The sequence below is a fragment of the Scyliorhinus canicula genome, chromosome 29 (assembly GCF_902713615.1).
Source record: "Scyliorhinus canicula chromosome 29, sScyCan1.1, whole genome shotgun sequence".
Taxonomy (NCBI): Eukaryota; Metazoa; Chordata; class Chondrichthyes; order Carcharhiniformes; family Scyliorhinidae; genus Scyliorhinus; species Scyliorhinus canicula.
Window position 1 is genome coordinate 2,970,406 of NC_052174.1, and position 276,455 is coordinate 3,246,860.

The 276,455-nt window shown below is 45.3% G+C and overlaps 2 protein-coding genes and 1 long non-coding RNA gene across 7 annotated transcripts; 2 read left to right on the forward strand and 1 right to left on the reverse strand.

Moving 5' to 3' along the window:
- The first annotated feature begins 18,068 nt into the window (after positions 1-18,068).
- On the forward strand, positions 18,069-58,468 carry LOC119958365. Of its 5 annotated transcripts, XM_038786833.1 has the most exons (9): positions 18,070-18,588; positions 19,167-19,333; positions 21,488-21,517; positions 29,006-29,296; positions 32,696-32,983; positions 34,492-34,533; positions 51,481-51,580; positions 52,541-52,578; positions 57,256-58,468. In XM_038786833.1, exons 2-9 carry the CDS (start codon positions 19,234-19,236, stop codon positions 57,492-57,494), a joined length of 1,128 nt encoding a protein of 375 aa, XP_038642761.1. In that variant the 5' UTR covers positions 18,070-18,588; positions 19,167-19,233; the 3' UTR covers positions 57,495-58,468. The 5 variants fall into 5 exon arrangements, with proteins under 5 accessions (XP_038642765.1, XP_038642761.1, XP_038642760.1 ...); XM_038786832.1 differs by lacking the exon at positions 19,167-19,333 and having other exon boundaries at positions 18,072-18,588; XM_038786835.1 differs by lacking the exon at positions 19,167-19,333 and having other exon boundaries at positions 18,075-18,588; positions 51,481-51,576.
- A 14,682-nt stretch (positions 58,469-73,150) lies between these two features.
- On the reverse strand, positions 73,151-208,993 carry LOC119958280 (deleted in malignant brain tumors 1 protein-like). The gene is made up of 19 exons (XM_038786712.1): positions 208,853-208,993; positions 202,878-202,913; positions 182,007-182,321; positions 176,035-176,349; positions 168,850-169,149; positions 140,989-141,303; positions 135,367-135,666; positions 132,715-132,999; positions 130,441-130,755; positions 124,007-124,291; positions 119,783-120,097; positions 111,194-111,493; positions 96,940-97,239; positions 86,470-86,763; positions 79,671-79,979; positions 78,589-78,882; positions 76,111-76,404; positions 75,289-75,396; positions 73,151-73,464 (listed from the first exon to the last, which is right to left on the reverse strand). Exons 1-19 carry the CDS (start codon positions 208,899-208,901, stop codon positions 73,346-73,348), a joined length of 4,848 nt encoding a protein of 1,615 aa, XP_038642640.1. The 5' UTR covers positions 208,902-208,993; the 3' UTR covers positions 73,151-73,345.
- A 27,296-nt stretch (positions 208,994-236,289) lies between these two features.
- On the forward strand, positions 236,290-245,124 carry LOC119958489. The gene is made up of 3 exons (XR_005459036.1): positions 236,290-236,524; positions 236,664-236,764; positions 243,269-245,124. It is a non-coding gene; the product is annotated as an uncharacterized LOC119958489 (long non-coding RNA).
- The last annotated feature ends 31,331 nt before the right edge of the window (positions 245,125-276,455 follow it).

The window sequence follows — 276,455 nt, forward strand, 5'->3', positions numbered from 1 at the left end:
GTTGCAGAATTCACTGAAGGATTGTGACAGATTCTGATGGCATGTTTAATGATTACGCGTTTAAATAGTTGTGAATTGACTGAAATTACTTTTATGCAAATTGCAATGATTCTTTTTAACTCCAAAGCTAACTCCACGTGGAAAATTAAAAAACGTCAAGACAGACAGTCATGAAGACACTCTAGCGAGCATAAAACGTATTCATATACGTACACTTATTTGGTGGAAGCATTACCTCGAATAAGAAGACACATGTTTGTAGACCATTGACAAACATTAACGAGAGTGGAAAGACAAGGTTAAGTAAATAAACGAGAGGGATATTTGCCCGGAATTCAATTCCTGAACTTGAGAGGTGGAAGGTTCAGCATTACGTTCGAAAGGTAAATCGGATAAACGGGTGAAGTTCGAAATATTTCAGTGTTATCGTGAAAGGGGTGGGACTGATCACAGCGCTCTTTTTAAATACAGGCTGGAATTGCTACCCGGCAAATCGTTGAACTGATGATGATTCTCTCATGCAGGCCCAATTTCAGATCCTGAGCAGTCACAGTTCCAGGATAGTAGTGGAAAGTTGTGTGCGGAATCAGAGGCGATAGTGGAAGCGTTATATGGATATTTTTCGTCAGTGTTTACACTGGAGAAAGACAATGCTGTCGAGGAGAATACTCAGGTACAGTCGACCAGGCTAGATGGGATTGAGGATCACAAGGAGGAGGTGTTAGCAATTTTGGAAAGAGTAAAAATAGATAAGTCCCCTGTGCCAGATGGGATTTATCCTAGGATTCTCTGCGACGCCAGGGAGGAGATTGCAGAGCCTTTGTCCTTGATCGGTATGTCGTCTTTGTCGACATGAATAGTGCCGAATGAGTGGAGGATAGCAAATGTTGTCCCCTAGTTCAAGAAGGGGAGTAGAGACAACCCTGGTAATTATAGACCTGTGAGCCTTACTTCGGTTGTGGGTAAAATGTTGGGCAAAGTTATAAGAGATAGGGTTTATAATCATCTTGAAAAGAACAAGTTGATGAGCGATACTCAACACGGTTTTGTGAAGGGTAGGTCATGCCTCACAAACCTTATTGAGTTTTTTGAGAAGGTGACCAAACATGTGGATGAGGGTAAAGCGGTTGATGTGGTGTATGTGGATTTCAGCAAGGCGTTTGATAAGGTTTCCCACGGCATGCTATTGCAGAAAATACGGAAGCATGGGATTGAAGGTGATTTAGCGGTTTGGTTCAGTAAATGGCTAGCTGAAAAAAGACAGAGGGTGTTGGTTGACGGCAAATGTTCATCCTGGAGTTCAGTTACTAGTGGTGTACCGCAAGGATCTGTTTTGGTGCCACTGCTGTTTGCCATTTTAATAAATGACCTGGATAAGGGTATAGAAGGATGGGTTAGTACATTTGCAGATGACACAAAGGTCGGTGGAGTTGTGGATAGCGCTGAAGGATGTTATAGGTTAAAGTGACATAGATAAGCTGCAGAGCTGGGCTGTCTGGTGGCAGATGGAGTTTAATGCGGAAAAGTGTGAAGTGGTTCACCTTGGAAGGAGTAACAGGAATGCAGAGTACTGGGCGAATGGCAACATTCTTGGTAGTGGAACATAGAACATTACAGCGCAGTACGGGCCCTTCGGCCCTCGATGTTGCGCTGACCCGTGAAACCATCTCAAGCCTATCTGAACTGCGCTATTCCATTTTCATCCATAGGTCTATCCAGTGACCACTTAAATGCCCTTAAATTTGGCGAGCCTACTACTGTGGCAGGGGGATGGGAACCGATGAAGGAAGTTGGAAGGTAGTAAAACAGGGACAGAAGCAAAAGGAAGTAAGGGGAAAAGTGCAAGGCAGAGACGACATAGTCAGAAATCTAAAAGGGCGACAGTACAAGGTACAGTGACTGAGGGGAGCACAGTGAATAGGCCCAGTAATAACAAAAGGAATAAAACTGGAGATGTTAAGATTCAAAACAGAGGTAAAAAAACCCAACATAAGTGTACTTTACCTGAATGCTCGTAGTATTCGGAATAAAGTAAATGAGTTGATGGCAAAAATCATCGTAAATGACTATGATTTAGTGGACATTACTGAAACATGGTTAAAGGATGGTCACGACTGGGAGTTAAATATCCAAGGGTATCAAACTATTCGGAAGGACAGAGTGGCTGGTAAGGGAGGTGGTGTTGCTCTGTTATTTAAGGATGACATCCGGGCAATAGTAAGGGATGACATCGGTGCGATGGAGGATAAGGTTGAATCCATTTGGGTGGAAATCAGGAATAGTAAGGCGCAAAAGTCACTGATAGGAGTAGTCTATCGGCCACCAAATAGTAACGATATGGTGGGGCAGGCAATAAACAAAGAAATAACTGATGCATGTAGAAATGGTACAGCAGTTATCATGGGGGATTCTAATCTACATGTCGATTGGTTTAACCATGTCCACCAAGGCAACCTTGAGGAGGAGTTTATAGAATGTATCCGCGATAGTTTCCTAGAACAGTATGTAATGGGACCTACGAGGGAACAAGCGGTCCTAGATCTTGTCCTGTGTAATGAGACAGGATTGATTCATGATCTCATAGTGAGGGATCCTTTCGGAAGGAGCGATCACAATATGGTGGAATTTAAAATACAGATGGAGGGTGAGAAAGTAAAATCAAATACTAGTGTTTTGTGTTTAAACAAAGGAGATTACAAGGGGATGAGAGAAGAACTAGCTAAGGTAGACTGGGAGCTAAGACTTTATGGTGGAACAGTTGAGGAACAGTGGAGAACCTTCCAAGCGATTTTTCACAGTGCTCAGCAAAGGTTTATACCAACAAAAAGGAAGGACGGAAGAAAGAGGGAAAATCGACCGTGGATATCTAAGGAAATAAGGGAGACTATCAAACTGAAGGAAAAAGCATATAAAGTGGCAACGATTTCTGGGAGATTAGAGGACTGGGAAATCTTTAGACGGCAACAGAAAGCTACTAAAAAAGCTATAAAGAAGAGTAAGATAGAGTATGAGAGTAAACTTGCTCAGAATATAAAAACAGACAGTAAAAGTTTTTACAAATATATAAGACAAAAAAGAGTGGCTAAGGTAAATATTGGTCCTTTAGAGGTGAGAAGGGAGTTTTAATAATGGGAGATGAGGAAATGGCTGAGGAACTGAACAGGTTTTTTGGGTCGATCTTCACAGTGGAAGACACAAATAACATGCCAGCGACTGATATAAATGAGGCTTTGACAGGTGAGGACCTTGAGAGGATTGTTATCACTAAGGAGGGAATGATGGAAAAGCAAATGGGGCTAAAGGTAGACAAGTCTCCTGGCCCTGATGGAATGCATCCCAGAGTGCTGAAAGAGATGGCTACGGAAATTGCAGATGCACTAATGATAATTTACCGAAATTCACTAGACTCTGGGGTGGTCCCGGTGGATTGGAAATTAGCAAACGTGACGCCACTGTTTAAAAAAGGAGGTAGGCAGAAAGCAGGAAATTATAGGCCAGTGAGCTTAACTTCGGTAGTAGGGAAAATGCTGGAATCTATCATCAAGGAAGAAATTGCGAGGCATCTGGATAGAAATTGTCCCATTGGGCAGAAGCAGCATGGGTTAGTAAAAGGCAGGTCATGCCTAACTAATTTAGTGGAATTTTCTGAGGACATTACCAGTGCAGTAGATAACGGGGGCCGATGGATGTGGTATATCTGGATTTCCAGAAAGCCTTTGACAAGGTGCCACACAAAAGGTTGCTGCATAAGATAAAGATGCATGGCATTAAAGGTAAAGTAGTAGCATGGATAGAGGATTGGTTAATTAATAGAAAGCAAAGAGTTGGGATAAATGGGTGTTTCTCTGGTTGGCAATCAGTAGCTAGTGGTGTCCCTCAGGGATCCGTGTTGGGCCCACAATTGTTCACAATTTACATTGATGATTTGGAGTTGGGGACCAAGGGCAATGTGTCCAAGTTTGCAGATGACACTAAGATGAGTGGTAAAGCGAAAAGTGCAGAGGATACTGGAAGTCTGCAGAGGGATTTGGATAGGTTAAATGAATGGGCTCGGGTCTGGCAGATGGAATACAATGTTGACAAATGTGATGTTATCCATTTTGGTAGGAATAACTGCAAACGGGATTATTATTTAAACGATAAAATATTAAAGCATGCCGCTGTTCAGAGAGACTTGTGTGAGCTAGTGCATGAGTCACAGAAGGTTGGTTATGTTGCAATTGTATAAGGTGTTAGTGAGGCCACACCTGGAGTATTGTGTTCAGTTTTGGTCTCCTTACTTGAGAAAGGACGTGCTGGCGCTGGAGGGTGTGCAGAGGAGATTCACTAGGTTAATCCCAGAGTTGAAGGGGTTGGATTATGAGGAGAGGTTGAGTAGACTGGGACTGTACTCGTTGGAATTTAGAAGGATGAGGGGGGATCTTATAGAAACATTTAAAATTATGAAGGGAATAGATAGGATAGATGCGGGCAGGTTGTTTCCACTGGCGGGTGACAGCAGAACTAGGGGACATAGCCTCAAAATAAGGGGATGTAGATTTAGGACTGAGTTTAGGAGGAACTTCTTCACCCAAAGGGTTGTGAATCTATGGCATTCCTTGCCCTGTGAAGCAGTTGAGGCTCCTTCATTACATGTTTTTAAGGTAAAGATAGATAGTTTTTTGAAGAATAAAGGGATTAAGGGTTATGGTGTTCGGGCCGGAAAGTGGAGCTGAGTCCACAAAAGATCAGCCATGATCTAATTGAATGGAGGAGCAGGCTCGAGGGGCCAGATGGCCTACTCCTGCTCCTAGTTCTTATGTTCTTATGTTCTTATGTTGCAGGCAGGCCGTTCCACTTTCCTACTACTCTGTTGAAAGAAACTGCCTCTGACATCTATCCTATATCTACCACCAGTCAATTTAAAGTTATGTCCCCTCGTGTTGGTCATCACCATCCGAGGAAAAAGACTCTCACTGTCGTCCCTATCTAACCCTCTGACGATCTTATATGTCTCTATTAAGTCACCTCTCAGCCTTCTCCTCTCTAACGAAGACAACCCCAAGTCCCTGAGCCTTTCCTCGTAAGACCTTCCCTCCATACCAGGTAACATCTCAGTAAGTCTGCTCTGAACCCTTTCCAAAGCTTCCACATCCTTCCTATAATGTGGTGACCAGAACTGCACGCAGTACTCCAGGTGCGGCCGCAGCAGGGTTTTGAACAGCTGCAGCATGACCTCGTGGCTCCGAAACTCAATCTCCATACTGATAAAGGTTAGCACACCATATGTCTTCTTAACAGCCATATTAACCTGGTTGGCAACTTTCAGTGATTTATGTACCTGGATGCCGAAATCTCTCTGTTCATCTACACTGCCAAGAATGTTGCCATTAGCCCAGTACTCTGCATTCCTGTTACTCCTTCCAAAGTGAACCACCTCACACTTTTCCGCATTAAACTCCATCTGCCACCTCACAGCCCAGCTCTGCAGCTTATCTATGTCCCTCTGTGACCTAAAACATGCTTCAGCACTATGAACAACACACACCTTCGTGTCATCTGCAAATCTACTAACCCATCCGTCTACACCATCTTCCAGGTCATTTATAAAAATAATAAACAGCAGTGGCCCCATAACTGATCCTTGCAGTACACCGCTAGTAACTGAACTCCAGGATGAACAGTTGCCATCAACCCCCATCTGTCTTCTTTCAGTTAGCCAATTCCTGATTCAAACCGCTAAATCACCTTCAATCACATACTCCCGTATTTTCTGCGATAGCCTACCGTGGGGAACCTTATCAAACGCCTTACTGAAATCCATATACACCACATCAACCGCTTTACCCTCGTCCACATGTTTGGTCACCTTCTCAAAAAACTCAATAATGTTTGTCAGGCATGACCTACCCTTCACAAAACCGCGTTGAGTATCGCTAATCAACTTGTTCTTTTCAAGATTATTATAAACCCAATCTCTTATAACCTTTTCCAGCATTTTACCCACAACCGAAGAAAGGCTCACAGGTCTATAATTAACAGGGTTGTCTCTACTCCCCTTCTTGAACAAGGGGACAACATTCGCTATCCTCCAGCCTTCCGGCACTATTCCTGTCGACAAAGGCGACATAAAGATCACGGACAAAGGCTCAATCTCCTCCCTGGCTTCCCAGAGAATCCTAGGATAAATCCCATCTCGCCCAGGGGACTTATCTATTTTTACACTTCCCAAAATTACTAACACCTCCTCCTTGGGTAGATGAAAAGAGAGATCTCGGCATCCAGGTGCAAAAATCCCTGAAATTTGCCACCCAGGTTAATTGGCATGTTAAGAAGGCATATGATTTACCAGCCTTTATCAGTAGGGAGATTGAGTTTCGGAGCCACGAGGTCATGCTGCAGCTGTACAAAACTCTGGTGCGGCCGCACCTGGAGTACTGCGTGCAGTTCTGATCACCACATTATAGAAAGGATGTGAAAGCTTTGGAAAGGTTTTAGAGGAAATTTACTAGGATGTTGCCTGGTCTGGAGGGAAGGTCTTACGAGGAAAGGCTCAGGGACTTGAGGTTGTTTTCGTTAGAGAGGAAAAGGCTGAAAGGTGACTTAATAGATACATTTAAGATAGTCAGAGGGTTAGATAGGGTGGACAGTGAGATTCTTTTTCCTCTGATGGTGATAACCAACACGAGGGGACATAGCTTTAAATTGAGGGGTGGTAGATAGAGGACAGATGTTAGAGGCAGTTTCTCTACTCAGAGAGTAGTTGCGGTGTGGAACGCCCTGCCTGCAAAAGTAGTAGACTCGCCAAATTTTAGGGCATTTAAGTGGTCACTGTATAGACCTATGGATGAAAATGGAATAGTGTAGGTCAGATAGGCTTCATTTGGCTTCACGGGACGGCGCAACATCGAGGGCCGAAGGGCTGGTACTGTGCTGGAATGTTCTATGTTCTGTGTAATGCAGAGGTGAGACAGAGTTAATGATTGTGGCAGTGCTACTGTTACCGGACCATAATCCAGAGACACAGGTCAATGCTCTGTGGACTCGGGTTAAAATCCCACCAGTGCAGATGGCGAAATTTAGTTTGCATTCAATAAAAAGCTGAAATTAAAAGTCTAATGATGACCAAGAATCCATTGTCGATTGTCGTGAAAACAGATTTGGTTCTCTAATGTCATTTCGGGAAAGAAACTTTACATACCAAATTTTTACTTGCCATGTCTGGCATACATATGATTCCAGATCCAAAGTACTGTGGTTAAATGCCCTCAGGGACGGGTAATAAATGTTGTCTCATCCAGCTAGCCCCATATCCAATGAACAAAAGAAATGGACGTTACATTTGGCATAAGATGGGATTTGAAATTACACAGGAACATTGCGCTCTACCATGTCAATACATACGCTGAATGTTGCAATGAAAAGTGCATTCGTGACATTGGCATTGCCACATAATTGTAACTCCCTGACAATTAGAGAGTGTTAAGGGGTTTCCTACTTCTTGACAAAAAAACCGTTAAGTGAGTGAATGGGGGAAGCGTTAAAACGGACCTCGGGCTGCAGAGTGATACTTTATTTAATAACATTTGTAATTCAGCTCAACGTATTGCTAAAGGGCGCTAGCAAAGCATCATAGCGCATTTCTAGGGGAGAGTGTTTAATCTGTAAAATAAATATAATTGAAATATAACCAAAGAAACCAATTCGGCACAGAAGGAAGTCATTTCATCATTTGGCCGGGGCATTGAGTATAAAAATTGGCAAGCAATATTGCAGCTGTATAGAACCTTACTTGGGCAACACTTGGAGTACAGTGTTCAATTCTGGCCGCCAAAGTACAAGAAGGATTTGGATGCTTCAGAGAGGTTGCAGAAAAGATTCAGGAGGATGTTTCCTGATATGAAGGTCATTAGCTGTGAGGAGAGTTTGAATAAACTTGGTTTGTTCTCACTGCAACAACGGAGGTTGAGGGGCGACCTGATAGAGGTCTACATAATTATGAGGGACATTGGCAGAGTAGATAATCATAGACTTTTCCCGGGTTGAGGGGTGAATTACTCGGGGGCATCGGCTTAATGTGGGATGGAAAGGTTTAGAGGAGATGTACGAAGCAAGAATTTTACACAGAGGGTAGTGGGTGCCTGGAACTCGCTGCCGGAGGAGGTGGTGGAAGCAGGGACCACAGTGACGTTTAAGTGGCATCTTTACAAATACATGAATAGGATGGGAATCGAGGGATACGGTGCCCGGAAGTGTAGAATATTGTAATTTAGACGGGCAGCATGGTCGGCACAGGCTTGGAGGGCCGAAGGGCGTGTTCCTGTGCTCTACGTTTCGTTGTTCTTTCGTTCTTTGTTCTTTGAGTATGTGTCATAATGCACACTGACAGAGTCAAGAATTCTTTACTGTGCAGAGGGAGACAATTCAATCGATCGGGCTTGCACCACTCTCTGAAAGATGATTCACTGTAATCCCCGTCCACTGTTTTATTCCAACAAACGTGCCCATTCTTTCTCTTTCGTGAATAATATCCTGAACGTACATACAATCTTTTTCATATGGACTATCTGTCACCTGCCCGTCTGGATTTTCTATTCTACACAGGCCGCACAAAGCTTAATGAACGAGGAGACATGATTTACAACTCTGCTACTAGATTTGGTATTCAATTTACAAAGAGAAAGGCAGAACAGTGAATTGCTATTTCGACAGGGTAGACATGAGATGAGATATTCCCAAGTGTCAGGGAGTACACACCCGAGGCCAATAAATGGAAGGTGATCACGAATCCAGACACAAGAGGGACATAGAAATTGGAAGCTTTGCTGAGAGTGGGAAATTAAATAAATTTGCAGGTTGCGGCTCTGGAGAATGAGGCCGGCATAGATCTGGATGGCAAACGCACTTATTCTGTGCTGTAAAGTCGAGACAATTCTGTATGATTCTGATGGCCGGTGAATATTGTTGTGATACTTATGGCATCATCACACGTTGAAAGGTACATTGGACAATTCTGGAGAGCAACAGGACATGGAAGTGTCATTGATCCGAGGGAATTGAGAGTGATGATAATTAGCAATCGCTGCTTCCAACATTGCTGAACGTATGCCTATCTATACATCAACACGTATCCATGTAGAAGATGTGTTATGCTTCAGCTAGCAATACCGAAATTGTTGGCACATGACCCTGACGTGTCATATAAGACATCGGAGCCGACTTATTCATATGGATTTCAGTAAAGCGTTTGATAAGGTTCCCCACGGTCGGCTATTGCAGAAAATACGGAGGCTGGGGATTGAGGGTGATTTAGAGATGTGGATCAGAAATTGGATCGTTGAAAGAAGGCAGAGAGTGGTGGTTGATGGGATATGTTCAGAATGGAGCTCAGTTACGAGTGGTGTACCACAAGGATCTGTTCAAGGGCCGTTGCTGTTTGTAATTTTTATAAATGACCGAGAGGAGGGCGCAGAAGGATGTGTAAGTAAATTTGCAGACGACACTAAAGTCGGTGAAGTTGTAGACAGTGCGGCAGGATGTTGCAGGTTACAGAGGATCATAGAAAAGCTGAAGACCTGGGCTGAGAGGTGGCAAATGGAGTTTAATGTGGAGAAGTGTGAGGTGATTCACTTTGGAAAGAATAACAGGAATAAGGAATATTTGGCTAATGGTAAAATTCTTGGTAGTGTGGATGAGCAGACGGATCTCGGTGTCCATGTATATAGATCCCTGAAAGTTGCCACCCAGGTTGATAGGGTTGTGAAGAAGGCCTATGGTGTGATGGCCTTTATTGGTAGAGGGATTGAGTTCCGGAGCCATGAGGTCATGTTGCAGTTGTACAAAACTCTGGTACGGCCGCATTTGGAGTATTGCGTACAGTTCTGGTCGCCTCATTATAGGAAGGACGTGGAAGCTTTGGAACGGGTGCAGAGGAGATTTACCAGGATGTTGCCTGGTATGGAGGGAAAATCTTATGAGGAAAGGCTGATGGACTTGAGGTTGTTTTCTTTAGAGAGAAGAAGGTTAAGAGGTGACCTAATAGAGGCATACAAAATGATCAGAGGGTTAGATAGGGTGGACAGCGAGAGCCGTCTCCCGCGGATGGAGTTGGCTAGCACGAGGGGACATAGCCTTAAATTGAGGGGTAATAGATATAGGACAGAGGTCAGAGGTGGGTTTTTTACGCAAAGAGTGGTGAGGCCGTGGAATGCCCTACCTGCAACAGTAGTGAACTCGCCAACATTGAGGGCATTTAAAAGTTTATTGGATAAGCATATGGATGATAAGGGCATAGTGTAGGTTAGATGGCCTTTAGTGTTTTCCATGTCGGTGCAACATTGAGGGCCGAAGGGCCTGTACTGCACTGTATCGTTCTATGTTCTATGTTCTATTCCGCCCAGCGTGTCTTCTCCGCCATTCAATCAAGGATGATCTGTTTCATATCAGTGTTTTTGCGGCCAATACCGGCCAGTAAACAGCCAGGAAAATATATATAGACCATATAACATAGAACAGTACAGCACAGTACAGGCCATCAGCCACGATGTTGTGCTGACCATGTATCCTAATGTAAAATCAACCTAACCTCCACCCCTTCATTTTACCGCCGACAATGTGCCTGTGTAAGAGTCGCTTAAATTTCCGTAATGACTCTGACTCCACCACCTCTGCGGTCAGTGCATTCCACGCACGCAGCACTGTAACCTACCTCTGACATCTCCACTATACCTTCCTCCAATCAACAAAAAATTATGTCCCCTTGTGACAGCCATTTACACCCTGGGGAAAAAGCTCTGGCTATCCACCCTATTATAGAACATCTATGTTCTATAGTGTAGGTCAGATAGGCTTCAGATGGTTTCACAGTTCGGCGCAACATCGAGGGCCGAAGGGCCCGTACTGCGCTGTAATGTTCTATGTTCTATGTTCTATATTGCCTCTAATCACCTTGTACACCTCTATAAATTCACCACTCTGCCTTCTTAGCTCCAGTGAGAAAAGTTCTAGCTCCCTCCACCTTTTTTCATAACTCATGTCGTCCATTCCAGGCAGCATCCTGGTAAATCTCCTCTCTACCCTCTCCAAAGCATCCACATCCTTCCTATAATGAGGCGACCAGAAGTTTACATAACATTCCAAGTGTGGTCTGACTAGAGTTTGATAAAGCTGCAGCAAAACCTCGCGGCTCTGAAACTCAATCCCCTTGTTAATGGAAGGCAACACACCATACGGCTTCTAAACAACCCTGTCAACTTGGGTGGCACCTTTGAAGGATCTCTAGGTGGACCCCAAGATCCCTTTGTTCCTCCACACTTCCAGGAATCCTGCCTTTAACCCTGTATTCAGTATTGAAATTCGACCTTCCAAAATGAATCACTTCACATTCATCAAGGATGAACTCAATATGCCACTTCTCAGCCCTGCTCTACATCCGTTCAATGTCCTGTTGCAACCTCCAACCACCCTTAGCTATGTACAACTCCACCACGTTTGTGTTATCGGCAACATTACTAACCCACTCTTCCTCTTCCTCATCCAAGTCATTTATGAAAACCACAAAGAGCAGAGGTCCCAGAAAAGATCCTTGCGGGCCACCACTGGTTACCGACCTCCAGGCGGAATACTTTCCATCCACTACCACTCGCTGTCTTCTTTCGACCAGCCAATTATGTATCCAGACAGGCAAATGCCCCTGTATCCCATGCCCCCTAACTTTCTGAATGCGCCTACCATGGGTAACCTTATCAAATGCCTGATTGAAATCAATACACACCGCATCCACTGCCCGACCTTCAACAATGTGTCTCATCACATCCTCAAAGAATTCAATGAGGCTTGTGAGGCATGACCTGCACCTCAGAAATCCATGCTGCCTATCTTTAATCAAACTATGTTTTTCAAAATAATCATGAATCCTATCTCTAAGAATCCATTCTAATATTTTGCTCACCACAGACGTAAGACTGATGGGTCTTTAATTCCCAAGGATTTCCCTATTCCCATTCTTGAATAGGGGAACAAAATTCGCCTGCCTCCAATCATCCGGTACTCCAGTGAAGAATGAGGACGCAAAGATCATCGCCAACGACGCAGCGATCTCCTCCCTCGCTTCCCGTAGTAATCTTGGGTATATACCATCAGGTACAAGGGACTTATCTATCCTGATGCTTTTCAAAGTCTCCAGCTCATCCTGAAGCAATGTATTCATTTAGGGCCTACCCCATCTGTTCAGAGTCTCGGCACAAGTTCCCTCCACTATCCCAGATCGGCCCTACTCTCACTCTGATCATCCTCTTATTTTTCACATGTGTCGAACGCCTTGGGGTTTTTCCTAATCCTTCCCGCCAGCGCTTTTTCATGACGCCTTCTAGCTCTCCTCAGTCTTTTTTGAGTTCCTTCCTGGATACCTTGTAACCCTCGAAAGCCGAGTCAGATCCTTACTTCCTCAACCTTATGTAAGCTTCCTTCTTCCTCTAGACTAGAAGCTCCACTTCTCTTGTGATCCAAGGCTCCTTCATCTTACCATTCCTTTCTCGTCTCAGTGGGGCAAAACAATTCAGCACTCGCAGCATGTGCTCCTGAAACAATCCCCACATTACTCTTGTGCATTTCTGCAAGAACAGTTGTTCCGACTTAATGCTCCTCAGTTCATGCCTAATAGCAGTGTAATTTCCACTCCCCCAATTAAATACCTTCCAATACTGTCTGTTCCTATCCTTCTCCATGACGATGGTAAAGGTCAAGTAGCTGTGGTCACTGTCACCGAAATGCTCGCCACCGATCCATTTGACACCTTGCCTGGTTCGTTGCCGAGCACCAGGTCCAATATGGCCACCCCCCTAGTCAGCCATTCTCCATATAGAGTCAGGAATCCTTCCTGTGCATACCTGACAAAATCTGTTCCATGCAAACCATTTGCACTAAGGTGGTTCCAGTCAATATTAGGGAAGTTGAAGTCACCTATGACAACAACTCAGTTACTTCTGTACTTTTCCAAGTTCTGAGGCCCAATCTTTTCCTCTTTCTCTCTGCTGCTTTTGGGGGTTATATAGAAAACTCCCAAGAAAGTGACTGCTCCTTTCTTGTTTACGACTTCCACCCAAACTGACTCAGTAGACAGACCCTCCTTTAGTCAGTGAAAATATTGTGGAATTCCAGCCGAAGGCAAATTTCTGCGCCGACCCCGAAACTACGATTATTCAGAAAAACATTGTTTGATTGAAGGTAGTCAGCGTGGCTTTGTGAGGGGCAGGTCATGTCTCACAAGCCTCATTGAATTCTTTGAGGATGTAACGAGACACATTGAAGAAGGCCGGGCAGTAGATTTCAGAAAGGCATTTGATAAAGTCCCCCATGGTAGGCTCATTCAGAACGTTAGGGGGCATGGGATACACGGGAATTTAGCTGTCTGCATACATAATTGGCTGGTCGAAAGAAGACAGCGAGTGGCAGTGGATGGAAAGTATTCCGCCTGGGGGTCGGTGACCAGTGGTGTCCCACAGGGATCTGTTCTAGGACCTTTGCTCTTTGGTGTTTTTATAAATGACTTGGATGAGGAAGTGGAAGGGTGGGTTAGTAAGTTTGCCGATGACACGGCGGTTGGTGGAGTTGTAGATAGTGTTGAGGTCTGTTCCGGGTTACACCAGAATTTTGAAAGAATGCTGAGCTGGGCTGAGAAGGGGCAGACGTAGTTCATCCTAGATAAATGTGGTGATTCATTTGAAAGGTCGAATTTCAATGCTGAGCACAGGGTTAAAGGCAGGATTCGTGGAAGTGTGGAGTGACAGAGGGATATTGTGCTCCACGTACATAGTTCCCTCAAAATTGCATCCCAGGTTGATAGGGTTGTTCAGACGGCGTATGGCGTGCTGACTTTAATTTTCACGGGGATTGAGTTGAAGAGCCGCGAGGTTTTGCTGCAGCGTTATAAAACCCTCGTTAGACCACACTTGGAATATTGTGTCCAGTTCAAGTCGCGTCATTATAGGAATGATGTTGATGCTTCGGGAAGGGTACAGAGGAGATTTACCAGGATACTGCCTGGAATGGAGGGCATGTCTTTTGAAGAAAGATTGAGGGAGCCTTTCTCACTGGAGCGAAGAAGGAAGACTGGTGACTTGATAGAGGTGTACAAGATGATGAGAGGCATGGATAGAGTTGATAGCCAGAGACTTTTCTCCAGAGCGGAAATTGCTGTCACGAGGGGACACTGTTTTATGCCGATTGGAGGAAGGTATAGGGCAGCTGTCAGAGGGTTGTTATTTACACAGAGTGGAAACTCTTTAGATCAAATAGTTTGGATGGGGTAGTGTTTGTGCAGTGTGTCCAGGAAGCTTTTCTAACACAGTATGTAGATTGTCCGACCAGAGGGGAGGCCATATTGGATTTAGTACTTGGTAATGAACCAGGGCAGGTGATAGATTTGTTAGTGGGGGAGCATTTTGGAGGTAGTGACCACAATTCTGTGACTTTCACTTTAGTAATGGAGAGGGATAGGTGCGAGCAACAGGGAAAGGTTTATAATTGGGGGAAGGGTAAATACAATGCTGTCAGACAAGAATTGAAGTGCAGAAGTTGGGAACATAGGCTGTCAGGGAAGGACACAAGTGAAATGTGGAACTTGTTCAAGGAACAGGAACTGCGTGTCTTTGATATGTATGTCCCTGTCAGGCAGGGAAGAGATGGTCGAGTGAGGGAACCATGGTTGACAAGAGAGGTTGAATGTCTTGTTAAGAGGAAGAAGGAGACTTATGTAAGGCTGAAGAAACAAGGTTCAGACAGGGCACTAGAGGGATACAAGATAGCCAGGAGGGAACTGAAGAAAGGGATTAGGAGAGCTAAGAGAGGGCATGAAAAATCTTTGGCGGGTAGGATCAAGGAAAACCCCAAGGCCTTTTACACATATGTGAGAAATATGAGAATGACTAGAGCGAGGGTAGGTCCGATTAAGGACAGTAGCGGGAGATTGTGTATTGAGTCTGAAGAGATAGGAGAGGTCTTGAACAAGTATTTTTCTTCAGTATTTACAAACGAGAGGGGCCATATTGTTGGAGAGGACAGCGTGAAGCAGACTGATAAGCTTGAGGAGATACTTGTCAGGAAGGAAGATGTGTTGCGCGTTTTGAAAAACTTGAGGATAGACAAGTCCCCCGGGCCTGACGGGATATATCCAAGGATTCTATGGGAAGCAAGAAATGAAATTGCAGAGCCGTTGGCAATGATCTTTTCGTCCTCGCTGTCAACAGGGGTGGTACCAGAGGATTGGAGAGTGGCGAATGTCCTGCCCCTGTTCAAAAAAGGGAATAGGGATAACCCTGGGAATTACAGGCCAGTTAGTCTTACTTCGGTGGTAGGCAAAGTAATGGAAAGGGTACTGAGGGATAGGATTTCTGAGCATCTGGAAAGGCATTGCTTGATTAGGGATAGTCAGCACGGATTTGTGAGGGGTAGGTCTTGCCTTACAAGTCTTATTGAATTCTTTGAGGAGGTGACCAAGCACGTGGATGAAGGTAAAGCAGTGGATGTAGTGTACATGGATTTTAGTAAGGCATTTGATAAGGTTCCCCATGGTAGGCTTATGCAGAAAGTAAGGAGGCATGGGATAGTGGGAAATTTGGCCAGTTGGATAACAAACTGGCTAACCGATAGAAGACAGAGAGTTGTGGTGGATGGCAAATATTCAGCCTGGAGCCCAGTTATCAGTGGCGTACCGCAGGGATCAGTTCTGGGTCCTCTGCTGTTTGTGATTTTCATTAACGACTTGGATGAGGGAGTTGAAGGGTTGGTCAGTAAATTTGCAGATGATACGAAGATTGGTGGAGTTGTGGATAGTGAGGAGGGCTGTTGTCGGCTTCAAAGAGACATAGATAGAATGCAGAGCTGGGCTGAGAAGTGGCAGATGGAGTTTAACCCTGACAAGTGTGAGGTTGTCCATTTTGGAAGGACAAATCTGAATGCGGAATACAGGGTTAATGGTAGGGTTCTTGGCAATATGGAGGAGCAGAGAGATCTTGGGGTCTATGTTCATAGTTCTTTGAAAGTTGCCACTCAAGTGGATAGAGCTGTGAAGAAGGCCTATGGTGTGCTAGCGTTCATTAGCAGAGGGATTGAATTTAAGAGCCGTGAGGTGATGATGCAGCTGTACAAAACCTTGGTCAGGCCACATTTGGAGTACTGTGTGCAGTTCTGGTCACCTCATTTTAGGAAGGATGTGGAAGCTTTGGAAAAGGTGCAAAGGAGATTTACCAGGATGTTGCCTGGAATGGAGAGTAGGTCATACGAGGAAAGGTTGAGGGTGCTAGGCCTTTTCTCATTAGAACGGAGAAGGATGAGGGGCGACTTGATAGAGGTTTATAAGATGATCAGGGGAATAGATAGAGTAGACAGTCAGATACTTTTTCCACAGGTGGAACACACCATTACAAGGGGACATAAATTTAAGATAAATGGTGGAAGATATAGAGGGGATGTCAGAGGTAGGTTATTTACCCAGAGAGTAGTGGGGGCATGGAATGCACTGCCTGTGGTAGTAGTTGAGTCGGAAAATTTATGGACCTTCAAGCGGCTATTGGATAGGTACTTGGATTAGGGTAGAATAAGGGAGTGTAGGTTAACTTCTTAAGGGCAGCACGGTAGCATTGTGGATAGCACAATTGCTTCACAGCTCCAGGGTCCCAAGTTCGATTTCGACTTGGGTCACTGTCTGTGTGGAGTCTGCACATCCCCCCCGTGACTGCGTGGGTTTCCTCCGGGTGCTCCGGTTTCCTCCCACAGTCCAAAGATGTGCAGGTTGGGTGGATTGGCCATGATAAATTGTCCAAAATTCTAAGATTAACCTAGGACAAAAGTTCGGCGCAACATCGTGGGCCGAAGGGCCTGTTCTGTGCTGTATTTCGCTATAAAGAGAGTGGTGTGTGTGTGGAATGCACTGTCAGCAGAAGTGGTGGATTCTGAGTCATTAGGGACAATTAAGCGACTCTTGACCATGCGCTTGGACAGCAGTAAATTGAAGGGGTGAAGGTTAGATTGACCCGAGATTAGGATAAATGGTCGGAAAAACATCGACGGCCGAAGGGCCTGTACTATGCTATAGTGTTCTATGTTCCGTGTTCTGTATACTCGGCACAGAAATTAATAAACGGTAAGCTAAACAGAAAGACAGATTCATTGGAACATACAACCAAAGTAGGAAAAAGAGTAGGATCTCGGCACCACAAGTCTGCTGCACCATTCAAGCAGATCATGGCTGATCTAATTGTAACCTTTCGTCCCGCCGTCCTTCCTTATCCCGATAACCCTTCATCTTTTACGGTCAATTTCTCTCACAATTAAATATAGCATTTTGTTACCTTCCTTAACAACTTGCTCTACCTTCAGACTCTCCTTTTGTTAATCATGTACTCGCGCACCTAGATGCCCTTGAATCTACGAGCAGATACTATCCATTATTTTATTCGTTCATGGGATGCTGGAACAGCATTTAGTGCCCATCCATGAGAGAATTTGAGAGTCAACCGCATTGCTGTGTATCTGGAGTCACGTGTGGGCCGGACTCGGTAAGGACGCCAGATTTCCTTCCCGCATTGACATCATTAACCTAATGGATTTTCAGGACAATAAATCGTTTCATGTACACATTTAGCCTTCTTATTCCAGATTTTAATTGAATTCAAATATCAGCAACTGTCATTGCGGGATTCGAAACTGGGTTGCCAGAGCATGATTGGGGGCCCCGGTTCACTAGTCAAATGAAAATTTCGCTCCTTACTTCAGGGTTAAGCCTAAGTGCCTGCACGAACACCTGACACTGCAAACAGGAAAGGGCTGAGTGTTGCGAAATGTCCCGTGATCCCTTCCTGGTTACAATTTGAGAAGCCACAAGAATGCAACTGACAGTGCAACGTTCTCAGAGTTAAATACATCGTTCTCTAACGGAGGTTAGTGGCCGTCAAACATCTTTACAAATGCAACTTATAGGTGTTATTTATTTTCTTTGGGCAGAGGGTAGCCTGCGCTAACAACGGGGAGTAATGTCGACGAAACCTGATTTGCTTTTTGTGTCTTTCACAAGCAACCAGGATGTGCGCCCTGTTTTGGTCATGCACAATATATTGACCTACCCACAGGGATTACGCAAGTTTATCTACACAGGCTGCAGCTAACAGGCAGAAGAGGACGTTTGTGGAGGCAATCGTAGCATTTGCAATCACAGGGTCAGCCGAAATGCAAAGCTGAACAACGAATAATATTGAAAGGGAAATACAAATTAGCATGTTTTACATAATTACATTGCTACACTCTACCTCCTTATGATGGGTATTCATGTAGGTGATTGACTGTTCCAAATGTAATTTGGGCTCCTTCGTCATATGCTTCTTCCTCTTTTTCACGATGCGGCTGAGTCAGTGACATCCTGCTCAGACCACCGGCCTCCCAAATATGGTAGTCAGTGCCGAACGTTTCCATTGTTACGTATGACGTACCGTCGAGTTAACAGACCTTTCATTACTTGGTCTAAGTTCGTGGCCACTGAGCTTATTTTGTCCATGGCTTCCCAGTTCGCATCATCTATGGGTGAAATATTACCAGCAATTTTTCTTCTTTCTCTGGGTGAGTACTTGTGTGAGAATCTCCCTCTGTGGGACAGCACATTGGCAATCGCTCTACAGGATGATTTGAAGTACTTAGCCATGAATTCTGATTACTCGGCCTGCCCATTTAAAGAAAAAATTAGGCCCGCAAGATATTGATAGGATTTTTTAGGAAATCGTCAGTTGGATCATTTTGTGATTAAGTGATGTGCAACCGCCAGTAACATCTGACAATCAAGTTCAATATGTGGGTTGATGTATGTCACAAATCGGGATCTGTTTTGGATACAGCAGCAAAGTTGATTCGAAGTAGACAGACGCAACTATTTTCAAGTGATACCGCATGTTATCAAGTTCACATAACAGGCTGACATCAGGAAAAGTTACAGATGCGCTCAGGCATGAGGAAAGTCCTGTCTCCCCAATGTCTCTCAAATGATTGATTCGTCATGTTCAGTTTGAGGAACTTGTTATGACTGATTATTCTTCTTACAGAAAGTCATACAGTTTCCCATCATCTCAGCACTGTGTATATGTATATATGTTTCGTTTCATGTTGTGAATTTCCATGACTTTTCATTCTTCATCGATACATAGATAAACGGATAGACACAAATATCAGAAGTGAAGAGTAAGGGGCATATTCAATGAAGAATGAAAAGTCATGGAAAGTCACAACATGAGACGAAACTTTTCCGCCCACTGCGAGCCACTGAAAAAATATCCATTCACATCCCATTTTCCAGCACTTGGCCCAACCCCTGGTAAGCTCTGATGTTTCAAGTGCTTATCGAAACGAATCTTAAATGTTGTGAGGGTTCCCGCCACTACGAATCTTTCAGGCAGCTAGTTAGATTCCCTCCACCCGCTGGGTGTAAAGGTTTTTCCTCACACCTCCTCTAAATCTTCCGCTCCTTACCTTAAATCTATGCTCCCTGATTAGTGTCCGTTCTGGTGAGCAGAACAGGTTCTTCCTACCTACCCTATTAATGCTCCTTAGCGTTTTGTACATCTCGATCATACACTGGAAGAATGTTTGAAGGGGACAAGGTCAAACAACAATTGGCAGCTGCGCAGAAGAAACAGAACTTAAATGCTGGGCTGATAATTTATGTTTGTGCTCTAGAATAAATATGCGATTCACCAGCGGCTTCATTGGAGAATCTGGTCCACGTGATCATTTAGTTCTCTGCACAAATAGTTCACATGGTTCCAACCATCATTTTCTGAGCATTTTCAGCTCCGACAGGCAAGAAATAATTGTCACACATGCCAGCAGGATCGACTTTTTCTTTAAAGAGTTGACACCTTATTAGCCAATTCAAAATTATTAGGCTAGAATAGTCATTATTAATCGGTATGGAGAGTAGTTCGGATATCTCCAATACCTATTTTACAGATCAGCATGCTAATGACTGTAACAGCTGCAGTGTAGGTCTTTACTCCATCTCGAAGAACTTCAGCACATTGAAAGGATTACTCAAGGATACAACATAAAACTCATGAACCCTGAAGATATAGAGTATTTCAGAAAGAAACCTTTATATAGATGAAAGCTGAAAAGTGTGTGTGTGTTTGAGTCTGTTGGGTATAGTGACGAGTGGTGTGAAGAAGGGACGTGGTGTGTGTGTGTGTATGTGTGTTTGTGTGTGTGATAATTGTGAGTGTTAGAGGTGATAAGGAGGAGTGGGAACAAATGCTGTGCATTTGTGCCTGTGTATGCTTCGGGTGGTGAAAAAGGAGTGGTGACTTGGGTTTGTGCGGAGGGGCGGTGGCGTGAGTGTGGGATGGAGTGCTTGAGCGCGCTGAGGAGTGTTTTTTTTTGTGTGACGAAGGGGCAGTGATGTTAGTTTGTGAGAGAGTGTGTTTTGGTCCGTGAGGAGTCTGCAGTGGAGTGTGTGTATGTTGCCATGTGTTTCTACTGGTGAGGACGGGGCTGTGCTGATTGTTTGTGTGTGTTGAAAAATGAAAATCGCTTATTGTCACAAGTAGGCTTCACATTAAGTTACTGTCAAAAGCCCCTAATCGCCACATTCCGGTGCCCGTGCGGGGAGGCTTGTATGGGAATTGAACCGTGCTGCTGGCCTGCCTTGGTCTGCTTCAAAAGCCATCTCTTTAGCTCTGCAATAATCGCTAATGGTCACAAGTAGGCTTCAATGAAATTACTGTGAAAAGACCATAGTCGCCACATCCCGGCGCCTGCTGGGGGAGGCCGGGAATTGGCCCCGCGTTGCTGTCATTGATCTATATTACAAGCAAGCTGTTTAGCCCACTGTGCTAAACCAGCACATCTTGGAGTGTGTTTGAGGCAGTGTATGTCTGAGTTTGTTGGAAGTGTTGAGGACGGGCGTGATAACCTGGGGGCAGTGCTGTCTTTGTGTCTCTGTGTATTTATGCATGGCTGTTTGTGCAGATGCTTATGTTTCAAGGAGTGCGCTGGTGATTCTGGGCGCTGTGCGTCGTTAATACCGATTGATATCACTAAACTCAGCTCTGATATGTATTGTTTAAATAATTTGAGACATTATGCATTGTCCCTTCAGGATTCTTAGCAGGAATGTAAGGCATCTGAATTCTGAACAGTGAGTTTGCTCTGATGCTCCTCTGCTGAAACAAAATGTTTGTCCAAAATCTTTTCACAGTCGGACCATTATTCTCCGGCAGCTCTGGTTCTAAATTCTTACTCCATATATCACCTTGAAGGCGACATTCTTCTTCCATTGTTGCATTAGCACTGGTGAACCATGTGTTTTTACATCCAGCTCCTGAGTCTTAACCAAACATCCTATCACAGGCACTTGATGTTCCTAACAGTGACAGTTTCTATAGTTTTGGCTGTTGCAGTTTATGAAACTGGATATTTAAATGTACATTTTGAATTATGAGTTTACATTTGTTTTTCCGCTGGTGTTTTTCAGGGTTATTGCTGAACTTTGGGAGAGCTCAAGGTGAGTTTGTGAAAAGGTAACAGTGCATCATACTTATAAGGTCAATGAGAGTTAAAACTTTTCCTGAAGAGGATAGCACAGTGGTTAGCACTGCTGCATCACAACGCCGAGGACCGGGTTCAAATCAGACCTTGGGGGACTGTCTGTGTGGAGTTTGCAGTTTTTCTGCAACCTGCATGGGTTTCCTCCGGGTGCTCCACTTTCCTCTCATAGTCCAAAAATGTGCAGATTAAGTGGATTATCCATGCTAAAATTGTTCATTAGTTCCTAAGATGTTCATGTTAGGTTGATTTATGGATTGGCCATGCTAAATTTCCCTTTTCCATACAAAGATTTGCAGATTCGTTGGATTGGTAATTATGAAATTGTCCTTTATAGAATTATTATAGAACAGTACAGCACAGAACAGGCCCTTCGGCCCTCGATGTTGTGCCGAGCAATGATCACCCTACTCAAACCCACGTGTCCACCCTAACCCAACCCCCCCTGAACCTTACTTTTTAGGACACTACAGGCAATTTAGCATGGCCAATCCACCTAACCCGCATATCTTTGGACTGGGGGAGGAAACCGGAGCACCCGGAGGAAACCCACGCACACACGGGGAGGACGTGCAGACTCCGCACAGACAGTGACCCAGCCGGGAATCGAACCTGGGACCCTGGAGCTGTGAAGCATTAATGCTAACCACCATGCTACCATGCTGCCCCCATGTCCTTTATGTCCAAACAGGTATAAGATTTGAGGTAAAAGGGCGAGGTGTGGGTCTGGAATGCTGCTCTTTCAGATGGTCGATGCAGACTCCATGGGGAGAATAGCCACCTTCTGCACTCTCGGCTGGACTCCAGGCTTCGAAGATGAGGAAATATTTCTTCGCAGCATCACAGTTAATCTTTACTGGGAATCTCTCAAATATCTCAGGGTTAATGGACCTTGTTGTGTGCAACCAGCAGCAATTTTCCTGCGCGGTGCAATAGGGACTCTTCATAGTAATCTCTGTTTTTGTATGAGTAAAAAAACATTTTAAATCATGCCCTTCACGTTTGTGGATGATAGTCAGAAATGGAGGCCAATTTTGAAGGCATGATTAGCAGACACGGCAGTCACGGAGTAAGACATGTGGGACAGTCGTTACCAGTTTCACAAACTGTTATTATCTGGTTGGGTAAATTGCAGTACTATACCGAGAGAAACAATTCCCTTAATCCTCATTATTAATCAGATGGTTGTTGCTGATATGTATATACCTGATATTATATGCTGAGAGAATGACATTCATAACATTTGAAAAGCCGCAGATGTTACTTATTCGTGCTTGTTTAACGCAAAACAAATTATTCCTAAATTAGTCACAGCCATACGTAAGTTTCTCGTAGGTATTGTCCTTAACCAAGCATCCAATAATGCCTCAGTTAAGCTGTTGCCAAGTGATAATTGGTTCCTAAGAACATAAGAACATAAGAACTAGGAGCAGGAGTAGGCCATCAGGCCCCTCGAGCCTGCTCCGCCATTCAATTAGATCATGGCTGATCTTTTGTGGACTCAGCTCCACTTTCCGGCCCGAACACCAGAACCCTTAATCCCTTTATTCTTCAAAAAACTATCTATCTTTACCTTAAAAACATGTAATGAAGGAGCCACAACTGCTTCACTGGGCAAGGAATTCCATAGATTCACAACCCTTTGGGTGAAGAAGTTCCTCCTAAACTCAGTCCTAAATCTACTTCCCCTTATTTTGAGGCTATGTCCCCTAGTTCTGCTGTCACCCGCCAGTGGAAACAAGCTGCCCGCATCTATCCTATCTATTCCCTTCATAATTTTAAATGTTTCAATAAGATCCCCCCTCATCCTTCTAAATTCCAACGAGTACAGTCCCAGTCTACTCAACCTCTCCTCATAATCCAAACCCTTCAGCTCTGGGATTAACCTAGTGAATCTTCTCTGCACACCCTCCAGCGCCAGTACGTCCTTTCACAAGTAAGGAGACCAAAACTGAACACAATACTCCAGGTGTGGCCGCACTAACACCTTATACAATTGCAACATAACCTCCCTAGTCTTAAACTCCATCCCTCTAGCAATGAAGGACAAAATTCCATTTGCCTTCTTAATCACCTGTTGCACTTGTCAACAAACCTTCTGTGACTCATGCACTAGCACACCCAAGTCTCTCTGAACAGCGGCATGCTTTAATATTTTATCGTTTAAATAATAATCCCTTTTGCTGTTATTCCTACCAAAATGGATAACCTCACATTTCTCAACATTGTATTCCATCTGCCAGACCCGAGCCCATTCACTTATCATATCCAAATCCCTCTGCAGACTTCCAGTATCCTCTGCACTTTTCGCTTTACCACTCATCTTAGTGTCATCTGCAAACATGGACACATTGCCCTTGGTCCCCAACTCCAAATCATCTATGTAAATTGTGAACAATTGTGGGCCCAACACGGATCCCTGAGGGACACCACTTGCTACTGATTGCCAACCAGAGAAACACCCATTTATCCCAACTCTTTTCTTTCTATTAATTAACCAATCCTCTATCCATGCTACTACTTTACCCTTAATTCCATGCATCTTTATCTTATGCAGCAACCTTTTGTGTGGCACCTTGCCAAAGGCTTTCTGGAAATCCAGATATACCACATCCATCGGCTCCCCGTTATCTACTGCACTGGTAATGTCCTCAAAAAATTCCACTAAATTAGTTAGGCGTGACCTGCCTTTTACGAACCCATGATGCGTCTGCCCAATGGGACAATTTCTATCCAGATGCCTCGCAATTTCTTCCTTGATGATAGATTCCAGCATCTCCCCTATTACCGAAGTTAAGCTCGCTGGCCTATAATTTCCTGCTTTCTGCCTACCTCCTTTTTTAAACAGTGGCGTCACGTTTGCTAATTTCCAATCCACCGGGACCACCCCAGAGTCTAGTGAATTTCGGTAAATTATCACTAGTGCATCTACAATTTCCCTAGCCATCTCTTTTAGCACTCGGGGATGCATTCCATCAGGGCCAGGAGACTTGTCTACCTTTAGCCCCGTTAGCTTGCCCATCACTCCCTCCTTGGTGATAACAATCCTCTCAAGGTCCTCACCTGTCATAGCCTCATTTCTATCAGTCGCTGGCACGTTATTTGTGTCTTCCACTGTGAAGACCGACCCAAAAAATCTGTTCAGTTCCTCAGCCATTTCCTCATTTCCCATTATTAAAACTCCCTTCTCATCCTCTAAAGGACCAATATTTACCTTAGCCACTCTTTTTTGTCTTATATATTTGTAAAAACTTTTACTGTCTGTTTTTATATTCTGAGCAAGTTTACTCTCATACGCTATCTTACTCTTCTTTATAGCTTTTTAGTAGCTTTCTGTTGCCCCCTAAAAATTTCCCAGTCCTCTAATCTCCCAGAAATCGTTGCCACTTTATATGCTTTTTCCTTCAATTTGATACTCTCCCTTATTTCCTTAGATATCCACGGTCGATTTTCCCTCTTTCTTCCGTCCGTCCTTTTTGTTGGTATAAACCTTTGCTGAGCAATGTGAAATATCGCTTGGAAGGTTCTCCACTGTTCCTCAACTGTTCCACCATAAAGTCTTAGCTCCCTTCTACCTTAGCTAGTTCTTCTCTCATCCCCTTGTAATCTCCTTTGTTTAAACACAAGTATTTGATTTTACTTTCTCACCCTCCATCTGTATTTTAAATTCCACCATATTCTGATCGCTCCTTCCGAGAGGATCCCTAACTATGAGATCATGCATCAATCCTGTCTCATTACACAGGACAAGATCGAGGACCGCTTGTTCCCTCGTAGGTTCCATTACATACTGTTCTAGGAAACTATCGCGGATACATTCTATAAACTCCTCCTCACGGTTGCCTTGACCGACCTGGTTAAACCAATCGACATGTAGATTAAAATCCCCCATGATAACTGCTGTACCATTTCTACATGCATCAGTTATTTCTTTGTTTATTGCCTGCCCCACCATCTCGTTACTATTTGGTGGCCGATAGACAACTCCTATCAGTGACCTTTTCGCCTTACTATTCCTGATTTCCACCCAAATGGATTCAACCTTATCCTCCATAGCACCGATGTCATCCCTTACTATTGCCCGGATGTCATCCTTAAATAACAGAGCAACACCACCTCCCTTACCATCCATTCTGTCCTTCCGAATAGTTTGATACCCTCGGATAGTTAACTCCCAGTCGTGACCATCCTCTAACCATGTTTCAGTAATGGCCACTAAATCATAGTCATTTACGATGATTTGTGCCACCAACTCATTTACTTTATTCCGAATACTACGAGCATTCAGGTAAAGTACACATGTTGGGTTTTTTTTACCTCTGTTTTGAATCATAACATCTCCAGTTTTATTCCTTTTGTTATTACTGGGCCTTTTCACTGTGCTCCCCTCAGTCACTGCACCTTATACTGTCGCCCTTATGGATTTCTGACTATGTCTTCTCTGCCTTGCACTTTTCCCCTTACTTCCTTTTGTTTCTGTCCCTGTTTTACTACCTTCCAACTTCCTGCATCGGTTCCCATCCCCATGCCACATTAGTTTAAACCCTCCCCAACAGCTCTAGAAAACACCCCCCTAGGACAGCGGTTCCAGTCCTGCCCAAGTGCAGACCGTCCGGTTTGTACTGGTCCCACCTCCCGCAGAACCGGTCCCAATGCCCCAGGAATTTGAATCCCTCCCTCTTGCACCATCTCTCGAGCCACGCATTCATCCTATCTATCCTGACATTACTACTCTGACTAGCTCGTGGCACTGGTAGCAATCCTGAGATTACTACCTTTGAGGTCCTACTTTTTAGTTTAACTCCTAACTCCCTGAATTCCACTTGTAGGACCTGATCCCGTTTTTTACCTATATCGTTGGTGCCCATGTGCACCACGACAGCTGGCTGTTCACCCTCCCCCCCAAGAATGTCCTGCAGCCGCTCCGAGACATCCTTGACCCTTGCACCAGGGAGGCAACATACCATCCTGGAGTCTCGATTGCGTCCACAGAACCGCCTGTCTATTCCCCTTACGATCGAGTCCCCTATCACTATAGCCCTACCATTTGTCTTCCTGCCCTGCTGTGCAGCACAGCCAGCCACGGTGCCATGAACATGGCTGCTGCTGCCTTCCCTTGGTGAGCCATCTCCCTCAACAGTATCCAAAGCGGTATATCTGTTTTGCAGGGAGATGACCGCAGGGGAACCTGCACTGCCTTCCTACTCTTGCTCTTTCTTTTGGTCACCCATTTTCTATCTCCCTCAGTAACCTACACCTGCGGTGTGACCAACTCGCTAAACGTGCTATCCACGACCTCCTCAGCATCGCGGATGCTCCAAAGTGAGTCCATCCGCAGCTCCAGAGCCGTCAAGCGGTCTAACAAGAGCTGCAACTGAACACACTTCTTGCACGTGAAGGAGCCAGGGACAGTGGACGTGTCCCTGAGCTCCCACATCGCACACGAGGAGCATGACACGGGTCTGGGATCTCCTGCCATGTCTTAAACCCTTAGTAAACTTAAACAACTGGAATTTCAAATTAAAAATAAATAAATTAGACAATGAAAAGAAAAAGAGAGAGAGACTACTTATCAGTCACTTTCCAGTGTTAAAAAGCACCTCCTCACACTCTGCACCGAATTACCTCATTCAGAGACATATGTGGAAATGTTCTGGGAGATGGTGGGAATCTGGCTGAAAGAGTTACTTTATTATGCGGGGATTTCAAAGAATGTTGACTGGAAAAGAGACCTAAGACTTAGTGGAGGAGATGCCGCAATGTGTGCCCTTGGTAACGGTAAACCAGCCCATCAGCGCTGGTTACATGGGAAGCTGGGTGAGGTTGCAAAGTTTTGTTAGCTTGTGGCCTACTTTAAATAATTTTCAGAAATTCTGAAAGATAAATATTATGGGATTTATAAACCTAATTACCATATAATTTACAGTTCGGAAGGAGGCTATTCAACCCTTCGAGTCTGCACCGGCACTTGTAAAGAGCACGCTACACAAAACCTACCTCCACCCTATCCCCGTAACCCAGTAGCATCACCCAACCATTCTGGACACGAAGGACAATAGAGCATGGCCAATCCAGCTAACCCGCAGATCTTTGGACTGTGGGAGGAGACCGAAGCAACCGGAGGAAACCCACGCTGACACGGGCATAACGTGCAGTCTCCACACAGACAGTGGTCCAAGACGGAAATCGAACATGGTACCCTGGAGCTGTGAGGCAACTGTGCTAACTACGGTGCTTCCGTGCCGCCCAATCATATGCCCGGAAGTGAGCGCCGCCAGCTTGACTGTCCCGAAGAACGTGCTGGTGAGACATCTTCTTCAGCTGACGGACGCCCATAGTGATGTTGGGCGTAGAGTTCCTGGGTCTTGATGCAGTAACAGTGAAGAGTGCGTGACAAAGTCCCAGGTCACCATGGTCTGCAGGGCTGGAGGGATCACCTACATGACATGGTGCATCCTGGTGTTTCCTGCTTCTGAACGTGTAAATTACAGCGGCTTCGGCGGTGAAGATTACTGTCGGAAGAGCCTTGGTAAGACGCTTCAGTGCATCGTGTACATGGTACATGGTACACACCTTTTCCAGTGTTGTGCCAGGGTGGAGTGAGGGATGGTGATGGTAATCGATTTTGGTGCCAAACACACCGGACTTATTTGTCGTGGGTAGTGTTGCACATCTGTTCAACTGCACTTATCCAGTTAAGTGGAGAGTATTAGTCAATCTCCTGACGTGACCCTTGGAGGAATTAGTCATGTTTGTGTAAGGGAAACGTGGATATGACGAACAGAGCTGTATCCTGTGATCAGGACTATTGCAGATGTGCTGAATAGTCAGCAACAAGACAATATGTGCACAATCAGTTTGCATCTTCAAAAGTCTTCAGTTTGATACGAGACTCATAAGTAATGGTGTCGTTACATTCTGAAACTGAGTAACACGTATATTTGTTGGACCATGGAATTTCTAAAGAGTGCAGGACTTCGGTTCCGAATGCATATTTGCAATGCAACAAATATGTTGAATAATGTTCATGCTCCTCTTGCACAAAAATACAGGTGGCTATGTAATGTAATTATGATAACAGAGTACAGGCTCATATAGAACGCAACTGTGGGTGCTGAGTCGATGAACAGCTTACTGGGGTACAGCACAGCTTACTAAAGTTCTACACCTATGCTAAACCTACACAGAACACGACTTCTGTTGGAATTGGAAACTTCAGAAAGGCCTTGAAGAGGGGATAGGATGTATTCAAGAGAATGGTTCCCGTGAGAAATGAGCATCGTTCTTGAAAATGCATAGTGAATAATTTCAAAATTTTTGTTCAATTATCAAGAGGAGTTGATTTTTTAAAGACAGAACATAATCAGCACACATTGCCCCGCGAGATCTACATACTTATCACAATAGTTCCAAGAGTAACGAATTATTGAATTATGTGCAATTTCAGATCGCCTTCCAAAGCCCACCATAAGCTTCGAACCCGTTACGGGCATCGCACTTGAAGGAGGTATCATCATCATCAAGTGTGCAGTTAACATCAATGATCCCAAATTGATTTACATATTCAGAGGTCAGGAAATGGTTTTCAATAGTACACAAGACTCAAATGAAACTGCAGTCTTTACCATTGGCAATGTAACTTCCACAAACAGAGGGATTTACCGTTGTATCTACGATTTGCTGGTGCCAATTCAAAGACGATCAGGCCTGAGCAATGTTATACGATTAACAGTACACAGTGAGTATAAATGATCCATCAGACAATGTGTTCGATTACTTTTGTTCAAGTCCAAGCTATGCAGTACAATGGAAATTGACCGGTACTTTTCCACTTCCAGTTAAATAATAATGAAATCATAAATTCTAGGCAAGATAAATAGTTTGTCATAAAAATATGGCACGTGTTGCCTGAAAGGGTGATGGAGGGAGATACTCCATAGAACCATAACATGCCTAAAATGCGGAAGGAGGCCATCGTGCCTGTACCTATCATCTGATAGATCACCGTACCTAATACTCGTCCCCACCCTGTCCCCGTAACCTCATTACCCCACCTAATCTCCCCATCTTTGGTCAAGAAGGGGCAAATGACCTCACCTGCACATCTTTGGACACTAAGGGTCACTTTAGCATCGCCAATCCATAACGGTGCATGTATGAGTCTGTAGGAGGTATCCTGCGCATCCTGAAGAAATCCATGCAGACCTAGGGAAGAAAGTGCAAAATCAGCAGATACAGTCACCCGAGGACTTAATTGAACCCTGGTCCCTGGCGCTGTGAGACATCAGTGCAAACTGCTGTGCCACCATATACTGCAATTATAAAGGAGCTGAGGAGCATGAAGTGGGAACAATTGTTATTGGGGTAATGCACAAGAGTACTGTGGAGGTTGTTTAAAGAGCACTTGCTGCGAGTGCTGGATAGTTTGTCCCACTGAGACGAGGAAGGAATGATAAGGTGAAGTAGGATTGGATGGCAAGATAAGTGGAGCTTCTAGTCAAGAGGAAGAATTATGCTTACGTGAGGTTGTGGAAGCAAGGATCTGGCACGGCTCTAGAGGGTTACAAGGTAGCCAGCAAGGAACACAAAAATGGACTGAGACGAACTAGAAGGGGCCATGAAAAAGCGCTGGCGGGAAGCATTAGGGAAAACCCCGATGCGTTCTTCACTAATGTGAGAAATAAGAGGATGATCAGAGTGAGAGGAGGGCAGAATCGAGATAGTGGAAGGAACTTGTGCCTAGTCTGAGGAGATGGGGAGGGCTTAACTGAATATTTTGCTTCAGTATTCACGATAGTCAGTATTATGTTGTTCATAATAAGAGTGCGAACCAGGTTAATAGACTCGAACAGGTTGATATTAAGAATGAAGATGAGCTGGAAATTTTGAAAAGCATCAGAATAGATAAATCCCCAGGGCCAGGCCAGATATACCCAAGGTTACTGCGAGAAACGGGGGATGAGAAAGTGCGCCGTTGGCGAGTATGTTTGCGACCTCTCTCCACTGGAGTAGTACCGGATGATTGGAGGGAAGCGAATGTTGTTCCCCTGTTCAAGAAAGGGAATAGAGAAATCCCTGTGAATTACAAACCCATCAGTCTTACGTCTGTGGTGAGCAAAATATCTGAAAGCATTCTGAGAAATAGGATTCCTGATTATTTAGAAAAACATAGTTTGATTAAAGATAGACAGTATGGCTTTGTGAGTGGCAGCCTCATTGAATTATTTGAGGATGTGACGAAACACATTGATGATGGTCGGGCAGTGGATGCGGTGTATAAGGATTTCAGTAAGGCAGTTGATAAGGTTCCACGTTGCAGGCTCATTCAGAAAGTTAGGAGGCATGGAAATTGGCTGTCTGGATACATAATTGGCTGGCCGAAAGACGACAGCAAGTGGTAGTGGATGGCACGTACTCCACCTTGATGTCGTTGATCAGCGATGTCCCACAAGGATCTGTTCTGGGACCTCTGCTCTTTGTGGTTGTTATAAATGACTTGGATGAGGAAGTAAGTGGAAGGGTGGGTTAATAAGCTTCCGATGACACGAAGGTTAGGGTGTTGCAGATAGTGTTAAGGGTTGTTGCAGGTTACAATGGGACATTGACAGGATGCAGCGCTGGGCTGAGAAGGGGCAGATGGACTTCATCCTTGGTAAATGTGGAATTATTCATTTCGGAGGGTCGAATTTGAATCCTGAATACAGGGTTAAAGGCAGGATTCTTGGAAGCGTGGAGGAACAGACGGATCTTGGGTTCTACGTACACAGTTACCACACAGGTTGATGATGTTGTTCAGAAGGCGTATGGTGTGTTGGCTTTCATTAACAGGGGATTGAGTTTGAGCCGCGAGGTTTTAGAACATAGAACATAGAACATAGAACAGTACAGCACAGAACAGGCCCTTCGGCCTTCGATGTTGTGCCGAGCAATGATCACCCTACTTAAACCCACATACCCGTAACCCAACAATCCCCCCCATTAACCTTACACTACGGGCAATTTAGCATGGCCAATCCACCTAACCCGCACATCTTTGGACATTTTGCGGCAGCTTTTTAAAACCCGAGCAGAGCACACATGGACTGTTGTGTCCAGTTCTAGTTCTGTCATTTTCAGAACGATGTGGATGCTTTGGAGAGGGTACAGATGAAATCTACCAGGATGCTGCCTGAACTGGAAGGCATGTCTTGTGTAGAAACTTTGAGGGAGTTCGGGCTTTTCTCACTGGAGCGAAGAAGGAAGAGAGGTGACTTGATGGAGGTGTACAAGATGATGAGAGGTGCGTATAGTGTGGATAGCCAGAGACATTTCCCCAGTGTGGAAATAGCTGCCACGAGGGGACATCATTTTAAGGTGATTGGACGAAGATGTAGGGGAGGTGTCAGAGGTAGGTTTTTTTACACAGTGTGGTGAATTTGTGGAATGCACTGCCAGCAGAGGTGGTGGAGTCAGAGTCATTAGGGACATTTAAGCGACTCTTTGATAGTCTCATGGACATAAGTAGATTGAAGGTGTGTGGGATAGGTTGATCTTAGATTAGGTTAAATGGTCGGCACAACATCGTGGGCTGAATGGTCAACACTGTGCTGTTCTATTCTATGTTCTATTTTCTGAACGTGATTTCCGCTGTGCCACCACTTTTGAAATATTTACGAAGCATCTGGACAAGCTTTATATCAGAAACAATAGCAGGTTATGGACTGAGGTCTGGTAACTGGGAGTAGTATAGACTGGTATTTGATCGTACGAATGGGCACGGAGAACCGAAGGGTCTGTTGCTGTGCATTGTACTGTGTGACTCATTTAGCTTATTATACTTGTTCAGTATAGAAGCTATCTATGAGTTCTCTTTCCCTTGCACATTGCCGGGAGGCTGCAGACTGTTATCATTGCGAATTCAAACAAAGTTTTCACAATTTCGATTCCCTAGTGCTGCCACAGCGCACCCATATGGTCGCAATGTACAGGCACTTATAACTAAACTAAGGCAAAATTAAATCTGGAAAGAACTAACTAAACGTAGATGACCGTATATATGCCAGAACGGTTCGTTTGACATCACTAAATTGTCAAAATGAAACATGGAAATTTAATAAACGTGGACGATTTTACTCTGTTTGATACATTGTTTTAACAGGAACGAAAGCACCTTTAAGCATCCTTCACCCAGCCGACGTCGAGGTAAATGCAGGTGTGACACTCAACATGTCCTGCAGCACTGCCAGAAATGGGCGCTGCTTTTACTACCAGGATTCGAAGTTCCAACTTGCTGAAGGAAGGAACAACGTTACTGTATCCATAAAAAACATAAGCTTCTGCGATGAGGGCAACTACACGTGCTACTGCCTGGTGGAAGTGAATAATTCAACGGTGTTCTCAGCCCGCAGTAACATAATGCAAGTTGCAGTGTCTGGGAAGTTAACTGGTAGGTGATAGATCAAACTCTGTCATTCATCCCACCTTGAATTGTCACATGTTGCCAATCAATACTGCACGCAAGGCAGCACGGTGGCTAGCGCTGAGGTCCCAGGTTCGATTCCGGCTCTGGGTTACTGTCCGTGTGGACTTTGCACATTCTCCCCGTCTTTGCGTGGGTTTCGCCCCCACAACCCAAAGATGTGCAGGGTAGGTGAATTGGCCACTCTAAATTGCCCCTAAATTGGAAAAAATTAATTGAGTGCACTAAATTTTAAAAAAATAATAAAATAAATAAATAAATACTGCACGCAGGGATCTATTTTTATAGAATAGAATAGAACAGTACAGCACAGAACAGGCCCTTCGGCCCTCGATGTTGTGCCGAGCAATGATCACCCTACTTAAACCCACGTAAACCGTATACCCGTAACCCAACAATCCCCCCATTAACCTTACACTACGGGCAATTTAGCATGGCCAATCCACCTAACCCGCACATCTTTGGACTGTGGGAGGAAACCGGAGCACCCGGAGGAAACCCACGCACACACGGGGAGGACGTGCAGACTCCACACAGACAGTGACCCAGCCGGGAATCGAACCTGGGACCCTGGAGCTGTGAAGCATTGATGCTAACCACCATGCTGCCGTGAGGCCTTTGTTTCTTCCCGTGTCTATTTTGTTTCTTCCTGTTTTGCCCTTCCTAAAATTGTGTATTGGCATGCAAAGATATTCAGATTAGCTGCATTGGCAACGTTAATATTCTCCCTTAATGTACAAAGATATGCGTATTAAGTGGGTTAGACATGCAAAAATTGTCTCTTACTGTCTATCTGCAGGATAGATGAATTGGTCATTCTAAAATTACCCCTCAGTTTTCTAATATGAGTATGTTCGGTGGATTGACCATGCTAAATTTACTCATTAGTGTCGAAAGGTTTGTCTGTTCAGTGGCTTAGTCATGTTGAGTTGCCCCGCAGTGTCCAAAAGTGTGCCGGTTTGGAGGCTTAGTCATGCTTAATTGCTCCTTTCTGTCCAAAGAGCTGCCGGTTAGCTGGATTGCCATGCTAAAATCGCCACTTCGCTTTGTGACCAAAGCTGTGCAGTTTAGGTGGGATTACTAGGGTTTCGGAAGCAGGTTATTTCAGAGGGCTTGTTGGCCTCCGGGGATACTATATGAATCCCATCGATCTGTGCACTGCGCAAACAAGTGCACAAGTCCCATCTATCTGATACATCAGACATATGCGTGTCTTCCTGCCGTGTCTATTTATTTTCTTTGAACAGGAGAACTTCACAAAAGGCCCTTAGAATGTCGATTTGGGCAGTGCCTCAGAATGGGTGGGATTGTGCACGCGACAGCTTACCCACTAACCGTGATAGTAACTTCCAGCACTATCTCCCGTTTTGCTTCAATGACGCATTATGGCCTCGGGTAAAGTGTGTGTGATTCAGACATGCTGGCCTGGAGCGTCTATTCATAAATTCATGAGCCATTTCACTTTCTTGTTTCAGATCGGCCAGAAGCGAAAAATAAGGTTACCACAGAGGCGTCTGGTAAGTGGAATAAAAACGTGGTTTTTAAAACATATTGCTAAGTAAATAGATTGATAGCAGCAACTGAATTTGCATTGTGGAGAGTAGGACAACGCTGCAAAGAACGAAGAACAAAGCGAAGAAAGAAAAGTACAGCAGAGGAACAGGCCCTTCGGCCCTCCAAGCCTGCGCCGACCATGCTGTCCTTCTCAACAAAAATATTCTACCTTTCCTGGGTCCGTATCCCTCTATTCCCATCGTATTCATGTATTCGTCAACATGCCCCTTAAACGTCACTATCATTCCTGCTTCCACCACCTCCTCCGCCAGCGAGTTCGAGGCATCCACCATCCTCTGTGTAAAAAACTTACCTCGTACATCTCATCTAAACCTTTCCCCTCGCACATTAAACATGTGACCCCTAGTAATTGGCCCCTCTACTTTGGGAAAATGTCTCTGAGTATCAACTTCGACTATGCCCGTCATAATTTAGTAGGCCTCTATTAGGTCGCCCCTCAAACTCCGTCGTTCCAGTGAGAAAAACTGTTTCGTCAATGTCTCCTCATAGCTAATGCCCTCCATACTAGGCAACATCCTGCTAAATCTCTTCTGCACTCTCTATAAAGCCTCCATATCCTTCTGGTAGTGTGGCGACCAGAATTGAACACTATACTCCAAGTGTGGCCCAACTAAGGTTCTATACAGCTGCAACATGACTTTCCAAGTTTTATATTCATTGCCCCGGCCAATGAACGAAAGCATGCCTTATGCCTTCTTGACTACCTTCTCCACCGGTGTTGCCCCTTTCAGTGACCTGTCGACCTGCGCATCAAAATTTCTCTGACTGTCAACTCATAAGTCTTCTACCATTCATTGTATATTCCCTACCTGTAATAGACCTTGCAAAATGCATTAAATTACATTTGTCCGGATTAAACTCCATTTGCCATCTCGTCGTCCCAGTCTCCAAACGATCCAAATCCAGTTGTATCCTCTGACAGTCCTCATCGCTTACCGCAATTCCACCAACCTTTGTGTCATCCGCTGCACTGATACTGAAGATTTTATGCACTTGATCGAAACCTGTGTCTGCGGGACAGGAACATTCAGCACCCTTTCTCTGCACTCTCTGCGTGTATCATCTTATATTGTCCTGCAGGAGAATGTTTGAATTACGCACCCGGCTTCACCAATCTACGCTCATTCACAGAATGCCACAAGTACAAACACACACCTTTACATTAGTCCCTTTGTGGAGAATGTCAGAATCACACACAAACAAACAACTTTACAATCTTCCCTTTCCGAGGAATGTCAAAATAACACACGCACCGTTAACAATCTACTCCCTAGGCCAGAATTTCAGAATCACAAGCGTAGACCTCGACCGATCTACCCCTAGTGGGACATGTCAGAATCACACACACGCACCTTTACCAATCGACCGCCTTTGTGAAGAATGTTAGAATCACACACAGACAGTTAGCAACATATCACTCGTAAACAATGTCAGAATCAAACACACGGGGCAGCACGGTAGCATAGTGGTTAGCACAGTTGATTCACAGCTCCAGGGTCCCAGGTTCGATTCCTCGCAGGGTCACTGTCACTGCGGAGTTTGCACGTTCTCCCCATGTCTACGTGTGTTTCCGCTGGGTTCTCTGGTCTCCTAACAGAGTCCAAAGATGTGCGTGTTAAGTGGATTGGCCATGCTGAATTGACCTTCGTGTCCGAAAAATGTTAAGTGGGGGTTAGTGAGTTACGGGTATAGAATAGATTAATGGGCTTCAGTCGGTGCTCTTTTATGAAATGAAAAAATGGAAATCGCTTATTGTCACGAGTAGACTTCAATGAAGTTACTGTGAAAAGCCCCTAGTCACCACATTCCGGCGCCGGTTCGGGGAAGCTGTTACGGGAATCGAACCGTGCTGCTGGCCTGCTTGGTCTGCTTTCAAGGCCAGAGATTTAGCCCAATGTACTAAACATGAGCCAGTAAAGACTTGACGGACCGAATGGCCTCCTTCTGCACTGTAAATTCTATGATTCTATGATGCACCTTCACCAATCTACCCTCTCGGTCAAAATGTCAAGACTGTAACCAATGTCCAAATGGGGGTGTTTGCCATTGCTGCTGGAGAGGATTTAATCTAATCTGGCAGGGGGATGGGAACCGATGCAGGAAGCCGGAGGGAAGTAAATTGGAGCCAAAACTAAAAGGAAGCAAGGGAAATAAACGAAAAATTGAGAAACGAATCAAAGTAAAGAATCAAAACGGCTCACAGTGCAATGACTGTGGAGAGCTCAGTAAATCGGTTCAGTCAGACAAACAGAAAAAGACAGTGAGAGTGTACAAAACAGGACCGCAGAGATGGACCGAGAATGCGCTGCAGAGTGCAAGGAAAGTCTAGATCAAAATGCGTTTATTTCAATGCACGAGGCCTGACGGGCAAGGAAGATTAACCCAGGGCATGGGTGGGTAAATGGGACTGGGATGTTAGAGCTATTACAGGGGCATGGCTAAGAGAGAGGACGGACTGGCAGTTTAATGCTCCAGGTTACATATGGTATAGGAAAGATAGTACATGGCGTAGAGAGGAGGGAGTTGCGTTTCTGAACAGGGAGAATATCATGGCAGTCATGAGACCGAATATAGCCGAGGGGTCATCCACTGAGTCTGTATAGGTAGTATTGAAAAATACGAAGGGTGAGATCACGTTGATAGGGTTGCACTCCGTACCACTGGATGACGCGCGATATTGAGGCTCTAGTCAAGAAGAAGAAGGAGATGACATGCATAGACAGCGTGGATCGAGAGTAGAGAAATTGTCTGAGTAGAGTTAAGAGGGAAATCAGGAGGGCAAAATGGGTACCTGAGGTTGATTTAACAGATAATGGAATGGAGAATAAAAAGCGCTTCTACAAATAGATAAAGGGGAAAACAGTAACTATCGAGAGAGTAGGGCCTCTTAACGATCGATAAGGTCATCTATGCGTGGAACCACAAGAGATTGGTGACATCCTAAATGAATATTTCTCATCCGTAATTATCCGAAGATATCAGGGAATTTGTGGAAATAAAAGGTGATGGCTTGAGGAGTGTATATTTTACAGACCTGGAAGTCTGAAAGCGTATCAATGTAGATCAATCACCTGGACCAGATGAAATTTATCCCAGGACGTCGTGGGAGGGAAGGGGGAAAATTGTGGGTTCCTTGGCAGAGAAATTTGTTTCTCCTACAACCACAGATGCGGTGCCTGAAATTTGGAGGAGAGGAAATGTTGTGCCTTTGTTTAAGAAGGGTCATAGTGAAAAAGCCTGGGATCTACAGACCGGTGAGCCGAACGTCTGTGGTGGGTAAGTAGTAAGAGGATATTCTTACAGAATCTACAGGATCTACAGGCACTTAGAGAGGCAAGGGCTGATTAGGGAAAATCAGCTTGGCTTTGCGAGTGGAAAATCATGTCTCACGAATTTGATTGAGGTTTTTGAAGAACTAACCAAAAAAGTAGATGAGGGAAGTGCAGTAGACTTATTCTACATGGACATTACCATAGCCTTTGACATTTGGTAGGTTGTTCAAAAAGGTTTAATCTCCCGGGGTCCAGGGTGAGGTACCCTTTTGGATACAAATGTGGCTTGACGACAGTAGACAAATGGTGGTTGTAGGCCTGTGACCAGCGATGTGCCTCATGGATCAGTGCTGGGTCCACTGTTATTTTATACAGTGGATGGTTCAACCCTCAAGAATATTGAAAGTCAGTCAGATCTTTTTTTTTTTAATTTAGATTACCCAATTATTTTTTCCAATTAAGGGGCAATTTAGCGTGGCCAATCCACCTACTCTGCACATTTTTAGGTTGTGGGGGCGAAACCCACGCAGAAACGGGGAGAATGTGTAAACTCCACACGGACAGTGACCCAGAGCCGGGATCGAACCTGGGACCTCAGCGCCGTGAGGCGGTTGTGCTAACCACTAGGCCACCGTGCTGCCCTAAAGTCAGTCAGATCTAGGTGTAGAGGTCCACAGGCCACGGAAAGGGGTATCACGGGTGCAGAAGGTAGTCAAGAAGGCATAAGGCATGCTTGCCTTCATTTGCCGGGGCATTGAGTATAAAAAATGGCAAGTCATGTTGCAGCAGCGTAGAAACTTAGTTTGGTCACACTTAGAGTATCGTGTTCAGTTCTGGTCGCCACACTACCAGAAGGATGTGTAGGTCTTAGAGAGGGTGCAGAAGAGATTTAGCAGGATGTTGCCTGGTATGGAGGGCAATAGCTATGAGGAGAGGGTAAACAAACTCGGTTTGTTCTCAGTGGAACGGCGGAGGTTGAAGGGCGACCTGATAGAGGTCTACACAAGTATGACTGGCATAGACAGAGTGGATAGTCAGAGACTTTTCTCAAGAGTTGAGGGGTCAATTAGTAGGGGCATATATTTCAGGTGCGAGGGGCAAGGTTTAGTCGAGACGTATGACGCATGTTGTAGACACAGACGGTACTAAGTGCCTGGAACTCGCTGCCCGAGGAGGTGGTGGAAGCAGTAACGATAGTGACATTTAAGAGGCGCCTTGACTAATCCAAGAATATGATGGAATTAGAAGGATACGGACACCGAAGTGTGTACGATTTTATTAAAGACGGGCAGCATGGTCGGCACAGGCTTGGAGGGCCAAAGGCCCTGTTCCTGTGCTGTATTTTTCTTTTTTTCTTTGTTCTATATTAATTATTTGGATGGTAATTTAGTAAGCAGGAGAAACGGACTTCAGATTTTCGGAGGGAACAGTGGCCAGTGGTCTGTCGGGAAGGTAAGTTTCCCTCTTTAAAAACATACCTTGCAGGAGAAGCGTCCGCGATGTCTGGGATCGTATTTTATCGTATCCTTCAGGGGGAGGGGAGCCACCCCACGTCGTGTTCCACATAGGCACCAACGACATAGGTAGGAAAAGGGATAGGGAGAGTGTGGAAACTTAGATCGAGAACAAACAAAAACTTAGATCGAGAACAAACAGAGTTATTATATCTGGGTTGTTAGCGAGACGATGTATAGCGAGAGAGAGCAGCTGAACACGTGGCTACAGGGATGTTGCAGGAGGAAGTGTTTCAGATACCTGGATATTTAGGGCTCATTCTGGGGTTGGTGGGAGCTCTACAAACGGAATGGTCTACACCTGCACCAGAGGGGTACCAATATCCTCGGAGGGGGGGGGGGGGGGGGGTTTGCTAATGCTCTTCGGGCGGGTTTATACTAATTCAGCAGGGGGTTGAGAACCTGAATTGCAGCTCCAGTATACAGGAAGTTGAGAGTAGTTAGGTCAGGAGTAAGGTTTCAAAGTTGCAGGAGTGTACAGGCAGGCAGGAAGATGGTTTAAAGTGTGTCTACCTCAATGCCAGGAGCATCCGGAATAAGGTGGGTGAACTTGCGGCATGGGTTTGTACATGGGACTTCGATGTTGTGGCCATTTCGGAGACAGGGATAGAGCAGGTACACTAATGGTTGTTGCAGGTGCCGGGGTTTAGATATTTCAAAAAGCTCAGGGAAGGTTGTAAAAGTGGGGGAGGGGTGGCATTGTTCGTCAAGGACAGTATTACGATCGCAGAAAGGACGTTTGATGAGGACTCGTCTGCTGAGGTAGTATGGGCTGAGTTTCGAAATAGGAAAGGTCCTGTTGGAAGTTTTCCTTAGGCCTCCGAAAGGTTCCAGAGATGTCGAGGAAACGATTGCAAAGATGGTTCTGGATAGGAGCGAAAGTAACAGGGTAGTTGTTATGGGGCCTTTAACTTTCCAAATATTGACTGGAAACGCTATAGAACATAGAACATTACAGCGCAGTACGGGCCCTTCGGCCCTCGATGTTGCGCCGACCCGTGAAACCATCTGAAGCCTATCTGACCTACACAATTCCATTTTCATCCATATGTCTATCCAGTGACCACTTAAATGCCCTTACATTTGGCGAGTCTACTACTGTTGCAGGCAGGGCGTTCCACGCCCCTACTACTCTCTGAGTAAAGAAACTGCCTCTGATATCTGTCCTATATCTACTACCCCTCAATTTAAAGCTATGTCCCCTCGTGTTGGTCATCACCATCCGAGGAAAAAGACTCTCACTGTTCACCATATCTAACCCTCTGACTATCTTATATGTATCTATTACGTCACCTCTCAGCCTTCTCCTCTCTAACGAAAACAACCTCAAGTCCCTGAGCCTTTCCTCCTAAGACCTACCCTCCATACCAGGCAACATCCTAGTAAATCACCTCTGAAACCTTTCCAAAGCTTCCACATCCTTCCTATAATGTGTTGACCAGAACTGCATGCAGTACTCCAGGTGCGGCGGCATCAGAGTTTTGTACAGCTGCAGCATGACCTCGTGGCTCCGAAACTCAATCCCCCTACTGATAAAGGCTAGCACACCATATGCCTAACAGCCCTTTTAACCTGGGTGGCAACTTTCAGGGATTTATGTACATGGTTGCTGTGATCTCTCTGTTCATCTCCACTCCCAAGAATTTTGCCATTTGCCCAGTACTCTGCATTCCTGTTACTCCTTCCAAAGGGAACCACCTCACACTTTTCCGCATTAAACTCCATCTGTCACCTCTCAGCCCAGCTCTGCAGCTTATCTATGTCCCTCTGTAACCTATAAAATCCTTCAGCACTATCCACAACTCCACCGACCTTCGTGTTTAGATGGGTCCGTTTTTGTCCAATTTGTGCAGCAGGGTTTCCTGACACAGTATGTGGATTGGCCAAACGAGAGTAGAGGCCATATTGGATTTGGCACTGGGTAATAAACCAGGACAGGTGTTAGATTTGGAGGTAGGTGAGCACTTTGGTGCTAGTGACCACAGTTAGATTCCGTTCACTTAAGTGATGGAAATGGATAGGTATAAACCGCAGCGCAAGAGTTAAAGTTGGAGGAAAGGCTGTTATGATGCGATGAGGCAAGACTCAGCATGCAAAGAACGGGGAGGGAAACTGCTGGGGATGATCACAATTGAAATGTGGAGCTTGTTCAAGGAACAACTACTGCGTGTCCTTGATAAGTATGTGCCTGTCAGGCAGTGGGGAAGTGGTCGAGCGAGGGAACCATAGTTTACTAAAGTAAATGAATCACTTGTCAAGAGGAAGAAGGAGGTTAATGTAAAGATGAGTCGTGAAGGTTCAGTTCGGGCCCGTGATCGTTAAACGTTAGCTAGGAATTACCTAAAGAGAGAGCTAAGAAGAGCCAGGAGGGGCCATGAGAAGTCTTTGTCAGTTAGGATCAACGATAACCCTAAAGCTGTTTCTAGGTACGTCAGGAATAAAAGAATGACTAGGGTAAGAAAAGGGCCAGTCAAGGACAGTAGTGGGAAGTTGTGCGTGGAGTCCGAAGGCAGAGAAGAGGTGCTAAATGAATATTGTTCGTCAGTATTCAAACAGGAAAAAGACAATGTTGTCGAGGAGAATACTGAGATACAGGCTCTCGGAACAGCCTCCCCGAACAGGCGCCGGAATGTGGCGACTCGGGGATTTTCACAGTAACTTCATTTGAAGCCTAATTGTGACAATAATCGATTTTCATTTAATTTCATTTAGTAGACTAGGAGGCTTGAGGTTCATTTGGACGATGTGTCAACAAGTCTGGAAAGTGTGAAAATAGATAAGTCCCCTGGGCCGGATGGGATTTATCCTAGACTTCTCTGGGAATCTGTGGAGGAGATTGCTGAGCCTTTGGCTTTGATCTTTATGTCATCAATGCCTATAGGAACAGTGCCAGAAGACTGGAGGATAGCAAATGTTGTCCCCTTGTTCAAGAAGGGGAGTAGAGACAACCCCGGTCACTATAGACCAGTGAGCCTTATTTTTCTGTTGTGGGCCAAGTCTTGGAAAGGTTTATGAGAGATAGAATGTATAATCATCTGGAAAGGAAAAATGTGATTAGAGATAGTCAACACGGTTTTGTGAAGGGTAGGTCGTGCCTCACAAATCTTATTGAGTTATTTGAGAATGTGACCAAACAGGTGGACGAGGGCAAAGCAGTTGATGTGGTGTATATGGATTTAAGTAACGCGCTTGAATAGGTTCCTCACGGTAGGCTATTCCAGAAAATACGGAGGCATGGGATTCAGGGTGATTTAGCAGTTTGGATCAGAAATTGGCCAGCTGGATGAACACAAAGGATGAGAAATGTTCAGGCTGGAGTTCAGTACCTCGTGGTGTACAATAAGGATCTGTTTTGGGGCCACTGCCGTTTGTCATTTTTATTAAAGACCTGGAGGAGGGTGCAGAAGGATGGGTCAGTAATTTTGCAGATGACACCAAAGTCGGTGGAGTTTTGGACAGTACAAAGGGATCTTACAAGTTACAGAGGGACATAGGTAAGCTGCACTGCTGGGCTGAGAAGTGGCAAATGGAGTTTAATGCCGAAAAATGTGAGATGATTCATGTTGGAAGGAATAGTAGGATGACAGAGTACTGGGCGAATGGGAAGATCCTTGGTAGTGTGGATGAGCTGAGAGATCTCGGTGTCCATGTAAATAGATCCCTGAAAGTTGCCACCCAGGTTGATAGGGTTGTTAAGAAGGCGTAGCTTTTATTGGTAGAGGGATTTCGTTTCGGAAACATGAGGCCAATTTTAAGTTGTAGAAAACTCTGGTGCGGCAGGAGTACTGCGTGCAATTCTGCTCACCGCATTATCGGAGGGATGTGGAAGCATTGAAAGGGTGCCGAGGAGATTTACCAGGATGTTGAGTGGTATGGAGGGAAGATCTTCTGAGGGAAGGCTGAGGAACTTGAGGCTGTTTTCGTTAGAGAGAATACGGTTAAGAGGTGACTTAATTGAGGCATACAAGGTGATCAGAGGATTACCTAGGTGGACAATGAGAGCCTTTTTCCTCCGATGGTGATGTTTAGCACGAGAGGACATAGCTTCAAATTGAGGGGAGATAGATAAAAGGACAGATGTCAGAGGTAGGTTCTTTACTCAGAGAGTAGTAAAGGCGTCAAATGCCCCGCCTGAAACAGGAGTGGACTCGCCAACATTAAGGGCATTTAAATGGAAATTGGATAAACATATGGATGATAACGGAATAGAGTAGGTAGGCTTTAGAATGGTTTCACAGTTCGGCACAACATCGAGGGCCGAAGGGCCTGTACTGCGCTGTAATGTTCTATGTTCTAAGCATTGTTAGAAAGTTTGCAGATGTCACCAAGATTGTTGGCATAGTGCATAGTGAAGAATGTTATATAAGATTGCAACAGGATGTTGACCACTTAGTCCAGTGGGTCGATGAATGGCAGATGCAGTGCAATTCAGAGAAATGTGAGGTGATGCATTTTGGTAGATAGAATCGGGGCAGTAGCTATTGGGGTAATATAAAGAACAAAGAACAAAGAAGATTACAGCACAGGAACAAGCCCTACGGCCCTCCCAGCCTGCGCCGATCCAGATCCTTTGTCTAAACCTGTCTCCTATTTTCCAAGGTCTACTTCACTCTGTTCCCGCCCGTTCATATACCTGTCTAGATGCCTCTTAAATGATGCTATCGTGCCCGCCTCTACCACCTCCGCTGGTAAAGCGTTCCAGGCACCCACCACCCTCTGCATAAAAACCTTTCCACGCACATCTCCCTTAAACTTTCCGCCTCTCACATTGAAATCGTGACCCTTGTAACTGACACCCGCACTCTTGGGACAAGCTTGTTGCTATCCACCCTGCCCATACCTCTCATAAGTTTGTAGACCTCAATCAGGTCGCTCCTCAACCTCCGTCTTTCCAACGAAAACAATCCTAATCTACTCAACCTTTCTTCACAGCTAGCACCCTCCATACCAGGCAACATCCTGGTGAACCTCCTCTGCACCCTCTCCAAAGCATCCACATCCTTCTGGTAATGTGGCGACCAGTACTGCACACAGTATTCCAAATGCGGCAGAACCAAAGTCCTATACAACTGTAACATGACCTGCCAACTCTTGAACTCAATACCCCGTCCGATGAAGGCAAGCATGCTGTATGCCTTCTTGACCACTCTATCACCCTGCGTTCCCACCGTCAGGGTACAATGGACCTGAACTCCCAGATCTTTCTGTACATCAATTTTCCCCAGGTCCCTTCCATTGACCATATAGTCCGCTCTTGAATTTGATCTTCCAAAATGCATCACTTCGCATTTGCCTGGATTGAACTCCATCTGCCATTTCTCTGCCTACCTCTCCAATCTATCTATATGTTGTTGTACTCTCTGCCAGTCCTCCTCGCTATCTGCAATTTCACCAATCTTAGTATCATCTGCAAACTTGCTAATCAGACTACCTATACCTTCCTCCATGTCATTTATGTACATTACAAACAGCAGTAGTCCGAGCACGGATCCCTGTGAAACACCACTAGTCACCCGTCTCCATTTTGAGACACTCCCTTCCACCACTACTCTCTGTCTCCTGTTGCCCAGCCAGTTCTTTATCCATCTAGCTAGTGCAGCCTGAACCCCATACGACTTCACTTTTTCCATCACACTGCCATGGGAAACCTTATCAAACGCCTTACTGAAGTCCATGTATATGACATCTACAGCCCTTCCCTCATCAGTTAACTTTGTCACTTCCTCAATGAATTCTATTAGGTTTGTAAGACATGATCTTCCCTGCACAAAACCATACTGCCTATCACTGATAAGTCTATTTTCTTCCAGATGTGAATAGATCATATCCCTCAGTATCTTCTCCAACAATTTGCCGACCACTGATGTCAAGCTCGCAGGTCTATAATTCCCTGGATTATCCCTGCTACCCTTCTTAAACAAAGGGACAACATTAGCAATTCTTCAGTCCTCCGGGACCTCACCCGTGCTCAAGGATGCTGCAAAGATGTATGTTAAGGCCCCAGCTATTTCAACACTCGCTTCCCTCAGTAACCTGGAATAGATCCCATCCGGTCCTGGGGACTTGTCCACCTTAATGTCTTTTAGAATACCCAAAACTTTGCCCTTCTAACCCCCTAATGGTAGGGCGTTGCAGAGAATTACAGAACAAAGAGATCTAAGGGCACAGGTTCATGACTTCTTGAAAGTGGAGACGCAGGTGGAGAGCATGGTGAAGAAGGCATTCTGAATGTTTGGTTCCTTTGGCCAGAATATTGAATACAGGAGTCGGGACGTCTTTCTGAAGTTGTACCACGATGTGCAGATGCCGGCGATGGACTCTTCATTCACCTGAGGAAGGGGCAGTGCTCCGAAAGCAAGTGTTTGAATAAAATCTGTTAGACTTTAACCTGGTGTTCTAAGACTTGTAACTGAAGTTGTACCAGACATTGGTAAGACCACACATTGGAATACTGTGTTCAGTTCAGGTCATCCTCTGGGATTTTATTGATCAAAAAAGAGTGCAGAAATGATTTATCAGGATTCTACCAGGACTTTATTGTTTTGAGGTATAATGAGAGGCTGGATGGATTAGAACTTATTTGCCTGGAGTGTAGGAAGCTTCGGGAAGATCATAATAGAGGTCTATAAAATAAAGAATGTCATAAATAAGGTAGAATATAGAACATAGAACGATACAGCGCAGTACAGGCCCTTCGGCCCACGATGTTGCACCGACATGGGAAGTCAAAAACTAAAGGCCATCTAACCTACACTATGCCATTAGTATCCATATGCTTATCCAATAAACTTTTATATGCCCTCAATGTTGGCGAGTTCACTACTGTTGTAGGTAGGGCATTCCACGGCCTCACCACTCTATGCGTAAAAACCTACCTCTGAACTCTGTCCTATATCTATTACCCCTCAATTTAAGGCTATGTCCCCTCGTGCTAGCCACCTCCATCCGCGGGAGAAGGCTCTCACTGTCCACCCTATCTAACCCTCTGATCATTTTGTATGCCTCTATTAAGTCACCTCTTAACCTCTTCTCTCGAACGAAAACTACCTCAAGTCCATCAGCCTTTCCTCATAAGATTTTCCCTCCATACGAGGCAACATCCTGGTAAATCTCCTCTGCACCCGTTCCAAGGCTTCCACGTCCTTCCTATAATGAGGCAACCAGAACTGTATGCAATACTCCAAATGCGGCCGTACCAGAGTTTTGTACAGCTGCAACATGACCTCATGGCTCCAAAACTCAATCCCTCTACAAATAAAGGCCAACACACCATTGGCCTTCTTCACAACCCTATCAACCTGGGTGGCAACTTTCAGGGATCTGTGTACATGGACACCGAGATCCCTCTGCTCATCCACACTACCAAGAATTTTACCATTAGCCAAATATTCCGCATTCCTGTTATTCTTTCCAAAGTGAATCAACTCACACTTCTCTACATTAAACTCCATTTGCCACCTCACAGCTCAGCTCTGCAGCTTATCTATGTCCCTCTGTAACCTGCAACATCCTTCCACACTGTCTACAACTCCACCGACTTCAGTGTCGTCTGCAAATTTACTCACCCACCCTTCTGTGCCCTCCTCTCGGTCATTTATAAAAATGACAAACAGAAACGGCCCCAGAACAGGTCTTTGTCGTACGCCACTCGTAACTGAACTCCATTCTGAACATTTGCCATCAACCACCACCCCCTGTCTTCTTTCAACTAGCCAATTTCTGATGCACATTTCAAAATCACCCTCAATCCCCAGCCTCCGTATTTTCGGCAATAGCCGACCGTGGGGAACCTTATCAAACGCTTTACTGAAATCCATATACACCACATCAACTGCTGTACCCTCGTCTACCTGTTCATTCACCTTCTCAAAGAACTCGATAAGGTTTGTGAGGCATGACCTACCCTTCACAAAACCATGCTGACTATCCCTAATCATATTATTCCTATCCAGATGATTATAAATCGTCTCTCTTATAATCCTCTCCAAGACTTTCCCACAACAGACGTGAGGCTCACCGGCCTATAGTTACCCGGGTTATCTCTACTCCCCTTCTTGAACAAAGGGACCACATTTGCTATCCTACAGTCCTCTGGCACTATTCCTGTAGCCAATGATGACATAAAAATCAAAGCCAAAGGCTCAGCAATCTCTTCCCTGGCTTCCCAGAGAATCCTAGGATAAATCCCACCCGGCCCCGGGGACTTATCTATTTTCACCTTGTCCAGAATTGCCAACACTTTGTCCCTACGCACCTCAATGCCATCTATTCTAATAGCCTGGGTCTCAGCATTCTCCTCCACAACATTCTTTTTCCTGAATGAATACTGACGAAAAGTATTCATTTAGTATCTCGCTTATCTCCTCAGCCTCCACACACAACTTCCCACCACTTTCCTTGACTGGTCCTACCCGTACCCTAGTCATTCTTTTATTCCTGACATACCTATAGAAAGCTTTTGGGTTTTCCTTGATCCAACCTGCCAAAGACTTCTCATGTCCCCTCCTTGCTCGTCTTAGCTTTCTCTTTAGAGCTTTCCTCGCTTCCTTGTAACTATCAAACGCCCCAACTGAAACTTCACGCCTCATCTTCACATAGACCTCCTTCTTCCTCTCAACAAGAGATTTCACTTCTTTGGTCAACCACGGTTCCCTCGCTCGACCCCTTCCTCCCTGCCTGACTTGTACGTACTTGTCAAGAACACGCAATAGCTGTTCCTTGAACAAGCTCCACATATCCAGCGTGCAAAACCCTTGCAGCCTACTTCTCCAACCTACACATCCTAAGTCATGTCTAATGGCATCATAATTGCCCTTCCATCAGCAATAACTCTTTCCGTGCGGGGTATACTTACCCCTTTCCATCACTAACGTAAAGGTCACCGAATTGTGGTCACTGTCTCCAAAGTGCTCACCTACCTCCAGATCTAACACCTGGCCTGGTTCATTACCCAAAACCAAATCCAATGTGGCCTCGCCTCTTGTTGGCCTGTCAATATATTGTGTCAGGATACCCTCCTGCACACTATGTACGAAGAACGACCCATCTAATGTACTCGAACTATATATTTTCCAGTCAAAATTTGGAAAGTTAAAGTCTCCCATAACAACTACCCTGTTTCTTTCGCTCTTTTCCAGAATCATCTTCGCCATCCTTTCCTCTACATCCCGAGAACTATTAGGTGGCCTATAGAAAACTCCCAAAAGGGTGACCTCTCCTTTCCTGTTTCTAACCTCAGCCCATACTACCTCGGAAGAAGAGGCCCCATCTAGCATCCTTTCCGCCACCGTAATGCCGCCCTTGACTAGCAGCGCCACACCTCCCCCCTTTTGCCCCCGTCTCTGAGTTTACTAAAACACCTAAACCCCGGAACCTGCAACAACCATTCCTGTCCCTGCTCTATCCATGTCTCTGAAATGGACACAACATCGAAGTCCCAGGTACCAACCCATGCTGCCAGTTCCCCTACCTTATTTCGTATACACCTGGCATTGAAGTAGACACACTTCAAACCACCTACCTGAACACTGGGACCCTCCTGCGAAGTCAAATCTGTGCTCCTGACCTCTATACTCTCAATCTCCCGTACCCCAAAACTACAATCCAGGTTCCCATGCCCCTGCTGAATTAGTTTAACCCCCCCCCCCCAAAGAGCACTAACAAATCCCCCCCCCCAGGATATTGGTGCCCCTCAGGTTCAGATGTAGACCATCCTGTCTATAAAGGTCCCACCTTCCCCAGAAAGAGCCCCAGTTATCCTGAAATCTGAATCCCTCCCGCCTGCTCCCACAAAATATCGTATCTGTGCCCCTGACTATTGAGTCTCCAATTACTAATGTTCTACTCCTTCTCCCCCCTTCCCTTCTGGGCAACAGGGACAGACTCCGTGCCAGAGGCCCGTACCCCATGGCTTACCCCTGGTAAGTCCCCCCCCCCACAAGTATCCAAAACGGTATACTTGTTGCTAAGGGGAAAGACCACAGGGGATTCCTGTACTGACTGCTTACCCCCAGCCCCTCTCACCGTCACCCATCTATCTTTATTCTTTGGCGTAACTACCTCCCTGAAGCTGCTATATGACCCCCTCTGCCTCCCGAATGATCCGAAGTTCATCCAGCTCAAGCTCCAGGTCCCTAACACGGTTTTTGAGGAGTTGGAGTTGGGTGCACTTCCCACAGGTGAAATCAGCAGGGACACTGACACTGTCCCTCACCTCAAACATTCTGCAGGAGGAGCATTGTACTGCCTTCCCTGACATCACCTCTAGATTTACAAAAAAAACAAGGAGAAGAAAGGAAGACCTTACCTGATATTCCCTCATACCCTGCTCCCGCTGAAAGGTAAGCAAATTTAAAGGCACTCACTCACCTTCACGACAGGCCTCTGCTCCCGCTTCCCAACGACCGTGGGTTTTTTTTTGGTTAGAAGAGGAGGTAGGGTGGGAAACACTGACGAAGGTTTTTTCGGGTTTAACTGTCACTTGACAACAGCCCCTCCACAAACCACCTTCAAATTAGGCTGACCGCACTGCACGTATGCAAATTTCCCCAGAACAGATGATCAGTAACTCTGCTCTGCTGTCCTCTGCTGGATGCTTGTCTTCACTCAAACTCCTCGGGTCTCCTTCGCATGTACACCTTCAAATTAGGCTGAACGCACTGCACGTATGCAAATTTCCCCAAAGCAGCTGATCAGTAGCTCTGCTCTGCTGCCCTCTGCTGGATGCTTGCCTTCACTCAAACTCCTCGGGTCTCCTTCGCAGGTACACCTTCAAATTAGGCTGACCGCACTGCACGTATGCAAAGGTAGGTAGGCAACTTTATTTTCCGAACGTACGGGGGTCTAAAACTAGAGCTAGTGGGTTTAGGTGAGTGGTGAGATACAAAAGGGTCCATAGGGCCAATTTTTCCACACAGATTGTGGTGGGTGACTGGAACAAGCTGCCAGAGGCAGGTGTAGAGGCGGGTGCAATCTTGTCCTTTTAAAGGCATTTAGAGAGTTATATGGGAAAGATGGGTATGGCGACATGCGGGAAATTAGGACTGGTTTAGTCGTTCAAACTGGGCGACATGGATACGTTGGGCCGAAGGGACTGGTTTCATGCTGTAAACTCTATGACTCGTTCTCTGTCTCAATGTCTGTCTGTCTGTCCCTCTCTCTCTCTCTCACTGTCTCTCCCTCACGCTCTCTCTTTCTCACACACGTAGACACGCACACACACCTTTACATATGTACCCCGCATTGGAGAGTGCCAGCATCACACACTCACCTTTACCAATCAACCCACAGTGGAGAATGTGATAATCTCTCTCTCTCACACACGCACACACATACACACGCGCACACACACACACACACACGCGCGCACACTCACACCTTTACCAATCCATCCCCTCATAGAGATTCTCAGAGTCCATACACACAGACGTTAAATAATCTACCCCCTAGAGGAGAATGTCAGAATCACAATCACACATTCATCACCATTCGGCTGCACTCTCTGCTGGGATTACGTTGCATTTTCTTTCAGGAGAAGTAGTTACCGCTGGCAACACTAGTACTTGCTGTCAATCACCTGGTCTGGCAAACCACCAGCCGAGAACGATGGGTTTCCAGGTTCGAATTGCACCACGGTAAATGAGTAAATCGGGTTTTTAATATCAACCTGGTCCTGAATCCTGTTTGACAAAAGATCTAGCCTTGAGCTATGTTGTAGTTTATAAAGAACCTTTGCAGCATTTCAAAAACAACCAGACCAACACTTGAAAAAATGGATGATAAATGTATAGGCCACGTGCTGGCACGTGGGCGAGAAGAGGGATGCCTGCAACAACATGATTGGCTGAAGGCCCTCTTCATGCGCGAGACGATGCTGTGACTGTTTAGCAGCTGAGAATCAGACACATTGCTGTTTTTTGACGGAGTCAGGTATTTCATTCTCATTATAAAATTTCATTCCAGGTTTATATTGAATCATAATGCCATGGTGGGATTCGAAGCATGTCTTGGCCCCACAGAAAACAAAGAAATCTCTTTATCATTGCTGTGGTAACAGTACTCCGGTCATTGCTACATAGTCTCCTTTTTCTTATTTTTCCCCCAGATTTTAATCTTACTTCGGCAATGATTTTGATTGTTACTGCGTTCATAGCTCTAATTCTAACCTCTGCCTTACTGGGCGTCATCCTACCAAAAAAGAGTAAGTAAGCATCAATTGTCATAACTACTTAAGTTCAGAACGTGTGTTTTGCTAGTATCTATGCAACCTTTCCTTAGAAGATGAAAAGCAAATGAAACACTTAATTAGGGGATTGATATGCGGCGATCTATCAAGCAACAGAAAAAATGTTCCTATGCATAACTATTGTCATATCGTGTAGATGCTGGCATTGCATTGGGTTGAGCACAGTAAGAAGTCTTACAACACCAGGTTAAAGTCCAACAGGTTTGTTTCAAACACTAGCTTTCGGAGCACAGCTCCTTCCTCAGGTACTTACTATTGCTCCTGACTAATGCATGTCAGCTGATTGGGTGGCTCAGCCAACAGAGTTGGGGCAGGCAAGAGGAGAGGTGGGGTTGGCTCAGAGGAGAGGCTAATAACATCGCAGCACCAAAACATTCATGTGGTGTAGCTGGGTAGGTGCATCCAATCGGGTTGGTGGTGGAATGTCTATTTACTGATAAAAATATCCTAATTATCATCAGGACAGAAATCACAGGTAAAGCTCCACTTTCTATGTGTCAGTGTAAATGCTGCAGTCTCTAACAAAAAGAAGGGAAGTTAGCCTTCTATAAAGTGTTCAGATATTTGTTTATAGCAGGCAATACGTATGATGAAGCAGCTTACTGATGTCATTAGTAAAGCGCCAGTACAGGAATGAGATGACAGCGTCAATCTAATCGGAATACGTTGGCTGAAAATGACGCCGAGGTATATTCGCAATTAAGATCGGAAACATATGTTGCTGCTTCCTTGTGTTGAAAATCGACTGACTATGTAGTGTTCCTGAGCATGGATAACTTCAATTTGGACAAACCGTGAATGGGGCTTCGTATTCTCATTATATATCACCATTTGAAGGGGAAATTTAATTTCTAAAGGTATGTTTTAGTCAGTGCGGAGAAATTGCCCAAAAGTATAAATGTGCTCTATGTTGTTCCAGAAATTGCCATGTCGCGGACACATATCCCAGACGAAACAGTGAGTATGCAGCATTGTCATTTGAAGTATTTTGTTTTGGACTTAATATTTGCTGAGCAGTCTGATTCTATGTAAATTCAACTTCGGCCTTTAAAATCCTTAATGAGATGAAATTTAATAACATTATGTTGTTCATAGTACTCAGTTCCCCGACAGTGTAGAGGCATGCACCGACCTCCAAAAAAGCACTCTCTCTTGCTTCAAAACCCTGCACGGTTCCGTTAATCTACGTAACCACACATAATCTAAACACCCCTGGACACTAAGGTGCTTTTTAGCACTGCCATCCTATCTAATTAGCACATGTATGGACGATGTGAGGAAACCGGAGTACCCGGAGGAAACCCACGCAGAAACGGGGAGAAAGTTCAAACCACACATTCACCCAAGGTCGGATTTGAACCCGGGCCCGGGTAGTGTCAGGAATTAGTGCTAACCAATGTGCTACCGTGCCGTCGCCAGTTGCTACTTCTTTTGTGCGGATGTACTTGTAATCGGAGGTTCGAAGCATATCTCACAGACTGTCTGGGTATCCTTTCTATGCAACAAGTTGTTGATTTTTCAAAGTTTTCATTCAGAAAGCAGATAAAATATTTTGAAACATGTCATCAATCGGCGTCTTGGCTTCACTGACGACACAAAATGCATAGGATGTCCTAACACAATGATCGTGAACGCGAAAAATTTTGGACCTCCATAAATCAGAGTCAAATCCTAAACGTCACATCAATGAACAGAGCAAACTGTTCCCTTTTTTAATTCTAACGTTCTGCGAAACTGATTTCATGTATTCCTGATTAGGAATTACGAAAATTATACAAATGGTGAACGTGTGAATGTTGAACATGATGTGTGTGAGAAGACAGAGAACATAGAACATAGAACGATACAGCGCAGTACAGGCCCTTCGGCCCACGATGTTGCACCGACATGGGAAGTCAAAATCTAAAGGCCATCTATCCTACACTATGCCATTATCATCCATATGCTTATCCAATAAACTTTTAAATGCCCTCAATGTTGGCTAGTTCACTACTGTTGCAGGTAGGGCATTCCACGGCCTCACCACTTTTGCGTAAAAAAACCTACCGCTGACCTCTGTCCTATATCTATTACCCCTCAATTTAAGGCTATGTCCTCTCGTGCTAGCCACCTCCATCCGCGGGAGAAGGCTCTCACTGTCCACTCTATCTAACACTCTGATCATTTTGCATGCCTCTATTAAGTCACCTCCTAACCTTCTTCTCTCTAACGAAAACAACCTCAAGTCCATCAGCCTTTCCTCATAAGATTTTCCCTCCATACCAGGCAACATCCTGGTAAATCTCCTCTGCACCCGTTCCAAAGCTTCCACGTCCTTCCTATAATGAGGCGACCAGAACTGTATGCAATACTCCAAATGCGGCCGTACCATAGTTTGGTACAGCTTCAACATGACCTCATGGCTCCGGAACTCAATCCCTCTACCAATAAAGGCCAACACACCATAGGCCTTCTTCACAACCCTATCAACCTGGGTGGCAACTTTCAGGGATCTATGTACATGGATACCGAGATCCCTCTGCTCATCCACATTACAAAGAATTTTACCATTAGCCAAATATTCCGCATTCCTGTTATTCTTTCAAAAGTGAATCACCTCACATTTCTCTACATTAAACTCCATTTGCCACCTCTCAGCCCAGCTCTGCAGCTTATCTATGTCCCTCTGTAACCTGCAACATCCTTACACACTGTCTACAACTCCACAGACTTTAGTGTTGTCTGCAAATTTACTCACCCGCCCTTCTGTGCCCTCCTCTAGGTCATTTATAAAAATGACAAACAGTAACGGCCCCAGAACAGATCCTTGTGGTACGCCACTCGTAACTGAACTCCATTCTGAACATTTGCCGTCAACCACCCCCCTCTGTCTTCGTTCAACTAGCCAATGTCTGATCCACATCTCTAAATCACCCTCAATCCCCAGCTTCCGTATTTTCTGCAATAGCCGACCGTGGGGAACCTTATCAAACGCTTTACTGAAATCCATATACACCACATCAACTGCTCTACCCTCGTCTACCTCTTCATTCACCTTCTCAAAGAACTCGATAAAGTTTGTGAGGCATGACCTACCCTTCATAAAACCATGCTGACTATCCCTCATCATATTATTCCTATCTTGATGATTATAAATCGTAACTCTTATAATCCTCTCCAAGACTTTGCCCACAACAGACGTGAGGTTCACCGGCCTATAGTTACCGGGGTTATCTCTACTCCCCTTCTTGAACAAAGGGACCACATTTGCTATCCTCCAGTCCTCTGGCACTATTCCTGTAGCCAACGATGACCTAAAAATCAAAGCCAAAGGCTCAGCAATCTCTTCCCTGGCTTCCCAGAGAATCCTAGGATAAATCCCATCAGGCCGCGGGGACTTATCTATTTTCACCTTGTCCAGAATTGCCAACACTTCTTCCCTACGCACCTCAATGCCATCTATTCTAATAGCCTGGGTCTAGGCATTCTCCTCCACAACATTATCTTTTTCCTGATTGAATACTGACGAAAAGTATTCATTTAGTATCTCGCTTATCTCCTCAGCCTCCACACACAACTTCCCACCACTGTCCTTGACTGGCCCTACTCTTACCCTAGCCATTCTATTATTCCTGACATACCTATAGAAAGCTTTTGCGTTTTCCTTGATCCTACCTGCCAAAGACTTCTCATGTCCCCTCCTTGCTCATCTTAGCTCTCTCTTTAGATCCTTCCTCGCTTCCTTGTAACTATCAAGCGCCCCAACTGAAACTTCACGCCTCATGATGGGGAAACATATACATCAGGCAGGCTTCGCACGACACAATGGATCAAATTATTTCATCAGATTTGCATTTGAAAAAAAGCCCTTGAAAATGGCCATGAACACGCTTATTTTTCTATTATTAATCAAACTCAATATGTTCTCATGATACTTGATCTGTCAATGTCCGTCTATTTGATTCTCGTGCAGCGAACATGCGCTTTTTCAACTTCATTTCAGTTGGACACCATGGGCTATTGTACTTCAGCAGATTCAAAAACCTTCACGGAATAAACCATAAAGTAAAGACAGACGTATACATGTGGCTGATTGTTACCTGATCAGACCATGAATTGCAATGCAACTAATAATAAAGGAAGTCTTACAACACCAGGTTAAAGTCCAAAAGGCTTGTTTCAAACACGAGTTTTCGGAGCACTGCTCCTTCCTCAGGTGAAGGATTCCTCAGGTTCCTTCTTCACCTGAGGAAGGAGCAGTGCTCCGAAAGCTCGTGTTTGAAACAAGCCTTTTGGACTTTAACCTGGTGTTGTAAGACTTCATACTGTGCTCACCCCAGTCCAACGCCGGCATCTCCACATAATAATAAAAGACACATACTGTGGATGCTGTGAATCTGGAATAAACACAGAAAATGTTCGGTACATTCAGCCGGTCAGGCAGCGTCAGTAGAGAGAAAAAAGGGGCATTATTTCGAGTCCGTGTGACTCTACCCCAGAGCTGAAGTGAGTTAAAATGGATTGTGTCATATAGTTTGAGACGTCGATAGAGGAGGTGGACAGTTTATAAGGTCAGTGGAAGATCGGAGAACTAAGGAGAGATTGAGAAGTAAACCATGGGTGCAAAACAAACGTCGTGTTTATGGTACATTGTGGAATGAAGAAGTCCTTTTTAATAATAATAATAAGAATAAGAATAATTGCAGTAACATAACGGTGAGATAGCATAACGTGTTAACAGGAGAACAACAGTCAGTGAATGCTGAGGTAAACGCGGCTGGCCTGGCAGCATCCATATGGTTATCTGTGCAGGCACTCCCCACAGATGCTGCCATACCAGCTGGGATTTCCCAGAATTCGCTGACCTCGTTTCTGATTGCAGCCTCCACAGAATTGGCTATGCACCAAGCTCAGTGCTCCGTGAATGTAAAACTTGAGAGCAAGTGATATATGGCCCTTTGTTTTCATTCTGGACTGAATAACTTCAGATTGTGAAACCTGCCCTCCACATTTACCTCCTTATCTTTCTTGGGATTCTTCCTTGGCAAACCCTCCCGCCCCTCCATCACAGCATCACCTATCACATGTTTATCAGTTTCTTCTTTCACTGAGCACTGACATTTGTTACCCTATTGACGCAATGTACTAACTGGCATTAATGCTGCTGTCAGCATTTCCTCAGTCCTTAATGCACTGATTAACACTCCCGTTGTCTTTTAATTGTGAAAACGTTGTCAATCGCTCCTGAAATCCTTCCTCCTCCAGGTCTCCTATTGGCCGAAACTTCCTCCACCTCCCACTACTATATAATCCATTACATATCAACCTCTCTTCTGCTCTGAAGCAGAGCGCCACAGATTTGAAACGTTTTACTCGATTTCATTCTCCCCAGCTGTTGGCAGACCTGCTGTGTTAATTCAATATTATTTATTTCATGAAAATTTAAAAGGCTTTGCTACCCTGGTGCACCATAAATTATTGACAACATTGCCTTAATCACATTTCGAGCAAAAATGCACGTTAAATTTATTGGCGGTAATTGTCTAAATGTTAATTCACCGTCTAATGATGCAATTTGGTGGGATACATGCACAACGTTTTGCATCACACGTTAATGTTCTGAGGTATGAACTTCGCAATTTTATTCCTGCTTAGGAATTACAAGATATTTCCGACTGAAAGGAACATGGGAAGTTTTCACCAAAGCATTTTACGTTCAGAAGAACAATGGAACGTCTTTGGATGATGGGCCTCTTGTATCTGAAACGTGTATGCAAGATACAAATTTCTGTAAAATATCATCAGCGCTACTGCCTATGCTATTACGAGACAATAAGCGGTGGGAATGTCAATGCAGAAAACATAAAGACGATACTTCTCTCAACACACCATGAAGACAATTCGAAAATGGTTCAGTTGGTGCAGTTGGCAAATTATAACAATACCTGTAGATTATGGACGAATACTAAAATAATGAAAAGTTTAGATTTCCTACAAGCAGCATATCCGTAACATCTCCACGAACTTAATTAGATGCAATTAGTGAGGCACACTTTGCATAAATTTGGTTTCGACCATCTCTCCGTCTACATATTAGTCAAATGCTGAATAATGATCCGCACGTGGGACGATGTATTTCAGTCTGACCGTGTCCTGTATTCTATGAGCCGAATCTTCTTTGCTTCTTGATCCGGTCACAACAATATTGAGTAGAGGATTATTCCTTGTGTAAACATTGTTCCCTCGAAGAGGGATTAAAAAAAACATCTTAGCGTGTTTTCTTAGTCTTTCACCTGGATTTGTTCGAAATGTCTTGAATTACAAATTTCTGAAACGTAACTGCAACCATTGATTTACTTATTAGACCTAACTTAAGGCATACTCACATCCTGGTGCCAATTTATATTACCTTGAAATGAATTACTCACTTTTTCGGGTATTAAGGGAAAATGATCACTATAGACTCACGGGAAAGCACCGTAGTGTCTCAACTTGGAGAATTAAGTGACCGACGAATTTAGGAGATTTTCAGGCAACATTTCACGGTTGTTGGTGATGGTAAACGTTCGGAAATGTAAACCTATTGACCGTTGTCGATATAGGGACAAATGATCGAATTGATATATAAAGACTGTTGGGTAGAGGTGAGAATTAATTTGCTTGCATTTGACTGAAATTTGCAATGGGGATAGAAATATTGTGGCAACACTATACTTCAGGCCTACACACATTGACTTGGGAGGCAGAGAGACACAAGATAGACAAAGTCCTATGTGGATACTTGTTGCAAGTAAGGAGACGAATGTAAGGTAAACGCTGCAATGTTAATTGTGAAAGTGGCAATGCTTGTTAAACATCGATTACTAAAGCGTATGGCATCTTTGTTTTTTTTTGTACAGACGCAAAATATACGTAACACTAGTTCAAAGGATGCTCGGTTGTTATGCCATATTTTGCAAACTACTTAAAAAAGAACATGGAGGCTTTGAAGAGGAGGTCTAATAATCCTAGCCGAATTGCACTGCAGAATGTGTGAGCCCCCGTGATCCATAGCTCCCTCCAGTACTGAAGGGGGTCATTCAGCTCAACGAGTTTACGCAGACGCTCGGTTATAACACCCTTCCAAGGTCAATTCCCCCTACATACATAGATATCCGTTTATCTTCTACTACTGCCTCCAACCTGTCTCGTCCACTTTTATTTATTGTTTTCCTCAATGGTGTTGTTTTAATTCTGTTAGGTTTTCAGTGCTTCTAACATCTGTTTTGTAGTTTAGCCTCAGAAATTCAGTTATGTTTTATCGCCACGGGGCTTATCTCGAAAGTGCAGCAAATAAATGTCTGGGTCAATGTAAGAAACGGTTGGTTACCCGATAACCACAAATTGACAGCTTCCTTTCCCATGCTAACGAATCTGAATCAACTGTTGACAGCTGTTTGTTCCGAGCCGAGAGACGTTGGGAAGCACAGTGCGCTCCCGTCCAATTGGAGTTAAATTAATCTGTGTCCAGGCTGGAATTTTCTGCTTAAAATTTATATTTCATCTCGAATGGGGACCGTTGATCGCTGAAAGAGTGATGCAAAGCAGGGAATATCTATCGGAATTAGACATGAATCGTACAAAAACAGTCGCCATCCAATACTTCAGTGAGATTGAGCACACAATTTAGCCTTGCATTTTTGCCCGAAAAGCCACATTTTAGATTATGTCTGAAGTGGTGATTCCATTTGTCATCTCAGCCGATGTAAATTAGGACCGCAAGAATATGGGGCCAGTTTCTTCGACTGGACCTGAGGTTATTCCTCAAACCAAACAACACATCAATGTTGTCTTTGATCTTCATTCCTTCTCTGTTAGTGGGGTATTGGAATGCATCAAACGGCTGAAGCATTTACGAGATTACGACATTGCCGTCACTTCAAACAAGGTATTAAATTTCAGTCTATTGCACGTTTTGGACGATTCTGATATGCACATCGCTATTTGGCATCAATACCTATTTCATTATTGGAATCATAATAAGTGAAGCACTTGGGCTCTTATTATTCATTGTGCTATTTTAATTATCAGTAATATAATTGTTACTTTTGCCAATGACAGAAACCTGAGGATTTTCAACACAGTAACTGAAATAGGACTAATTTTGGATAGTCAATTCTGTACGTCAGCCAATGATGTTGCCGGGAACCCACTGTTCGAAGCCCAACTCGCAGCCGGGAGGTTTTCCTTTATCGGCATATACTTCCTCATAATTGCGCTCTCCACACTAACGAGTATGAACCAACGTGGTAGCCCAAATTTGACGAGATGGCCAGACCGTTCAAGAGAGATGTTTGGAAGAATTTCTTCACTCAGACGTGTCTCCCCCACATGCAGTACTTGTGGCGAAAACAGTTGTTCATTTAAGGTCTGAGATAGATCGGATTTTGTGAAGCAAGATGCTAAGGGATATGGGCCAAACGCCGGTGTATTGATTGAAATGACATGATTGGTACTGGGAAATGAACATGGCCAAGTGTTAGATTTGGTTGTGGATGAGCACTCTGGAGATAGTGACCACAATTCGGTGACTTTCATTATAGCAATGGAGAGGGATAGGAACATACGGCAGGGCAAGGTTTAAAACTGGGGGAAGGGTAACGACGATGCGATTAGGCAAGAATTGGGGAGCATAAGATGGAAACAGGAACTGTCAGGGAAAGGCACAATAGAGTTGTGGAGTTTGTTCAAGGAGCAAATCATGCGTGTCCTTGATATGTATGTCCCTGTGAGGAAGGGAGTAAATTGGTCGAATGAGGGAGCCATTGTTTACAAAAGAGGTTGAATGTCTTGTCAAGAGGAAGAAGGGGGCTTATGTGAGGATGAGAAAACAAGCTTCAGTTATGGCACTTGAGGGATACAAGGTAGCTGGGAAGGAGCTCAAGGAAGGGCTTAGTAGAGCTATGAGGGGGCATGAGAAGTTCTTGGCGGGTGGGATCAAGAAAACCCAATGCTGTTTACACATATGTGAGAAATAAAAGAATGACCACGGTGAATTTCGGGACGGTCAAGAACAGTAGTGGGAACGTGTGCATGGATTCTGAAGAAATTGGAGAGACCCTCAATTAATAAATTTCTTCAGTATTCACAAATGAGTGGGGCCATGTGGTTGAGAACGATAGTGCGATACCGGCTGGTAGGCTGGAGGAGGTAGATCTTCGGTAGGAAGATGTGTTCGACATTCTGAGAAGCCTGAGGCTAGATCAATCCCCTGGCCTGATGGGATATATCCTCGGATTCTTTGGGATTCGGGGGATGAGATTGCAGAGAATTTGGCTTTGATCTTTATGTCCTCGTTTTCGACAGGAATAGTGGCAGAAGATTGGAGAGAGGCGAATATTATCCCATTGTTCAAGAAAGGGTATAGGCATAACTCTGGGAATTATTGGCCGGTTAGTCTCACTTCGGCCATAGATAAATTATTGGAAGGGGTCCTGAGGGATAGGATTTGTGATCACTTGAAAATATACAGTTTAGTCCAGTATAGTCAGCACGCATTTATGAGGGTTAAGTCTTGCCTCAGAAGTGTGATTGTATTATTTGTGGAGGTAACTAAGTACATAGACGTAGGTGGAGCAGCTGATGTCGTATACATGGATTTTAGTAAGGCGTTTGACATGGTAGGCTCATGCAGAAAGTAAGGAGGCATAGCATAGAGGAACATTTGGTCGATTGGATCAGTAACTGGCGATCACATAGGAAACAGAGAGTGGTGGTTGATGATATATTTTCATCCTGGAGCCCAGTCACCAGCCGTGTACAACAGAGATGAGTACTGTATTGTGTCCTCTGCAATTCGTGTTTTTTAGCAATGACTTGGACGATGGAGTTGAAGGTTGGGTTAGTAAATTTGCTGATGACACCAAGATTGGTGGAGTAGTGGATAATGTGGAGGGCTGTTGTAGGCTGCAAAGATGCATTGAGAGGATACAGAGCTGGGCTGAAATTAGCAGATTAAGTTTAACCCTGAAAAGTGGGAGGTGATACATTTTTGTCTGAAAAACCTGAATGCGGATTACAGGGTTACCGGCAGGGTTCTGAATAATGTGGATGAGCAGAGAGATCTCGGAGTTCATGTCCATAGTTCTCTGAAAGTTGCCACCCAAGTGGATAGAGCCGCGAAGAAAGCCCACAGTGTATTAGCATTTATTAACATGGGGATTGCGTTTAAGAGCCGTGAGGTCATGTGCAAGACCTTGCTTACACCACATTTAGAGTATTGTGTGCAGTTCTGGTCACCGCATTATATGAAGGATGTAGAAGCATTGCAAAAGGGTGCAAAGGAGTTTCGCCAGAATGCTGCGTGGATTTGAGGGTAGGTCTTATGAGGAAAGGTTGAGAGAGCGAGGGCTTTTCTCTTTGGAGCGAAGGAGGATGAGAGGTGATTTAATTGAGCTGTATAATATGATGAGAGGGATAGATAGAGTGGACGTTCAGCGACTTTTCCTCTGGTGGATATAGCTGTTACAAGGGGGCATAACTATAAGGTTCGTTGTGGAAGATATAGGAGGGATGTCAGAGCTAGATTCTTTACTCAGAGAGTGGTTGGGGCGCGGACCGCACTCCCAGCTATGGTAGTGGAGTCCATTGGATATGCATATTAAGTGCACTAGAATGATTGGGAGTAGGTTTATTTGATCTTAGTTTCAGACTAGTTCGGCACAACATCGTGGGCCGAATGACCTGGACTGTGCTGTACAGTTCTATGTTCAATGACAGACCAGCCATGATATTACTAAATGGCGGGGCAGACAAGAGGGAGTGAATGGCCTATTCCTGCTGCTTTGTTTCTAAATCCCCTTAAGTGATGACACATTGAAGCAGTGAGCGGCGCGCATGCACGTCTCAGAGTGTCCAAGGTCCTCCTCAAAGCGCCGTCACAAGCGGATGATTCATGTATCGATATGATAGCTTTGACCGTCTGAGCTGATCGGCAATGCAGCTGGAATTCTGCACTTTATTTTCAAATTGAGCAAGATAATATAGCAGCTACGTTCTTTCACTGTCACCATAAATTATATGCCCGATATACGTGGTGTTTGAAAATAGGGTCACTTACCATAGTCTTTCGAACCGCTCTGGATGACTCGCTGGTCGGAACATGCTTTGAACAGGAAGCGGTTTCATATCTGTTTTCACAAGCCCACTCCCACATTCAGCCATGCATTTGTGAGTGGGTGAATGCAAGGCCGGTGGGGGAGGAGGGATTTACACAGGCAGTGCAAAGATGTTCAGGTTTGATGTACCGGCTATGCTAAAATTACTTTTGGTGTCCAAGGATATGCCGGTCAGGTGGATTGGTCATACGAATATTGTCCCTTCGTGTCCAAAGACCTTCAGATTAAGTGGATCGACCACGTTGAATATTTCCCTTCACGCTCCAAGGTGAGCTGAGGGTTACGTGTGGATAGTGCTGTGGAGTGGGCCAAGGTAGGGTCTTCTCTAAGAGGACCAGTGATATTAGATGGGCCCAATGACCTCGTTTCGGCTATAGTGATTCTATCATTGGTCAAGAGACATAATTTAAATACAGAAAATTCTGGCACAAGGAAATAATAAAAACCGAAAAAACACTTGGCCCCTGCTGCAAAACAGAGCAGTGATCCAGTGGGGTGGAAAATTGCAATGCTGTTTGCAAGGGCCATACAGGTGTGGGAGTTTGCTTCCAGTGACCCCCAACGCAGGGATCCAGTCAATATGTGATGCACATGGCTTTGAGTAGAGACGTTTCAGTGTTCCATAACCTCTTGGGGAAAAGCTAACAACACTGAGAGGGGTAAAATAGCAGAGACTGATAATGGGCGGGATTCTACGGTGGTCGACGCCCACCGCAATTGGGCGGAGGAATGGTTCCGACGCCGAATACGCTGCAGGCACTGATTTGCTGCCAAATAGCAATTCTCCATCACTTCGACAGCGGCGTCAATGCGTTCCTGAACACAGAGATAGTAAACATCATTCGCGTAACTATAGTGCTTTAACAAATCAGGACTCCGCCGTCGTAGCTGATGAGGGAGAAAGCAATAGGAGTGTCTGCGGGCGGCCGGGCCTTCCATTGGCTGCTGAGGGAGAGAGAGAAGCAGGACAGGGAGAGAAGCCAGGAAACAGAGAGGAGGCCGGACACAGAGAGGAGGTATGACACGGAGAGGAGAGACTGCTGGAGGCCGGCATGGACACTGGCTGCCGAGGGACAGAGAGAGAGTAGGTACGATATAGAGAGGAGGCAGGACACAGGGAGTAGGCAACACAGAGAGGAGGTAGGACAAGTAGAGTAGGTAGGACACAGACAGGAGGCAGGACACAAAGTGGAGGTAGTACACGGAGCGGAGAGACTGCTGGAGGCCGGCATGGACATTGGGTGCCGAGGGAGAGAGAGAGAGTAGGTACGACATAGAGAGGAGGCTGGGCACAGAGAGGAGGTAAAACAGAGAGGAGGTAGGACACAGAGAGGAAGCAGGGCACAAATAGGAGCTAGTACATGGAGAGGAGATAGGACACAGAGTGGAGGTAGGACACGGAGAGGAGATAGGACACAGAGTGGAGGCAGGGCACGGAGAGGAGGCAGGACACAGAGGGGAGGTAGGACACAGAGACGATGAACTGCTAATGGCCGGTCCGGACACTAGCTGGCGAGTGGTAGACAGAGGAGGTAGGACGCGGAGAGGAGGCACGACATAGGGAGGACGCAACACAGAGAGGAGATAGGACACGGAGAGGCGTTAGGACACACAGAGGAGGAAGGGCACAGAGAGGATGCAGGACACAGAGAGGAGGCAGGACACAGAGGGGGTAGACACAGGGAGGAGAGACTGCTAAAGGCCGGCCCTGACACTGGCTGGCGAGGGGGAGAGAGAAGAGGTGGGACACAGTGCAGAGGCAGGACGCAGGGAGGACGCAACACAGAGAGGAGATAGGACACGGGGAGGAGGTAGGACACAGAGAGGAGAAAGGACACACAAAGGAGGAAGGTCACGGAGAGAAGGTAGAACACAAAGAGGAGGTAGGACATAGAGAGGAGGTAGACACAGAGGAAGTAGGACAAGGAGAGGAGGTAGGATACAGCGATGAGGTAGGACAGAGAGAAGAGCGACTGGCGGCGGCTGGGCCCGGACACTGGCTGGATTTGGGTGGGGGCGGGCGAAGGCCCTGTCAGGGCCGGGGAAGGGGAGCACCGGGGGAAAAGACCGAGATAACGGGGTGCCTCCCCGAGCATATTCAGGCACGGACAGCCATTACAGCGGCCATTTTGCTGTGCACCTACTGACCACCCACCTTGGCGTCTTGGTCTGCAGAATGACCCGGATGTATGGGTACTCCCATACACGCACCCTCACCAACCCCACGCTACTGCCCACTACCTAACCGCCACCCACCAGTGGTTCACCCAGGGCAACACCCACAGCAGCACCTGGAGATGGCAGTGCCAGATAACTGTACCCCTGGCATCAGCGACGTGCGTCAGGGTGAGAGTCCCCAATGGATGCCTCTCGGTGGATCTGTGTGATTCTCCACCCCCATGACTAACCACCCTTATCTGTCTGCTCCCCCCATAGCTGATCAGCTGGTTCTGTTTGTCCTCCCCCCAAGATTAGCCATTCAGCTCGGTCTGTGTGATTCCGCAGCTAAAGTCTGTAGGGAGCTGGGTCTGAGTGCCACACCGAAGGCCGATCAGCTTGGTCAGTGTGTTCCCGCATGGTCGATCAGCTGCGTCTCCCTGCACGCCGATCATCTGTATCTGAGTAATCGCCCAGTGGCCCTTGCAGTTGGGTTTATGTGATTCCCCCCGTGGCCGATCACCCTGGGTCTGTGTGACTCCATCCACGTCAATCAGCTGTACCTGTGTGATCGCCCCGAAGGCACATCTCCAAGGTCTGTGGATCCTCCCCATTGCTCTTGGAATTGGAACTTGGTAATTTAGTGCACTGAGGTCATCAGGAAAGGTAAGTGGTAAATATAATTTTGCTGTTTTTCAGTTAAAACTGAAGTCTGTAGCTTTGTGTCTGATTGGCTGTAGCTGCCCCTTCTCTAAATGTTGAGAGCCAGTTATCTGTCAGTCACCTGAAGCCTGTTTTGTGGCACATTGTATTCTTCAGTTTGTAGCTAAAGTAATAATAATAATAATAATCGATTATGGTCACAAGTAGACCTCAATCAAGTTACAGTAAAAATCCCCTAGTCGCCACATTCCGGTGCCTGTTCGGCGAGGCCGGTGCGGGAACTGAACCCGCGCTGCTGGCCTTGTTCTGCATTACAAGCCAGCTGTTTAACACGCTGCGTGTGAGTCACCCTAGTTAGCTGAGCTCAGAATAAAAGACAGACATCAATAGCACTCATTAAGCTTTGCGCAGTTGAAGGAGACACAACCTGAGTGAGTGATACACATCCAAAGTGGGAATTGAAACTTGGTAATTTGGTGCAGTGAGGTAATTCGGTGCAGAGTGGGAGGACGTGCTTTTCCCCTACCGTTTTGTTTTCTTTCTTCAGGCTTGTAACTGTTAATCTGCAGGGAGAGAAACAGAGAGCATCCTAGGAAGATAAATGATTTTTATTACCTTTTTAAATTGTATGTGTGTGTGGGGGGGGGGGGGGGGATAAGTGACGTCACAGAAAAGCTGTGACCTGATTGGTTGATTGGGAATATGTGAAATTTGAAAAAAAACATTGCGAAAAATCTAATCGGTTAACTCGATTGTGGAGTAACTAAACCTGAGGGTAGAGATCGGTATGTAGCATTCAATGTTACAATAAAAATCATCGAGTGTCTGGGACATATATTTAATTGTAACTCAATCTAACAATAATTCATGTGTTGATTTTAAATGAATTAATTAGTGCTTAAATGTCACACAGAGGGGTGCAGTGCTCCAACTGTGAGATGTGGCAGACCTGTGATGCTTCCAACGTTCCGGTCGACTACAACTGCAGCATGTGTAACCAATGACTTCTCATTGCAGACCGTGTGGTTCGGTTGGAGCAACAATTGGATGCAATAGGTGAATACAGGTGACGAAAACAGTCAGAGATAGGAGTTATAGAGATGTGGTCACACCCAAGTTTCAGGCAGAGAGATGGGTGACCACCAGAAGGGGCAGGCAGTCAGTGAAGGAAACACCTGTGGCTGTCCCCTTCTCGAACAGGTATTCCGCTTTGGACACTGTTGTGTGGAGTAGCCTATCAGGGGAAAACAGCAGCAGCCAGAGCAGTGGCAGCACGGCTGGCTCTGATCTTCAGCAGGGAGGGTCAAAGCGCAGAAGAGCATTAGTCATAATGGACGGTCATAATCTACAGTCAGGCGCACAGATAGGCGCTTCTGTTGATGTGATAGACTCCAGGATGGTACGTTGGCTCCCTGATGCTGGGTTCCAGGATGTCTCAGAACGGGTAGCGGGCATCCTGAAGGAGGGGAGAAAACAGGTAGAGGTCTTTCTACATATTGGTACTAATGACATACGCAGGGAGGGGCATGAGATCCTGCGGCACGATTTCACGGAGCTAGGCAGAAATTTAAAAGACAGGACCTCTACGGTTGTAATCTCGGGATTACACCCTGTGCCACGTGTCTTTGAGGAAATGCATAGGAAGATAGAACAGCTAAACTCACGGCTAAACAGCTGGTGTAGGAAGGAGGGTTTCCGATATCTGGACAACTGGGAGCTCATCCGGGGCAGCTGTGACCTGTATACGAAGGACGGGTTGCATCTGAACTGGAGAGGCAAAAATATCCTGGAAGGGTTTAAACTAGAATGGCAGAGGGCTGGGTACAGGAGCAATAGGTCAGTAGGTCAAAACCTTGAGTGTGAACTCGGGAATAGGGCCAGTATGGCTTTGAGGAAGAGAAGGCAGGGAGATGTTGCTGAAAACAGCGAGACTGGTGGGCTGAAGTGGATATGTTTTAATCCAAGAAGCATAACAGGTAATGCAGATGAAAGTAGAGCTTGGATTAGTATTTGGAACTATGATGCTGTTGCCATTACAGAGACCTGGTTGAGGAAAGGACATAATTGCGAGCGGAACGTTCCAGGATTTAGATGATTGAGGCGGCATAGAGGGTGATGTAAAATGGGTGGAGGAGTCGCGCTACTGGCTCAGGAGAATATCACAGCTGTTCTACGGGAGGTCACCTCACAGGGCAGCGAGGCTATATGCGTACTGATCAGAAATAAGAAGGGTGCAATCACAATATTGTGGTTTTACTTCAGGCCGCCCAACAGCCAGCGGGAGATAGAGGAGAAGATAAGTATCCATTTGGAAAGGAGTTAAAGCAACAGGGTTGTTGTCATGGAGACGTGAACTTCCCCTCAATTGACAGAGACTGACTTAGTGCCAGGGGCTTGGACGGGGCAGAGTTTGCAAGAAGAATCAGGGAGGGGTTCTTAAAACAATATGTAGATCGTCGAAGTAGGGAAGGGGCTCTACTGCACCAGGTATTGGTGATGAGCCCGCCAGGTGATAGAAGTTTCAGTAGGGGAGCATTTCGGGAACAATGACCAGAATTCAGAAGATTTTAAAGTGCTGGTGGATAAGGATAAAAGTGGTCCTAGGGTGAATGAGCTAATTTGGGGGAAGGTTAATTAGAACAATATTAGGCAGGAACTGAAGAATCCAGATTGGAGTCGGCTGGTTGTGGGTAAATGAACATCTGACATGTGGGAGGTTTTCCAGTGTCAGCTGAGAGGAATTCAGGACCGACATGTTCCTCTGCAGAAGAAGGATAAATACAGCAAATCCAAACCTTGGACACCGAAAGGTATTGTAGACCCGTCAAAAAGAAAAAATGAGGTATTTGGCCGGGAACAGATGGAGCCTGTGTGGAATGCGAGGAACGTAGGAAGGAACTTAAGCAAGGAGTCAGGAGCGCTGAAAGGGGTCATGAAAAGGCATTTGCAAATCGGGTTAAGAAAAATTCCAAGTCTTTTTACACGTTCATAAAAAGCAATAGGGCAGCTAGGGAAAGGGTCGGCCCACTGAAGGACAGGTAAGTGAATCTATGTGTGGAGCCAGAGGAAATGGGCGAGGTACTAAATGAATACTTTGCATCGGTATTCACCAAAGTGAAGGAATTGGTGGATGTTGAGTCTCGAGAAGGGTGTGTAGATAGCCTGGGTCACATTGAGATCCAAAAAGACGAGGTGTTGGGCGTCTTCAAAAATATACACGTTAATAAGTGACCAGGACCTGATGGGATATAGTCCAGATTGCTGAAAGAGGCCAGAGAGGAAATGTATCTGGCCATGACAGAAACCTTATGATCATCACTGTCTCCAGGTTATGTACCGGAGGAAAGGAGAATAGCCAATGTTGTTCCTTTGTTTAAGAAGTGTAGCAAGGATAATCCAGGGAACTGCACGCTGGTGAGCATTACGTCAGGAGTAGGGAAATTACTGGAGAGAATTCTTCGAGACAGGATCTAAACCATTTGGAAGCAAATATGAACGAGAGACAGCACGGTTTAATGAAGGGGAGGACGAGTCTCACTAACTTGATGGGGTTTTTCGAGGTGGTCACGAAGATGAGTGATGCACGTCGGGCTGTGCATGTTGTCGATATGGACTTCAGACAGGCCTTTGACATGGACCCTCATGGCAGACTGGTACAAAAGATGAAGTCACACGAGGTCAGAAGTGAGCTGGCAAGATGGATACAGACCTGGACAGGTCATAAAAGGCAGAGAGTAGCGATATAAGGGTGCGTTGCTGATAGGGTGACTTGTGGTGACAGCAGCGATAAGTGCTGGGACCTTTGCTGTTCGTAGTATATATAAACGATTTGGAGGAAAATGTAACTGGTCTGCTTGGTAAGTTTGCAGATGACACAAAAGTTGGTGGAATTGCGGATTGCGATGAGGACTGTCAGAGGATACAGCAGGATTTTGATCGTTTGGAGGCTTGGGCGGTAAAGATGGCAGAAGGCGTTCAATCGGGATAATGTGAGGTAATGCATTTTCAAAGGTCTAATGCAGGTGGGGAATATCTAGTCAATGGTAGAACCCTCAGGGGTATTGACAGTCAGAGAGATCTAGGTCAACAGGTTACTGGAAAGAGCAACACAGGTGGAGACGGTAGTCTAAAAGGCATGCGGCATGCTCGCCTTCATAGGCCGTGGCATTGAGTATAAAAATTGGCAAGTCATGTTACAGCTGTATAGAACGTTACTTAGGCCACAATTGGAGAATAGTGTTCTATTCTGGTTTCCACACTACCAGAAGGATTTGGAGGCTTTGGAGAAGAAGCAGACGAGATTTAGCAGGAGATTGCCTGGTATGAAGGGGATTAGCTTTAAGAAGAGGTTGAATAAACTCGTTTTGTTCTCACTGGAACGACGGAGGTTGCGGGGCGACCTGATAGAGGGCCTCAAAATTATGAGGGTTATAGACAGAGTGGATAGGCAGAGCCTTTTCCCCAGGGTATAGGGACCAATTACTAGGGGGCATAGGTTTATGTGGCGAGGGGCAAGGTTAACAGAAGTTGGACGAGGCAATTTTTGTTACACAGAGGGTAGTAGGTGCCTGGAATTCGCTGCCCGTGGAGGTGGTGGAAGCAGTGACGATAGTGACGTTTAAGGGGCATTTTGACAGATTCATGAATATGATCGGAATAGACGGATGCGGGTCCCGGAAGTGCATAAGATTTTAGTTTCGCCTGGTAGCATGGTCGGCAAAGGATTGGAGGGTCGACGCGCCTGTTACTGAGTTGTAATTTTTTGATCTTTGTTTATTTCCGTTTGTGTGATAACCCCATGTCCGAGCAGATTGAGTTGCGTGAAACCACCAAGTCTAAGCACCTAGGTCTGTGTTGCCAATGGTCAATTAGCAGTGTATGTGTGTCCCCCCATGGCCGATCAGCTGATTTTGTGTAATTCCTCCATCGATCAACTGCGTTTGCATGATCCCCTCAATTGCTGATTAATTATTCTGTGTGTTTCCCCCATGGACGACTGGCTGTGTGTCTGTGCGGTCCACCCATTGCCAATTGGTGTGATTGCCCAGAATAAATCAGCTGTGTCTGTATCATTTCCCGAGTGGCATATCAGCTGTGCCTGTACAATTGCCCCCATGGCCAATTAGTGTTGTTTCTTCGGGTAAATCCGCTGTGTCTGTATCATTTCCCGAGTGGCAGATCAGCTGGTTCTTTGTAATTCCATCGATGGACGATCACCTGGGACTGTGTGATGCCCCCATGGTCGATTAGCTGAGCCTGTGAGATTCCAACATAACGGCTTCGCTCCATTAGTGTGAATCCACCGTAGTCGTTCAGCTGGACCTGCGTGTTCTCCCCATTGTTGATCAGCTGAATCTGTGCTTCTCCCCATTCCCAATCAGCTTCGCCTGTCTGACTCCCCCATTAACCGAAAAACTATGTCTGTGTGATCGCCCCCATATCCAAGTGGCATAGTATGCGTCATTCTCCCGATAGAGGACCAGCTGCTTCACTGCGATTCCACCAATTGTCGATCAACTGGGTCTGTGCGATATTCCCCATTGCCAATGAGCTGGACTCGTGGCACTCCACCAAAAGACCATCAGCTGTGTCTGTGTGATCGCCCCTGGCCAATTAGCTGAGTCTGTGCGATCCACCAACAGCCGATCAGCTGGGACTGCATGATTCTCCCTCTGGCCGATTAACTGGGTCTGTAGGAAGGATACGGAAGCTTTGGAACGGTGCAGAGGAGATTTACCAGGATGTTGCCTTGTATGTAGGGAAAATCTTATGAGGAAAGGCTGATGGACTTGAGGTTGTTTTCGTTAGAGAGAAGAAGGTTAAGAGGTGACTTAATAGAGGCATACAAAATGATTAGAGGGTTAGATAGGGTGTACAGTGAGAGCCTTCTCCCGCGGTTGGAGGTCGCTAGCGCGAGGGGACATAGCCTTAAATTGAGGGGTAATAGATACAGGACACAGGTCAGCGGTAGGTTTTTTTACGCAAAGAGTGGTGAGGCCGTGGAATGCCCTACCTGCAACAGTAGTGAACTCGCCAACATTGAGGGGATTTAAAAGTTTATTAGTAAGCATATGGATGATAATGGCATAGTGTAGGTTAGATGGCCTTTAGTTTTTGACTTCCCATGTCGGTGCAACATCGTAGGCCGAAGGGCCTGTACTGCGCTGTATCGTTCTATGTTCTATGTATGATTCCCCCTCTGGCCGATCAGCTGGGACTGTGTGACTCACACACAAACACACAATGTCCAGCACAATCTCCCAAAGACAGAGACCCAGAATCAGACAGACACAATCACACCCACATCCCACACTCAATGCTGTTGTTACCGTTCCTGTCTGCCAGACGCAGCTCTCAACTCCCGAATCACCGCCGCCGGTTCTGCTGCTCCTACCAGTCTCAGCCCTTGTCCGCTCCGCGGCTCAGGCCACTGCTCGAAGGCCGAACATATGCGACATCTGAGAGGTTGCCACCTCTCAGTGACGTGAGCTGCCAAGGAGCACCCAATTTAATTTTTAAAAATCCAATCTCACAAAAAAGAACAGAGATGAGACCATTTTGAATCGAGAGGGATCCGTACGTCTGAGGGGATAATAATCGTATCAAGAATTAGAGTTTCAAATATAGTTGTCTGTGCAAACGTGCAGAGAGTCTCGCGCCTGGAAGGCAGCGCGTGGGCCATTGCTTCACTGAGGTCGCCTGCATGGCCACAGACGATCATCTCCTCTGGCAAAGAAAGAGTGCCATCGATCATCTCCACTGGCAACCCAAGATGGCCACCGATCATCTCCACTGGCAAACCAAGATGGCCACCGATCATCTCTGCTGGCAACCCAAGGTGGGCACCGATCATTCCCACGAGCAACCCAAGATGGCCAACGATCGTCTCCACTGGCAGCCCAAGATGGCCGCCGATCGACTCCACTAGAAATGCAAAAATGCAAGTTGGTTCCTCAGCAGTGGGGAGTGATAGCGTCGCAGACACAGTGCAGGTTGTCTGGTGCTCCGTGTCCTCATTGTCCCCATTGGATCTAATTGGGATGGTTTGGGATATGGAGCAACAATTCCAGTTTGAATGGAAACTGTGATGCTGCCCCCACTCCCCGCTCTGCTCTTCCCTTCGCTCCAATGTCACCATTGCAGGATTTTTCAACAAGAGAGCAGAGTGACTCCCAACCGCCCCCCCCCCCCCCCATACTCACATGGCCAAATGTATTTTCGGCAAACTAGACAACCCCAGTCTATGCCCATAACGTCTGACCAGATCAGCACATCTCTGGACGCCAAGGGGCAATTTACCTTGCCTAAACCACCTAACCCGCACATTTCTGGGGGAAGCCAGGGGGATTCTATGCATACACGGGCAGAAAGTGCTAACTGCACACTGAGAGTGACGCAGTACTGGAATTGAACCCTGGTGTATGGTGCTAACCACTTTGCCACCTGTGTCGACTTCAATTTCCCAGTCCCAGCAACAGTTTTATAAATCCGAATCAGTATTCAATCCATTTAAACTCGACACTTAACATTGTTCCATCGCCAGTTGTGAACAAGCACAAATAAACAAAAGAAGGTAAAATGTAAGCATTTTTATTCATAAAGCAATGTAATATATATTGGCATGCTCAGGTAAATCGCAATAATGGCCATTGACCAGGTGTACATTTAAATCACGATGTAGTCCAATGTGAATAGTCCATGCGACAAAGTAGAAGTTTTCCTGACATTGGACATTATCCATGAATCACAACATAACAGAGATTCTAAACTCATATCTCGCCTGATGTACAAAGGGGCACCTGGCCAAACTGACGAGTTTGGTTTAACCGATCACCAACTTGTGTTTGATTCTGATGGTGCACACACTCCGCCCCTGTGTTTAATAATCCTGAGGCATAGAGACATTAGGTTAAGATTGTACAACACATTGGACCTTTTAATCTGATCTCTCTGTCCCTATGATACCGCCAGAACAAACAAATCACAGGGAGTAGTCGGCCATTCTGCCTGCTTCTCCAGCGAATAACATCATGGGTGCTCTAATTCTCCGCTTACCTTGCCAAACAATTTAAATTTCAAATGCATGATGGAATCTGCTTCCACCTCACACTCAGCCAGCACATTCCAGATAATATCCACCTTTTACTGTATAACATTTACACATGATGCAACCGTCGGGACCAACTTTAAATCGGCATTGTGTAATTTTCGTCCCTTCCCTCCCTCGGGGGGTGGGGGGGGGGTTGTTGGGTTACGGGTATAGGGTGGATACGTGGGTTTGAGTAGGGTGATCATGGCTCGGCACAACATTGAGGGCCGAAGGGCCTGTTCTGTGCTGTACTGTTCTATGTTCTATGTTCTGCTGACGTGTCGATTATCACTGAACCAATCATGTCAGTCCTGGGACATGATTACAGGAGTGCCTCGTAGTAGTGCCCGAGGTCCAACCAGCTTCAGTTGCATCAATGATCAATGGCACCGTCCCTGCCCAAGGGGCACCTTGGGGGAATGGGGTGCCTTACTGACCGAGTTAGTCACATTTTGGTTTCACATTTTAAGTCCAATCCATGACTCGTTCATCGTTTAAGGCAGCTTCCCATTGAGGGACTATCCTACTAATTTGTAACTTAAGGGCAGCACGGCAGCACAGTTGTTAGCACAAGGGCAGCACGGCAGCACAGTGGTCAGCACAGTTTGTTCACAGCTGTCTTCGTGGAGACTGCACGTTCTCCCCGTGTGTGCGTGGGTTTCCTCCGGATGCTCAGGTTTCCTCCCACAGTCCAAAGATGTGCAGGTCATGTGGATTGGCAACGATCAATTTCCCTCAGTGTCAAAAAGAAAAGGTTTGGCGGGCTGTACTGCATTACGGGGATAGGCTGGAGGCGTGGGCTAAGGTGCTCTGTCCAAGAGCTGGTGCAGACTCGATGGGCCGAATGGCCTCCTTATGCACTGTAAGTTCTATGATTCTATGATTCATTTGAGTCAGTTTGTGTGTTTACTTATATCAAACTAAATCGGTCGAAGCTCACAATGAAAATGTTAACAGCCTTGAAAACAAGCATAGAGACATCGTCACGCAGCAAAGTATTGACGTTTTTATGACATAGCCCCGTTGTTGTAGGTAGGATTTACCACAGTGAACGCCTGCGTTGATTCATCCATGTCAAGAGCTCCTTGAATAAACAGTAGAAAAATAAAACGTGTTTACTGTGAGATAGGTCAGATGTGATGCCATGTATACCAGTGGGCATATTTAAGTGTTCCACCGCCCCTCCTGCGATAAATGTAGCCCGAACATCAACATTGCTGAATCACAGAAATATCGTAAAATCATTCCATTTAGGATTCATCAGAATCAATGAAAGAATGTCAAATTTCAAAAGGGTGGCACTGCAGAACGGGGAGGGGGCTGTTGGCTGTTCACATCGGACTGTTGAAATAACCAGAAGCAAGCGGGATCACCGAACAATGGTATATGCTTCATGGCAACACCTCCATTTAACACCCCATCTCCCTACAGTATAAATTGCTCTCCCCTGTGAAATTTGGGTTTTCTGGTTTAAGTTCTGATGAGTCGAAGGCGCAAAACTTTGGCGGCACATCTACTTTCGCAGGCATTTTGCCACAGGTGAGATTTTGTGAATGGCTGCTGTGAAATGTTTGACTTCTTGAAGCTTAAAATTATTCAATAACGTAAAATATGTCGTCTTACCTTTTTTCTTTTTTATTTTGATCGCGACGACAATCGCCACAATAAATATTAATAACAACACGCCTGCCACAGGGACATAGGGGACCAATATATTGACCGAAGGCATAGCTGTGAAAAGGAAAACAGATGTATCAGAGAGATCAGTGTGTGTGTGTGGTGTGTGGGTGTGGTGTGTGTGAGAGAGAGAGAGTTTCTATTTCAGTTTGGTGTGTTGCTTTGCACATTAATTGGGTGGCGGGAGGGGCAGTGGCCTCCTCGTATTGTCATCAGTAATCCAGGAACCCAACACCATAGTCTTGTGGAACAGCGATCGAATCCCAGCCTTTTCAAGTGGTGAAATCTGAATTTAGTTTAAAAAGTAATCAACACTTCTTCACAAAAATAGATAGAATTTACCGTGCAGAAGGAAGCCATTCGGCCCATCGAGTCTGCACCGGCTCCGGGAAAGAGCACCCTACCCAAGGTTAACACCTCTACCCTATAACCCAGTAACCCCACCCAACACTAAGGGCAATTTTGGACACTAAGTGCAATTTTATCATGGCCAATCCACCTAATGTGCATATCTTTGGACTGTGGGAGGAAATCGGAACACCCGGAGGAAACCCACGCACACACTGGGAGGATGTGCAGACTCCGCACAGACAGTGACCCAAGCCGGAATCGAACCTGGGACCCTGGAGCTGTGAAGCGATTGTGCTATCCACAGTGCTACCGTGCTGCCCGTATTCAATCCTGTCTCCTAAAAAAGGGTGTAGGTTATTCCCAATGTGTTTCAGAACTTGTAGAATATTAAAACACATCATCGATGGTGTCACTCACGTTTCCTGGTTATTCTGACCAATCGACTCGGAGAAGACACTATCCATCGACCGGAAACTTGAGTCTGGTAGATGCATGTGTAATTTCCCTCTCCGCTGGAGTTTGTGCTTCCAATAGTGTAATTCAGGGTTTGTTGGCTTCTGGTGCTGCCGATGACAGGCACCGCGTCTTTGAGTAACTGAACTCTTCCAGTTGAGTCACCAGCGGGCGCACTGCAGTGAATTACGACTGCTTCCCCGGCGATATATACCGGGGATTCAGAACTTTTAGAGATGGTGGGCTGAGCTGGAGGATCTGAAACAATGACCAGAATAAGCATTACACTCATCATCCGTTTGAACGTCAGAAAAAGCAATCTTATGAAAATCCATGTTTCAGAGCGGGAACAATTGCTCCCTCTCTACTCTTGTCCAGCCAAACGCTCCTCAATACGGCCTCATTATTTTGAATATTTCTATCAAATCTCGTCAGACCTTTCGTCTCTCGAAGGAGAACAGTTTCTGTCTCTCCAACCGGTCGCCGTCACTGAAAATGTAATGCTATATTTTAATACAGTTCCATTAAATCTTTCGAGCAGACATGAATTAGCATTATTTACAACCCTAATTTGCCTCAACTGTGTGGCAGGTCAGAGACACCACGTGGTGTGGTTCTAACGTCATGTGTGGGCTGTCTTCTCTGGTACAGTAATTAAAGCGATCTCAGTTAACAACTGGGTCACCATCGCTGAGATAATTTTTCATTCCATATTGTCCTTCTCTAATTCCTTTACGGGATGTAGGTGTCCCTGGCGAGGCCCAGCATTTATATGGCATTCGCTTCAGAGTTGGTGATGAGCTGCCATCTTGGACCGCTACAGTCCATGTGTGCAGACCGGTATTTCAGGGATTTGCAGCCAGCGATAGTGAAGAATCGCCGATTTACTTCCAAGTCATGATGTTGAGTGAATCGGATGGGAACCTAAAGGTGGTGGAGCTCCCAGGCACCTGCTGGTCTTGTCCTTCTGGATGGGATAGGTAGTGGGTTTGGAAGGTGCTGCGAAAGGAGACTTGATGAGTTCCTGCAGTTCATCTTGCAGATGGTACACACGGCTGCCACTGTTCGTCGGTCTGGAGGGATTGAATATTTGTGTAAGGGAGAGCAATCACGCAGGGCTGTTCCTTCCTAGCTTATGTCGAGGTTACTGTGCAATTTAAAAAAAATAAAGTACTCAATTATATTTTATTCAATTAAGGGGAAATTTGGCGTTGCCAGTTCACCTATCCTGCACATCTTTTTGTTGTGGGGATGAGTCTCACGCAGACACGGGGAGACCCAAAACAGGGATCGAACCCAGGTCCTCAGCACTGTCCGGCAACAGTGCTAACCACTGCGACAACATGCCGGCTGACGTCTTGATGGAGCTGTGCTCATCCAGCAAGTTGGGCAATGGATATATTTTCTCACACTCCTGACTTGTAACTTGTAAAGCAAGGGGTGAAACAGCTGGCTTGTAAATCAAGCAGCGCGGCTTCAATTCCCGGACTAGCCTCCCCGAACAGGCGCCGCTATGTGGCGAGTAGGTGCTTTTCACAGTAACTTCATTGAAGCTTACTTGTGACAATAAGCGATTATTATTATTAGATTATGGCCAGTCCTTGGAGCCTCAGAAAGTGTCTTATTTGCCGCAGGACGTCTAGTCTTTGACCTGCTGTTTTCTCCATTTTATTTATATCGCTGATACCAGTTCAGTTCCTGGTCAAGGTTAACCTGCAGGATGTAAATAGTGTGGTGGGGTGGAGGTGGGAGGATATTAGCATTGGATATAAAGGAGCGATAATTAGACCCTCTCTTGTTGGAAATGGTAATTTCATGGCACTTGCATGGCACGAATATTACTCACCATTGGTCAGCCCAGGCTTGGGTGTTTCACAAATCTCGTGCATTTGTAAATGAACTGCATCAGTATCGGAGAAGTCGCGAAAAGTGCTGAACATTGTTCAGGAAACAGAGAACATCCCCACCCCTGAGATTATGGTGGATAGAAGGTGAAGCCGCTGAATATCATTGGACCTTTGCTGAATGAAAATAGGTATCACCGCTTGCCCTGCTACAAGGTCGCATCCTGCTCCCCAGAAAATTAGATTACGTCACTAACTGTCTGCGGCACTGATCATATCAATTGGCTGCCATATCCCATCAATTTGTTCATGATAAACAGTATTATCTCGAGCTTCAAACAAATTTGCCCCTTTCAGACGCTGAACAAGGTAATATTTGTTATTAGGTTTATCATCTCTGCGGATTAATTCACTTCACTTTCACTGCCTGACAGAGAATGTGACATACGGCAACGTTCCTTCAGAAGGCTGGAGAACATGTAAGTGTAGAAGATGGTTTTTTTAGAAGCAAAAGGATCAACATATCTGAGTAAAGATTATACGTTCCACCAAAAGTGCTTTGAAACCGTAAACGTAACAGGATAGAAGTCTCACTTACTTGTGATATTTATGCGAATGGGATTACTAGCAAAGGATGGTAACCATCGACCAGCTACGCGTGCCTGGTAGGAACACTTGTAGGCCCCTTCATTGCTTCTGGTGATGTTTCTAATCGGGTATACGAGAGATTTCTGGCTTCCCCTGTTCTCCAGGACGGGGTTCGAGTCCTTTAGTAGATGGAATCGCCCAACTGAGACAGCATGTGGAACTTCACATGTAATAGTGACTGTTTCACCTGACACATAGACCGTGTGTTCAGGACTCATCTCGATTGCGGGTTGAGGCAGAGGATCTGAAATCATAATATGCGAAAAATAATTCTGTCTAACCGTTCGGTTTTAAAATGGATACCCATTTGAGGAGGAGATGCGTTCTTCAGTACAATGCAACACTTTTGCTGTATATTTGTTGACAGCCACAAAAGGATAGACTTTCAGAGGTCCACCACTGTCAGTTCATGAAAACAACTGTGTAGGGTTTATGAAACGTTCTATTTCCATACTGGCAGCGTACCCCCAACCTTTTGCTCCCCAGGCGTGTGGGGTGGATTCATTGGGAAGTCTCATTCACAAGTGGCAGGAAAAGAAACTACCGATGCCAGTGAACACACGGCTGGGAAGAGCGAAAAATCCCTGTTGGCGAGCTCTACATTAGGATGCAAAATGCTCCTCTGACGTTACTGCGTAACATGTTAGTGAATAATTTACTCCCTTTACTCCTTTGGTTCCAAAGACCTTTCTTTGTAACACTGAAACAACAGATTAAATCTATATCTGTCACATGACTGCATAGTGGTGTTGGTACAGAGAGACATCAGGGAGATACCTCTTTTAGGTCGTCTGTCTCGTTCGCGTAATACGTGACGATTAGGAATTTGTCCCTTTGAGATTGCGGACGTCTCTTCCCGTTCACTTGGTGGTACATCTTGAGAAACTAGCTCATTGTCTCTCTCTGTTAGTACTAATCTAGCAGTGCCAATCACAGTGCCATAGTGCCGCCCGCTATCCTATTCTGATATCTGGTTAAACATTAAAAATTTAATAGAAGCGGATTTTCATGTATAAATATTACCGAGCTCACCCAAGTGTGACTCACCGGCGAGACGTATTTCAATTGGTTGACTCGGAGAGGACATTATCCATCGGCCAGAAAGCTGTGCCTCATAGGAACACCTGTAGCGACCTTCACCACTACAGCTGATATTGTGAATGGTATAGGTGAGGGATCGGCGGCTGGTGTTACTGCTCAGGATGGAAACTGAGTTCTGTAGCCACTGGAGGCGACCAGTCGAAAAAACAAATGGGATTGTGCAGGTCATGGTCACGGACTCTCCGCTCACATACACTGGGTACGCTGGACTGGTGGAGACAGATGGCTGTGTCGGACGATCTGACGGAATAATTGGATCAGTAAAAACAAACATAACCGTGTCCCACAGCAAGCATTGGCCTATTTTCATTTCAACTGTGTGATGTACGTAATCCCGGTGCACCTTTAGGGAGGGAATTCCAGCGACAAGTGACGGGACGGAAGTAATATTTCTAGGAAGGGGTGATGAATTTCTCGGAAAAGAACCCCCAGGTGCTGGTGTTCCCAGGTATCTGCTGCTTTCGGCCCATTTTTTTAAATGGGGAAAATGTGCAGAAAGCTGCAACATAAAGGGGCTGAGGGTACTCTTGTATGAAACACAGGAATCTAGCGCAAAGGGGAAATTTGTAATCAAGAATGCGATTGGAATATTGGCTTCTTATCTTATTCCATTGGAGGCGTTTCAGAGAGGGTACAGTCGGATGATACCCGCTATGGAGAGATTGCCTTATGAACAAAGGTGAAACAGATTGCGACTCTACTCGTTGTAATTTAGAATAGTGAAAAGTGATCTCATTGCAACATATTGGATTGTGAAGCGAATTGAAAGAGGAAACAGTGAGACGATGTTTCCCATCATGGGAGAATCGTAGGCAACGGGGCATAGTCTCAGCATAAAGCCTCATCTACTGAGATGAGGAAGAATTCATTTTCTCAGAGGATTGTGCGTTCTTGGATCTCCTTGCCACGGAGCGCTGTGTGGGACCAGTGTGTATGTGGATATTTAGGGCTGAGAAAAACAGATATTTAATCCGCAAGGCAACTGGTTGCGAGGAAAGATTCAAATGAGGACGTGACCAATATGGCAACAACCATTATCCAATTCAATGGCGAATTAGGCTTGACGGGCTAAACTACCTGCTCCTGTTCCCGTATATTTTGGAACATTATATTCGCATTTCTCCTGCTCGTACAATTTCCGAATATTCATTGAAATGGCTTAATCGTTGATTTTGCTAAATTTTAAAAAGTATACATTGCAACTGCAAAGTTGTAGCACGATTGATTGAATTCGTCTGAAGATAGATGGTCAACAAGACTAACACAAGATTTTTCGCAATTCAGGAAGTGCAAGTATGACCAACTATGGCAGATCTGACTGACTTGTGCGAATGATTTCAAGGGGTCGACTCAATGGATGAAATAAACTGGCAAAACAGTAACACCACTTCCCCGACATATCCCAGTAACTCCACCTAACCTACAGTTGTGGGGCAAATTATCTTGGCCAATCCACCTAACCTTCACTATTTGGATTGTGGGTGGAAACCAGAGAACGTGGAGGAAATGCAGCCGGACACGAGGAGAATGTGCCAAGCACACAGATGGCCGCCAACAGTCGGAATCGAACCTCATTCTCTGGCGATGTGGCCAGCAGTGCTATGCGCCGTGCCACTGTGCCTCTTTAATTTCTTAGCTTATTTCCTAAATGTCTCTTAAGTTTCCCTTTTCACCATTCTATGCGTTGATTTTTTCACCTAATCTTCATCTGATTCTTCTTCTGCACGGAATTTCCTATTTAAACCCTTCTACTGTTCCGGGTAGCACATTATTGATACCTTTGTTCCGATTTTTTGATCAATTTCAAAAAATCTGCAACAGGGCAAGGTTTACAATTGGGGGAATGGTAAATACGATGCTGTCAGACAAGAACTGAAGTGCATAAATTGGGAACATAGGCTGTCAGGGAAGGATACAATTGAAATGTGAAACTTGTTCAAGGAACAGATACGACGTGAACCTCTAATGTATGTTATTGGTAGGAATAAAAGCAAACGGGATTATTATTTAAACGATAAAATATTAAAGCATGCCGCTGTGAAGAGAGACCTGGGTGGAGAGACCTGGGTGTGCTAATGCATGAGTCACAGAAAGTTGATTTACAGGTGCAACAGGTGATTAAGAAGGCAAATGGAATTCTGCCCTTCATTGCTAGAGGGATGGAGTTAAGACTAGGGAGGATATGTTGCAATTGTATAAGGTGTTAGTGAGGCCACAACTGGAGCATTTTGTTCAATTTTGGTCTCCTTACTTGTGAAAGGACTACTGGCACAGGAAAGTGTGCAGAGGAGATTCAATAGGTTAATCCCAGAGCTGAAAGGGTTGGATTATGAGGAGAGGTTGAGTAGACTGGGACTGGACTCATTGGAATTTAGAAGGATGAGGGGGGATCTTATAGAAACATTTTAAATTATGATGGGAATAGATAGGATAGATGCAAGGAGGTTGTTCCCACTGGCGGGTGAAAGCAGAAGTGGGGGACATAGCCTCAATATAAGTGGAAGTAGATTTAGGACTGAGTTTAGGAGGAACTTCTTCACCCAAAGGATTGTGAATCTGTTGAATTCCTTGCCCAGTGAAGCAGTTCAGACTCCTTCATTAAATGTTTTTAAGGTTAAAATAGATAGATTTTTGAAGAATAAAGGGATTAAGGGTTATGGTGTTCAGGCCGGAAAGTGGAGCTGAGTCCACAAAAGACTGTGAATGGCGGAGCAGGCTCGAGGGGCCAGATGGCCTACTCCTGCTCCTAGTTCTTTTGTCCCTGTCAGGCAGGGAAGAGATGGCAGAGTGATGGAACCATGGTTGACAAGAGAGGTTGAATGTCTTGTTAAGAGAAAGAAGGATACTTACGTAAGGCTGAGGAAACAAGTTTAATACAAGATAGCCAGGAGGGAACTGAAGAAAGGGATTAGGAGAGCTAAGAGAGGGCATGAATATCTTTGTCGGGTGGGATCAAGGAAAACCACAAGGCCTTTGGCATATATGTGAGAAATGTGAGAATGACTGGAGAGAGCGTAGGGCCGAGCAAAGACAGTAGAGGGAGATTGTGTACTGAGTCTTAAGTGATACGAGAAGTCTTGAACGGGTACGTTTCTTCAGTACTTACGAATGAGAACGGCAATATTGTTGGATAGGACAGTGTAAAACAGACTGGAAAGCTCGAGGAGATACTTGTTAGGGAGGAAGATGTGTTGGGCTTTTTGAAAAACCTGAGGATAGACAAGACCCCCGGGCCTGCTGGGATATCTCCAAGGATACAATGGGAAGCAAGAGATGGGACTGCAGAGCCGGTGGCAATGATATTTTAGTCCTCACTGTCAACAGGGGTGGTGCCAGGGGATGGGAAAGTCAAATGGAATATTGCCCCTTTTATGAACGAGGATTGGAGTATCAGAGCTGGGAAGTGTTTCGACCATAGTACAAGGGACTGGTAAGTTCACATCTTGATCACCATGAGCAGTCCTGGTCCGCGTCTTGAAGGAAATATATAATTTAATTGGAAACAGTTGAAAGCTAATTCATTGTGATTCCAGGTATGGAGAGAATGTCTTATGAAAAATCAGGAAACGAGTTGGGAATCTACTCATCGGAATTGAGAAGAATAAGGTTTGCTTGAAACATAAACGATTCTGACGGCGCTTGACAGGGTAAATGCTGAGAGGAAGAGGTTAGGACCAAAGGGCATGTCACAGAATTATTTGGTGCGAATTTAAGACTGATATGAGGAGGAATTTATTCCCTCAGAGGGTTGTCAATCTTTGAAACTCCTTAACATAGAGAGTTGTGGGGACCCAGTCCTCATATATTAAAGGCTGAAAAAGCTAGATCCTTGCTCAGTTAGGGAATCATGGGTTACCGGGAAAGGACAGTAAAGTGGATATGAGGAACATCGGATCAGCCATGAGCACTGAATGGCAAAGTAAACTTGAGCGCCTTAACTACCAACCCTGTTCCGATTTCTTGTGGTGATATTTCTCCGGCTCAGGCGATCTGTGCACACTAATTGTTTGGACGGGGCTTGGACGGGGCAGAGTGTTTTAAGGAGAATCCAGGAGCGCTTCTTAAAACAATCTGTATATAGTCCAACTAAGGAAGGGGCTTTACTGGACCTGGTATTTGGACCTGGTCAGGTGGTAGAAGTTTCAGTAGGGGAGCATTTCGGGAACAGTGACTATAATTCAGTAAGATTTAAAGTGCTGGAGGACAAGGACAAGAGTTGTCATCGGTGAATGTGCAAAATTGAGGAAGGCTAATTGGAGCAATATTAGGCGGGAACTGAGGAACATAGCTGGGGTCTTTGAGGGTAAATCAATAGCTGGCATGTGGGAGGCTTTCAAATGTCAGTTGAAAGGAATTCAAGACCTTCTTGTTCTTTGCGGAAGAAGGGTAAATACGGTAAATTTCGGGAACTTTGGATAACGAGAGATAATATAGGCCTCGTCAAAAAGAAAAAAAGGAGGCATTTTTCAGGGATAAAAGGCTGGAAACAGACGAAGCCTGTGTGGAATATAAGAAAAGTATGAAGGAAAACAAACACGGAGTGAGGAGGGCTCAGATGGATCACGAAAATTCATTGGCAAATAGGTTTAATGAAAATCCCAACGCTTTTTACACGCGTATAAAAAGCCAGAGGGTAGCCACGGAAAGGGTTGGCCCATTGAAGGACAGGGGAGGGAATAATGTGTGGAGGCAGAGGAAGTGGGTCAGGTACTAAATGAATACTTTGCATCAGTATTCACGAAAGAGATGGAATGGGTGGATGTTAAGTCTGGAGAAGTATGTAGATAGCCCGGGTCATCATTGAGATCCAAAAATACGAGGTGTTGGGCGTCTTGAAAAGTATTAAGGTGGATAAGGGCCGGATGGGACGTACCCCATAATACTGATAGAGGCAAGAGAGGATAGTGCTGAGGCATTGACAGCGAACTTTGGATCCTCACTGTCTTCAGTTGATGTCCCGGAGGACTGGAGAATAGCCGATGTTGTTCCTTTGTTTAAGAAGGGGAGCAAGGATAATCTAGATAAATACAGGCCGATGAGCATTACCTCAGTGGTAGATAAATTACTGGAGATAATTCTTCGAGACAGGATAAGCACCGATTTGGAAGCAAATGGACATATTAGCGAGAGGCAGCACGGTTTAGTGAACGGGAGGTCGTGTCTCACGAACTTCATGGAGTTTTTCGAGCAGCTCACGAACATCATTGATGCACGTAGGGCAGTGGATTTTGTCGATATGAATCTTAGAATTTACAGTGCAGAAGGAGGCCATTCAGCCCCTTGAGACTGCACCAGCTCTTTCAAAGAGCACCCTACCCAAGCCCACACCCTATCCCTATAACCCAGTAAAGCCACCCATCACTAAGGGCAATGTTAGACACTAAGGGCAATTTTGGACACGAAGGACAATTTTGCATGGCCAATTGACCTCACCTGCACATCTTTGGACTGCGGCAGGAAACCGGAGCACCCGGAGGAAACCCACGCACACACGGGGAGAACGTACAGACACCGCACAGACAGTGACCCAATACGGGAATCGAACCTGGGACCTGGAGCTGTGAAGCAATTGTGCTAACCACTATGCTACCGTGCTACCCTTGGACTTCAGAAAGCCCTCTGACAAGGTCCCTCATGGCAGACTGGTACAAAAGGTGGTCACTGGCGGTCAGAGGTGATCTGGCAAGATGGAGACAGAACTGGCTAGGTCAATAGAAGACAGAGAGTAGCAATGGAAGGGTGTTTTATGATTGGAGAGCTGTAACTAGTGGTGTTCCGCAGGTATCAGTTCTGGGACCTTTGCTGTTCGGAATAGATTGAAATGATTTGGAGGAAACTGCAGCTGTCCTAATTAGTAAGTTTGAGGACGACACAAACATTGGCGGAATTATTGCGAGGGATGAGGACTGTGAAAAGATACAGCAGGACTTAGATCGTTTGTAGAATTTGGCGGCGAAATGGCAGATGGAGTTTTATCCGGACAAATTTGAGGTCATGCATTTTGAAAGGTCTAATTAAGGTAGAAAATATCCAATAAATGGTAGGACCCCAGGGACTATTGACAGTAAGAGTGATCATGGTGTACAGGTCCGCAGGTCACTGAAAGGGGCACCATCGGTGCAGAAGGTAGTCAAGAAGGCAGACAGCATGCTTGGCCGAGGCATTGAGTATAAAAATTGGAAAGTCATGTTGAAAATGTATTGAACCTTAGGCCACACTTTAAGTATCGTGTTCAATTCTTGTGGCCACACTACCAGAAGGATGTGGAGTGTGAGGGGCACACAGTGGATAGACAGAGCATTTTTCCTCGGGGATAGGGGTAGAGGGCAAGTTTTTCCACACAAAGGGTAGTGGTGCCTGGAACTCGCTGCCGGATGAGGTGATGGAAACAAGGACGATATGACGGTCAAGGGGCATCTTGACAAATACATGAATAGTATCGGAATAGAGGGATACGGACCCCGAAAGTGCACAAGTGTTCAGTTTTGACGGGCAGCATGGTCGGCACATGCTTGATGGGCCGAAGTGTCAGTTCCTTTGCTGTACTTTTATTTGTTCTTTTTTCTTTGTTCTCATTGAAATGTCTTTATTAGTTCTTATCCAATAGTTTAAGAATTATAGAGTGCAACTGCAAAGGTGGAACGTCAATCATTCCATTGACATGCAAGTAGGTGGCCATCCGCAATTCAGTAAATGAAAGGATTATTCAGTTGGTGTACATCCGACTTACTTGTGACAGTCATTTTAAGGGGTCGACTCAATGCAGAATTTATCCATCGCCCAGACACCTGCGTCCGATAGGAACATGTGTACATTCCTTCGTTGCTGATAGTAATATTCCGAATACTGTAGGTGATGAACTGTTTGTTGCTGGTGCTGTTGATGACAGTCTCCGAATCTATAAGTAGCTGCAAGCGACCAATCGATTGCCCATTGGGGAGTTTGCACATAATTGCGACTGTTTCTCCTGCCACATACACAGGGAGGGCAGGGCTGGCAGATATCGTTGGCCGAATTGGCGGATCTGTAACAATAGCGGCCGCAAGATGCATTACATCACCTGTAGCATTGGAATTATGTAAAATGGGAACTAAGTGTGAGCCAAGTGTTAGGGGGTGGTTTAGCACAGTGGACTAAACAGCTGGCTTGTAAAGCAGCACAAGGCACCAGCACCGGTTCAGTTCCCGTACCAGGCTCCCCGAACAGGCGCCGGAATGTGGCGACGAGGGGCTTTTCACAGTAACTTCGTTTGAAGCCTCATTGTGACAATAAGCGATTTTCATTTCATTTCGTATAGTTGCTATCTCAAAGTAATTGATCTGTATTCGGGCCAACATGTCTCGATGCCCCGAGACAACGATATTGAATGCCTCCCCAGTGTAGAATGCCTTCATTCCATCACATAACTGTCACTATTTAAGTGGTAAGTATGTGTGATTTCTGTTGCAGATGTCAACATTCATACAGAATATAGAATATAGAAAATACAGCACTGAACCGGCCCTTTGGCCCACGATGTTGTGCCGAACACTTCTCCCAGGATAAGAACAAATTAATCTACGCCTCATTATTCTACCGTTATCCACGTACCTATCCAATAACCTATTGAAGGTCCCTAATGTTTCCGAATGAACTCCTTCCATAGCAGTGCATTCCATGCATTATTCTAAAGTAAAGTAAAGAACTTACCTCTGACATCCCCCCCCCCCCCACCCCTATATACTCCACCATTCACCTTCAACGTATGTCCCCGTGTAATGGTTTGTTCTACCCGGGGGAAACGTTTCTAACTGTCCACTCTATTTATTCCCATATCATCTTTTAACCACTAACAAGTCTACCCTCATTCTCTTCGTTCTAATCAGAAAATGCCTTGCACACTCAAGCTTTCCTCGTAAGACCTACTCTCCATTCCAGGCAACATCCTGGTAAACCTCTTGTGCACCTTTTTCAAACATTCCACATAATTACTAAAAGCAGGCGACCAGAACTTCCCACCGTACTCTAAATATGGCCTTACCAAGGTTTTGTACAGCTGCAGCATCACCTCACTGCTCTTAAATTCAATCTCTCTGCTCATGAACGCTAGCACACCATCGGCGTTCTTCACAGCTCTATCCACTTAAGTGGCAGCTTTCAACGATCTATGAACATCGACCCAGAGATAGCTATGCTCCTTCACATTGCCGACAATCCTAGCGTTAACCTTGCATTCCGCATTCATATTTCTCCTTCCAAAATTGACAACCTCACACTTTTCAGGGTTAAAACCCATCTGCCACACCTCAGCCCAGCTCTGCATCCGATCTATTTCTCTTTGCAGCCGAAAACAACCCTCCTCACTATCCACCACTCCGCCAATATTCGTATATTCTGCAAATTTACTGATCAACCCTTCAACTCCTTCATCCAAGTCATTAATGAAAATCACAAACAGCAGGGGTCACATAACTGATCTATGTGGTACGGCACTGGCAACTGGGCTCCAGGCTGAATATTTGCCATCCAACACCACCTTTCTTGTCAACCGTGGTTCCCTCACTCGACCATCTCTTCACTGCCTGACAGCGACACACATATCAAGGACACTTAGTATATTTTCCTTGAACAAGTTCCACATAAGACCATAAGACCATAAGACATAGGAGTGGAAGTAAGGCCATTCGGCCCATCGAGTCCACTCCGCCATTCAATCATGGCTGATGGACATTTCAACTCCACCTCCCAGCATTCTCCCCATAGCCCTTAATTCCTCGCGACATCAAGAATTTATCTATCTCTGCCTTGAAGCCATTTAGCGTCCCGGCCTCCACTGCACTCTGCGGCAATGAATTCCACAGGCCCACCACTCTCTGGCTGAAGAAATGTCTCCGCATTTCTGTTTTGAATTTACCCCCTCTAATTCTAAGGCTGTGCCCACGGGTCCTCGACTCCTCGCCTAACGGAAACAGTTTCTTTGCGTCCATCCTTTCTAAGCCATGTATTATCTTGTAAGTTTCTATTAGATCTCCCCTTAACCTTCTGAACTCCAATGAATACAATACCAGGAACGCCAGCCGTTCCTCATATGCTAGACCCGCCATTCCAGGGATCATCCGTGTGAATCTCCGCTGGACACGCTCCAGTGCCAGTATGTCCTTCCTGAGATGTGGGGCCCAAAACTGGACACAGTACTCCAAATGGGGCCTAACCAGAGCCTTATAAAGGCTCAGTAGCACATCGCTGCTTTTATATTCCAACCCTCTTGAGATAAATGACAACATAGCATTTCCTTTCTTAATCACGGATTCAACCTGCATGTTTACCTTTAGGGAATCCTCGACTAGCACTCCCAGATCCCTTTGTACTTTGGCATTATGAATTTTCTCACCGTTTAGAAAGTAGTCTATGCTTGGATTCTTTTTTCCAAAGTGCAAGACCTCACATTTTCTCACGTTGAAATGCATCAGCCATTTCCTGCACCACTCTCCCAAACTGTCTAGATCCTTCTGCAGCCTCCCCACTTCCTCAGCACTACCTGCCTGACCACCTAACTTCGTATCATCAGCAAACTTCGCTAGAATGCCCCCAGTCCCTTCATCCAGATCATTAATATATATGGTGAACAGCTGCGGCCCCAACACTGAACCCTGTGGGACACCGCTGGTCACCGGCTGCCATTCCGAAAAAGAACCTTTTATCCCAACTCTCTGCCTTCTGTCAGACAGCCAATCCTCAACCCATGCCAGTAGCTCACCTCGAACACCATGGGCCCTCACCTTACTCAGCAGCCTCCTGTGTGGCACCTTATCAAAGGCCTTTTGGAAATCCAGATAGACCACATCCACTGGGTTTCCCTGGTCTAACCTACTTGTCACCTCCTCAAAGAATTCTAACAGGTTCGTCAGGCACGACCTCCCCTTACTAAATCCCTGTTGACTTGTTCTAATCCGACCCTGCTCTTCCAAGAAATTAGAAATCTCATCCTTAACGATCGATTCTAGAATTTTACCAACAACCGAGGTTAGGCTAATTGGCCTATAATTTTCCATCTTTTGTCTTGATCCTTTCTTGAACAAGGGGGTTACAACAGCGATCTTCCAATCGTCCGGGACTTTCCCTGACTCCAGTGATTTTTGAAAGATCTCAACCAACGCTTCCGCTATTTCTTCAGCCACCTCCCTCAGAACTCTAGGATGTAGCCCATCGGGGCCAGGAGATTTGTCAATTTTAAGACCTTTTAGCTTTTTTAGCACCATCTCTTTTGTAATGGCAACCATACTCAACTCAGCCCCCTGACCCTTTATAATTTTTGGGATATTACTAACGTCTTCCACTGTGAAGACAGACGCAAAGTACTTATTAAGTTCTCCAGCCATTTCCTCATCTCCCATCACTAGCCTTCCAGAATCAGTTTGAATTGGCCCAATGTCTACTTTGGCCTGACGTTTGTTTCTTATGTATTGAAAGAAACTTTTACTATCATTTCTTATATTACTGGCTAGCCTGCCTTCATATTTGATCCTCTCCTTCCTTATTTGTCTCTTTGTTAACCTCTGTTTGTTTTTGTAGCCTTCCCAATCTTCTGATTTCCCGGTGCTTTTGGCCACTTTATAGGATCTCTCTTTTTCTTTGATACATTTCCTGACCTCCTTTGTCAGCCATGGCTGTCTAATCCCTCCCTGGATAATCTTTCTTTTCTTGGGGATGAACCTCTGTACAGTGTCCTCAATTATGCATACAAACTCCTGCCATTTTTGCTCTACTGTCTTCCCTGCTAGGGTCTGCTTCCAGTTGATTTTCACCAGTTCCTCTCTCATGCCCTCGTAATTACCTTTATTTAACTGTAACACCATTACATCCGATTTTGCCTTCTCTCTTTCAAACTGCAGACTGAACTCAACCATATTATGATCGCTGCTTCCTAAGTGTTCCCTTACTTTAAGATCTTTAATAAAGTCTGGTTCATTACATAGCACTAGGTCCAGAATAGCCTGCTCCCTTGTGGGCTCCATGACAAGCTGTTCCAAAAAGCCATCTTGTAAGCATTCAAGTGAATTCCTTTTCTTTGGATCCACTGGCTACATTATTTACCCAATCCACCTGCATATTGAAGTCCCCCATGATCACTGTGACCTTCCCTTTCTGACATGCCTTTTCTATTTCCCGGTACATGTTGCGCCCCTGGTCCTGACCACTGTTAGGCGGTCTGTACATAACTCCCATTATGGTTTTTTTGCCTTTGTGGTTCCTCAATTCTACCCACACAGACTCCACATCATCCGACCCTATGTCGTTTAGTGCCATAGATTTAATTTTGTTCTTAACTAACAAGGCAACCCCACCCCCTCGGCCCACCTCCCTGTCTTTTCGATAGGTTGTATATCCTTGGATGTTTAACTGCCAGTCCTGAACCCCCTGCAGCCATGTCTCTGTGATGCCTACCACATCATAATCATTCACGATGATCTGTGCCATTAGTTCATCTACTTTGTTACAAATGCTACGAGCATTCAGGTAAAGTGCCTTAATGTTAACTTTCTTATCAGTACAGATATTGGAAGTCCTAAGATGTCCAAAGTTATCCTTCCTTTTTGTTGCATTCCTAGTCTGCCTCAAGCTTAAATCCACCTGCCTACATGTTATCCTCCTGCGTATCTTGCCATTTAACTCCCTGCTCCCTGTCGCTTTCACTTTCCCTTCCCCCCAACTGTCAATTGTGTCCTTCCCTGACAGCCTATGTTCCCAACTTGTGCACTACAATTGTTGGCTATCTGACAGCATCGTATGTACTCTTCCCTAATTGTAAACCTTGACCTGCTGCACGCACCAATCCCTCTATTTTACTAAAGTGAAAGTCACAGACCTATGGTCACTATCTCCAAAATGCTGCCCTGGTTCATTGACAAGTACCGAAACCAATATCGCCTCCCCTCTGGTCTGACAATCTAAGTACATCCTGCGTTAGAAAAGCTTCCTGGTCACATTGCACAAACACCACCCCATTCAAACTATTTGATCTACAGAGTTCCCACTCAATATTTGGTAACAGTAAGACGTCTTAAAACACCAGGTTAAAGTCCAACAGGATTGTTTCAAACACGAGCTGAGGAAGGAGCTGCGCTCCGAAAGCTCGTGTTTGAAACAAACCTGTTGGACTTAAACCTGGTGTTGTAAGACTTCTTACTGTGCTCACTCAGTCAAACGCCGGCATATCCACATCATAATATTTGGGAGGTTGAAGTCACATATGACTACTAATCTGTGACTTCAGCACCTTTCCAAACCCTGTTTCCAAATCTGTTCCTCCACTTCTCTGCTGCAATTTCACAGAACTTAGAACATAGAACATAGAACACTACAGCACAGTACGGGCCCTTCGGCCCTCGATGTTGCGCCGACCTGTGAAACCATCTGAAGCCTATCTGACCTACACTATTCCATTTTCAACCATATGTCTATCCAGTGACCACTTAAATGGCCTTAAAGTTGGCGAGTCTACTACTGTTGCAGGCAGGGAGTTCCACACCCCTACTACTCTCTGAGTAAAGAAACTGCCTCTGACATCTGTCCTACATCTATCACCCCTCAATTTAAAGCTATGTCCCCTCGTGTTGGTCATCACCATCCGAGGAAAAAGACTCTCACTGTCCACCCTATCTAACCCTCTGACTATCTTATATGTCTCTATTAAGTCACCTCTCAGCCTTCTCCTCTCTAACGAAAACAACCTCAAGTCCCTGAGCCTTTCCTCGTAAGACCTTCCCTCCATACCAGGCAACATCCTATTAAATCTCCTCTGAACCCTTTCCAAAGATTCCACATCCTTCCTATAATGTGGTGACCAGAACTGCACGCAGTACTCCAGGTGCGGCCGCACCAGAGTTATGTACAGCTGCAGCATGACCTTGTGGCTCTGAAACTCAATCCCCCTGCTGATAAAGGCTAGCACACCATATGCCTTCTTAACAGCCCTATTAACCTGGGTGGCAACTTTCAGGGATTTATGTACCTGGATACCGAGATCTCTCTGTTCATCTACACTACCAAGAATATTGCCATTAGTCCAGTACTCTGCATTCCTGTTACTCCTTCCAAAGTGAACCACCTCACACTTTTCCGCATTAAACTCCATCTGCCACCTTTCAGCCCAGCTCTGCAGCTTATCTATGTCCCTCTGTGTCCTATAACATCCTTCAGCACTATCCACAACTCCACCGACCTTACAGTCATCTGCAAATGTACTAACCCATTATTCTACACCCTCTTCCAGGTCATTTATAAAAATGACATCAGCAGTGGCCCCAAAACAGATCCTGGCGGTACACCACTAGTAACTGAACTCCAGGATGAACATTTGCCACCAACCACCACCCTCTGTCTTCTTTCAGCTAGCCAATTACTGATCCAAACCGCTAAATCACATTCAGTCCCATTCTTCCTTATTTTCTGCAATAGCCTACCGTGGGGAACCTTATCAAACGCCTTACTGAAATCCATATACACCACATCAACCGCTTTACCCTGATCCACCTGTTTGGTCACCTTCTCAAAAAACTCAATAATGTTTGTGAGGAATGACCTACCCTTCACAAAACCGTGTTGACTATCGTTAATCAACTTGTTCTTTTCAAGATGATTATCAACCCTATCTCTTATAACCTTTTCCAACATGTTACCCACAACCGAGGTAAGGCTCACAGGTCTATAATTACCAGGGTTGTCTCTACTCCCCTTCTTGATCAAGGGGACATCATTTGCTTTCCTTCAGTCTTCCGGAACTATTCCTGTCGACAAAGACGACATAAGGATCAAGGACAAAGGCTCTGAAATGTCCTCCCTGGCTTCCCAGAGAATCCTAGGCTAAACCCCATCTGGCCCAGGGGACTTATCTATTTTGACATTTTCAAAAATTGCTAACACCTCCTCCTTTTGAAACTCAATTCCATCTAGTCTGGTCGACTGAACCTGAGTGTTCTCCTCGACAACATTTTCTTTCTCCAGTGTAAACACTGACGAAAAATATCCATTTAACGCTGCCCCTATCTCCTCTGATTCCACACACAACTTTCCACTAATATCCTTGATTGGCCCTAATCTTACTCTAGTCATTCTTTTGTTCCTGATATACCTATAGAAAGCCTTAGGGTTTTCCTTGATCCTATCCGCCAACGACTTTTCGTGTCCTCTCCTCGCTCTTCTAAACTCTCCCTTTAGGTCCTTCCTGGCTAACTTGTAACTCTCAAGTGCCCTAACTGAGCCTTCATGTCTCATCCAAACATAAGCCTTCTTCTTCCTCTTGACAAGTTCTTCAACTTCCTTAGTAAACCACGGTTCCCTTGCTCGACAACTTCCTCCCTGCCTGACAGGTACATACTTATCAAGGACACGCAGTAGCTGTTCCTTGAAAGAGCTCCACATTTCGATTGTACCCATCCCTGCAGTTTCCTTCCCCATCCTATACATCCTAAATCTTGCCGAATAGCATCATAATTGCCTTTCCCCCGCTATAATGTTTGGCTTGCGGTATATACCTATCCCTGCCCATTGCTAAAGTAAACATAACCGAGTTGTGATCACTATCACCAAAGTGCTCACCTACATCTAAATCTAACACCTGGTCGGGTTCATTACCCAGTACCAAATCCAATGTGGCCTCGCCCCTTGTTGGCCTGTCTACATACTGTGTCAGAAAACCCTCCTGCACACACTGTACAAAAACGGACCCATCTATAGTACTCGAACTATAGTATTTCCAGTCAATATTTGGAAAGTTAAAGTCCCCCATGACAACTACCCTGTTACTCTCGCTCCTGTCGAGAATCATCTTTGCAATCCTTTCCTCTACATCTCTAGAACTATTCGGAGGTCTATAGACAAATCCCAACAGGGCGACCTCTCCTCTCCTGTTCCTAATCTCGGCCCATACTACCTCAGTAGACGAGTCCTCAAACGTCCTTTCTACCGCCGTAATACTTACAGTGCAGAAGGAGGCCATTCGGCCCATCGAGTCTGCACCTGCTCTTGGGAAGAGCACCCTACCCAAGGTCAACACTGCCACCCTATCCCCATAACCCAGTAACCCCACTCAACACAAAGGGCAATTTTGGACACTAAGGACAATTTATCAGGGCCAATCCACCTAACCTGCACATCTTTGGACACATATATAACCAGGAACCCCCAACAACCATTCCTGCCCCTCTTCTATCCAAGATTCCGTGATGGCCACCACATTGTAGTCCGAAGTACCAATCCGTGCCTTAAGTTCACCCACTTATTCCTGATGCTTCTTGCGGGGGGCTGTAGAAAAGTCCCAAAATGGTGACTGTTCCTTTCCTATTTCCCATAATACCTCAGTCGGCTGATCCTCCTCGAACTGCCTTTCTGCAGTTATATAATCTCTAATTATCAATGCAACCCCCTCCCCACCTCTTTAACACATATATAACCAGGAACCCCCAACAACCATTCCTGCCCCTCTTCTATCCAAGATTCCGTGATGGCCACCACATCGTAGTCCGAAGTACCAATCCGTGCCTAAAGTTCACCCACTTATTCCTGATGCTTCTTGCGTTGAAATACACAAACTCCAACCCATTTCCGTGCCTGCAAGTACTCTCCTTTGTCAGTGTTACCTTCCCCACTGCCTCACTACACGCGTTGACGTCCAGAACATCGGCTATCTTAGTTTGCTGGACTACAGATCCGGTTCCCGTTTACCTGCCACATTAGTTTAAACCAACCAGAAGAGGACTAGAAAACCTCCCTCCCAGGGTATTGGTGGCCCTCATGTTCACATGCAACCGTCGTGCTTGTACAGGTCCCACCTTCTCAAGAATGCGCTCCAATTATCCATATACCTGAAGCCATCTATCCCACACCTTTGCTGCTGCCACGTGCTCAACTGCAGTCTCTCCCTATTTCTAGCCTCGCTATCACGTCGCACTGGCAATAAACCGGAGATCACAACTAATTCCTACTGTGTCTGCAGGCAATTCGGCCCATCGAATTAACACCGTAAGGGAACTCTAACGCTTACTCTAACCCTGGCCACTCTCCCACCCTGTCTCCGTAATCCGAACTAACGTCTGGACACTAAGAATCAATATCAGCAAGACCTGTCATCTAACATGCACATCCTGTGTCACTCATGAGAGATATCAGCATGGCCAAACCATTTATCCTCATATTTTTGTCTGCACGAGGAAATGGTAGCACCTGGAGGAAACCCACGCAGACCCGGGAAGAAAGGGTAATCTCACACAAACAGTCAAGGAAGGGCCGAATTGAAATGCCTCCCCGATGCTGCGAGGCAGCACTGTTAGCCAGAATGACATCCGAGTCCCCATCACATCAGCAACTTCAAAATCTGAACGCTTCCCTTTATTTTCGCTCTGCTGTGTTATGCCAAGTGTTTGTCTGTATCGTATTAAGAGCTATTACGTTGCTTTGACGCATGAATAATGTTTACCCAGCTCGTCTCTTCCTCTCAGTAATGGAACATGGAACGAAAATTCATCGTCATTTAGTATAATTGCTTCCGAATAATATAGTTTGCCATGCAACATGGGCATCGGGGCTGGGTGAACATTCATTGCCCATCTCTAATTGCACCTTGAGGGCTGCATTTTAACAGTCAATCAGTATCACTGTATGGATCGAGAGTGACAGGTAGGACAGACAAGGTGAGGATGGCCTTCCATTAAGGCCATGAGTGAAATAGATTTGTTTTTTTCATAAATCGATGATCGTCTCACAATCAACGTTCGACCTTAAATCCCAGATCTTTATTCAATTCAAACTGCAACATCAGCTGCTGTGGGATTCGAACCTGTGTTCCCAGAGTATTAACACGGGTAGGCGCAATCCCACTCGACAACTGCCTTCCCTTCAGGGAAGGACATCTTCCGCCCTCGCCAGGTCATGGCCAACATTTGACTCCAAACACACTGCAATGGGCATCGCCGTTAACTGAGCTGGACAATAACCGAATATAACCATTGCGTCCAAGGGCAGCTGGGAATGGACCGCACATTGCTGGCTTTCCCATTGCCTTCCACGTCTCACTTTAGCAACGAGAAATGATTTTCACCAAAATCCATCCACTTCCCCGACACAACATTGATTTATATATGGATCGGGACTCCCCGTTTCGCCAGTCTTCAAGATCCAACAACTTTATCACCACAGCCCAAATAAATATTACAGTATCACTTACTTATCACACGGATTTCCATAGCCTCGCTGGCAATGAAAGAAATCCACTTCCCGGACACATTCGTTTCATAGACGCAGTTGTAACTTCCGCTGCTATTCACGCTTAGATTTCCAAGCAAAACATTGACAGCAATCTCATTGGGACTGAGCATTTGCACATTAATGGCGTTTGAATTTTTCATCAATTTGAACCGACCCTCCACATAACCATACGGAGTTGTGCAGGTGATTCTGATAGAACCTCCTGGCACGTACACAGCAAAATCTGGATCCGTAGAGATGGTGGGTCGCTCCGATGCATCTGAAATGAACAGGAACTATTAATGTTACTCCAATTAGCATCTCCAGAATCGATCCTCTACATTAATCTGAATTTGCGATGCTCAATTGTTATAGTTGCTCAATCAGTTCGATCTTATGAAAACGTTCACACTTCAAACGATTATTGAAGCGAGGGAATCAACCTTTAAGTTTAGATAAGAGGGTACATGTGCTGTTCAACACGGTGGTTCGGCAGGGGAGACTTAAAGGGGGAACCTACAGGCCAGGTAGCACAGAATATGCGTTCACAAAAAATATCCCGCGAAAAAAGATCTTGTTATGTGAGCAGCGGCTGAGTGTGGCATGGTGGCACAGTGGTTAGCACTGCTGACTCAATAGGCCGGTATCCGAGAGCAGCACGGTAACATTGTGGATAGCACAATCGCTTCACAGCTCCAGGGTCCCAGGTTCGATTCCGGCTTGTGTCACTGTCTGTGCAGAGTCTGCACATCCTCCCCGTGTGTGCGTGGATTTCCTGCGGGTGCTCCGGTTTCCCCCCACCGTCCAATGATGTGCAGGTGAGGTGGATTGGCCATGATAAATTGCCCTCAGTGTCCTTAGTGTTGGGTGGGGCAACTGAGTTATGGGGATAGGGTGGAGGTGTTGACCTTGGTAGGGGTAGGGTGCTCTTTCCAAGAGCCGGTGCAGACTTGATGGGCCGAATGGCATCCTTCTGCACTGTAAATTCTATGTAAAATGTATGTAACTCAGACCATGGTGACTGTCTGCACAGAGCTTGCACTTTCTAACCGTGCCTGCCTGGATTTCCTCCGGGTGTGCCGGTTTCCTCCCTGTTTCCAAACATGTGCACCTTCGGTGCATTAGCCTTCATAAATTGTGCACTGATGTCCAAAATGTAGCTGGGGTTAGTGGGTACAGATGTGCAACTCCGCATGGTGCTCTTTCCTTGGGTCGGAAGACACACGATGGGCCGAGTGGCCGCCTTCTGCACTCTAAGTATTCTGTGAATCTGAGTTTGTTCTTGATGGAGTTAAAAGGATCGTGGGCTGAGAGGCTTACATTTAAACTTCTGCAACGCTGAGAGACTTTGAAAGGCTAAACATGGTGCCGGTTTTTCATAATAGGAGGAGAGACTGAAACCAGAGGGCGCAGCCTCAGACTGAATGGACGATACTTTCTGACTAAGATGAGGAGGCATTTATTGAGCCAATACTACCCGCAGAACGCTGTGGGGACCATGTCACTGAGTGTCTCTGAGAAATAATTAGATAGGTTTTTGAATAATAAGATGAAACAACGGCTATCGACATGCAGCAGAATAGGAATCAGAAACATACCAGCCATGATTGAATGGCCGGGGAGACTCCATGGGCCAATTGTCTCACGACCATATGTGGGAGGAAAAATATTTGATCTATAATTATATATGTTAAAGTACGACTCTTGTATAAGCTCAAAGTAATCTAACTGACTTAACATGCGTTTGTGCCATTGGAAATCCAGTGAACTTTCTTATCGGGGCGACTTGAGGAACTAATATATGCTGTGGAGGAAGGAGCACCGAAGGATGTACTGTACTTAGGTTTCTAAAATACATTTGCTGAAGTGCGGCATGGAAATATATTGCGAAGAATAACTTCTCATGTTATCGAGGCTAACATTTGGGGATGACGAGAAGATTGAATCGAAGAATGGATATAAATGGGAATTTTTCAAAGAGACTTTGGTAGGATTCAGAGCTGTGCCGAAAAATGGCAGATGGAGTTTAACCCTGCTGAGTGCGAGGTGATTCGTTTTGGTCGAAAAAAATTGAATGCGGATTGCAGGGTGAAAGGCAGGGTTCTGAGTTATATGGAGGAACAGAGAGATCTTGGGGTTCATGTCCACAGACCTCTGAAGGTTGCCACTCAAGTCGATAGAGCCGTGACGAAGGCTGATGTAGTGTGTTCGCGTTTATTAACAGGGGGCTTGAATTTAAGATCCGCAGTTATGCTGCAACTATACATGACCCTGGTGACACCACATTTGGAGTATTGTGTGCAGTTCTGGTCACCTCATTATAGGAAGAATGTGGAAGCATTGGAAAGGGTGCAAAGGAGATTTACCAGGATGCTGCCTGGTTTTCAGGATAGGTCTTATGAGGAAAAGTTGATGGAACTCGGGCTCTTTGGAGCGGAGGAGAATGAGAGGCGACTTAATAGAGGTGTATATGATGATGAGGGGGGTAGATAGAGTGGAAGTTGGGAGAAGATTTTCTCGGGTGGATGTAGCAGTTACATGGGGGTATAACTATAAGATTCAGGGTGGGAGATATAAGACGGATGTCCGAGGTAGGTTCTTTACTCAAAGCGTGGTTTGGGTGTGGAATGGACTGCCTGCTGTGATACTGGAGTAGGACACTTTATGAACTTTCAAGCGGTTATTGGGTAGCGACATGAAGCACACCAGAATGACAGGTAGTGGGATAGCTTGATCTTGGTTTCGAACAATGCATTTGCACAACACTAAGGGCCGAAGGGCATGTTCTCTGCTATACTGTTCTATGTTCTATTATGTGAAAATGTAATGAGACAGAGAACAGTGGGATCAGTCCTGTGACTGAAACTGAGAACAATTTAAATCAATGACCTGGATGAAGGGATGGAAGCAATATCCCGATGGCACAATGATTTATGGGAAAGTATGTTCTGAAGAGGACGCAAGGAGGCTGGAAAAAGATGCAGATTCCTTCATTGATCGGACCAAGATCTAGCATGCCCATTATAAGCTGGCAAAATACGACACTGTCCGTTGTGGCTGGAAGAGGAGAAATTGAAGCATATTATCTAAATGTTGATAGATAAGTGATTTCTGAAGTGCATAAATTGTGCAGGTGATCGTGTCACAAATGTTTGTTCTGCATTGACACAAATTAATTAAGAAATCTAAAGCAAAGATATAATTTATGGCGAGGGGAATCGGGTAGTTGGGCGCTTGGTTATTTATCGATTCTATATGGCATTGGTGAGGACACTTTGGGGGTGGTGTGTACAATCTTTAAAACAATCTTTACGGTCTCAATCTTTCAGGAAAAATGCAAATACATTCCAAAATTCCTGCTCCTTATCTTAATCTATCCCACTGCGTATTTAACCACAAGTTCACATGGGAAAGGTTATTTCCCACCTACGGTCCTAGAACGTTTGTACACCACGATCAAGTCCCCTTCTCAGCCTCTTCTGCTCTCAGCAAAACAAGCCTAGCTTCGTTTCATTCCCTTACAGCACCTCGATAAAAAGAGTGGTCACAACACCCTCGTCCTCAATGAGCAACAGTAAACCCCGATCTCAAGATTTCCCAATGGAGTGAACATCCTCTCGACATCAATGTTTTCTCTACCGCCAATATCTATCCATTCAGTCAACTCTTGCGCATCTAAACCTTCCAGCAGGCATACGCCGACGATGTCTAACGTTTACTGATAAGGCAACATATGAAAAGAAATGAAATGAAAATAGCTTATTGTCAGGAGTAGGCTTCAATTAAGTTACTGTGAAAAGCCCCTAGTCGCCACATACCGGCGCCAGTTCAGGGAGGCTGTTACGGGAATAGAACGGTGCTGCTGGCCTGCTTGGTCTGCTTTCAAAGCCAGCGATTTAGCAATGGTAAATCTCCTCTGCACCCATTGCAATGTTGCAACATCCATGCGATAACGCGGCGACCAGAACTGCACGTAATACTCCAAATGCGGCCATACCAGGGTTTTGTACAGCTGCAACATGACCTCATGGCTCCGAAAATCAATCCCTCTACCAATAAAAGCTAACACACCGTACGCCTTCTAAACAACTCTCTCAACCTGGATGGCAACTTTCAGGGATTTATGTAAATGGACATCGAGATCACTCTGTTCTTCCACACTCTCAAGAATCTTACCATTAGCCCAGTATTCTGACTTCCTGTTATTCCTTCCAAAATGAATCACTTCACACTTTTCTGCATTAAACTCCATTTGCCACCTCTCAGCCGAGCTCTGCAGCATATCTATCTCCCTCTGTAACTTGTAACATCCTTCCGCACTGTCCACAACTCCACCGACTATAGTGTCACCTGAACATTTACTCACCCATCCTTCTACGCCCTCCTCCAGGTCATTCATAAAAATGAGAAACAGCAGTGGCCCAAAAACAGATCCTTGTGGTACACCACTGGTACCTGGACTCCACTATGAATATTTCCCATCAACCACGACCCTTTGTCGTCTTCCAGCTAGCTAATTTCTGATCCAAACTGCTAAATCACCCTGAATCCCATGCCTCCGTATTTTCTGCAATAGCCTACCGTGGGGTACCTTATCAAACGCTTTACTGAAATCCATATACAACACATCAACTGCTTTACCCTCATCCACCTGTTAGGTCACCTTCTCAAAGAGGGGTATCTTGACAAATGCATGAATAGGATGGGAATAGATAGATAGATGGAGAAATACAGCACAGAACAGGCCCTTCGGCCCACGATGTTGCGCCGAACTTTTGTCCTAGGTTAATCATAGAATTTTGGACAATTTTGCATGGCCAATCCACTCAAGCTGCACTGTGGGAGGACACCGGAGTACACGGAGGAAACCCACGCAGTCACAGGGAGGATGTGCAGACTCCACACAGACAGTGACCCAAGTCGAAATCGAACTTGGGACCTGGAGTTGTGAAGCAATTGTGCTATCCACAATGTTACCGTGCTGCCATTAAGAAGTTAACCTACACTCCATTATCCTACCCTAATCCATGTACCTATCCAATAGCCGCTTGAAGGCCCCTAACGTTTCCGACTCAACTACTTCCACAGGCAGTGCATTCCATGCCCCCACTACTCTCTGGGTAAAGAACCAAACTCTGACATCCCCTCTATATCTTCCACCATTCATCTTAAATTTATGTCCCCTTGTAATGGTGTGTTCCACCCGGGGAAAAAGTCTCTGATGTCTACTCTATCTCTTCCCCTAATCATCTTATAAACCTCTATCACGTCGCCCCTCATTCTTCTCCGTTCTAATGAGAAAAGGCCTAGCACCCTCAACCTTTCCTCGTATGACCTACTCTCCATTCCAGGCAACATCCTGGTAAATCTCCTTTGCACCTTTTCCAAAGCTTCCACATCCTTCCTAAAATAAGACGGCCAGAACTGCACACAGTACTCCAAATATGGCCTGACCAAGGTTTTGTACAGCTGCATCATCACCTCAAGGCTCTTAAATTCAATCCCTCTGCTAATGAACGCTAGCACACCATAGGCCTTCTTCACAGCTCTATCCACTTGAGTGGCAACTTTCAAAGAACTATGAACATAGACCCCAAGATCTCTCTGCTCCTCCACATTGCCAGGAACCCTACCGTTAACCCTGTATTCCGCATTCAGATTTGTCCTTCCAAAATGGACAACCTCACACTTGTCAGGGTTAAACTCCATCTGCCACTTCTCAGCCCAGCTCTGCATTTATTATATGTCTCTTTGAAGCCGAAAACAGCCCTCCTCACTATCCACAACTCCACCAATCTTCGTATCATCTGCAAATTTACTGACCCACCCTTCAACTCCCTCATCCAAGTCGTTAATGAAAATCACAAACAGCAGAGAACCCAGAACTAATCCCTGCGGTACACCACTGATAACTGGGCTCCAGGCTGAATATTTGCCATCCACCACCACTCTCTGTCTTCTATCGGTTAGCCAGTTTGTTATCCAACTGGCCAAAGTTCCCACTATCCCATGCCTCCTTACTTTCTGCACAATCCTACAATGAGGAAACTTATCAAATGCCTTACTAAAATCCATGTACACTACATCCATTGCTTTACCTTCATCCACATGCTTGGTCACGTCCTCAAAGAAGTCAATAAGACTTGTTAGGCAAGACCTACCCCTCACAAATCCGTGCTGACTATCCCTAATCAATCAGTGCCTTTCCTGATGCTCAGAAATCATATCCCTCAGTACCCTTTCCATTACTTTGCCTACCACCGAAGTAAGACTAAATGGCCTGTAATTCCCAGGGTTATCCCGATTCCCTTTTTTGAACAGGGGCACGACATTCGCCACTCTCCAATCCTCTGGTAGCACCCCTGTTGACAGCGAGGACAAAAATATCATTGCCAACTGCTCTGCAATTTCATTTCTTGCTTCCCATAGAATCCTTGGATATATCCCGTCAGGCCCGGGGGACTTGTCTATCCTCAAGTTTTTCAAAACGCGCAACACATCTTCCTTCCTGACAAGTATCTCCTCGAGCTTATCAGTCTGCTTCACGCTTTCCTCTCCAACAATATGGCCCACCTCGTTTGTAAATACTGAAGAAAAATACTTGTTCAAGACCTCTCCTATCTCTTCAGACTCAATACACAATCTCCCGGTACTGTCCATGATCGGACCTACCCTAGCTCTAGTCATTCTCATATTTTTCACAGATGTGTTCCTTGTTTTCCTTGATCCTACCTGTCAAAGATTTTTCATGCCCTCCCTTAGCTCTCCTTATCCCTTTCTTCAGTTCCCTCCTGGCTATCTTGTATCCCTCCAGCGCCCTTTCTGAACCTTGTTTCTTCAGCCTTAGATAAGTCTGCTTCTTCCTCTTAACAAGACATTCAACCTCTCTTGTCAACCATGGTTCCCTCACTCGACCATCTCTTCCCTGCATAACAGGGACATACATATCAAAGACACGCAGTACCTGTTCCTTGAACAAGTTCCACATTTCACTTGTGTCCTTCCCTGACAGCCTATGTTCCCAACCCACTAACAAATCTATCACCTGCCCTGGTTCATTACCAAGTACTAAATCCAATATGGCCTCCCCTATGGTCGTACAATCTACATACTGTGTTAGAAAAGCTTCCTGGACACACTGCACAAACACTACCCCATCCAAACTATTTGATCTAAAGAGTTTCCACTCAATGTTTGGAAAGTTGAAGTCACGCATGACTACTACCCTGTGACTTCTGCACCTTTCTAAAATATGTTTCCCAATATGTTCCTCCACACCTCTGCTGCTATTGGGGGGCCTATAGAAAACTCCCAACAAGGTGACTGCTCTTTTCCTATTTCTGACTTCAACCCATATTACCTCAGCAGGCAGATCCCCCTCGAACTGCCTTTCTGCAGCTGTTATACTATCTCTAATTAACAATGCCAACCCCCCCCCCCACCTCTTTTACCATCCTCCCTAATCTTGTTGAAACATCTATAACCAGGGACCTCCAACAACCATTTCTGCCCCTCTTCTATCCAAGTTTCCGTGATGGCCACCACATTGTAGTCCCAATTACCGATCCATGCCTTAAGTTCACCCACCTTATTCCTGATGCTTCTTGCATTAAAGTATACACACACCAACCCATCTCCTTGCCTGCAAGTACTCTCCTTTGTCAGTGTTACCTTTTCCACTGCATCACTACGTGCTTTGGCGCCCTGACTATCGGCTTCCTTAGTTGCTGGACGACAGATCCCGTTCCCATTCCCCTGCCAAATTAGTTTAAACCTTCCGGAAGAGTATTAGAAAACATCCCCCCCCCCCAGGATATTGGTGCCCCTCTGGTTCAGATGCAACCCGTCCTGCTTGTACAGGTCCCACCTTCCCCAGAATGCGCTCCAATTATCCAAATACCTGAAGATCTCCCTCCTACAACATTCCTGCAGCCATTTGCTCAACTGCACTCTCTCCCTATTCCTAGCCTCGCTATCACGTGGCACCGGCAACAAACCAGAGATGACAACTCTGTCTGTCCTAGCCTTTAAATTCCAGCCTAACTCCCTAAAACTGTTTATTATCTCCACACCCTGTTTCCTACCTACGTCGTTGGTACCAATGTGCACCACGACCTCTGGCTGCTCACCCTCCCCCTTCAGGATCCTGAAGACACGATCCGAGACAACCCTGGCCCTGGCACCCGGGAGGCAATATACCTTTCGGGAGTCTCGCTCGTGACCACAGAATAAGAACAAAGAACAAAGAAAATTACAGCACAGGAACAGGCCCTTCGGCCATCCAAGCCTTCGCCGATCCAGATCCTTTATCTAAACCTGTCTGCTATTTTCCAAGGTCTATTTCCCTCGGTTCCCGCCCATTCATATACCTGACTAGATGCTTCTTAAATGATGCTATCGTGCCCGCCCCTACCACCTCCGCTGGTAAAACATTCCAGGCACCCACCACCCTCTGCGTAAAAATCTTTCCACGCACATCTCCCTTAAACTTTCCCCCTCTCACCTTGAAATCGTGACCCCTTGTAACTGACACCCCCACTCTTGGGAAAAGCTTGTTGCTGTCCACCCTGTCCATACCTCTCATAATTTTGTAGACCTCAATCAAGTCCCCCCTCAACCTCCGTCTTTCCAACGAAAACAATCCTAATCTACTCAACCTTTCTTCATAGCTAGCACCCTCCATACCAGGCAACATCCTTGTGAACCTCCTCTGCACCCTCTCCAAGGCATCCACATCCTTCTGATAATGTGGCGACCACAACTACACGCAGTATTCCAAATGTGGCCGAACAAAAGTCCTATACAACTGTAACATGACCTGCCAACTCTTGTACTCAATATCTCCTATCTATTCCCCTAACCATTGAATCTCCTATTTCTATTGCTTTTCTATGCTGCCCCCTTCCCTTCTGAGCCCCAGAGCCAGACTCAGTGCCAGAGACCAGGCCGCTGGGGCCTTCCCCCGGTAGTCACCCCCCCCCCCCCCCGAACAGCATCCAAAACGGTATACTTGTTTTGAAGGGGAACGGCCACGAGGGACCCCTGCACTGTCTGCCTGTTAGTTTTCTTTCCCCTGACTGTAACCCAGTTACTCTTGGCCAGTACCTTTGGTGTGGCTACATCCCTGTAACTCTTCTCGATAACCCCCTCTGCCTCCCGGATGATCCGAAGTTCATCCAGCTCCAGCTCCAGTACCTTAACACGGTCTCTGAGGAGCTGGAGTTGGGTGCACTTCCCGCAGGTATAGTCAGCGGGGACATCAGTGGTTTCCCTCACCACCCACATCCTACAGGAGGAGCATGCAACTGCGTTAGCCTCCATCCCCTCTTACTTTACAGAATTAGATGCCCTGTGGACCAACTGGACCTCCGCCCTCCGACTCTGCTTCCAGTCAGCTGTACTCTAAACTCCTGGCTCCCTTTACGCTCTTTGATAAATATAGGAAATGAAATGTAAGGAGCACCTTACTCCCTCCTCACCTAACTCCCTCAGTCACCAAACTCTCACTGTAGCACTCAAATGCCACAAGTTCAGCACTCCCTCAGTCACCAAACTCTCACTGTAGCACACAAATGCCACAAGCTCAGCAATCCCTTAGTCACCAAACTCTCACTGTAGCACTCAAATGCCACAAGCTCAGCACTCCCGCAGTCACCAAACTCTCACTGTAGCACTCAAATGCCACAAGCTCAGCACTCCAGTGCAAACAAAGTCTGCACTGTAACTAGCTCCTATTTATGCTGTGACTCTAGCCTCTGAAAACTGGCCTAATGCAATTAACCAACTAACAAGCTCCAGATGCAAGTAAGTACAAGTAGAACCTTGATTAAAGCTGATTCAAAATTCAACTTCTTATCGACCAAACAGCAACTTTTAAGTTAATTAACTAAATAAAAGAAATACTAGACTTTAAATAAAAATGAACCCTTATACTCCCTCAGTCACCAAACTCTCACTGTCGCACTCAAATGCCACAAGCTCAGCACTCCAGTGCAATAGAGGGATACAGACCCAGGAAGTGGAGAATATTTTAGTTTAGACGGGCAGCATGGTTAGCACGGGCTTGGGGGGCCGAATGGCCTTTTCCTGTGCTGCACTGTTCTTTGTTTTTTGTTCTACTAACGGGGACAGCAACAGTATTCGGAGCGTGGATGGAGAGCTGTTTGTTGAGTCGATTCAGGAGGCATTTCTCATGAAGGATGTGAATGGCCCGACTTGAAATGGGACAAAACTTGACCTCGGTTGAGAAATCAGAAACTTCATGTGACATAATTATTAATATCAAAGAACAAAGAACAATACGGCACTGTAACGGGGCTGTCGGCCTTCCAAGTCTGCGCCGATCCCGTGTCCAATCTCGAGCACACGCCTGTATCCTTTTATCCCCCGTCTGTTCATTTGTCTATCAAAATAATTCTTAAAGGTCGCAAAAGTATCAGCCTGAACCATCTTACTTGGCAGTGCATTCCAGGCCATCACCATCCACTGTGTAAAAAATGTCTCTCGCAGATTTCCACTGAACCTACCAAGAACTTGTGCCCACTTGTAATTTCCATTTCTACCTCAGATAAAGCCTCGAACTATTGACCCTATTTGTACCCCTCATAATTTTACAAACTTATATCAGGTCACCCGAGCCTCCATTTTCTCGGGATAACAATCTCACTTTACTTTGGGACCAGTGACCAAACTCCAGTAGTTTTAAGATAACAACGCAGAATGTTAGGTTTGGCCCAAAAGTAAAAATTCTAAATTGGGGCATGGCCAATGTTGATGTATTAGACAGGAACTTTCAAAGGTTTATCGGGGAGCCTGTTTGGAATTAAAGGCACAGCTGGTGTGTGGGACGGTTTGAAAACTGTTGGCCAGGACTGAGGGGAAGCACATTCGTTTGAGCGTGAAGGGCATGTCAAGACGTAGAGAACTTCGGCTGACTCGGAATATTGAGGTCCTGGTCAAAAACAAGAACGAGGCATATGACATGCATAGGCTGCTGGGATCAAATGGATCCCTTGAAGAGTGTGTGGAATGTGTGGAGTAGAGTTAAGAGAGAAGTCAGGAGGGGAAAAAAGGGACATGTTATTGCTTTGGCAGGAAAGGCAATGGAGAATCCAATGAGATTCTACAAATAGATACATGGCAAAATAGTGACTAGGTAGAGAGCAGGGCCTCTTTCGGATCTACAAGGTCATCTATGAGCAGTTCCACAATAGATTGGTGAGATCCTAAATTAATACTTGTAATCGGTATTGACTGTTGAGAAATAAATGTATGTTGCAGAACTTGGGGAAATACACACTGATGCGGTGAGGAATGTTCATATTATAGAGAAGCAGATGGTGGAAGTCGTAAAGTACGTTAAGTCCCAGGGACTTGATGACATGAAACCCAGGAAGTTGTGGGAAGCGAGGAGGGAAATTGTGGGTCCCCTTGCAGAGATATTTGAATATTCGATAGCTGCAGGCGAGGTTCCTGAAGATTGAAGGGGAACAAATGTTTTGCCTTTGTTGAAGAAGGGCCGCAAGGAAAAGCCTGGGAACTACTGACCGGTGAGCCTAACGTCTGTGGTGAGTATGTTGTTTTAAGGTATTCTGAAGATAGGATCTCCAGGCATTTAGAGAGACAAGTATTGATTGTGGACAGTCAGAATAGCTTTGTGAGTGGAAAATCATGCCTGCCGAACTTGATTAAGTTATTTTGTTGGGTAATCAAGTGTGTAGATGAGGGTAGTGCAGTCGACGTTGTCTATATTGACTTTAGCAAGGGCTTTGACAACGTACCGCACGGAATATGGTTGCATCAATTCAAATCTCACGGGTTCCAGGCTGAGGTAGCCAATTGGATACAAAATTGGCTTGACAACAGAAGGCAAAGAGTGTTTGTTGAGGTTGGATTTTCAAACTGGAGGCCTGTGGCCAGTGGTGTGTCTCAGGGATCAGTGCTTTGTCCACTATTATTTGTGATATATATATTAATGATTTGGATGAGAATTTAGGAAGCATGGTTGGTAAGTTTGCAGATGTCACCAATATTGATGGCGTAGTTGACAGTGAAGAAGGGTATCTTGGATTAGAACTGGATCTTGATCATTTGGCCAGTGAGCCGACGGATGGCAGATGAAGTTAGATTTTGATCAATGTGAGGTGATGCATTCTGGTCGATCGAATCGGGGAAGGACCTACTCAGTTAAGGGTAGGGATTAGGGGAGAGTTATAGAACAAAGCTATCGTGCAGTTCAGGTTCATAGTTCCTTCATGTGGGTTCACAGATGAACAGGATGGTCAGCAAGACATTCGGCATGCTTGGTTTCATTGGTCAGAATACAGGAGTTGAGAAATTGTGCTGAAATTGCACAAGACATTATATGGCCACAATTGGAATACTGTGTAATGTTCTGGTCCCCCGCGTTTATAAGTGATATTATAAAACTCGAAATAGTGCTGAAAATATTTATAAGGAGAGGCTGAATGACTGGAGCTTTTTTCGCTGGAGCGTAGGAGGCTTGAGGTGATCTTCTATAGGTCTATAAATACTGAGGGGCATAGATAAGGCAGAAATACAGCATGTTTCACTGAAGGTGGGGGATTCATAAACTATAGGAGATAGGTTTAAGGTGAGATGGGAGAGATACGAATGCGTCCTGAGGGTCAATTGTTTCACACAAAGGGTGGTGAATATCTGGAATGAGCTGCGAGAGGCATTAGTAAAGGCGGGTACAATTTTATCTTTTAAACATCATTTAGACAGTTACATGGGTAATATGGATATCGAGAGATATTGGTCAAATGCGTTCAATTAGGACTAGCTTAGTAGGGAAAAACGAGCGGCATGGACAAGTTGGGCCGAAAGGCATTTTTCGTTGCTGTAAACCTCTATGACTCTCTGATTGTGTTGTGCCCCAAAGTGAGTGCATGCGCCATGCAGAATTCTTCCCTTCCCCAATACATGGTATTTGTTTCGCATTTCTCATAATGTATAGATTCCCTTCTCTGCAGAAGGAGGCGTTCCAGGGCTGGGCGTTTGCACCGTACCTCCTAAAGAATTGGCCCACCCCCACGTCCAATCCACATAAGCCAACCTAACCTATGAACACGAAGGGACAGGTTGCCATGGCCTTTCGGCATTGCCTGTACATCTTTGGTCACTGATACGCAATTATAATATGACCCATCCACATAATATGCACATCTTTGGGCAGTAATGGGCAATTTTAGCTTGTACAATCCACCGAAGATGCAGATCTTTGGACTGTGGGAGGAAACCTGACCACCCACGCAGTCAGGTGAAGCAACATCAAACTGGAAACAGTCACCCAATGTTGGAATTGTACCAGCGTGCCTCGCGCTGTGAGACAGCAGTGTTAGCTCCAGGGGCGCCCGAGTGGCGTCCCGTTCAGAAGCTTCAGAACTCAAACTCATCACTACATTTTAATTCTGCTTGGTTTTGCAAGACGCCTTTCTATATCCTCATTACTCATTTTTTGTTCCTTAGGGGCAGAGAATTTCTTTATTCTGCGACTAACACTTGCTCTAATTGATGGTGACATGTATCTGAAATCAACTGTCATTAATTGCATACCAATCTTTTTTTAACGCCTTCCATGTGACATGGGAATCGACGGCTAGACAAACATTCATTGCCCATCCCTAATTGCCCCTTGAAAGGGGGCAGGTTATCAGTCCCAACATGTTGCTGTATGGGTCCAGATACACATGTCCGAGAGACCATGCAACGATGGCAAATGTCCTTCTCTTAAGGAAATTGGTGAAGCAAGTAGATTATGGACTTCAATCGATGATCGTCTCGCTGTCATAGTTAGACCTTTAATCACAGAGGTATAGTCAATTCAAATTGCAGCAGCCATGGTGAGATTCGAACCTGTGTTCCCAGTGCATTAACCTGGGTGGGACCAATCCCACGGCCCGGCCTCAAATTCAGGGAAGGAAATCTACGGTTTTTACCTGGCCTTGTCGTCCATGTGCCCCCGAACACACTACAGCAGGCTTCGCCATTAACTGTGATCGACAATGACTGAGTCAAGCCATTCCGTCCAAGATTAACTGAGCATGGGCAGCACTATTCTGGCTTGTCATTGCTCTGAAGAAATGAGGAATTATGTGCACCGAAATACATCCACATCTTGTGCCCTGCATTGATTTCGCTCATCTTTAACACCCACGAACTTCATCGCACCTTCCCAAAGTCTCAGCAAATACAAACTACAGATCACTTACTTATCACACGGATTTGCACAGCATCGCCAGCTGTGAAAGAAATCCACATGCCGGACACATCCCTTTCATAGAGGCAGCTGTAATTCCCTCCGCTATTGGCGCTTACATTGACGAGACTAAAAGTTACAGCAATCTCGTTGGGATTGAGCACCTTTACTTCAGTGGTATATGAATCTTTCATCAATTTGAATCGACCCTCCACGTAACCATTCGGAGCTGTGCAGGTGATCCTGATAGAACCTCCTTCCACGTGAACTGGAATATCAGGATCCTGGGAGATGGTGGACCGCTCCGATCCATCTGAAATTAACACGACAGAGTATTGTTACTCCAATTAGCATCTGCACGACTGTTCCTCTATGTAAATCTCCATTCACGATGCTCAATTGCAATATTTACACAATCAGGTGGATCTGATGAAAACTGTCATTCGCCAAATGATTATTTAGGGGCGAAAATCGATCGTTAAATTTCGTTCAGCTACCACAAGTACCCTTTAGTACTGAGGCAGACTGAAAGCGGCCAACTGCAGGCCAGATGGCACACATATGTGTTCACACGGTTCACATGGCGAATGAATAATTTGTCATATGAGCAGAAGCTGAGGGCATCACGGTGGCACAGTGTTTACATCACATGGCCAGGGACCATGCTTAATTCATGCCTCCGGTGACTGTGTGGAGTTTGCATGTTCTCCCCTTTCTGCGTTGGCTTCCCACAGTCCAAACGTGGGTACGGTCTGTGGATTGGCCCCTTAGCTTTATGCCATTTAAGATGACGAACAATAACTTTCAATAAGAGGCAGGAACTGGAATAAAACAGTAGCAGCTGGGGAACCAGACAAATAAATAGTGCTTCGGATTTTTTTTTATTTTAAAGATATGGGGTGATTATTTGACGATCAACTTTTTGCGCTCAAAGCATTCTTGAACTGTGTGCAAACAAGGTCCTTTTTACAAGATTGCAGTCCAGGTCAGTATTGCTATTTGGCTTCACATCCACATCTCCTGATCTAATGTGGATAGAGTTGGCAATCTGTCTGATTACTCAATTAACATGCTTGGCCGGTACCTCTCTTCCTCACGTTAGGGGTGTAACATGTGTCATTCATCAGGAGCAATGCATGACCATATATCCGCGAAGCCGACAGGACAGGTCGAAGAGCTGATGCAGAAACAAATTGGATACTCGTCTTTAATAGCCAAACAGTAAAACATAAGAGCAGGGTGCTTGTGATCGGAGTTTTACACAACGTTGGTTCCGCCACAGCTAGCATAATGTGTGGTTTTCTGGTCGCAAAACTATTGGAAGGATATTATTGCAGAGGCGACAGGACAGGGCAGATTCACCGGAACGTTGCCAGGGCTGGAGCGCTTTAGTCCATGAAGAGAGGCTTTTTGGAGTGTTGTTGTTTTCCTCAGAACAGAAGAAGAGGAGTGGGAGATATGGTTGAGGTGTCCAAAATTAGCAGGGGATATACAGGGTAGATAGTAAGTCACATAGAACAAAGAATAAATAACAATCATAGAATTATCATCGAATTTACAGTGCAGAAGGAGGCCATTCCGCCCATCGAGTCTGCACCGGCTCCTGGAAAGAGCACCCTACCCAAGGTTAACACCTCCACCCTATCCCCATAACCCAGTAACCCCACCCAACACTTAAGGCAATTTTGGACACTAAGGGCAATTTATCATGGCCAAACCACCTAACCTGCACATCATTGGACTGTGGGAGGAAACCGGAGCACCCGGAGGAAACCCACGCACACACGGGGAGCATGTGCAGACTTCGCACAGACAGTGACCCAAGCCGGAATCGAACCTGGGACCCTGGAGCTGAGAAGCGATTGTGCTATCCACAATGCTACCGTGCTGCCATAATGCAGCATAGGAAAGAACCGTTCGGCTGTCCACGCCTGTGCTGACCTAAACTAAAACCATATGCGTTTGCTGAGTCCGTATTCTTTCATTTAGACCCTATTCATATATTTGTCTAGATGTCCCTTAAATGCCGCTTTCGTACCTGCTCCCACAATCTCCCCAGGCAGTGCGTTCCATATATTTGCCACCCTCTGTATAAACAACTTGCCTCGCACATCTATTCGAAATATTCCCCCGCGCTCTTTAAACCTATGTCCCCCGGTACTTGACTCTCTTTCCCTGGAAAAGAGCACATGACTATCCATTCTGTCCATGCCACTCAGAATCTTGCAGACCTGTATCTGGTCGCCTCTTAACCTCCGTCTTTCCAGTGAGAACAGACCGTGTTTATCTAACCTCTCCTCCTTGCTAACTCTCTCTATACCAGGCAGCATCCTTGTGAACAGGTTCTGCACTCTCTCTAAAACACCTACAATCTTCTGGTGGTGTGGCGACAAGAATTATACACAATATTCCAAATGAGGCCTAACAAACGTCCTCTTCAGCTGCAAAATGACTTGTCATATTTATATTCAATGCCCGACCGATGAAGGCCAGCATGCCGTATGCCTTCTTGGCCACCTTATCCATATGCCTTGCTACTTTCAGTGATCGGTGAACATGCCCAGAAAGCTCTGCCTGTCGATTCTCGAAAGAGTTCTACCAAAGAGTTCTAACAAAGAACAAAGAACAAAGAAAAGTACAGCACAGGAACAGGCCGTTCAGTCCTCCACGGCCGTGCCGACCATGATGCCAGACTGAACTACAATGTTCGACATTTCCTGGGTCCGTATCCCTCTATTCCAATCCTATTTATTTATTTGTCAAGATGTCACTTAAACGTCACTACGGTTCTGCTTCCACCACCTCTTCCGGCAGCGAGTTCCAGACACCCACTACCCTCTGTGTAAAACACTTGCTCGTCCATCTATTCTAAATATTTTCCCTTGCGCTTTTAACCTATGCTCCCAAGTGATTGACCCCTCTACCCCGGTGAACAGCCTCTGACGATCCACTCTGTCTATGACCCTCATAATTTTGTAGACCTCTGCCGGGCCGACCCTCAACCTCCGTCGTTCCAGTGTGAACAAACCGAGTTTATTCAACCGCTCCTCATAGCTAATGCCCTCCATACCAGACAACATCCTGGTAAATCTGTTCTGCACCCTCTCTAAAGTTTCCACATCCTTCTGGTAGTGTGGCGACCAGAATTGATCACTATACTCCAAGTGTGGCCCAACAAAGGTTCTGTACAGAAACTAAGGTTCTATACAGAACCTTATTCTGTAATTCCTACATGCATTGGACCTCCCAAAGTGCATTACCTCACATTTGGCCGGATTAAACTCCATCTGCCATTTATCGGCCCAAGGCTCCAACCAGTAAGTATCCTGGTCTATTCTCTGACTATCCTCTTCACTATCCACAACTCCACCAATTTTTCGGTCGCCTGCGAACTTACTAATCAGACCAGCTACATTTTCTTCGAAATCATGTACATACACTACAAGCAACAATGGCCCAGATCTGATCCCTGTGGAAATCCGTTGGTCACAGCGTTCCATTCAGAAAAACACCCTCCTACTTCTGCCCTGTTTTCTGTGCCCAAGCCAGTTCTATATCCAACTTTCCAGTTTCCTCTGATCCCATGTGACCACCATTTGTACCAGTCTACAATGAGGTACCTTCTCAAAGTCGGTACTGAAGTCCATGCATGCAACATCTATTGCCTTTCCTTCATCTATCATCTTTGTTACTTCCTCGAAAACCTCGATTCAGTTATTGAGGCACGACTTGCCCTTCACAAAACCAAGCTGTCCATCACGATTAAATCCATATGCTTCCAAATGTGAGTAAATCCTATCTGTAAGAATCTTTTCGAATAATTTCGCTACCATTGACGTCAGGCTCACCGGCCTATAATTTCCTGGGTAATTCTTGCTGTCCTTCTTAAACAGTGGAACAACATTGACTACTCTCTAGTCCTCTGGAACTTCTCCTGCAGCCAATGAGAATACAAAGATTACTGTCAAGGCCTCTACAATTTCCTCCCTTGCCTCCCACAGTACCCTGAGGTGTATCCCATCATGCCCTGGGGACTTATCTACTTTAATGCTTATAAAGATGCCCAACACCTCCTAGTTACTATTATCAATATGACTCAGATTATCTACACACTACCCAGTATTCCTCATCCACTAAGTCCCTCAGTTTGCTGAATACTGAGGCGATGTAATTCATTTTGTATCTCACCCATTCCCTTTGCTTCCATACATACATTTCCATCAATGTCCTTTAATGGACCAACACTTTCGCTGGATACCCTCTTGATCTTTAAATATATATAAAGCGCCTTACTATTTTCCTTAATCCTGTTTGCCAATGACATTTCATGACCCCATTTAGCTTTCCTAACTCCGACCTTAAGGTCCTTCAATTCTTGCTTTATATTCTTCAAGGGCTGCACCTGTTCTAAGCCGTTTAAAACTTACGATTCTTCCTTTATCTTTTTGACAAGATTCATAATAATCCTTGTCATCTAGGATTCCCTATAGTTGCCACCCTTATCTTTCGTCCATACAGTTGTGTGCCGGTCCTGGATTCTGATCAACTGACATTGAAAGCCTCCCACATGCCTGATGTTGATTTTCCCGCAATCGGCCTCTCCCAGTCAACAATCTCCAGATCCTGCCTATTGTGTTCTAATAAGCCTACTCCCTGTCTCACATTTTCACCTGAGGACCACTCTTGTCCTTTTCCATAAGCAGCTTAAAACCTACAGAATTATGATGACTGTCCCCGAAATGATCTCCTACTGAAACTTCTATTACCTCGCCGGGCTTATTTCCCAGCACCAGGTCTAATATATCCCCTTCCTCAGTTGTGCTAATTATATATTGTTTCAAAAAACCTTTCTGGAATCTGCTTACAAGTTCTGCTCCATCCATGGCCCGAGCAGTAATTGTGTCCCAGTCAATATTTGAAAAGTCAAAATCACCCACCACAACAACCATATTTTTTATGAATCATCCCAAGATCTGTCTGCATATCTGCTCATCTATCTCCCGCTGGCTGCTAGGTTTGTAGTAAACAACCACAATTGTGACAGCACCCTTCCTATTGCTGAGCTCTTCCCATATTGCCTCGCTGCCTGAACCATCCAAGGCCTCCTCCCTTAGCACAGCTGTGATATTCCTCTTAACTTATAGTGCAGTTCCCCTCCCATTTTGCAACTCCCTCATTCCTGCCTGAAGCATCTAAATCCTGGAATATTTAGTTGCCAATGATGTCCATTCAATCAAATATCTGTAATAGCAACAACATCTTAATTCCACATACCAAACCAAGCTCTACGTTCATCTCAATAACCTGAAATACTCCTCGCATTGAAACTAATTCACTTCATCCCACCAAACCGTCTGTGTTGAACAACCACTTCCTGTCTGCTCTTCCCCTTAATCTTACTGGCATTAGTCTGTAGCTCTCCCTCAGTTATTTCGCCCGTTGACCTAACGCTCTGATTCTCACCCACTTACCACACTAGGCAGTTCAACCTGTTTCTCTGCCTTCCACTTTTCTCCTCACTTGCTTTTGTTTCTATCCGCTCTTTGCTACCCTCTGACATACTGCATCGGTTCCCATTTCCCTGCCACATTCGTTGAAACCCTCCCCAACAGCACTAGTAAGCAGCACCCACGATATTGGTTCCAGTCCTCCGCAGGTGTAGAGTTTCCTCTACTGTGGAAGGCTGAAAATCCATGGGGGACATCAATTTATAATTTATTATAAGAACATAAGAACTAGGAGCAGGAGTAGGACATCTGGCCCCTCGAGCCTGCTCCGCCATTCAATTAGATCATGGCTGATCTTTTGTGGACTCAGCTCCACTTTCCGGTCCGAACACCATAACCCTTAATCCCTTTGTTCTTCAAAAAACTATCTATCTTTACCTTAAAAACATGTAATGAAGGAGCCTCAACTGCTTCACTGGGCAAGGAATTACATAGATTCACAGCCCTTTGGGTGAAGAAGTTCCTCCTAAACTCAGTCCTAAATCTACTTCCCCTTATTTTGAGCCTATGTCCCCTAGTTCTGCTTTCACCCACCAGTGGAAACAATCTGCCCGCACCTATCCTATCTATTACCTTCATAATTTTAAATGTTTCTATCAGATCCCCCCTCATCCTTCGAAATTCCAACGAGTACAGTCCCAGTCTACTCAACCTCTCCTCATAATCCAACGCTTTCAGCTCTGGGATTAACCTAGATTCATTCCTCTGCACACCCTCCAGTGCCAGTATGTCCTTTCTCAAATAAGGTGACCAAAACTGAACACAATACTCCAGGTGTGCCCTCACTAACACCTTATACAATTGCAACACAACCTCCCTAGTCTTAAACTCCATCCCTCTAGCAACGAAGGACAAAATTCCATTTGCCTTCTTAATCACCTGTTGCACCTGTAAACCAATTTTCTGTGACTCATGCACTAGCATACCCAGGTCTCTCTGCACAGCGGCATGCTTTAATATTTTATCGTTTAAATAATAATCCCGTTTGCTGTTATTCCTACCAAAATGGATAACCTCACATTTATCAACATTGTATTCCATCTGCCAGACCCGAGCCCATTCACTTAACCTATCCAAATCCCTCTGCAGACTTCCAGTATCCTCTGCATTTTTCGCTTGACCACTCATCTTAGTGTCATCTGCAAACTTGGACACATTGCCCTTGGACCTCAATTCCAAATCACCTATGTAAATTGTGAACAATTGTTGGCCCAACACGGATCACTGAGGGACACCACTAGCTACAGATTGCCAACCAGAGAAACACCCATTAATCCCCACTCTTTGCTTTCAATTAATTAACCAATCCTCTATCCATGCTACTACTTTACCTTAATGCCATGCATCTATATCTTATGCAGCAACTTTTTGTCTGGCAACTTGTCAAAGGCTTTCTGGAAATCCAGATATACCACATCCATTGGCTCACCGTTATCTACTGCACTGGTAATGTCCTCAAAAAATTCCACTAAATTAGTTAGGCACGACCTGCCCTTTATGAACCCATGCTGCGTCTGCCCAATGGGACAAATTCTATCCAGATGCCTCGCTATTTCTTCCTTGATGATAGATTCCAGCATCTTCCCTACTACCGAAGTTAAGCTCACTGGCCTATAATTTCCTGCTCTCTGCCGACCTCCTTTTTTAAACAGTGATGTCACGTTTGCTAATTTCCAATACACCGGGACCACCCCAGAGTCTAGTGAATTTTGGTAAATCATCATTAGTGCATCTGCAATTTTCCTAGCCATTTCTTTTAACACTCTGGGATGCATTCCATCAGGGCTAGGAGACTTGTCTATCTTTAACCCCATTAGCTTGCCCATCACTACCGCCTTAGTGACAACAATCCTCTCAAGGTCCTCACCTGCCATAGCCTCGTTTCTATCCGTCGCTGGCATTTTATTTGTGTCTTCCACTGTGAAGACCGACCCAAAAAACCTGTTCAGTTCCTCAGCCATTTCCTCATCTCCCATTATTAAACTCCCTGCTCATCCTCTAAAGGACCAACAGTTACCTTAGCCACTCTTTTTTGTTTTATATATTTGTAAAAACTTATGCTGTCTGTTTTTATATTCTGAGCAAGTTTCCTCTCATACTCTACCTTACTCTTCTTTATAGCTTTTTTAGTAGCTTTCTGTTGCCCCCTAAAGATTTCCCAGTCCTCTGGTCTCCAATCTTTGCCACTTTATATGCTTTTTCCTTCAATTTGATACTCTCCCTTATTTCCTTAGATATCCACGGTCGATTTTCCCTCTTTCCACCGTCCTTCCTTTATAATGTTAATTCTCACAAGTAGGCTTACATTAACACGGCAATAAAGTTATCGTGAAAAAAGCCCTAGTCGCCACATTCCGACGGCTGTTCGGATTCAAAGAGATGGAATTCAGAATGTCCAATTCACCTTAAAGCACGTCCTTTGGGTATTGTGGGAGGAAAGCGGTGCACCCGGAGGAAACACACGTAGACGTGGGGAGACATGGAGCCAGCTCTACCAAAAGCCGCAGGAAACTACAAACGGTCGTGAATGTAGCCCAGTCCATCAGGCAAACCAGCCTCCCATCCATTGACTTTATCTATAATTCCCGCTGCCTCAGAAAGTCAGCCAGCATAATTAATGACCCCACGCACACCGGAGATACTCTCTTCCACCTCCTTCCGTCAGGAAAAGATACCAAAGTTTGAGGTCACGTACCAACGGACTCAAGAACAGCTTCTTCCCTACTTCCATCAGACTTTTGAATGGACCTACCTCGTATTAAGTTGATCTTTTCTCTTCACCTTGCTATAATTGTAATATTATATTCTGCAGTCTCTCCTTCCTTCCTAACGTCCGGTATATTTTGTTTGTACAGCATGCTAGAAACAATACGTTTCACTGTATACTAATCCATGTGACAATAATCAATCAAATCAAATCAAATCAAAGAACATGCAGACTCCGCACAGAGAGTGACACAGGTCGGGCATCGAACCCGAGACCCTGGCACTGTGAAGCAACAGTGTTAACCAGTGTGCTGCCGTGCCGCCCCTTCACACAGTCGATTGTCTCCCAATGTGACGTCCACCTTTTGATTGGGCGGTCGTCCTCTTACCTGGATTGCAGATCACGCCCGAATCTTCGTGGTGGCCGCAGTTCTCCCTTCCCCATCCTGAGAATGAGCAAGACCAGAGGGTGCGCTCTGACCCCACGCAGGCCACGTCGTCCTTCCAGACCTTCCCGGTGCCTTGCCCGAAGGCGCGGCTGCTGGGTGTGGACAATGCAGCGCCGCAGCCCAGCTGCCTGCAGACCACTCTGGCGTCCCGGTTGTCCCAGCTGTCGTCGCAGACCGTCCCCCATTCTCCGTTGTAGTAAACCTCCACTCTGCCGGAGCAGCGATGGGTGGCATTCACCAGCCTCACCCGCGGCCCTGCAATAACAAGAAGAACATCTTACTCCCGATTCCTGCCTCATATGTACCTTGAGAAGAGTTATTCTGATTAATTCCCGTCCTTGTTACTGCTCATAATTCAGAAGTTTTGTTTCTGAACGTAAGGTGGCAATTTTATTCAGCATTCAATGCAGTGCAGCACGGTAGCATAGTGGTTAGCACAATTGCTTCACAGCTCCAGGTTCTCGGTTCGATACCCGGCTTGGTTCACTGTCTGTGTGGAACATAGAACATATAACATTACAGCGCAGTACAGGCCCTTCGGCCCTCGATGTTGCGCCGACCTGTGAAACCATTCTAAAGCCCAACTGCATTATTCGCTTATCCTCCATATCACTATCCAATGACCATTTGAATGCGTTTAGTGTTGGCGAGTCCACTACTGCTGCAGGAAGGGCATCCCACGCCCTTACTACTCTCTGAGTAAAGAACATACATCTGGCAGCTGTCCTGTATCTATCTCCCCTCAATTCAAATCTATATCCCCTCGTGCAAGACAGCACCATCCGAGGAAAAAGGCTCTCACTGTCCACCCTATCTCATCCTCTTATTATCTTGTATGCCTCAATTAATTCAGCTCTTAACATTCTTCTCTCTAACGAAAACAGCCTCAAGTCCCTCAGCCTTCCCTTATAAGATATTCCCTCCACACCAGGCAACATTCTGGTAAATCTCCTCTGCACCTTTTCCAATGCTTTCACAGCATTTCTATAATGCGGCGATCAGAATTGCACGCAATACTTCGCACCAGAGTTTTGTACAGCTGCAACATGACCTCATGGCCTCGAAACTCAATCCCTCTACCAATAAAAGCTAACACACAGTACGCCTTCGTAACAACCCTCTCAACCTGGGTGGCAACTTTCAGGGATCTATGTACATGGACACCGAAATCTCTCTGTTCATCCACTCTACCAAGAATCCTACCATTAGCCCAGTACTCTGTCTTCCTATTATTCCATCCAAAATAAATCACCTCACACTTTTATGCATTAAACACCATTTGCCACCTCTCAGCCCAGCTCTGCAGCTTATCTATGGAACGTGTATAGATAAGCCTCTGGAACGTGTAACATCCTTCCGCACTGTCCGCAACTCTACCGACTTTAGTGTCATTTGCAAATTTATTCACCCATCCTGGTACGTCCTCCTCCAGGTCATTAAAAAAAATGATAAACAGCAGTGGCCCCAAAACAGATCCTTTTGGTACACCACTAGTTACTGAACGCAAGTCTGAACATTTCCTATCAACCACCACCATTTGTCTTCTTCCAGCTCGCCAATTTCTGTTCCAAACTGCTAAATCACCCTGAATCCCATGCCTCCGTATTTTCTGCTGTAGCCTGCCGGGGGGAACCTTATCAAACGCTTTACTGAAATCCATGTGCAACACATCAACTGCTATACCCTCATGCACCTGTTTGGTAACCTTATCAAAGAACTCAATATGGTTTGTGATGCACGACCTACCCTTCACAAAACGTTCGCCCCGTGTGTGCGTGTGTTTACTCCGGGTCCTGCGTTTCCTACCACAGTCCAAAGATGTGCAGGTTCGGTGGATTGGCCATTCTAAATTGCCCTTACTGTCCAAAATTGCCCACAGTGTTGGGTGGGGTTTCTGGGCTTTGGGGACAGTGTGGAGGTGTGGTCTTGAGTATTGTGGTCTTTCAAAGAGCAGGTGCGCACTCGATGGGCCGAATAGCCTCCTTCTGCACTGTAAAATCTATGATTCAATTATTGATTACTTTGTGCAATACAATTTGATGAACCTATTTGGAGATTGGTCTCAATGCTCCTTTTTCCCAAACTAATTTACAGGACGTGGTTGTGGCTGACTAGACCACTTATTTCCCATCCATAGTTACCCCTTCGGAAGAGGAGGTTAGCTGCATTTTGCATTCTTGATCAGATGCAGACCCACTGTGCTGCTTTGCAGGAAGATCCAGGAATTGGCCCTGCTATTTTGACGGACCGGTTGTATCATTGGATTTGAGGCGCAGAAGGTAGCCGTTCGGCCCATAGAAACTGCACCGGCCCATGGAAAGAGCACCCTACGTAGGTCCACGACTCCACACTATCCCCGCAATCCAAATACTAACATTTTCGATATTAAGGGACAAATTAGCATTGACAATCCACCTACATTGCACTGCATTGGACTATGCGAGAAACCAGAGCAGCAGGAGGAAACCCACGCATACATGGGCAGAAAGTGCAAACTCCGAACAGACAGTTACCCGAGGCTGTAATTGAACCTGTGAGGCAGCAGTGCTAACTACAGTTCCACCGTGCAACCCACGGTGATAGTTCTGCAGTCCGCATGGTGAGTGACTCGGAGGGAACATTCAGGTGCTGGAGGTCGCCTGTATCTGCTCCAGTCGTCCTTCTGCATGATAGTGGTCTTGTGTTTGGAAGGTGCTTCCAAGAAGCACGGCGCTGAAGTGCATCTTGTTGAATGTACAGACAGCTTCTCCTGTGGCTCTCTCTGTTTGAGTGGTCAAATGGTTCTGAAATTGGTAGCAATCAAACGGGGCTGCTTTGTCCTGGATGGTGTCAGGCTTCTTCAGTATTGTTGGATCGGCACTCATCCAGGCAACTGGAGAGTGCTCCAGACTAAAGATTTTATGCTGGTGAGCAGGCGTAAGGGAATGGGGATTGGAGATCATTGTTGCAGCTTCCCTTGTCTCTGATCGGCAGACATTTACAACACAGATATTTATGTTCTCTCCTTCACGGGACTGTGACTGTCAGTGGCTGCGCCTGCATTTATTTCCAATTCCAAATTGGCCTTGAACTGATTGACCCGGAAGTGGCATCACATAAGGGCCCAGACCACCTGCGGAAGGCATATATATATCTCCCGAAAGAATATCGTTACAGAACATAGAACAGAGAACATACAGTGCCGAAGGAGGCTATTTGGCCATCGAGTCTGCACCGACCCACTTAAACCTTACTTCCACCCTATCCCCGTAACCCCTCCTCACCTTTTTTGGTCACTAAGGGCAATTTATCATGGATAATCCACCAATCCTGCAATTCTTTGGACTGTGGGAAGAAACCAGAGCACGCGGAGGAAACCAACGCAGACACGGGGAGAACGTGCAGACTCCGCTCAGACAGTGACCCAGCAGGGAATCGAACCTAGGACCTTGGCACTGTGAAGCCACAATGATAATCGCTTGTGCTGCGTGCTGCCCAAAACTGCACACTTTTGGTCACTAAGGGGAAATTAACATGATCAATCCATCTAACCTGTACATCTTTGGACAAAAAGGCCCAATTTTATCAAGACAAATAAACCGACTGTCCACATTTGTGTACACTCATGGAGAATTAATGAAGATAAATCCACCAAACCTGAGCACCGCTCAGCAAAAAGCGGATATATATCATGGCGAAAACACAGATACTGCACAATGTCGGACACCATGGTTGAATTTTAGCATTGCAATCTACCTAACTTGCACATGTTTGAACGAGAATTGACACTTTAACGTGGCCAGTACACGTAATGTGCTCATATCTGGACACTGGGGATAACTTTTCCATGCAAAGTTGCACTTTAATGTCAACCGATAGGGGGATCCGGGAATTGTCTGCGTGAGGGGGCCGAGATAGTCTGCCCTGTATCGGAGGTCGGTGGAGACTCGATGGGCTGCACTGTACTGTTTGTACTGTAAGTTATATTGCAACTCTGCCACTGCTGCCCAATTTCTGCTATAGCTGTAATTGATTTGATTTCATTGAATAAAGTAAATTCCGGAAGGAAAACACCTTCATATTACGGTGTGCAATTTCAAAAATGTACCTGTATAAAACTGGAAAACATCCAGGGAATAATTCAGGAACTGTAACTATTACTAAACTAAGGCAAATCTGACTCACGTGTGAGAGTTATTTCCAGAAGTCGACTCAATGGAAAACTCAGCCATCGCGAAGACACCTGCTTCCGGTAGGAACACATGTACCTCCCTTCGTCGATGTCGGTAATATTCTGAATGGTGTAGGTGAGGGACTGCTGGTTGCTGGTGCTGTTCATCACAGATGTCGGACCTTTAAGTAGCTGCAAGCTGCCAGTCGTTTCCCCATTTGGAATTTTGCACATAATGGCGACTGTTTCTCCTGCAACATAAGCCGGGGAAGCAGGGCTGGCAGCGATCGTTGGAGGATCTGAAACAATAACCACAGCAATATTCATTCCAGCAAATGTAGCAGCTGGATTAAGTAAAATGGGAAGACAGTAAAATCAGTTTACATTTCACATCAATTTTCCCCTGTTTTGGGCATCATCTTGCGTCCCTTCCAACGCATATTTCGTATGTCTTTCACATTTCTCAAAATGCATGGGTTCTCTACAGTTAAGACGGAGACTTTTCAGTGCTTCGCATTTGCATTGTCACTCCGAAAGAGCAACTAACATCTTCCCACTTCCCTGTCATAACCATAAAGCCAACTAACCATTGGATACTAAGGTGCAAGTATTTTTGCCGAATTGATCTGGTCTCCATATTTTGGACTCCACATTTACTTTAGCTGAACTAATCCACCTCATTTGCACAACATCGGAGATTATGCCCAATCTAACTGAACTGAAGGCCTTTGGACGGTAGGAGGAAACCGGAGAACCGGTTAAGGACAGCAGGGTAGCATGGTGGTTAGCATAATTGCTTCACGACTCCAGGGTCCCAGGTTCGATTCCCGGCTTGGTTCATTTTCCTCCCACAGTCCAAAGATGTGCAGGTTAGGTGGATTAGTCATGCTAAATTGCCCTTGGTGTCCAAAATTGCCCTCAGTGTTGGGTTGGGTTATGAGGATAGGGTGGAGGTGTGGGCTTGGGTAGGGTGCTCTTTCAAAAAGCCGGTGCAGACTCGTTGGGCGGAATGGCCTCCTTCTACACTGTAAATTCTATGAAACCCACGCAGACAAGGGAAGCAAGTGCAAACTGCAAACAGAGAGTAACACAATGTAGGAATTGGCCCCGTGTCCCTGGCACCGTAAGAGAGCAGTGGTCGCCAATCGGGCGCCGTCGTGACGTATACTTCAGCAACTTCAGAACGTGCACTCTCTTCCGCCCATTTCATTCATTATTTGCTTTTGCCAGAAGCTTGTCCATTTAGTAAATATAGTTGCTTTGTGGCTTTGAGGCAGAAATGCCCTTTATTCAGCTATTACTCTCATTAATGTTGATATGGAACTCAAATCGACTGTTATTAAGTCCCATGCTAATCATGTTTAACGTCTTCCATGTGACATGGACATCGCTTGCTGGACATACATCCATTGCCCATCCATCATTGTTCCTTGAGGAGAAATGTTTAAGAGTCATATCATAATGCTGTATGGTTCTGGAGCCGCAGTGTGGCCAGCACAGGTAAAAATGGCAGATTTCCTTCCTTTAAGGATATTAGTGATTCAGATAGATTTTGTACGTCTATCGATGATCGCCTCACTGTCATCGTTTAAACTTTCATTCCAGACGTTTATACAGTTCAAATTGCACCAACAGCCAAGGTGGGATTCGAACCTGAGTTCCCAGGGCATTAACAACTCCGCCCCTGCCTGCACTTCATATGATAGAATTTACAGTGCAGAAGGAGGCACACACACCCTGTCCCCATAACCCAGTGACCTCAGCCAAAACTGAGGGCATTTTTGGACACTAAGGGCAATTTGCCATGGCCAATCCACCTAACCTGCACATATTTGGACTGTGGGAGGAAGCCGGAGCACCCGAAGGAAACCCACGCAGACACGGGGAGAACGTGCAGACTTCGCACAGACAGTGTCCCAAGCCGGGAATCGAACCTGGGACCCTGGAGCTGTAAAGCAATTGTGCTAACCACTATGTTATCGTGCTTCCCAGGAAAGATTCGGCCTTCTCTCGGCCCTGGCCTAGATGTAACTCCAAATACACTCCAATGGACATGGCTGTTAACTGAGCTTGACAATCACCGAGTAAAACCATTCCGTCCCAGGGTAACTGGGAATGGACAATACACTGCTGGCTTTGCGATTACTGCTCACATCCCCCTGAAGAAATCGGAAATGAAGTCCCCCAAAATCCAGCCATTTCCCCTACACTACATAGAGTTATGTATGGATCAGATCTCCGTAATATCACCAATCGTTAAGATGCAACATCTTCATCACACCCTCGCAAACACTCAGTAAATAGAAATGCAGTGTCACTTACTGAGTACACGGATTATCAGAGCCTCGCTGGCTGTGAAAGAAATCCACATCCCAGACACATCCGTTTCATACAGGCAGCTGTAGCGCCCTCTGCTATTGGAGGTTAGATTGTCGAGAGTAAAATTTACAGCGATCTTGTTGGGACTGAGCACATGTTCTTCAATGGCATTTGACTCTTTCATTAATTTGAATCGACCCTCCACATAACCACTCGGAGCTGTACATGTGATTCTGATAGAACCTCCTGCCACGTGCACTAAAATGTCCGGATCCTGAGAGATGGTGGGCCGCTCCGATACATCTGAAATGAACACGACATGTAATGTTACTACAATTGTAGTCCACAGACATGTCCCTGGGTGTTCATCGCAATTCACAATCTTCAGCTTCATTCTTGCACAATCAATTCGATCATATGAAAGCGTTCAATTTGCAAATGGTTTTTGAGGCGAGCAAATCATCGTTCAGTTTAGACAAACTGCCACCTGTTCTTTTAAGCATGTGGGGGAGAGACTGAAAGCAGGAAATATGAGAAGGGATGTGGTCAATGCAGGAAAGAGGGTTTTGAACCTAAATGCGCACAGTATATCGAATAACATAAATGAGTTCGGGGCACGGGGGGTGGGGGAGGGGCGGGGGGGGTGTGGGGGGTGAGGGGGGGGGTGGGTACGTGTGTTTGAGTAGGGTGATCATTGATCGGCACAACATCGAGGGCCGAAGGGCCTGCTCTGTACTGTTCTATGTTCTATGTTCTAAAGGAAGATGGTTGTGGTGGTTGAAGGCCTATTATCATATCTCCAGAACGTTACTGGAGTTCCTCGTCGTAGTTCCGATGCCCAACCACATCTAGCTGTTTCATCAATAGGGCCTTCCATTGTAAGGGATTTTAACGGATGACTGTACAATTTTCAACACCATTCGTGGCTCCTCAGAAAATGAAGCAGTCCATATCTAAATGTTGAAAAATCTGGAATTTATCCAGGCCTGGGCTGACGAGTGGCAAGTTTCATTTGCGGCACACAAGTGCAAGACACCGACCATTTCCGAACAGAGCGGATCTAAACATCGCCCCTTGACGTTCAATGGCATTAACATGCCTGAACGTCCCACAATCAAAATCTGTGGGGTTTCCGTTGATCAGAAACAGTACTGGACTAGTCACATTAATCCTGTGGCTACTAGGGCAGAACAAAGGCCAGGAGTCCTACGCCGGGTAACTCATCTCCTGACGCCCAAAGCCTGTACACCTGTACAAGTTACAAGTTAGGAGTGTAATGGAATACTCTCCACTTGCCTGGATCAGTGCAGCTCCGACAACACTCAAGAAGCTTGTCACCATCCAGAACAAGGAAGTCCGCTTCATTTCTCCTCCTTCCATAAACATTCAAACCCTCGACCACCGAATGACAGTGGCACGATTCACACGATAGCACTTTCACAAACCACGACCACTACCATTTCGACGGAGAAGAGCAGCAGATCTCTGGGAGCCCCACCACCTGGAAATTCACCTATAAATCACTCACCACCTTCACTTTGAAATACATCGCCGTTCCTTCATTGTTGCTGAGAGAAAGTCCTGGATTACCCTCCCTCGCAGCACAGTTGGGTCCCTACAACTGCAGACTGCAGCGGTTCAAGAAGGCAACACACCATTACCTCCTGACGGGCAATTAGCGATGGTCAGTAAATGCTCGCTTTACCAGTGCCACCCAAAATCCGTGTACAAATGAAAAAAAGGTGAAGTCATCCTTCGGGGAAAGTGACCTCAATATTATAGAATTTCCTCTGCAGTTGGAGAGGGAGAAATTGGAATCAGATGGAACGGTATTACACGGATATAAAGGTAACGGCAAAGAGACGAAGGAACAGCTTGTCAGAGTTGATTTCAAGTAGAGACTAGCAGGGGAGATAGTGGAACAGCGATGGCAGGGGTTTTAGTGGTTATTTGGGAGGCACAGAATCAATTCATCAGAAGGAGGAGGAAACATGCTGAGCTGAGGTCAAGAAAGTCATTGCTCACGAGAGAAGTTAAGGACAGCACAAAAGAAAAAGAAAAACATACAAGGTGGCGAAGATAATTAGTCAGCCAGAGTTTTCTGATGTCTTCAAAAGCGAGCAGAGGAGAACAAAAAAAGCAATAAGGCTAGAGAAGCAGAAATTAGAGCGTAAGGTAACTAGTAAGATAAAATAAGATCGGGACAGTTTTCGTTCAAAACACAAAATGAAAGAGAGAGTCTAGAATAGACATTGGGACACTGGAAAATGAGGCTGGTAGCGTAATTAAAGGAAACAAAGACATGACAGAGGAACTTGAATAGTGACTTTTCATCGGTATTCATAGTGGAAGACACCAGTGGGATGCCAGAGCTCCAGGAGACTCAGGGGGAAGAGGTGAGTGCGCTGGCCATCACTAAGGAGAAGGTGCTGGTGAAACCGAAAGGTCTGAAGGTGGATACGTCATCTGGACTGGAGGGACTACACCCCAGGGTCCTAAAAGAGTTAGCCCAGGAGATTCTGGGGGCATTCTTGGTGATCTCTCATGAATCACTGGATGCAGGAAGGATCCCAGAGGTTTGGAACATGTAGAATGTAACACCGCTGTTTATGGAGAGAGGGATGCAGAAGACGGGAAATTACAGGCGGTTTGTCTGGCTTCGATAATTCGTAAGGTTTTAGTGTCCATTATTAAAAATGAGATCTCGAAGCACTTGGAAATGAATGACAAAATAGGACTGAGTCAGCACGGCTTCGTCAAGGGGAGGTCATGTCCGACCATTCTGTTAGAGTTCATGGAGGGGATTAGAAGGAAGTTAGACAAAGGAGAACCAGTGGACGTGATTGATCTAGATTTCCAAAAGGTATTTTACAAGGTGCCACATCGGAGGTTGTGAAATCAATTAGGAGCCCATTATGGTCAGTGTAAAATACTGGCATGCATAGAGAATTGGCTGGCTCGCAGAAGGCAGAGAGTTGGGGGGGGGCGGTTATTTTTCAGTATTGCAGGCGGTGACTAGTAGTTTCTCTCAGGTGTCGGTGTTGGGAACATTTGTCCTCAGTGGAGGGGTCAGTAACCAGGCGCTATGTCTTCCAGGTAACGGACGGCATTTCATCCTCAAGGGAGATTTGAGGAATAACATTTCCATCCAGAGGTGGTAGGAACCTGGACTTGGCTAACATTAGGAATGGTCGAGCCGTGAATCATCAGAACATGGTAGATTCATTCGGATCAGCACTTGAAACTCCATATCTAACAAGGCTACGGGACGAAAAGGTGGAACAATGGATTTGAATGCATTGATTCTTGATGGAACCGACATGATTAGTTGAAGGGCAACATTGTGTGCTGTGGAACGCGAGACTCAGTAACAGTAATGCTGTCTTCCATTCCCTCAATGAAACGTGCCGTCCGCAACTATTGAAGTTGTTTCAATTCTAAAACACTCTGTAATCGTGTGTGTAAGTGTCTCCAATGACAGGTAGATGGTGCAAATACTTACTCGCTGCTGGTAACTACCAAGATATTGTGCCAATGGCACAATTCCTATTCGGCACTTTTGCTTCACCAGATTCATATCCACCATCGTTACTTGCTTCCTTGGGGTAAAAACTAGTACTGAGCAATGATCTCATACAGACGCTATACGAGTCCTACACTTATGGACCATCAAGTCTATTTTATCAATTTCTCTTTAGGTACTGAAGATATTACAACTCCGATAGTTATTATAATATTTGGTATGTATCTGGCCACATGTTTCCCTGACTGGTTCTCGCTATCTGAGGTCATGTGTAAAAATCAGAGAACAAACAGAGTTTTCAGCGCACGTAACTTTGACCTGGTCCTAAACCCTTGTTTACTTCGTTGGTCCTTCGTTAACCAAAACGGATGCCTACAAATGTGAAGCCATGATGTGGAGATGCCGGCGTTTTACAGGGGTGAGCACAGTAAGAAGTCTTAGAATACCAGGAACACCGGTCCTTCCTCAGGTGAATTAACCTGAGGAAGGAGCAGTAGTGCGAAAGCTAGTGATTTTTAAAAAACCTGTTGGAAGTAAACCTTGTGTTGTAAGACAGTACAAATGTAAAGTTTGCGTTTTTTTTGGATTGGGCGGATGTCCCCTTACCTGGATTGCAGATCACGCCCGCATCTTCCTGGTGGCCACAGTTCTCTCTGCCCCACCCTGAGAACGAGCAAGACCAGAGGAAACGCTCTGTGCCCCCGCAGGCCACGTCGTCCATCCAGGTCTTCCCAGTTCCTTTCCCGAAGTGGGCGCTCCCGGGGGCCGACAGGGCGGCACCGCAGCCCAGCTGACTGCAGACCACTCTAGCGTCCAGAGGGTCCCAGCTGTCGTCGCAGACGGTCCCCCATTCTCCATTGTAGTAAACCTCCACTCTGCCGGAGCAGCGATGGGTGGCATTCACCAGTCTCAGCCGAGGCCCTGAAATAACAAGAAGAACATCTTATCATGCTGAAGTCTATGTGATTAATTCCCCTACCTCTTTCTGCTTTCTCATCATATTAAATGTCCTTTTTTTCGCATCCATGTGATGCGTTTATTGTAAGATTTTCCGAGTTGCTCTGTTTTTCCAAATTCATTTCCGGGATGAGGTTGAGGGTGTCTGGACCAGCAATTATTCCCCATCACTAGTTATCGCTTTGGAAGAGGAGGTAAGCCGCATTCTTAAATAGCTACAGTCTATGCGGTGTAGGTATGCCCATTGTGCTGTTTGGCAGGGAGTTCTAGGAGTTGATCCCCGCCATTTTGAAGGAACGGCGATATAACATAATTTACCCTGCAGAAGGAGGTCATCCTGGCTAGCGAGTCTGCACCGGCCCTTGGAAAGAGCACCCTACTTAACTCCACGCCTATGTCGTTTCTCCTTAATCCGGTGACCCTACAGAACGCTTTGAGCACTAAGCAGAAATTGATTATGGTCAATCATACTCACCATCACATCTTGGACTGTGGGTGCAAATCAGAGCACTCGGGAGGAACCCACGCCGACAGGGGGAGAAAGTGCAAACTCCACGCGAACATTCTCCCGAGGCTGTAATTGGAAGCGGTAATCGCCAACTGTGCGGCAGACCTGCTAACTACTGTGCCACCGTGCCAGCCAAGAATATATTTCCACAGTCAGTATGGTGAGAGATTCAGAGGAAACATCCAGGTGACGGAGGTCTCCTGGATCTGCTCCCCTTGTCTTTCTGATGGTCGCCGTATTGGGTTTGGAAGCTGCTGCAAGGAGTCTCTGAACTGTATCTTCTCAAAATTACACACGGCTGCTACTGTGTGTCTCCGGTGGAGGGATTGAATGGTTGCGGAAGAAAGAGCAGTCCAACGGGGCTGCTTTCTCCTGGGTGGTGTCAAGTTGTTAAATATTGTTGGATCGCCACTCATGCACTGACAAGTGCATTGTTACTGATGAACAGGCGTTCGGGAATCGGGATTTGAGCTAATTTCCGCAATATTATGGTCTTTGATAAGCAGAAATTTACAAGGCAGATGTTAGTTTTCGCTCTTTCATGGGGATGTGGGTGTCACTGGCTGCGCCAAGTTTCATTGCCCAAACCTAATTTCTATTGAACTGAGTCACCTGCGAGTGGCTTCAAAGGAGGGCCCAGACCACCTGAGGAAGGCATATTTTCTTCACCAAAGAACATCGTTAATCTGCACACTTGTGGACACGAAGGGGCAAATTAACAGAATTAATCCATCTAACCTATACATCTGTGGACAAGAAGGCGCAATTTTATCCTGGAAAGTCCACCGACTGTCCAGATTTCTGTACGCCAAAGGGCAATTAATCAAGGTAAATCCATTTTACCTCAATGTTCCTCAGCAGAATGAGAATAGTAATCACGTCGAAGACACAGATCCTGCACAACTCCGTGTCAATTTTAGAATGGCCAATCCACCTAACCTGCAAATCATTGGAAACGAAAGGGCAATTTTATCATGACAAATCTACCTAACCTTCACATATTTGAAAACGAATTGACACTTTAACGTGGCCAGTACACGTACAAAGCTCACATTTGGACACTGAGGAAAAAGTTCCCATGCAAATTTGCAACTGTATGCCCAAGGACATGGGTTTCCGGAAATTGAGTGCGTGAGTTGGCCTAGATACGGTGCCCTATATCGGAGGTCGGTGCAGACTCGATGGGCTGCACTCTAATGTTTATATTTTAAATTCCATTACAACTCTGCCATTGCGGTACACTTTCTGCTCTTGCTCCAATGTATTCGATTTCATGGAAAAACCTAAATTCCGGAGTACAAATTGATTCATATTACGGGGTGGAGTTTGACACATCTACCTGTATAAAATAGTAAAACATCCAGGCAAACTTCAGGAACTTTAAGTATTACTGAACAACGGTAGATCTGACTCACGTGTGATAGTTATTTCAAGTGGTCGACTCAGTGGAGAACTCTGCCATCGACCAGACACCTGCTTCCGATAGGAACACGTGTATCTCCCCTCGCTGCTGATGGTAATGTTCCGAATAGTGTAGCTGAGGGACTGCTGGTTGCTGGTGCTGTTGGTGACAGACGTTGGGCCTGTAAAGAGCTCTAAGCGGCCAGCCATTTCCCCACTTGGAAGTGTGCACACAATAGTGACTGTTTCTCCTGCAACATAGGCTGGGGAAGCAGGGCTGGCAGAAATCGTTGGAGGATCTGAAACAATAACCACAGCAAGATTAATTTCAGTAAGTTTAGCTGCTGGATTAAGTAAACTGGGAGAACAGTAAGATCAGTTTATATTTCAATCAACTCTCCTCTATTTTGGTCATCATTTTGCTTCCCTTCCCCCACGAATATGGTATTTCTTTCACTTTTTTCAAAATGGATGAGATCCTTACAGCTTTTCAGGGCTTCGCATTTCCATTGTCCATCCGAAAGTGCAGCTAAAATCTGCCCGCTCCCCTGTCATATACATAAAGGCAATCTCACCATTGGGTACTAAGGTGCAGGTTTCCTTGGCCAATTAATCTGATGTGCACATTTATGGACAATAAGAATGTATGTTCGCACGGCTAACCCACCCAATCTGCACAACATGGGGGACTAATGGGCAATTTAATTGTGTTCTATCCACCTAAACTGAAGGCCTTTTTACTGTGGGTGGAAACTGGAGACCCACGCAAGACATGGTAAGCAAGTGCAAACTGCAAACACACAGTGTAGACGGAGAGGTAGTATTGAGGATGCAGGCGGGCTTAAGAATGACTTGGACAGACTTGGACAGTTGGCAAAGAAGTGGCAGATGGAATACAATGTGGAAAAGTGTGAGATTATGCACTTTGAAAAGTGGAATGGAAGCAGAGGCTATTTTCCACATGGGATATGCTTAAGAAATCAGAATAACGAAGGGACTTGGGAGTTATTGTTCACGATTCTCTTAAGGTTAACGTGCAGGTTCAGTCGGCAATTAGGAAGGCAAATTAAATATTAGCATTCATGTCGAGAGGGCTAGAATACCAGACCAGGGATGCACTTCTGAGGCGATATAAGGCTCTGGTCAAACCCCATTTCGAGTATTGACAGCAGTGCTGGGCCTCGTATCTAAGGAAGGATGTGCTGGCCTTGGAAAGGGTTTAGAGGAAATACACAAAAATGTTCCCTAGAATGAAGACCTTGTTCGTATTAGGAACGCGTGAGAACTCTGGGTCTGTACTCGTTGGAGTTTAGAAGATTGGGGGGGGAGTCTTTTTGAAACTTACAGGACACAGCGGGGCCTGGATAGAGTGGACCTGGAGAAGATATTTCAATTTGTAGGAAAACTAGCACCAGAGGACACCATGTCAGAGTAAAGGAACGATCCTTTAAAACAGAGAAAAGGAAGAATTTATTTAGCCAGATGCTGGTGAATCTGAGGAAATTTATGCCACAGAACGCCGTGAAGGCCAATCACTGAGTGAGTTTCAGACAAGGTAGATATTTTTTTGAATAATATGTGCATAAGGGGTTATGTGGAGAATGCAGGAGAACGGGGATGAGAAAATATCAGCCATGATTTAATGGCGGATCAGACTCGAAGGTCCGAGTGAACTAATTCTGCTCGTATGTCTTTTAGACTCTGAGTTCCCCAATGTGGGAACTCTCCGCGTGTCCCTGGCGCAGTGAGATAGAAGTAGTCACGACGAGGGAGCCCTCGTGGCATGCACTTAAGCAACTTTAGAACTTGAACTGTACCGCCCATTTAATTCTTTATTTTTTGCCAGACGCCTGTCTATTTCCTAATTATAGTTGTTTTGTTGCTTGGAGGCAGAAATGTCCTCAATGCTGCTGTTAAGACTTAGTCTCATTAATGGTGACATGGATCTCAAATCGACAGTCATAAGTCAATTACTAATCGTTGTTTAACGTATTTCATGTGACATGGGAGTCGCTTGTTGAACATGCATTCATTGCCCATCCATCATTGCCCCTTGAAGCGAACACTTTAAGAGTTATATCGTAATGCTGTATGGATCTGGAGACGCAGATAGGACAGGCCAGTTTTGAAAGGCAGATTTTATTCCTTTAAGTGAATCAGAGAGATTGCGTCAGTCAATCGATGGTCGCCCCACTGTCATAATTCGATCTTTGAATCCAGAAGTTTATTCAATTCGCATTCCACCATTAGACACGGCGGAATTCGAACCTGGTTCCCAGTGCCTTAATCAGGGTGATGCCAAGTCCATTACTCCAGTGCCTTACCTTCAGTGAAGGGCGTATTCGGCCTGTACCCGGCTCTGGCCTCCATGCAACTCCAAACACACTCCAATGGGCATCACCAGAACTGAGCTCGACACTGACATAGAAAAACCATTCCGTCCAAGACTAACTTGATGATGGACAACACATTGGTGGCTTTGCCGTTGCTGCTGACATTCCCCTAAAGAAATTAGGAATAATGTCCACCGAAATCGATGTATACCTTCTTCCCTGTATTGAGTTACATGGTGTCCGAGACTCCCGGATTTTGTCAGACTCAAATATAAAGCACCTTCATCCAACATCATCAATGACAAAAGCAAAATAAAGTACAGGGTCACTTACTTAATACGCGGATTATCAGAGCCTCGCTGGCAGTGAAGGAAATCCACAAGCCAGACACATCCCTTTCATAGAGGCAGCTGTAATTTCCTCTAATATCGGCACTTATATTACGGAGTGTAAAAAAAACAGCGAACTTGTTGGGGATGAGATGCTGTACTTTAATGGCATTTGAATCTTTCATCAGTTTGAATCTGCCCTGTACGTAACTATTCGGAGCTGTGCATGTGATTCTGATAGAACCACCTGTCATGTGTACTGGAATGTCCGGATCCTGAAAGATGGTGGGCCGCTCCGAAGCATCTGAAATGAACACGACATAGTAACGTTATTAAAACTGGCATCTACAGAAATGGCCGTCGGTGTTAATCTCCGTTAATGCAAAAATTGTCATATTTGCACAATCACTTCGATGGTATGAAAACGTTTAACATTAGAAGCATTTTTGAGGCTTAAGCTGACATAAGCTATCACAAGCTCTTTTAAATACGGAGGGCAGACTGAAAGCGGGAAATATGAGAACGGAGGTGATCAGTTCAGGACTGAGGGTGTGAACCTAAATGCGCGCAGTATATGGAACAGAGTTAATTAGTTGGTTGTGCGCATTGAAATTGACTAGTACGATGTTATGGGCATCACAGACACGTGGCTGCAAGGGGACCAGGTGTTGGATCTAAATATACATCAACATGTGTCCTATCCAAAGGACAGGCAGTAGGGCAAATGGTACGGGTTGCACTGTTAGTAAGGAATTAAGTTGTATCGATAGATGCTCAGAAGGTATAGCATCTCTGTGGGTCGAGTTCAGGAATGGCAAAGACAAAAAGATGGGAGTTATGTACAAAACCCCAAGCAGTCGTCAGGAAGTGGGGCAAGAAATAAATCAGGAGATAGAAAAGGCATGTAAAAAGGCGATATTACAATAATAGTGGGGGACTTCAATATGGAGGAAAACTGGGAAAATCAGGTTGATAGTGGATCCCAAGAAAATAAATTTGTGTACTGCCCAACATGTTTTTTGAAGCAGGTTGTGACAATGCCGTCGATTAGAATAAGAATTTAAACAGTATAGCACAGAACAGGCCCTCGATGTTGTGCCGAGCAATGATCACCCTACTCAAGCCCACGTATCCACCCTATACCAGTAACCCAACAACCCCCATTAACCTTATTTTTTTTAGGACACTATGGGCAATTTAGCCTGGCCAATCCACCTAACCCGCACATCTTTGGACTGTGGGAGGAAACCGGAGCACCCGGAGGAAACCCACGCACACACGGGGAGGACGTGCAAACTCCGCACAGACAGTGACCCAGCCGGGAATCGAACCTGGGACCCTGGAGCTGTGAAGCATTGATGCTAACCACCATGCTAACGTGCTGCCCCCGATTAAACAGGAAATTCTGGATTCGGCAATTTGTAATGAGGTTAACATGATTTGGAAACTAAAGGTACTGGGATCTGCTGGCGTAGTGTTCTTGTGACTGGACTAGTAACCCAGAGACACAGAATAATGATCTGGTGATCAGTGTTCTAAATCCACCACGGCAGGTTGTGCAATTACAACTCTATATAATATCTGGAATTAAAAGTCTAATGATGAATATGAACTATTGTCGGTTGTCGGAAAAACCCACCTGATTAAATGACCTTAAGGTAATGACATCTGCCTTCCTTACCTACCTAGTCTGGCCGACATGTGACTCTAGACTCACAGCAACACTTGTGTCCACTGAAATATACTCTCAGTTGTATTCAAACAAATTACTCGGATGCTGGAATCTGAAACGTAAGAGAAAATGCTAGAAAATCCCAGCAGGTCTGGCAGCATCTGTAGGGAGACAAAAGAGCTAACCTTTCGTGTCCAATGACTTTGAAAAAGAGTCATCGGACTCGAAACGTTAGCTTTTTTCTCTCCCTACAAATGGTGGCAGACCTGCTGAGATTTTCCAGCATTTTCATTTTCGACTCAGTTGTATTCAACCGCTATCAAACGGAAGGTACTTGGAAATAACCTGCTCACGGCCACGCAGTTTGAGATCTGCCAGGGCCACTTACCCCCAACCTCAGCACAGGCTTGGTTGGAAAATGGTCAAAAGAGATGAATCTCAGAGGTGACATCAAGGCAGTATTTGACCGAATATGGCATCATGGAGACCTACCACGCTGGAGTAAATGAAAATCAGTGAGAATCAGAGGAAACTGGTTGGAGTCATACCTGGCACAAAGGAGGATAGTTGTGATGGTTGGATATCGATTGTCATATCTCCCGTACGTTACTGCAAGAGTTCCTCATGGTGGTTTCCACGGTCCAACCATTTCCAGTTGCTTCATCAATGACCATCCTTCCATTCTAAGAGATGTCTTAAGATGACTGCGCAATGTTCAGCACCATTCCTGACCGCTCAAATAATGAAGCAGTCAATGTCCAAATGCAGCAAGAACTGCACAATGTCCAGATTTAGGCTGACAAGTGAAAATTACTTTGCGCCGCACAGGTGGCAAACAATGACAATCTCTGGCAAGAGCATGTCTAAACATCAGCCCTAGACGTTCAATGGCATGAATATTACTGAATATCCGACAATCAACATCCTGGGGGTCACCGTTACCAGAAAGAGAACTGGCCGGGTCACATTAATACGGTGGCTGCCAGGGCAGATCAATAGCTGGGAAAGCAAAGGCGAGTAACCAGGCTCCTTGAACCCGAAAACCTGCACACCATCTACAAGGCACAAGTCAGGAGTGGAATGGAATACCCTCCACTTGTCTTGATTTGTGCATCTCCAACAACAATGACGAAGCTTGACACCATCCAGGCGAAAGCAGCCCGCCTGATTGCTCAACCTTCCTCAGACATTCAAATCCGACACCACCAATGTACTGTAGAAACCGTGTGTACTATCTGCAGGATGGGCTGCAGTAACTCACCAAGCATCACAAGATAAAACATTTTAAACTACGACCACTACCATCTAGGAGGACAAGAGCAGCAGATTCACTGGAACCACACCACCTGGAGGTTCCCCTCATTGTCACTAACCTCCATGACTTGGAAACATATCGCCGTTCCTTCGCTGTCGCTGAGAGGAAATACAGGAACGTTCTCCCGAAGAGCACACAGCGTGTACCTGTCCCTGAACGACTGCAGCGGTTGAAGAAGGAATCTCACCACCACCTTTGGCGGGAAACTAGGAATGGTCAGTAAATGCTGGCCGAACCAGTGACTCCCACAATCCGTCAACGAATGAAAAAAAAAGGTGAAGGAACTCTCAGGGGAAAGTGACCACAATATGATATAATTTAGTTGGCAGTTTGAGAGGGAGAAGTTGGAGTCAGATGGAACGGTATTACAATTAAATAAATGTAATCAGAAATACATGAAAGATATGCAGGCCATAATTACTTGGATGTGGAGACGAGGAGGTAAACCAGTTCAACAGCAATGACTGGAGTTTTGGGAGTTATTCGGGCGGCACAACAGAAGTTCAGCCCAAGGAGGAGGAAACATGCGAAGTGGAGGAGAAGGCGTACATGCTGACGAGGAAATCAAGGACAGCATAAAAGATAAAGCAAAAGCATATAAGATAGTGCCAATTAGTGGGCAGACAGTTAATTGGAAAGCATCTAAAAGCAAGCCGAGTACAATGAGGGTGGAGAATCTGAAATATAAGAGTATGGTGAAATCAAATTAAAATGAAAATCGCTTATTGTCACGAGTAAGCTTCAGTGAAGTTACTATGAAAAGCACCTAGTCGCCACATTCCGGCGCCTGTTTTGGGAGTCTGGTACGAGAATTGAACCGTGCTGCTGGCCTGCCTTGGTCTGCTTGAAAAGGCTGCGATTTAGCCCAGTGTGCTAAACCAGCCCCAGGTAGCTGGTAATATTAAATAACTAATATAGGAAGTTTGTTTTTCAAAATATAAAATGTAAGAGCGAGACAAGAATGGACATTGGGCCACTGGAAAATGTGACTGTAGAAGTAATAATAGGAAACAAAGACATGTCAGAGGAACTGAATAGTTACTTTGCATCAGTCTACACAGTGGAAGAGACCAGTGGGGTACAGAAACTCCAGGAGACTCAGGGGACAAAGAGGTCATCACTCAGGAGAAGGTGCAGGGGAACGTAAAGGACTGCAGTGGATTAATCGCCTGGACGGATGGACAACACCCCGGGGTTCTTAAGGAATAGTTGAGGAGATTGTGAAGGCATTGATGGTGATCTTTCAGGAATGACTGGAGTCAGGGAAGGTCCCACCGGATTGGGAAATGTCGAATGTAACACCACAACTTAAGCAAGGAGGATGGCAGAAGACGGGAAATTATAAGCCGGTTAGCCTGACTTCGGTCATTGGTAAGAGTTAAGAGTCCATTGTTAAAGATGACATCGCGGACTATTTGAAATTGCAGGATCAAATAGGACTGAGTCAGCACGGCTTTGCCAATGGGAGGCCATGCCGGATAAATCTGTTAGAGTTCATTGTAGACGTTAGAAGGGAGATAGACAAAGGAGAGCCAGTGGACGTGATACATTTAGATTTCCAGAAGGCCATAGTCAAGGTGCTGCCTAGGAGACTGTTAAATAAGTCAAGAGCCCATTGTGTTCAGGGTAAGATATCGGCATAGCGAGAGAATTGTGTGGCTGGCAAATGGCAGCGAGTGGGGATAAAGGGGTCTTTTTCAGGACACAGCTGGTGACTAGTGGTGCGCCTCAGGAGCCGAACTGGGAAACGTTCTCCTCAGCAGATGAGTCAATAATCAGGGGGACATAGATTACAGATAAGGGATGGAAAATTCGAGGGAGATTTAAGAAAGTTTCCCCAAGGGGACGGTGGGCATCCAATTGTTTGCCTTTCGGAATGGTCGAGACATGATTCGGCGGAATATTTAAGAATTGTTTGGATGAACACTTGAAACTCCCTGCCGAACACGCCTACGGGACGAAGAGTTGGAAAATCGGATTATAATACATCGGTTCTTGATCAAGAACATAGGTTCTTGATAGTCTGCACGAACATGATGGATCGATGGACCACATTTTGTGCTGTGAAACGCTACGACTGAGTGACAACAATGCTGGCTACCAATCCCTCAGTGAAACATGTCGTCTGCAACTACTGAAGTTATTTTAATTTTCTGTAGATGTGTTGGACGTGTCTCCTAAGACAGGTACACGGTACAAAATTTCCCCGCTGGTGATAATTATCCAGAAATAGTCCAAATGGCACGAACGCTTCTCGACATTTTTGTTTCTCCTGAATCATTTCCATCATCGCTACTCGCTTCCTTGGGCTAGAAAACTGCTAATGAGCAATGATTTAATGCTCACACTCTACGAGTGCAACAATATATGCCGCACTCTCTATGTTATATATTTCTCTAGAGGTTCTGCAGATAATGCAATGTCGGTAGTTATTATAATTATTTGGTATGTAGGTGTCCAAACCTTCCAGAGACACTTTCTCGCTATTTGAGTTCATGTGCAAAAATCTGACAACAATGAGTGTTTTCAGCGCCATTCAACTTTGAACAGGTGGACGCTGGTCCTTCGTAGAGCAAAGCGAAACAGTTGTCTACAAATGTGAACTTTTCGTGTTTTTGGATGGGCGGTTGTCCCCTTACCTGGATTGCAGATCACACCCGCATCTTCCTGGTGGCCACAGTTCTCCTTGCCCCACCCTGAGAACGAGCAAGACCAGAGGAAACGCTCTGCCCCCCCGCAGGCCACGTCGTCCATCCAGGTCCTCCCGGTGCCTTGCCCGAAGGCGGCGCTGCCGGGGGCCGACAGGACGGCGCCGCAGCCCAGCTGTCTGCAGACCACTCTGGCGTCCTGAATGCCCCAGCTGTCGTCGCAGACCGTCCCCCAATCTCCATTGTAGTAAACCTCCACTCTGCCGGAGCAGCGATGGGTGGCATTCACCAGCCTCACCCGCGGCCCTGAAATAACAAGAAGAATATCTTACTGCTGATTCCTGCCTCAAGTGTACCCTGAGAAGAGTTAGTCTGATTAATAACCGTCCTTGTTACTGCTTATCATTGCAGCAATGTTGCTTCTGAATGCAGGGGGACAAATGTATTAAACGCCCCTTTCTCCAATCCCATTTCATGAACCTATTGGGAGATTGATCAAGTTGATGTTTATTTGTATAAATCCATTTATAGTATGTGGTCGTGGATGATTGGTGATGCAGATTCTTGGACTGCTCCGGTGCACGTGTTTCAGGTGCACCCAATGTGCTGTTTGGAATACAGTTCCAGGATGTAATCTCTGTGACACTGAAGGAACGGCAGAAAACAATCCAAGTCAGGATGATGAGTTGCTCACGGGGAACCTTCAGGTGCTGGTGGTCCCACATATGTGCTGCCCGTATACTTCCAGATAGTCTTGATAATGGGTTTGGAAGATGCTGTATAAGAAGCCGTACTGAGTTGCTGACGTGCATCTTTTAGACAATCCACACGGCTGCTGCTGTGGGTCGGAGGTAAAGGGATTGAATGATTATGGAATTGGTACAAAATAAAATGGGGCTGCTTGGACCTGGGTGGTTTTAAGCTTATTGATGGTTGTTGGATGCAGTCAAGTGGATATTATTCATGACTTTTAGGTGGTATGCAGGTTTGGGGAGTGAGGATGTGAGCTACTCGCCGCAGGATTCCTAGCCTCTGCTGCACAGTAATTTACAAGACAAATATTTATTTTTACTCTTTCACGAGGATGTTGGTGTCACTGTCTGCGGCAGGATTTGTTGCCCATCTCTAATGCCAATGAACCGAGTTACCCACCAGGCCACTGCATAGAGCAGCTGGGAATCAGCCACATTGTGGTGGGACCACAGTGAAATGTGGACCATACAAGGTAAGGAAGGCAGATTTTGTTCGCAAAAGAATATCGTTAACATGCACATTTTATGACACGATGGCTCAATTTCAACATGTCCAACCGACATATCCTGCAATTCTCTCAACACTGTCATGTGATTGCCCTTTAAGAAATATTTAGTCTCTCATCACGAGATCTGTAGCACATTGGGCAGCGGTTGTGAAGTCAGAGGGGTTTCAGTTCAGTTTGACAGCGTTCGACTGCAGAAGATGAAATACGTGCTTTTTTTCTGGTTATCCTATGTTTGCATTTCAAAGTTTGCTCCAGAAAAAAAACACATTTGGTCTGGCTAACGTCCTTAGTAACTATACAGATGGTTGCTTTCCGGAGGTATTTTGAATCTGCTGGTTGGACCTGCATCTGAATATCAAAAAAATAACTAGTACCATTCAAGTGAGAAAACCGTGTGCTAGTTGACGCCCTTAAAAAGGGGCTTTGGTTTAATTGGATCTTTTTATTGAATTGCAACAGCTAAGGGGGAATTCAGTTAGTGTTATGCATTGGTTACTGTGACCTCGTGTTGTCTTTATGTTTGTAATTAGTAAACATTATTTTTTTCTACAAATTTGGAGTATCCAATTATTTTTTTTCTAATTAAGGAGCAAATTAGCATTGTCAATCCATCTCACCTGTACATCGTTGGAAACTAAGAACAATTTTAGCACGGCCAATCCACTTAGCCTGCAGATTATTGCGCAGTAAGGGTCAATTTTAACATGGTCAAGCTCCCTAACCTGGACAGATTTGGACAATATAGAGCAACTTATCATGTCCAATCCGCCTAACCTGCTCATATTTGGACACTAAGGTGCAATTTCACTTGCAAAATTGACCCTTCGAGACAACGATGGGAATCACATAATCATAGAATCAAAGAATTTACAGTGCAGGAGGAGGCCATTCGGCCCATCGAGTCGGCACCGGCTCTTACAAAGAACATACTACTCAAGCCTACGTATCTATCCTGTTTTCGAAACCCAGTAACCCCCACTTAAACATTTGAACAGTAAAGGCAATTTAGCATGGCCAATCGACGTAAGCCACACATCTTTGGACTGTGGGAGGAAACCGGAGCACCCGGGTGAAACCCACGCGGACATGGAGAGAAGGTGCAGACACCACACATTGACCCAGCTGGGAACCGAACTTGGAAACCTGGAGCTGTGAAGCAACTGTGCTGACCAGTATTCCGCTGTGCTGCCTATGGAAGGGAACCTACGCAAGGAGTGAGAGAACGATGGAGCAAGGAAAAAAGCAAAAGGTGGAAAAGTGAATCAGAAAAGTTATAGGTGGAGAAACCAAGGACAAAATTCAAACAGGGCAGTAGAGAAAAATATTAGGAGCAAGACAAGCATTGTGAAAAAGACAAACTTAAAGGCGCTGTGCCTTTATGCAAGGAGCATTTGCAATAAAGCGAATGAACTAATCGCGCAGGGAGATATAAATGTGTATGCTATGATTGGTATTACGGAGACATGGCTGCAGGGGGGAACAGGGATGGGAACTGAATGTCCCAGGGTTCTTAGTATTTAGGAAGGACAGGCATAAAAGAAAAGGTGGTGGCGGGACACTGCTGGTTAAAGAGGAAATTAACACAATAGTGACAAAGAATATTAGCTCTGACTATGTGGAATCTGGTGTTAAACGAATTGATGCTGTGGTATGAAGAGACAAAAATCCAGCTCCTTTTCACAAACACCTTTCTTGCACTTTAACAGACTCTGCACTAAACTAAATCATCACATCATAAGATCCAGAGTCCACCTAAAGCCCCTTTACATATCAGTGTCAATCATTGAACACTTAACATAAATGAGACAATCATTGAACACTTAACATAAATGAGACAATCATTGAACATTTAACATAAACGAGACAACTAATTGCAATGTCTCTTAACCCATTACTTAACAGACTCCCCTTCCTTAGAGAAAAAAAACAATTAGGTGAAAACAACATTTCGAGAAACTAAAATTTCAGTAAACTAAAACACACACCTGATTCCTCCTTTTTTAAGTCGAAGAAAAAAAAACATTCACAGAAACTGGCGCCCTTCATTCACAATCATTGTTTCTGTGAACTTGCCCCTCTTTTCGTGAAACAGTCTGACAGTTGATAGCTACTGTCAACCCATTCAATTTTTGTTATTTTCCCTCTGTCCAACAACTGCTTTAAACTTGCGATGTCTATCCGTAACCTCTTTTCATTGACACTTTTTGTAGAGTGCACATTTTCCCACTGGGATTTATTGTCAATGTGACAGTCAATAGGTATATTACGCAAATACCCTAATCCCAAAATTTCTGTCATAATCTGACTTATATAAAAGGCCATATCCACCGCTTCCACTGAGCTTATCGTCTCAGCAGCCAAAGTGGTTTTGACCACTCTACTTATTTTCTTTGTTTCCCACACAAGAAGGCAACATTTACCATTGTTCCCCAAAAGCAAAATTATAAAACCTCCTGCGCTTGAAAGTCCATCACTTAAATTTGCATAGGAGGCATCGCTATAAACTATGAGTTTCAAATGCCTAGGATCACCATAACAGGTAACTTCAAAACACACCCCTGCATTTTTAGTTTGGCCAACACTTTATTTGCTCTCATTATGTCTTCCACTTTGGGATCATTCATCTTTGTACTCAACTCTAAAACATCAAAACTCACGTCTGGTCTAATCTGTCTTCCTAACTTGTTCAGATGCCCAATTAAACTTCCCAGTTGCTCTTTTTCTGTCTCCGAAAACATTGCGTCTTTTTGTGAAACCCGGCCACGACTAATTGCTATTGGGCTGGTGCTTTCCAAGTAAGATTGCTGACGTAAAGTTGCCCCTAATTGAGTCTGTCCGATTTCCAAACCAATATATTTAAATGCACCTGAAGCATGACTTCCAACTCTGAATTCTTTCCTCAAACCAGAGATTACAATGGCTTCAAAATCACTAGTCCCACCCCACAAAAAATCATCAACATGCATCGTGAAGATGACAGCAAGATGTCCTTTATAATGCCAGTAAAACATTGCAGGATCTGCTTTCAACTGGCAACAGCCTAACTTTAACAAGACTGACCTGACCGAAAAGTACCACACGCAAGGTGCATCATTTAATCCATATGCACATTTGTTCAACTTCCACAGTACCCCTTCTGTGTTAGCTGCTTCTTTAGGATGACGGAGAAAAATGTCTCTCTGGAGCTGATGCCCCTGAAAATAGGCAGCTTTTATATCTATAGATTTGCTTTGCCATGCCTTTGTGGCTAATAGAGCCAAGGAGATCTTTAAAATAACCTTTCCTGCTGTAGGTGAATCTACCCTTAAGTCCTGATCGTGTAAGCTTTCTTCAAATCCCCTTGCCACAGGCCTGCCCTTTGCTTTATAAGTTCCATCTGGAAGAACCTTTTCTGTACAAATTCATCTGTGGGATAGAGTTTTTGTCCCCTATCCGGTACTTCCGTGTATACCCCAAATTCACTCCAACTATGCAATTCGTGCTGTTTAGAATCTTTGATAACTTTTTCATCTAATTAATTTGAAGCCACCAAAATCTCACGTGCATGTGTGCTTCTACTTCTATTAGTATTTGTAGTTTTACTCCTGTTCCGAGATCTTGATAAAATACGTCCCCTTTCCTGCCTGGTAACTCGTTCTGTACTGCTACTGCTTGATCTTTCTCTTCTGTAGTGGGATGTCCTTTCGACCTTTTCCTGCGAACCTGTTCACTATCCGATGTACTATCTGAACTGGCACGAAGTTTCTGCGCCCTCCATTTCTGAACTTCATTTTCCCAATCCATTTCCTTAACTTCCTCCACTGAATGCTGTACATGCAACCAATGTTTATACTTTCCAGTGGCCTTCCCTGCTCTACTAATATCAGTTGCATCCTTCCATTGACTTGACCCTTCAGGCAAGTATGTCACCTTTGCACCAAACTTTGGCAGTTGCCCTTTCGGAAAAACGGCCAGATCTAATTTATCAGAGGTGTCGTGTTCCTCCACAGAAACCCTGTCTATATCAGTTAACTGGTCCTCATAGTTCTGTAACACATGCGTACCAGATGACGCTGGTTCCTCGTCATGTCTGTCTGCTCTGTCTCAATTTGAAAATTTGTAATCGGTACCCATTATTCTTGATGAATGTACCCTAACAGTTTGATTACTATTTTGCAAAATAGATGTTTTGCCATCTATGCCTATTATCTCCCCTGGGCCTTTCCATTCATTAGAATTGTCTCTCTTATAGTATAGAACATAGAACATAGAACATAGAACGATACAGCGCAGTACAGGCCCTTCGGCCCTCGATGTTGCACCGACATGGAAAAAAAATCTAAAGGCCATCTAACCTACACTATGCCCTTATCATCCATATGCTTATCCAATAAATTTTTAAATGCCCTCAATGTTGGCGAGTTCACTACTGTTGCAGGTAGGGCATTCCACGGCCTCACCACTCTTTGCGTAAAAAGCCCACCTCTGACCTCTGTCCTATATCTATTACCCCTCAATTTAAGGCTATGTCCCCTCGTGCTAGCCACCTCCATCCGCGGGAGAAGGCTCTCGCTGTCCACCCTATCTAACCCTCTGATCATTTTGTATGCCTCTATTAAGTCACCTCTTAACCTTCTTCTCTCTAACGAAAACAACCTCAAGTCCATCAGCCTTTCCTCATAAGATTTTCCCTCCATACCAGGCAACATCCTGGTAAATCTCCTCTGCACCCGTTCCAAAGCTTCCACGTCCTTCCTATAATGAGGCGACCAGAACTGTACGCAATACTCCAAATGCGGCCGTACTAGAGTTTTGTACAACTGCAACATGACCTCATGGCTCCGGAACTCAATCCCTCTACCAATAAAGGCCAACACACCATAGGCCTTCTTCACAACCCTATCAACCTGGGTGGCAACTTTCAGGGATCTATGTACATGGACACCGAGATCCCTCTGCTCATCCACACTGCCAAGAAGTTTACCACTAGCCAAATATTCCACATTTCTGTTATTCTTCCCAAAGTGAATCACCTCACACTTCTCCACATTAAACTCCATTTGCCACCTCTCAGCCCAGCTCTGCAGCTTATCTATGTCCCTCTGTAACCTGCAACATCCTTCCGCACTGTCTACAACTCCACCGACTTTAGTGTCGTCTGCAAATTTACTCACCCATCCTTCTGCGCCCTCCTCTAGGTCATTTATAAAAATGACAAACAGCAACGGCCCCAGAACAGATCCTTGTGGTACGCCACTCGTAACTGAACTCCATTCTGAACATTTCCCATCAACTACCACTCTCTGTCTTCTTTCAACTAGCCAATTTCTGATCCACATCTCTAAATCACCCTCAATCCCCAGCCTTCGTATTTTCTGCAATAGCCGACCGTGGGGAACCTTATCAAACGCTTTACTGAAATCCATATACACCACATCAACTGCTCTACCCTCGTCTACCTGTTCAGTCACCTTCTCAAAGAACTCGATAAGGTTCGTGAGGCATGACCTACCCTTCACAAAACCATGCTGACTGTCCCTAATCATATTATTCCTATCTAGATGATTATAAATCGTATCTTTTATAATCCTCTCCAAGACTTTACCCACCACAGACGTTAGGCTCACCGGCCTATAGTTACGGGGGTTATCTCTACTCCCCTTCTTGAACAAAGGGACCACATTTGCTATCCTCCAGTCCTCTGGCACTATTCCTGTAGCCAATGATGACCTAAAAATCAAAGCCAAAGGCTCAGCAATCTCTTCCCTGGCTTCCCAGAGAATCCTAGGATAAATTCCATCCGGCCCCGGGGACTTATCTATTTTCACCTTGTCCAGAATTGCCAACACTTCTTCCCTACGCACCTCAATGCCATCTATTCTAATAGCCTGGGTCTCAGCATTCTCCTCCACAATATTATCTTTTTCTTGAGTGAATACTGACGAAAAGTATTCATTTAGTATCTCGCTTATCTCCTCAGCCTCCACACACAACTTCCCACCACTGTCTTTGACTGGCCCTACTCTTACCCTAGTCATTCTTTTATTCCTGACATAACTATAGAAAGCTTTTGGGTTTTCCTTGATCCTACCTGCCAAAGACTTCTCATGTCCCCTCCTTGCTCGTCTCAGCTCTCTCTTTAGATCCTTCCTCGCTTCCTTGTAACTATCAAGCGCCCCAACTGAAACTTCATGCCTCATCTTCACACCGGCCTCCTTCTTCCTCTTAACAAGAGATTCCACTTCTTTGGTAAACCACGGTTCCCTCGCTCGACCCCTTCCTCCCTGCCTGACTGGTACGTACTTATCAAGAACATGCAATAGCTGTTCCTTGAACAAGCTCCACATATCCAGTGTGCCCAACCCTTGCAGCCTACTTCTCCAACCAACACATCCTAAGTCATGTCTAATGGCATCATAATTGCCCTTCCCCCAGCTATAACTCTTGCCCTGCGGGGTATACTTATCCCTTTCCATCACTAACGTAAAGGTCACCGAATTGTGGTCACTGTTTCCAAAGTGCTCACCTACCTCCAGATCTAACACCTGGCCTGGTTCATTACCCAAAACCAAATCCAATGTGGCCTCGCCTCTTGTTGGCCTGTCAACATATTGTGTCAGGAAACCCTCCTGCACACATTGTACAAAGAATGACCCATCTAATGTACTCGAACTATATCTTTTCCAGTCAATATTTGGAAAGTTAAAGTCTCCCATAACAACTACCCTGTTACTTTCGCTCTTTTCCAGAATCATCTTCGCCATCCTTTCCTCTACATCCTCCATGTCTCCTTGCTGAAAAACGACATCTGATGGCCGTACATTATGTCTTCAAGCTCTGCGAATCCTTTCAGAGGCTTCTGCTTCCAAAAAAGCATTTCTACTGCTATGTAACGTGTTTAAATATTCAGCAAAACCTGAGCTAATTAGAACATAGAACATTAGAACATTACAGCGCAGTACGGACCCTACGGCCCTCGATGTTGCGCCGACCCGTGAAACCATCTGAAGCCTATCTGGCCTACACTATTCCATTTTCATCCATATTTCTATCCAGTGACCACTTAAATACCCTTAAATTTGGAGAGTCTACTACTGTTGCAGGCAGGGTGTTCAACACCCCTCCTACACTCTGAGTAAAGAAACTGCCTCTGACATCTGTCCTATATCTACCACCCCTCAATTTAAAGCTATGTCCCCTCGTGTTGGTCATCACCATCCGAGGAAAAAGACTCTCACTGTCCACCCTATCTAATCCTCTGACTATCTTATATGTCTCTATTACGTCACCTCTCAGCCTTCTCCTCTCTAACGGAAACAACCTCAAGTCCCTGAGCCTTTCCTCGTAAGACCTTCCCTCCATAACCAGGCAACAACCTACTAAATCTCCTCTGAACCCTTTCCAAAGCTTTACATCCTTCCTATAATGTGGTGACCAGAACTGCACGCACTACTCCAGGTGCGGCCGGACCAGAGTTTTGTACAGCTGCAGCCTCGTGGCTCCGAAACGCAATCCCCCTACTGATAAAAGCTAGCACACCATATGCCTTCTTAACAGCCCTATTAACCTGGGTAGCAACTTTCAGGGATTTATGTACCTGGATACCGAGATCGCTCTGTTCATCTACACTACCAACAATCTTGCCATTAGCCGAGTACTCTGCATTCCTGTTACTCCTTCCAAAGTGAACCACCTCACACTTTTCCGCATTAAACTCCATCTGCCACCTCTCAGCCCAGCTCTGCAGCTTATCTATGTCGCTCTGCAACCTATATCATCCTTCAGCACTATCCACATCTCCACCGACCTTCGTGTCATCTGCAAATTTACTAACCCATCCTTCTACAAACTCTTCCAGGTCATTCATAAAAATGACAAACAGCAGTGGCCCCAAAACAGATCCTTGCGGCACACCACTAGTAACTGAACTCCAGGATGAACATTTGCCATCAACCACCACCCTCTATCTTTTTTCAGCGAGCCAATTACTGATACAAACCGCTAAATCATCTCCAATCCCATACTTCCGTATTTTCTGCAATATCCTACCGTGGGGAACCTTATCAAACGCCTTACTGAAATCCATATTCACCACATCAACCGCATTACCCTCATCCACCTGTTTGGTCACCTTCTCAAAAAACTCAATAAGGTATGTGAGGCATGACCTACCCTTCACAAAACCGTGTTGAGTATTGCTAATCAACTTGTTCTTTTCAAGATGATTATAAACTCTTATACCCTTTTCCAACATTTTACCTACCACCGAAGTAAGGCTCGCAGGTCTATAATTGCCAGTGTTGTCTCTACTCCCCTTCTTGAACAAGGGCTCAACATTTGCTATCCTTTGGGTAGTCCCTTCCCAAGCTGGAGGCTGGTCATCCAAAATGGAGGGAACTTTAGGATTTCTACCAAACACTAATTGATAAGGACTATAGCCTCCAGCCATCTGCAATGAATTATTTGCATGTACCGCCCATGGTAAAGCTGAATTTAGCGTGCAGTTTGGTCGATCTCCCAAAACTTTCCAAAGCATTTAATCGCTAACAGCATGATTTCTTTCGCAGACACCATTACTAAACGGGCTTTCTGCAGCCGTTTTCATAACTCTGATATTCATGTTCGCACACATATCCCTGAACTCATCATTTGGAAATTCTCCCCCATTGTCCGTAAAGAATTTTGTTGCTGGACCCATTCCTGTCCCGATCCATTTTTCCACACATTTATCCAAAATTACTCTCTTTTCTTTACTCCGTTCAATCGTTGATTGACTAAATCTGGTTGCTAAATCTACAAAATGCAAAATGATTATATTATTTGCTTTATCCCAGATCTTAAGGTCCATGGTCATTAAAATCCCTGGCCAAAGGTAGGTTTACTATCGGTCGTGCTGGTGTCCTTCTGTACTTCCTGCAAACTTCACAGCGATAACTAACCTGTTCTATCAGCTAAGAATAGTCGTCATCCCTTACCCCTGCATCCTTTAATAAAATATTCAGCCTCCGAGGAGACGGATGTGCAAATTGCCTATGCAGTTTTACTACACTATGCTTTTTACCAGCTAAAGGCGCATTATCAACTGCCATTAACACATCCTTAATCACTCTACTTGAAAAAATATTTTTCAATAATGGAATACAATAATGTCCCGACTGTGTAAATTGTAAGTCCACCGTCTTTCCAAAAACTGTTGCCTTATCCTGTTCCATATCCAGCTTCATGTGTATTTTCTTCATCGACGGTCTTCTCAGAAGCAAAGGTATCTCACTTGATACAACATCCGTGCTAATAAAATGATTCACTCCAGCAATATTGTAAGGGATCACCACTCTTTTCAGCGACTTCAGAGTATTATCATCCCCAAACCTGAAACTTGTGGAACTTTTAAATACCTTAACCTTGTTACGATTTTCAGCATCCAATGAGTCCAGATAATATTTTAACCAGTCAATCCCACACACAGTAGATGTGCAGCCACTGTCCAATACAGCACAGTTAAAAGATTCTGCAACCAACACCCTCATTACCGGCGTAAAACAGCTTGTTCATAGGACAATGTTTTATTTCTATTCACTATCTTTTTCCTCTTCTGACTCTTTCGTGTCATGTGTCGCTTCAAATACTCTATCATAATGAGTTGGACAGTTGAAAGCATAATGGTATTGAGAGTCACATCGAAAACATCGATTTATCATGCCCCGTGCATTTCTGGGGTTCATCCTCCTATTGAAGGTTTTAACTGGGTTTCTGTCTTCATAATGTCCTTGTCTCGGTCTCCTTTTATAGCCTTGAGGCCTGTAGCCATACGATTTCGCCATCCTGTTAGTATTGTATCTTCCATATTCTGCCTTATTGCAGGCTGACCAATTAGGTCATCAGACCAATTGGAATTGAGTGTTTCCCCCCAAAAAATTGAACTCCTGTCAAAACCAAGAGCCGATCCATGTAGCTCACTCGAGCACAGTCAAGTAATTTAAAGGCCAACACAGACTGTGGAAATTACAGCCTGTGTTTCTGCAGCCTTTTATAAAGTCTACCAAATTCCATTATAAAATCGTCTATAGATAAATCCTCCATTTTCCGGATCTTATCAAAGTCCGACCATGCGTCATACGCACTTAACAAGTAATCTTTCTTATAAATCTTGTCCATATAAAGTAATAAAGTCGCCAGACCTTCTTCTGAGTCTAACTCTTCCAACTCCAGCTCAGAAAGCACTTCGTTTCATATTTCACTGCCATACGGTAAAGAAAGAGCCAATGCCATACCTTGCTTTCTCTTTCCTAAAGCAGTCACCTTAGTCCACATAACTACCGCATTCTCCATTGGTCGTATGATTCCCTTTCAGAAAATAAGGGAGGATAACCATATCCGGCCATCTTCGTCCTAGGTTCAGCCATATATCCCCTTTTTTCACTCCTTGTTTTGATCTGGAAAAATTGTATCTTTCAACCCTTCACATTTACACAGCAACCGTCCTCTGCTACCAATTGTTAATCGCATGGATGCTGTGGCATGAAGAGACAAAAGTCCAGCTCCTTTTCACAAACACCTTTATTTCACTTTAACAGACTCTGCACTAAACTCAATCGTCACATCACAAGATCCAGAGTCCACCTGAAGCTCCTTTACATTTCAGTGTCAATCATTGAACATTTAACATAAATGAGACAACTAATTGCAATGTCTTTTAACCCATTACTTAACATCTGTATGGGTAGAGTGGAGAAATAGCAAGGGACAAAAACATTAGTGGGTATCATATATAGACCCTCAAATTGCACTGGTGAGGTTGTGAATAGCATTAAACGAGAAAGTAGTGATGTATGTAATCAGCGAATATCGGTGATGACGGGTCATTTGAATCTGCACACAGATTGGGCAAATCAAATTAGCCACAATGCCGTAGAGGAGGAATTCTTGCAGTGTATTCGGGATGCTTTTCTTGACCAATATGTGGAGGAAGCAATGAGAGAACAGGCCATCGTAGACTCGGTACTGTGTAATGAGAAGGGATTTATTGCCCAACTAGCTGTACGCGACCCCTTGGAAATAAGCGACCATAACAGGATAGAATTGGTTATCAAGATGGAGAGTGATGTCTTTGATTCGGAGATGAGGGTGCTGAATCTTAACAAAGGGTTCAATGAGGATATGAGGCGTGAGTTGGCCTTGATAGATTGGGGAGAGTTACTTAAAGGGATGGCAGTGGATAGATAATGACAAACATTCAGGGAACGCATGGAGAAACTACAGCAACTGTCAATTCCTCTCTGGCACAAAACCGAAGAGGGTAAGAAGGCCAAATCCATGGCTTTCAAAGGAAATTAGAAATAGTATCCGATACAAGGATGAAGCATACAGATTGGCCACGAAAATTAATAGGTCTGAGGATTGGGAGCAGTTTAGAATTCAACAAAATGGGGATTGAGTAAGAATGGGAAAGTACAGTACGAAAGGAAAGTTGCAGGGGACATAAAGACTGACACTGAGAGTTTCTACACACATGTGAAGAGAAATAAATTGGGAAAGAGAAATGTAGGCCCACTACAGATAGAGTATCGGGAAATGCATAATGAGGGACAAAGACATGACTGAGCATTTAAATATATACTTTGGTTCTGTCTTCACAAATTACGACACAAATCTGATCCCAGGTATTTTGGAGAATGAAAGGTTAGTGAAAAGGGAGAACTGAGGGAGATCAACAATAGTGCTAGGAGAACTGATGGGATTGAAGATGGATAAACCTCAGGGCCTGAGAGTCTACATCTCAGAGTGCTGAAGGAGGTGATTTTGGAAATAGTGGATGCATTGGAGGTCATTTTCTGGGATTCCATGGACTCTGGCACTGTCCCTGCAGATTGGAGGGTAGCTCACATCACTCCGATATTCAAAATGGGAGGTAGAGAGAAAGCAGAGAATTATACACCAGTAAGCCTAACGTAGGTAGTGGAGAAAATGCTTAAACCCATTATCAAGGACTTAATAGCGGAACATTTGGGAAGCAGTGGCAGGATCAGTCAGAGTCAGCATGAATTTAGGAAGGGAAAATCGTGCTTGACAAATCTGTTGGGATTCTTTGAAGAGGTAACCAGTACAGCCGACACGGGGGAGCTAGTCGATGTGGTATATTTGGATAATCGGGAGACGTTTGACAAAGTCTCGCACAAGAGATTATTGAGCAAAATTAAACCGCGTGGTATTGGAGGAAATATATATATATTTTTTAATTTAGATTACCCAATTATTTTTTTCCAATTAAGGGGCAATTTAGCGTGGCCAATCCACCTACTCTGCACATTTTTGGATTGTGGGGGCGAAACCCACGCAGCACGGGGAGAATGTGCAAACTCCACACGGATAGTGACCCAGAGCCGGGATTGAACCTGGGACTTCAGCGCCGTGAGGCGGTTGTGCTAACCACTGGATTGAAAACTGTTCGGCAGAGAGGAAACAAAGAATAAGGATTAATGGGTTGTTTTGAAATTGGCAGGCAGTAACCAGTGGGGGGCCACAGGGATCGGTGCTGGGACCCCAGCTATTCACAATATATATAAATGATTTGGATGAGGGAACAAACTGTAATATCTCAGATGATACCAAATTAGGTGGGAGGGTGAATTGTGACGAGGATGAAGGGACCCAACAGCAAGATTTGGACAGGTTGGGCGAATGGGCTAACCAATGGCGGATGTAGTATAATTTGGATAAGCGTGAGGTTATTGGGAGAGGGGAGTGTGCAGCGGGACGTGGGTGTCCTTGTGCACTACTCGCTAAACGTAAGCATGCAGGTGCAGCAGGCGGTTAAGAAGACTGGTGGTATGTTGGCCTTCATTGCAGGAGGTTTCGAGTATAGAAGCAGCGATGTGTTGCTGGAATTGTACAGTGTCTTGGTTAGGACACACTTGGAGTATTGGGTCCAGTTTTGGTCTCCTTCTCTGATGAAGGTTGTTCTTGCTCTCGAGGGAGTGTAGCGAATGTTCATCAGAGTGATTCCATAGTTGGCGGGACTTTCATCTAAGGAGCGAGTGTGTAGTTTGGGATTGTTCTCGCTGGAATTCAGAAGAATGACGGGGAAGGGATCTCATAGTGACTTATACAATTCTAACAGGACGAGAGAGGGTAGCTGTAGTGAAGATGTTACCAATGATAGGTGTGTCGAGAACCAGGGGTTACAACCTGAGGGTTCAGCGTAAATCATTTCGGACAGAGCTAATGAGACAATTCTTCACACAAAGTCTGGTGAGCCTGTGGAGTTCATCACCACAGGAAGTAGTTGATGCTAAAATTTTGATTATATTCAAGAGGCGTCTGGATTTAGCACTTGGGGAGAGTGGGAGCAAAGGATACGGGGATAAATCACGATTAGGCTGTTGAGTTGGATGATCAGCCATGATCATGATGAATGGCGGAATAGGCTCGGAGGGCCAAAAGGCCTCTTCCGGCTCCTATCTTAGAACATAGAACATAGAACACTACAGCGCAGTACGGGCCCTTCGGCCCTCGATGTTGCGCCGACCTGTGAAACCATCTGAAGCCTATCTGACCTACACTATTCCATTTTCATCCATATGTCTATCCAGTGACCACTTAAATACCCTTAAAGTTGGCGAATCTACTACTATTGCAGGCAGGGCGTTCCACACCCCTACTACTCTCTGAGTAAAGAAACTGCCTCTGACATCTGTCCTATATCTCTCACCCCTCAATTAAAAGCTATGTCCCCTCGTGTTGGTCATCACCATCCGAGGAAAAAGACTCTCACTGTCCACCCTATCTAAACCTCTGACTATCTTATATGTCTCTATTAAGTCACCTCTCAGCCTTCTCCTCTCTAACAAAAACATCCTCAATTCCCTGAGCCTTTCCTCGTAAGACCTTCCCTCCATACCAGGCAACATCCTAGTAAATCTCCTCTGAACCCTTTCCAAAGCTTCCACATCCTTCCTATAATGTGGTGACCAGAACTGCACGCAGTACTCCAGGTGTGGCCGCACCAGAGTTATGTACAGCTGCAGCATGACCTTGTGGTTCCGAAACTCAATCCCCCTGCTTATAAAGGCTAGCACACCATATGCCTTCTTAACAGCCCTATTAACCTGGGTGGCAACTTTCAGGGATTTATGTACCTGGATGCCAAGATCTCTCTGTTCATCTACACTACCAAGAATCTTGCCATTAGCCCAGTACTATGCATTCCTGTTACTCCTTCCAAAGTGAACCACCTCACACTTTTCCGCATTAAACTCCATCTGCCACCTCTCAGCCCAGCTCTGCAGCTTATCTATGTCCCTCTGTATCCTATAACATCCTTCAGCACTATCCACAACTCCACCGACCTTCGTGTCATCTGCAAATTTACTAACCCATCCTTCTACACCCTCTTCCAGGTCATTTATAAAAATTACAAACAGCAGTGGCCCCAAAACAGATCCTTGCGGTACACCACTAGTAACTGAACTCCAGGATGAACATTTGCCATCAACCACCACCCTCTGTCTTCTTTCAGCTAGCCAATTACTGATCCAAACCGCTAAATCACCTTCAATTCCATACTTCCTTATTTCTGCAATAGCCTACCGTGGGGAACCTTATCAAACGCCTTACTGAAATCCATATACACCACATCAACAGCTTTACCCTGATCCACCTGTTTGGTCACCTTCTCAAAAAACTCAATAAGGTTTGTGAGACATGACCTACCCTTCACAAAACCGTGTTGCGTATCGCTAATCAACTTGTTCTTTTCAAGATGATTATAAACCCTATCTCTTATAACCTTTTCCAACATTTTACCCACAACCGAAGTAAGGCTCACAGGTCTATAATTACCAGGGTTGTCTCTACTCCCCTTCTTGAACAAGGGGACAACATTTGCTATCCTCCAGTCTTCCGGCACTATTCCTGTCGCCAAAGACGACATAAAGATCAAGGACAAAGGCTCAGCAATCTCCTCCCTGGCTTCCCAGAGAATCCTAGGATAAATCCCATCTGGCCCAGGGGACTTGTCTATTTTGATATTTTCTAAAATTGCTAACACCTCCTCCTTTTGAACCTCAATTCCATCTGGCCTGGTCGACTCAACCTGACTGTTCTCCTCGACAACATTGTCTTTCTCCAGTGTAAACACTGACGAAAAATATACATTTAATGATTTCCCTATCTCCTCTGATTCCACACACAACTTTCCACTACTATTCTTGATTGGCTCTAATCTTACTCGAGTCATTCTTTTGTTCCTGATATACCTATAGAAAGCCTGAGGGTTTTCCTTGATCCTATCCGCCAACGACTTTTCGTGTCCTCTCCTCGCTCTTCTTAACTCTCCCTTGAGGTCCTTCCTGGCTAACTTGTAACTCTCAAGTGCCCTAACTGAGCCTTCATGTCTCATCCTAACATAAGCCTTCTTCTTCCTCTTGACAAGTGCTTCAACTTCCTTAGTAAACCCCGGCTCCCTTGCTCGACAACTTCCTCCCTGCCTGACAGGTACATACTTATCAAGGACACGCAGTTGCTGTTCCTTGAAAAAGCTCCACATTTCGATTGTACCCATCCCCTGCAGTTTCCTTCCCCATCCTATACCTCCTAAATCTTGCCGAATAGCATCATAATTGCCTTTCCCCCAGCTATAATTCTTGCCTTGCGGTATATATTTTGCACTGAGTGCTGAGCTTGTGGCATTTGAGTGCTACAGTAAGAGTTTGGTGACTGAGGGAGTATAAGGGTTATTTAAAGTCTAGTATTTCTTTTATTTAGTTAATTAACTTAAAAGTTGCTGTTTGGTCTATAAGAAGGTGAATTTTGAATCAGCTTTAAACAAGGTTCTACTTGGACTTACTTGCAGCTGGAGCTTGTTAATTAGTTAATTGCATTAGGCCAGTTTTTAGAAGCTAGAGTCACAGTATAAATAGGGGCTAGATACAGTGCAGACTTTGTTTGCACTGAGTGCTGAGCTTGTGGCATTTGAGTGCTACAGTGAGAGTTTGGTGACTGAGGGAGTTAGGTGAGGAGGGAGTAAGGTACTCCTTTCATTTAATTTCCTATATTTATCAAAGAGCGTGAAGGGAACCAGGAGTTTAGAGTACAGCTGACTGGGAGCAGAGTCGGAGGGCGGAGGTCCAGTTGGTCCACAGGGCAGCTAATTCTGTAAAGTAAGAGGGGATGGAGGCTAGGGCAGTTGCATGCTCCTCCTGTAGGATGTGGGTGGTGAGGGATACCACTGGTGTCCCCGCTGACTATACCTGCGGGAAGTGCACCCAACTCCAGCTCCTCAGAGACCGTGTTAAGGTACTGGAGCTGGAGCTGGATGAACTTCGGATCATCCGGGAGGCAGAGGGGGTCATAGAGAAGAGTTACAGGGAGGTAGCCACACCAAAGGTACTGGACAAGAGTAGCTGGGTTACAGTCAGGGGAAAGAAAACTAACAGGCAGACAGTGCAGGGATCCCTCGTGGCCATTCCCCTTCAAAACAAGTATACCGTTTTGGATGCTGTTGGGGGGGATGACCTACCGGGGGAAGGCCCCAGCGGCCAGGTCTCTGGCACTGAGTCTGGCTCTGGGGCTCAGAAGGGAAGGGGGGAGCATAGAAAAGCAATAGTAATAGGAGATTCAATGGTTAGGGGAATAGATAGGAGATTCTGTGGTCGCGAGCGAGACTCCCGAAAGGTATGTTGCCTCCCGGGTGCCAGGGCCAGGGATGTCTCTGATCGTGTCTTCAGGATCCTGAAGGGGGAGGGTGAGCAGCCAGAAGTCGTGGTGCACATTGGTACCAACGATGTAGGTAGGAAAAAGGGTGTGGAGGTAATAAACAAGTTTAGGGAGTTAGGCTGGAAGTTAAGGGCCAGGACAGACAGAGTTGTCATCTCTGGTTTGTTGCCGGTGCCACGTGATAGCGAGGCTAGGAATAGGGAGAGAGTGCAGTTGAACACGTGGCTGCAGGAATGGTGTAGGAGGGAGGGCTTCAGGTATTTGGATAATTGGAGCGCATTCTGGGGAAGGTGGGACCTGTACAAGCAGGACGGGTTGCATCTGAACCAGAGGGGCACCAATATCCTGGGGGGGAGGTTTTCTAGTACTCTTCGGGAGGGTTTAAACTAATTTGGCAGGGGAATGGGAACCGGATCTGTAGTCCAGCAACTAAGGTAGACGATAGTCAGGACGCCAAAGCACGTAGTGATGCAGTGGGGAAGGTAACAATGACAAAGGAGAGTACTTGCAGGCAAGGAGATGGGTTGAAGTGTGTATACTTTAATGCAAGAAGCATCAGGAATAAGGTGGGTGAACTTAATGGATGGATCGGTACTTGGGACTACGATGTGGTGGCCATCACGGAAACTTGGATAGAAGAGGGGCAGAAATGGTTGTTGGAGGTCCCTGGTTATAGATGTTTCAACAAGATTAGGGAGGATGGTAAAAGAGGTGGGGGGGTGGCATTGTTAATTAGAGATAGTATAACAGCTGCAGAAAGGCAGTTCGAGGGGGATCTGCCTACTGAGGTAATATGGGTTGAAGTTAGAAATAGGAAAGGAGCAGTCACCTTGTTGGGAGTGTTCTATAGGCCCCCCAATAGCAGCAGAGATGTGGAGGAACAGATTGGGAAACAGATTCTGGAAAGGTGCAGAAGTCACAGGGTAGTAGTCATGGGCGACTTCAACTTCGCAAACATTGAGTGGAAACTCTTTAGATCAAATAGTTTGGATGGGGTAGTGTTTGTGCAGTGTGTCCAGGAAGCTTTTCTAACACAGTATGTAGATTGTCCGACCAGAGGGGAGGCCATATTGGATTTAGTACTTGGTAATGAACCAGGGCAGGTGATAGATTTGTTAGTGGGGGAGCATTTTGGAGGTAGTGACCACAATTCTCTGACTTTCACTTTAGTAATGGAGAGGGATAGGTGCGAGCAACAGGGCAAGGTTTATAATTGGGGGAAGGGTAATTACAATGCTGTCAGACAAGAATTGAAGTGCAGAAGTTGGGAACATAGGCTGTCAGGGAAGGACACAAGTGAAATGTGGAACTTGTTCAAGGATCAGGTACTGCGTGTCTTTGATATGTATGTCCCTGTCAGGCAGGGAAGAGATGGTCGAGTGAGGGAACCATGGTTGACAAGAGAGGTTGAATGTCTTGTTAAGAGGAAGAAGGAGACTTATGTAAGGCTGAAGAAACAAGGTTCAGACAGTGCGCTGGAGGGATACAAGATAGCCAGGAGGGAACTGAAGAAAGGGATTAGGAGAGCTAAGAGAGGGCATGAAAAATCTTTGGCGGGTAGGATCAAGGAAAACCCCAAGGCCTTTTACACATACGTGAGAAATATGAGAATGACTAGAGTGAGAGTAGGTCCGATTAAGGACAGTAGCGGGAGATTGTGTATTGAGTCTGAAGAGATAGGAGAGGTCTTGAACAAGTATTTTTCTTCAGTATTTACAAATGAGAGGGGCCATATTGTTGGAGAGGACAGCGTGAAGCAGACTGATAAGCTTGAGGAGATACTTGTCAGGAAGGAAGATGTGTTGCGCGTTTTGAAAAACTTGAGGATAGACAAGTCCCCCGGGCCTGACGGGATATATCCAAGGATTCTCTGGGAAGCAAGAAATGAAATTTCAGAGCCGTTGGCAATGATCTTTTCGTCCTCGCTGTCAACAGGGGTGGTACCAGAGGATTGGAGAGTGGCAAATGTCGTGCCCCTGTTCAAAAAAGGGAATAGGGATAACCCTGGGAATTACAGGCCAGTTAGTCTTACTTCGGTGGTAGGCAAAGTAATGGAAAGGGTACTGAGGGATAGGATTTCTGAGCATCTGGAAAGGCATTGCTTGATTAGGGATAGTCAGCACGGATTTGTGAGGGGTAGGTCTTGTCTTACAAGTCTTATTGAATTCTTTGAGGAGGTGACCAAGCATGTGGATGAAGGTAAAGCAGTGGATGTAGTGTACATGGATTTTAGTAAGGCATTTGATAAGGTTCCCCATGGTAGGCTTATGCAGAAAGTAAGGAGGCATGGGATAGTGGGAAATTTGGCCAGTTGGATAACAAACTGGCTAACCGATAGAAGACAGAGAGTTGTGGTGGATGGCAAATATTCAGCCTGGAGCCCAGTTATCAGTGGCGTACCGCAGGGATCAGTTCTGGGTCCTCTGCTGTTTGTGATTTTCATTAACGACTTGGATGAGGGAGTTGAAGGGTGGGTCAGTAAATTTGCAGATGATACGAAGATTGGTGGAGTTGTGGATAGTGAGGAGGGCTGTTGTCGGCTTCAAAGAGACATAGATAGAATGCAGAGCTGGGCTGAGAAGTGGCAGATGGAGTTTAACCCTGACAAGTGTGAGGTTGTCCATTTTGGAAGGACAAATCTGAATGCGGAATACAGGGTTAATGGTAGGGTTCTTGGCAATGTGGAGGAGCAGAGAGATCTTGGGGTCTATGTTCATTGTTCTTTGAAAGTTGCCACTCAAGTGGATAGAGCTGTGAAGAAGGCCTATGGTGTGCTAGCGTTCATTAGCAGAGGGATTGAATTTAAGAGCCGTGAGGTGATGATGCAGCTGTACAAAACCTTGGTCAGGCCACATTTGGAGTACTGTGTGCAGTTCTGGTCACCTCATTTTAGGAAGGATGTGGAAGCTTTGGAAAAGGTGCAAAGGAGATTTACCAGGATGTTGCCTGGAATGGAGAGTAGGTCATACGAGGAAAGATTGAGGGTGTTAGGCCTTTTCTCATTAGAACGGAGAAGGATGAGGGGCGACTTGATAGAGGTTTATAAGATGATCAGGGGAATAGATAGAGTAGACAGTCAGAGACTTTTTCCCCGGGTGGAACACACCATTACAAGGGGACATAAATTTAAGATAAATGGTGGAAGATATAGAGGGGATGTCAGAGGTAGGTTCTTTACCCAGAGAGTAGTGGGGGCATGGAATGCACTGCCTGTGGTAGTAGTTGAGTCGGAAAATTTATGGACCTTCAAGCGGCTATTGGATAGGTACTTGGATTAGGGTAGAATAAGGGAGTGTAGGTTAACTTCTTAAGGGCAGCACGGTAGCATTGTGGATAGCACAATTGCTTCACAGCTCCAGGGTCCCAAGTTCGATTTCGACTTGGGTCACTGTCTGTGTGGAGTCTGCACATCCTCCCCGTGACTGCGTGGGTTTCCTCCGGGTACTCCGGTTTCCTCCCACAGTCCAAAGATGTGCAGGTTGGGTGGATTGGCCATGACAAATTGTCCAAAATTCTATGATTAACCTAGGACAAAAGTTCGGCGCAACATCGTGGGCCGAAGGGCCTGTTCTGTGCTGTATTTCTCTATAAATACCTATCCCTGCTCATTGCTAAAGTAAACATAACCGAGTTGTGATCACTATCACCAAAGTGCTCACCTACATCTAAATCTAACACCTGGCCGGGTTCATTACCCAGTACCAAATCCAATGTGGCCTCGCCCCTTGTTTGCCTGTCTACATACTGTGTCAGAAAACCCTCCTGCACACACTGCACAAAAACTGACCCATCTATAGTACTCGAACTATAGTATTTCCAGTCAATATTTGGAAAGTTAAAGTCCCCCATAACAACAACCCTGTTACTCTCGCTCCTGTCAAGAATCATCTTTACAATCCTTTCCTCTACATCTCTGGGACTATTCGGAGGTCTATAGACAACTCCCAACAGGGTGACCTCTCCTCTACTGTTCCTAACCTCGGCCCATACTGCCTCAGTAGACGAGTCCTCAAGCGTCCTTTCTACCGCCGTAATACTTTCCTTGATTAACAATGCCACCCCCCCCCCTCTTTTACCATCTTCTCTGTTCTTACAGAAACATCTAAATCCTGGAACCTGCAACAACCATTCCTGTCCCTGCTCTACCCATGTCTCCGAAATCGCCGCTACATCGAGATCCCAGGTACCAACCCATGCTGCAAGCTCACCCACCTTATTCCGGATGCTCCTGGCGTTGAAGTAGACACACTTCAAACCAGCGTCCTGCTTGCCGGTGCCCTCTATCGAACTTTTAACCCTATCCCTGACCTCACTACTCTCAACATCCTGTACACTGGGTCTACAATTTAGGTTCCCATCCCCCTGCTGAATTAGTTTAAACCCCCCCGAAGAGCACTAGCAAATCTCCCTCACAGGATATTGGTACCCCTCTGGTTCAGGTGAAGACCATCCTGTTTGTAGAGGTCCCACCTACCCCAGAATGAGCCCCAATTATCCAGGAAACCAAAACCCTCCCTCCTGCACCATCCCTGTAGCCACGTGTTCAACTCCTCTCTCTCCTTATTTCTTACTTCGCTAGCACGTGGCACGGGTAACAACCCAGAGATAACAACTCTGTTTGTTCTAGCTCTCAGCTTCCACCCTAGCTCCCTGAATTTCTGTCTCAAATCCCCATCTCTCTTCCTACCTATGTCGTTGGTACCTATGTGGACCACGACTTGGGGCTACTCCCCCTCCCCCTTAAGGATCCCAAAAACACGATCAGAGACATCACGAACCCTGGCACCTGGGAGGCAACACACCAACCGTGAGTCTCTTTCGTTCCCACAGAACCTCCTGTCTGTTCCTCTAACTATGGAGTCCCCAATGACAAGTGCTCTGTTCCTCTTCTCCCTTCCCTTCTGAGCAACAGGGACAGACTCTGTGCCAGAGACCTGCGCCCTATTGCTTACCCCTGGTAAGTCGGCCCCCGCAACAGTATCCAAAATGGTATACTTGTTAGAGGGGAACGACCACAGGGGATCCCTGCACTGCCTGCCGGTTCCCTCTGCCTCCCCTGACGGTAACCCATCTACTTTCTTCTTTTACCTGAGGTGTGACTACCTCCCTATAACTCCTCTCAATAACCTTCTCCGCCTCCCGAATGATCCGAAGTTCATCCAGCTCCAGGTCCCTAATGCGGCTCTCGAGGAGCTGGAGTTGGGTGCAATTCCCGCAGATGTAGTCAGAAAGAACACGAGAGGTGACCCTTTCCTCCCACATTCTGCAGGAGGAACATTCAACTGCCCTAGCCTCCATTCCCACTGAACTAACTTCCCAACTACTGAAAAATAAAAAAATAAAAAAACTTGTTAGTTCAGCAATCCAACGGACAGAGCTTTTTTTTTTGGTTAGAGTAGGAGGATGGGTGGGAGACACTACGTAAGTAGTGTTTCGGGTAAAGCTGTCACTCGAGAACAGCCACTTCACAAACCACCTTCAACTTACGCTGACCGCACTGCACGTATGCAAATCTCCCCGGAACAGCCAATCAGAAGCTCTGCTCTGCTGCCCTCTGCTGGATGCTCACCTTCCATCGAACTCCTCGGGTCACTGATGCAGGTGCACCTTCAACTTACGCTGACCGCACTGCACGTATGCAAATCTCGCCGGAACAGCCAATCAGAAGCTCTGCTCTGCTGCCCTCTGCTGGATGCTCACCTTCCGTCGAACTCCTCGGGTCACTGATGCAGGTGCACCTTCAACTTACGCTGACCGCACTGCACGTATGCAAATCTCCCCGGAACAGCCAATCAGAAGCTCTGCTCTGCTGCCCTCTGCTGGATGCTCACCTTCCGTCGAACTCCTCGGGTCACTGATGCAGGTGCACCTTCAACTTACGCTGAACGCACTGCACGTATGCAAATCTCCCCGGAACAGCCAATCAGAAGCTCTGTTCTGCTGCCCTCTGCTGGATGCTCACCTTCCGTCGAACTCCTCGGGTCACTGATGCAGGTGCACCTTCAACTTACGCTGACCGCACTGCACGTATGCAAATCTCCCCGGAACAGCCAATCAGAAGCTCTGCTCTGCTGCCCTCTGCTGGATGCTCACCTTCCGTCGAACTCCTCGGGTCACTGATGCAGGTGCACCTTCAACTTACGCTGACCGCACTGCACGTATGCAAATCTCCCCGGAACAGCCAATCAGAAGCTCTGCTCTGCTGCCCTCTGCTGGATGCTCACCTTCCGTCGAACTCCTCGGGTCACTGATGCAGGTGCACCTTCAACTTACGCTAACCGCACTGCACGTATGCAAATCTCCCCGGAACAGCCAATCAGAAGCTCTGCTCTGCTGCCCTCTGCTGGATGCTCACCTTCCGTCGAACTCCTCGGGTCACTGATGCAGGTGCACCTTTAACTTACGCTGACCGCACTGCACGTATGCAAATCTCCCCGGAACAGCCAATCAGAAGCTCTGCTCTGTTGCCCTCTGCTGGATGCTCACCTTCCGTCGGACTCCTCGGGTCACTGATGCAGGTGCACCTTCAACTTACGCTGACCGCACTGCACGTATGCAAATCTCAACGGAACAGCCAATCAGAAGCTCTGCTCTGCTGCCCTCTGCTGGATGTATCTATGTAACGATGCAGGGTTCCTGAGATAGTGTGGGGGATCGGGCCGTGCTTGAGTACTCCTATTGGGAGGAGCGCCGGTGCAGACCCGGTGGATCAAATGGCCTCCCCTTCCACTCTATGGATTCTATTTTAAGTTCCATTACAACACTGCCACTCGGGTCCTCTTTTTGTTCTTGCTCCAAAATTTATTACACTCCATGGGCTAAATGAAATGTCTAAGTGAGAATTATTACGGGATGCAATTTCAAAAATCTACATGAATAAAATTGCAAAACAGCCAGGCAATTATTAAGAAAGTGTTATAGATCTAGTGTAGGTTTGACTCACGGGTGATAATTATTTCAAGAGGTCGACTAAATGGATAACTCAGCCATCGACCAGACACCTGTGTCCGAAAGAAACACGTGTACTTCCCCTCGCTGCTGATGGTAATATTCCAAATGGTGTAGGTGATTGACTGCTGGTTGCTGGTGCTGTTCTTGACAGGCGTCTGGCCTCTGAGTAACTGTAAACGGCCAGTTGATTGCCCATTTGGAAGTCTGCACATTATGGTGACTTTTTCTCCTGCCACATAAACTGGTGAAGAAGGGTTGGCAGAGATCGTCGGCTGAGTTGGAGGATCTGAAACAATCATCGCAGCAAGATTCATAACAGCAAGAGTAGCATGGGACTGATTGAATTAGGAAAACAGTAAAGGCAGTTTATATTTCATATCAATTAACCTTTAAGCCAGTTTATATTTCAGATCAATTTACCTTTATTCAGGCCTATATCATTTGATGACAGAATGCACCAACGTGTATGCATTCCTCATGCCACATGCTTCACTTCGCCCATACATATTGTACATCTCAACATGCATAGATAGACTGTGCAGAAGGCTGTCATTCAGCCGTCAGTGTCTGCATCTATCCATCAAAAGAACATCCGTATTCGGGCCCCGTCCCGCGTCCTATCCACAAATGCCAAGCTATCCTTTGGAAACAAAACGGCAAAGTTCCATGGCCAATCTGTATAGTCTGTATCTATGGACACTAAGAATCTGTTTTAGTACGAACCATCTACCTCTTCAACAGATCGTTGAGCAGTAACGGGCGATTTAGCACCGTACATACATCTTTCAACTGTGGGAGGAAACAGAAGCGTCCTCCGGAAACCAACGTGGAGACGAGAAGAAAATGCAAATACCACAAGGGCAGTCACCGAAGTTTGGAATTGAAGCTGATGCCCTGGGGCTGTGAGGCAGCCGTGCCTGCCCCTAGTGCCGTTCACTTCAGGAACTTCAGAACATGAACTCACCTCTCCATTTTGATTCTTCTTTTTTGCTAGGTGCCTGTCTGTATCGTACATATCGCGATTTTGTTGATTTGAGGCAGGAATAATCTTTATTCGGCTTTTAACACTTACTCCAAGTCTTTGTAAAATGAATTGTCATTAAGTTGCATAATAATCTTTTTTCTCAGTCTTTTATGCGACATGGGCATCCCTGGCTGCGTCAAAATGCATTGCCCTCCCGTAACTGCCCCTTGATGGCAGCATTTTCAGAATCATATCACAATGCCATGTGGATCTGGAGTCAGTGGTATGGCAGACTATGTAAGGGTGGCCGATTCTAGCCTTTCAGGACATTAATGTATCAGATGGATTTTGGACGTCAACCAATGAATGTCTCGTTAGACCTTTCTTCCCAAATGTTTGGTGCATTCAAATTACACCATCACCCACGGTGGGTTTCTGCAGTTTGATAAGGTTCCGCACGGTCGGCTATTGCAGAAAATACGGAGGCTGGGGATTGAGGGAGATTTAGAGATGTGGATCAGAAATTAGCTATTCGAAAGAAGACAGAGAGTGGTGGTTGATGGGAAATGTTCAGACTGGAGTTCAGTTACGAGTGGCGTACCACAAGGATCTGTTCTGGGGCCGTTGCTGGTTGTCATTTTTATAAATGACCTAGAGGAGGGCGCAGAAGGATGGGTGAGTAAATTTGAAGACCACACTAAAGTCGGTGGAGTTGTAGACAGTGCGGAAGGATGTTGCAGGTTACAGAGGGACATAGATAAGCTGCAGAGCTGGGCTGAGAGGTGGCAAATGGAGTTTAATGTGGAGAAGTGTGAGGTGATTCACTTTGGAAAGAATAACAGGAATGAGGAATATTTGGCTAATGGTACAATTCTTGGTAGTTTGGATGAGCAGAGGGATCTCGGTGTCCATGTACATAGATCCCTGAAAGTTGCCACCCAGGTTGATAGGGTTGTGAAGAAGGCCTATGGTGTGATGGCCTTTATTGGTAGAGTATTGAGTTCCGGAGCCATGAGGTCATTTTGCAGTTGTACAAAACTCTAGTATGGCCGCATTTGGAGTATTGCGTACAGTTCTGGTCGCCTCATTATAGGAAGGACGTGGAAGCTTTGGAACGGGTGCAGAGGAGATTTACCAGGATGTTGCCTGGTATGGAGGGAAAATCTTCTGAGGAAAGGCTGATGGACTTGAGGTTGTTTTCGTTAGAGAGAAGAAGGTTAAGAGGTGACCTAATAGAGGCATACAAAATGATCAGAGGGTTAGATAGGGTGGACAGCGAGAGCCTTCTCCCGCGGAAGGAGGTGGCTAGCACGAGGGGACATAGCCTTAAATTGAGGGGTAATAGATATAGGACAGAGGTCAGAGGTGGGTTTTTTACGCAAAGAGTGGTGAGGCCGTGGAATGCCCTACCTGCAACGGTAGTGAACTCGCCAACATTGGGGGCATTTAAAAGTTTATTGGATAAGCATATGGATGATAAAGGCATAGTGTAGGTTAGATGGCCTTTAGTTTTTATCCATGTCGGTGCAGCATCGAGGGCCGAAGGGCCTGTACTGCTCTGTATCGTTCTATGTTCTATGAAACTGGGTTGCGAGAGCTTTAACCTGCGACGTCCCATTACACTAAGTTACTGCCTCAACTTCAGGGAAGGAAATCACCGGCCATGCCCGTCCCTGGCCTACACGTGACTCCAAACCCACAGCAAATGTTTCGTCGTTAATCGAACTCGAGAATGACCGATTACAACCGTTCTCTTCAAGGGTAGCTGAGGGTAGTCAACATATTTCCGGAGTTTGCATTACCACCTTCATCCCGGGAAGCAATTTCCTGCCAACCGAAATCCACCCATTCCGCCTTCCCTGCATTGAGTTACGTTGTGCATGCGATTGGGCATGCGATTCCCAATTCTGGCTAGACTCCAGAATCTAACAAACTCATTACACAATCCAAAAGACCTAACCAAATAGGCTACAGCCTCACTTACTTATCACACTGATTGGCACAACCTCGCTGGCTGTGAAGGAAATCGACACTCCAGACACATCCCTTTCATACAGGCAGCTGTAATTTCCTCCACTATTGACGCTTACATTACGGAGTGTGAAAGTAACGGCCAGCTTGTTGGCACTGAGTTCATGCTTTTTAGTGGAATTTGAATCTTTCATCAATTTGAATCGACCCTGCACATAACCATTCGGAGCCGTGCATGTGATTCTGATAGAATCTCCTGCCATGTGTACTGGAATGTCCGGATCGTGAGAGATGGTGGGCCGCTCCAATACACCTGAAATGAACACGACATGGTATATAGTTACTCCAATTAGCCTCTGCAGAAATGTTCCTCTATGTCAATCTCCATTCAAGTTGCCTATTGCCACATGTGCGCAATTAGTTCTATCGTATGAAAGCGTCGAATCTTAAAACGATTATTGAGGCGAGCAAATCAATCATTATGCTTAGTTTCGATACCATATGTGCTCTAAAACACGCGGGGTAGACTGAAAGCGGGAAACTACAGGCGAGGAATTACAAAACATATGTTCAAAAGAATGATCCCGCGGTTGAACAGCTTATCATACGAGGAGTGGTTGACAGTCTATGTGGAGTTTTTACTTTCTCCCTGCGTCTGCTCAGTTTCCCCGAGAATGCTCTCGTTTCCCCACCCAATTTTAAGATCTGCAGGTTTGGTGGATTGACCATGCTAATTTGTCTCTAAGTGCCCAAAGGTTAGGTGGGGTTATTGAGTTAAGTGGTGCGGGTGGAGGTGTGGGCCTACGTCAGTGCAGAGCCGAATGGCCTATTTCAACGCTGTAGGGTGTCTATCTCATTATGAATCTGTATCTGTATTCGTTGGAGATTAGAAGTATGAGGGGGATCTCATTGATGCACACAGAATATCGACTAGTGGGAGAGTCCAGAATCCGTGAGCAGAGTCTAGAATGAGAGCATGATCCTTTAAAACTAAGATGAGGATGAAGTTCATCTGCCAGAGAGTGGTGCCACTGTGGAAATCCTTGGCACACAATGTTTTAGAGATCAAGTCGCAACACGTCTTTAAGACAGGCGCTTCATTAATAAGGGGAAGGGTGCTATGGGGATGAGAAACATATCCGCCATGATCGAAAATCGGAGCAGACTCGTTGAAGCGAATGGTCTAATTCCGCTCCTGTATATTGTGCTCTCATGTGGTAGGAATGTTGAAAGCTCTTCTTAAATATGTCAACGAAGCACCTTGTGTAACCTCAAATATTTGGCACATTAAATATTGATTTCTGCGCCAATGGAAAGCATCACATGATACACGATGAGGCTGTCGACGAACGATGCCTTTCAATGAGAGCCAGGAAAGGGTATACAAAAACAGCAGTTGGGAAACCAGCGATTCTAATACTGCTTTTATATTTTTCATTTAAAGATATAATAATAACAATAATCGCTTATTGTCACATGCAGGCTTCACTGAAATGACTGTGAAAAAACCCTCGTCGGCACATTCCGGCGCTTGTTCGGGGAGGCTGGTGCGTGAATTGACACCGCGCTGCTGGCATTATTCGACATCGTTCTGCATTACAAGCCAGCTGTTTAGCTCACTCTGCTAAACCAGCCTCTTTGGATATGAGTTATATAAACCAGATATGGGTTGGATTCTCCGCTGTCGGGGTCTCCGCTGCGCTGGCAGCGCACCCACGCTCGGTGGTTTCAAACGGCGTGGGGTTGCCCAAAATGCGACGGCTGGCGGGTGCGAGAATCCCGATGACGGCGGGCGCGTGCGGCATCATAACACGGGTCAGGCTGGATGGATAATCCCGCCCAAGGGGTGAGAACTTAATGCTCACTTTTTTTCAGCCGAGAACACTCTCGAACTGAATTCAAAAAAGCTCATCTGAAAAAGATTCTAATCCCTGTCATGTTTACTAATCACCAAAATATCCCCGTGATCTACAATAGATCCAGCAATCCCTCTAATTACGACATGGACATGTCTGGACAGCACCGATGTTCCACTACTTCGTGCAGTAGCATGTTCCATTTGCATTGTTCTGGGTCAATGCAGACACATAGATCCTAATGCCGAAAGGACAGGTTGTTGAGGGAGTTAAGAAGGCGTGGTAGATACTTTATTGCCCAACTGATAGAATATAAGAGCAGAGATTCTCTGATTGGAACTCTATGAAAAGCTGGATCACTCGGCATTTCTGGACGCCACTCGACAGGAAGGTTACTGTTGCAGTGGATAGTGTGTAGAGGAGATTCACCAGAATGTTTCCCGAGCTGAAGCGTTTCAGTTAATAAAGAGAGGCTGGTTAGGCTGGGTTGTTTCCATATAGCACAGGAGGAGGGGTGGAGTTGCCGAGATAATCAAAATGACTTGGAGATGGATAGGGTTTATAGCATGGAAACTCGGCGGACGGGCCAATAAGCAGGCTGTGTACATTTAAGGTAAGGGATGCAGATTTAGAGGAACATTTGAGGACAAACATTTCCACCAAGAGGTTGATGGCAATCTGAAACTCGCTGCCTCAAAGGAGGTCGAAGCATACACTGGCGAAATGTTTAAAAATGATTTGCACGAGCACTTGAAACTCCATGCCAAAAAAGACAACAGGACCAAGGAAAATAGGATTAGAATGCATAGTTTCTTGGTGTTTGGCAGTGATATGATGGGTCGAAGGGCCTCATTTTGTGTTTTAAAATGCTAGCACTCAGTGACAATAATGCTGGCTTCCAATCCATAAGACCATAAGATCCTAAGACATAGGAGCAGAATTAGGCCACTCGGCCTATTGATTCTGCTCCGCCATTCAATCATGGCTTACATTTTTTCTTCCCCATTCTCCTGCTTTCTCCACATAACACCTAATCCCCTTATTAATCAGGAACCTATCCATTCCGTCTTAATGACACTCAGTGATTTGGCCTCCACAGCCTTCTGCGGTAAAGAGTTCTACAGATTCACCACCCTCTGGCTGAAGAAATTCCTCCTCATCTCAGTTTTAAAGGATCGACCCTTTAGGCTGAGATGGTGGCCTCTGGTTCTAGTATTTCCTGCAAGTGGAAACATCCTCTCCACTTCCACTCTATCCAGGCATCGCAGTATCAACAGGCCGGTGAGTCTTATGTCAGTGGTAGGGAAATTATTGGAGAAAATTCTTCGAGACAGGTTCTACTCCCATTTGGAAGCAAATGGACGTATTCGTGAGACGCAGCATGGTTTTGTGAAGGGGAGGTCGTGTCTCGCTAACTTGATAGAGTTTTTCGAACAGGTCACAAAGACGAGTAATGCAGATAGGGAAGTGGATATTGTCTATATGGACTTCAATAAGGTCTTTGACAAGGTTCTTCATGGTAGACTGGTACAAAAGGTGAAATCACACGTGATCAGGGGTGAGCTGGCAAGGTGAATACAGTGCTAGTTAGGTCATAGAAGACAGAGAGTAGCACTTGAAGGGTGCTTTTCTAATTGGAGGATTGTGACTAGTGGTGTTCCGCAGGAATCAGTGCTGGGACCTTTGCTGTTCGTAGTATGTATAAATGATTTGAAGGAAAATGTAACCAGTCTGATTAGTTAGTTTGCAGATGACACAAAGGTTGGTGGAATTGCGAATAGCGATGAGGAATGTCAGAGAATAGATCAGGATTTAGTTCGTTTGGAGACTTGGGCGGAGAGATGGCAGATCCGGACAAACGTGACGTAATGCATTTTGGAATGTCTAATGCAGGTGGGGAATTTACAGTGAATGGTAGAACCCTCAAGAGTATTAAAAGTCGGAGAGTTCCATGTGTACAGATCCACAGGCCACTGAAACGGGCAGCACTGGTGGATAAGGTACTCAAGAAGGCATACGGCATGCTTGCCTTCATTGGCCGGGGCATTGCGTATACGAATTGATAAGTCATGTTGCAGCTGTAAGGAGCCTTAATTGGGCCACACTTGGAGAAGAGTGTTCACTTCTGGTCGCCACACTACCAGTATGATTTGGAGGATTTAGAGAGGGTGCAAACAAGATTTACCAGGATTCCGCCTGGTATGGAGGGCATTAGCTATGAGGAGCGGTTGAATAAACTATTATTTTTCTCACTGGAACGACGGAGGTTTAGGGGCGACCTGACAGGGGTCTACAAAATTATGAGGGGCATAGACAGAGCGGATAGACAAAGGCTTTTCCCCAGGGTAGAGTGCTCAACAACTCGGGGTCATAGGTTTAATGTGCGTGGAGCAAGGTTCAGAGTAGATGTACGAGGCAAGTTTTTTACACAGAGGGCAGTGGATGCCTGGAACTCGCTGCCGGAGGAGGTGGTGGAAGAAGGGGCAGTAGTGATATTTAAGGGGCATCTTGACGAATGCATGCATAGGATGGGAATAGAGGGATAATGACCCAGGAAGTGTAGAGGATTGTAGTTTAATCTGGCAGCATGGTCGGCACGGGCTTGGATGGCCGAGGGGCCTGTTCCTGTGCTGTACCTCTATTTGTTCTTTATTCCATACTGAAAGATTCAATACTGCTGAATTTGGTTGTATTTGAGTGCTATAGTGAGAGTTTGGAGATGAGGTAGTTAGGTGAGGGGAGAGCAAAGTGCGCCTTTCATTTCGTTTTTTACACTTCCTCAAAGAGCGTGAAGGGAGCAGGGGTTTACAGCGAGTGCAGTTCTCAGGGAGCAGAGTCGATGGGCGGAGTTCCAGTTGGTTCACAGGCTGGTACATTCTGTAAGATCAGAGGGCATGGACGCCAAGGCAGTTGCAAGCTGCTCTTGTAGTATATGGCTGGTATAGGATACCACAGATGTCCACGCTGACTACACCTGCATTAATTGCACCTAACTCCAGCTCCTCAGAGACCGCGTTAGAGAACTGGAGCTGGAGCTGGATGGACTTTGGATTATCTGGGATACAGACGGGATGATAGAGAAGAGTTACAGGGAGGTAGCCACACCCAAGGTACAGGACAAGAGTAGCTGGGTTACAGTCAGCCGAAGGAAACGAAAGGGCAGACAGTGCAAGGATACCTCGTGGCCGTTCCCCTTCAAAACTGGATACCGTTATGAATGCTGTTGGGGTTGCGGGATAAAGTACCGTGGAAGGCCTTGGTGGCCAGATCTCTGGCACTGAGCCTGGATCTGTGTCTCAGAAGGGAAGGTGGAGAATAGAATATCAATAGTGATAGGAGACTTAATGGTTAGGGGAATTGATAGGGATATCTGTGTTCGCGAAGGAGACTCCCGGCAGGTGTGTTGCCTCCCGGGTGCCAGGGCCAGCGACGTCTCGGATCGAGTCTACAGGATTCTGAAGGGGGAGGATGAGCAATCAGAATTCGTGGTGCACATAGGCACAAACGACACTGCTAAGAAAAGGGATGAGGATCTAAAAAGTGATTTTAGGGAGTGAGGTCGGAATTTAAAGAGTAGGAATAGCAGAATAGTGATCGCAGGATTGCTACCAGTGCCACGTGCTTTCCTCGCTTCCTTGTAACTATCAAACGCCCCAACTGAAACTTCACGCCTCATCTTCACATAGACCTCCTTCTTCCTCTCAACAAGAGATTTCACTTCTTTGGTCAACCACGGTTCCCTCGCTCGACCCCTTCCTCCCTGCCTGTCTTGTACGTACTTGTCAAGAACACGCAATAGCTGTTCCTTGAACAAGCTCCACATATCCAGCGTGCAAAACCCTTGCAGCCTACTTCTCCAACCTACACATCCTAAGTCATGTCTAATGGCATCATAATTGCCCTTCCATCAGCAATAACTCTTTCCGTGCGGGGTATACTTATCCCTTTCCATCACTAACGTAAAGGTCACCGAATTGTGGTCACTGTCTCCAAAGTGCTCACCTACCTCCAGATCTAACACCTGGCCTGGTTCATTACCCAAAACCAAATCCAATGTGGCCTCGCCTCTTGTTGGCCTGTCAACATATTGTGTCAGGAAACCCACCTGCACACATTGTACAAAGAACGACCCATCTAATGTACTCGAACTAGTCAAGATTTGGAAAGTTAATGTCTCCTATAACAACTACCCTGTTACTTTCGCTCTTTTCCAGAATCATCTTCGCCATCCTTTCCTCTACATCCCTAGAACTATTAGGTGGCCTATAGATAACTCCCAACAGGGTGACCTCTCCTTTCCTGTTTCTAACCTCAGCCGATACTACCTCGGAAGAATAGTCCCCATCTAGCATCCTTTCCGCCAGCGTAATACTGTCCATGACTAGCAGCGCCACACCTCCCCCTCTTTTGCCCCCTTCTCTGAGCTTTATAAAACACCTAAACCCCGGAACCTGCAACAACCATTCATGTCCCTGCTCTATCCATGTCTCTGAAATGGTCACAACATCGAAGTCCCACGTACCAACCCATGCTGCCAGTTCCCCTACCTTATTTCGTATGCGCCTGGCATTGAAGTAGACACACTTGAAACCACCTACCTCAACACTGGCACCCTCCTGCGAAGTGAAATCTGTGCTCCTGACCTCTATACACTCAATCTCCCGTACCCCAAAACTACAATCCAGGTTCCCATGCCCCTGCCTTCTTATACAGCGTTGTTACATTAGCCACTTTACAGCCCTCTCGGACCCTTCGTGCATCCAGGGATTCCTGAATGATCATCGCCAATGAGTCCACAATTTCTTCAGCTATCTCTTTTAGGACCTTCAGTAAAACATGCCTTCGTCAACTATTGAAATTGTTTCAATTCCAGAAAACTCCGTGTATGTATTTTAAAGTGTTTCCAAGATATGGGCAAAATTGCACAAGCATTACTTTGCATTTTTCCTTCTCCAGTATCAGATACACTATCGATACGTGCTTCCATGACTCGACAACTGCTAATGAAAAATCTTATCCTGCAGACGCTACACGAGTCCTGCACCGATTCGCCACAATCTATATTTATCCATATGTCTGCAGCTAATGAAGATATTATAATGTCAGTAAGTATTATAATGACTTGGTATGTACTTGTCGGAACGTTCCTGTGACTCGTTCTCGGTGTTTGTCTTAATGTATAAAAAATGAATAACGAATAAATTCTTCACTGTCGCTTAGCTTTGACCAGGTGGATACCATTTTGAAACCTTCGCCTTTAACGCTGCACCTTTGTCAACCACAAACAACTGTCTCCCAATGTGAGGACAGCGCACCGATCGATTGGCCGGATGTCCCCTTACCTGGGTTGCAGATCACACCCGCATCTTCCTGGTGGCCGCAGATTTCGTTTCCCCACCCTGCGAAGGAACAAGACCAGACGGCGGACTCTGTCCCCACGCACGCCACATCGTCCATCCAGGTCTTCCCGGTGCCTTGCCCGAATGTAGACCTGGCTGGCGCCGACACAGCCGCACCGCAGCCCAGCTGTCTGCAGACCACTCTAGCGTCCGCCATATCCCAGTTGTCGTCGCAGACCGTTCCCCATTCTTCCTTGTAGTAAACCTCCACTCTGCCGGAGCAGCGATGGTTTGCATTCACAATCCTCACGTGCGACTCTGAAAAAGGGTGACGAACACCTGACTCTTAATCCATCATTTAATTATACCTTGAGAAGAATCATTATATTTAATCCCCCTCACTGCTGCTGCTTATTAGTGCAAGATTGTTGTTTCTGGAAGTGGTATGACAATTCTATTAATCGTCTCTGCCTCGAATTCCATTTGACATACCTTTTGTCAGATTGGCCTAATTGTCCTTTCTTTCAAAAATACAGTTACGGGATGTTGCTGGCTGGGACAGAATTTATTACCCATTACAGCTTGTCCCCTCAGAGTTGGTGGAGAGCACTTTCCTGAGTCCGGTGCTGGGGAATAACCAACGGGGGCTGGTTTAGCTCACTGGGGGCTGGTTTAGCTCACTCAGCTAAATCGCTGGCTTTCAAAGCAGACCAAGCAGGCCAGCAGCATGGTTCGGCATGGTACCTGCCTCCCCGGACAGGCGCCGGAATGTGGCGACTAGGGACTTTTCACAGTAACTTCATTGAAGTCTACTCGTGACAATAAGCGATTTTAATTTCATTTTTCATTTCATTTCATATGGTGTAGGTACCCATTGTGCTGTTAGGGACGGTGCTCAGGATTTCGACACACTGGACATCATGTTTCCAAGTCAGAATGGTAATTGCCTCAGACGGGAACCTCCAGGTGTTAGCGGTCCCCATATGTCTGTTGCACTTGCTTTTCCGAGATGGCAGTGTTCGTGGGAATAATAATAACAGTAATTATTTTCACAAGTAGGCTTCCAGTAACACTGCAGTAAAGTTGCTGTGAAAAGCCCCAATCGCCACATTATGGCTGTTCGGTACAGAGAGGGATAATTCAGAATGTCCAATTCACCTGATAGCACATCTTTTGTGGCTTGTGGGAGGAAACCGGAGCAGCCAGAAGATATCCACGCAGTCACGGGGAGAACGTGCAGACTCCACAGACAGTGACCCAAGCGGGAATCGAAACTAGGACCCTGACGCTGTGAAGTAACAATACAAAGCACTGTGCTACCATGCACCCTAAAGGGCAGCCGAAAGGATTATAGTTGTTTCTGCAGCGTTTCTTGTAGACCGTGCAGAAGGCTGCTGCTGTGAGTCAGTGGTGGAGGGAGTGAATGTTTGGGGAAAGGGAAGAAATCAAGCGATGTTGCTTTTCCCTGGATGGTGCCCAGCATCTTGAGAATTGTAGGATCCGTACCATTCTGGGATTGGCATCCATGAAATTGGAATGCATTAATTGCCTTGGCCTCATGAGTGGTAGACATGCTTTGGGAATGGCAGGTGAGTTACCCTCTTCAGGCTGGCCAGCCGCTAGCTTGCTGTTGTCGACTCTGTATTCATATGGCTGGGACCAGTTCAGTTTCTGGTCAATGGTAAAGCCCAGGGTGCTGGTAGTGGGAACGCGCCGAGTGCTACTGCACTCAATGTAAAGTGGTAAGTTGACAAAACACAATGGTTTTGTAAGAGAAGAAAACTGAAATTTACAAGAAGGTTATTTAATATTTCTCTTTTCTGGGATGTGGCTTTCACAGGCTCGCCAGTATTTATTGTCCAGCACTGATTTCCCTTGAATGCAGTGACTGTCTTGGCCGTTTCAGAGTGTGTTTAGGAGGCAACTCCAGTGCTGTCGGCCTGGGATTTCTTGCAGACCATACCGGGTAAGGACAATCGATTTCGTTTCCTAAAGAGTCATTAGTTAAGCAGACAGGAGTTTATGAAGTGTGACAGTGGCTCCAGGAACAATCTTCGAATGCTGCCAACTGCTGCACTGGGATTTGAACAAGAGTCCAGATTGCATTGGCGGTGATATGTGGATTTACTCTCGCACCTCAACAAAGAGTGCAGAGATGGCAGTGATGGACCTTCTAGGATAGGTCAACTGAACATTCTAAATTGCCTACTGGTGTCCAAAGATGTGGTTGTTCGGTGGATTAGACATTTCAAAATGCCAGTTGGTGTCTAAAGTTGCGAAGGTTAGGTGAACTGGCCATGGTAAAATGGCCCCAACATGCCCAAAGATGTTCAGCACAGGCGATGTTCCGGGTCAGGGCACGGGTGTTTCAGACAGCCGGTGCAGAATCAATGGCCTAAATTGCCTCCTTATGCACTATATGGACTCAATGTTAAGTTCCTTTACAAGTCTACCACAGTGACTCACTTTCTTTTATTGCTCCCAACTTATTCTATCCCATGGACGAAATGAAAGTAGTGCATGAAAGGTCTTATTGCGGAGTGTATTTTCAACATTCTGCCGGAATAGAACTGCAAAACGTCAAGGCAATAATTCAGGACGGTGAAGTAATATTGAAATAGAGTAGGTCTTATTCATGTGTGAGATATATCTAAAGGGGTCGCCTCAACGAAGAACTTAGCCATCGACCAGGCAACTGTGCCCGATAGGGACATTCACAAACAAAAACACAAAACACAAAAACAAACAGACACACGCAAAAATCAGCACATCCGCAGAAACACACACCATACAAACAGAAAAACATTGACGAACTCAGCCACACACACAGATACAAACACATGGCACACAGACACACACACTCCAGCACACCCGCATGCAAATAGATAGACTCATCACCCCCTTCCCTCTCCCCACACATACAGACAAACTCACCCACACATGGCAACACACATAATTATCATTACCCACATATTCTCCCATGCCAAGACACACGCACACAGATACCCGATTCCACATCCTCATACACATGTGCAAACACACTCACAAATATACATACGCACAGTCCTGTACCCTGGCATACGTAGACAAACGCATACGTGCACATGCACTTATTCAGACATGAGCTCCCCAGGACCTAACGAATTGCACGCGAATGTGGGGAACCACTTTATAGTCCTTGGCAACGTTGCCCACGTTTGTATTAAAGGTCGGAGGAATGTATTTGATGACGAAAATGGTCAGGGGTTGTCCACCATCCCGTGAAGTTCATGCACAGATGCCGCTGAGATGATTTGTTCGACTTCACAAAGCAGGGTTCACATGCAATGATCAAGAGAATATCACTGTTTCAACTGCTGTTCAATTAATAGTATATCCCTCTGGAGGTGAGCGGTGAACAACGGTGCGATCTCTGGCTCAGTCGCAAACGATAATTCAACTCACTCTTAACGTTGTAGAATCTCATAGAACTATTACGGTCCTAACAGGACAAGACAGGGTAGACGCAGGAAGGATGCCCCTGACGATGCGGAGTATAAAGAACCAAGGGTTGAAGCCTGAGAAGACGTGATGGACTGAGATTAGAACAGTTGTATTCACTCATAGACGGATCGAGCTATGGAATTCGTTACCGCAGGTAGCGGTTGAGTCAAAGGCATTGCATGTCTTCAAGAAGCATTCGGATACAGCAATTGGGGGAAGGTGATCAACGCATTTCGTCGGCGGGGGTTAGCGGGTGTGCAAAGGCGGGATGAAGCTATTGAGCTGGATGGTCAGCCATTATCACGAGGAATGGCGGAGCAATCTCGAAGTGCCGAATGGACAATTCCTTCTGATTTTTTAATGTCCTTTTGTGATGAGTAAAATGAACAGTGGGGACCCAATGCAAAGTAAGCAGGGAATTGGCTCAGTGCATGTAAGCAGCAACAGTGACCATCAGATCCTGGCAATTATTGAGAAAACCCACTGGGTTGGCCCTTGTCCAGTAGGGTAGGGAAGCTGCTGTTCTTCTCTGCATTACGTTTCTAATTCACATGCCATGCTGAATTGGAAATATTTTGCAGTACCTTACTTGGCGATTGACCTAATGCTTGAGTCTAACCCACGGCACATTCGGCACAATGTTTGCAGCACTTGCCAAAAACGGCTCCCCAGCACATTTTCAAATTGTAATCAGGGATCAACAATAAAGGCTGTGGCGCTGGATTCAAGCCCGCTGAATAAGCATAATTAATTAAGATGGAAAATTTCATTAGTGTTAAGACCTAGGACCAGATCCTAAAATTTGTTAGGGCACCAGACAACAAGCACATTTCTTAATTTGAAAAATGATAAGGAAAGAATATTTCGTTCCACGAATGACTCCACTTTAAAGGTGGTGTATTTTAGATTAAAACATACTTAGTCTTACCACAGTACCAAACTACATTAATATCACCGAAAATAGCTTACAATTAACAGTTAAGCAATTCTTAACAATAAAATGAAAATCATTTACTTCTAACTGAATATTTTCTATCTCCAATCAGGCGAAACCTACCACCGATCAACAAACAGTTACAAATGAAGCTAGCAATCACAGGGATGCCTATTCTCCTCTGGGTAGAGTTTTATTGGGAATAACTCCTTTCAGACACCAGCGGCAAGTCGTGTTGACTTTCAGAGATTACGGCTTAACATGAGTGCCGTTGACAAAAGCTCCTGCCAGATTTGCAAAGTCCCAGCAAAAACTAAACGGTAAACTGCCTGCTGTACAACTAGTCTCCCGTTTAATATATCAGATATATCCCTCCAACTGGTTTATGACTATCTTACTAGTGATAACCACAACCCCCAATATCGAATCCTCAGGGAGCATTCTTTCTTTTTGGGCAGAGAAATGTCAGATGGAGTTGAATCCAGGCAAATGTGAGGTGATGCATTTTGGAAAATCAAATTCAAGAGCGGACTATATGGTCAATGGAAGGGTCCTGGGGAAAACTGATGTACAGAATGATTTGGGAGTTCAGGTCCATTGTAACCTGACGATGGCAACGCAGGTTGATAGAGTGGTCAAGAAGGCATACAGCATGCTTGCCTTCATCGGACGGGGTATTGAGTTCAAGAGTTGGCAGGTCATGATACAGTTGTATAGGACTTTGCTTCGGCCACATTTGGAATACTGTGTGCAGTTCTGGTCGCGACATTACCAGAAGGATGTGGATGCTTTGGAGAGGGGGCAGAGGAGGTTCACCAGGATGGTACCTGGTATGGAGGGTGCTAGCTATGAAGAAAGGTTGAGTAGATTATGATTGTTTCCGTTGGAAAGACGGAGGTTGAGGAGGGACCGGATTGAAGTCTAGAAAATTATGAGTGGTATGGACAGGGTGCATAGCAACAAGCTTTTCCCAAGAGTGGGAGTGTCAGTTACAAGGGGTCACGATTTCAAGGTGAGAGGGAGGAATTTTAAGGGAGATGAGCGTGGAAAGGTTTTTACGCAGAGGGTGGTGGGTGCCTGGAACGCTTTACGAACGGAGGTGGTAGAGGCGGGCACGGTAGCATCATTTAAGAGGCATCTAGACAGGTATATGAGCGGGCGGGAACAGAGGGAAGTGGACCTTGGAAAATAGGAGACAGGTTTAGATAAAGGAGCTGGATTGGCGCAGGCTGCGCGTGCCGAAGGGCCTGTTCCTGTGCTGTAATTTTCTTTGTTCTTTGTTCTTTGTTCTATACGCAACAATCTAATGGAATCAAAATATCCATGCTTTGACTGAATGATGACCTAAAACTTCCGACACCTCAGTTCCCTTTGTAGCTACAGTGTCTGGATACCGTAACTTAACATATTTATTAATATTGCTGCAATATAGATATACATACACATATCTGAATCACTCTGCATGAAACACCCGACGTTGGTCACATTATTTACTCAATGGCAATAGAATAAAAGTGATAATATCTGACATCCTACATTTGGATAATTGTAGTCTTACCATTGTAACAGGTTACACCGGCATCTTCGCCGTGATGGCAGTTATGAACTCCGAAGCCTCCGAAGGAGCAGGAGGAGAGCGAGAGCTCGGTTCCCGTGCACGCTACGTTATCCATCCAAATCTTGCCGCTTCCTGCTCCAAATCTAGCTGAGGAGTGGACACTCTTTGCATTCCCACAGCGCAGCTGACGGCAGACAACTTCGGCATCGACCATTCCCCAATCATCATCGCAAACAGTCCCCCATTGACTGTTGTGATCAATCTCCAGCCTCCCTGAGCAACGATTGGGCCCATTCACCAGTCTCACACTACTCACTGCAATGACACCAAATTCACGTTACCAGCAACCCTTTACAATGCCATTGAGATAACGAGACAGTTTCGATTCATCCGTTTTTCCTACTAATTATAGATAACTAACGAACGTGGGCGAGATACAGCTTCATAGGGGTGTGGTTGTCCAGGAATAATATTCCGCAATGTCATTCATGTTACGGTGGAAGAGGAGCAGTTTCAATTGGCAATGCAGGTAATCTATGTTTTCATTAGATCATAATAAATAGGAACAGGTGTTAGCAGTTCTGTCTATCGAGTCTACTCTGCCATTCAATCGGATACTGGCTGGTTAGCTATTCCTCACGTCCACTTTGATGACCTTTTCCTGCAACACTCGATGTATTTACTGATTAAGGATCTATCCATCTATCTATCTATCTATCTATCTATCTATCTATCTATCTATCTATCTATCTATCTATCTATCTATCTATCTATCTATCTATCTATCTATCTATCTATCTATCTATCTATCTATCTATCTATCTATCTATCTATCTATCTATCTATCTATCTATCTATCTATCTATCTATCTATCTATCTATCTATCTATCTATCTATCTATCTATCTATCTATCTATCTATCTATCTATCTATCTATCTATCTATCTATCTATCTATCTATCTATCTATCTATCTATCTATCTATCTATCTATCTATCTATCTATCTATCGATCTATCGATCTATCTATCTATCTATCTATCTATCTATCTATCTATCTATCTATCTATCTATCTATCTATCTATCTATCTATCTATCTATCTATCTATCTATCTATGTATCAAGCTATCAATCTATCTATCTCTCTATCTCTCTATCTATCTATCCATCTAGTGATCAAGGAAAACCCCAAGGCTTTTTACTCTCATGTGAGAAATAAAAGAATGACCAGGGTGAGGGTAGGGCCCGTCAAGGCCAGTAGTTGGAACTTGTGCTTGGAGTCAGAACAAATAGGAGAGGCGTTGAATGAATACTTTTCTTCAGTGTTCACCAAGGAGAGGGGCCATGTTTTTGAGGATCAGAGTGTGATACAGGCGGGTAGGCTGGAGAAGATAAATGTTCTGAGGAAGGATGTATCTGCAATTTTGAAAAACATGAGGGTCGACAAGTCCCATGGGCCATATAGGATATATCCAAGGATTCATTGGGAGGCTTTGATCTCTGTATCCTCACGATCCATGCGGATACTTCCAGAGGACTGGAGAACGGAGAAAGTTGTTCCTCTGTTCAAAAAGGGAATAGGAATGACATTGATATTGATAGGCCAGTTAGTCTTTATTCGGGGGTCGGTACGTTAATGGAAAAGGTCCTGAAGAATAGGATGTTTGGCCAATTGGAAAGATGCAGCTAAATCCGGGATAGTCAACACGGATTCGTGAAGGGTAAGTCTTGCCTCACAAATTTTATTGAATTATTTGAGGAGGTAACTAAGTGTGTAGATGATGGTAGAGCAGTTGATGTCGAATAAATAGATTTTTGTAAGGCCTTTGATAAGGTTCACCATTGTCGGCTCATGAAGAAAGTAAGGAGGTGGTGATAGAGGGAAATTTAGCCAATTGGATAAGTTACGGGCTATAAGATAGAAGAAAGAGGGTGGTGGTGGATGGAAAATGTTCTGACTGGAGACCAGTTACCAGCGGTGTACCACTGGGAACAGAGCTGGGCCCTCTGCTTTTTGTGATTTTTATCAATGATTTGGAGGAAGGGACTGAACGGTGGGTCAGTAAATTTGCTGATGACACCAAGATTGGTGGAGTAGTGGATGAGGTGGAGGGCTGCTGTCGCCTGCAAAGTGACATTGATTGGATTCAGAGCTGGGCCAAAAAATGGCAGATGGAGTTTAACTCTGATAAGTGCGAGGTGATTAATTTTGGTAGAAAAAAATTGAATACGGTTGCAGAGTCAACGGCAGGGTTCTGAGGAATGTGGGGGAACAGTGAGATCTTGGTGTTCATGCCCACAGATCTCTGAAGACTGCCTCTTTCATTGATAGAGCCGTGAAGAAAGCTTATAGTGTGTTAGCGTTTATTAACATGGGGTTGAATTTAAGAGCAGCGGGGTCATGCTGCAACTATACATGACCCTGGTGAGTCCACATTTGGAGTATTGTGTGCAGCTCTGGTCACCACATTGCAGGATGGACGTGGAAGCATTGGAAAGGGTGCAAAGAAGATTTATCAGGATGCGTCCTGGATGCAGGATTGGTTATTTGAGGAACGGTTTAGGGAGCTACGGCTTTTCTCTTTGGAGCGGAGGAGGATGAGAGGCGACTTAATAGAGGTTTATAAGACGATGGCGGGGATAGACAGAATGGACGTTCAGAGACTATTTCCTCGGCTGGATGTAGCTGTTACAAGGGGGCATAACTATAAGATTCAGGTGGGAGATATAGGAGGGCTATCCTAGGTAGGTTCTTGACTCAGAGAGTGGTTAGGGTGTGCAATGGACTGCCTGCTGTGATAGTGAAGTCGGACTCTTTAGGAACTTTCAAGCGGTTATTGGATAGGCAGATGGAGCACACCAGAATGACAGGGAGTGGGATCGCTTGATCTTGGTTTCGGACAATGCTCGGCACAACATCGAGGGCCTAAGGGCCTGTTCTGTGCTGTACAATTCTTTGTCCCACCGATCTATTTATCTATCTATCTTTCTATCTATCTACCGATCTGTCTATACATCCACCTATCCATCTTTCTACTATCTCAGGCTTAACTGTACACAAGAAGTCTTCTCCCACAGCTCTCTGAGAAAAGAAACCCAAGACGTGGTACCCGCTGAGAAAACACCTAATCTCAGACTTGAATTGGAACGCATTTATTCTGAGTCTGTGCCCTCTGGCCCGATATTCTCCCAAGAGGTGAATCATCTTCTCAGGATTTTCCCTGTCAATCTCAGAATAATCTCATATTTTTTAATGATATCAACTCCAATTCTTCAAGATTCCAAAGACTAGAGTCACAAACTCTTGAAATGATGCTCATTGGAAAATCCCTTCAAACCGGCATCATCCGACTGAATCTTTTCTGAAACCCTTCCAATGACATAATATCTTTTCTCAAATAATGGGATCAAACACTATGACTTTACCCCAGATGTGGTCTCATAAGTACACTGTACAGTTGCAGCAAGATTTCCCGACCAACCTGCTTCAAATCCCCTTTCCAACGCTGCCAATATTCCATTAGCCTCCTTTGGTCCTTGCTGCGCCTCGGTGCTACGTTTCTGTGTTTTTTGCAACAGTACCGCCAGGTCCCTTTGTGTTGCAGGTTTTTGAATGTTTATCTATTTAAATAATACCTTGTTCGTTTAATCTGCCTTCCACAATTAAAACGTTCACTTTGCCAACCGCATACCTAAGCTCCCGTTTGCTGGTGTGGCCAGTTAAGTGTACTCCACACCAACAGTCATTCAAAAAATGAACTCTATCCATTCCTGGCTTGTGTTGATGTTTCTCTGAGTTGGCGTTTAATGTGACACATGTACGGAGAGGAGTTGAAATGGGCTGGAAGCTTAATGGGCTGAGAACGTGCATTGATGCCGCTCATTATGTTGCAATTGTATAAGGTGTTAGTGCGGCCACACCTGGAGTATTGTGTTCAGTTTTGGTCTCCTGACTTGAGAAAGGACGTACTGGCCTTGGAGGGTGTGCAGAGGAGATTCGCTAGGTTAATCCCAGAGCTGAAGGGGTTGGATTATGAGGAGAGGTTGAGTAGACTGGGACTGTACTCGTTGGAATTTAGAAGGATGAGGGGGGGATCTTATAGATACATTTAAAATTATGAAGGGAATAGATAGGATAGGTGCGGGCAGGTTGTTTCCACTGGCGGGTGACCGCAGAACTAGGGGACATAGCCTCAAAATAAGGGGAATTAGATTTAGGACTGAGTTTAGGAGGAACTTCTTCACCCAAATGGTGATGAATCTATGGAATTCCTTGCCCAGTGAAGCAGTTGAGGCTCCTTCATTACATGTTTTTAAGGTAAAGATAGATACTTTTTTGAAGAATAAAGGGATTAAGGGTTATGGTGTTCGGGCCGGAAAGTGGAGCTGAGTCCACAAAAGATCACCCATGATCTAATTGAATGGCGGGGCAGGCTCGAGGGGGCAGATGGCCTACTCCTGCTCCTAGTTCTTATGTTCTTATGTTCATGACCCACAAGCAAATGTATATGAACAACGTGGACGAGGGAAGTGCATGCTCTATGGCCAAGTGTGCTGATGATACCATGAGGGATGTCGAAAGATTCGGTAGAGATTAATGAACGTGGTAGGCAGCATGGCCAGTCAGTGGTTAGCATTGCTGCCTCACGACGTCGAGGTCCCAGGTTCGATCCGGCTCTCGATCACTGTCTATTTGGAGTTTGCACATTCTCCCCATCTTTGCGAGGATTTCGCAGGGAAGGTGGACGGACCACGCTAAATTGTCTCTTAATTTCAAAAATTGAATTGGGTACTCCAAGTGAAAAAATAAAGTATTGTTCATTTAGATGCCTAAAGGTTGCAGTAATGACGCAGAATAGTGACACGATATTTGGATTGAATAAACTCTTTGGGCTTTCCTCAGTGTTGCACTGGTATGGCCAGAAAAAAATGTATTGATCCCTACTTTCTTCATTTTGTTGGTTTCGTCGTCATGGGCGGCAAATATGATTTGAAAATCATGATTTATTGCTAAAGTTAAGTATGTACAAGTATCAACCCCACTCCTAGTCGGCACAACTCTACAGCTCGGCTTCAACCTGGGCCGTCTTTAGTAGTGCTGAGGAAACTGGCCCACCAATGGACCACACCTCCCACCCACTGCAGGGGCACTACCATTCCACAGTATTCACGGGGAGATTCCCGGGTTGTCCCCATCGGATACGTGAGTGTTATAACACATAGATAAACTGAACATATTATTCGAATGGAAAAAGATTGCAGAACAAAGCGCGGGTTTTTGGTGCATATATCAAATAGATTAAGTGTGCGGATAAAACAAGTGATTGGGGAGACTAACTGGCAGCTTGCGTTAACTTCAAGTGAAATGGAATATAAAATAATACATTGTCCAGCAATTGTACAAGACTTTGGTGAGAGATCTTCTGTATTTTTAGAAGTTGTGTTCTCCCTATTTAATGCCAATTAAATTATTGCCATGGAGCATTTCAGTGCATTCACCGGATTTATTCTTGGAATTAATATTCAGTCTAAGGATGGAACGGCTCAACAGACTACGTCTTCACTCATTAGAATTCAGAAGAAAGGGAGGTGACTATTTGAAACATTGAATTTGATGATCATAATGTATGGCGGAGGGGATCCGAAGGGCCGAATGGCCTCTTACTGCTCGCAATTTTCCGTGCATGTTTCTATGAATAAGATCCTAGCTTAAAATGGCGGATATCCTGAATATGTTCCTCCTTCCAGGAGACTGACATTCGGGGTCATAGTTTAAACATCATAGCAAAATAATTGTGCCCAAAAAGTGTGGTTTGAGAGAATTCATCTGAGAATGTCTCCAACAGTCTTTGCCTTTATTCAACTCAGGTTAGGACCGTTTTTAGTTTCCTGGTGAGGCAAGGGAGTCAGGCATCTGACAAAGACCACTAACAGGTCATCCATCATCTTACTACGTGAGTGGAGCATCCATAAAGTTTCCAATGGACAATCCTCCTTCCTTTTTCCTACAACAAGAAGTAGATTGAGAATGAGGCATGAAAACAGAAAGATAAGCTATAATAATAATAATGTTTATTAGTGCGAAAATTAGGCTTACGTTAACAATGCAATCACGTTTCTGTGAAAAGCCTCTTGTCGGCACACTCCGGCGCCTGTTCGGATACACAGAGGGAGAATTCTGAATGTCCTATTCACCTAACAGCACGTCTTTCGGGACTTGTGAAACGAAACCGGAGCACCGGGAGGATACCCACGCAGACACGGGGCGAACGTGCTGACTCGACAGAGACAGTGACCCGAGCCGGGAACTGGACCTGGGACCTGGCGCAGTGAAGAAACAGTGCTAATCACTGTGGTTCCGTGCCGGCCATCACTGGTAAACAAACAGAAATGGAGGAGGAGCGTTCCGAAGTGGGCCACAGATTGTGCGGGCCCTATAGACTGGATGGTGGACGAAAGGTTAGGCTAAGGACAAAAACATCGGGAGCTGCCAGAATGTTTGAAATGACAACAGAGCGCAGGTTGTCCACGGGAACTGAATTAGATATAAGAGCCAACATGGATTAATGAACACCAATTGGGAATTGTAAGAGAAGGAATAACGGAAATTCTGAAACTATCCTTGAACAGATATCCATAACAACTTTTCATGATATGATTACAGTCTCGAAACAATAACAAGAGGCAAAACACGTCCCTGCCACATTTGCAAAAAGTAAGAGGGGATCAATTGCCCAGAAAACGTTGATCTACACGTTTCTCAAATGAGAAGTCAGCTTTAACTTGAACTGCAGACTGGGACGCCGTTAGATGTAGGAAAGCAGAGTTGTCATTGCAAGAACCTATTTGAGAAGATTCTGAGGGTTGGATCTATTCACATTTGGAAGAAAATTGAGTGTTCAGTGATAGGCAGCATGGTTTTCTGCAGAGAAGGTCATGTCTTACAAACTGAATAGAATAATTTGAGGAAGTGACATTAACTTGATCAGGGAAGGGCTGTAGATGTCATATACATGGACTTCAGTAAGGCGTTTGATAACGTCTCCCACAGCAGGTTGATGGAAAAAGTTGAGTCGTATCGGGTTCAGGGTGTACCAGCTAGATGGATAAAGTACTAGCTGGGCAACAGGAGACAGAGTAGTGGTGGAAGGAAGTGTCTAAAAATGGAGAAAGGTGACTAGTGGTGTTCCACAGGTATCCGTGCTCGGACCACTGTTGATTGTAATATACATAAATGATCTGGACTAAGGTGGAGGTGGTCTGATTAGCAAGATTGTAGATGATACCAGATTGGTGGGGTGGCACTTAGCGAGGAGGAGTGTCAGAGAATACCGCAAAATATAGATAGCCTGGAAAGTGGGCAGAGAAATGACAGATGGAGTTCAATCCAGGCAAATGCGTTGTGATGCATTTTGGAAGATCAAAGCCAAGAGCGCACTATATCGTCAATGGAAGAGTCCTGGGAAAATTTGATGTACAGAAAGATCTGGGAGTTCAGGTCCATTGTACCCTGAAGGTGGCAAAGCAGGTCGATAGAGTGGTCAAGGTGGCATACAGCATGCTTGCCTTCATGGGACGGGGCATTGAGTACAAGATTCGGCAGGTCATGTTACAGTTGTATAGGGGTTCGGTTAGGCCACATTTGGAATACTGCGTGCAGTTCTGGTCGCCACATTACCAGAAGGATTTGGATGCTTTAGAGAGGGTGCAGGGGAGGTTCACCAGGGGATGTTGGCTGGTATGGAGGGTGCTAGCTATGATAAAAGGTTGAGTAGAATATGATTGTGTTCGTTGGAAAGACGGAGGTTGAGGAGGAACCTGATTGAGGTCCACAAAATTATGAGAGGTGTAGACAGGATGGATATCTTTTTCCAAGAGTGGGTGTGTCAATTACAAGGGGTCACGGTTTAAATGTGAGAGGAGGAAAGTTTAGGGGAGATGAGCGTGTTAAGTGTTTTACGCAGTGGGTAGTGGTTGCCTGGAACGCTTTGCCAGCGAAAGTGGTAGAGGCGGGCATGATAGCATCATTTAAGGTGCTTGTAGACAGATATATGAACGGGCGGGGAACAGAGGGAAATAGATCCTTGGAAAATAGTACACAGATTTAAATAAAGGCTCGGAGGTCCTGTTCCTGGGCTGTAATTTCCTTTGTTCTTTGTTCTTTGTAAGAAATAAAAAGTCTTAGGAAAATCTAGAGGGAGTGCAGGTCCTTAAGCATCTGCTGGAACTTCAGTCTTTACTGCCATTAATACCGTTGAACTTTGAAAGCAGTCTTCATCATCAGAGTTTTTCTTTCATCCTTTGTGTATTGCCTGGTTGCAACTACGGTTGACGACAAGGTTATCGTTTGATTCACCACTTGGAAAATACTTTTTGTGTACCTGTTGTATTTAATTTTCGCACGGATGCACAAACTAGATGCAGAGATAATGATTTCCCTGCTCAGTCAGTCAGGAGATCAGGAGACATAGTCTCAGGAAATGTAGTTGCCCATTTAGGACTGATATGGATTGGATTGGATTTGTTTATTGTCACGTGCACCGAGGTACAGTGAAATGTAAATAAAAAGAAAAGACATAATAGGGCAACACAAACTACAAAATGCAAACACATAGATACCTATATAATATTTCCTACTAAAGGATAGTGGTGTTGTGTAATTTTCAGCGGAGAAGTCAGTGGAGTCCCAACAAATGAATGTATTCAGAAAGTGAAAGATCATCGTTTAGATTTTAATGGCATCGAGGGTATTTGGAGTAAGCAGGGATACGGCATTGAGATGGACGATCAGTAAATTTAGGATTCAATTGCGGGGAAGGTTCGAAGTGTCCAATAACCTTCTGCTATTCCTAGATTATATGTTTTTCTGTTTCTATGCCCATGTATTATCGACATTTAATCCGTATCTCACTTATTTGCATGAATAAGATGTGTGTGGTTGTGAGAGTGTGTGAGTGTGAGTGTGATAGTGTACGAGTAAGAGTATGAGTGAACGTGTGAGATTCTGACTGTGAAAGTCATAGTGTGAGAGTCAGAGTCAGAGTAAGATTCAAATGTGAGAGTGTAAGTGTCGGTGAAAGTGTGAGAGCGAGAAAAAAAAATTGCGAGATTGTGAGAGTGAAAGTATTAGATTTGAGAGTGAGAGTGAGAGTGTAGGGTGAAAGCGTGAGAGTGGGAGAATCTGTCTTCGAAAGGAGAGGGAGAGTTGATCGTGAAATTTTGAGAATTTGTGCGAGTTGAGAGTTTAAGTGTGAGTTTGAAAGTGTGAGTGTGAGGATTTGACTATGGGAGTGAGAGTGTCTGCGTCAGACTCTGAGAATGTGAGACTGACAATGTGAGTGTGAGGTTGTGCGTGAAGGCGCGAGAGTGAGGTTATGTGCAAAAGTGTGAAAGGTTGTAAATGTTTCAGAGGCAAGGTCTGAAAGTCAGAGACAGTGAGCGACAGTGTGAGAGTCAGACTGTGAAAATGAGGGTGTGTGTAGGAATATAAGTTTGAGAAAGCGAGAGTGTGAGACTGTGATTGCGAGAACCAGACTGTGATAGTGTGTGAGGGTGAGAGTGTCAGGATAAGAGTATGAGAGTGAATGAGTGAGAATGAATGAGTGAGAGTGAATGGGTGAGGATGTAAGAGTCGTAATGTGAGATTTTGAGAGCCAGACTGAGAATTAGACTGTGAGTACGTGAACGTAAGAACGAGTGTGAGAGCGAGTGTGAGGGTGAGAGTGCGAATGAGTGAGTATGGGAGTGAACATTTGAGATTGTGTGAGTCAAATTGTGAAAGTGAAATTGCGAGGCTCCGGTTGATGTCAAACTGCGAACTTATGTGATTGAGTGTATGAGAGTCCATAAAGGTGTGAGAGTGTAAACGCGACACTGTGAGAGTGTGTGTGAAAGTGTCATAGTGTGCGAGTGATACTGTGAGGGTGGTAGTATGACAGTGAGAGCGAGCACCTGAAAGGGAGAATTGAGAGTGTGTATGTAAGAGTGTCAGAGTAAGAGTGTGAGAATCAACGGGTCAGTGTGAGAGAGCGAGAGACTGATAATGTGAGAGCGAGGATATGAGTGTTAGAGTAATATAGTGTAACAATTTGTGCGGGTGAGCGTGTTGGGATGAACATTTGAGAAAATATTTGTCCAGTGTGTGAGAGTATAGTGTGAATGTGAGTGTGAGAGACAGTGTGCGGGTGAGAGTTCGGGAATGAGTGTGTGAGAGTGAGAGTGTAAGTGAGAGAGTGTGAAAGTAAGAATGGGAGAGTGAGAGGCAGAGTGGCAGTCAGAATGTGAGAGTGTGAGTGAATGTGCGAAAGTGGAAGTTTGACAGCGTGAGTGTGAGAGATTGAAAGTGTGTGTCTGAAGGTGTGAGAGTTAAGGTGTGAACTGTGAGAGTCATCAGTGAAAGTACAAGTGTGAATGAGAGTGAAAATGATAGTTTGTGAGAGTCACACTCAGAGTGAGACTGTGAAAGTGTGAGACAGAGAGTAACAGTGAGAGTTTAGAGCGAATGTGTTAGAGTGTGACAGTGAATGTGTGAGTGTATGAAATTGTGTGAGATACCGAGAGATTGAGTGCCAGAGTGGGAGTTTGAGAATTAGAGTCTGAGATTGAGAGCATGGAAATGAGTGTGAGAGTGGGGGAAAGTACGATGTGAAAGTGAGAGTGAGTGTGAGAATAACAGTGCAGGTCTGAGAGCGTGAGAGTGCAATAATCGGACTGTGAAAGTGTGAGAGTGAATGTGAGCGTTTGAGTGTGACAGTGTGAATTTGAAAGTGAATGCGTTAAAGTGTGAGAGAACATGTGAGTCTGTGAGGGTGCATGATAATCAGAGTATGAGAGTGTGATAGTGAGTGTGCGATTGAGAGAGTGAGAATGTGAGAGTGAAAGTATGGATTGCGAGCGTGAGTGTGTGATAATCAGCCTTTGAGAGTGTGAGAATGTGACCATATGAGTGTGACTGAGACTTTAAGAGTAAATGCGCGAGTGTGAGAGTTGTCGAGTGGAATTGTAGGTCTGTGCGATCGCACAGTTAAGAGAGTGAGAGTGTGAGTGTTATAGTTTGCGAGAGTCAGACAGAGAGTCAGACCGTGACAGTGTAAGAGTGAAATCGTGAGAAATAGTGTGTGAGAGTGAGAATTTGTGAGGGAAAGCCTGCACGTCTAATAATCACAGTGATAGAGGGACTGTTCGCGTGAGAATGTGATAGTTTGTGAGAGTGAGACAGAGCCAGCCTGAAATTGTGAGAGTAAGAATGTGAGAGTTTGAGAGTGAATGTGTGAGTCGGAGAGTCAGAATGCGGGTTAGACAATAGAATATGAGTGAATGTGTGATAGGGAGAGGTTAGCGTGAAAATTTGACAGCGTGCGAGAGTGAGACAGTGAACTTACGTCAGTGAGAATGTGGTGTGAAAGTGCGATTTGAGCGCACAAGTGAAATTGTGATAGTGTGTGAGAGTGTCAGAGTCAGTCTGCGAGAGAGAGATTGTGAGTGTTTGAGTGTGAGAGTGAGGTCCTGACAGTTTGCATGTGAGAGTTTGAAAGTCAATATGTGAGAGTGAATGTGTGAGAGTGTGTCTGAGTGCTAGAGAGTGTGAGAGTGAGCATGAATGTGATAGTGAGACTGTTAGAGTGAAAGTGAGGGTGTGAGAGTGAGATGGTGGGATGAGAGCGTGAGAAAAAGACTGAAATTGTGAGAATGAGAGTTTAAGTGTAAATGTGTGAGTGTGCGGGGGGGACATCTAGGAGAATAAAGGCTTCAATTGTCGCCTAATCTCGCTTCTAGGGTCATTGATCGAGCATCAATTTGTTATACTAGATTTTAAAGAATAGCGTTTCTGCACCTCAAGCCGGAGTGTCTGCAATTGAATCCCCACGCGGCAAATGCAGCAGCAACCTTCGAACACTGGCTGGCGACCTCCAACGGGTACCTCAGGGTGGCCACAGCTATACCCACGGAAGACCAGCAGATGCAAGTTCTTCATTCGAGGGTGAGCCCAGAAATCTACATACTCATCGAGGATGCGGAAAACTTGGAGGCCCCGATGGCCTGTTGAAAGGCTATTATATTCGACCAGTGAATCAGGTCTGAGCCCAACATCTGCAATCGACGGGGCGGCAAATACCCGGGGAATCACTGGAGCACTTCTACCGTGCGCTCCTGGTGTTAGTTACGAACTGTGACTGCCCACAAGTTTCAGCCAGCGACCACACAGAAGTTTTAATCCTGGACACATTCGTTGCAGGTATGCTCTCCTCCCAAATCCGCCAGCGGCTGCTCGAAAAAGAGACACTATTTTTAAAACCCTTTATGCCTGCTTCTTCCCTGTCTAGGTTTGTTGAATCATTAAAAGAACACTGTTCCACAACAGTCATTAAATGTGTGCGTGTGTTCTTTTAAGTCCAGAACAAGCTGCAATGTTGTCATTTTCAAAGCATTTAGAACTGGAGATATGCAATCCACATTAACAACAGGTTCTGAGCACACAGATGAAGCTTCACATTTCATCCCTTGTTTATAATGAAAATTTCCAAGTTATGGATGTAGTCTCCCGAAACGCCCGCGCGTACGGCCCCGACTACGCGCTAGCCCCTCGGGTAGCGTGCAACACCCCCTCCCGTCCCGCAGCCGACTCTGGTATATCCCCTATTCCCCCGCATGCTTGTGCGCATGACTACCAGGCAACCCCGGGTGACCCTGCTGCTATTTTTGCGGGCAAGCCAAGCACCCTGACGGCACTGCACGGCCTGCACCCTCTCCTGCAAAGGGTGCGGCAAAATGGGCAATTTTGTGGTGGTATGCCAGGCCCGAGCAGTCGCCGCGGTCTCCGGGGGCGAAACAAATCCACCGCCCCACCCTATTTCACGATCCATATGTGGCCAGCGGGCGCCGTCATCTTCCTTTCCGAGAGCCAAGTGTGGACCCCGGGGACCACATGCGACGGATGGGCGCCGCCATTTTGCACATCCCCAGCCATGTGCGACCAGTGGGCGCCGCCATCTTGGCTGGAGTCTCAGGACGCCGATTAGGATGACCACTCATCGCCCGAAGAACATTTCCAGGTTTTGCCACGACTTGCCTCGGTGACCCTGGACCAGTCTCGGCCCCCGAACGCTCCCGACAGCAACGATGACCGTGTTGTTCCATGCACATAAACCATCCTGCCTGATCGACTCCGGAAGCACAGAGAGGTTCCTACACCCCAAAACGGTAAGACGCTGTTCTCTTCCCATGCACCCAGATAATCAAAATATCTCCCTGGCCTCCGGGTATCACTCTGGAGACATCAAAGGGTTCTGTGTAGCGAACCTAACGGTCCAAGGAAGGGAATTTTAAAATTTCTGCCTCTACATCCTCCCTCACCTCTGCACGGCCACGCTCTAGTGTTAGACTTCCAATGTAACCTGCAAAGTTTAACTTTTCAATTCGGTGGCCCTATTACCACCCCCCCCCCCACTCTCTGCAGCGTTGCGACCCTGAAGGTCGAACCGCTTTCCCTTTTTGCGAACCTCACCCTGGATTGCAAACCCATCGCCACCAGGAGTAGATGGTACAGTCCCCAGAACATGACATTCAATAGGTCGATGGCCAGCAGTTATTGAAGAAAGGCATTATCGAGGCTAGCAACAGCCCCTGGAGAGCTTAAGTACTGGTTGTAAAGACCGGGGAGAAGCATAAGATGGCCACCGATTGTAGTCAGACCACGAACAAAGTATACATGGCTTGACACGTACCCTCACCCCGCATATCTGATTTAGTCAACCAGATTGCACTATACAAGGTCTTTTGCACGGTGGATCTCTGGTCCGCCAACCACCAGCTCCCCATTCGCCCTAGTAACCGTAAATACACTACACTCGAAGCAGATGGGCGGCTCCACCACTTCTTAAGGGTTCGTTTCAGTGTCACAATAGGAGTCTCGGTCTTCCAACGGATGATGGACCGAATGCTTGACCGGTACGGTTTGCGGGCAACGTTTCTGTACCGCGATAACGTCACCATCTGCGGCCGTGACCTGAAGGACCATGACACAAACCTGTGTAAATTCCTCCATTCCGCAAAAATCCTTAACCTAACTTACAAGGACAAACGCGTGTTCAGCACCGACCATCTAGCCATCCTCGGCTACATAGTGCATGATGGAGTAACAGGCCGAGATCCCGAACGCATGCACCCCCTCATGGAGTTCGCCCACCCACACTGCTCCCAGGCCCTCAAACGCTACCTGGGATTTTTTTTTCATATTATGCCCAGTAGGTCCCCACATATGCGGACAAGGCTCGCACACTAATCAATTCCACGATTTTTCCCCTGCCGGCAGAGGCCCGCCAGGCCTTCAGCCGCATCAAAACGGACATTGCAAAGGCCACAATGCACGCAATCGATGATTCCATTCCCTTCCAGGTCGAGAGTGACGCGTCCAATGTAGCTTTGGCAGAGACACCCTCAACCAAGCGGGCAGCCCTGTGGCCTTCTTCTCACGCACACTCTACGCTTCAGAAATCCACCATTCCTCAGTTGAAAAGGAGGCCAAAGCCATAGTAGAAGCTGTGCGGCATCGGAGGCATTACCTGGTCGGCAGGAGATTCACTATCCTCACTGACCCACGGACAATCGCTTTCATGTTTGATAATGCACAGCGGGGCGAGAGAAAGAACAATAAAATCTTACAATGGAGAATCAAGCTCACCACCGACAGCTATGAGATCTTGTATCGTCCCGGGAAGCTAAACGAGCCTCCTGATGCTCTATCCACCGGCACATGTGGCAACGCACAGCTGGATCGTCTCCGGGCCCTCCACGATGAACTCTGCCACCCGGGGGTCACTCGATACATCCATTTCATGAAGATGTGCAACCTGCCCTATTCCATCGAGGAGGTCAGACCGCCTCAGAAACTCCTAAAACTGCACGGAGTGGAAGCCACACATCTACAGGCCAGAGAAAGCGCATCTGATAAAGGCTGCCCGTCCCTTTGAACGCCTCAGTGTGGACTTCAAAGGGCCCTCCCCTCCACCGACCGCAATACGTACTTCCAGAAGGCGATTGACGAGTACTCCTGGTTCTCATTCGCCTTCCTCTGCCCCGACATGACATCAGCCACCGTCATAAAATCACTCCACAGTATCTTTACACTGTTCGGTTTCCCCGCCTACATGCACAGTGATAGTGGGTCCTCCTTTATGAGCGATGAACAGCGTCAATTCCTGCTCAGCAAAGGCATTGCCTCGAGCAGGGCGACCAGATACAACCCCCGTGGAACGGACAGGTAGAGAGGGAGAACAAAGCGGTCTGGAAGACCGTCCTACTGGCCCTACGGACCAGGAATCTCCCAGTCTCCCCCTGGCAGGAGGTCCTTCCTGATGCTATTCACTCCATCCGATCACTGCTCTGTGCCACGACCAACCATACACCTCAAGAACCTCTCCTTGTCTTACCTAGGAATTCCTCCTCCGGGACCTCACGCTCCCGACCTGGCTGGCAGCTCCTCGACCTATCCTGCTCCGCAAACACGTGCGGGCGCACAAGTCGGACCCATTGGTCGAGAGGGTCCATCTCCTTCACGCTAACCCTCAATACGTGTGAGCGTACCACGACGACCGACAGGTCTTTGGGACCTGGCGCCCGCTAGATCCACACCCACACCCACACCCCCACCACCACCACCCCCTCCCTCCCACCGGCGCACCCACACCTAGGTGGATCGGTCCTCCCACCGGTTCCATCCAGGGGTGAAGAAGCTGCCAAAGGAGCAGAAGTCATTCCCCTGGAGCCACGGATGCCCGAACAGCCGACTGCATCACCGCCGAAACTATGACAATCGCAGAGGACGAGCAGGGCCCCCGATCGACTAATTGCTTCATTCTGATTTTAAATAAATACTGTAAATATTTGTGACATGTAACGCGGCAAAACACTGTGCTAATGGATACCGGGTACCACCACAACCTCAACCTCTACCACTGTATAACGCGAGACCACCACACCGCTGGACTATTTTTTAACGGGGGTGAATGTGGTAGTCAGTATTAGGGGTATTACGGTAGCCTGGATAATGTTGTAAGACCTGGCTAATGGTGTGGGAGTTACCTGGATAATGTTGTAAGACCTGGATAATGGTGGGGGAGTTACCTGAGACTGCTGTATCATTAGTGAAGCCTGCCTGCTGGTTCCGCCCTGTAAGCGGAGTATAAGGGCCCGTGTCTCCCCAGCAGCTGTATTCTGTATCTGCGAGGCTGGGGGAAATATCTAGTACAATAATGCCTTCAGTTGTCGTCTAATCTCGCTTCTGGAGTCAATGATCGAGCATCAGAGTGTTCGAATGTGACTGTGAGTGTATGAGTGAGTGTGTGAGCGAGAGTGTGAGAATAAGACTGTGATATTATGAGAGATTAAGAGTTAATGTGTGACATTCCGAGAGTGAATGTGAAAGAACGGCAGCGTGCGAGAGAGTCAAGGCGTGAGTGAGTGTGAGAGCGTGAGAGTGTGAGAGTGAATGTGAGAGTGAGAGTGAGAGTGTGAGAGTAGGCTGTTTGTGTGAGAATGAATGTGCGAGTGAGATTGTGAGTGAGAGAATCAGACTGTGATTTCATGACTGAGATAATCAGAATGACATACAGACGGACTGTAAGCGTATGAGGGTGAAACTATGAGAATGAGCATGAAAGTGTGACAGTTTGTGCGAATGTGAGAGTGACCGTACGAGCGTGTGAGAGTGGAAGTGGAAGACTGAGACTGGGATTCAGACTGTGAGAATATGAGATTCATATTATGAGAGTGAGTGCAAGTGTAAGAGTCTGTGCGAATGTGACAGTGAGAAAGTGAGAGTCAGAAGGTAAGTGTAACTACGGGTGTGAGGGTGAGAGTTAGAGCGAGAGTGAGTTGTGACTGTGTGAGTATCCGAGGGGGTATTAAAGCTTGTGAGCGTGAGAGTCTGATAGTCAAATTGTGAGAGTGATATTATACGACTGAGAGTGTGTGTATCAGGCTGTGAGAATGTGAGAGTGAGAATACAGGAGTGAGAGTGTGAGAGGTTGAGAGTGAATGTGTGAGTCTATGAGATTGAATGGGTCAGTGTCGGAATGCCAGGGAGTCAAAGTGAGAGAGTGACCGTGAAAATGTGAGTTTTTGAGATTAAAACTGTGAGAGGCAGACTGTCATAGCAACTAAGAGTCTGTAAGTGTGAGAGTGTCAGAGGGAGTGTGTAAGATTGACAGCGTAAGAATAATATTGTGAGAGTGAAACTTTGAGACCGAGAGCGGGAGTGGGAGGGTAATGGAGTGTCAGAGTTTGTGGGAGTGAGAGTTTGAGAGTTAAAGTGTGAGAGTGAGAATGTGTTGCGGGTTTGAGTGAGATTGTGGCAATTGTCAGATTGTGAGTCAGACTGAGACTGTGAGAGAGCAATTTATGCGTATGAGAGTGAGAGTTTGTGAGTAAATTCAGGAGAGTGTATGTCTCAGTATATGACAGTCTGTGTGTGAGTGCGAGATTGTGTGAGTGTCATGGAGTGTGAATATGAGAATGAGAGTCTGAGAATGTGAGAGTGGGAGTGTGGGTGGCAGTTTGTGTGAGTGCCAGAGAGACAGAGTGACAGAGTAAGTGTGAGAGCGTGTGCATGTGAGAGTGTGCATGAAAGTGAGTGTGAGTAATATTGTGTGAGTCAGAGAGTGAGAGTGAGGTTGTGTGAGCGTGAACCTTGGAAGTGAGATTGTAAGAGTGTGAGAATCAAACTATGATTGCGTGAGGGTGAGACTCGGACTTGCAGTCAAACTGTAAGCGTGTGAGAGTGAGAGTATGAAAGTGGGAGTATGAGAGTCAGACTGTGGGAGTGTGAGACAATGAGAGTGAGAATGTTAGAGAGTCAGAATGAGAGATTGATAATGACTGAGTCAAAGCGCAGGAGTGGGAATGTGAGGGTCAGACAGTGACCGTCTGAGTGTGAGAGTCAGTGTTTGAGTGTGAGTGTGAGAATGTGAGAGTGTGAGATTTTGTGACAGTTTGAGGGTAAACTAAGAGTCAGACTGTGAGGGGCAGCACGGTAGCCCAGTGAGTCAGCACTGCTTTCTCACGGCGCCAAGGTCTCAGGTTCGATCCAATCTCTATGTCACTGTCCATGTGGAATTTGCACATTCACCCCGCCACAACCCAAAGATGTGCAGGGTAGATGTATTGGCCTGGTCAGTTACCCCTTCATTGGAAAAAGAATAATTGGGTACGCTGAATTTATAAAACAAAAAGATTCAGACTGTGAGAGTCTGCGAATCTGAGGGTGAAAATGGGAGTGATTGTGAGAATCGGAGTGTGAGAGTCTGTGAAAGTCACAGTGAGATGTGAGTGAAGGTATGAGAATAAGTGTGAGAGTCAATATTTGATGATATGAGAATGGTATGTGACAGAGCGAGTGAGAATCTGAGAGCTAAATTCAGACTGAGAGTCAGACCATGAGAGTCTACATTAACGTGTGAGTGGAGCCGGAGCGAGGCGACTCTCTGCAGGCTCTCCCCAACAGATCCCCTGTTAACTTTATTTATACTCGTTCTAACCTTTTAAAAATTAATTCTAGAGCTAACATTATTACTAACCTCTCTCTTTTATCTTACCCTCTTATGGACTGACCTCATTAACACTACACCCATGTCGGCTTCATCCGATGCCAATGCTTATGTAGTACATTGTATATATTGTGTTGCCCTATTATGTATTCTCATGTATTTTCTTGAATTCTGTTTAATTCCCTTTTCTTCCCATGTACTGAATGGTCTTTTGAGCTGCTTGCAGAAAAATACTTTTCACTGTACCTCGGTACACGTGACAATAAACAAATCCAATCCAATCCAAGTGCCAAGAGTGAGTGTGAACGTCAGAATGTCACAATCAGACTGAGAGTGTGAGACAGATCTTGAGTCAGGCCGAGAGTCTGTTAGTTTGTGGGAGTGTGGGAGGCAGATTGTGAAAGTGAGTGTGAAAGTGTGAGAGGGAGGCAAGCTGTGGATAAGGTCTGAGAGGGTGAGAGTGAAGGGTTTGACAGTTGAGAGTGAATAAGTGAAGTTAAAAGTGAGAGAGTCAGATTGTGCAAGTGCGAGACGCGCAAACACCGCTCAGACAGTCACCTAAGGCCGGCAGTTGAACCCGGGCCTCTAACATTGAGAAGTAGCAGAGCTAACCACTGTGCCACCGTGCCATGCAGGGAAGAGGCGATGGTAATTGTTATAAAAGCGGTTTGATATTTCTCCCAGAGTTCTGGAGGTGCTTAAAGTTAAACATTCATAATTCACCCCTAAAGCATACGGACACACATATCAAATCGATAGCCATTCACGGGTACTAACTCTTGTCCCGGCTTCTTCAAGACCCTGCAGGATCTTGGTGAGGCTGCACATGCGATAGATTGTGCAATTGCGGTCTCCTTATTCGTCGCAGGATGTTCTTGATGCAGACGGAATGCAGCAAAGATTTCCTGGACAGATTCCTGGGATGGCGGCAATGACGTGTGAGGGGAGATTTAGTCGGTTAGGATTGTATTTTCTGGAGTTCAGAAGAATGACGTGGGGGCGGAATCTGATACAAAAATATAAAATTCGAAGCGCGCTGGCCAGGGTAGATGCAAGAAGAATGGTCGCGATGGTGGGGGTGCCGAGAGACAGGGGCTACAGTCTGAGGACACGGAGTAGATGGTCCAGGAAAACATAAGGTAAAATATCTTCACCCGGAGAGGTGTCGGCCTGTGGAATTCGCTACCACATGAAGCTGGCCAAAATATTGCATGTTTTGAAGAAGGAGTCACATATGGGACTGTGGACGAATAGTGATGAAGGTTATGGGGAGAGTTGAGATTAGCCTATTGTGTTCGATGATGATCACAATAAATAGTGGAGCAGGATTGAACATGGAAATATAGAAAATTGGAGCAAGAGGCGGCCATTCGGCCCTGAAAGCCTGCTCCGCAATCCATTGTGATCACGGCCGACCATCCAATCAAAGAACAGAGCACCTCAACCTTCTTCGTTACAGTGAGAACAAAAAAATTTATTCAACCTCTTCTCATAGTTAATGCCCTCCATCGCAGGCAACATCCTTGTAAATCTCTTTTGCACCCTCTCTTTATGCATCCACATCCTTCTGGTAGTGTGGGGACCAGAATTGAACAGTCCAGGTGTGGCCAAACTAAGGTTCAATACAGCTGCAACATGACTTGCCAATTTTTATACTCAATGCCCCGGCCAATGAAGGCAAGCATGCCGTCTGCCTTCTTGAATACCTTCTCCACCTATGTTACCCCTTTCAGTGACCTGTGGACCTGTGCACCAAGATCTCTCTGACTGTCCATACTCTGTATATTCCCTACCTATATTAGACTTTCCAAAATGCATAACGTCACATTTGTCCGGAAAAAACTCCATCTGCCGCCTCTCGAACCAAGTCTCCAGACGGTCCAAATCCTGCTGTGTCCTCTGACAATTCTCATCGCTATCTGCAATTCCACCTGAAGCCTAATCTCGCTTTCCCGTTATATTGTTTTTCTCCCATCATCCTAAGTACTATATCTAAGTACTTCTTGAAACATACAGGGCGGTTCTCTCAGTTGGCGAGATCCTCGATTTAGCCTGCAGCGCATTCACTTCCGCGGATTTACAGACGGCGTGGAAGTGCCCACAATGGTGAACCCCATTGGCCGGCTGGAGGGACGGCGGATCGCTCCGCCATCCCCCTGGCCCTTCTATTTTCACTGTTCAAATCGAAACATGTGAGTGAAAACAAAGCCGAGATATGAGTTACATAAGTGAGTTTGGCTCTTTCTTATTGACGGTTTTCCTTTAAAAATATAACGTTAGTATCAACTTTCCTTTTAAGCAACGTTATGATTATAATATAATACTGACCTTGGGAGCAAACCTCACGCTGGACACCCAGAGACACTGAAAAAAGAAACAACAACATTAGATCTTCTGCCAGCAGTCTGCCGAAGAAAGGAAATGCGTTTGATTGTACCTCCCAATAACGTGCATTTGCTTTGCGCCTTTAACTAGAAATCGATGGTGTGAAGGTGGTTAGGAGTGGGGGTGGTTTGGATGGAAAGCATCGATCTAAGTTGCGCATAGTCCACGAGTCAACTGCTCGAGCGCTGATCAGAATATAAACAAGGGTGTGGAAGTGCCTGTAATAAATAGTCATGGCGGATCTATAAGTGGACATAGATTCGTGCTGCTCAGATAGAGGCCTTTCGGTACATCGTATGCCTGTGACCGTCCTTAGGCCTTTCACACCAATCTACTGCCGTTTCCTATAACCTGGTCCATACCTTTGTAAGTTGTGGCGTTTCCACTGCTCACGTAAATGATTCTTAAATTTTCTAATAGAGAGGTTGAACAATATTTGCTTCATTCGTGCTTGAACGAGAGGACAGAATGTATGGAAGCTCGTTCTGTCGTTGTGTCGTCGGAAAATGTCCTTGTAACCGGGCATGGTGTCTCGAGAATGGGAAGGTGGGTACGGATTAAGGAGAAAAAAATCGTGCAATGTGCCTCTGGGTATTTTTGATTATAATTGGCTTCACCTGAACCAGAGGGGTACCAATATCCTGGGGGGGAGATTTGCTAGTGCTCTTCGGGGGGGTTTAAACTAATTCAGCAGGGGGATGGGAACCTAAATCGTAGTCCCAGTGTACAGGATGTTGAGAGTAGTGAGGTCAGGGATAGGGTTAAAAGTTCGAAAGAGGGCACCGGCAAGCAGGACGCTGGTTTGAAGTGTGTCTACTTCAACGCCAGGAGCATCCGGAATAAGGTGGGTGAGCTGCCAGCATGGGTTGGAACCTGGGATCTCGATGTTGTGGCGATTTCGGAGACATGGGAAGAGCAGGGACAGGAATGGTTGTTGCAGGTTCCAGGATTTAGATGTTTATGTAAGAACAGAGAAGATGGAAAAAGAGGGGGGGGGGGGTGGCATTGTTAATCAAGGAAAGTATTACGGCGGTAGATAGGACGCTTGAGGACTCGTCTACTGAGGTAGTATGGGCCGAGGTTAGGAACAGTAGAGGATAGGTCACCCTGTTGGGAGTTGTCTATAGACCTCCGAATAGTTCCAGAGATGTAGAGGAAAGGATTGCAAAGATGATTCTTGACAGGCGCGAGAGTAACAGGGTAGTTGTTATGGGGGACTTTAACTTTCCAAATATTAACTGGAAATACTATAGTTCGAGTACTATAGATGGGTCAGTTTTTGTGCAGTGTGTGCAGGAGGGTTTTCTGACACAGTATGTAGACAGGCCAACAAGGGGCGAGGCCACATTGGATTTGGTACTGGGGAATGAACCCGGCCAGGTGTTAGATTTAGATGTAGGTGAGCACTTTGGTGATAGTGATCACAACTCGGTTATGTTTACTTTAGCAATGGGCAGGGATAGGTATATAACGCAAGGCAAGAATTATAGCTGGGGGGGGAAGGCAATTATGATGCTATTCTGCAAGATTTAGGATGTATAGGATGGGGAAGGAAACTGCAGGGGATGGGTACAATCGAAATGTGGAGCTCTTTCATGGAACAGCTACTGCGTGTCCTTGATAAGTATGTACCTGTCAGGTAGGGAGGAAGTTGTCGAGCAAGGGAACAGTAGTTTACTAAGGAAGTTGAAGCACTTGTCAAGACGAAGAAGAAGGCTTATGTTAGGATGAGACATGAAGGCTCAGTTAGGGCACTTGAGAGTTTCAAGTTAGCCAGGAAGGACCTAAAGGGAGAGTGAAGAAGAGCGAGGAGAGGACACGAAAAGTCGTTGGCGGATAGGATCAAGGAAAACACTAAGGCTTTCTATAGGTATATCAGGAACAAAAGAATGACTAGAGTAAGATTAGGGCCAATCAAGGATAGTAGTGGAAAGTTGAGTGTGGAATCAGAGGAGATAGGGGAAGCGTTAAATGGATATTTTTCGTCAGTGTTTACACTGGAGAAAGACAATGTTGTCGAGGAGAACACTCAGGTTCAGTCGACCAGGCTAGATGGAATTGAGGTTCAAAAGGAGGAGGTGTTAGCAATTTTGGAAAATGTCAAAATAGATAAGTCCCCTGGGCCAGATGGGATTTATCCTAGGATTCTCTGGGAAGCCAGGGAGGAGATTGCAGAGCCTTTGTCCTTGATCTTTATGTCGTCTTCGTCGACAGGAATAGTGCCGGAAGACTGGGGGATAGCAAATGTTGTCCCCTTGTTCAAGAAGGGGAGTAGAGACAACCCTGGTAATTATAGACCTGTGAGCCTTACTTCGGTTGTGGGTAAAATGTTGGAAAATGTTACAAGAGATAGGTTTATAATCATCTTGAAAAGAACAAGTTGATTAGCGATAGTCAACACGGTTTTGTGAAGGGTACGTCATGCCTCACAAACCTTATTGAGTTTTTTGAGAAGGTGACCAAACAGGTGGATGAGGGTAAAGCTGTTGCTGTGGTGTATATGGATTTCACTAAGGCGTTTGATAAGGTTCCCCACGGTAGGCTATTGCGGAAAATAAGGAAGTATGGAATTGAAGGCGATTTAGCGGTTTGGATCAGTAATTGGCTATCTGAAAGAAGACAGAGCGTGGTGGTTGATGGCAAATGTTCATCCTGGAGTTCAGTTACTAGTGGTGTACCGCAAGGATCTGCTTTGGGGCCACTGCTGTTTGTCATTTTTATAAATGACCTGGAAGAGGGTGTAGAAGGATGGGTTAGCAAATTTGCAGATGACACGAAGGTCGGTGGAGTTGTGGATAGTGCTGAAGGATGTTATAGGATACAGTGGGACATAGATAAGCTTCAGAGCTGGGCTGAGAGGTGGTAGATGGAGTTTAATGCGGTAAAATGTGAGGTGGTTCACTTTGGAAGGAGTAACAGGAATGCAGAGTACTGGGCTAATGGCAAGATTCTTGGTAGTGTAGATGAACAGAGATCTCGGCATCCAGGTACATAAATCCCTGAAAGTTGCCACCCAGGTTAATAGGGCTGTTAAGAAGGCTTATTGTGTGCTAGCCTTTTTAAGCAGGGGGATTGAGTTTCGGAACCACAAGGTCATGCTGCAGCTGTACATAACTCTGGTACGGCCGCACCTGGAGTACTGCGTGCAGTTCTGGTCACCACATTATAGGAAGGATGTGGAAGCTTTGGAAATGGTTCAGAGGAGATTTACTAGGATGTCGCCTGGTATGGAGGGAAGGTCTTACGAGGAAAGGCTCAGGGAATTGAGTTTGTTTTCGTTAGAGAGGAGAAGGCTGAGGGGTGATTTAATAGAGACATATAAGATAGTCAGAGGGTTAGATAGGGTGGACAGTGAGACTCTTTTTCCTCGGATGGTGATGACCAACACGAGGGGACATAGCTTTAAATTGAGGGGTGATAGATATAGGACAGATGTCAGAGGCAGTTTCTTTACTCAGAGAGTAGGGGTGTGGAACGCCCTGCCTGCAACAGTAGTAGACTCGCCAACTTTAAGGGCATTTAAGTGGTCACTGGATAGACATATGGATGAAAATGGAATAGTGTAGGTCAGATAGGCTTCAGATGGTTTCACAGGTCGGCGCAACATCAAGGGCCGAAGGGCCCGTACTGCGCTGTAGTGTTCTATAATGTGATGGTGTTGCTATCGTGTTTGGAATAGTTTTAATTACATCTGATTCTGGGGTTTCAAACGAAAGCAGTGTTGCACGAGATTATCTGGCCTCTCCACAGTGAGCTTCTCGACAGCGGCACGTGGAACATCGTTTTGCGAACGACGCGATCGTCGTGCCCGCCGCTGTCAATGGGACTTAGCCTTGATTTGAGACCACGCCGCTGGGAAACACCCGAATTCTCTGCCGTCGCAGTGATATGCTTCTCGGCAGGAGGTGGCAATGCGGCGTGCGCCACGGACAGGATATTCTCTTCCCTGCTGCCGCACCTGTCACTGGGATCGCCGACAGAATACGCCCCCATTCCGTCGGGAAACCCGCTAGCGGGTGCCCTGCGATCAAGGGAATAGCAAAGGCTGGAGAATTTTTGGCCCTTATTCCAACTGCCTGTTAAGAAGCCCTAAGGATGCAGTCACCCATTTAGAAAACATTGATGGGATGTGGGCTCTGCTGGACATGCCACAATTTATTGTCCTCCCCGCTGATTATCCCTGAGAAGGTATAGGCGGAGTGCCTCGCTAACGCATGTAAGAGTCAACTACACTGCTGAGAGTGTTGAGCCACACGTAGGCCGGACCAGGTGAGGGCAACAGATTCCCCTTCCTCGATGATATTAGTGAACCAGGCGGAATTTTCTTCCATAATGACTATGTGACCAATGTTCCATCATAATCATAAGACTTTGATTCGGTATTTAAAAAAACAATATTATTATCTTATTTTTTCCTTAATTTAATTTATTTTCTACAACCTTGTCCATTGGGATTCGAACCTATTCCCCACAGGATGACTATAGAGCTACAGAGACCTACAACAGTAAAAGAGCATCCCCTTTGGCCCATTGTATCTGCACCACCTCAATGACAATACTGCATACAGCACTACCTTCCCTATGTTACACAACCTTTTCTGCAAACCCCGACTTCTCTGTCCCAACTCCCTGTAATAGAGGGCTCCCATTGGCTTCCTTTCAGACGTTGGATTTTGAAAATCAGTGGATTTTTCAATTATTAACAAGAATGCATTCACCATCTCTTTTAAAATCCAGGGTGCCACATTGTTCAGCCAAGGGTAATTGTCAGCGAATTTGGTTTCTTCGCATTAATGTATTTCGTAGTTTTCCTCATTCATGATGGATTCCTAATTCTCCTCATTTGTTTTAGCTTTTGTTTATTCCATTCACATTGCTGATACTTGAAATTGTATTTTAATTTCCTCATATTCTGGAAATACAATATCTTGTTCCCTGTGAACGTTATGGTCCTCGTTTGTTGCATCATGAAATCCTCCCAGACGCCACTCTTAAGACTTCTTTTTTACGTTTCGGGAAACGACAATGCCCTGCGTTTGATATTAGAAAAAATAAGGAGTCTTTCATTAAAGACTGAGTAGAGGAGAATTAAATTCTCTCAGAGAATCCGCAGTCTCTGGAACTCTCTTCCTGGAGACAGAGTTTTTGATCTATTTATTTAAAGCGGAGCTGGATAATTTCTGGATTAATGAGCGCGAGTAGGAGGGAGGGGGTTGGGGAGGTGGTTATCGGTTGGCCGGCAGGAACATGAGGTCGAGGTGACAATAAGGTGACATGATCTTATCGAATGGGGAGCAGGCTGGGGAGTCCGGTTATCTCCACTGCTCCGAATGCGCATGTTTGTGAATATGTCTGTGTTTGAAACTATCGTAAACTCCACTTGCTAGCTGCAGTTGGCCATTTTATTTGGCCGGGGGTGTCGTGATTCTTCACATAATGTATATTTGTTTCGAATTGTAACTGTAGACTTCTAATTGTTGCGGACCCCGTTGAAGTTCAATGCAAGGCTATTCCAATACCAAGAAGGGTAATGTGGTTCTGAGTGACGTATGGGTTTAATTTCGTATGTGTGAGTAAAATATGCGAAAGATAGACCAACAGTCCATTGTTCATGTGTTAAGTTAATAAAGATGTTCATTAACTTAGAAGAAACATATAACAAATGTTCCAACAAATAACCTAAATAATTGAATAAAACGGAAAACTAATGAATGAATATTTCGTAACTTGTTTCAGAAAGCTGCTCTCATCAGTTTCCTCGTTTACCCAATTTTTCATTTTACTTCATCCCACTTTTACTTTTCATCTTGATTTTACTCAATTGAAGAATCTTCTTTCTGCCACGGTATGTTGGCACAATGCTAGCCCACGTATGCTGTTGCTTCTGCAATCAAACATAGCTCACAGGCAACACTTACTGTGACAGGATATGCCTGAGAATATCGTCGTTGCCGCTGGCGCGTTCATCCAGTCCAGCTGATGGCGAATTCTCTGTTTCGCTGGCAGCGCACTCGTGCCTGCAGATTTCCCGACGGCGAGGATGCGCCACACCAGAAAACAGGTGCAGCGGGACGGATAATCACGCCTCCTGCATCTCAGGTTTAACCCTAATAGCTGTTTAATCGTCAGTTTCTGATTGTGAGAGAGGGTTCCAAACATCTTGCACAATTTGCGTGAAGAAATTCTTTCCAACTTCCCTCTGAATGGTCTGGCGCTAATGTTTAGATAATCTCTCCAGTTTTAGAATCTCCAAACAGTGGAAACGGTTTATCTTTATTTACCCTGTCATTCCCTTTTATTTCTTGAAGGCATCGACCACAACACCCCTTGACCTTCTAAACTCAAGCCAAAACGGGAAAATGTACATAATCTCTTTCTGTAAAATAACCACCTGTAATCCAGGAAATATTCTTGTAAATCTACGTTACACTACCTCCAAGATCGACATGTCCTTCCTAAGGTGTGGTTCCCAGAACTGCTCACAGTGACTCCAAGTGGGGTCCATCCAGGCGTTGTTTGTATCTGCAGCTATGTCTTTATATTTTATTCTCCAGATACCATTAGTGGTTTAGATTATTTTCTGCAACTGTTCGTGCCACCTAAGGAGCTATTCATCTCAATCCTCAAGTCGCTCTGGACATCCACTGTCTCTAACCTCTTACCATTTACAAAGTTCCTTACTCTATCTTTTTTTGGTCCCAAAAAGGATAGATAACCTCACGCTTATATACATTGAATTCCGGCTGCCAAAATGTGTCCATTCGCCGAGACTGTCGACATCACCTTGCTGTCATCCTGCCTGTGTATAATGGCACATTGTACCATTGAAAATGTACATATGCAATAACATGAGTCCTGCCTTACACAATTAAGTACATTTATAGCAAGCTGCAGCCCACTCAACATCGCGTAAGTGTCGACTTATCAAAGTTTAGGCCTAATTAAATTTAGTAAAATAGTGGGGAAATTCGTAAGTCACTCACCAATCGCTACAAACATGTAACACGGATTCATATTCGCCTGACGTTGGCTCCATCAATTTCTGAAATGCTAAACCTCCCTGAATTTACTGTTTATCATGGTGATCAGCAATGCTGAAAGGGGAACTTCTGGCCGTAAACCACTTCAGAAATGAAGAAGCACATGACATGTGAACGAGTGTTAACTTTCAATATTGTGAAAGACTTTCAGTTTTGTCAGGAATAAATAACTTGGAACCACGAATTATGTATCCGTCATTCTGAGGAATGCAGTTGGCACCTCTCCATCTTTGTATACTCTGTACTTAATTACTACCTGATCACATCATAATCTATATTCATATCTATGCCCGTGCAATATAACATAATCTTTGAAAGCCGAAGGGTATGGGACGGATTTAGGAGGAAGTTAAGGGAAATAGTCTCACCCAGCGCGGGTGTGGGAACCGGGAATACACTGCCTGCAAGGGTGGGAGAGGTGTGACGGTGTTACAGTGGTTGGCACTGCTGCCTGACAGTGCCAGGGACCCGGGTTCACAGTGATCATGGGTGGCTGTCTGTGTGGAGTTTGCACTGAGTCTCCATGTCTGCCTGGGCTTACTCTGGGTGCTGCGGTTTCCTCCCAAATGTCAAAAGATGTGCCTGACAGGTGGATTAGCCATGGCAAATTGCGTCCACGTGTACAATGGTTTGCTGAGGTTGTCGGGATGGGCCTAGCATGTGAACCTAGGTAGAGTGCTCGTTCGCAAATTCGGTGTAGATTCTAGGGGCCGAATGGCCTCCATATGCATTGTACGTATTCTATGAATCCTTTAATTATTGTGTGGGAAAGAGAAATACCACAACAGCGAGCCCTTTTAAAGTTGCATGCACACCCGGACCAGGGCTTCCGATGGAGCCGGGCTGGGACATTATTGTTGTTTCCCCTAGTGGCGCTTTATTTTTTTGTGTCAGAATAAAGCTGTTGCGCTGCCTTCTCAACGTATCCTGAATTATGACAGTAAGTCATGCAAAATTAATGTATGCTCTCAAACTCATTGCATCGAAATCAACATCGATAAATCCAAATGCAAAAGCTGCTCTGCTGGTTAATCTCTGTCAACATTTCCAATCGATTAGAAACAATATAATTCGCTGGAGGAGAACCATTGATCCGTCGAGCTCGTCCACTATTTAACTAGATCATGACTTGATCTGGTCATGGTTTTACCGTATCTCCCTCTCTTTCAACCCCTTTCTCCGTCTTTAATACTTGTTCTGAAAGCTTGTGCAGTGCGCGGTTAATTCTAGCCCCACGTGCCCTGCAATCACAACACAAGTGAATTAGACAATAATTGTGAGAATACCCAATGACTTTGGCCTGTGGCTGCACAATAATTACATTCAACCGATTTTTAAGTTTTAAACACATCTGTTGTTTAATTGGAATAAGAACTGTGATTAAATATGCAGCAAATACAAATATGGCTAATTGTTCACGAATTCCTGACTCCCCACTTTAACCAGCTCCACTTTATCCACAGACAAGATAGACAAACACAGATGGGGTGTAAATGGGTAAAAGTTATCATCCAAAGTGTGAAGAAGTATTTTTGACATACTTCCTTCACATCATGCTTGTACGCGAAAGTCTCTGTTTGCAGCCTGTAAAGGCCTGCTCTGTGGATTCATTCCTTCAGTATCTCTGCAACGTCAAAAGTAGAGCAAGTCACAGCGTTTCACACAGAGAGAAGCAAATTCTGATCTTTGGTTGCAGCCTATACTGATTTTCCTTTCGATAGATTTATTCGGGTACCCTGTTGATTCAAGCACAGAACTCATCGAAATTCTGGCGATAAACGCGAAGTAATGACATTTGGATATTCACTCGAGAGTCCACCGGAAACACATTAAGATACTGGAAACACAGTCCGCTGGGAGAGGATTCAATCACCACCCGTTACCCGGAAGGAACGGTAATTTGGGCAAATTCACTGGCCATCAGCCAATCAGTAAAACCGAGGCGAAGCCCAGATCTCTCTGGTTGGACACGAAAATTGATCTATCGATCAACCATGGATTCAAAATTATAGCGGCAAATTAAAATAAATGTAAATTGAACGAATTAAACAGGAAGGCACCGTGTACACTTGACACCAAGGCCGAAAATAAATCTATGTAACTCAACATTGAATGTTCTTGTTGATCCATGGCCTTATGTGGCAGAGCATGTCGCATTTCAGTGATCGTGGGCGAGTAATCATTTCTTCTCATCTCTGACTCCATTTATTCTTAATCTGTGCCCCTACCCAGTTCTTGCCACAACAAAGCAAAACACCCACATCCACCCGATGTAATCCCCTCAAGGTCCTACATACCTCATGAAGGTCACCCATCCCATTCTTCAAAACTTCAGTGGCTACAGGTGCAAACTGTTCAAGGTTTCATCATGAGACAGGAACCGAATAAATGAAATAAAACAAGGAATGGTGTATTTGGTTAACTTGTACTCAGATTGCTGCAGCACCAGATCTTTTCCTCCAACGATTCTCCAGTCTCCGGCAGAGATTCCCTCGAACTATTTGGCCGCAGAATGTCTACCTCAAAGCCACATTGCAGAAAGAGGACAACGCCTTGTGAGAAATCTGTGAACCGGAGATCGGCTGCTGTGGCCTGAATAGGCTTGGTAAACAGAGGACCGAATCCTGCCGAGGTGAGAGGCGAGCATGGCGAACGTCAGGGATGTGCTTTCGGGAGTGAAGACTTCGCTGGGTGCATAACTGTGTGTTTCTGGCCTAATGAAGACTTTGCATAAATCCTGATGTGGGTCGAACTTTGCCAAGGATGAGACTCCACGTTTGTAATCTGACTATTGATGTTAAATCCGCCCGGACGTATCCGGCCATTTTCTGCTGGCAGCGATCTCTGGCCTCGCCGGGAGTTTCCTCGTGCCCTGGGGTGGCTTCATTGGGACATCCCAACAATGGAGAATCCCGCTACCAGCAACCTACACGGCCGAATTCCAATGATTATCACACCGGACAAGTCATTATCTAATTGAATGGCGGAGTAGAATCCTTGGTCCGAGTGGCATACTTCTGCTCCCATGTCTTATTGTCAAATGACATCAGAGAATCATAGAATTTACAGTGCAGAAGGAGGCTACTCGGCCCATCGAGCCTGCACCGGCTACTGGAAAGAGCACCCCACCCAAGCCCACATCCCCACCCCATCCCCACAACCCAGAACACCCACCCAACACTAAGGTCAATCTTGGACACTAAGTGGTGCAGGCACGGTAGCATTGTGGATAGATCAATTGCATCACAGCTCCAGGGTCCCAGATTCAATTCCAGCTGGGGTCACTGTCTGTGCGGAGTCTGCACATCCTCCCCGTGTGTGCGTGGGTTTCCTCTGGGTGCTCCGGTTTCCTCCCACAGTTCAAAGATGTGCACCTTAGGTGGATTGGCCATGATAAATTGCCCTTAGTGTCCAAAATTGCTCTTAGTGTTGTGTGAGGTTACTGGGTTATTTGGATAGGGTGGAGGTGTTGAGCCTGGGTAGGGTACTCTTTCCAAGAGCCGATGCAGACTCGATGGGCCCTTAGTGTTAGGTGGGATAACTCGATTATGGGGAAGGGTGGAGGTGTTGACCTTAGGTAGGGCGCTCTTTCCAAGAGCCAGTGCAGACTCGATTGGCCGAATGGTCTCCTTCTGCACTGTACATTCTATGATAATCTATAATAATCGTGGTACTACAATCGTGACACTTGGACACTATAATCGTGAAGGCCATTGGTCTAAAAAACGCAGCAAAACGATATGATGTTAACCAGCATCAGCAACTTCAGATGGAAGGTGCATTGATTTCACAAACGGCAGTACATAGAGAAACACAGAGACTGGGAAGAAGAGGATGCCATTCCGACCGTGTAGTTTCCTCTACCATTCATTAGGATCATGGTTGATCATCGAACTCAATGACGTGTTACTGCCTCTCACCTCCCACCATCCCCTATAGCCTTTGATGCCCTACGCCAATGCTATATCAAAGGTCCTCACACTAATACACTGGGGAACACTGCATCCTCATAACGTAAGGGACCCGGTTTTGACTCTGGCCTGGGTGACCATCCATGTCGTTTCCACGTTCTCCCCGTATCTGCGTGAGTTTTCTCTGGACGTTCTGGTCCCCCCCCCCCCCCATAGTCCAAAGTTGTCCAGGGAAGGCAGATTGGCTATGCTACAATGTCCCTTAGTGTCCATGGCTACGGTGTTAGCGGGATAGGGTGGTTTTGCTGGCCGAGGCAGGGAGCTCTTTCAGACGATCGGTGGAGGCGCGATGGGTTGAATGGCCTCCTTCTGCACTATAGGGATTCAATACTAACTCCTTCTCCAAAACATACAATCATGTGAATTCTCCGGCCTTCGGGATGTTCTGTTCCCGCCAACAATGCACCCACGCCACTGTTTTTCCTGGTGGCGTGCAGTGGCTGGCATGGGGGATTCCATTGGCCTGAGGTGGGAATACAGGTCCCTCCTGCCAGTGACAGAGCGCTCCAAGAAACACGCGGCTGGAGTGCTGGAAAATTAATCCCGATATGTTTCTTTAAGAACAGAGAAGATGGTAAAAGAGAGGGGTGGGGGGTGGGGGGGGTGGTGTGGCATTGTTAATCAAGGAAAGTATTTCGGCGGTAGAAATGACTTTTGAGGACTCGTCAACTGAGGTAGTATGGGCCGAGGTTAGGAACAGGAGAGTTGGGAGCTGTCTATAGACCTCCGAATAGTTCCAGAGATGTAGAGGAAAGGATTGCAAAGATGATTCTCGACAGCAGCGACAGTAACAGGGTAGTTGTTGTGGCGGACTTTAACTTTCCAAATATTGACTGGAAATACTATAGTTCGAGTACTATAGATGGATCAGTCTTGGTGCAGTGTGTGCAGGAGGGTTTTCTGACACAGTATGTAGAAAGGCCAACAAGGGGCGGTGCCATATTGGATTTGGAACTTGGTAATGAACAAGTCGATGTGTTAGATTTAGATGTAGGTGGGCACTTTGGTGATAGTGATCACAATTCGGTTATGTTTAATTTAGCAATGGGCAGGGATAGGTATATACCGCAGGGCAAGACTTGTAGCTGGGGGAAAGGCAATTATGATGCTATTCGGCAAGATTTAGGATGTATAGGATAGGGAAGGAAACTGTAGGGGATGGGAACAATCGAATTGTGAAGCTTTTTCAAGGAACAGCCACTGCGTGACCTTGATAAGTATGAACCTGTCAGGCAGGGGGGAAGTTGTTGAGGAAGGGAACCGTGGTTTACTAAGGAAGTTGAAGCACTTGTCAAGAGGAAGAAGAAGGCTTATGTTAGGATGAGACATGAATGCTCAGTTAGGGCACTTGGGAGTTACAAGTTAGCCAGGAAGGACCTAAAGGGAGAGTTAAGAAGAGCGAGGAGAGGACACGAAACGTCGTTGGCAGGATAGGATCAAGAAAAAATCCCTAAGGCTTTCCATAGGTATATCAGGAACAAATGAATGAGTAGAGTAAGATTAGGGCCAATCAAGGATAGTAGTGGAAAGTTGTGTGTGGAATCAGAGGAGATAGGGGAAGCGTTAAATGGATATCTTTCGTCACTGTTTACACTGGAGAACGACAATGTTGTTGAGGATAATACTCAGGTTCAGTCGACCAGGCTAGATGGAATTGAGGTTCACAAGGAGGAGGTGATAGCAATTTTGGAAAGTGTAAAAATAGATAAGTCCCCTGGGCCAGATGGGATTTATCCTAGGATTCTCTGGGAAGCCAGGGAGGAAATTGCAGAGCCTTTGTCCTTGATCTTGATGTCGTCTTTTTCGACATGAATTAGGGTTCGGGTTAGGAAGACTGGAGGGTAGCAAATGTTATCCCCTTGTTCAAGAAGGGGAGTAGAGACAACCCTGGTAATTATAGACCTGTGAGCCTTAATTCGGTTGTGGGTAAAATGTTGGAATAGGTTATAAGAGATATGATTTATAATCATCTTGAAAAGAACAAGTTGATTAGCGATAGTCAACACGGTTTTGTGAAGAGTACGTCATGCCTCACAAACCTTATTGGGTTTATTGAGAAAGTGACCAAACAGGTGGATGAGTGTAAAGCAGTTGATGTGGTTGATATGGATTTCAGTAAGGCGTTTGATAAGGTTCCTATTGCAGAAAACAAGGAAATATGGGATTGAAGGTGATTTAGAGGTTTGGATCAGTAATTGGCTGGCTGAAAGAAGACAGAGGGTGGTGGTTGATGGCAAATGTTCATCCCGGAGTTCAGTTACTAGTGGTGTACCGCAAGGATCTGTTTTGGGGCCACTGCTGTTTGTCGTTTTTATAAATGATCTGGAAGAGGGTGTAGAAGGATGGGTTAGTAAATTTGCAGATGACACGAAGGTCGGTGGAGTTGTGGATAGTGCTGAAGGATGTTATAGGATACAGAGGGACATAGATAAGCTGCAGAGCTGGGCTGAGAGGTGGCAGATGGAGTTTAATGCGGAAAAGTGTGAGGTTGTTCACTTTGGAAGGAGTAACAGGAATGCAGAGTACTGGGCTAATGGCAAGATTCTTGGTAGTGTAGATGAACAGCGAGATCTCGGCATCCAGGTACATAAATCCCTGAATGTTGCCACCCAGGTTAATAAGGCTGTTAAGAAGGCATATGGTGTGCTAGCCTTTATCAGTAGGGGGATTGAGTTTCCGAACCACAAGGTCATGCTGCAGCTGTACATCACTCTGTTGCGGCCGCTCCTGGAGTACTGCGTGTAGTTCTGGTCACCACATTATAGGAAGGATGTGGAAGCTTTGGAAAGGATCAGAGGAGATTTACTAGGATGTTGCCTGGTATGGAGGGAAGGTCTTACGATGAACAGGGGCAGCAGGGTAGCATGGTGGTTAGCATAAATGCTTCACAGCTCCAGGGTCCCAGGTTCCATTCCCGGCCTGGTCACTGTCTGTGTGGAGTCTGAACGTCCTCCCCCTGTGTGCGTGGGTTTCCTCCGGGTGCTCCGGTGTCCTCCCACAGTCCAAAAGATGTGCGGGTTAGGTGGATTGGCTAAATTGCCCGTAGTGTCCTAATGAAAGTAATGTTAAGGGGAGTGTTGTTGGGTTACGGGTATAGGGTGGATACGTGGGTTTGAGTAGGGTGATCATGGCTCGGCACGACATTGAGGGCCGAAGGGCCTGTTCTGTGCTGTACTGTTCTATGTTCTATGTTCTATGAAAGGCCCAGGGACTTGAGGTTGTTTTCGTTAGAGAGGAGAAGGCTGAGGGGTGATTTAATAGAGACATATAAGATAGTCAGAGGATTAAAAAGGGTGGACAGTGAGAGTCTTTTTCCTCGGATGGTGATGACCAACACGAGGGGACATAGCTTTAAATTGAGGGGTGGTAGATATAGGACAGATTTCAGAGGCAATTTCTTTACTCAGAGAGCAGTATGGGTGTGGAACGTCCTGCCTGCAACGGTAGTAGTCTCGCCAACTTTAAGGACATTTAAGTGGTCACTGGATAGACATATGGATGAAAATGGAATAGTGTAGGTCAGATAGGCTTCAGATGGTTTCACACATCGGCGCAACATCGAGGGCCGAAGGGCCTGAACTGCGCTGTAATGTTCTATGTTCTATGTTCTATGTTATTGTGGCATGAGCTGTTTCATTTGGCAGCGAATTACACAGGCCGACCGGTCTCAGAACGACTAAATGGTTCCTCATTTCCATCCTAACTGGTCTACCCTGGACCAGGAGACTACCAGTCAAACTTAAAGAAAACTTGAACTTAACTAACCGCAGGAGGTATTGTGCTGATTGCAAAATAGGAAAAGGGCTGGGCTGGGAAAGTTAGCTGATTAGAAAAAAAAGGAACTAAACCCCGTGCTTAGTCAGTGGATAGGATGTCGACACAGAGGCAACTATCAGTGATTCTGAATGGACAAACAGTAATGTGCCCGCTAGTACTCTTCGTTCAGCATTCAAACCCCGAAGAGAGAAACTGAGAAAACCGGGAAACAATGTACATTTGGTACATATATTCAGCAGCCCTTCGTGCTTCCTGAGTGATGCATCGTTTATAGACAGACGAGTAGATCATTTCTCTTCAATTTTCTTCAACCGGGCAGCACGGTAGCACAACTTGATAGCACTGTGGCTTCACAGTACCAGGGTCCCAGATTTGATTCCCCGCTGGGTCACTGTCTGTGTGGAGTATGCACGGACTCCCCGTGTCTGGGTTTCCTCAGGGTGCTCCGGTTTCCTCCCACAGTCCAAAGACGTGCACGTTAGGTGTATTGGACATGCTAACTTGCCCCTAGTGACCAAAACGGTTTGCAGGGGTTAATGGCTATGGGAATAAGGTGGGTGAGGGCTTAAGTGGGTCGGTGCAGACCTGATGGGCCGAATGGCCTCCTTCAGCATTGTATATTCTATGCTCGAATCCCTTCTGAGCTTGATGGGTGGGCCATCATTTCTGACCCAACCTGAGTTGCTGCAACTGTAGAAGGTGCCGGTGAGGCAACATTTAGAATTCCAAGTTGGTTTCGCCGGGCTCCCAGCCCCGGAACTACCAGCAACATTGGCTTGTGGCGAGATACACTCTTCTCGGCGCTTGTCAATGGTAATTCCCACTGAAGACAAGTCCACGTCGTCGCGAAACTCGCGTGCGTGGTGGCGCTACCAGCTCGAAAAGATAATCGGAAATGTCAATGTATCCCAGCAGATGCATTGCGGTTTACCTCCCCTCATTTAAGGGAACCCATACTATCATTGGAGGAAGTACAGAGGAGGTTTATGCGGACGATACCACATTATGGAGGGTCTGCTGTACGAGGAAAGTTCACAGAAAGGGCCCGAATTTGATGATCGGACTTGCGTTTCTGTCTATGTCCAGTTTTCACATTCACTCCCATGTCTGCATGTGTCTCGCCTGGGGACTCCGGTTTCCTCCCAGTGTCCAAAGACATACCGGACAGTTGATTGGCCATGCTAAATTGCCCCTCTGACAACAAAGGCATGCAGGTTTGTTGGAATGGACATTCTGAAGTTGACCATTCGAGTCCAATGATGTGCAGATTAGGTGGGGGTACAGGAATCATAGAATCATAAAATCATAGAATTTACAGTGCAGATGCAGGCCATTCGGCACATCAAATCTGCACCGGCCCTTGGAAAAGCACCCTACCTAAAGCCATACCTCCACCCTCTCCGGACATCTCCACCTGATTCCCGTAACCCCACCAAACAATTTTTGGACACTGAGGGCAATTTAGTATGGCCAATCGACGTAATCTACACATCGTTACACATCGGGGCAGTGAGCGCATATAGCGTGCTCTTCGGACCCGCTGGGCCGAAAGATTTCATTTCTTCAGTGTAGGGAATTTATGACTCTATAACATCTTTGCAGACCGTGGTTCCAATTTTCACCGCAAACAACGATGACAGTTTGAATTAAATGAATGTTTTTTGATTAATACTCGACAGAATGACCATGAACCAAGTGTTGTCGAACAAAAAAAACATATTTCACTCAAGTCCCTTTCAGGAAGGATATCTGCTTGCCTTACCCCAACCCGGCCTGCATGTGGCTCCTGACTCATACAGCACTGTGGTTAAATCTTAACTTCCCCTCTAAAATGACCAAGCTCGGTCGCGCAGTGGTTAGCCCTGCTGCCTCAGGAGCCGACGAACCATGTTTGATTATTATCTCCGTGCCTATATTCGTCTCATCCCCACAACACAAATATGTGCAAAGTAGGTGGATTAGCCATGCTGAGTCGCCCTGAATTGGAAAATGTAAAGAAAATAATGAAATTGCCAAGCGTGCACTCAGTTCGAGGGCAATTAAGGATGGGCATCGGAGATCCATGAACGAACAAAGAAATTGAATATCCCCTCGTCATTTAAGAAGCATAGAACATAGAACATAGACCATAGAACGCAGCGCAGTACAGGCCCTTCGGCCCTCGATGTTGCACCGACATGGAAAAAATCTAAATGCCATCTAACCTACACTATGCCATTATCATTCATATGCTTATCCAATAAATTTCAACTGCTCTCTCTCTCCCTATTCTTCGACTCGCTAGAACATGGCACGGGTAACAACCCAGTGATAATAACTCTGTTTGTCCTGGAACTAAGTTTACACCCTAGCTCCCTGAATTCCTGCCTTACATCCCTGTCCCATTTCCTACCTATGTCGTTGGTACCTAGGTGGACCACGACTTGAGGCTGCTTCCCCTCCCCCTTAAGGATCCCGAAAACAGGATCCGAGACATCACGCATCCTGGCACCTGGGTGGCAACACACCAACCGCGAGTCTCTCTCGTTCCCACAGAATCTCCTATCTATCCCCCTAACTATGGAGTCTCCAATGACTAATGTTCTTCTCCTCTCCCCCTTCCCTTCTGAGCAACAGGGACATACTCTGTGCCAGAGACCTGTACCCCATGGCTGACTACTGGTAAGTCGTCCCCCCACCAGTATCCAAAGTGGTATACCTGTTACTAAGGGGAACGACCACAGGGGATCACTGTACTGACTGCTTACCCCTTGCCCCTCTCACCGTCACCCATCTATCTTTATTCTTTGGCGTAACTACCTCCCTGAAGCTTCTATCTTTGAACCCCTCTGCCTCCCGAATGATCCGAACTTCATCCAGCTCAAGCTCCAGGTCCCTAACACGGTTTTTGAGGAACAGGAGTTGGGTGCACTTCCCACAGATTAAATCAGCAGGGACACTGACGGCTTCCCTCACCTCAAACATTCTGCAGGAGGAGCATTGTACTGCCTTCCGTGACATCACCTCTAGATTTAAAAAAAAACAATAAAAAGAAAAAGAAAGGAAGAGCTTAGCTGATATTCCCTCAAACCATGCTCCCGTTGAAAGGTAAGCAAATTTAAAGGCACTCACTCACCTTCACGATAGGCCCGTGCTCCCGCTTCCCATCAACCGTGGGGTTTTTTCTGGTTAGAGGAGAAGGTAGGGTGGGAAACACTGACAAAGTGTTTCGGGTTTAACTGTCACTTGACAACAGCCCCTCCACAAACCACCTTCAAATTAGGCTGACCGTACTGCACGCATGCAAATTTCCCCAGAACTTTTTTTTGACAAAAAACATACTTTATTCATAAAATTTATCATAAACTTTACAGAACATTTCAAATTGTCTTGTCTCTACATTTCCATCTGAGTTACATTCATTTGTCTTTCTTCAATTCAATTGGGATAACGTAACACACGTATCCTACTATAAGTTACAGTTCTTTCTTAAATATTTACATTCCTTTGTTTCTTGCATACATTGTGGTATTGAAGACTCGGACCGAAGGGTTTTACACTGTTACCAACCCCTCGGTGTACATTTGCTGTTAAGACCTTACACAGTGGTGTTTCCCCATTGCTCCTTGGCGGCAGCTGCCCCAAGCTTGAGTGCGTCCCTCAGCACGTAGTCCTGGACCTTGGAATGTGCCAGTCTGCAACACTCGGTCGAGGACAATTCTTTGCACTGGACGATTAGCAAGTTTCGGGCAGACCAAAGAACGTCTTTCACCGGGTTAATGACATTCCAGCAGCAGTTGATATTTGTCTCGGTGTGTGTCCCTGGAAACAGTCCGTAGAGCACAGAGTCCTGTGTTACTGAGCTGCTCGGGATGAACCTTGACAGATACCACTGCATCTTTCTCCAGACCTTCCTTGCAAAGGCACTTTCCACAAGGAGGTGTGTGACCGTCTCTTCTCCCCCACAACCACTCCGAGGGCAGCATGCAACGGTGCTGAGCCTTCGGGTGTACTTGAAGAATCTGACAGGGAGGGCCCTTCTCACCACCAGCCAAGGTAGGTCTTGGTGCTTGTTTGAAAGTTCTGGTGATGAGGCGTTCTGCCAGATGACTCTGACAGTCTGCTCAGGGAACCATCCAACGTCCTCCACAGTCTCCTTTTTCCTGAGGGCCTCGAGGACATTACGTGCTGACCACTGCTTCATTGCTTTGTGGTCAAAGGTGTTTTTCTTCAAAAACGTTTCCACGAAGGACAGGTGGTACGGCACGGTCCAACTGCTTGGAGCATTCCGCGGCAATGAGGCCAGGCCCATCCTTCGTAACACAGGGGACAGGTAGAACCTCAGTATGTAGTGACACTTGGTGTTTGCATACCCGGGGTCTACGCACAGCTTGATGCAGCTGCACACTAACGTGGCCATCAGGATGAGGGCGGCGTTGGGTACGTTCCTCCCGCCTTTATCCAGAGGCTTGTACATTATGTCTCTTTGGACCCGGTCCATCTTGGCTCTCCAAATGAATTTGAAGATGGCCCGGGTGACTGCTGCGGCGTAGGCCCGAGTGATGGGCCAGACCTGCGCAACGTACAGTAAGACCGAGAGTACCTCACACCTGATGACCGGGGTTTTGCCCGCAATGGAGAGGGAGCGTTGCTCCCACCAGCCCAGTTTCTGTTTTACTTTAGCAATGCGCTCCTCCCAGTTTTTGGTGCATGCCCCAGCCGCTCAGAACCATATCCTCAGCATTTTCATGTAATCTGACCTGACCGTGAAGGGGACAAAGGACCGGTCGGCCCAGTTCCCAAAGAACATGGCCTCGCTCTTGCCGCGGTTTACCTTGGCTCCTGAGGCCAGTTCAAACTGGTCGCAGGTGTCCAAGAGCCCGCGTACAGATGCGGAATCCGAGCAGAAGACGGCGACGTCGTCCATGTACAGGGAGGCCTTGACTTGCGTGCCTCCGCTGCCTGGGATCGTCACTCCTCTCATACCCGGATCCTTCCTGATGGACTCGGCAAAACGTTCTATGCAGCACACAAACAGGGCCGAGGAGAGAGGGCAGCCCTGCCTGACTCCAGATTTGATCTGGAACTTTTCTGATTTCCACCCATTGATTGAGACTGCCTATAGATGTTTGTGTAGAGCAGTTTGATCCAATTGCAAATTCCCTCCCCAGACCCCATTTTGGAGAGCACATCCATCATGTAGGTGTGCGATATTCTGTCAAAAGCAGTCTCCTGGTCAAGGCTGATGAGGCAGGTGTCCACCTTCCTGTCCTGCATGTAGGCGATCGTATCCCTGAGCAGCGCGAGGCTGTCAGAGATCTTCCTGCCCGGTACAGCACAGGTTTGGTCGGGGTGGATCACCGACTCCAGAGCAGACTTCACCCGATTGGCGATGACTTTGGCTAAGATTTTGTAATCCACATTTAACAGTGAAATGGGTCGCCAATTTCGAATTTCTTCCCTTTCCCCCTTCTGCTTGTAGATGAGGGTGATGATGCCTTTTCTCATGGATTCTGACATGCTGCCATCCAGAAGCATACTCTCGTACACTTCCAGCAGGTCCTGGCCCATCCAGTCCCACAGAGCCAAATACAACTCAGCAGGTAAGACGTCGCTTCCGGGGGTTTTACTCGTCTCAAAGGACTTGACGGACTTTGTCAGCTCGTTCAGAGATAATGATTTGTCCAGGTTTTCCCCCTCATTGTCGTCCAAGACCTCCGTGATAGACGACAGGAAGGTCTGGGTAACAGTACTGTCTGTTGGCTTCAGATCATACAGTCTGGCATAGAAGGATTGACTGATCCTCAGTATGTCAGACTGCGATGTCTTTACAGAGCCATCTTCTTCCTTCAGGCTGCTGATCACAGAGGTCTCTCTGTGTACCTTCTGGAAGAAGAAGCGTGAGCACTTTTCATCCTGCTCCACGGAGCGGACTCTGTACCGGAAGATAACCTTGGAGGCCTCCGAGGTGTAGAGCGAGGCTTGCTGGCCCTCTTGGAGATCCTCCTTGACATCAACCCCCATCGACTGCAGCTGGAGCAAATTTTGCATGCTTTTCTGGAGCCTGGTCGTGACCCCTCGTCTCTCTCTCACCTTTTGAACGCGCTTGCGGATGAAGAACCGTTTGATGTTCCCCTTGATTGCTTCCCACCAGAGATGTGGAGACTCAAGGAGGGGTTTCACGGTTCTCCAACTTTTGTAAACCCTTTTGAGTTCCTGGAGGTTCTGTGGGGTCAACAGTTTTACATTTAGCTTCCATGTCCCCTGCCCACCTCCTGGTTTTCCTGCAGGTGGCAGTCAGCCAGTCGGAGGCAGTGGTCAGAGAAGAACACCGGCTTGACGTCGGTGGCCTGACCGTGAAAGCACGGGACACAAAAAAGAAGTCTATTCAGGAACGGACGGACCCATCTGGCCGTGACCATGTGTATCTACGCTGCGCTCCATCTGCAGGGTTGCTGAAGACGTCGAGCAGCATCGCATCTTTTACCGTTTCCATCAGGAGTCTGGACGTAGCGTCTAGTTTGCTGTCAGCTCTGCCGGATCGTCCAGCCGCATCGATGATGCAGTTGAAGTCCTGATGACCGGATTGGAGGTGGCCAACAGCAGTGGTAGTTGCTGAAGGACAGCCAGCCGCTCAGAGGACACAGAACTGATCCCTGCGGTACGCCACATGTTACTGGGCTCCAGGCACAATATTTTCCATCCACCACCACTCTCTGACTTCTATCGGTTAGCCAGTTTGTTATCAAACTGGCCAAATTTCCCACTATCCCATGCCTCCTTTCTTTCTGCATAAGTCTGCCATGCGGAACCTTATCAAATGCCTTCCTAAATTCCATGTACACTACATCCATTGGCTTACCCTCAGGGGCTGGATACCATCGCCACTGAGGCCATGACGTGCACATCCCTTGAGCTGCATGCGTCGGACGGAATAACACTGCTCACGCGGCCACAGGAAGGCCAGCCATAACCGATGGGAGAGGGAAAAGACAGGAGGGGGATCGCAGGGCATGCGGACCACATCATGGTGGCGCAGAGGGCCCAGGACGTCGTCCGGTGCCCGGAGGAAAGGAAAATTTCCGGAATGGAGCTCGCCACGGGCGAGGAAGTGATATGTCGCTTTGATGTGGTTCCCTATGACACGTGCGTTAAATCTCCCTGACACCATCTTCACCCCCACACCACCCTCACCCCATTCTAAACGCCACACCAGCCACACGCACAAACGACTCGAGCCCCCACACCACATTCACCCCCACACCACCCTCAACACCACGCTTATCCCGAAATTACTTTCACCCCACACCCTACTTTCACCCCATCCCCCCACACGACGCTCCCCCGCACTCAACCGCACCACCCACTCTCCTCGGCCCGCCGTCTAATTATTTGTTTTGACTTGTGTCTTGCAGGAGATGCTGGAGATGGGACGGATCCTTCCAGTGTCCTCCGCCATAACCAATCCGCTGCTGCACCCCCGCTGTGAGTGGAGAACAGATGACGAAAGTTGCTCGGAAGGCAGTCACCCGTCCGAAACGCAAGACATCCCGGAGCTCGAGTCCGGGGATCACACTGAATTCCCGACAGATCTGCCTCCAAAACCCTCCACCATCCCACAGAAACTCACCTCGGCTGGGCACTTCTGCGGAGGCTCCTGGGACACTATCAGTTCACATCACACAGATGATCCGGTCGAAACACCCGATGGGGCGGAGAGAGAGAGAGAGCGAGAGTGAGAGAGATAGAGAGGGTGGGGGGGGGGGGGGGGAGGGAGGGACGTTGGGTGGGAGGGAGGATCGGTGGGAGGGAGGGAGGCAGAGATAGAGTGCGAGGGACAAAGAGAGAGACACAGAGAGACAGATGAGAGAGACAGAGTAATGGGGAGTGAGTGTGATTCAGGATGTATTTGTGAATGAGAGAGTCAGTGATAGTGTGTGGGGAGAGAGAGTCAGTGTGTGTTGGTATGTGTGTAAGGTTTTGTGTGAGTGAGCTTGCCTGTGTGTCGGTGTGTGTGGCATTGTGCATGCAAGAGTCTGTGCATGTGTATTTTTGTGAGTGTATGTTTGTGTGTGTTGGTTTGTGGGTGAGAATGTGTCTGTGTGCCAGTGAGGATGTGTGTGTGTGAGACAGTGAGTGTCAGTGTGTAAGTGAGTGTGTGTGTGAGAGGGAGTATGTGAGAGAGTGTGAGAGTTTGTGTATGAGAGAGAGAATGCATGCGTGATGAGGATTGATAGGGTGAATGAGTGTGTGATTGTAAATTGTGATTATGAGGCTGAAGGCAGAGTAGATTGGCCGAAGTATCTCCTCTGCAAAAGAGGGATTCTGTGATTCGAGGAGTAAAGCTGAAACCAGCTTGTCGTGAATATCGTCAATAAGACGAGGAGTGATACTGATGCCACGAAATGTAATTTGGTATCAGGTTGAGAGGCTGATCGAGGGAGAACCACAACATCCACCATCATTCCAGATTCCTTCATCTTCCCCACAGGCAAGAGAAAATCTCCGCAAATGAAGGCCAGTGATTCACTCCTGTCTAGTGCAGGCCTTGCCTCTTGGACAATTTGACAACCTACCAATGAGGCCTCATAAATTGGTGCAACTCATGAAGTATGAAAGAGAACAAAGAAGAGAACAAAGAAAAATTACAGCACAGGAACAGGGCTTTAGGCACTCCAAGCCTGCGCCGATCCATATCGTCTATCTACAACTGTCGCCTATTTTCTAAGGATCTGTGTCCCTCTGTTCCCCGCCCATTCATGTATCTGTCTAGATACGCCTTGAATGATGCTATCGTGCCCGATTCTACCACCTCCCCCGCCAATGCGTACCAGGCACCCACCACCCTCTGCGTAAAGAACTTTCCACACATATCTCCCTTAATCCTTTCCCCTTTCACCTTGAATTAGTGACCCTTTGTAATTGAGTCCCCCATTCAGGGAAAATGCTTTTTGCTCTCCACCCTGTCTGTAGCTCTCATGATTTTGTAGATACAAATGAGGTCCCCCCTCAACCTCCGTCTTTCTAATGAAAATAATCCTAATCTACTGAACCTATCTTTGTAGCTAGCACCCTCCATACCAGGCAACATCCTGGTGAACCTCCTCTGCACCTTCTCCAAAGCATCCACGTCCTTTTGGTAATGTGGCGACCAGAACTGTACGCTGTATTCCAAATGTGGCCGAACCAAAGTCTTATACAACTGTAAGGTGACGAGCCAGCACTTGTACTCAATACCCCTTCTGATCAAGGAAAGCATGCGTATGCGTTCATGACCACTCTATCGACCTGCGCAGCTGCCTTCAGGTTATATATGGACCTGAACACTCAGATCTCTCTGTTCATCAATTTTCCCCAGGGCTTTAACATTCACCGTTTAGTTCGTTCTTCAATTGGCTCTTCCAAAACGCATCACCTCGCATTTGCCCGGATTGAACTCCATCTGCCATTTCTCCGCCCAACTCTCCAATCTATTTATATTCGGCTGTATTCTCTAACAGTCCCCTTCACTATCTGCTACTCGACCAATCATAATGTCATCTGCAAACTTGCGAATCAGACCACCTATACCTTCCTCCAGAACATGTATGTGTATCACAAACAACAGTGGTCCCAGTACGGATCCCTGTGGAACACCACTGGCCACAATTATCTATTTTGAAAGACTCCCTTCCACTACTACTCTCTGTCTCCTGTTGCCCAGCTATCTCTTTATCCATCTAGCTTGTACACTCTGGACCCCATGAGACTTCACTTTCTCCATCAGCCTTCCATGGGGAACCTTATCAAATGCCTTACTGAAGTCCATGTATATAAGAACATAAGAACTAGGAGCAGGAGTAGGCCATCTGGCCCCTCGAGCCTGCTCCGCCATTCAATTAGATCATGGCTGATCTTTTGTGGACTCAGCTCCACTTTCCGGCCCGAACACCATAACCCTTAATCCCTTTATTCTTCAATAAACTATCTATCTTTACCTTAAAAACATGTAATGAAGGAGCCTCAGCTGCTTCACTGGGCAAGGAATTCCATAGATTCACAACCCTTTGGGTGAAGAAGTTCCTCCTAAACTCAGTTCTAAATCTACTTCCCCTTATTTTGAGGCTATGCCCCCTAGTTCTGCTGTCACCCGCCAGTGGAAACAACCTGCCCGCATCTATCCTATCTATTCCCTTCATAATTTTAAATGTTTCTATAAGATCCCCCCTCATGACATCTACAGCGCTTCCTTCATCAAGCAACTTTGAATTTCCTCAAATAATTCGATAAAGTTGGAAAGACCTTCCTTGCACAAAACCATGTTGCCTATCACTGATAAGCCCATTTTCTTCCAGATGGGAATAGATCCTATCCCTCATTATGTTCTCCAGCAGCTTCCTTACCACTGATGTCAGGCTCACCGGTCCATAATTACCTGGTTTATCCCTGCTACACTTCTTAAACAAGGGGACAACTTTAGGAATTCTCATGTCCTCCGGTACCTCACCCGTGTTCAAGGATGCTGCAAAGATATCTGTTAAGGCCCAGCTGTTTCGTCACTCACTTCCCTCAGTATCCTGGGATAGATCCCATCCGGACCAGAGGACCTGTCAATCGTAATGCCTTTTACAGTACCAAACACATCGTCCCTCCTTATGCCGACTTGACCGAGAGTAATCAAACATCTATCCCTGACCTCAACATCCGTCATGTCCCTCTCTTCGGTGAATACCGATGCAAAATACTCGTTAAGTACCTCACACATTTTCTCCGAGCCAACGCAAATCTTTCCTCCTTTTCCCTTGAGTGGGCCAACCCTTTCTCTCGTTGCCCTCTTGCTCCTTATATATTCTTATGGGGAAGATTTACAGAACCCCAAAGTGTATCATGGAGTTCTACCGACCACCAACTTTAATAGATTGTGGTGTGGAATGCAAAAAAGCTTACATTTCAGGTGTGGTACCGCAGAAAATAGACAAGTATTTTTTAGAAGAAAATAATGTTTATTCTATGAACTCAAGTTAACCCTTTTTAAAACAAATATTGAATATCTTAACACCCATTACTTCAAAGATAACCCAAAAAGACTACAAAATTAAATATTCCTTCAGAATGTTCCTTTCAACATCCAAAATACTTCAAACTTCAAATATAGGAGCACAGTAGGTTACATTGAATATAGGTTATAGTCTTTGGAGTCAAGAAATCTACAGACCAGCTCTATGTTTCTTCCTGCAGCTCACAGAAAAACACAGAGGCACTCCCAGCTGCCTTCTCAAACTGAAACGCAAAAAAGCAGAAGTGAGCTCAGCTCCCTTCACCCTCTGACATCAATACAGTAATATGAGCAGCTACCCGTTTCTTAAAGGTACATTTCTTCAACACACACATTTCTTAAAGGTACTCCCACATGACACCTCCCCCCCAAGAAAAAAAATAAACCATCAACTTAAAGATGGTTTTATTTTTCACCTTTACACAATCAATTAAGATATTTACACAGTAATAATACTTGATCGGTTCAAAAAAACAACACACCCAAACAGGTACAATAATATAGTCCATTATGAATTCCTTCAACTTCCTCCAACCGAAATCCTTCTCGGTTGACAGTCTCTTTGAACAAGAAATTCTCTGCACGATCCATCTGTTCCTCTACGCCTCGGCATTTGTCTTGAAAGTCAGATACCTTAGTTCAATCTGATCCCTGAGACACTTGCAATTCTCCAATACAGGAGCATTGGTGATCACGGCTTGCAGGCAGTCAAATGCCAGTTGAAGCTCGGCTGTCCATTGCATTTTTGGCGTTTCTTTAGGAAGTCCATCAGTGGAGCAATCAAGCCACAAACATTTTGTACACATGTTCGATCAAATCCACTCATGCTAAGAAATTGCTTTATTGCCCTTCGTCTTGAGGATATCGGAAACTCCTCAAGGAAAGTGATTCGGACTTCTCAAAAGTCACTTTTGTCCAGGTTCGTCAGCAAACCCGGTACCTAAAGTCGATTGAATAACACCATCAGATGTTTTAAATGTTCTTTCCATGTCTGCCTGAAAACTACCAGATCGTCAATATATGCAGCACAATTCGGTAATCCTGAAACGCCTGTTTTAGCAAACCGTTCAAAAGCGTATTGCCCCACTTTCTCAATGCAATCCTCCAAACATGGGATAGGATAAGAGTCCGCTCTTGTTACTGCTTTCACCTTTCAATCGTCCACACACAACCGTTGGGTACCGTCAGGTTTAGGTACCATCACTATGGGCGAGCTCCATTGGTTGCAACCCACTTCAATTATGCAATTTGTAGGCCTACTCTCAATCTCTTTGTTAATCTGTGTCAATTTTAACGGATTAAGTCTATATGGGTGATGTTTGATAGGAACAGAATTTCCCACATCGACATCAGGTATAGCCATTTTAGTACTTCCCAATGTATCTCTACAAATTTGCCCATGTGATACCAATAACTCTTTCAGGTCACTTATTTTTTCCTCCGGAAGGGAATTTAACAATTCATCCCAATTTTTAAGAACATCCACATTTTCCAATTTAATTTGAGGTACGTCAAATTCACAGTCATCTGGATTTGGTTCGTCACTTTGAGTTAGAATCATTAAAACCTCCTTTTTCTCTCCTTCCCTCTCGAAGTACCTTTTTAGCATACTCACAGGACACACTCGGTGAGTCTTCCATCAATCTGGTGTCCTCACCACATAATTAACCTCACTTAATTTCCATTCAATCTGATACGGTCCACCCTAGCTGTTAAAGGCTCACCTACCACTGGTAACAAGACTAAAACTTTATCTCCACTGGCAAAATTACGAAGTTTGGATTTCTTGTGGGCTACCCGTTTTTTCACATTTTGCGCAACTTTCAAATGTGGTCTAGCCAATTCACCTGTTCTATTTAATCGTTCCCAAAAATTTGACACGTAATCCGAGAGTGTAAATACCGATTTCTCCACCACCAATTTCCCCACCACCATCAATTTAAGTGGTCCTCTTATCTCATGACCAAAAAATAGTTCAAAAGGACACAATTTGGTGGACTCCTTAGGTGCATCCCTAATTGCAAACAATACGAATGGAATTCCGTTATCCCAATCCTCTGGATAATCAAGACAATAAGCCTTCAACATTGTCCTTAATGCCACGTTTCTAACGCTCCCTGCGATTCTGGATGGCAGGCAGTTGATTAAAATTGTTTTACTTCTAAGCTCTCCAGAACTTCATTGAATGACTTTGAGGTAAAATTTGATCCTTGATCCGACTGAATTTCCGTGGGTAGTCCATATCTAGTCGATAATTTATGTAACTCCTCCACAGTCGTTTTAGCTGTTATATTCCGTACTGGAATGGCCTCTGGAAACATAGTAGGCACATTCATTATAGTCAAAAGATAATTATTTCCACTTTTTGTTTTAGGAAGCGGTCCTACACAATCAATTAGGACCCTTGTAAACGGTTCCTGAAGTGCTGGAATGGGTATTAAGGGCGCTGCTCTTATCACAACTTGAGGTTTCCCTATCACTTGACATGTGTGGAATGATTGAAACAAGTTAGATACATCTTTATGTAGTCCAGGCCAATAAAAATGGTTCTGGATTTTAGCTTGAGCTTTCCTTATTCCCAAATGACTTCCCACTTTTACCTCATGTGCACACGCAACACCTTTCTCTGGACCCTATCGGCAATACTACTTGATGAACGTCTGCCCACTTTATATCCGCCTGCATATGTACAGGTCTCCATTTTCTCATCAAGACATCACTTTTACGGTAATAACACTCTGGTATACTCTCAGATTCCTCTTTCATATATGCTCTCTGATACATGCGTTTTGTTTCTACATCTGTTTGTTGTAACTCCGCCAATTTTTCTGACTGAAAATATGCGCCTCTTCGTCCACCTGTTCTTGTTCTTTTTCAACCATCTGACCAAAAATGGGTTCTGTTAATTGCACTTGAACTTCATCTTCACTCTTTGATTTCTCCTCTTATTGTAACCTGAGACTTTGCGACCTTGTTACTACACAATCCTGGAATATCCCAGGGTATTCGTCCTTCAACACTTCAGTTGTCTGATTTTCCTTAGGCGTATCAACCACAGAAGGCATCACTCCCACCTGCGATCCAGCTATATAATTACACAACATAAACTGTATTCTTGGACAAGATTGTTTCTCTATTACTCCCACTTCCACTTCACCACTCTTCACTGGACTTTCCAACGTTTACTTTATATAATAGAACGCTACTTCTCACCCCGAATTCCACATACCACCCCTTTCCTGACAACATTCTTCACAAACTACATAATTCCTCATCTCTTCTCATTAAAGATTTACTAGCTGCTGTATGATTTAAAATTATGACTTCTTTACCTGCTCCTCCTGATGCACATGAGTAAACCTTACCCACACGGGTACATATTTTAAAGACATCTGACACCTTCTTATCAATTACTTCTTGAACAGGCTGTATAATCGTTTGAACCTCATTCGCTTCCCTTGGGCTTTCCATTACCACTCTGACAAACTCCACTTTCTTATCCTGTTTTACCACATCAGCCTTCCCAGTGCTTTTCTTCAACCACCAACACTGTGACTTTACATGGCCTAGTTTATTACAGTGATAACATTTACAACTTTTTATTTCTTTTCCATCCTCCTGGATATTTTTTAAAATCTGAAGTACACTCTCTTTATTGTCTGCCATCAGATCACCTTTACCTTTACCACTTCAGTATATCTCATGTCCCCAGTTTCTATCCCTCACCGGCTGAAACTGATGTCAGAAACCAATCTATGACTTATGAACTAATTCATAATCAACTGCCATTTCTGCTGCTAATCTCGCAGTTTTAACCCTCTGTTATTCCACATGAGTACTCACTACATCAGGAATTGAATTTTTAAAGTCCTCGAAAAGTATAATTTCCCTGAGAGCTTCATACGTTTGGTCTATTTTCAAAGCCCCTATCCACCTATCAAGATTACTCTGTTTGAGCCTGTGAAACTCCAGGTGTACTTGACCAAATTATTTCTTTAAGTTTCTAAATCATTGTCTTTAAGCTTCAGGCACTAGCTCCTGAGCACTTAAGATGGATTTCTTCACCTCCTCATTTGTTCCAGATACCTCCTCCGGTAGTAATGCAAACACTTCACAAGCTCTACCGACATGCTTTGCTTGAATCAGTGAAACGCACATATTCAGCCGCCATTTCATTTGTTTAGCTACCTTGTCAAATAAAATGGAAAATGCTTCCACTTCCTTCTCCTCAAACCTTGGCAATGCTTGGACATATTTAAATAGATTCCTACTAAGACTTCGACTATGACGCTCTTCCTTACAATCCTCATCACTATCATCTAACTGTACGTTTCTCTTTACGTCTGCCAATTTTAACTGACTGTCATGTTTCATGGCCATTTTCTGAAGTTCAGACTCCCTCTCTGTATGTTTTTATCTGATTTGTATCTCCCTTTCTCTTTGTTTTTCTTCTGCCAGGGATATTCTTTCTTTTCTCCTTTTCTCTCCTTTTCTTTTTCCTCTCTCTCTCTCTCTTTCTCTTTCATCTCTATCCCTTTCGTATTCAAGCCGCTTTAATTCTTTCTCATAGAACATAGAACAGTACAGCACAGAACAGGTCCTTCGGCCTCAATGTTGTGCCGAGCCATGATCACCCTACTCAAACCCACGTATCCACCCTATACCCGTAACCCAACAACCCCCCCTTAATCTTACTTTTATTAGGACACTACGGGCAATTTAGCATGGCCAATCCACCTATCCCTCACATCTTTGGACTGTGGGAGGAAACCGGCGCACCCGGAGGAAACCCACGCACACAGGGGGAGGACATGCAGACTCCACACAGACAGTGACCCAGCCGGGAATCAAACCTGGGACCCTGGAGCTGTGAAGCATTTATGCTAACCACCATGCTACCCTGCTGCCCTAATCATGTTCCTTTTGTTTAATTTGCAACTGAATTTTTGCCATTTCCAAAGAGTCAAACGCCATCTCAGGCAACTTTAAGTACTTAGGAATCGCCATAATTACCTCATCGTTTCGCATTTTGTCAGGTAATGTTAACGGCAATGTTTTTTGCCAAATATAACAGTCTATATTTAGTCTCTGTCCGTAAGGTACTGCGTGTGACTATCTCCACCCCCAAAAACTTCTGAAAGAGCCATTGTCCACAACACACTCCCCAGTTAAACTAAAATACCACACCGGAAAAGCAACAATCCTTCACTGTCTTTAAGTTCACAAAAGGCAATCCAATAGATAGACTCTTTTTCTCGGACGAGCCCCCAATTGTTATGGGAGAAGTGTTTTCAAAACCCCAAAATGTATCATGGAGTTCACCCAAGTCCCACCTTTAATGGATTGTTGCTTTTGAAGCCCACCGCTTGTTCCAAGGTGTAGCGTTACAATTATGGAGACGTGGTTTTTAAAACAAAACAATGTTTATTCCATGAACTCAAATTAACCCTTTAAATAAACATTGGATCTCTTAACACCGCTTACTTCAAAGATAACCGTGAAAACAACACAGCACTACCCAATCATGCAACGTGTTCCTTTAAACATCCAAAAGACTTCAACCCTTCAGAAATAGGAGCACAACAGGTTACATTGAATGTATTTATAATCTTTGGCTTTCCAGAAATCACCAGACCAGCTCTTTTCCTTCCTGCAGCTCGCAGCAAAACACCCAGACACTCCCAGCTGCTCTCTCGAACTGAAACTAAAAACTGAGAACTAATCTCAAAATGGCCAAACTGAGCTTAGTCCACCCACTCTCTGACATCACTATTTTCTTAAAGGTACAGTTCTTAAACATCCAATTCGAAAAGGCACTCTCACATGACAAGGCAGAGAGATACAGCGACAGACAGACAGCCATACCGATAGACAGATAGACAGACAGATAGATAGATAGATAGATAGCACGGTAGCATTATGGATAGCACAATCGCTTCACAGTTCCAGGGTCCCAGGTTCGATTCCGGCTTGGGTCACTGTCTGTGCGGAGTCTGTACATTCTCCCCGTGTGTGCGTGGGTTTCCTCCAGTGCTCCGGTTTCCTCCCACAGTCACAAAGATGTGCAGGTTAGGTGGATTGGCCGTGATAAATTGCACTTAGTGTCCAAAATTGCCCTTAGTGTCCAAAATTGCCCTTAGTGTTGGGTTGGGTTTTAGGGATAGGGTGGAGGTGTTGACCTGGTTTAGGGTGCTCTTTACAAGAGCCGGTGCAGACTCGATGGGCCGAATGGCCTCCTTCTGCACTTTAAATTCTATGAAGAAGATAGATAGATAGATATATAGATAGACAAATAGATAGAAGATATATAGATAGATAGAGGGTGGATGGGTGAATGGGTGGATGGATGGGTGGATGGGTGGACGGGTGGACGGATGGACGGATGAATGGATGTGTGGATGGATGGGTGGATGGATGGATGGGGGAGAGAGAAAGGGATAGGTAGATAGGCACAAAGAGAGGTAGATGGATAGACAGAGGTAGACTGAATAACGGACAGGTAGATAAGTAGATCGCTAGATAGATGCATTGATGGATAGATGGATGGATGGGTGGATGGGTGGATGGGTGGATGGATGGACAGATAGATAGATAGAAAGAAAGATAGATAAAAAGGCAGACAGACAGACAGACAGATAGATAGATGGACATACAGACATACAGACAGACAGATTTGCAGATATACGGACATACAGACAGATATATTTATAGATAGATAGATAGATTGATCAATGGTTAGATAGATAGAGAGATAGATAGATATATAGATAGATGGATAGATGGAGATACAGACAGACAGATTTGCAGATATACGGACATAAGACAGATAGATAGATAGATAGATAGATAGATAGATAGATAGATAGATAGATAGATAGATAAATAGATAGATAGATAGATAGATAGATAGATAGATAGATAGATAGATAGATAGATAGATAGATAGATAGATAGATAGATAGATAGATAGATAGATAGATAGATAGATAGATAGATAGATAGATAGATAGATAGATAGATAGATAGATAGATAGATAGATAGATAGATAGATAGATAGATAGATAGATAGATAGATAGATAGATAGATAGATAGATAGATAGATAGATAGATAGATAGATAGATAGATAGAATGATATAAATATATATATGTTTGTTTCAGTGGAACCAAGATAGCTCTCGTGGGTCGCAGTGTTCTTCTAATTTTGCACCTCTGTGGAATGTACTCTGTGGTATACTTCCTGGTCGTCCAACAACTGATCGAATGGGATATTTCCTCTTGTAAATTACTGACCTGTTCCATTTAAGCCTCATGGTTTTTATCCCTGTGTATTGCAAATAGACTAACGCTGTAAAACACCGTATTTGGAACCTTTTCCAATTCCGCTTTTCATTTCTGAAATATTTTGTAAACGTATCAACATGCACAAAACGCCTCTCGCTCCAGACTGAATTGTTATTTCAATCAAACTATAATGACTCCGTTTATGTAACTCTGACTCCTTTCTTCACTTAATAACTACCCCATACTTTAACTATAATCTATGTCTGCGGTTCTGATACAGACCTCGTGACGAAAGTTCCCCCGGTACCTTCTTTCTTCCCTCCTGAAGGTATATTTTCTTCCCTTTAGTGAAAGCGCGCGTGGAGAGCGGCGGGGACACAGTGAAAGATCGTCAGGAGAGCGGCGGAGAGACAGCGAGAGCGAGGAGAGCGGCGGAGACACAGCTGCATGAGAAGTGGCCGTCAGATTTACGGCGGGAGCAGTGGCCAGGGGTCTGTCGGGAAGGTAAATTTAACTGTTTAAAAACTTACCTCGCAGGAGAAGCGGCCTTCAGATTTTCGGCGGGAGCAGTGGCCACGGGTCAGTCGGGAAGGTAAATTTACATATTTAAAAAGTTTAAAACTTTTAAAAACTTACCTTGCAGAGTGACATCACAACAAAGCTGATTGGCTGGTGAGGAATGTGCTCCAATTGACAGTAGCTGGGAGATATTCAGCTCTTCGTGTATTGGTAATATTGTGATTGGTAAGTAAAATCTTTATTCCTTTCACTTATTCATTATTTGATATTATATTTGTAATCAGTTAAGGTAAAGTGTAAAAATGGCAGGTGAGCCCAGACCCTTGTTATGCCTATCGTGCTCAATGTGGGAATTCAGGGACTTGGCTGATGCCCCTGAACCCTACATGTGCGGGAAGTGTGTCCAGCTGCAGCTGCTGTTAGACCGCATGACGGCTCTGGAGCTGCGGATGCACTCCCTTTAGATCATCCGTGATGCTGAGGAGGTCGTGGATAGTACGTTCAGTGAGTTGGTCACACCGCAGATTAGGATTGGTGAGGGAGACAGGGAATGGGAGACCAAAAGGCAGATAATGGGCAGGAAGGCATTGCAGGTGTACCCTATGGCCATCTCCCTCCAAAACAGGTATACCGTTTTTGATACTATTGGGGGAGATGACTGGCCAGGGGAAGGCAGTAGGAGCCAGGCTCATGGCACCGTGGCTGGCTCTGCTGCACAGAAGGGCTGTAAAAAGACTGGCAGGGCTATAGTCATTCAATCGTAACGGGAGTAGACAGGCGTTTCTGTGGTCGAAAACGAGACTCCCGAATGGTATGTAAAGATATCCGGAGCGATAAAGAAGGTGATCTCCATAAAGTGGACAGATAAGGGAGTCAAAATGAGTAAGAAAATGAAAAGAAACAATCGTAAAACAACGGAATGAGGTAGGAAAGCCTATATGTCCCGCATAGGAATTTGATGAAGCTGACCCCCTCTCAAAAAAAACAGGGGGGTGAAAGTAAATAGAAGATTGAGGTAAAAGCGTAACAGATGATTTCCTGGAGAGAAAGGGAATTGAGATTTCTGTAGCCGTGAGATAAGGCTAATGGTTAATTTTGAGATTTGTGAGCTGTGAAAACCTGTGTTTTGTTTAACCAATTAATTTTAGTCAACGCATGAAGTGGGTTGTATTTTTTATCGTCTGTCTTTGTGAGTCAGAGTCAGAGATCAGAACTTAAGTGATTTTTGTTGAGATTTCTCTGATGAACAGAAACATTGGAAATTACGATCACTTTAAAAGAAAGAAAGTGCCTTTACGAATAAAAGTAATTTAAGATGAATAAGTTTTTAGATCACGTGAAAAGACGTAAATGGCATCATGCCAAGTTCTCCGCCCCTTAGATTCTGCAGTAAACATTAACCATTTCAGCAGACAGTTGATCTTTTCTGATTTGATAAAGAAGGAATAATTGGGGGGGAGGGAGAACTGTGCACACGGGTGTGTGGAGGGTGCTATCTCTCTCCTTTGTTTTTTTTTTTCTTTTCTCTTTTTCTTTGTTTTTGTTTCTTCCTTTTGTTTGAAGTTGCTCTTGAAGCTGGGGGGCATTGTTTATGGGGTGTTACCGCAGTTGTACATTAATAGAGTTAAGATGTTTATATTTTGTATTTTGTAAAAATTTCAATAAAAATTATTTGTTAAAAAAAAGAAAAAGAAGAAATATACGTCTCTCAGAATAGCTAATGCCGAAAACATCAATCATTGGAAATTGACTTAAATGTGTGCTATTCATATCCCTCTCCCAGGGGATGTTTTGCTGCTTCTAAAAATCTCTTATTGTGCATCTTGGCCAGCTTTGAAGCTCTGGGATTTGATCCCACGCGGCATAAACGGGGTCTGGGCTCACAATGATGATCATTTAAATGAAGGCAATGAGTCCCTCGAACACTGGTTAGCAAATAGAGGGAAAGAGGCGATCATGCAAGGGGCCAAGAAGCATAGTGACTTAGGCGAGGTGACACGGTGTTTGCAGAAAAAGGGTGAGAGACTGCCCGAAATTGTGGCCAGATTTAAGAACTGTTGGGAAGAAAATGCCGGTGTTGCATTGGAAGACAATGGACCTTTAGCAGTGCAGACAATATTGAATTGCATGCTAGCAGAGCATATGCAAAGTCACAAATTGATTAATCGCACCGGGCAAACACAGCCATGGACGGCAGTGGTTACCTCCTTGGTAAACATGTACCGGGAAGGACTAAAAAGCCTAGAATCACAGGAGAATTCCACCAGGGAAAGGGTGGGCACGGTCGGCGTCAGCAGGCGAGCAGAGGGCAGAGAGGCAGGGGTAGAGGCAGAGGACAGTGGCAAGGGAGGGATAGATCCCGCGATCAATGTAGAAGATGTGGGGCAAAGGGACATCGGGCTCGAGATTGTAACTTTAACCCCCAGGAAGGAGGCACCCCACTCGGAGACATGCCCCCTCCCCGCCTCCCTTTACGTACACTGATCCGAACCCTAATCAAAACCAATAGGGGTGCCATGGAGAAAAGGTGATACAGCAGGCTATGATCAGATTGTCCAACTCAGTAAGAGACGAACCTATGACAACGGTTAAAATAGGAAATCATTATGTGGACCTTCTGGGCGATACCGGCGCTACTATGTCGTCTGTGCCCCCCTCTGTGGAAATAACCCCGGTGAGTCCTCTGTTGTCACTGTGGGAGTAGCCGGTATTCCCATGACTGAGCCAGTATCACGCCCTACTAACCTGGAAACTGCTGATATCCCCCTGGTCGATACTATGATTATTTCAAAAATTACGCCCTTCTCTCTGCTTGGCAGACAGACCCTCGACAAATTAGGAGCGGTAATACGTTGTATTGATAATGGAATGTTTATAGAACGGACTCAAATACGAGCTCACCAGATTCAAAATTTAATCACTTTTGAGCCTGCGCCGAATCACTGTGTGTCTGTGTTCTATGCTGGCAGCTGAGCGTTAACCCTTACAGCACCACTGTTTTTTAAAAAATTAAACTACAGGAAGTCTTACAAAAGATTACTGACCCTTGGGCACATCTATTAAAACACCTGATAGAGTCCAGATGAGATAATATAGTGACACATTGTACGGTTTGGTATGCTCGTGAGGATGAACACGCATACAATTTACAAACACAAAGTCACTTAGGACAGCAGACATCATTGCATGTCACTCCTTTTTATTTTTCAGTTTTGTGGGATTAGGAATGTTAGTACAGTTGACCCATAGTCAGAGGGACCTTTATAGGATGGGTTTAACTTCAGAACCCCATTTAACATTGGCCGTAAGACATCCCGCTAAGGCAAGGCAAATAGGAGAAGTGATCACAGAGGCCATAGACAAAAAATGTAATACATAGGATTTATATTGAAATGGATGGATGAAAATGCCTGATAGAAATATATGGCAAACAGGAGGGCAGAGTGACCTGGAAAGAGGAGCAATGGCCCGCTACATTTGAAAGACAACTACCTCCCCGAGAGAGCCATCATTTACTCCCTCCAGTCCTGGCCCAGGTACTGCCACATCTATGGGCCCAACATCAAGATCATGTTAGAAAATGACATTCTGCCGCAGCGCATAGGTGCAGTTACATAAGTATGTTGCCCTGCCCTGCCCTGTTTAAAAATATACAGGTTGGCACCAGAAGCAGAAAAAGTGATAGAGGGAGTGATCAATGCACTATTCCAGAAAGGGGAGCTGAAGAGAACACAACGCGCCTGTAACACCCCTATACTCTCCATTCCAAAAGTAGGAAGACCCAACGCGTGGTGGTTTGTGCAAGATCTTAGAACCATCGATAAAACTGTTATCAATATTGCTCCATTGGTGCCGGGCACAAATGTAATTTTGTCTTCTATACGACCAACAACAGATACTTTCTCAGCCATTTTGTCCATTGCATTGAACCCAGAAAGTCAACATCTATTTGCCTTTATATATCGGGATTAACAGTATTAAAAGAGAATTGGACGAGTGCCAGTTGTCTGCAGGCTCAACATTCCCTCAATATGATGACAATTTAGTGATAGCCTCAGAGGGAGGGCTAGTTTGTCAACGGCATACCCTTTTGTTATTATCACATCTGGCAAAAAGAGGGCATAGGATCTCAATGGAGAAGTTGCAATTCTGTCAGGAGACAGTTCAGTATTTGGGATTTCAGCTTCAGCAAGGACAGTGGAGGCTTGAGTCTGAAAGAATACAGGCTGTAGCAAGGGTTCCAACTCTGTGTACAAAAAAGGAAATCCTCACCTTCCTTGGCATGGTGGGCTATTGTAGGCAGTGGATACCGGACTATGGAGAGATAGACGCAGCATTCCAAAAGGCTAACCTACAGGATGCCCCTTCAGTTATTACCAGAGAGTGAGCAAGCATTTCGTAATCTGAAACAAGCCATGATTAGCGCACCTGCCGTGGGACTTTCAGCAAGCCCTTTACTCTTTATGTGAATGAAGCAGGGGGATTTGCAACAGGGGTCCTTGACATACTGGGTACGGAGAATCCCTCTCTAAAACCAACTTTACCTACAAGCGAGCGCCAGCTGCCAACCCTGCTACACTCTTGCCCGTGCCTTTGGAAGCAGAGCATATGTATGATCATGACTGTTTACAATTGGTTGAAGCCACCACAACTCCTCGACCTGATTTATTGAGTCACCCACGAGAAAATCATCATCTTTTTCACCGATGGGTCAGAAAACCGACCAAATAATCTGACCCCCCCCCCCTGGCCGGCTATGCAATAGCAACTCCATTTGAGATATTTGAAGCTTTTGCTCTGCCTTCGGGAACGTCTGCACAAGCGGCCGAATAGTTTGCCCTTACTAAAGCATGTATTCTAGCTAAAAATAAAACAGTCAATATTTATACTGATTCCCGATCCGCTTTTGGCGTAGTACATGATTTTGGCCAATTATGGAAAACAGGGGATTCATAACTTCATCCGGCCAATTTATTAAACATGCTAAATTGGTTTTAAATTTACTAGTTGCTGTTCAGCTGCCCAGCAAGATACCCGTTTTTAAAGTGTGAAGCGCATACTACCGCAGACGATGAAGTCTCATGCGGCATTAGATTTGCTGACAAAATAGCAAAGAAATTGGCTCTCAAACAGCAGCCACAACTGCAAGGGGCTGCAGTTGAACTTCCATCCACCATAACAGAACCAAAGTTATAACCGGCACGGGAGCAAGCCTCCCAACAGGAGCATCGCTCTTGGCTAAAAACAGGTTGCTATCAAGACAATTTTGATAGGTGGATAAGGGCTTTGGAAATAGACCAAACGTATGAGCTCTCAGAGAATTTATACTTTTGGAGGAGTTTAAAAATTCAATCCCTGATGTAGTGAGAACTCATGTGGAAGAACAGAGGGTTAAAACTGCGAGATTAGCAGCAGAAATGGCAGATGATTATGAACTAGTTCATAAATCAAAGCTTGGTTTCCGACATCAGTTTAAGCCTGTGAGGGATAGAAACTGGGCTCATGAGAAATACTCAATTGGTAAAGGTAAAGGTGATCTGATGGGAGATGATAAGGAGAGTGTACCTCAGAGTAAAAAAGAAATCCAGGAGGTTGGAAAATAAATGAAAAGTTTCAACTGTTTTCACTGTAATAAATTAGGCCATGTAAAATCACAATATTGGTGGTTGAAGAAAATCAGTGTGGTGACATAGGATAAGACAGTGGGGTTTGTTAAAGTGGCTAAGGAAAGCCCAAGTGAAGCAAAGGAGGTGCAAAATATTGTACAGCCTGATCAAGAATTGATTGATAAGAAGGTGCCAGATCTTTTTAAAGAATTTACTTGTGTGGGTAAAGTTTACTCATGTTGTGTCAGGAGGAGCAGGTAAAGAAGTCACAATTTTTAGAGATACGGGAGCTAGTCAATATTTGATGGTAAGAGATTAGGAGTTATGTAGTCTGGGAAGAATGTTGCCAGAAAAGGTGGTAATATGTGGAATTCAGGGTGAGAGGAGTAGCGTTCCATTATACAAGGTAAGGTTGGAAAGTCCAGCAAAGCGTGGTGAAGTGGTAGTAGGAGTGATAGAGAAACTATCTTGTCCAGGAATAAAGTTTATCTTGGGTAAGGATATACCTGGATCCCAGGTGGGTGTGATGCCTACTCTGGTTGATAAGCCAGTGGAAAATCAGACAACTGAACTGTTGAAGGACGAATATCCTGGGATTGTGATACCAATGGGTATTAACAGTGACAGGGGAACTCATTTCACTAGCAAATTAACCAAAGCCCTAACAGAAGCCAGGGGATTTGATTGGAAATTGCATATATCTTGTCAACCATAATCCTCAGTAATGGTGGAAAGGGCGGATGGAATAATTAAAACTGCAGTTACAAAAGTGTGTCAACAAAATGGGCTGCTATGGCCAGATGCCATACCCATAGTAATGTATGCCCTGCAAAATCAGAGAAATCGTAATACGGGTTTAACCCCGGATCAGATATTAACGGAACATTTCATGACAACTGGAACTAAACCCCCAATGACTCCAGCGGCAGTAGCCATAATATGGGCAGATGCGGCATCACTAAAACATGCCCAGGCCAGTGTGAAACCGCTGGAAAAAAAAACAAATCAAAACATGAAAAGGTGCAAAAGGCTCAGATGCATCCAGAAGAGGGAAATACATACCCTTTAAACCTGGAGATCAAGTGTACATGAAAGCACTAACCGAAGATTATTTTTCTCCTAGGTGGAATGGACCCTACCAAGTGCTATTAACAACCCAAACAGCCGTTAAAGTGAAAGAAAAGCCAGATGGGATCCGCGCAACTCGTGTAAACTACATCATACGGAACATTGAGAGCACTAGCAAAACGCTGACCTGAAGATGGCGCTACTGTTCTTATGTATTATCATATTAATTCAACATCATGTAGTGGGTAAACTGAACACAAACACCTTGATATGCATGCCCCATTCATACGCAGAGATGGAAAAAAAATTCAGTTGTTGGATTTGTACACAGATTCCCAGATGCTTAGGGAAGGGCTTCCCAGTGCGACCTATCCCATTCACCAGTAAAGAGATAGCAGAATGAGCTTTCAGACAAAATAGTACAGGATGTGGTGAAGATACACAGAATGTGTTCGATTGGAGACTAGCTGGATACGATATGAATAGGTTTGAGGAATGGTGGGAGCCTAGGTTTAATGTAACAAGTCAACAGCCATGGTTGATCCTTACCAATTATACTGGAGTCCCAAAAGGAAGTATATGCTTTAAGAATCATAAAACATATGGGACCCACTCAGTAGGCATGAGTCAGTGTGACCAGACCTTGAATTGGCAACCCCCTATGTTCCACCTTACAGCTAAAGGACTGTAGCTTTGATTGGTCAGGAGTTGAAAATCAAACTAGTGGAGGCTCCTGGGAAGGGGATCGATTAGACTAATGATTACTGATAGTAAAGGAAACCTGACCGCATATAACGGCACGTATTTGATCTGTGGACCTAAGGTGTACCCGGGGGTACAAGAAAATTTATACGGCTCCTGCAATTTTGGACACGTACTCCCTTATGTGCATCACATTCAGCAATTGCAGGACCATCTCCATCACAGGACGACACAAAGTGTTATGACATGGGTAAAAATGCTGGGAATAATGATACCAGTATTATGAATAGCCACTAATGCATACGAACTACGTAAACTACGAGACATCCTGAGCAGGTAGTTAATGACCCTGCAGAATCTGTTAACCAGATAGAAACTGAGATGGTTGGTATAAGAGCGGTTGCCCTGCAGAATAGAATGGCTCTTGATTTCGTTAGCTGAAAAGGGAGGCACTTGTGCCCTGATTGGCAGTGACTGTTGCACATACATCCCTGATAACTCAGAGAAAATTGATAATCTGGTGGATCACACTTGTAGAGAAGTAACAAGATTGCATGAAAATGAGGGATGGGACTTTTGTTTTGATCGTCAGGACAGAGGATTGTGTTCTGGATTATAAAAACCATAGTAATCTTGATTGCCGTATGGTTATTGTTTAATATTGCGCAATACATTTTAATTGTACTTACACGGGAGAACAGCCCTAGCCACCTTGCCTCCTTGCTACCAGGCTCATAATACACAGGGAACTGTCATACATCCGTTCCCCTTACATTATAAACCGCCCTTCCCTACAGAGGACGTGATAATGTACTAAAAGGTGTTGATCAAAAGATCAACAAGGAGGGAATTGTGGAAGGGGAGTCAATGAGTTACCAATTTAGAAGCATGCTGGGAATATTGACTACGTTTTAACACTGCTTTTAGCTAAATTAAGTTGGTCAGGTAATGTAAACTGAGTTGTACTGGCTTTATTATGATAAATTGTTCTTCCGAAGGACAACAAAATGCGTACTCGAATTGTTTTACACCAAGGGAAAAACATTCATATTTCCTCTTGTGTATGTTCCCAAGCTTTATCTCTTCAAAGTTGTTTATTTCACACTATAAATACAATGGTTTTCGAACCATAAGTCAGAGAGCGTTTTGAAGCTGGTGCAGTTCTCTCTCCACAAATGCATTTGTGTCAATACATTTCCTTAAATCGAACCTCGAGGAATTTGTCTTTATTATGATTTCCACGACAGTCTTAATGGTTGCTTTGCATCGGTATTCACCAAGGAGAGGGACATGACGGATATTGAGGCCAGGGATGGATGTCTAAATACTCTAACTCAAGTCGGCATAAGGAAGGGGGAAGTTTTGGGTATTCTAAAGGCATTCGGATGGACACGTCAACAGGTCCGGATGGGATCTATTCCAGTTTACTGAGTGAAGCGAGGGACGAAATAGCTGGGGCCTTAACATATATCATTGCAGCATCCTTGAGCACGGGTGAGTTCCCGGAGGACTGGAGAATTGCTAATGTTGTCCCTTTGTTTAAGAATGGTAACAGGGATAATCCAGGGAATTATAGACCTGTGAGCTTGACGTCAGTGGTAGGTAAACTGATGGAGAAGATACTGAGTGAAAGGATCTGTTCACATTTGGAAGAAGATAGACATATCAGTGATAGGCAGCACGGTTTTCTGCAGGAGAGGTCATATCTTACAAATCTCATGGAATTCTTTGAGGAAGTTGCAAGGTTAATTGATGAGGGAAGGGCTGTAGATGTCATATACATGGACTTTAGTAAGGAGTTTTGATAAAGTTTCCCATGGCAGTGTGATGAAAAAAGTAATGTTGCATGGGGTTTAGGGTGTACTAGCTGGATGGATCAAGAACTGGCTGGGCAACAGGAGACAGAGAGTAGTGGTGGAAGGGAGTGTCTCAAAATAGAGCAAGATGGCTAGTGGTGTTCCACAGGGATCCGTGCTCGGACCAATGTTGTTTGTGATATACATAAATGATCTGGACGAAGCTATAGCTGGTCTAATTAGCAAGTTTTCAGATGATACTAAGATTGGTGGAGTTTCAGAAAGCGAGGAGGACTATCAGAGAATACAGCAAAATTTAGATAGATTGGAGAGTTGGGCAGAGAAATGGCAGATGGAGTTCAATCCAGGCAAATGCGAGGTGATGCATTTTGGAAGGTCTAATTCAAGAGCGGACTATCCGGTCAATGATGTGGAGATACCGGGGTTGGACTGAGGTGAGCACAGTCAGAAGTCTTACAACACTCGGTTAAAGCCCAACAGGTTTGTTTCAAACACTAGCTTTCGGAGCACTGCTCCTCCTGAGGAAGGACTTCTTACTATACGGTCAATGGAAGAGTCCTGGGGAAAATTGATGTACAGAGAGATCTGGGAGCCCAGGTCCATTTTACCCTGAAGGTTGCAACGCAGGGCAATAGAGTGGTCAAGAAGGCATACAGCATGCTTGCCTTCAATGGACGGGGTATTGAGTATAAGAGTCGCGAGGTCATGTTACAGTTGTATAGGACTTTGGTTAGGCAACATTTGGAATAATGCGAGCAGTTCTTGTCGACACATTACCAGAAGGATGTGGATGCTTTAGAGAGGGTGCAGAGAATGTTCACCAGGATGTTTCCTGATATGGAAGGTGCTAGCTATGAAGAAAGTTTGAGTAGATTAGGATTGTTTACGTTGGAAAGACGGAGGTTGAGGGGAACCTGATTAAGGTCTACACAATTATAAGAGGTAAGGGCAGGGTGGCTAGCAACAAGCTTTTTCCAAGAGTGCGGGTGTCAATTACAAGGGGGTCACTATTTCAAGGTGAGTAGGGGAAACGTTTAAGGGAGATGTGCGCAGAAAGATTTACGCAGAGGGTGGTGGGTGCCTGGAACGCTTTACCAGCGGAGGTGGTAGAGGCGGGCACGGTAGCATTATTTACGATGAATGTAGACAGATATATGAACGGGCGAGGAACAGAGGGAAGTAGAGCCTTGGAAAATGGGCGACAGGTTTAGATCAAGGATCTGTATCGGCGCAGGCTGGGAGGGCCGAAATGCCTTTTCCTGTACTGTAATTGTCTTTGTTCTTTGTTCTCTGCAGTCCGGATGATTTTTGTTTTAATGTGCGAATTTAAAAAGAAACGACTTTGCACGTGTACCCTTTTCTCCAGGTCCCTGACCTACCTGCTCGGCTTCAGCTATTTTAGCTCGCCCGCATGATCCTGCCTCCTTTGCTTGTCACCAAGGGGCCTGACTTCCATGCGAGCTTTTAACTAGTTCTTACTTGGCCAACGCGACTTCAGCTAGGGTATTTCACTGACCGTTGGCCGCCTGCGCAACATCCAACTTGTATGACCTTGCGGTCTATCCCTGCATCTCCTGTCATGAGTTTTGCTTTTCAGATTTATATTAACAGTTGGCCAGAGGAACCTTGGTTAGACTTGCTGCACTAACTATCTGTGATCAATAACATATACTCCCTCTTTGCGCAGAGCCATTCAGATGATCCAATACGATAAATTGTCGTGGAGGAATTCCACAAATGAAATATTGTAGACTTGAGTATCGAATTAGATTGAAGAATTATTCCAGGTAGCCGGGAGAGATCAATCTCAGAGAACGCTCCGAAATGGCACTCTGACAGATTGGAGAGGCGGTCACGGGACGAGGATAGGAGAAACCCAATGTAATGCTCTGGGGACCCTGCATCCAATCCGATGCCTGCCGCTGCTGAAATGTGAATTGAATAAATATCTGGAATTAAAAGTCCGATGATTGCCATGAAATCATTGACGGTTGTCCGAAAAGCCCATTTGATTCACCGATGTAATTTCGGAAAGGAAATCTGTGGTCCTTACCTGGTCTGGCCTGCAAGTGACTCCAGTCCCACAACAATCTGTTTGACTCTTATCTTCCCTCTGAAGATAATTTTGGGTCGGCAATAAATACTGGCCCAGAGAGCGATAAACGAATGAAATAAATCATTTTCTGACTATATTTATATCGTCGAAGTAATGAATGCAGCACATTGCTGGAATTCAAAACATTTTCACATGTAGGCTTACATGAAACAGACGTATCAGTCCCAGGTATGATGGGATCGACCAATCCATCACTGTACGTTTTTTCAGATCTCTTGTGGTGCACCCTCTGGCTCCATGTTTTTCCTGTTGATCTGCTGACCTGTCATGACTTAGTGCTGCATAAAAACTGAATAAGACACTGGAGGAATGCAAAATGTATTTGCACAACTCGCTCTATTGACGTGGATTCGGGAGGTGCACAACATTCAAGTGATGTCTTTTTGAATGTCCACATAAGCAATTTACTTTTCTAGACATGCTGGCCATAATGCTGTCCAGTATATATGTTCACTGCACCCTTGAATATATTTATTTATTCTCTTTAATGCCACTAACAGTTAACCAATTCTGGCACCGGTTGAAACAACAACAAGCTTTCTGTAATGCCTTCCCTTCGCATTCAATCATCTCGCCCAGTTCTTTGTAAGTGTATCCGATTACTTACATTTTCATTATTAGAAGATAATAAGACCATAAGACCATAAGATATAGGAGTAGACTTAGGCCACTTGGCCCATCGAATTTGTTCCGCCATTCAATCATGGCTGATATTTTCTCATCCCCATTCTCCTGCTATCTCCCCATAACTCCTGATCTCAATAAACAGACGTATGTTTAATTTTAGCCTACATGTGAAAATGCTGGGGATTCGAGCAATGTGCTGCATGCATTACCTGAAATGGAAAAAAATGAAAATTGCATATTGTCACGAGTCGGCTTCAATGAAGTTACTGTGAAAAGCCACTAGTCGCCACATTCTGGCGCCTGTTCGAGGAGGCTGGTACATGATTTGAACCGTGATGCTGGCCTGCCTTGGTCTTCATTCCCGCACCTATTCTCCGTACCCCATAACACCATGTAACCTATGGACAGAGAGGCAATTTTATCATGGCCAATCCACCTAACCCGCACATCGTTGGACGTTGGGCGGAATCCAACGGGCGACCGTGGACACTCCACACAGACAGTCACCCAAGGCCAGTATCGAACCCGGGTCCCTGGCGCTGAGATGCAGCAGTGCTTACCACTGTGCTACCGTGCCGCCCTGCCCGTATGAGGTGTGTTCACTGAAATACAGAACAGGCAATGGAGGCAAGGGAATTTCGTCAAATAAGATTTATTCCAGAAAGCCTCCGTTCGGACATTGCTTTTTGGTTCCGTGAGATTTGTGAATCGCTAAATTAAGCGTTTGTGTTCATTGTTCTGACTTGTTAAGTACATGTCGTTCAGAAAAGGTACCGTGCCATCGAAAAGTGTTGTTCAATTGATACGAAAGAGCGAATTTTCAGCAAAGCAGCCTGTTTAATCGCAGTGACCACAACACAGCTCCCCATTATGGGTTTGGGTGAGTCTGTTTCCGTTTCCATCAGATAACTCCACTGACTGCAGGATGCAGTGTGGAGATTAGAAAATAGAATGAGGAAGTGGTGACAGGCAGCCACAAGAGAAACTAGTACACATCTTGAAGACGTGATATTTTGTTTATGGACTGTCTGGTTAGATGTTTCTGCATACAGTTCCACGGTTAACACACACTGTAGACAGAAAGTCGACATTGATAAGAATTGGTTCCAGGTTTTAAGGAGACTTCAACACAACCTCGCGTTCATCAACAACTTGGCATACAGTCCTTCGAAATGATTCAGCAGATTGCTCAGCTTTGTTGTTGGATTGGGGAGAGTATTTGTCCAATTAGTTACCGCGGTTGTGTAACAATTGATAAAAAGGAGCATAAACCGTTAAACAATCTAACGGAATGGCGCAATTGCAGTGGTGCTATTTGGCCCGTCGTCTCTACATCGCCTCTTTTAACGAGAATTCTGACTTGGTGCCATTCGCCTACCCTTTTCAGCGTCTCCCTGCATATTATTGATCTACATCTAATCCTAATGCCAACTGAAATGCTCCGATTGAGGTCAGTCTCCACCACAATTTCAGGCAGTATATTCCCGATCCTGACATAAGAACATAAGAACATAAGAACTAGGAGCAGGAGTAGGCCATCTGGCCCCTCGAGCCTGCTCCGCCATTCAATTAGATCATGTCTGATCTTTTGTGGACTCAGCTCCACTTTCCGGCCCGAACACCATAACACTTAATCCCTTTATTCTTCAAAAAACTATCTATCTTTACCTTAAAAACATGTAATGAAGGAGCCTCAACTGCTTCACTGGGCAAGGAATTCCATAGATTCACAACCCTTTGGGTGAAGAAGTTCCTCCTAAACTCAGTCCTAAATCTACTTCCCCTTATTTTGAGGCTATGTCCCCTAGTTCTGTTGTCACCCGCCAGTGGAAACAACCTGCCCGCATCTATCCTATCTATTCCCTTTATAATTTTAAATGTTTCTATAAGATCCCCCCTCATCCTTCTATATTCCAACGAGTACAGTCCCAGTCTACTCAACCTCTCCTCATAATCCAACCCCTTCAGCTCTGGGATTAACCTAGTGAATCTCCTCTGCACACCCTCCAGCGCCAGTACGTCCTTTCTCAAGTGACAATTGGTTGTATGATTTTCCTATTCCTCGCATCACATTTGCTTCTTTTGAAAATATGTTAAAACCTGTGCCCGTCTCGTTCTCGGTCCCTTAAGAAGTTGGAACAGTTTATTTCTATCATCTCTCTCCAGAGCCCTCAAAATTTGCAACATCTCCGTCCAACCTCCTCGCAGACTTCTCCTCCGCATGAGAATAGTCCGACCGACACCAAACTTGAATGTTCTTATTCATGAAAACATGCGTGTAAACTTCTTTTGCACTCGCTCCAATGCGTACACACCCGATAGTCTGGCATCTAGAATATTCCAACAGGGAATTGTTCCCAACTATTGTCTTGTTAAGTTCAGCATAACCATCTTACACTTGTACACTATGCCCCACAATGAATCTCAGAATACCATGCGGTTTGTTCGCTGCTCTCTCCACCTGGCCTGTCACTTCATGATCTCTGCACAGATTCACACATATCCCTCTGTCCCTGCACACCTTTTAGCGTTTTGCCCTTTGTTTTACATTGTTTCTCCGTGTGATTTCCACCAAAATTCATTACCTCTCAACTCGCCACGTTGAAAGGTAAATTGCATCATTCAAGCCGTAGAGTGTAGAACGAGGGCAGCACGGTAGCATTGTGGATAGCAGAAACGCTTCACAGCTCTAGGGTCCCAAGTTCGATTCCGGCTTGTGTCACTGTCTGTGCGGAGTCTGCACTTCCTCCCCGTGTGTGCGTGGGTTTCCTCCGGGAGCTCCGGTTTCCTCCCACAGTCCAAAGATGTGCAGGTTAGGTGGATTGGACATGATAAATTGCCCTTAGTGTTGGGTGGGGTTACTGGGTTATGGGGATAGGGTGGAGGTGTTAACCTTGGGTAGGGTGCTCTTTCCAGGAGACGGTGCATACTCGATGGGCCGAATGGCCTCCTTCCGCACTGTAAATTCTATGATTCTATGATTCGGCCAATGGTTCGGCCCCGACCCTCTGAAAGAGCACCCAAACTATGCACGCTCCCCGCAATCCTCTAACCCACCTAGCGTTTCCATTCGAAGGGGTAATTCAGCACAGTCTATGAAGCTAAACTGTACATATTCGGACTGTGGGGGCAAACCAGAAAAGCTGAAAGAAAACGACGCAGAAACGGGGAGAACGCGCAAACTGCAATTGTCACTCCAGGTCGGAAATGTACCTGGCTCCCTGGCGTTGTGAGGCAGCAGTGCTATCCACCGTGCCACCGTGTTAATGCATTGAACTGCACCTGACACCTATCAGGACGCCCCACCAACGTTTCCACGTCCAAGGAAGTTCTTCACTGTCCACTTCACACCTTATATTAAATTCCACGATTTGTGTCATCCGGAAATTTTGAAAGTGTCAATAGACAAGAAGATCAAGGGGCGGTAACTTACATCAGGGAAATCATGGTTCAAAATAATGGCACACTGGGAACACCCCGACAAACCGTTGTCCGGCCCTGAAGATACACGTTGATCATTCCACTCTGCTTACTATTACTCAGCCAATATTGTGTCAACATTTTCACTGTCCCTTCTTCTTAATGAACTTCAGCTTTTCTCACAAGTCACTTGTGTGGAATTCTCTAAAATTCCTTCTGAAAGTCCAAGCACACCCTTTCAAAAGAATTTCCCACCTCGACTCTTTCTGTTACCCTCTCAAAGAACTCCAGCTAATCAAATTACACCATTGTCCTTTTTAGTAATACATACTGGCTCACCCGAATCAACTTACATTTTTTAGGCTTGAGCACTAACTCTATCCAGAATAATTGTATGAAGCATCTTGACCAACGGTGATGCTAATCTAACTGACCTGTACATACTGGGCTTATCCTTTCAATCTTTTGTGAGCAAGCGTTTATTTCCGTTTCTTCTGAAACCTCACCCGACCCCCCCCCCCCCCCCACCCCCATTTACAGTGTCTGCAGCCCTGACCAAATGCTGCAAGTTTCAATTAGATCCCCCACTCATTCTTCGTCATTCCAGTGAACGCATGCCCAGTCGATCCAATCTGTTCTCATTCGACAATCCTATTTTTAATATCAATTTTGAGTAGCCAATTATGTTTTTCCAATTAAAGGGCAATTCAAGAGTGGCCAATTCACCTACACTGCACATCTTTGGGGCGTCGGGGTGAATCCCACACAGACAAAGGGAGAATTTGCAAACTCCACACGGACAGTGACGCAGGGCCGGGATTCCAAACCGGGCCCTCAGCGCCGTAGCCAGCAATGCTAACCATTGTGCCACGGACCGCCCCATCATACCACAATCCTGCCATCCCGTAAATTAATATTGTGAATTTTCGCTTCTGTGCCTGTATGGTAAGAATATGCTTTCTGCAATAAAGTTATTTGGATTGGTCACGCAACATTGTCCCTTGGTGATGTACAGATTAGGTGGGGCTACGACAGTGGGCGAAGTTGTCAGCCTCGGTGGCATGGTCTTCTTTATGTCGGCGCTGAAACGCCCCCTTTTGCACGGTAGGGATTATATGGATTGTATTGTCCAAATCCTGAAGTCTCTCAACATGCTCATCACTCACAATCCCACCAATTTCTGTGTCAACATCAAACAGGAAAATGCAATATTTGGATGCCCCATTTAAATCTTTGATGGAAGGAACACGGTAGTCAGCCTGTCGAAAGTGGTCCGCCATCCAATTAGATGATGGTGAATAATCTACCTGAAAGGACGTTTCTCAGAAAATCTCCACAATCCTCGATGTGAATCATATACATTAAGTTGCCCAAAACTGTATTGAGCATGCTCAATGATGCAACTTCCACAGCCCCCCCCCCCTTCCCCCGCATGAGGAAATTGCAAAGATTCAGCAAAACTGTTGGCATATATATGTGTAATCCTCTCAGTCTGAAATTACTTTCTCCATATTGTGAGAAGGTCTGTCTCCTGGTTCGAAACTCACCAACAATCTACTCTGTCTTCCTGTATTTTGCTAAACGATACTGACTAACATCGTGCTTTTTTGCAATATATTCAAGGACCTGATCACTTGCTAACAGCTCACTGTTCAAGAAAGACGCTGCCTTCCTGTTTTTATAGAACAGCACTGACTAGTATCATGCTTATTCCAAATATTTGTCATGCCTATTAAATGTGATTGAATTTTTGAGCATGTGATGAGCTGCGAACACGCGAGTTGCGCAGTTGAAGTAGTTTATATGTATTTTAGCAAAACCTTCAACGAGGTCCCACATGGGAGATGTTTAAAGAAGACACATTCAGATTGGATACAGGATACCGTGTTTAAATGGGTCACAATTGGCTCAGCTGCAGGAGACAGAAGATGACGAATTGTGCTGGGTTGCCTATAATTGCCATTTATATAAACGGCAGGAATGACGATGGGGGGAGTGTCGAATCAGTAGGTTTGCGTATGGAACATAGACTGGACGGGTGTTTAAAAGTAAGGTTGAATGTCTAATTATGCAGGAAGATATAGACGGGATGGGCAAATGGGCAGAGAAGCGGCAGATTGAATTAAACCTTGAAAGGTTTGAGGTGATACACTTTGGAAGGATACATTTGACAAGGAAGTATTCAATGGATGGCCTGACACTGGGATGTTACCAGGAGCAAAGGACCTACGTGCATCTGTTTATAGATCTCTGAAGGCAGAACAGCAGCTTAATCGAGTGGTGAAAAAGGCACATGAGGCACTTGTTTTTATCAGTCGAGGCAGTGATTACAAAAGCTTGGAAGTCTTTTTGGAGTTGGATAGAACTTTGGTGAGGCCACAGCTGAAGTATTGGTTACAAAACTGGTCGTCACATTATGGGATGGTTGTGATTGTACTGCAGGGGTTTCAGAGGCGATTCACCAGAATAATGCCTGCGATAGTAGATATAAGTTATGATGAGAGGTTGGATAGTCTTGGGTTGAATTCTTTGGCGACACTAACACAGTGGTTTGCAGTGTTGCTTCACAGAACAAGGGTTGAATTCCCGGCTATGGTCACTGTCTGTGGGGACTCTGCATGTTCTCCCCATGTACCCACGTTCTGCTCTTTGTGCTCCAGTGTCCTCCCACAAGTCCCGAAAGACGTGCATTGGACGTGCAGGTGAATTGGAAATTCTGAATTCTCCCTGAGTGTAGCCGAACATTCGGAAGAGTTTGGCAACTAAGGGGTTTTCACAGTAACTGCGAAATTAATTTCAGTGTTAATGGACGCCTACTTGTGACACTAATGAATATTATTATTATTATTATTATTCGTTGGAGCAGTAGAACAAAGAACAAATAATAGTGCAGCACAGGGACAGGCACTTCGGTCCTCGAAGCCCGTGCCGATAATGTTGCCCGTCTAAACTAAAATCTACTACACTTCCTGGGTCCATATCCCTCTATTTCCATCCTATTGATCTGTTTGTCAATATGCCCCTTAAATGTCACTATCGCCCCTGCTTCCACCACCTCGTCCGGCAGCGAGTTCCAGGCACCCACTACCCTCTGTGTAAAGTACGTGCCTTGTACATCTCATCTGGACCTTGCCCCTCGCATCTTCAAACTATGCCCCCTAGTAATTGACCCCTCTACCCTGGGGAAAAAGCCTCTGACTATCCACTCTCTCCATGCCCCTCATAATTTTGTTATCCTCTATCTGGTCGCCCCTCAACCTCCGTCATTCCATTGAGAACAAACCGAGTTTATTCAACCGCTCCTCATAGCTAATGCCTTCCATACCAGGCAACATCCTGGTAAATCTCTTCTGCACCCTCTCTAATGCCTCCACACCCTTCTGGTAATGTGGCCACCAGAATTAAACGCTATACTCCAAGTGCGGTCTAACTAAGGTTCTATACAGCTGCAACATGTCTTGCCAATCCTTATACTCAATGCCCAGGCCAATGAAGGCAAGCATGCCGTATGCCTTCTTGACTACCTTCTCCACCTGTGTTTCCCCTTTAAGTGACCTTTGGATCTGTACACCTAGATCTCTATGACTTTCAATACTCTTGAGGGTTCTCCCATTCACTGTATATTCCCTACCTTCCGACCTTCCAAAATGCATTACCTCAAATTTGTCCAGATTAAATTCGATCGGACATCTCTCCGCCCAAGTCTCCAAACGATCTAAATCCTGCTGTATCCTCTGACAGTGCTTATTGCTATCCACAATTCCACCAACTTTTGTGTCCTCTGCAAACTTACTAATCAGAACAGTTACATTTTCCTCCAAATTATTTATATATACTACAAACAGCAAAGGTCCCTGCATTGATTCCTGCGGAACACCCCTCGTCACAGCCATCCAATTAGAAAAGGCCCCTTCCATTGCTACTCTATGCCTTATATGACTTAGCCAGTTATATATCCACTTTCACAGCTCACCCCTGATCCCGTGTGACTTCATCCTTTGTATCAGTCTACCATAAGGAACATTGTAAAAGGCCTTACTCAAGTCCATATGGTCAACATCCACTGCCCTACCTGCATCAATCATCTTTGTGACATATTCTAAAAAATTAAGTCATTGAGACACGACCTTCCCTTTGCATAACCATGCTGCCAGTAAGAAATGAGGTACAACCTGATCGTGGTGTTCAAGGTGACGAGGAACACGAAAAGGGTTGGTAGCGAGCAGATGTTCCCCTTAGTTAAAGGGTCATTCACGACGGGGCACAAGTTCAAGGTAGTGGTTGGGCGGGATTACAGGAAATAACGTTTTTTATCCAGAGGCTGGTGGCGATCTGGATGGACTGCCTTGGAGGTAGGAAGAGGTGGGTTGCCTCTTAACCTTTAGAAAGTACCTGAATGGGGCAACACGGTGGCGCAGTGAGTAGCACTGCTGCCTCACGGCGCCGAAGTCCCAGGTTCGATCCCGGCTCTTGATCACTGTCCGTGTGGAGTTTGCACATTCTCCCCGTGTCTGCGTGGGTTTCGCCCCCACAACCTAAAGTTATGCAGGGTTGGTTGATTGGTCACGCTAAACTCCCCTTAATTAGGCAAAAACATGAATTGGATACTCTAATTTTTTAAAAAAATGGAACCACCTGAATAAGTCCTTGGCACATCATAATCGCCAAGGCTAAAAGACAAGTGCTGGAAAATGGGATTATGCAGGCAGATCAGGTCTATTCCAGGCTTCGGTACAGACTCTGTTAATCTCTGAATATATTCAGTCTTTCTTCTGTCCATTGACTGAAACGTTCTGCTGGTCATCAACACTTTTTGAAATACTGAATTTGGATCCAATACCCAACGCGTTGTGTTAAATTGTGTCATCAGCATCAATTAGTGTGTTACTTCAACATGGGCAGCACGCAATCTTATTTAGGACCATTCAGTATTTTTTCCCCGTTAACTAATTTGCAATCCATAACAGTATCTCACTCCCCAATAACGTGCAGACTAAACGGTAAAGCGCTGTAAGTTAGCAGGTTAGTTATTCAGCATTTCTCGATGCACCAGCAGTGGCGTTCATTTGCAAAAAGCGCATCTGCATTTTAAAACACCACAGAAATTTCAATAAAGGTGCTCCTTTTATTTCATTTCCTCAAAGAGCGAGAAGGAAGCCGGGAGGTGACAGAGATGCAGCTGACTGCGAGCAGAGTCGGAGGGCGGAGTTCCAGTTGGTCCACAGGTCAGCTACCTTCTGCAAGATAAGAGTTCTGTGCTTTGGGGTGTTTTTGTTTTTAATTTAAAAAACAAATGTTTTATTTTGGGTTTTTTGGGGGGCAGCAAGCTATAATTCTTTCATTTCGCAGAATCACCAATTTTCGAGGGTGTACTTGGGAGGGTAGGAAGAGTATAAGAGACTAACTGGTGTTTAATATTTATTTTTTCCCCATTAAATCTCTTTGTGAATTCAGATCAGAGGGGATGGAGGCTAGGGCAGTTGCATGCTCCTGCTGTAGGATGTGGGTGGTGAGGGATACCACCGGAGTTCCCCGCTGACTATACCTGCGGGAATTGCACCCTATTCCAGCTCCTCAGAGACCACCTTAGGGAACTGGAGCTGGAGCTGAATGAACTTCGGATCACCCGGGACAGACAGGGAGTGATAGAGAAGAGTTACAGGGAGGTAGCCACACCCAAGGTACAAGACAAGAATAGCTGGGTTACAGTCAGGGGAAGGAAAACGAACGGGCAGACAGTGCAGGGATCCCTCGTGGACGTTCACCTTCCAAGCAACTATACCGATTTTAATGCTGTTGGGGGGATGACGTACCGGGGGAATTCTGCAGCGGCAACGTCTCAGACTCTGAGTCTGGCCCTGTCGCTCAAAAGGGAAGGGTGGAGCATAGAAATGCAATAGTAATAGGAGACTCAATGGTTAGGAGAATGGATAGGAGATTATGTGGTCGCGAGCGAGACTCCCGGAAGTTATGTGTACTCCTGGGTGCCAGCGCCCGGGATGTATCGGATTGAGTCTACAGGATTCTTAAGGGGGAGGCTGAACAACCAGAAGTCGTGGTGCACATAGGCACCAACGACATAGCTAACAAAATGGATGAGGATATTAAAAGTGCTTTTAGAGAGTTAGCGTGGAAGCTAAAGTGTAGGACAAGCAGAGTAATGATCTCAGGATTGCCAACGGTGCCACGTGCAAGAGAGACAAGGAACACAGATCGAGTGCAGCTGAACATGTGGCTACAGGGCTGGTGCGGGAGGAAAGGCTTCAGATATGTGGAAAATTGGGATATCTTCTGGGGAAAATGGGACCTCTACATGAAGGACGGATTGCACCTAAACTGGATGGGCAGCAATATCCTGGGTGGTAAGTTTGCCAGAACTCTTCGGGAGGGTTTGGTCGGGGTATGGGAACCGGAACCATTGATCAGAGGATAGGGTAGCTGTTGAACCGGCAAAAATAGTATGCAGCAAGTATGTGAGGAAGGAGAGACAATTGATAGGGCAGTGGAGTGGGGTAAAGTGTGTCTACGCAATACAAGGTGTGTCAGGAATATAGAAGATTAACTTAGAGCTTGGAACTACGATGTTCCGTACTTGGAACTACGGTGTTCTGGCCATTATGTGTACATGGATTTCACAGGGACAGGAATGGTTGTTAGATGTTCCAGGGTATTGATGTTTTCAGAAGAATAGGGAGGGTGGTAAAAGAGGAAGGGGAGTGGCACTGTTGATGAGGGAGTGCACCACAGCTGCAGAAAAGAAGGTAGTTGAGGAGGGTTTGTCTACTGAGTCAGTATAGGTGGAAGTTAGAAACAAGAAAGGAGAAGTCACATTATTGTGAGTTTCCTATACACTCCCAAATAGCAGCAGAGAGATAGATGAACAGAGTGGGCGGTATATTTTGGAAAAGTGCAGAAGTAACAGAGCAGTTGTCATGGGTGACGTCAACTACCCAAATATTGACTGGAACCTTCTTAGTGCAAATGGTTTGGACGGAGTCGTTGGCGATGATCTTTGCGTCCTCGCTCTTCACTGGAGTAGTACCGGGCGAATGGAGGGAGGTCAATGCTGTTCCCCTGTTCAAGAAATGGAATAGGGAAATCCTTGGGAATTACAGACCCATCAGTCTTATGTCTGTGATGAGCAAAATATTCGAAAGGATTATGAGAGGTAAGATTGATGATTATTTGTAAAAACATAGTTTGATTAAAGAGAGTCAGCATGGCTTTATGCGGGGAAAGTCGTGCCTCAGAAGCTTAATTGAATTATTTGAAGATGCGACGAGACACATTGATAAAGGTCGCGCAGTGGATGTGGTTTGGATGGATTTCAGTAAGGCATTTGATAAGGTTCCCCATGGTAGGCCCATTAAGAATGTTAGGAAGCATGGGATACATGGAAATCTGGCTGTCTGGATAGAGAATTGGCTAGCCGAAAGAAGACAGCGAATGGTAGTGGATGGAAAGTGTTCCGCCCGGACGTCCGTGACAAGTGGTGGCCCGCGAGGATCTGGGACCTCTGCTCTGTGTGGTTTTAATCAATCCTATTCCTTGGATGAGGAAGTGGAAGGGTGGGTTAGTGAGCTTACGGATGACACGAAGGTTGGGGGAGTTGTTGGTAGTGTTGTGGGTTATTTCATGTTACAGCAGGACATTGACACGATGCAGAGCTGGGCCGAGAAGTGGCAGATGGAGTTCAACTTGACCAATGTAATTTTGGAAGGTCGAATTTGAATTGGAAGTGTGGATGAACAGAGAGATCTTGGGGTCCACGTACATCGATCCATCAATGTTGCCACCCAGCTTCATAGGGTTGTTAAAAATGCGCGTGGTGTGTTGGCTTAAAATAACAGGGGGTTTGATTGTAAGAGCCGCGAGGTTTTGCTGCAGCTTTATAAAGCTCTATTTAAATCACACTTGGAATATTGTGTCCAGCTCTGGTCGCCTTATTATAGAAAGGATGTGGATGATTTGGAGAGGGTAGAGAGGAGATTTGCCAGGATGCTGCCTGGACTGGAGGGCATATCTTTGTGAAGAATGGTTGAGGGAGCTCGGGCTTTTCTTACTCAAGCGAAGAAGGCGGAATGGTGACGATATAGAAGTGTACAAGGTGATGAGAGGCATGGATCGAGTAGATCGCCAAAGATTTTTCCCCAGGGTGGAAATGGCTGTCACGAGGGGACATAATTTTAAGCTGATTGGAGGAAGGTATGGGTGATGTCAGAGGTAGGTTCTTGACACAGAGAATGTCGGGTGTGTGGAATGCACTGCCAGCAGAGGTGATAGAGTCATGAGGGACATTTAAGTGATTAGGGATGAAGGGCCTGTACTGTGCGGTACTGTTCTATGTTCTATAATAGATAGATAGATAGACATATCGATAGATAGATAGATAGATAGATAGATAGATAGATAGATAGATAGATAGATAGATAGATAGATAGATAGATAGATAGATAGATAGATAGATAGATAGATAGATAGATAGATAGATAGATAGATAGATAGATAGATAGATAGATAGATAGATAGATAGATAGATAGATAGATAGATAGATAGATAGATAGATAGAGTTGTAGATAGATGGATAGAAAGATAGATTTATAGATAGATAGATAGATAGATAGATAGATAGATAGATAGATAGATAGATAGATAGATAGATAGATAGATAGATAGATAGATAGATAGATAGATAGATAGATAGATAGATAGATAGATAGATAGATAGATAGATAGATAGATAGATAGATAGATAGATAGATAGATAGATAGATAGATAGATAATAGATAGATAGATAGATAGATAGATAGATAGATAGATAGATAGATAGATAGATAGATAGATAGATAGATAGATAGATAGATAGATAGATAGATAGATAGATAGATAGATAGATAGATAGATAGATAGATAGATAGATAGATAGATAGATAGATAGATAGATAGATAGATAGATAGATAGATAGATAGATAGATAGATAGATAGATAGATAGATAGATAGATAGATAGATAGATAGATAGATAGATAGATAGATAGATAGATAGATAGATAGATAGATAGATAGATAGATAGATAGATAGATAGATAGATAGATAGATAGATAGATAGATAGATAGATAGATAGATAGATAGATAGATAGATAGATAGATAGATAGATAGATAGATAGATAGATAGATAGATAGATAGATAGATAGATAGATAGATAGATAGATAGATAGATAGATAGATAGATAGATAGATAGATAGATAGATAGATAGATAGATAGATAGATAGATAGATAGATAGATAGATAGATAGATAGATAGATAGATAGATAGATAGATAGATAGATAGATAGATAGATAGATAGATAGATAGATAGATAGATAGATAGATAGATAGATAGATAGATAGATAGATAGATAGATAGATAGATAGATAGATAGATAGATAGATAGATAGATAGATAGATAGATAGATAGATAGATAGATAGATAGATAGATAGATAGATAGATAGATGATAGATGGATAGATGGATAGATGGATAGATGGATAGATGGATAGATGGATAGATGGATAGATGGATAGATGGATAGATGGATAGATGGATAGATGGATAGATGGATAGATGGATAGATGGATAGATGGATAGATGATAGATAGATAGATAGATAGATAGATAGATAGATAGATAGATAGATAGATAGATAGATAGATAGATAGATAGATAGATAGATAGATAGATAGATAGATAGATAGATAGATAGATAGATAGATAGATAGATAGATAGATAGATAGATAGATAGATAGATAGATAGATAGATAGATAGATAGATAGATAAGTAAGTCGATAAGTAGATGGGTAGATAGGTAGATAGACAGACATATAGATAGGTAGATAGTTTGACTGATAGTTAGATAGATAAATATATAGATAGACAAACAGACAGACAGAAAGACAGGCTGACTGACTGACAGGGAGATACATAGATGGCTAGGTAGATGGATAGATCTATAGTCAGACAGACAGATACACAGATCGATAAACCGAAAGATAGATAGATAGATTGATAGATAGGAGAGAGGTAGATAGATAGACAGATAGATAGATAGCTGGATACAATATTACTGAATTAAAGACTGTAAGCAGAACAATGCAGCATTCTTGACGATACAGCTGTCCAGCATCTTTACATTTCTATTTCTTGTAATCCAGTAACTAAAACACACAAACTCACTTTAACATAGAACATAGAACGATACAGCGCAGTGCAGGCCCTTCGGCCATCGGTGTTGCACCGACATGGAAAAAAAACTAAAGGCCATCTAACCTACACTATGCCCTTATCATCCATATGCTTATCCAATAAACGTTTAAATGCCCCCAATGTTGGCGAGTTCACCACTGTTGCAGGTAGGGCATTCCACAGCCTCACCACTCTTTGCGTTAAAAAACCCACCTCTGACCTCTGTCCTATATCTATAACCCCTCAATTTAAGGCTATGACCCTCGTGCTAGCCACCTGCATCCGCGGGAGAAGGCTCTCGCTGTCCACTCTATCTAACCCTCTGATCATTTTGTATGCCTCTATTAAGTCACCTCTTAACATTCTTCTCACTAACGAAAACAACCTCAAGTCCATCAGCCCTTCCTCATAAGATTTTCCCTCCATACCAGGCAACTTCCTGGTAAATCTCCTCTGCACCCGTTCCAAAGCTTCCACTTCCTTCCTATAATGAGGTGACCAGAACTGTACGCAATACTCCAAATGCGGGCGTACTAGAGTTTTATACAACTGCAACATGACCTCAAGGCTCCGGAACTCAATCCCTCTACCAATAAAGGCCAACACACCATAGGCCTTCTTCACAACCCTATCAACCTGCGTGGCAACTTTCCGGGATCAATGTACATGGACACCGAGATCCCTCTGCTCATCTACACTACCAAGAATTGTACCATTAGCCAAATATTCCGCATTCCTGTTATTCTTTCCAAAGTGAATAACCTCATACTTCTCCACATTAAACTCCATTTGCCACCTCTAAGCCCAGCTCTGCAACTTATCTATGTCCCTCTGTAACCTGCAACATCCTTCCGCACTGTCTACCCCTCCACCGACTTTAGTGCCGTCTGCAAATTTACTCACCCATCCTTCTCCGCCCTCCTCTAGGTCATTTATAAAAATGACAAACAGCAACTGCCCCAGAACAGATCCTTGTGGTACGCCACTCCTAACTGAACTCCATTCTGCACATTTCCGATCAACCACCATTCTCTGTCTTCTTTCAACTCGCCAATTTCTGATCCACATCTCTAAATCACCCTCAAACCCCAGCCTCCGTATTTTCTGCAATAGCCGACCATGGGGAAACTTATCAAACGCTTTACTGAAATCCATAGACACCACATCAACTGCTCTACCCTCGTCTACCTGTTCAGTCACCTTGTCAAAGAACTCGATAAGGTTTGTGAAGCATGACCTACCCTTCACAAAACCATGCTGACTATCCCTAATCATATTATTCCTATCTAGATGATTATAAATCGTATCTTTTATAATCCTCTCCAAGACTTTACCCACCACAGACGTTAGGCTCACCGGCCTATAGTTACCGGGGATATCTCTACTCCCCTTCTTGAACAAAGGGACCACATTTGCTATCCTCCAGTCCTCTGGCACTATTCATGTAGCCAATGATGACCTAAAAATCAAAGCCAAAGGCTCAGCAATCTCTTCCCTGGCTTCCCAGAGAATCCTAGGATAAATCCCATCAGGCCCCGGGGACTTATCTATTTTCACCTTGTCCAGAATTGCCAACACTTCTTCCCTACGCACCTCGATGCCATCTATTCTAATAGCCTGGGTCTCAGCATTCTCCTCCACAATATTATCTTTTTCCTGAGTGAATACTGACGAAAAGTATTCATTTAGTATCTCGCGTATCTCCTCAGCCTCCACACACAACTTCCCACAACTGTCCTTGACTGGCCCTACTCTTACCCTAGTCATTCTTTTATTCCTGACATACCTATAGAAAGCTTTTGGGTTTTCCTTGATCCTACCTGCCAAAGACTTCTCATGTCCCCTCCTTGCTCGTCTTAGCTCTCTCTTTAGATCCTTCCTCGCTTCCTTGTAACTATCAAGCGCCCCAACTGAAACTTCACGCCTCATCTTCACAATGGCCTCCTTTTTCCTCTTAACACGAGATTCCACTTCTTTGGTAAACCACGGTTCCCTCGCTCTACCCTTTCCTCCCTGTCTGACTGGTATGTACTGATCAAGAACACGCAGTAGCTGTTCCTTGAACAAGCTCCACATATCCAGTGTGCCCAACCCTTGCAGCCTACTTCTCCAACCTACACATCCTAAGTCATGTCTAATGGCATCATAATTGCCCTTCCCCCAGCTATAACTCTTGCCCTGCGGGGTATACTTATCCCTTTCCATCACTAATGGAAAGGTCACCGAATTGTGGTCACTGTCTCCAAAGTGTTCAACTACCTCCAGATCTAACACCTGGCCTGGTTCATTATCCAAAACCAAATCCAATGTGGCCTCACCTCTTGTTGGCCTGTCAACATATTGTGTCAGAAAACCCTCCTGCGCACATTGTTCAAAAAACGACTCATCCAATGTACTCGAACTATATCTTTTCCAGTCAATATTAGGAAAGTTAAAGTCTCCCATAACAACTACCCTGTTACTTTCGCTCTTATCCGGAAGCATCTTCTCCATCCTTTCCTCTACATCTCTAGAACTATTAGGTGGCCTATAGAAAACTCCCAGCAGTGTGACCTCTCCTTTCCTGTTTCTAACCTCAGCCCATACTACCTCGGAAGAAGAGTCCCCATCTTGCATCATTTCTGCCACCGTAATACTGTCCTTGACTAGCAGCGCCACACCTCCCCCTCTTTTGCCCCCTTCTCTGACCTTACTAAAACACCTTAACCCCGGAACCTGCAACAACCATTCCTGTCCCTGCTCTATCCATGTCTCTGAAATGTCCACAACATCGAAGTCCCAGGTACCAACCCATGCTGCCTGTTCCCCGACCTTATTTCGTATACTCCTGGCATTGAAATAGACACACTTCAAACCACCGACCTGAACACTGGCGCCCTCCTGCGAAGTCAAATCTGTGCTCCTGACCTCTCTACTCTCAATCTCCCGTAACCCAAAACTACAATCCAGTTTCCCATGCCCCTACTGAATTTGTTTAAACCCCCCGAAAGAGTACTAACAAATCTCCCCCCCCCAGGATATTAGTGCCCCTTAGGTTCAGATGTAGACCATCCTGTCTATAGAGGTCCCACCTTCCCCAGAAAGAGCCTCAGTTACCCAGAAACCTGAATCCCTCCCTCCTGCACCATACCTGTAGCCACGTGTTTAATTGCTCTCTCACCCTATTCCTCATCTCACTATCACGTGGCACGGGCAACAACCCAGAGATAACAACTCTGTTTGTTCTCACTCTCAGCTTCCATCCTAGCTCCCTAAAGGCCTGCCTGACATCCTTGTCCCCTTTCCTACCTATGTCGTTAATGCCAATGTGGACTACGACTTGGGGCTGCTCCCCTTCCCCCTTAAGGACCCGAAAAACACGATCCGAGACATCACACCCTTGCACCTGGGAGGCAACATACCAAACGTGAGTCTCTCTCGCTCCCACAAAATCTCCTATCTGTGCCCCTGACTATTGAGTCCCCAATTACTAATGCTCTGGTCCTCTCCCTCCTTCCCTTCTGAGCAACAGGGACAGACTCCGTGCTAGAGTCCCGTACCTCATGGCGTACCCCTGGTAAGTTCCCCCCCCCCCACAAGTATCCAAAACGGTATACTTGTTACTCAGGGGAACGACCGCAGGGGCTCCCTTCACTGACTGCTTCTTCCCAGTCCCTCTTACAGTTACCCATCTATCTCCAGTCTTTGGTGTAACTACGTCCCTGAAGCTCCTATCTATGACCACCTCTGCCTCCCGAATGATCCGAAGTTCATCCAACTCCAGCTCCAGTACCATAACTCGGTCTTGTAGGATCTGGAGCTGGCTGCACTTCCTGCAGGTAAAATCAGCAGGGACACTAACGGCATCCCTCACCTCAAACATCCTGCAGGAGGAACATTGCACTGCCTTCCCTGCCATCCCACTTAATTTCAACCAAGTTCTGGTAAACAAATATTAAATAAATAAAAAATAATAATATAATATAGCACTTACCTGCTCATACCAATGGGTCTTATTATTAGGTTAGAGGAGGAGGGCGGGTGGGACACACTTTACGTGTAGTGTCTCGGGTATCCTCTCCACCAGAATTTATTGGCTGGGAGAAAATCCTTCCCAGAAGTCCGCGGGTCGTACTTCCGGTTCCCGCCTTATATTATCTTTGCTCCCACTGGCACCCCGCTGCTCTCCCGCTCTCAATGTGTCCCCTCGCGCTCTTTCACTGACTCACCGCCGCTCTCTTATCTTGTGTCCCTCTGAGCTCCCGCTGCTTTATGGGCTCTCTTTCTGTACTCCCGCCGCTTTCTGGTCTCTCTCTCTCTCTCTCTGAACTCCCGCTGCTTTATGGGCTCTCTCTCTGAACTCCCGCTGCTTTATGGGCTCTTTCTCTCTGAACTCCCGCTGCTTCATGGGCTCTCTCTCTCTCTGAACTCCCGCTGATTTATGGGCTCTCTCTCTCTCTCTCTCTGAACTCCCGCCGCTTTATGGTCTCTCTCTCTGAACTCCCACTGCTTTATGGGCTTTCTCTCTCTGAACTCCCTCTAATACCATTCATTCATCGATACATCGGCATCAGACGCCAAGCTCCTGCAGCTGGCTTATTTCCAATTTGTAGATTCTCTGATTGACATCTGTAAATCCACTGCAGAAAAATCAGTAATTCCTTAAACATAATAATCGTCTTTTCCCCGCAAACATATTTCTCATTGAAATGTTTAACTCTAAGCAGCTCTGTTTCCAAGCCATCGTATTTCAGAAATCTGGAACTCGGCATTGCCAAAATGTTCACTGAAAATCTAACCTTGTTGATCGATATGCCCAATATGAAGCGAAAAGCGTTACGTGTGTCAACATTGCTTGTTCATTTTATCTAACACAGTCGACTCACGACGACATTCCAATTTTTAAGGTATCAGCAGCGATGCCCATACGAGACGATGGAATCCAACAGTATATAGAATCAAATCCACATCTCTGGGTGATCGACAGGCCCACTGACAGCCCGAGAGAAACAGAAGAGCAGATAGAAAGGCGCATTTGGGAGTTGTTAAAGTAATATGGTAGTGATAGTGCTGGATTACAAGTTAACCAACGTTAAAATGTTCACAGAAAACGGCATTCTTTAAATGCAGCCAGGCGAGCTTAAGCCAGTACGTAGGATGTCCAACAGAGAGTGGTTGCCCTGGACTCAATTTTAGGTAACGGTGCTGAGCAGGTAGATCATGCATTGGTTGGGGATGGGCATTTTTCTTACATATATTGTCATGTGAGTGTCTCAAGAAAGGTTGGCTCTCTTATCATATGACTCGTGGCACATTGGGCTGTGGCTGTGAGGTGAGGAGGCGGGTCCGTTTTACTGCTCTGGCCTGCAGAAGTATAAATAAGTGTTTTCCTCTGGTTTTGACGGTTTTAATTTTAAAAGCTGTTCCAGTAAAAAGGTGTGGTAAACTGCCTTAGTCACATGATAGATATGGTTGCTTTCCGGAAGGATTTTGTATGTGCTGGTTGGACCTGGATCAAAATTTCAGGATAAGGAAAAGTCCAATTGAAGTGAGAATACAGCGTGCTGGACCACGCCTTGAAAAGGGGCTTTGGTTTATTGGATGTTGTTATTGAATTGGAACAGCTCAGGCGGAATTCATTAACTGTTATACATATATTTCTGTCGCTGCGTGGCGACTTAAACTTTATAATTGATTGAAATTCTTGCTGTGCATATATATATATATATATATATATATATATATATATATATATATATATATATATATATATATATATGTTAACTGCATTCTGAGATAAACCATGTTTGGATGAAAGTGTAAAGGAAGTCTGAGGAGTCACACCTGCAGTGCAGGCTTTTATGCTATCCCGAGACAAATTCAACATAAAGGTTGTAGGTCAGGTGAATTTCATAAAACACTTTTGTGTTTCTAAGCCATGGTCCAGAACAAAATTATAATTCCATTAGGTACAAGCTTGTTTTCTGTGTTCAATGTAGCAGTATCGGATGCATTGTATTTTATGTATTTTGTTCAGTAAGGGTTACACGCCTGGATTAGTATTTGTGAGTGCTGCAGTCATGTCTTTGTGGAGTAAGGGTGAATAGCCTGGATTAGTGTTTGTGTTACTGCTGCAGTCATGTTTTTGTTCAGTAATGGTTAAAAGCCTGTGTTAGTGTGTGCGCGAGTGCTGCATTCATGTTTTTGTGGTGTATGGGTTATAATCCTGGGTTAGTGTGTGTGAGTGCTATGGTCATGTTTTTGTGCAGTAAGGGTAATAGCCTCGGTTAGTGTGTGTTTTACTGCTGCAGTAATGTTTTTGTGCAATGTGGGTTAAACGCCCGGGTTAGTGTGAGTCAGTGCTGCAGTCATGTTTTTGTTCAATAAGAATTAAAAGCCTCGTTTAGAGCGTGTGTGTGAGTGTTGCAGTCATGTTTTTGTGCGGTAAGGGTTAATAGCCTCGGTTAGTGTGTGTTTGACTGCTGCAGTAATGTTTTTGTGCAATGTGGGTTAAACGGCTGGTTAGCGTGTCAGTGCTGCAGTCATGTTTTTGTTCAATAAGTGTTAAAAGCCTGGTTTAGTTTGTGTGAGTGCTTTAGTCGTGTTTTTCTGCAGTAATGGTTAATAGCCTCGGTTAGTGTGTGTTTGACTGCTGCAGTAATGTTTTTGTGCAATGTGGGTTAAACGCCTGGGTTAGTGTGTGTCAGTGCTGCAGTCATGTTTTTGTTCAATAAGTGTTAAAAGCCTGGTTAGTGTGTGTGAGTGCTTTAGTCATGTTTTTGTGCAGTAAGGGTAAATAGCCAGGGTTTCTGTGTGTGAGTGATGCAGGCATGTTTTGGTGCAGTAAGGGTTAATACCCTGGGTTAGTGTGTGTGATGTGCTGCAGTCATGTCTTTGTGCAGTATGGGTTGAAAGCCTGGGTTGGAGTGTCTGTGAGTGCTGCAGTCATGTGTTTGTGCAGTATAGGTTAAAACCCTGGGTTAGTGTGTCTGAGAGTGCTGCAGTTTTGTTTTTGTGCAGTCTTGGTTAAAAATCTAGGTTCGTGTGTGTGAGAGTGCATCCGTCAGGTTTTTTTTTAAATCCTAGTTTGAAAGGGAAGTATGTTTTTGGGGTCAGGGGTGCAATTCAACCATCGTATAATACTGGTGTGATGCGGTTTTATTTGTTTTACCGGAATTCCCTGAGCTGTGAATTAGATTCAAGCTTGTTCAGATGCCTCTGCTGCTGGGGCGTGGGAAGGTGTCAGTAATTTTTCAGAATGCAGTGCAGTACAGAGCTGAATTAAGCAGTGACCAGAAGCCAAGCAGATTCTTTGCACTGCAGGGCAGGGCCTAAAAGCTAATAAACGTCTTTAAAGCAGTGCACACTTGTCTGAGGAAAACGGGAGCTGAAAACGGCTGAAACTGCTTCTTAAGAAACATTGTCAGAGTTTCTGCATGGGACAGGCAGAACATGAGGCCTTATATTTAAGGCAAAGCCCAAAGGTCTCTCTTTCTCGAAGAGCATCTATGTAAAACAATTATTTTTGTATGTCCATGGTTTAATAGTGTGTTGGGGGCTGAGAAGGTATTCACTGAATTGAGTCGTGTTGTTTAAGATTATTTCTGGTGTGATGTTGACGATATTTTAGTACTGAGTTAGTCATGAAGTTTTTTTTAACATGCCATCCGCCTATTTCTTCGTGCAATCAATCCCGGACAAGGCATCCTTTCCTCAATGTTGTAAAATTTTAATAAACTATTTGGGTTTCCGAGCAGTACCGTAACAAGCGTTGGGGTATGGTCTGGAATCAGAATATATGGAAAAGGACGAGGATTCCCGGAATTCAAGTTCAGAACTGAAGGAAGGCCGATTTTTGAATGAGTTCAAACGTAATATAGCCAGAGTTGAGTCGGAGCAGAAAACTTTATGCAAAAATGTCAGAGAACAGTGTGACATGTTCGCGATAGAAATAGGGAGACGAATGGATCAGCATGTTCCAATCAAGGAAAAGCCTGAGATCAACAAATCCAGTCAACTCTGGAGATGAGGGATGTACAGCATTGGATTAGGAGAAACAGGAAGGACAGAGTGACTGCTGGGTACGTACTAAAGATTTAAAATGGCGTAGGCCCATAACAGCTGATTTCTGTTCTTGTGTGGCGCGCAGAGGTTGCTGGTTCAGTGTTTCATTTTTACCTGTAATTAAGTTGGGCAGTTCCCAAAGCCTAAACAATATACGTTTAGTGTAGTGTACCCTTCCACCTTCTTTACCTAAGGAGTAGAGTGAATAACAGGTAAACTCTTTCTTTCTCTTTTATTTATCTCGAGGGGATGGCAGGGAAGGCAGTGCAATGTTCCTCCTATAGAATGTTTGAGGTGAGGGACGCCGTCAGTGTCCCTGCTGATTTCACCTGTGGGAAATGCAGCCATCTGCAGCTCATCAGAAACCGCATTATGGAACTGGAGCAGGAGCTGGATGAAATTCCGATCATTCGGAAGGCAGAGGTGGTCAGAGATAGCAGCTTCGGGAATGTAGTTACTCCGAAGATTCAACATAGATGGGTGACGGTGAGAGGGGCTGTGGGGAAGCAGACAGTGCAGGGATCATCTGTGGTCGTTCCCCCCAGTAACAAGTATACCGTGTTGAATACTGTTGAGGGGGACGAACTACCAGGAGTAAGCCACGGTGGACGAATCTCCAGCACTGAGTCCGTCCCTGTATCTCAGAAGGGAAGGAGGGAGAGCGGGAAACCAATAGTTATTGGGGGACTCGATAGTTAGAGGGACAGATAGACGGTTATGTGGCAGCGAAAGAGACTCACGGATGGTATGCTGCCTCCCGTGTGCCAGGGTCCGTGACGTCTCAGACCGTGTTTTCAGAATCCTTAAGGGGGAGGGGGAACAGTCACAAGTGGTACACATCGTTTCCAAAGAAATAAGTAAGAGAAGGGACGGGGATTTAAAACAGGAATTTAGGGAGCTAGGGTGAAAGCTGAGAGCCAGGAAAAACCAGGTGTTGCAATTTTTCTCTGATATAAAACATCAATCACAAACAGGCATGCACATGCCGACAGAAACAGACATACACACATAGACAGCCGCATACACACACAAACACAACAGAAACATGCACACGCAGAAAGGCACAGACACACACCAAAACATACTTGCACATACACGCAGAGGCAGGCACAGGCACACAGATAGCCTCCCCGGGCAGGCGCCGGAATGTTGCGGCTAGGGGCTTTTCACATTAACTTCATTGAAGCCAGCTCGTGACAATAAACGATTTTCATTTCATTTCATATGCATATGGGGGCACATACACAGACACAGGCACAAAACCACAGAGGCACACATATACACCCAGAGCACACACGCACACACTCTAACCATGACATACTCACAAACACACACTCACATAGCAGCGCACGCAATACACACACACGACACGTAATGCAACACACACACACAACACACACCAAGTCACACACACAGAAGCATACCAAGACGTACAGACAAGCACACACGAGCGCACACACCAACATACACACACACCAAGAAACACGTGCGCACACACAGACCAATATACACACAACATATACACACCAATACATACACAAACACACAGACAAATGTAAACACTGTAATTCACTAGCAGATAAAAACAGAATAAGCCAGATGTGACCACACTATAAAAACACTCACATACCAGCGCACGCAATATACACACACAACAAGCCATACACAACTAAAACACACGTGAGCAATGGTACATACAGGCATACACAGGCACACGCGAACACGATGAACACCAAGACCCACATTTTTACATCAAGCAGCACCAGCCGTGCATCAGCCGGACGCACTTCACGTATTGCACTGAGATAGAACATAGAACATAGAACAGTACAGCACAGAACAGGCCCTTCGGCCCTCAATGTTGTGCCGAGCCATGATCACCCTACTCAAACCCACGTATCCACCCTATACCCATAACCCAACAACCCCCCCCCCCTTAACCTTACTTTTATTAGGACACTACGGGCAATTTAGCATGGCCAATCCACCTAACCCGCACATCTTTGGACTGTGGGAGGAAACCGGAGCACCAGGAGGAAACCCACGCACACAGGGGAGGACGTGCAGACTCCACACAGACAGTGACCCAGCCGGGAATCGAACCTGGGACCCTGGAGCTGTGAAGCATTTATGCTAGCCACCATGCTACCCTGCTGCAAATCTGGAGCAAATGATCATTGTTGTTGAAATCCGATAATAAGAACTCAGCCCTGAGGGACGGCTCCTCGGCCAAAACATCATCAACGCCGCTGTTTCAATGCCATTGCATTCAATAAGATTGAATATGCGGCTGTTTGCTGAAATCTGCACAGCAGTTTGATCTATTCGCAACTCCTCAGGTTCTGAAGCAGATCTTGCCGCAACCATAAAGATCAGGTTAACATCGGGATTGGCTGCTAAAGTGAGAAGTGACATTTGCTAAATTCAAGGCCCACAGAATGACAATCTCCAACAAGATTAATTCTAAACACCTTGCCATCATATCAATGTCTATTGCTCCGCTAAATCTCTCGCCACCGAAATCCTCGGAATAGGATTAGCTGGGGAAGTCAATTAATAATTGGGACAGGGAAGCACAGTGGAGCAGTAATCAGCACTGCTGCCTCACGGCGCCGATTCCCAGGATCGATCCCGTCTCTGTGTTACTGTCCGTGTGGAACTTGCATATTCTCCACGTGTCTGTTTGGGTGTCATCCCCACAACCGAAAGACGTGCAGGGTAGATTGAATGGGCACGTTAACTTGACCCTTAATTGGAAACAATCAATTGAGTGCTCTAAACTTCCACATAAATAAATACAATCTGGTTGAGAGACAGTTTCGTTATTTCATAATTAACTGTCGACAATACATGCTGGAGGTATCGGTGATTATCACAGACCGCAGTTCAATGGAAGTTGTTTGAAAGTGGTGAGAGGGATAAAGTGTCGCATTTTGTTTCAGTGGGAAGAAGTTCTCCAAGGCCGAATGCAATTGGAGACGCTGTTCGTCCTTCAGCATTGAAGAATAACATCTTCATTTGTTAACAGGGCATTGAGCTGAGTGGGAACGAGGTTGTTTGAAAAGTCCCATCTTAGTTGCGGGGTGGGGAGCCGGGCGCAGGGAATTGCATTGATATTTACCTTCGAGTACTGGCTGTTGGGCAACTGAAGTATTGGGCAATTTTTATTCTATTCGTCGACATTTCAAAAGCAACAAACCCTCAGGAAAAGCCTGCCCATTTATTGCCTTTTTAAAAGCCTGTACAGGGTAGAAAGTCGTATTTTGCCACACGGTTAAATTCCGCACTTTTTCTGTGGTCAGCTTGGGCATGGTCTATGAAATGGGAGCACGTTGTAGCCCGAGGGGAGAAAGGGGGTTCTGGAATTTCTAGCTCCACGTTGGCATCGCTCTCCTCCCTATGACGCTCCTTTTCTGTCTCGCTGCCAAGTTTCTGAAGCTTTACGTCTTGTTTCGAACGCAGAGATGGCGATCCCGATCGATGATGTTTGCCAGCCAGGAGGAAATGGGAAGCATATTCCTGGCGCCTCTTTCTTGGTGCCATCCCCCATTGGAGTGAGCCATGAATGTAGCTACGCGAAGCCCTGTCCGCCACGGATGCCTGCCGACCACGATCCATCGACAACAGACTGTGTGCGGAGTCTTGGCTGGGGTTTCCAGGCCTCACAGACCTGCTCCTGTCGGCAAGTCCTCTAGCGCCTCAAAACATTCCGGGTTTTTCCTGGGCAACAAGGTAGCATAAGGTTGCTTCACAGCGCCAGGGTATTGGGTTCAATTCCCGGCTTCTGTCACTGTCTGTGTGGAAGTTGCACTTTTTCACTGTGTCGGCGTGGGTTTCCTCCCGGTGCTCCGCTTTCCTCCCACAAGTCACGAAATATGTGCTGTTCAGTGAATTCGACATTCTGAATTCTCCCTCTGTGTACCCAAACAGGCGCAGGAATCTGGCGACTAGGGGTTTTTCATAGTAACTTCATTGGAGTGTTATTGTAAGCTTTCCTGTGACTATAATAACGATTATTATTATTACATGGCTTTGGCAGTTAGTGGCCGGATTCAGAGACATGGCGGATCAGGGATTCTGGGCACCTCCCTTATTGCAGCCATCTCCCACCTTCGCTGCCATTGGGGACACCGCCTGCTTTGCCATCGAGGATTTCACGGTCGTTCTCTGTCTGGAACGACCCCATCGAACTTCCCGCAGTGACAGAACTTAGCGGGAGTTTGCGCCCAGAAAGAATCGCTCTCGGGTCGATTGTAAATCACAAAACTTTCCAGCAAAGCAAGGTGGTACTTTGTAAAAGTGACGGAACACAATCACAGAGTGTCGTGCTCTGAAACACCAACGCTGTTTACAAAGTAGCTGTTTTAACTTAGAATCATATAATTTGATGTGCTTAAGGGGGCCATTCAGCCTATCGAGTTTGCACCGGCCCTTGGAAAGAGGACTCCCACCTAAGTCCACGCCTCCACACTATCCCCAAACCCTGTATCGCCACTTAACCTTGAGGACATTTAAGCACAATTCAGCATGGCCAATCCACCTAATCTACACATCCTTGCGTTGTGGGGGGGAAGCCGGAGCATCCGGAGGAAACCCACGCAGTCATGGTGAGAAAGTGCAACCTTCACACAGACAGATACCCGAGGCTGGAATTGTGCATGGGTCCCTGGAGCTGTGAAGCAGCAGTGCTAGCCAGTGTTCTAATCCCTAACCTCTCGGAACCTGTTGTTAATTGTGAACCGTGTTCCTTACACTGCTACATACAGTACAGCAAATGCATATTAGCTCACTCGGCTAAATCGCTGGCTTTTAAAGCAGACCAGGCAGGCCAGCAGCACGGTACAGCATTCCCGTACCAGCCTCCCCGGACAGGCGCCGGAATGTGGCGACTAGGGGCTTTTCACAGTAACTTCATTGAAGCCTACTCGTGACAATAAGCAATTTTCATTTCATTTCATTTCATTTCATCTTGTTTTCTTGATTTTCGGCATTATTCGACCAACAAATTCATAACATCGTGCATATCATCAGCAGAAATTGACGTACTAGCAGGAAATATTATTTCTTGGAACCGCGAGTTCAGATAATTGTTTATTAATGATTTATAATTTCTAACAGCTGAAAAGAAATTGCTGGAAATGTTGTAAATATGACCGTAGAGCAATACTGGCTGCCAATAGTCAACAGTTTTGGGAACTGTGGGACAGATCCCCAGGCATTACCCAGGTACGATTGTATCTCTTGACATGAATAATTTGACTTTAGTCAGGTTTCGAATCATCGTTCAATATAATTTCTCCAATGAGTTGTCAGCATTTCATGAGAAAAACATGATTTCACCGAGAGTCCTCTGTGCCCACAATATTTATGTCAGCAAAGGTTTCTATGCCACTCGTTTTTCGAGTGATAGAAATTTTATTATTTGATGGATGTGCATCAATAACCCAGGCGTTCTGGGATTTGACTGATTGGGAATGCCACAGTTCCTGTTCAAGCTTGTAATCTGAAAGTTGTTGACTTCAATTTAATCAGCATGGAAAAGCAATGCCAATCACCAAGGGACCGGAATTTCTGACCTCATGCGTTCTCCACTTGATAAACACAGGCTTGTTGAAAACGCGTCAGTTGGCGATTGGAACCAGCATCGGGAACAATCATCGAATTATCTACTCTTAACTAAAGTGAAAGCAAAATGTCTCTTGGTTTCTTGGTGAAGCTCAAGATCCTGTGGACGATCAATGACATACAAAAGTATTACTACCCGGTCTTAGCAGCGGTTGGTTTTCCAGGTGAGTTCGCAGATTTGGGTGCGTAGCTTCAGGAATAGAGTCTGTGGTAACTTTGTCTTAATGTACAGCTCATTACTTTGTAATTTTTCAACGATTAATGGCACAAAGATGGTCTGAAATCGTGGGACAAATGAAAACATATCTATCTATCTTTCTGTCGAACTATTTAATTTCTATCTATCTATTTATCTATCCAGCTATCTATCTATCTATCTGAATCTGTACCTATCTATATATCTACCTGTCTGCCTGCATCAATCGATCAATCTGTTTCTATCTATATCTATCTATGTATATACATATCGATCTATAAATATCTGTCTATTTATGTCTTTATATCTATCTATTTTAAATCTATATCTATCTTTCAGTCTATCTGTATATATATATATATGTATATACCTATCTGCCTGTATCTATAGATTTCTCTATTTCTCACTATCTATATCTATTTATCTATATATGCATATCGAGATATATATATATATATGTA

Excerpts from the sequence above, each read along its gene's own strand:
- LOC119958365 (XM_038786832.1), top strand. The coding sequence starts at position 18,348 with ATGCTTCTTCCTCTTTTTCACGATGCGGCTGAGTCAGTGACATCCTGC. Across the intron at positions 51,581-52,540 it reads ATCCTACCAAAAAAGAGTAA|AAATTGCCATGTCGCGGACA; the intron begins GTAAGCATCAAT and ends ATGTTGTTCCAG. Across the intron at positions 52,579-57,255 it reads CACATATCCCAGACGAAACA|GAATTACAAGATATTTCCGA; the intron begins GTGAGTATGCAG and ends ATTCCTGCTTAG.
- LOC119958280 (XM_038786712.1), bottom strand. The coding sequence starts at position 208,901 with ATGAACGCGCCAGCGGCAACGACGATATTCTCAGGCATATCCTGTCAC. Across the intron at positions 133,000-135,366 it reads TCTGATAATCCGCGTATTAA|ATCCTCCAACGATTTCTGCC; the intron begins GTAAGTGACCCT and ends TTATTGTTTCAG. Across the intron at positions 75,397-76,110 it reads GGTCAGAATAACCAGGAAAC|CTATGCCTTCGGTCAATATA; the intron begins GTGAGTGACACC and ends TCCTTTTCACAG.